General features: G+C 39.3%; 5 protein-coding genes across 5 annotated transcripts; 3 read left to right on the forward strand and 2 right to left on the reverse strand.

Annotated features, from left to right (window-relative positions):
- Positions 1–8454: 8454 nt before the first annotated feature.
- Positions 8455–24276, forward strand: LOC139745013 (uncharacterized). Its single transcript, XM_071655420.1, has 9 exons — positions 8455–8746; positions 14105–14526; positions 14886–14983; positions 17733–17928; positions 19599–19744; positions 20372–20540; positions 21398–21583; positions 22717–22898; positions 24093–24276. The coding sequence occupies exons 1-9, from the start codon at positions 8665–8667 to the stop codon at positions 24175–24177; spliced, it is 1566 nt and encodes a 521-aa protein (XP_071511521.1). The 5' UTR covers positions 8455–8664; the 3' UTR covers positions 24178–24276.
- Positions 24277–29410: 5134 nt separating this feature from the next.
- Positions 29411–58038, forward strand: LOC139745014 (transmembrane prolyl 4-hydroxylase-like). Its single transcript, XM_071655421.1, has 9 exons — positions 29411–29665; positions 30942–31023; positions 31723–31877; positions 33640–33701; positions 34593–34627; positions 50247–50412; positions 55352–55522; positions 56357–56447; positions 57796–58038. Exons 1-9 carry the CDS (start codon positions 29411–29413, stop codon positions 58036–58038), a joined length of 1260 nt encoding a protein of 419 aa, XP_071511522.1.
- Positions 58039–68003: 9965 nt separating this feature from the next.
- LOC139745009 (metalloprotease TIKI1-like) lies at positions 68004–133751 on the reverse strand. The gene is made up of 7 exons (XM_071655417.1): positions 133451–133751; positions 131575–132129; positions 102574–102720; positions 99236–99410; positions 72393–72483; positions 68739–69005; positions 68004–68202 (listed from the first exon to the last, which is right to left on the reverse strand). The coding sequence occupies exons 1-7, from the start codon at positions 133565–133567 to the stop codon at positions 68004–68006; spliced, it is 1551 nt and encodes a 516-aa protein (XP_071511518.1). The 5' UTR covers positions 133568–133751.
- Positions 133752–142859: 9108 nt separating this feature from the next.
- LOC139745015 (uncharacterized) lies at positions 142860–184604 on the reverse strand. The gene is made up of 5 exons (XM_071655424.1): positions 184431–184604; positions 175944–175985; positions 175094–175192; positions 174393–174564; positions 142860–142981 (listed from the first exon to the last, which is right to left on the reverse strand). The coding sequence occupies exons 1-5, from the start codon at positions 184602–184604 to the stop codon at positions 142899–142901; spliced, it is 570 nt and encodes a 189-aa protein (XP_071511525.1). The 3' UTR covers positions 142860–142898.
- Positions 184605–184668: 64 nt separating this feature from the next.
- On the forward strand, positions 184669–193159 carry LOC139745010 (diphthine methyl ester synthase-like). The gene is made up of 6 exons (XM_071655418.1): positions 184669–184850; positions 188536–188660; positions 189785–189893; positions 190353–190513; positions 190954–191060; positions 192906–193159. Exons 1-6 carry the CDS (start codon positions 184716–184718, stop codon positions 193124–193126), a joined length of 858 nt encoding a protein of 285 aa, XP_071511519.1. The 5' UTR covers positions 184669–184715; the 3' UTR covers positions 193127–193159.
- The last annotated feature ends 95199 nt before the right edge of the window (positions 193160–288358 follow it).

Here is a 288358-nt window from a genome sequence, read left to right on the forward strand (position 1 = left end):
TTCTAGGTTCCCGCCATTAAAGGGTGTGTTCAGTTCTGGTCGAGGTGAAAATTTAGGCTTTAATATTTTGCAAGATATTCAGAAAGCACTCTATGAGATGTCAAAGAGCATGCAATTCTAAGGCGTATCAAAAGTTTATTTGATGAAAATCAGTTTTGAAATGGCTGAGATATCTAAAAACAAGGTGAAACAAAGAGATCCTAATAAAAGTGGGACATGTCGCCTTTTATTATTATCACACTTTTGGATATCTCGGCCATTTGAAAACCAATTTTCATCAAATAAATGTTGAATCCTTCTTAAAATTCCATGCTTTTTCATATTTCATATGAGGTTTCTCATTATCTCACTTAGGAATATTCAAAACATGAATCCCCACCTCAACCAGAACTGTACAGTCCCTTTAACACTTCGTATTTGTTTCTTTCTGGGCCAAAGTGTGTGGAAAGGACCTACTGCTCCCCCCCCCCCCCCCCCCCCCCCCCACTTGAGAGGCCCATGATCAAGGGTTTCAAAAGAAAGGGGGAGCTGAAAATAAAAGAAAATGAAAGGGGCAGATCGGAGGAAGGAGATATAATAAGCAATGGAGAGGAAGTGAGAATGGAGGGAGAATGAGAAGGAACACTCGAAGAAGAAATGTGTCGGGAACCAAGTGATATAAAAGACTTCCAACCTAGAACCTAGAACCTAGAACCTGTCTGGCGTTCAGGCTTTCCAGGAGACAAGCAAAGCTTTATGATAAAGTAAGGATACAAGATTTTCATTCCATCAGTACAGTAATTAACTACCTTTGAATGGATGGTCAAAGTTTCCTGAAACTTCACTGATGATATTCTACACTGATATTCCAACAATTCTTACTGAATCCCATAAATACTTTGTGTATTTCGAATAAATACTCCTGTAAGATACAAGCGAGCACCTGTGTCCGCACGTCGTACTGCTGCATGAATCCAAACGGTCGACAGGTTATCGAAATACGAGCCACATAACATCTTTGACCCCTGACCCCGTGGGAACTTTTCCAGGGACGCCTTGTGTCATAGTGAAGAAAACATCATATCCCTCTGTCAATCTGAGACATCTTTATATATACGTTTTCACTCCCTTCACGCATAAAGCGTGATTTACACTTCACAAAAATATTTTGTATGAATAGCTACACAATTTGTTATGTCCCCATATTTCGTGAAAGGATGTCATCAAAAAGCAATATGAAATTGCGGGTCTGAGCAAGCTTAGGTATTAGCAATGACAATATTGAAATGGTCTTTCCTATTTGCTTCTACATTTACTGTTTTGCAGGGGCTAAAATCTTATTTCGTTCTCCCTGATTTGTTTTGTTTTGTTTTGTTTTGTTTTGTTATGTTATCCCCTTCAATTCTGAAGTTTCCGGGGGACCCAGGGTCTGTTCGCAGACCCTGGGTCCATCCACAAACAGGCACTTCGTTTCTCTTTCCAATCAAACTGCATATCATTTGCGAATTTTCGCCGAAGTAAGTGTGATTCTTTCATAGTTTGAAATAAAGGATGAGAGGGATTTTTCCACAAAGAAATTTCTCATCATCAATCACCTACAGCTATACATTAAGTTAGTTAATATTGAAGCAGCTACTCTTCAAGTTTCAAGTTTCAAGTTTCAAGTTTATTTTCCACATCTCATAAAAAGAAAAATGAAATCAATGTGATTTCATGTGAGCATAACAAAAATGAACACACAGAAAAACAATCAATAACAAAATAACGCACATGTATAAAAATCAGAGTTTGTGACTCGGGATATGTGGCGAGTGTGGAGGGGAACAGCAATAGGCCATTGACCTTTCGAGGCCGAACCCCATAGACAAAAAATGAAAAAAGAGAGTCATTTAAAATAATGATATCATAATTAACAGTTATCAATTAAAGCATTACAGAATAATTAACAACAAGCACATAAAACAATTACAAGTACTAAATGCACTTACAGAGGACAAAATAAGACACAAATTACAAAACAAAAACGGTCTACAAAACGGGACATTATGTAGCACTAAGCCAGATCGGACTACACATCTATACAATAATTTGAAATAAGCTGTAACTTATATTTTCTTCTGAATGATGCAAGAGATGGACTTTGTTTTAAATCAATGTTTAAACTGTTCCACAATTTTGGACCTAAAAATCTTATACTACTTCTTGATATCTTATATCGGTAAAATGGAACGTACATATTGCACGAATTTCGGGTTTCATAAAAATTTATAGATCTATTAAATGCAAAGTAAGAGCTGAAAATTTGAGGTAAATAACCTTTAGAGTGTTTATACATAAAACTGGCTACTTGAATCAAATAAACATCATTTACTTTGAGCATATTCAACTTCTTAAAAAGAAAATCAGTAGATGTTAAAAAAGCTGAATTCGTTATAACACGGATTGCACGCTTTTGCAAAATATATACTCTGTTCAATAAATACATTGCACATTTCCCCCATGCACAAATACAATATGAAATATGTGGTAATATCATAGTATTATATAAATTCACTAAAATGCGCAGTGGTAAAAAACTTTTCATCCTATTCAAAACACCAATAACTTTAGATATTTTACAAGATATATCATTGATGTGATATTTCCAACTCAAATGTTCATCAACTATGACACCTAAAAATTTAACATTCTGAGCCTCTGTTATTCTATTTTCATACAACATTATATTCAATGAACTAGTATCTATTTTGACATTGTTTGGTCTGAATACCATATAAACAGTTTTTTCATAATTTATTGTAAGTTTATTGACAACAAACCAATCACACACCTTCTTTAGTTCAGTATTCAACAATGCTGTCATATCATGTATATTTTTGCCAGATAAAAATAAATTGGTGTCATCTGCAAACATAATTGGGTTTAAAATATCACTCACAAAACACAGATCATTTACATATATCAGAAAAAGCAATGGTCCTAATACAGAACCTTGAGGAACACCAACATTTATAAAATTATATTTTGAGTAATGATTATCAATAAATACATATTGTTGTCTGTCTGTTAAATAACTTTCAAACCACTGTAAAACATTTCCCCTGATTCCATAATGATACATCTTCTTTAAAAGAATCGAAATATTAATAGAATCAAAAGCCTTTGATAAATCTAAAAACAAACCCAGAATTATTTTCTTTTCTTCAAATGCTGTAGATACATTATTAACAAACTCTAAAAGTGCCATATCTGTACTAAAACCTTCTCTGAAACCAAATTGTTTATTATACAAAATATTGTTTTTATCTAAAAAAGCTGTCAATCTCTTATGAACAAGTTTTTCAAATATTTTAGAAAAAACTGACAAAATTGAAATAGGTCTATAATTTGAACATGAATATTTATCTCCCTTTTTATATACGGGTATCACTTTTGCTAATTTTAAATCTGTGGGATATATACCTTGTTCAACTGAAGTATTAGAAATATGTGACAAGGGAAAAGAGATAAGATGGGCACATCGTTTTAAAACAGAAGAATCAACGCCATCATGGCCAGGAGATTTGTTTGCACTTAAACTCATAATAACAGATACAATATCTCCTTCACTAATTGGTGTAAAAAACATAGATTGAGAAAAATTATCTTTCATATAATGTGAGAAATCTTTATCTAAAGAAGAATGTGGCAGATTATTCATTAACTTAGTTCCAACACTACTGAAATAATCATTAAATGTATCAGCAATACTTTTCTTATCATCAATTGCTACACCATTATGCTCAATGTAATCACAACTATCTTTCTTACAATTCTTATTCAACAAATTATTGATTACTCTCCATGTACCTTTTAAATCACTCTTCACTTTGTCAAAGACATTTTGATAATAGGCACGTTTAGCTGCACGGATCATATTGCTAACAGTATTTCTATATTGCTTGTAAATGTGTTTACGATATTGAGTGGGATTTTTCAAATATTTTTTATACAATATATACTTTTTATGACACATCTTTTTCAGTTCTTTAGTAAACCAAGTTTGACAATTATTATTTTTCTTAATATTTACTTTTTTAAAAACAAAACATTCATTATACGTATCTAAAAATGTGCGCATAAAATATTCATATTTCTCATCAACCGTAGGAACTTCCACAAGATTATTCCATTTAACAGACTGTAACAAACCAAGAAATTTCACTATATTTACCTCATTAATAACTCTTCTGTATATATGCTTATCATCATCGTTATATACTCGACTACCATTATACACAATAAAAGGAGATAAGTGATCACTGACATCTGAAATGAGAATACCAGCTGTGACAACATTTTCTGAGCGGTTGATAAAAACATTATCGAATAAGCTAGCTGACGAGTTTGTTATTCTTGTCGGCTTGAATATCATAGGAGAAAAAGAAGATGAAATGAATAAATCTAAAAATTGATGTGTCACATTGTTATCAACCAATAGATCAACATTAAAATCACCTACTATAATACATTGTTTCCTTTCTTGAGATATTTTGTGGAATACAGGTTGTAGCATATCAATAAAAGACTGAATTCACCAGTAATGTGTGAATAATATGTAATGCATGTGTATTATTATTATCATCATTACTATTACCGTTCTTATATAGCGCATAATACCTTTGGCAAGGTCTCTATGCGCTGTAGAGAAAAAAAAAACACGAAAAGATAATTACAGAAACAAAGTGCTGAATACGTCACTGTCTATAGTGTCTTTGGTATGGCAAAGTGATGGTAGTGTCCACCCAGTAAGGTATACTGTACTCACTTCATAGTTCAACGAGTTACACGAGTTCGACGAAACAGGCGAAATTGTATGTCAGTCTATGTTTAGTAAAATTTTATTGCACATATGAATACTGATAGATAAAAATTAATTCCCTATGCGTTAAAAGCCAAATAAGGAGATGAGGAAACACAAAAACAAAAAGAGAGAAGAAAAAAACAAGCAAACAAAGGACAATAACAACTTTTTGCATCCCATACAGGAACGTCTATACACTGAAGAGCTATATCACTTGCTGTATGGGACCTATTAATCATAACTCTTATAGTGTTATTGCAGCCAGTGCATGTGGTTCTCTCTAAAGGAATGGATTTTCTCTTCAAGATGTATTTCAAACGATTTCGTGAAATATATGGAGACATTGTACATTAAAGTATTATATAAAGAGAAAATAGATAAACAAATAAAATTGATTAGGCTTACTCTGCAGACCATTGTGAAGGATTGTTATACTGAGATTAACTAAAAAGAAACACTTCACTTGCAAATTAATGAGTACTCGAAGCCCAATCTATACTCTGTATTACCACTTAATCATTTCAAGGACCTACATGTATTCCGCAGTCTAGGAGCTCTTCCACTATCTTCGTTATCTCTATTTTCCTCCGTATTGAGACAGAATCCTTCCACACATTTCACAAGAGAGTACAAGGAATTTGAGTCTGTCCACATAATGCCGTGAACCGACACTTGGTTTAAAGTCTCGAGGTCGGGTGCAGGGTCAAAATGTCGACCACAGGAATGCCATATACCATTTTAGTGTTATGATGGTTGCCCGGTTGCCCAGTGCCATCCACGTTGATCGTCGTTTTCATTTATTGCGTAAGATGTTGTGTTGTCAAATACCTTATTTGTGTCAAATCATGAAGAAATTATGAGACAACAAGGTGAGAAAGATATGTTTATTGCGATGCTGATTTCGTTACGATATTTTACAAACGCCTGTTCTGATAGTAAACAGTTTCACGTTAACATCGAATTAAACTGCCATATAGATGGCCTTCAATAAAATTCATCGTCACACAGGTTGCTACTTGCGAAGATTGAACAGTTATTGTTGTTTCACACCAGGCTTCGTATTCTAATTCTCAGATTGAACAGAAGATAGACCATGGTTGATATTTAATAAGTTTGTAAACTGCTCTTAACAAAGGAAAATGAACTTTATATTGTGATGTATTGTTATGTTGACCAGTGGATATATTATACATTATGATTATATATTTTTTCTCGTTTTTGTAGCCGCAGAGTAGATTGTTTCCATTGCTATCCATGATGTCACATTATACAAATAAGCAGGCAATGAGCAATATCATAAACCATGTCATAATTCTTACATCTTTGCTTTTCACTGAGAGAAGACGGTTGATAATATCACAAGTTGGTCTGTGAATGAAGCATAAGATCCTAAGAGTGACCTCTTTGATAAGAAAATGAGGAATTGATAATTTCAAGGAGCTGCCTCGTGCTGACAGTGTGCGCAGGTCTGTATACTCGATTATAATTATATGCGACATGCTCTTTCGACATGAACTTTGAAGCGCGGGTTTTTAGATGTCAAAAATTAACCAGACCGCTGCTGATTGGTGGTGGTTTGTACACGGTGGTGCAACTCCTTGAAACCAACATTTTATTTTTCTTTCCTTAATGGTGCCTGTTGTCATAGCCGTTATTTATATCGCTATATAACCGCGCACCGAGGAATGTACATTTCGATCTATGCCTTGATTATATACAAAGGGGGTACTTGACGCTATAGTACCGCCTTGATTACAAACAAAATAGGGAAGTAGCCTATACAGGTGATCAAAGTACAGATGCATAGTGTAATATAACAGAGTATAGATAGAAGGCTGTGGGGAAGCACTGAATCCAACTCTATCTTATTCCATTTCACTGTCGGTGCACGGCGATTTAAGTTTGGATGAAAAGGTTCTAGGTTCGAATCTTCTTCCAGCAGGATATCAGTATCAGTACCTGGCAGGAGAGAAACAAAAAAGCAAAAACAAAACAACAAAACAGTACAAAACAAGACAAACAGAAACATTCAATTGTTCCTTCATTTCTTATCTATCGTTTGCTTGTTTTGGGGGTGAGCCGACGACACCTGACACAAAAATTGAGGCACATGACTGACATTTATCAATCTTAGCTCGATTTAGCTTGGAAAAGTGAAACGCAGCTGTGTTGATTTTTAAGCAGTTTCGATCAAAATCAATATTTTTCCCCGATTAAGAATGAAACTACTCAATGGTAAACAATACTATTATTTCACACTGCTTCTATACCATTGAAATCACAGCTTCCGTCATATAACATGGAAAATGAGCCAGTTGGCAGTAACCAATAAGTTTTTACACATTCCGTCCTCCTAAGAAAACAATAATGATCATTACTAATTTACAATGTTTACAATCAAGGGCGTCAGATCTGTTACTTGTGAAGACTTTGAAATAAGGCTTTGATGATCTATTATAGATGAAACAAGATGATTCCACCACGTGCACGCCAACAACAACAACAACAACAAAAACGAAGAAGAAGAGGGAGAAAGCATTGCTTACATATTTTGTGTCTGTTATATCTTTTTTTTCATCCTATAGTAGAAACTAAACGCATGTTTGTCAGTTTGTTTCGTTTGTTTGTCTGTTTGTCTGTTTGTTTATTTGAAACAATGTCATATGATAATGATTCAGAGAATCAACTTGCGCCGTAACGGAAATTCACCTGCTGTCCATAATCATGTACGATAGGGAGGGTTTCATACGCCGAAATTGCTTTTGAGGAGTATACGCGGAGTTTGCAGGACTGACACATTACATTGTACCCGATCTTTTGTGACATGATGTTATATATATCATTATGCTGAAAGCCAAATGAGATCATTAACCAATTAATGCTTGTACAGCGTACACAACACAAATTATACTGCAACTTGAAAAAAAAAAGATATATGTGGTGCATGCATATAGCGACAACTTTCAGATATTTTCGCCGGACAGTTTTTGGCTTCAAGCAAAGAGGAACGTTGGGAGACCGAGGCAATGGTGCCATCAGCTCACAACACTCCCATTGGTAGTACACATTGGACTGGTATTCATTTGTTTTTAATCTATAATTCAACTTTTTCCCCTCCAAGTATCTCACTTCATTAGGCAAGGGATAACCAAAATTGTTATGACAAAACTATTTTCAAGCAAACACGCATGACCATAATCGTATCAATGATAACTTCTAAGATAACATTCACTAACCTCATTAATGATCAATAAATTTTTACTAATGAGATAACACCGGATGAAGACGAAGAAGTATACGTGAGAACAACTCATGATTTTTTTTTCCATGTGATCATGGCTGTTTCGTGCCTGGTGGGGTAGCTCTATGTTGTAAGAGAAAACAACATTGGACCAATGGCATGCGCGGGCGCCTAAAGTGTGTACCCATGCAGACCTCCGGCCTCACGCGATATCCCCGTCCGCAACGGCAAACACAACCTGAAGCAAATCAGTGTTTGGAGATCTATCTTTGAGTTTGGAAGACTTTGGAACTCCTTGCGCAAACAAAACTTGGTCATCCAATTGTGCGTGTGTCCTGCGTTTGTATAAGTGCATGTACGAGTACTAGTATTATTCAGTGAGCAAGGGAAGTAGCACAGGTAGGTAGGACCACAACTACACTGGGCTCGAACATCACTTACGGACCATCGACAACAGTAGACACCACAACTGACTGTGTATACAGACACTGCAGTCTTCTCTACATTCTTCGTTCTTCTTCGCGATTTATACGTCACGCAGGACTAGAATTTCTTTTCTCGGAGCGCCTTCCCTGCACAAGGGGAGAATATTCGAAGCATCATGGAGGTCAAACGCTTTTGGTCCATGGCCTTGGTCCTTCTCAGCATACACGGAGGCTCCGACAGTACTACGGAAACAATGGGTGAGTTTCCCAACGAGACAGCATAACTATAGTCGTAGCCTTTAGAGGCGAATATATCTTTAATATGCACATGGATTCGGTGAAGGCAGAAATATTAGTGCTTCGATGAAGTAGGCCCTACACATTTTTGTAGTGAAGTGTATAAGGAAAACCGTACACTCTGTCCGAAAGTTCATAATCTTGTAAAGCTTTGGCTGGATTCATGATAAGAAGATTAAACAATTAATTCGTGATGTCACACGAGGGAGAGAAAAAAAATATAAAGAGAATTCCACAATATTCTTCTTTTTAAAATTGTTACTAACAAGATTGGGTATAAAAAGGGTAACATTTGATTCTCTAACATTGAACATCTGAAAGATGTAGGTCAACCATCCATATACCTTTAAAGACAGCTTGTACAAGGTTAACGCAATATATGTAACTAAGCCCATTCTACATGGACATTTAAAGAGTTTTGCAGTTGACTTTCGTTTTACCGCCTTTTGAGTATCAGGTACATCCATGATAGTTACCAGAAGTATTTACGCCAATCAAACAAGTATTTATTATCTTTTGAGTCCGTCTTTCTCGGACTGAAATAAGTATTTGTTATGTCACATTCATTGATTCATATGTATATCTGTATTCGTTTATGTTCCTACAAAAGAGTACAACAGGAGTATAATAGAACATGGCGCAATTAACAAGTGGATACCCCTGAATGTCCCTAATTTTATAGGCCTGTACTCAGCTGAGATAACATACCATAACTTATTTTCATCCGAAAGTTCCGGAATGAAATAGAAACAAATGTGTAATAACGTGATATGTACTTCGTAAAAACGCAACACCAGACCAAACCAACATCAGATAACGTGAAATGCTGAAAAAAAAAGAGATATACCGCTATACGAAATTGTCATTTTGTTTTTGGGGACACCATTTGACATTTGAAACTTTTCGCGGTATATAACGGAAGAATTGACAAGGGGATTTTTGTAGGTAAAGCACTAAAAAAATAGACGTGATGCAAGGAAGTCGTGTAAGATAATGATTTTCTATGGCATGTCAATCAGTCTGTCGAGTGTACAGAGTTTTGATATTAATTCCAACTCTTATATCACTAATGTGTTTTTTTTGTAATGTCATATAGGCCTAATGCTAAGGAATAATGAAGGAACATCAGAACGATTAGTAATGTTTCATCATTATAGTGTAATACGATAACACACACACACACACACATATATATATATATATATATATATATATATATATATATATAGTAAACGAATCAGTAGAAAAAGAACGCCGTAAAAAATAATAATAAATCCTAGATCTTGAAGATCTTAAAAACGGAGCATAGCTCTCAAATACTGAAAGGCAAGGTAACACTCTTCATCAGTGCCCATGGTGTGACAAAAGATCTTTGAATATATATATATATATATATATATATATATATATATTCAAATCTGCAAGATGTAGAAAACCTTGTGGCTACATCATGAGTAGATCAGAAAGCCGTTGTTATACTCTCACGTCATAAAGACGACTTGCAAATATTTTTAGACGAATGACTTGGTTTTCAATGATTTGACACACGTGTAGGCATATTTGCGTAGGTTCTTATACCTCTACTCGTATGAACATTGTGTTTAATTTCTCCTCTGAAACAATATTTGATTTCAAACTGCAACTCTCGGGGCTATTCCTACTTTACCTCTCCCCCCCCCCCCTGTTGATTAACTCTATACCTTCTTTGTATTCTTCACCAAGTGCACTGTCCGATAATGGTGTCATTGAAATTGGGTGTAACTTCTGCAAGGTTAATGATTAAATTCTAAACCACATTCTATGTTCGCTACGAGTGTGTGATAACCATCTCTTTGTTTGAATAGCAAAGATAGGCAAAGGGACATTAATCAAAGGAAAAGGAAGACGGCTTGTTTGATCTTCCAGTCAGTATAGTCCTATTGATATTAATGGTAATGTTTGTTCTATAAATTGATAACTATATTCCTATTTTAGTTGCCAGTTTTGAGTAGCATGCAGTCAATGTCAATAATGTCTGTATTCATATGTATTTGGTAGATGAAAATGTAACTATCGTTTCGAAGTTGCGTGCATGTTCAGCAACTAGTTTATTTCAAGTCAGTGGGTAATATATTATCATCTGTTTCAGATATTGCATTAAAGATACATTGGGAAATATGTTAAAATTTGTTTCAAATATGATATGGAATACAGTGGGAAATATATAATAGCCGGTTTAAAATATATTGCATTGAATATGCAGTTTACAAAGGTAAACTCATTCTTGCTCTTAACAATGAATCAAATCTATAGATACTGGTCAAAGAGTAATCTACATCATCATTGTTTATTCACGTTGCCATTATTGTAGATTCAAATGGGAAAAAAAGCTAAATAGATCAACTGAAGCATTGTGAGATAAGTTGAAATACATAAACATCTGTAAACTGGGAAAGGGATGGTGTTTCACATATATTATGTATGAAATACATGTATATGATATAAAAATAGAATGTCAACAAGCACTAGGAGGTACAGTATTGGTGGAGATGAAAATTGGGCTTTAACTTTTTTGCGAGATACCAAGAAAACAGTTATGAAATATTACAGAACATACCATTTTAAGGGGAATTCAAAGTTTATTTGATGAAAATCGGGTTTGGAATCGCTGAAACATCCAAAAACAAAAGTGAAACAAAACGATCGTAATAAAATGTGGATCACTCTGTTTTGGATATCTCAGCCATTTCAAAATCAATTTTCATCAAATAAAGGTTGAAATCTTCATGGAATTACATGGTCTTTCATATTCCATGAGAGGTTTCTCACTATCTCACCAAAAAATGATAAAAACCTGAAGTTAAGTCTCAACCAAAACTATACGATCCCTTTAAAGTATGGTAATTCCTGGCCTCATTCAGACAAAATGGAATGGTAGAGGTTTCATCAGAATCGAACCTAGAGTGAGAAAATTGTGGATTGTGATTAAAGTTCCACATAGAGTTTCCTCCGAATTGTGATAATTATATATTGATATATATATATATATCTATGGTCTCAACTTACAGCCGCAAGCACATGTCCTAATAATAATGCCATCATAATATGGTAAACTCATTAAAGGACAAGTTCACCTTCATAAACATAAGGATTGAGAGAATGCAACAATATTAGTAGAACACATCAGTGAAAGTTTGAGGAAAATCGGACAATCGATGCAAAAGTTATGAATTTTTAAAATTTTTGTGTTGGAACCGCTGGATGAGGAGACTACTACAGCTTGTGAGTCATATGCGTACAACAGTATAAAGAAAATGTAAACGAAAATTCAACATATTTTCACTTTTTTCGCATAATAAAAGAGCTCTTGACTTGCCTCTTTCTAAAGGCAGGGGGAATAATATTACCCATAACATTTGTCGGTAACGAGTCGGGGGAATGTGTACTTTTTTCAGAAGATGGCATTTTGTGAAATTCTCTTTATATTTTCCTTATATTGTTGTACGCATGTGACATCTAAGTTATTCATACACTGCAGTAGTCTTCTCATCCAGCGGTTACTGCACAAAAACTTCAAAAATTCATAACTTTTGAACGGATTGTCTGATTTTCCTCAAACTTTCAATGATGTGTTCTACTAATGTTGCTACATTCTCTCAATCCTTATGTTTATGAAGGTGAACTTGTCCTTTAACTTTGATGGCTTGCGCACAGAGACATCATCAAAATAATGCTTCAAATTCATGAATTTCTTCTGTCGACATGTTTTCATTGCAACTGATTGACAAATTATTTACGTCGAAGTAGGGCAGTTTGTCAATCAGTTGCGATCAAAAGTAATGATTTCCAACTGCAACTATTCCCTAAATTTCTTAGTGTTTGGCACCTCTCTAGACATCGCAAAACGACAAAATGGGAAACGTGATGCATGAGGAAAGGAAAATGATTCAAGTTTTCTTTTTGCTGGTGTAGGTCAATTGGAAACTTGTGAGGCCATGCTATTACAGGATCCGAGTTGCAGGGGGCGCGCGCGCCCGGACGGTTGCTGTTTAATGTCAGTTATCAGTGAAAGCTTTTAAAGATATAACATGCATGCCACTGTTTAATGTCAGTTTTCCGCAAAAGCTTATGCCTCTTTTTTCGTCTAAGGTCCGATTTTTCACGAAACTATACACCATGCGGTTTGTTCAGTTTTTATGCTGTTTAGCAAAGGTAACATAAAACATAGTGCGGAACTTAAGTCAACATGTGTTCGTGCAGTTTCTTTCTTTGCTTTTATCATTTTTTTTTTTCGGGCGTAACTGCCTCAAAGTTAATGATTGAACTTGTGGTTAGAGTTTGCGTCAGCAACGTGAATGCCGCGATAACCAGTAGTTGAAGTTAATGTCTACTCACCAAGGGTGTAGACAGTCGGGCAATTGTTTGTGTGTGTGTGTGTGTGGGGGGGGGGGGGGTGATGGGGAGTGAGGGTTCAAGTGGAGCTGGGTGTATAATAACATTATCCCCTTCCCTTCTCTTCAACCGATTTGAAGAAAGAATACAGATAAGATTCATGATGATAAGATTCATGATGATGATTATAATAGGACTAAATGTTCATAGTAATGATGATTAAGGATCTTGATGTTCAGATAAACAAGATTAATGATGATTATAAATAATAGATAACATTTCAGTTAGAATCATTTGTGAATTAATCTAAAATCTACATGATCCATGAAGATCCCTCATACAAACAGATATTTGCTGTCATTCTATGTCATAAACACATCGATGTGTACATCTGCGTAAAATACACATTATTCCAAATGCTTTGAATAACTTTGTCCCTCTGATTACTGTATGACTCTTTTACTCAGCAATCCTTCATGTTAACTTTAACAGAAACAAGAAATTTCCATATATCTATTACTTGGCTCTTTCAGTATTATTTCTTTTTTATTTGCTTCCTCTTCCTATAACAGTCTTTTACAATATATGATCGAATTTTATAAAGTTACTGCGATAAGTCTAAGTTTTTTGAACAGTAGAAATCTTCATTGTCCAGAACTCGCCCACTGCGCTCACTTACATTCGTATTTTTCAATCTGACTTTAAGCTCTTGTGGAAACCCTTCTATATTAATTGTAACATCAGTACTATAATTGTTAACAATATATCTTTAATTCTGAATTTATATTGATATTTCTACTTCTAAAGAGAAATTGTTTCATTCGTGTTTCTCTCTCCAGAGAGGAATTTAAATTATTTTTGTTGGTCAAATTTATGTTTCCAATCTGCATTCTCGTTTCCTATACATATTGATAACCTCGAATGAAAATAATTTGATTTTTTTTTCAGTGACCGACTTTAGCACGTTTACCGGCGTGACGCTACAGACGGTCATGCCAACCGCCAGAACGCCTCCACCACCGCCTCCGTCCATCCCGCCGCCTCCTCCTACTTTCGACACCGTCGATCCCACTCCGGAGCCGACGCCGACTCCGCCGAGCGGCACTCGCACTCCACCGCCTCCACCACCTCCATCTCCACCTCCACCCCCACCGTCATCGATCGCCCCGCCTTTGACGACACCACCACCCACCGAGTTTGCTACTACCGTGGCAATCGAGCCGACGCGAAGGTCCACCAACACACCGGAGCCCACCGAGCCACGACAGACCGAGCCTCGGGTGACCGAACCGAACCCCACGGAAGGGTCCGATCCCAATGCCGAGGAGATGGGCAAGATTAGCGTCGTAGTTGAAGGCTCCAAGGAAGAAGTACGCCTCTCCTTCAAACATTTTTGTCAAAAATGTGTGAAAATGCAATATCACAGACAAAAATAAAGTAATTCTGAGGATAGTGATGATGATGATGATGATGATGATGGAATAATTGTGATGATGCTGGTAGACAACAATGATAATGATATTGTTTTTTATGAGTATCAGAGCAATAACAAATTATTGCATTTCAAAATGAATTAAGAATACTGGAAAGAATAAGATACATTGCATCAATGGTAGAATTATTAGATTGGTGGTAAAATCCAAATAACAATACAACAAATCAACGATTTATGCTACCCGTGCAGTAACATCATTTTTTTTCTTCCATGTTTGTGATGTCATGATCGCAGTTCGATCAGCAGAACTTCAAAGAAGTGATAGCAGAACAAACCAACATGTACTGCCTGTCGAACGAAGGAGCCTGCAAAGGGGGAACTTTGACTGTTGGGTGAGTGTTGGCTTAGTTTCTGAAACAATAAGAAGAAATTTTGAGGAAAAAATACGGTTAACTCTTTGTGTGCCAAGGTGTACCCCCCCCCCCCCGTGTGTGTTACAGTGAGGAGCTTAAAATTTTGGAGAGGAAACAAACAAAAAAAAAATCTGCGCATGCGCAAATTTGCTTTTAAAAATCGACCTCTCATCGTCTGAATTTGCACGGTCGGTTCTGGGCAAAATGGGCAACAACACACATAATATTTCGGATGTTGCAATTTTAGAACTTATATGTAAAATCAACATAATACTGATTTATTTCTCTTTACAACAGAAGTATCCCGACAGTATCAAACCAGAAATTAGTTCCGCGTTAAGGATGACTTTATAAATGAATAGAGTGGACTCAAATTGCAGAGAGTGTAAGCGTAATCAGGTAAAAAAGCCAAAGAAACAATGAAAGTAAGAAACGCATGAAGGGGTGAAGTCTTGGATGTTTAAAAGGAGGAAACAGCGAAATCGCACAGAAAAAGTTCGATGAAGTGATGATGTTATGACCCCACGTGTTTACTCTTCACCAGATTTCCCGTTTTACATGAAAATATTAAGAAAAAGAAGAAAATATATTGTAACGAGCTGTAACGATTAAGCAGTGATGAGTAACATAAATAAATGTCAAGGACTATCAAGGAATTAATGACAAAGGAAAAAAAAAATATATTGCTCTAAAGACCACTGTCACTTTTGGTGTTTTACTGAATATAACCTTGTGATAGTTTTAATGCAACAACAGTTTAGTGTATACCAAAGTAGGCCCTATAATTATGTAAATCATATTCTACTCCGGAAACGAATGATGGCTCGGTCACAATGATGATTCACATTTTTAGTATAGTAATATGTTTGCTTGGTTTTTTTTTTTTTTTTGCTTCTTCTTCCTTTTTTAACCACATAGGCATACCATTTTTCTCTTATTTGGTATATCATAAAATTGCCTGGTCTAATCTTCTATCCGTTCGCTGTTTCTTTTCCACAAACACTGATTACACGGGGCTTATACAGCCAAAGAAGTTTGCTTTCATTGTAAGTCCCGTAGGTCCCGATTTCTTGGTTCAACCCCATTTCGATTTCGACCAGTTATCATTACAATTACTGTGTTGTTACCATGTATATTGTTTGTTTTTGCACATTGTTGACAAGGTAAAAGAACTTGTACTATAGGTTTTCCCGGTCAATTTCATACTTTTGTCATTCAAGTTCCTATTCCGAGCATTCGATTTCACGCATTCTACGCTCGCAGCACTGAATCAGCAATCAAATTCAAAATCCGGTCATTCGAATTCACTATCCGAGCATTCAAATTCTCTATCGGAGCATTCAAATTCACTATCGGAACATTCAAATTCACTATCGGAGCATTCAAATTTAAGAGAGGAGCACGCATTTCATCAATGAGCATTCAAATTCATGTCAAGCTGGCAACGGAATCCCGTCGGTCATTCAAATTCGTGAATAGGCAACCATGTTCCAAATAACTGCATTCAATTTAAAAGAAGTCCTGAATTTAGTTAGTTTGGGGCCGTGTATGCATGTGTTTCTCACTTGGCTTAGAATATATTGGGATTTATGATGATTATTTATTTTGCAGTAGAGGTCCACTTGTTAATTGACAATTCTGAACTCCGCTTAGCAGATAGGAATATAAAGGCACATGTCCCTGGGATTGGACATAAAATGGAGGTCCCACGCGTAAAAGAGTCACAACTCATGCACGTAAAAGATCCTACTTCATTCATTCATCGCAAAGAGCAAACATCTAACTGGACCTCACATGGAAGACCAGCTTTTGCAGCTGAATATGGGTTATCCAGTCATCTTCTTTGATAGAAAATGAAACAAACAAACAAAAATTAGGCACTGTATAGGCCTATACAGACGAGCATAATACGGAGGGTTGGTTGACACATTCGAGGAAAAAAAAACACAATTTCGACTATTTTTAAACTGATACATGAGCATTTTATACGTGTTGTTTGTTGTGTATTGCTGTCTTATTGATTTAATTTTGCGGGACTATGTGAGATCATTGTGTGTCAGTTTGTCTTAAATTGATGAATTGTCACTATGTGGTTGGTGTTGGGGCGTTGCAGTATCATTAAGAAATATGATTACTAGTCGTTGTGTTGTTTGGATGCACTGCTGATTGGACATTGCAATTTAAAATTTATTGAGATGAATAACAAAAATGCAAGAACAGAGAACAATGTAGAACATGTAAACAATCCTAATTACACTATATGCAAGCATTCATTGGTTATGTTGGCCCTTTTTCCTTTCTTAAAAGTCTCCTCCATTTTCCTCGTTAAATTGATTGCACGAAGTAGGAACTTGATCGCCTAAAAATGAATTTGAACGCTCCAAACAAGCTCATTTGGGACTATCACGTGACTATCGCATGAATTTGAATGCACGAGTAGGAAAGTCGGTGCTCGCATTTTGAAGTTGAATGCCCAATCGTGAATTTGATTTCACGAAAACGAAATAGAACGCTCATAAATGAAATTGATCGCTCGGATTCTGAATTTGAATGCCCCAATATTTTCGCGTACGTGCGTTGCGTGAATTTGAATGCACATTAATGAATTTGAGTGATAAAAGTATGAAATTGACCGGGAAAACCTATATTATTTCTGATGTAATATTCATAAATGAGAAGTATGAAAATAAATGAATTGAATTGAATTGAATTGAACATATTCGCGCAGACCCGAGGATGTTATCATTGTGGCCGTAACAGACTACGAGGTTCCCGTGGCGAGCTCGCGGCGACGACGACTGCTGGCCACACAGACACAGGTGGACTACTACGTGCGGAATCCCATCGACTCCAGCAACGTCATGCTGACTTCGGAGCAACAAGAAGCCTTCTTGACAGACGAGGAGGTCGTGCAGAATCTGGAGGTAAATGATATAATATATATAGGCCTATATATATATATATATATATATATATATATATATATGTATATATATATATATATATATATATATATATATATATATACCTACATACACTTATACATAGCTGCATACATCAAGCTCACCACAAACTTTTAAAAAAAATCAAATTTGCATTTTTGGTGGCCCGAAAAAAACAAATAAATAATCGATATATGTATATAAAGATTAACAAAACATTACAAACTGTACAACAAACATAGTGATTATAAGTAAATATTCCAAGACATATGACAAAGTGCGTCAAATATCACGTATAGTGACTAACAATTAGGAAAGAAAAACATTACAAAATGAAAAGGTTAGTATACGATAAATTATTATTGTTACAATTAAATTAATACAATGATTATTAACATTGATAATTACTATAACCCTTGATAATCATCTACAATTGACACGCATTATACTGCAACTTACTATAACTAAGTGCACCACACATATCTAATATTGGATTGCGGCATAAACATAATTACCGTGATATCACGTATTTACAAAATGATATGCCTACTTCTATTGTTGGAAATATGAAATTTAGATGGCAGATGGAAAAAAATGGCCGAATTTGGCAGTGAAACAGACTAAATTCGGTCATGAAGATTATCTTGCAACTCTGATCCTGGCATCTGCTGAAATGCGTGCAGTTATGCAATACTGAGCACTGAGTTATTCTCACCTTACCTGAGTGGAAAAAAAACAAATCGACACACTCACGAATCTTTGGTGGCCCGATCGGATCACCAAAACTGATCTTTTCGTAAAAGTGGTGGCCCGACATGCATTTCGGTGGTCCAGGGCCACCGGGCCACCTCTGGTGTCGTGTACAATAAACTGATCGCACCTCTCAACATGAAGTCCTCTTTATAATAACAAATTCACTCAAATTCACTCAAAATTTCAAATACCAAATTTTGACCAAAGGTGGCTGAAGATAACAGAGAATCATAATAGTTTGCTAATTGATTCTTAAAGAGAAGGTACCCGTTCTCGCTGAATTTCCTCTATGGTTTCCGTGAAAAACGGCAGCGGTATCATCCATACTATTTAAAATCAACAAACTAGTCTCATGCGAGACGGTAGGTAGAGACAATGAATCGAATGTCGTGGAAGATGGGGTCAGTGCGATGACATTTCAGTAACGATACCTTGAAAATTGTCGCTATTTTAACGATGTTTCTGCTAACGATCATCAGCAGGGAGGACGGGGGAGGGGGGGGGGGGTCTAACATAAAGATGAGTTCTTGGTAGAATGTGGTAATGACTAACCAATTTCCACGACCTTTGATCCATGGTCTGGATAGATCAGCATCTAAACCTGACTATTTTTTTCTTGTACATTCTTTAAACCTTCTGATTATGGTAGCCAGCGTTCATTTCGCTAAACATTGGTTTAATTACGCTCCTCCTTGGTTTGATGGCGCGAAATTTTCACAGACTTTCAACCGCGTACTTTGGTACAACCAAAAACTCGTTGAATTATAAACATTGGCTGGAGATTGTGCATGATAAGGAAAGGTACAAAATTCTGACGTGTCTGTCAAATCCTAGTCCACGGAGACATTGCTCAATCAATCATCGTCGTGGTTGTCGCCGTTGCATTTATCTTCCACCAGGAGAACATCGGTTTCGCCGGAATGCCGGAAGTGGTGACGGAGCCTCCGCCGACCCTGGAGCCATGGGCCATCGCCCTGATCGTCATCGGGTCCGTGGCAGGTCTTGCCCTCGTCGCTGGTGGCATTGGGTACTACATGTCGAGGAGGTGAGGAATTCAATCATGCAACAGTATCGCCATTATTAATATACAACCTGTTTCTTCATAATCTCAATGGAATTTTCGAGATGGCGATCCCAAGCCGATTAATTGACACTGCTGCCACTTTACGACTACTTCTACTACTCTAGAATGACAATATGATCAAAATCATGACCACGTGTCAAATAGTATGAAATTAAGTGTAGTATAAACTGGCATTTTTAAATAAAAACTACGTAATTATTCAAACTATGCAATTTTATTTTCATTTTTCTAGCATAGTGACAAATTACTTGACTTACTTCATTCTGAAGAAGGGGGAATGTGTGACCCTTACGTCAGTAATACGTTGAGGGAGCGTGTAGTTTTCATGATAATAAGTGATATTTTGTAGAATTCTTTCTACATTTTCTTTATGTCGTTCCCCAGCTGTGACATCATTAATCATTGAAGCCTTCTCATCCAGCGATGCCCGCACATAATAGTATTGAATCAAATATTCGGAAATTTTAAACTTTTGAACGGATATGTTTGATTCTTGCACTACAGATAGTGCCTACATTCACTGAATCCACGTGCATGTTTGTGGATAATAATATTCCACCTTTAATGTTATTGCTTGTAATTTTACAGCAAGAAGCCTGCCGACGAGTTAGATCTCGAGCTGCAGCAGAAACTCCCTGTCGAGGAATTCACCGACGTTCGAGAGGGCAACGACTATTCCACCGTTCCGGCCTCAAACGGCGGCAGCGAGCTTCCGAAGAAGAAAGCCCCTGTCGACGAAGTTGATGTGTCGACACAGGTACGGACGCAACGCCTTATGCACTCATAATCAAGCGAGCGCGTTCACGCCCACACAAGCACATGAACTCACACAGGTATTATAATGATATTATTCACTACACCTCACTGAGATAGGACTACGGACATATAAAATTACACCCACACACAAAAGGTACATCGTGTAATATATGCTCACGTAACGCGTAAAATGGAAAATTTTTTGATTCTTGCACTATGGGTCAACTGCTCGTTATATTAGTATAATTGTAGAACTTCATCAGAGGTAAGACAAAATACATTTGATGAGCTGTAAATCTTGATTACATTTCATATCCCAAAGACATTGCATAATAGAAACTATTTCCACTGATTCTTTGTTTCTCAAAAAAAAAAAATTAATGTAGACCTATATTGGTGTTTAAGATGCTTTGGTTGGTAACCAACAGTCTATACAGTATCATAACTAATCATTAATAGCGAACTTTGCTCAACAACGTAACAGAGAAGTCAACAGCAACTATCAATTATATTTTACAAAGAATATTTCAATTTCAGTTATTGACTTGATTAGTAATCTATTGTTCCTGAATTGCATTAATCCCTTATCTTTCAGGATTCAAAGTTTTAAGGTAATGTTCCTATAAAATTATCAACACTTTTTTTTTTCCAGAAACACCGTCATGTCAGAACTGACACTAACGTTCGGTTTTCATCACATTTTTTAATATGCTGGCTAGGTGTTTCAACTTCCAACTGAAGATAAGCAAAGTTTATGACACTCATACTGTTGGTAGAACTGTCGTGAAAAGATAAGTCAGTATACAAGACAACAAATGCTACGTCTAAAACTTTTTTCGCGTCATGCGGTTGTCACAGGTGAAGTACAACGAAATCCTTAGCGAGACTGGTTACAGGTTTGCCAAACAACAAGCTGCAGACGACGGCTCGAATGAGCCCTCTCCAGCAGCCAATGGCGGGAATTCCATCGTGGTGACGGCGGAGATTTCGTCGTCGTCCTCGTCTTCGACATCATCGCAGCATGACGAGTCGGAGCAAATTGCAGTAAGTTCTCACACTTGGCAACTTTTGCATGTGACATGACGAGAAGAGGCATCGAGAAAACTTTAACTTATCACAAGCGAATAGTAATATGAGGTCCATAATGCAATATATCAATTAAACGTACATCCTACTCTGGTAAGAATGTAGTGCATGTATTAGTTCTGTTTTTCGATGATAGGGCTACAAAAGTATAAACTACACAAATTGAAATGGAACTGAGGATAGAAGAAACCAATATTTCTGAAACGTCACTATCTAATACATTATTTTCTTTTGTAGACAGCTGTCTTGTTGGAAATTCAGTCGTGAGCATACATTCTTTTTCACAGAGTGACCAAAATAAAGAGCGCGCCGTTTCACAGTGTCTGAAAATGAAAAACACTGTCTTCTTAGAATGGTATACGGCCCATCAACCACTCCGCTTAAGGCTTGACCTGTTCACCATGCGAGTTGGACAATGGAAACATTTTATACATATTTTCTTTCTTTCTTTCTTCTTTCTTTCTTTCTTTCCTCCTTTCTTTCGTTCTCCTTTCTTTCTTTCTTTCTTTCTTTCTTTCTTTCTTTCTTTCCTTCTTTCTTTCATTCTTCTTTCTTTCTTTCTTTCTTCTTTCTTTCTTTCTTTCCTTCTTTCTTTCGTTCTTCTTTCTTTCTTTCTTTCATTCTTCTTTCTTTCTTTCTTTCTTCTTTCTTTCTTTCTTTCTTTCCTTCTTTCTTTCGTTCTTCTTTCTTTCTTTCTTTCTTTCTTTCCTTCTTTCTTTCGTTCTTTTTTCTTTCTTTCTTTCTTTCTTTCTTTCCTTCTTTCTTTCGTTCTTCTTTCTTTCTTTCTTTCTTTCCTTCTTTCTTTCGTTCTTCTTTCTTTCTTTCTTTCTTTCTTTCTTTCTTTCTTTCTTTCTTTCTTCTTTTCTTTTAGCCCAATAGCGTCGCCTTTGAGGTCCGATGTGTTCGCGTTTCAGGTCCGATGCTCGCTATTATGACTTGAAACGAACGTTAATAATGTTAACACGGACAGAGGATTATAGTATTGTGGATAAGGCTCCAGCCTACAATCAGGGGGATCATTATTTTCATTATTGGCATCATTATCATTATCGTTATCATCATTATCATCATCATCATCATCATCATTACAGACTGCAGATGATCAGCAGGTGATTCCACCCGAGTACGAGGAGGTCCAGGAGAAGGCAGCCGAAACATCGAAGCCAACAGCGCCCGCTAACGATGCAGCTCCGCAGGAGGAGAGCACCAAGACTGCTGATCAGGAGGCTGCGGAAGCGGTCAGCGAACTGACCAATCTCGTGGCCGAAGCCAAGTAAGGAGCTATCGCTTACACATTGGCATTTATGATAATTGGTTCCATGGCATTTGCTCCTGCGACAATTATTGCTCCCGTGAAATATCTGCATGCAAAGTCAATCATAAAACCTACCCACTGATATAAATTTCACCCTAATCCTAATACATGTACTCACATCAAAATAATCTAAAACCCTATATCACAATCCTAACCCTAACCCTAAATCCTTGGAGAAAATGATCTGAGCAATAGTTGCAGGAGCAAATGACGTGTCACCTTGAAAAGTATTGTATGAAATATATTTGTATGCATATATCTTTCTTATCAATCAATATACTCCATAGTACTTCATTGACCCTTGATTTGACAAGAGAGTAAGGGTTCTCGCTTATCCATTCATATACCCATGAAAGCCTTTTGGTATACGGTGTGAACATTGGCGGCCAAATTCGTCAATATCACAGCAGATTCATTCATTATTGGTTATTATTTATGAAATTGAAAATTATGATGCAGTTATTTACAAACCTATGACAGCAACTTTCAACCACTGACATAATTACAAAATTTCTTTAGAAACTCCTGTGGCTAGCTATTATTGGATGAGCAGTTTTTCAGCAGCTCTATATATATATATATATATATATATATATATATATATATATATATATATATTTTTTTTTTTTTGCTATTAAGTTTCTTAAGGTGAGATTTCCCTCCAAAAGTGTTGAGTTCAGAGAGATTGCGAAAGGATTTACCCAAAGAAATGATAATATGTGCAATGAACGAACTCTTGAATTGCAGGATTACTAATAGCTCCATTCAGAGTCTAAATCACGGGACATATTTAGCATCATGTGTGGGCCTCATCCACGTCAAGTTCCGCTTATGATGACGGTCTCCTGTATTGATTTCTCCTTTGTTCATAAATGCAGTATGCTTTAATATGTTGTTTTGATTCACATGTCTTTACAGTCTGATGTTGTTATGAAAATAACATCTTGTATTGATTTTTATTGTATGTTAAACTCTCCTTTTTTTGCATACTCTGTATCACTTTGTTTTCATTTGTTATTGTATTTGGAGAAAGAAAATGCAGAAATAAACCAAACCAAAACCAACCAAAACCAAACTTTACTTTCTTACTATCTCTCATTTTGTTTAATTGTTTCTTCCCTTTTGATGGATTTCTTTGATTTTTTTTTTCAGGGGAGAAGAATCCGGACATGACAACCCGGGCTTTTCCGTTACGACCGAAGTGGATGAACACAACATCGCCAAAACTGCCTTGTAAAGATGACCCCTGACCTTTTATCACGGACTGTTGCCTTGTTTTTACTCTTTACACAGAAAAATTACAAATCACTGTTATATTCTTTTTTTTTTAAATTGAAAGTGGATAATGATGTTAATAATGTACTTTGATTGTTGCTCTGAAGACTGACATTCCCCTTTTGGTACATCCAACCATAATATTAAAATATCAGAAATACTGCAGCACCGTTTTTATGGGTTTTCGTTCGATCAGTGGATTGATAGACAGCGGTTTGTCTCCCTCTCTACCACTCCCTCTCTACCACTCCCTCTCTCAATTCATTTCTCTATCTATCTGTCTCTCTGTCTTTATCTATCTATCTATCTATCTATCTATCTATCTATCTATCTATCTATCTTTATCTATCTATCTATCTATCTATCTATCTATCTTTATCTATCTATCTATCTATCTATCTATCTATCTATCTATCTATCTATCTTTAGCGATGTCTCTCATTGCATAAGTCAACAAATCTGCTTTTAAATTGGTCCTACATATGTAAATAGCACATGTAACAAAAAAAAAAAGATGAATCGCGTCAGGCCTTCCTTTGCTAGCTGCCATGAAATGTAGTATACCGCTGTATTGCCTTAAGCAAAAACGAACATGTCATTGCCTTCACAACACAAGTCTTCAACTGATACGCGCTGGACTAATACGTCATGACTATACTTGTTACACTGGTCGCTAAAAACTCTATGATTTAAAGTACTTTTAGTAAACCGATGACGACCTGATAAAAGTCTCTTTTAAACTACAGACTGCTGAAAATATACAAATGCCTTCCCGCAGCTAGTATTGCCAGAAAAAAAAAAAATCTCCGTTTTATTTTCTTGAACGTACAATAGTAGATGAAGGACGCTATCTATTGTTCATTTACATTGTTTCTAGAGTCCCGGTTCTTCATTTATGTACTATACGCATTAACTATGGACAGAAATACATCGCTATTATGTTTACCACAGCAAAATATGTAAAGGTTAGATTGGTAAAGTTTGGCTACCCATTTCACTATGATGGAAACTACGTATATTCATTTATGGTTTTCACGACAGCTAATTTCAAAGAGAAGCTTGTTAAAAAAAAAAACCAAGACATTAATAATACTGAATTCTCGATTGAGCAAAAAAAAAAAAAAAAAAAAAAAAAAAAAAAGGATTTCTTGACTAACATCAGTCTCTTGGTAATGTTTATAGTCGATTGATGATTTGATGGAAATGTCTCCAATAAAAATAATCATCATCTTTTCATAAATGACTGCCTCTTTTTGTTTGTGTATGCTCATTGCAAAGTAATAATGTGAATTATATATATATATATGTGAAGAGTTTTATTTGCAAAATCATCAGATAGAGCTAAATTAAACCTTTCCAGTAATACCTCACTAATGTGGCATAACAATGAGTATTCTAGAAGTTATGATTTCAAGTATCCTTTATTCTTTTATTACTTTCTTTGTTTCTAGTAGCTTTAATCACAAATATCTGAACTTAACAAGAATGGACTTAACTCGTTTTGGTATTAAAAATGTATGTAATATATATATATATATATATATATATATATATATATATATATAGTATGTTTATGTATGTAATTATATATAACAATATAAATCACATATATATAACATATAATAGACACACTAATGTGTGTGAGTATACAGTGTATATTCTATATGTGTGGATTCAGACATTGAGACCGTATATTATACGCATTAAGTATATGTCATGTGCTTGCGAACATGACTGTTTATTAGACCCTCAAATTTTTTTGATTGTAGCACACACAAAAAAAATAGAGTTCATAAACATTTCAAGTGTTTGTCTCCGAGGAATGAATATAGCTGTACGACCCTATTATTGCGTATTTTCGATAAATGACCGAGTAGAAAGAATATTCATTAAACCATCGGTATATGATTCATCTAGATCGATCGAACCGTTAGCTATGCCCTGTATGGGGGAGGGGGTTGGAAAGTCAGATTTCTATAGGCCTGAACCAGGAAAACAAGGGATAAAATGCCTCATGATACGATCAATCACTGCCGATTGTATACCGGAAGGGGAATGCTGGGCCACAGCAGCGCAGATAAACTGTTTCTTTCTTTTTCTTCAATTCAGTTCAGTTCTTATTTTTTTCCATCCAACCAAGGTGAATTAAAATGTAATATCATATTATAATGATACATGTGTAAAACAGTCACATTGTTTAATAAAATTCAATAACAAAAAAGTAAGAAATACATAACACAACATGAACAGCAAAGTATAAGATATAATATAAGTAGAATAACTAAGAACAATATGCGTGCTTTGAAGGATAACACTGTCTTGCTGTCTTATCATCGCGATTAACCCTTTATGCAGAAGTATTTCTTCATAATATCAACGTACTTGGTAAACAGACAAACATGTCTATAAGACCTACGATGTAACAGTATACATTCCTACTATATATACTTGTATTCATCCTCACGAGGGATTGTCAATTACGCCCTCTATGGTCATGATTTTCTATGACTAGATAGCTTTCTGACCACTGATCTATCTTATTATGTACTAGATAAATACGTGAAAGAGATTAGTGATTCTGATCTCCTCAGATCACAGATTGCTTGTTTTACTGGAGTCTGGTAGATTGACTGATATAATAAAAAGTCAGGTATTTACTTCAGTCAAAATTTTAATTGGAACCGGTAAAAGCTACTATATATATTTACATCATGCAGGCCTATTGTGATACACGTAATTCTACTGTCCTTGAATTGTAATATTATCAATCATAATTATCAGCGAGCAAACATCAGGACGCTGCAGTGTCTTCCCTGAAGAGATGGTATACAAATATCTTTGGTCTTCCCTCAATAAAAGTGAAGTCTATATTTCGATATACATCAAGCTGCCGAAGGAACATTGAGACGTGAAGTGTGTAGATCAGTCTGGGTTGGAAAAACTTTTTTCATATTAAAAGAAAAGTATACCACTGTAGCTTTCGCTTTGCTTGTAAGCTTGATTCTTCACTTTGCTATAGTACACGTGTACAATGTTGGATATGCAAACTGAACAGAGACAATCGTGGCCTGGGCATATGAGGAAGCATTTTGTCGGATATTGTTTCTGACAAACTGTTATAAGCTACTGAAATCCTTGCATCTGATTGGCTGCATGGGAGTAAATTTGTCAGAAAAGGCATCCGAAAAATACTGTGAGAAGGGATACACCTGTCGTGTCCTCTCGATCTCGCCCTCTCTTTCTATGAGTTATCTCATTATCGTTTGTCCATCGATCAACGTAACTTTCAGTCAAGGCAAGTGCATACGGCGTTATACTTTACACTATACGTAGTACTAGTATATGATTCCAAATGACTCTGATGCTGTTGCAGTTGAATATCATCAACGATACCAAAAGATAGAGTCTCCTACATTGTCTTGACATTGGAGACCAAAATTTCGGAGCATAGTTTGTACAAAAGGGTGATATAGTGCGCCATACGGGGGCTCATTTATGGCGTATGAATTAATTCAATGCTTTTAGAATCATTATTTCTTTTTTTTAAACAAACAAACAAACAAACAAACAAACAAACAAACAAACAAACAAACAAACAAACAAACAAACAAACAAACAAACAAACAAACAACAAACAAATAGTTGGATTTGACCAAAGTTCCTATGGATCAAAGTCTGTAGAAATTATGGTGAATAGGCTAGAAAGGGCTCGTAGGGTTGGCTGAAATGGGCCAAATTAGCAAATTTGCATAATAGAAAATTGTTGATATTGGCAGCTTTCTGGAAACAGGTGAACAGATTTTGACAAAACTTGCCCGGAATCGTCAAAGGGATAGATGACCATAGTTTGTATAATGTATGGTGTTGGAGTGGTGCCCCCAGGGGCGTTAGGTGGGAGTGGCTAGTGTGGGACCTAAATACCGGGTACACTAATAACTATAGGAGGGTGTTGCCAAATGTTTTTAAAATATCTTGTGGTTTGTGTCAGGTGACTATGGAGTGTCATAAAGGCAGGTGCGCTACTTGGTGAACGCTATAGACCCGCTGAACATTTGGTTATAGTTGCGAGTAGTTTGACTAACCCCTATGTTATGTAACAGGAGATAACTTTTGTTGAAAGGAGTTACAGTGTGTTGTAATCTCAGGTTTTGGAACACTGTTCTGAGAGGTGGGAAGTTTCTTACAACCTCTTATGATCAAAGCATTTCAATATCATTTTAATTCTGCCGGTCATCTTGATATGAACTATCAATATAGTTATCATTTTCAGAGACGTCATAATATGATCACCGTATTGATGACACGACATTTCCTCCTGCGACAATTATGGCTTCGGTCTTTTTCTCCAAGGACTTGGGGTTAGGGTTGTGATAGGGTTTTAGGTTTAGTTTGATGTGAGGACTAGGATCAGGGTAAAGGGTTATGTTTGTGGGTAAGTTTTAGGTTTGTTGTTTTATGTTAGTTGTCGCAGGAGCAAGTGTCATGGAACCCACGAATAGGTGTATATATATATATATATATATATATATATACATAATTCCAAAAATGTCAATCTCCAATACTTTATGATTATGCTTGATTTCAACTAAAATATTATCAACAGGATTAATCCTTGTTCCTGCAATATGACACCAAATAATGACAAGTTTACATTATCATTTGATGGTGGAAATAAATTGTGGTGAATTGAAATTGAAATTGAAATTCGTATAGTCTAGATCTATGAATTCTCATACGTTATTTCAAATAAACATAATAAAGTGCTCCAAAACATAAACATTCATATCATTATAACGTATTCAATTTAAAGTGAATACAGAAATATGTATATGAATGTAAATCATATTTAATTTTGTAATAACGGAGATCGTAGCGCAATTGTTAGTGTAACACCGTAACACGCTTCCTCCTAAAACAAGAAATGCATAAGCCAGAACACTTTGCCACATGTTCAAATCATGCATAGAATTATCATAGGAAGTGCAACTCCAAGAATTTCTTCGTATCATGTAGTTCCACCTTGAAAGCATTCCGGAGAAACTGCTTCGAAATACCTTTTCCCTCTGTAATTAGAGCAGGGAGGTGGGTTAGAGGTCGCTATTACGCCTCGCTCGTTTCTTCAGCGCGGGGATATCTGTAGTTCTGTTTCGTCTTGAATATAGACTATCACACTCCGAACAGTGCGCTCAATCAAAATGGGAGTTTCCTCGTATCGAGGTGCCGTCGTCTGCTTGTTGTACCTGCTAGGCACCGTCTTGTCGAAAGATGGTGCAGCTACGGGTGAAGATCATGCTGAAGTTGACTTAAAAGAACACGCCAAGCATTACTACAGTGAACGACAGGGGGAATACGAGGAAAATTCATCTACGAAATCAGAATCAGACGGGAAAAGGAAAAGCAGCCGAACAGATTTTGACGGCCCCCGGCTTGTGCGGTTGCACGGTGGGCAGGTGAGTTGAGATTTTCCACACCGTGCATGTACAAATTGAACGTGATGTCGTACATCGGTATTACTACGTACGTGTCTACGTGTGTCTGGCTGGAGTAGAAGGTGGAATCACTAATTTGACTCTGTGGCTGAAGTGATGCTGCCGTTATGTTCGAATCAAACAGCATACTGCATCGGATTGCTATGTGGCGACATTTTGACGACATAATTGCTAGGATCAAATTACCGAATTACAAATTATGCAAACGCAAAGCAAACGCCGAGAGCAAAGAGCAATTAGTTGATTGTGTGCTATAGTTAATGATCTCAAACTTCAGATTAAATCAGTCAAACAAAAGCCAATCGTTACGACCGAAGATCGTCTCTGTAGGCCCCGTCTGAACGAACATCGTAAAATATACTACGCAGCGATCGTAGCTGAGGTTTAATTTAAGTTTTGTTTATAGTCTAGCTGTTGAGTAAGTTTCAGTATAGGGCCAGGCCTTTATGTCATAGCCTATAGGCCCTATCTATCTCATATCCTGAATCTGACCATCATTTTTGGGAAAATACATTGTTCACAGATTATATATTTGTATGTTCTTTCTCTTCTGTTCATTTTTACCAAACAATTTTAACAATTAAAAAGAAAAGCCCTTGAAAATCCCCTAGCAGTTGTTACATGCAGTGCACATGCAGCAGTTCAACTCAAAACTTGGATATGATGATTTGAGCTGAATTCACAATTGATTGACAGCATGAAAATCTGGCCATCATGCAGTGTGGAAGATTTATGATATCTAATGAACGACACTTTGATCAGGGTAGACTTAATACTTATGTGCATAGAATCTGCAGGTATGAATGGTGTAGAATTCATGTCTAATAGCCAATATGATATGCCCTGATGGATAATTTGCTTTTTGTAATCATGTATCATTAAGTAGCTTGGGCAGCCATTATATGTGCTGATGAATGAAATAAGAGAAAAAGGCAAAACAACAAGCAGATGAATACCAGTCTATCTTTACATCAATTTATCAACATCACATGTAATCATCTTTAATTCTTGTTTGTTCAGTTTACGTTAAAAATGTGGTTTATTATATAGAAGATTTTATTACATAGAAGTTTAACATGATGAAACTTTAGCCTGGAATAGATATTTTACTGCCTCCTTTCCTAGAAAAGCTTCTGACTGTGGCATGTAAAATATACTGGCAAAACAAACAAACAAACAAACAAACATACCCCAAAAACAATGACACATTCTTCTCTGTGCCCCATAAACCTGACAGGTTGGTGATGTTCAAGAAATTCAACTTGGACCGGATCTTGTGCGATCTCTCCGCACTGTCAATTTGAAGCCCTTGATATTTGGTGAGAAAAACAGCATTGATACCAATCAAACTAATTGTTATATCACATGCACTGAAATGAATTAGAATGATTATTATGATAATGTAAGTGACCTCCAATATCTTGATGCATAGCTTATAAATGTGTATTGATCATTACTAGATGGTAAATTGAGATATGTGTGTAGCTCACCAATGTGAAGTTCCACATGCATTTAAGCATCTATCTATTGTATATCCCCTTTTGTAAAGCTCTCGATTTATATGTAGTCCATGATTGCATAACTGAAGGGTATAACATCATTGTATGTGACATTATGTATGGTAATGACATTATCATTCATGCAGAGATAATATGTGAAATTAGAGATAGAGAATCATACATAGATTTAGCTGATAGCAAATCTGTATAATATATCTCTCAGGCTCTTTCTGTTATATAAGTGTATGTATACATATATCTTTACTTTTTTCTTCCCCAATGGAATGTAATTTATTGTTAAATCTATGTGTACGAATGCTTTGGGGAATATGAAATATGTAAATGAATATATGTATATATATATATATATATATATATATGTATATGTTCTGTGTTTATATTATATATTCAAATATATGTACTGATGTCAATCTGCAAACATACTTCTATGAGTTGTGCATGTAAGCATTCATTTGCTAATGTTTGCCCGAAATGTCTGATACATTCCTGAAATCTCAGAAATCCAAGACTTCTTTACTCCTGATGAATGCCAACATATCATTGACCTTGCCAAAGAGGCGGGGCTTGAAACCAGCTCCACCCATCAGATCACCAGTGACCACAATTTCCGCCTCCTCGACTCTGATGGGGATGAGAAACTCAGCTTACATGAGGTGTGTCTGCATTAGCATTTATTATGAACATGAAAGCAGGTGGCACAGAAGGAACATGGTCCACAATGACATAGAAATGCACTGATACCTCATTTTAAATTGAGATTGATCCACACTATATAGTGACATTATCTGGACTCTTCTGAAATATTCTTAATTCAATAATTCATTGATAGTTTATATCTATTCATGTGCTCTTTTTCTATTCATTTATCTATCTATCTATCTATCTATCTATCTATCTATATATCTATCTATGTATTCATGCTTTTAATCATTCATTCAGTTCTACTGATAGGTCAGGTGCCCTTTTAAGCAATGCTGATTTTCAAAGGGGTACAGTGTACAATTGAAAACATGATATATGATTACATTATCATAGAAAACTTGTAAAGAGAAAGTTATAGAGTTTTAAAGAAAATGATTCAATTAGTATTTGATCAACTTCAGATTAATCTCAAGACAGCTGGATTTAGTTCAGATAAATTCCAATAACTGTCAGAAGGAACACATACCTGACAAAGTGGTAAACAGCACTGTAAGCACAGTGGTTGATATAATTGAATATAGGCTGAAAAAACAACAACAAACAAGCAGGTTTTTAAATCACAGTATTAAGTATATTAACACTGGCCAAGCTGTCTTAAAATGTTATGAGGAATATCTTGGAGAGTCTGCTCCTTTGTTTTAAAGTGAGATACTTTGACTATGAGATGTGGAATCCTTCCATTTTGTAGGGAAAATAGACATTTTTATACTTGTAAGAAAATGCGGATTGTATGAAAGTTAATAAACTAAAGCCACTTTAATCTCAATTTGTATACAATTTTTGGAAATCAAGGAATGCATTATACACTTTCATGGTTACACAAAATATGTAATGCCAAAACAAGTAACAACAAAATGAAATCCAATTGTTGAGAAATTCCAAAATTGATCGACTGATTGATTGATTTGAATTTTTTCCACTTTCTGTTCACAAAAACAAAAAACAAACTTAACTGAGTTACAATGATTAGTACTACTGTTACTATTTGATGTACAAAAATAGTCATATTCAAGAGATGTATGATGTTTCTCTTCTACAACTGTTCCCTTGATGGTGTGAAGTGGTATCAATAAGTAATGTCATGATTAAGCACCATTTTACGGGACTCACACACGCAGGCACTCAAAGCCTACAGCTACAATTGCTTTCACGCCTCAGTCGTTTTGCGGTCTCAACGGCTGCTGCGTGAGACGACGCCCACAAGCCAAATCTGCTGAATAATCTAGAGGCCGAAAATCCGTGATTTTTATGCCTTTCTTTATAGGGTTCACATCCCCCCCCCCCAAGATGACAACACCACATAACATGCATGCAGTCTTGCTGTAATGGGTGCTTCCCCGTGGAGAGTGTAATGATAACATGATTACTCTTTCATAGCACATTAGGTCATCCCCTCCTCTTTGCTTCCAGTCCTATAATCACATCATGATTTAGTTACCATAGTAACACCATCCGTGTACCAATCACTGTCCTGTGCATCTCAAACTCTCTCATCTAGGTAAAAGATTGCCAATTGCAATGGGCATTTTGCCTTTAGAAAAATAAAGCTAATGTTTGTTTCCTTGTCACTATCAATGTTTTTTTTATAACTTAGACTCTGTTTGTCATCTCAACTATGATTAGCATTATAGCAACAAGCAGCTTGCCACTGAAATGAAAATCATTGTTTCTTTGATCCTTGTCTTTGATTCTTTGCCTCTGCCTCAATATTAGATGATACGGACGATTGAAGATGGCTTCGATGTTTATCTTGATGAAGATGATGTCAAAGAAATGTAAGCCACATTCCGTCAGACTGATTGCTTCATTGCAAATGTCACTTTTGGTGATGTCAAAACCCTCATGCAATTGTAACTGGTTTAAATGCTGCAAAGTATGCCTTCCATCATTGAATTTTGCCTTTGTGTTGTTTTTGTTTTGAGATTCAACGAGTACCTCCTAGATTAATCTTGCATGTCTTGCAAAACTTTGGAATGTGTACCAAGAAGAGAATAGTTTGTCTCATCCCACATAATGCACACTATTAGGGTAATCTGGTGCTGGCATATTATATATTTCTGTTGATATTATATGTATGTTTATGGGTATTTATATATATATATATATATATATATATATATATATATATATATGAAGAGTTTGTTTGCAAAAACCGCTAAGTCCATATTTGAAGATTTTGAAGTACGGTCTCTGTAATAAAGTACAAAAGAATACCTTTTAAATGGTATATTGGTCACTACATATAAAGGTACACTTTTGAAGTTATGGTCAAAAGAAGCAAAAATTTTCTTATTATTCTCTTTATTTTTCTTGACCTTTAATCGTAAATATCTCCATTTGGCAAATATATATATATATATATATATATATATATATATCTGCTAACAAGGGATGATGTCAACTGCCTTACAAATGTGCTGGTATCCTGGCAGAAAGTATTTTATAAATTGTAGTTTTCCCACATATGTAGTTTCATTTGCAGTTTTACTGTGGCTTACTATGATAATTAGGTTGATGTAGGCACAATATAGCCTGAAGTCATAAGTAATTAATGTCCTCCTGTAACAATTATCAGATATTTTTTACTTCTATTTGTTAGACAGGTTGATATCGAAGTGACATTCTACATGAGTGCCATGTTCATGTGTTTCTGTTCGATCTTTCAGGTACTTCCACTTGCAGCTAGATTCGAATCATGATGGTAAGTCTTGAAGTCAGCTTTCAGTATCTCTGCAAATTATGTTAATACTTAACTTTTAATAAAATCCTGATTTTAGATATACATAGAAATTATTGTTAGTAATATCATGAAGACAAGTTAGAAATAGTGTAGAAGATATCTATGCACAAGAAAATAATGACAAAAATATTGTGAACAAAAAAAAAAAAGAAATATCAAATGAATATGGATAAGTTATAATGACAACATTATCATCATCATCATCATCATCATCCTTTTGATGATTAGTGTTAATAGTGGTAGTAGTTACAGTAGTAGTAGTAGTAGTAGTAGTAGTAGTAGTAGTAGTCATACTAATAGTAATAGTACATGTAGTAGTAGTAGTCAGTCATACTAATAGTAATAGTACATGTAGTAGTGGTCATACTAATAGTAATAGTACATGTAGTAGTGGTCATACTAATAGTAATAGTACATGTAGTAGTAGTAGTAGTGGTCATACTAATAGTAATAGTACATGTAGTAGTAGTAGTAGTAGTAGTAGTAGTAGTAGTAGTAGTAGTAGTAGTAGTAAGAGGATGAGGAGGTGCATTAGCAAACAAAAGAGAATGAACAGTATGAGATGGGAGAGTAAGAAGCCATTCCTATAGGAAAAGCAGAATAGAGAAACGGTATAGAGTTTGACAGAAGCGGCCAGGGAGAGGATGTGAGAGTGACAAAAAGTAGTATGTACAGTGGTTGCCCTTCAACCTTGTTATATTGTCACATGGGTAACACTGCAAGATATCGCACAGGGCACAGAGTAACCTCTCGTTTCCTCAAACCAAGGACATAATATCCGAAGTAGGTGAAGATGGAGTGGTATACAGAGATGAAATGCAGCCTAGAGGAAGAGGTATGTAAATGATGCTGGGACCAGAGCTGCCAACTAGTATATTCTAACAATATTTAGTTGTTGTTCAATGGTTGTTTTTCTTCATCTAAATAAAACAAATGTATGTTTTTAAATTGATTTTCGTTTCCTAGAATTATAGTTTGCATTCTTCATTATCATATTTTATGCTCCTATTTATTATGGATCTGAGCTTTGATTCCAACATGTACTTAGAAATAGCCTTGTGTTTTCTATTTCATTGTAATTTACTGCATCTACTTTTGTATCTTATTTGATATTCTTAATTATATGTGGATGATTTTTATATGGCATTGTTCAGTGATAGGAATTGTACTTGGTTGATGTCATATAAATTCAGAATTCAAAATTAAGATTAATATCATTAACATTTCCCCCTTCTTAAAAAAAAAATGTTTTTTTCTTTACTGTGTCTCAGTATGTTTATTTGTTTTTCTAATTTGCAAAGCATGGTAGCCCTGTAGAATTATAGGAAACTTGTATCTTAGGATTAGTTAAAATGTAAGCCTATGTGGGCTTACAATGGATTTTAGTTTATTTATTCATTTATTCAAGATTTCATGCGTGTTCACAAAATAGGATTGCATACAAATGTATGCAAGTACATCTCGTATAGCCAAGACAGAATATAGACAATAAGTATACATTGATAAGAAGCAGTTACAGGATAGTATACAACTCCACTAAGAGAGCTACTAAGTACATTCTTCAAGGTAACGAACACGCAAGGGAATTGCAACATAAGCTTAAAGCTTGAAAATGGTTGCAACCCCCGTGCACACAATCTATATGCTTGCAAATAGTTTAAATGATACTTGATAGGAGTTGGGGGGGGGGGGGGGTATTTACAAAGAGAGCATGAGAACATGAGGGGGAAAGAAGAAATGCATGTGTGGTGCCTATTTGTCCTGTCGGACATTGACAAGAGGGAGCAAGAAAAACTTTAAAGTGTCAAGTGATTATAAGCAAATTATACTGATTAAATTGATTAAATTTCTCATAAATCCCATTCAAATGTCGATTTCAGGGGAAATATATGATCACAGCAAGTTTAATAGTTAATAGTATCCAGGAGTTCAGCGTGAAGCTGATAATAGAATATGTTTGATTGACCTTTTGAAAGTAACTATTTTTTGTAAATTACGAACATGCTGAGGTAGCGCATTCCAGACATCAGGACCGCTATGTCTGACTGATTTATAGGCTAGTACAGTACCAGGGTTCACTAAATGTATATCTGATGCTTGTCTCGTGGGATACGAGTGAACTGCACTGTTAAGTTGAAACATTGTCGAAAAAGAGACAGGTGATAGGTCTTGCTTAGAACGAAACATGAAGAGGGCAGTCTGTAGGAAATGTATATCATCTACTTTTAAACATTTTAATTTCAAGAACAATGGGTCTGCATGTTCTAGGAAACCAGACCCTGTACATATGCGAACAGCTTTCTTTTGCAACAAAAGGATATTATCTGTCAAACTCTTTGACGTTGCCCACAGAATATTACAATACGAAATATAAGGTAAGATAAGAGTGTTATATAACATCAAAAGCACTTTGTCAGAAACAAAACTTTTTACTTTATATAATATACCAATATTGCGGGATATCGGCGTAGCGATATGATTCACATGGTCACTCCAATTAAGTTTATCATTAATATATACGCCAAGGAACTTTGTACATGTTTTCCTTTCAATGCGGGTACCATCTAGATTGACATTAATTTGTGGAGCACCTGAGCATTTCCTCCCTTTAAAGTGAATGAAATTAGTCTTCTGCACATTCAGCGATAGTATGTTACTCCTGAACCATGATGTTAGCTTTGATAATTCTGAATTAATAGTGAGTTCAAGGGTTCGAACATCACGATGAGATAAGAAAACACTGGTATCATCAGCAAATAAGGTATAGGTCAAGATTGTTGAAACATCACAAATGTCATTTATATAGATGAGAAATAAAAGTGGGCCTAGAATGGATCCCTGTGGAACACCACATTTCAGATACAGAATGTCAGAATTAACAGAGTTGCAGTGAGAAAACTGTCTTCTCATTGACAAGTAGCTAGAAAACCACTGATAAGCCACACCCCTTACACCATAGTGACAGAGCTTAGACAGGAGGAGCGAATGGTCAAGTGTGTCAAATGCCTTACTAAGATCCATAAACACACCAATAACATGCTCACGTGCAGCTAGAGCACTAAAGACACAATCATAAAATTTCAAAAGGGCATGGTCAGTTGAATGAGACCTCCGAAATCCATACTGTTCAGGATTTAGAGAGTTATGTTTCTCCAAGAAATCATAGAGCCTGTTATATACAATTCTCTCTAAGATTTTAGAAAAGGCAGGTAAAATTGAAATTGGTCTGTAATTCGAGATTAACATTCTGTCATCTTTTTGTGGATAGGTATTACTTTGGCTAACTTAAATGAGGAAGGAAATACTCCAGTCACCAGAGAGAGATTACAAATATGAACAAGTGGGGTGTTGATTGAGCCAATGATTTGTTTCAATAAATATGTACTTATTTCATCATGTCCACAAGAGTGACTAGATCTGAATGCAGTAAATATTTCAAGAATTTAAATGCAGTCAGTAGGCTGCAAGAAGACTGAAAATTCTGAAGGGCCTTTCAGATATTCCCTAAAATTCAAGCAATTCCTATCTATCTTTTTAGCCTGGTTAGGTCCAACATTTGCAAAATAGGTATTGAAAGAGTTTGCAATGTCATCAGGAGAAGTAATTTCTTGTCCTTTGTCTAAGATTTTCTCTGGTGCAGAAGTATTGCCTTGATTACCTAAAACGCCCTTTATGACCCTCCAAGTGGAGGCAATGTTGCCTGTAGTTTTTTCAAATTGTGTAGTTTAAGACAGTTTACGAGAGGATCGAATAATTGATGTTAATCTATTCCGATATTTTTTGTATTTTTCAATGTTTTCCAGAGATGGTTTCTTTAATACTTCTTTTATAGAGAGCATTTCTTCTTTTTATTGATCGGAGTATACCACTAGTAATCCAAGGATGCAATCCCTGTTCCTTAGGTTTTGGCTTTTCATACGGAATGTGCTTATCAAAATGCCTGTAGAATTTCTCCCAAAAAATATCAAAAGCCGTCTCAGTATTTTCACAAGCAAGAACATCATCCCAATCTTCAGAAAGCAAGCTGGCTTTCAGACCAGACACCTTTTCGTCAGTAATCTTTCTCTTCTTATCGTTTCTCACTGGCCCATTCACATGAGACTGGTAACCATATAGTATGCAAAACACAGGTAAATGATCAGAAATTTCAGAGTAAAATAAACCAGACTGTGAAAAGGTTCTCGGAGCTTTTACAAAGATATTGTCTAATAATGATGATGAGAGACTATTGATTCTGGTTGGTTTATCTATCATTACAGAAAGGGCATTGGAATCAAGAATACTCCGAAAGCGGATTGAGTTAGGGCTGTTTGAAAGCAGATCAATATTGAAATCGCCCATTAAACAAACAGACTTATCACTTGAATTATGCTTTCAAGAAAGCATTTAATATGAATACAAATGTATGTTGATATTCTAAAGTACCGGTGCTCTAAAGGTATAAGAATATCAAAATACAGAAGAAGACAAATGTTCTATGTACATGATGACAGAATATGTACATGTATCTATACACCAACTTTTCAAGAAAGTAATCTAAGCATGTAACAATAGGTAAAACACATAAAGTATAGATAAAATGTATATGAAGTATACATGGAATTCAGTATATCAAGTGTGTGTATTTTGTTCTGATACTCTGTATTTTATTTGAACTTTTCAGGTTGTAATCATATTTTGTATCTTAATTCAACTTTTCAGTTCTGTATCAAGGCATTTAAAGAAACATTTATATTGATTGCTATATATTTATGTTATTTATCATAATCATTATTAGTGGTATAGTATTTATAAAAAAGTATAGAGTACCATATAGTTTCCAGTATTTGGTAACAATGTAATCAAATCAGGCCATATGAGCTTAAAAAGGATATGATGGAAACAGTTTTAATCGTTGGAAAGAACATCAACAACTACTGGGTAAATCTCATAACTTTCTGAACTATTCATCACAATGAATATATATTTAAATGAATCCATGAATCCAAAAATGTGTTTCATTGCATGCCATGCATCCTTACAGTCAACCAGGCATTTGCATCATAGATTAGACTTCTCTTGTTTCAGTGGAATCTTTTTAAAATTCTCCATCTATCGATTCATCTTTTTTTATTCATTTTTTCTCTCTCTTTGACACACACACACACACACACACACACACACACACACACACACACTCTTCTCTCTCTCTCTCTCTCTCTCTCTCAAGCTCTGTGTCTACCTTTTCCTTTACTTAGTACTATAAATATTAAGTCATCAATTTTCAAAGCATGGCTGGGCTACAGCTCAAGTGTCTTTTGACGAGCGCCGGGGGAAAATGTTTGACTCAGAACGTGTCGTCACGGCAACTTACAGCCACTTTGGGATTGACACTCTCCCTCTGATTGGCCCAGGTCATGCTCACACAAAAGATTTGATTTCTTTATAATGAAGTCATATGTTCTGAAGGTTTCCTCCTGAAATATTAGATCCCTTCTTGCAATGTCTCCTTATTCCTCTTCTGGGTTTTTTTTTTTTTTTTTTTTTTTTACATTGCAGGCTCAGCATGCACAAAATAGCCAAATTTTAGTGTGAACAGCCTTCGTTTCTAGCAAGTCAAATTTGAAATAGCCTTTGATTTCATTTTGGGAGTTTGGACATATGCTGGTGACATTATAGCGTCTTCTATCGCTTGATATCTTACATGAAATCTTAGAACAAATTTGTTGTATGATTTATAGCTAGTGTAAATGGTCACAGTAATTCCATTACTTCACCCCAAACCTCTCAAAGTTTTAGCAAATAACTGTAATGATAATAGATAATCTTTACAGTTAGATCTGCCATTCCAAACCACTGTTTCCTAAACATTATCCTGTGCTTTCTTCGCCAGTTAGCATGTTGGTTGAAATGCTTTCTTGAACAACTGGCATAGACATCTTGAATCTAAATGCTAATGAATGCAGATTATTTGATTCCCTTAACCCTATAAAGCCCAACATTGTGCCCCCCTACCATATTTTCATTTGCCACTCCTACACCCTTTACCCGATTTCAACCAAATTTGGTGACTTTACCTAAAATCTTATTGCGCACATTTTGATGTATGATTTAGCTATGTCCGATATTGCTGGTTGCCATGGCAACCGTAAACTGACAACCATGTTCGTCAGATTTTGCATGATTTTCTGTTCCAATTTCAGTTAACAATATAATAATGGATGAAATGGGGGTTTTCTTAGCTGTAATTTGCTGAAGGACCAAAGGGTGAAGTAATTATGTTTGTGAATTACCCTGAAATGGTCTTCCTATTATTTCCCTTATTTTCTATATGACATAGGCATCAAACAATAGATATAATAGAAATAATCAAAAATACAGCATTTTCCAAAGACTACCCTTTTATTTTGTGTTATCTTCACACAAGCTTTGCCTGTAATATCATTTATTTATCATATTATCAATCTGCAAACTCAAAATTTCAATGTTTTGGAAATATGAAATGCGATACCAATATATGTATCCATTCCTAGCAATACATCATAGGTTTTATATATTTCTTTATATTGTTATGAATAGTCCCCCATATGTTGACCTTGAGAAATTTCAACCATAACAAATAGTGAAGGTTGACTTGCTTTTCCTTTGTGGTAAATATGAAAGTGATTGATATAAAATAGAAGCATATATACTGGGGATAAAGAATTAAAAAGAAAAAACATGATTTTAGCGTATTTCCTACGTATTTCTTTATATTTTGGTAAATAGCGCCCTCAGTGGATGACCTTGAGAAATTTCAAATGTTGGGTCATGTAGAATATGAGTTGCTCTACCCATGTGCCAAATATGACGGTCATACATCACATAATAAAGAAGTTATATAGGAGGGGGGCACAATGTGCCCCCCCCCCCCCCCCCCCCCCCTTGGGCCTGGAAGGGGTCAAAATAGCTTGGGCTTTATAGGGTTAATCACCATTATGTAAGCATTGTCTTCCAGTTGAAACGAGGTATATCCTGAGTTGGCATGTTTTATCAAGTTTAAGTGTATCACTGAGTATAGTGATAAAAAAAGCATGGCAAGTTAAAACTAAGTGCCTGGTCACATTAAGGCTTAATGCAGGGGAGTGGACAGCGGATAGAGATGAAGAGATGATTGCATTTTGATTTGTGTGATTGCATTTTAATTTATGTGATTACATTTTAATATGTGTGATTGCATTTTAATTTGTGTGATTGCATTTTAATATGTGTGATTGCATTTTAATTTGTGAGATTACCATGTAAGAGATCATGTACCTCGGTAGCCTTTAATGACTTTGAGGCAGGAGAAAGCTCCCCTGGTCAACAACCTCGCCATGAAACTTGGAAAAAATGCTCTGACCAGTCTATAACATTATAGTCATGAAACAGTAGTGATGACAGTAACATGAATTTGACTGCATGGAATGAGAGTTTTATGCTGTGTATACTGTAATGTGGTTGGCAATTTACACAAAGTAAAATTGGAGTCTTACTCATAGAGAAGGTTTTTGTGATTTTTATTGCTGATATTACAGCACAGGAGAGCAAAAGAGTGAGCAAAAACAAATAAGATACTAGTAGTAGCAATAGAGTCACAACAGGCTGGATGTTTTAGAAAAGCACACACACATGCACAGTCTCATAGACATATCACCTGTTTAAGATTTCAGATTTCTCACTCATTTTCTATATAGGCCTGATTTGATTGTAATAATAATAATGATAATAATACAGGGTACTTATAAAGCGCCAGTTCCACATAGTTAACATGCTCAAGGCGCAGTAGAAGAGTAAGTTATGAAATACAAAAATCCTTACACAAACATGCACATGAAAATGAATGACACAATAATGATGATGAAAAAATATGCATCATAATATACAGTTCTACTGGAAAATGGTCATGAACAAATGAGTCTTGAGGGCAACTTTAAAGGAGTCAACATTCGAAATGTGATGGATAGCTTGAGGCAACTGATTCCACAGGTAAGGTCCAGCTTGTGCAAATGACCGATCCCCCCATGATTTCTTCGTTTTTGGAACAACAAGCAATTATGTCCAAGTAATCAATTTATCTTCATAATATGCATAGTGTATGGGGGTAAATTTGCATTTAAACCACTGTCAAAATACCATGTACAATGAGCAGAGGTATAGTATACCATTTACATATCATTCTGATCCACAAAGACTCAATAACAAAAGCCATGCTGCTGTTATTATATACTTTTACTGCTGTACTACTGCTGCTACTTCTATCACAATTGATGTTTGGAATCATAATGGTCAATGTAATATCATTAGATTTTCTGTATTCCTTCAATTTTCTTATTATTACTGTAGTCATTATCATAAGTATTATAATTGTTATTATCACAACATGATCATCATTATTATTATCTTTATTATTATTATTATTATCATTATTATTATTATTATTATTATTATCATTATTATTATTATTATTATTATCATTATTATTATTATCATTATCATCATTATTACTATTATTATTATTATCATCATCATCATCATCATCATCATCATCATTATCATTGTCATTATCATCAGTATCATCACAGTCATCATTATTGTGAACCTGAGCAGACCTCCATATTGTGCACTGTTTTTTTTTAACTTATATACAGTATTCATCTTAAATGCATGTGAAATTGTTTCACATTGCATTTGTTTTAAATGAAATCGTCCTTGAACTCAGCCACCTTTGGCATCACACACTTCAGTCAATACTGATATAACCATTGATGAGTGTGCATGTGGCCTTTCATGGTGGACCTGCTGCACACACGGCAGGTGGACGAACACTCCCCGGTATTGATCAATCATACCCAATATAGTTAGAGACAGTAACAATGGCAAATTATGCGAGCAGGCAAGTTATATCCAAGGCCAGGCGTATACAATGGCAAATGGGTAGTATTACATTGCTAGAGGATGTAATAATACTCACTCAGAGTTATGAGACCTTTTGGTTGCCATAGCGATGTCAGGCTGAACTGATGGTGAGGTGTATTCATGTCATATCTGAAGAACTGTGCATGAATGCAAGGAAAGTAGAGTCAAGGTTATATGAAATAAATAATGTCAGTGTGTACATTTTATTGGTAATTAATAGAAATGAACCCGTATATTACACAGACATGAATGTTCACACAAATACACATAGGCCGACATGTACACATTTATGCACATATATTCATGTTCATATATTCAATTACTCTTTTGTTTTTTGGTTTTTTTTAAATGCTATTTTGCCTCCATGCATCTTTTTCCAAGTCTTAACTAGTATGTATGATATTCATGATGTGTTTTCCAAGATAACTTTCAAATGAATGGCAGGATTTGCCATATCTGTTTAGTAGCTTCCAAAACTCATATGCTGACCATAAATCAATGATGTATTGTGATGGCAATTTTTGCTTAAACTGAGAATGCCTGCCTTCCTACAGTATCAGAGAAAACTGACCTCAGCATACCCAACTTCAAAACAAATAGTGACTCAATCATTTTGCCACAAATTACCATTAGGCCCCTATACTTAAAAGATAAATAGAAAATATATAGACACTTTTGAGTTATCTGCATGGAGCAAGTCTTACAAAATAAATGCACAAGAGCATCCTGTTTTTGTTTTTGTACACTCAAGGCAGAGAAAAGATTAGATCGAGCTGCGGACTAAAGGGTTTTCCTCTATTAATGTCAAGGGATTTCAAAAATGAGAGTTGTTCTGATCTCAGAATAATTTGAATTACCACTTTCTGCACTGAAAGAAGAAGAAGAAGAAGAAGAAGAAGAAGAAGAAGAAGAAGAAGAAGAAGAAGAAGAAGAAGAAGGAGGAGGAGAAGGAGGAGGAGGAGGAGGAGAAGGAGGAGGAGGAGGAGGAGGAGGAGTAAGAAGAAGAAGAAGGGCCAATATTGTGTGGAAATGGATGAATCATTAGAATTGAATTGTATGGATACAGATTTTTTTTTCCCTCATTCTCATACTAATTGTCTAATATTTCAAAAGTATGTCCATAAAGTGCTTTGCACAACCCACAAAAAGATAAGCTTATTAAAATGATGCACCCTGCTATGATGCTTCTGTAGCCCATGTGTGATAAATTACAAGGAACAATTTTCCAGGATATTGCACGTAATGAACTGTTCAACGTGCTCACAGTAATTCATTTGTTCAGAGCTGCACCAAGATTTGGAGTGCCGTGCGAGTTGTTTGAGATAAAAGGTTCGGTGCCAGGTTTGGCATGCGGCCCTCTGCATTATTGATCGTGTTGTCAATAATTTCTGCATTTGAGTCACGTTGCCGTAGTAATTTCCCAGGCTGAGAGAGAGGGAGAGAGGGAGGGTGCGAAGATTCCAAAACGACGGCAGCTCGCATGCAAGGTGTCAAGTTCATCAAATGAATGCCTGGGTTGAATGAAGGAGATTGGAGTGTGTAGTACTTTGAAATAACATGTGTTCATCAATCCTCAAACAAACAAACAAACAAAAAATACTGTTGTGTTTTGTACCAAATCAAAATTTGAATTTGAGCTTCTTTGCCTTGTTACTGTTTTCTTTGAACTTAAAAGTGTCCTAAAGATGACATTGTCATAGAAACATCCATGCAATCAAACAATGGATTGTCCCTGCCTGCAGATGGCTGAAATTGACTTGAAATATTGGTTGCACAGCAGACACATACACATGAAAAGTAGTCTGTGCTATAGATTTGAACAACTAATGATGATACTACTTTAGATAATTAGTGTACAATGGAAAAAATTATGTACTCTCAGAGGTACAATGCTGGACATCATTATGAAATGTTGGCAGGATGTTGTGAAGTTGTTTTATTTGATCCCCTCTGGAAAACAAATAGACAAAATCTTATATATCTCCTTTCTGCAAGACTGCCCTTCCAAAAGTGATAGTACCTACAGAATTGTAATCTCAAGGGATATTTCAGCAAAAGTAGTGACGCTACAGGCTTTGATAGCAACTCTACCTGAACAGTCAACTGTGCAATCATGTCATGATGTTGTCAGCCAGTATAGCCTTGAGGCCATAGATTTATTTATTCATCTTTATACATAATATGTGATGGCAATCCTGTAAATCAAGGCTTGCGAGGCTTGTTTCAATAACATGTCAAACATTATTTTAGATATTATCACTTTTTAGTCTACTGTCCTCCACAAGAAGCACTGATTTGTTACTAAGGCTCAGTGACCCCTAGAATTGGGGGACATTCCTCCCATACAGCTATTTAAAGGGGGTTCTTAACGAATGAAATTGTTGTACTGTAGAATCAGTTTCACTGTGAAGAACAGAAAATTTGTAGTCAGTTGTATGTCCTCATGAGTGTGTACATTTGCATCATGATACTTTGTGGTACACATAGGTTTGTGGATCAAATATTCAAATAAACCTTATTCAGAGACTCCAACCCCAAGCACCGTCTGATCGGGAGATTCTCCCGCCTGAAACCCCTAGCAAACGGGAGACTCCAATTTGATGTGCGCAAAGCGCACATCACAAGCACAAAGCGTGAATTTCCTTGCGGCCGGAGTCCAGGGCCCGCTTAAGGGCCCTGGAAGCTCTAGGGTTCTAGATGCTCTCTCGTGCTATCTAAGGCTTATTTTTTAACATACAATGATATTAAGTAAGAAATCATTTCAAGCGGGAGACACAGAGCCAGGGCGGGAGAAATTAAATCTCAAGCGGGAGAACGGGAGATTTTGCAAAAATGGGCTTTCGGCGGGAGATCTCCCGTCGAAAATGGGAGAGTTGGAGTTTCTGCTAATTGCCCAAGTTCAGCAAGGTGAGACATAGTGTTGGTACAAGACATAATATATATGATTATAGAAAGAGAGTGAGAGAGATGTTTGCATATGCTTTTCTCTATTTTCTTAATATTGTATTTGCATACCTTTACTACTGGTGCTCAGTTGAATTACCAGCTTATGACAATTCTACAATCTATAGTAGATGTTGTTGTAACAGAGTAGACACACAATATCCCTCCCTTCTGTATGAGGTCATGTTTTATCTTAGAAAGCACAGAGAATCTCCACCCCTCTTCAATCTTTTCTTCTTCCCATTGTATGAGGCACAGTGAAAGAATAGACCTTTAAAGAATAAGAATCCTATACCCCATTCATACACAAAGTTGGCTTCAGAAGCACCCCTGGAACGACTTCAAGTTCCGTAAATCTCACTTTCTTCAGTGACAGAACACTGTCACTGTAAATGCCTGTTGTAAACACCGTAAATGCCCTGTGTAAATGGGGTACTAGTTGCTTTTACACAAATCTTCCCAAAATTTCTTTTGGGGGTCATAGATTTTAAAAAAAAAAGAAATCTGTCCTCACCTTTTGTCCCCTTGCATCCCCATAGACATCCTGGTTTCCTGTTTTAAACCCTCTTTGGAGGTGACCTGACTTGTCTAGAGAGCAAACCCCAGCGTGAGGCCAGGGCAACTAGCAATGCATACCCTGGGACCAGGGTAAATGGGATGGGAGTGGGGAGTTGATAAATAAGAGATGAGGAGAGTATAGGCCTCTTAAGTGGCTACAAGCCCTCCCTGGATTACCCTGACCACACTGAGGATATTAATGTGCTGTCTCCCTTGGACTATATCAAACATTCATACTGTACCACCACCACGTTGGCCATTCCCAAGAGAAAAATAGGGAGTTTTGTCTTTTTGTCTCATTTTGTTTTGTCTTCAACACCCTGTCCTTGATATCTTTGTTTCTCTTTGTTGTGGGACAACAGTTCTTCTGCGTTGTGCCATCCCCAATTGTACATCGTTTGTTTATTAAGCAAATCAAGAAAAAGACAAGAGTTGTTTTTGTCATCATTAATTGTTAATGTGAAGCTTCACATTACTTTAGAAGAAAAAAGAGAACTTCAAAATGCTTAAGCAAGGAGTTGTATAAAAGAATGGCCCATGAAATCATAATTCTTCTACTCTGCAAAGGGCCTACAGCCATTAACACCTTTGTCTTCGAGTTGCTACAGATACTTTGGTCAATGCCATAAGACTCATTGGTGTCCAGGTGTGAATGGTGGGACAAAGTAGTAAAGGCACTCTTGGGGAGGCTTTTTACACTTCTACACAAAAAAGACAACCACAAATAGATTTCTTGACCCCATCACCTTCTAGCTTGCAGTGAACTTGGTGAAAATATCTCTCGCCTTCTTGTTTCTGTCTCCCCTGCTTCCTTCCAAATTGTTTCAATCCCCTGAAGATGAAAAAAAAAACCCAACAAAACAAAACAAAACAAACAAACAAACAAATCACCTGGCATTAAAATAAAAAGTAAAAGTAGTTTATGATTGTTCTGTGATTGTAAGCAGAAGTTTAATACTATTCATGAAGAGTATAAAGAAGAAAAGTTGTGCGATGCAGTTTCCGTACATGATGCTAATATAAGATCTGATAACTAACCTATAATAGATGTCATCTAATTCCTCACATCATGCTCTATGCACACACACACACACACACACACACACACGCACACACGCACACACACACACACACACGCACACACGCACACACACACACACACACACACACACACACTTTGTGCAAAAAACTGTTGGCCATGATCCAAATGTGCGATATTGAATAATTTGCGTGGAATTACTATTTGTCTGGCGTACATAATTAGTAAGAGCAGTAATTGTATGCATTCTACTACACAAATGCACAAACCTCCTACTTTAAAGGTAGTAATCTCCAGCTCTTTGAATTCCTTGCTGAATTTCTCCCCAAAATTATAATGATAGCACTTGAACAGCAGGTTTAGGATAAAAGGAATAAAAGTAAAATTTCTCCAAGCATTTCATTTTTCAGTTTCACTGATTGAACAAGTGATCACCCCAAGACAAAATTGTGTTTGAACAAAATTGTGTTATTCTTTAAAAAAAAATGCTATACCACTACTATCAATGCACTATTACAAGTGACTTATCTGCAGCTAATTATCAATTCAAGCCACAGTTAGTTAATCATTCTAGACATTTGACAACATTTTGCAAACCAGAGATTACACCATTTAAGGGTCATTGCAGCATTGTTGATCAATTTCCAATTTTAAAAAGTAGATCTAGAACAGTCAGTCATCAAGTAGGCTAAGTTTTTAACTGAGATAAATTACAAAAGAAGTGCAGAATTTGAGAGGTTTGTAGCTTTGTTCAGAAGGACACAAGCCCATTAGGCCACCAAGAAAGAGAGAGAGAAAAAAAAAAGATAATGATGGAACGTTTCATGGTTGAGGCATCACTCACTGGAGTGTGAATAATATTTAGCGCCGTTTGCCCGCTCCGACACTGTCGCTTCAAACATTAATCACCGGGGGGAATTTGGCATCATCCCGCGCTTGCTCACGATTTCTGTATGATGGATTCCAACGACGGTCGTTACCACCTCTTAAAGGTTACCTGCTGCTTCTATTATGACTAAGGAGGAATATTTCCTAGTATACCTATATTTTTTCCCTTTGCTCCAACAATTGAAATATGATGACTGCTCTGAATACAAGTAATTGCTGTAAATAATACAGATAAGTTTGTTTGTTTATTGATAACAACCCTAACGTACAGGTATGAAATGACAAAGTTGTGAAGTGGTAATTGATTTTGATTCTTTGAAATGGCATGATACTTCCAGGAAAGGTTACGATAGGTCAGTGTGAAGCTATGTCTCTCCTTTGAGCACAAGTGGTAGAATTCTTCACCACTTTGGGGTGAGAGTTGAGGAGAATAGAGTAAGCAGCGGAGGTGTGGAAGAAAATCTACCCATTGCCACTAAAAGTGGCAATACTCATAGTGAAATCATCACAACATTCATTCTCTGCTCTGAGCTTAATTTGCCGACATTTTTCATCAGTATTCAGCAATCAATCCAAACTTGACCTAGTCAGATGCTTGGGAAGTCCATTGAGGTACGCTAATGTGCCTTAATCAAACAGGAAAGCCGTGGTGATGCAGTAAAGATTAGGAGGATTAGGTAATCTCTATTCAATTTGCCAACATCTGTGGCAGCTGGCGAAGACACTCCAGCATATATTATGTGTTTGCCAACCAGCAAAGAAAGCACATTAAAGATCAATGAAAAACTGAGTCTTTTTATGTTGACCTTATGGAAGTAAGAATAATTATGACAGACTGAAAACTCACAGAACATCATTCACTATTTTGTCTTAATCATTTCAATTCGTTTTTAGAATCAAAGAGCTGGATTCTACGTACTACTACATGTAGAGGACATGGTGGAATGACAGGGTCTAGGGCATACCCCCTGGGCAATTACTTCGGATCATTCCCCTAACGCTAATCCTAACCCTAACCCTTATCTTTACTCTAATAATATCACCAACCAGTATCTAGCTGGGGGGGGGGGGGGGGGGGGATTGTCCTTGGGGGTAATTGCCCTGATGCGGAGTGACAGGCACACATTGTGTTTTGATGACAATTGTTTGGAGATGGTGTAGTCTGTGATTCACAGGTTACTTCACCACTCTAACCAATGAATCGATGTTTGGTTTAACATTTTGTTTTGTTCACAGATTTCATCAGCAAGGCGGAAATGAGTCGGCTCAGCTTGAAGCAGCTGATGACATACATCAAGAATCTGGTGGCAAGCAACCCCATCAAGAAGTCACGCTTCAGCGAGCAGGCCTGGATCTACCCGGACAAGACCAAGGACGCCATGGTGGCAGACTTCCAACAGAGGTACGGTACGAAACGAGGCCCCTCGCAGCTAGCTTCCGCCCCGGTAAACTCCATCCTTGATTTCATGCTCGAAGGGACGCTAGAGTTCAGACCGACACTTCACGAAGGTCCACTGACCGGGGTCCAGGGAATGAAAGTGATGGTCCTGTGTTCTTGTGCCTGGTTGATTCATATCTTGTTTAGATCATTAAAACGACATTGAGCATTCATTCTGGGTCAAGCTGATTAGGGTACCCTGTCCTGTGGCTAATTGTTGCCTGCTCTTATATGCACACACACACACACACACACACACACACACACACACACACACACACACTCACTCACACGCACTCACACACACACACACACACACACACACACACACACACACACACACACACACACACACACACACACACACACACACACACACACACATGTACACACTCATTAGGGCCTTGTAATATTATGCTCAGTGGCGAGTTGCAATCCAGTAATACTGTAAAGTCTGCAATTAAACAATGGGTTCCAATGGAATAGCAACTATTAACACTACTTGGCTGAGTTTTTAACAATATTTATTGAATTTGATCAGCCCAGAATGGGATTGGTACGCAGAAGTTGTGGACACACCTCTGTTCATCCCCCATAACTCTGCAATACCATTGTTCCCCCCCCCCTCCCATTTCTCTCTATCTCTGCCTATCTCGTACTATCTCTTGGTATCTCTGTCTGTCTCTCTTATCTCTGTCTATCTCTTACTATCTCTCTCTGTCTATCTCTTTCCCTCTCTATCTATATCTGTCTCAATCTATCCCTTACTATCTTTCTATGTCTATCTCACAATATTTCTATTTTTCTCTCCATATCTGTCTATCTCTTACTATCGCTCTCTCTCTCTCAGTCTATCTCCTACTTTGTCTATCTCTGTCTCTGTCTATCTCTTACTATCTCTCTCTCTCTCTCTCAGTCTATCTCCTACCTTGCCTATCTCTGTCTATCTCTTACTATCTCTCTCACTCTCTGTCTATCTCTTACTATCTCTTTCTCAGTCTATCTCCTACTTTATCTATCTCTCTCTCAGTCTATCCCCTACCTTGTCTGTCTCTGTCTATCTCTCTCTATCTCTCTCTCTCTCTCTCTCAGTCTATCTCCTACTTTGTCTATCTCTGTCTCTGTCTATCTCTCTCTATCTCTCTCTCTCAGTCTATCTCTTACTATCTCTCTCTCTCAGTCTATCTCCTACTTTGTCTATCTCTGTCTCTGTCTATCTCTCTCTCAGTCTATCTCCTACTTTGTCTATCTCTGTCTCTGTCTATCTCTTACTATCTCTCTCTCTCTCTCTCAGTCTATCTCCTACTTTGTCTATCTCTGTCTCTGTCTATCTCTCTCTATCTCTCTCTCTCAGTCTATCTCTTACTATCTCTCTCTCTCAGTCTATCTCCTACTTTGTCTATCTCTGTCTCTGTCTATCTCTCTCTCAGTCTATCTCCTACTTTGTCTATCTCTGTCTCTGTCTATCTCTTACTATCTCTCTCTCTGTCTATCTCTTATTTTGTCTATCTCTGTCTCTGTCTATCTCTTACTATCTCTCTCTCTCTCTCTCTGTCTATCTCTTACTATCTCTCTCTCAGTCTATCTCTTATTTTGTCTATCTCTGTCTCTATCTATCTCCTACTATCTATCTCTCTCAGTTTATCTCTTACATTGTCTATCTCTCTCTCTCTCTCTGTCTATCTCTTACTATCTCTCTCTGTCTATCTTTTACTATCTCTCTCTCTGTCTGTCTCTTACTCTCTCTCCCTGTCTATGTCTTACTTTGTTTGTCCTGGCTCTGTCTATTTCTTATACCTCTCTCTGTCTATCTCTGTCTATCTCAGTCTATCTGTTATCTCTGTCTATCTCTCTTCATCTCTCTCAATCTCTTACTATCTCTCTCCATCTCTCTCCATCTCTTACTATCTTTCTCTGTATATCTCTCTCCATCTCTTTCTATCTGTCAGAGCTCTTCCATCTATGTACTTATTTTTCTGTTCATCTGTCTATCCATCTCTCTTTCCTCAGTATTTCATGAATCTAGACTCATGGGTCTAGGGCAATTACCCCCTGGGCAATTACCCCAGACCTTTGCCCTGACCCTAAACCTGATCCTAATCCTGAACCTAATCCTAACCCTAACCCAAATTCTAACCCTAAACCTAACCCGAATCTTTACTCTAACCATGTCACTAACCGATATTTGGCGGGGGAGGGGGGGGGGAGGGGGGGGGTGTAATTGCCCCAATACAGGACTCATACATGTATTTTTGTAGAAGAGTAGCTTACTGTAAAATGCAATATTTTCGCGGCATGAAATTTTTGTGACTCGGAGGCGATGGCCTTTTTTACAGCATGAAATTTTTGCGAGTTGCCTCTAACATGCAATGCATATAGTGTATACAAGAACTTTCGTGTGCATTTTGATTTTACGAATCTTGGCTCTTGCGAAATTTGCGAAAGTAAAATGCACGCGAACATTCCTCGTTTTACAGTATACTCTAAATTACACTTAGGCTCCTCAATGCACATGCACCTACATGCACATGCACCTACATGTACCCCTACATCTACACAGTTAAATGAATGTGCTCATCTATAGGTCCATATATGTGAGTGTCCAAAGCTGGAATGGTATCTTTCATTCTGGTTTTCTCAATAGAGATTGTATTACACTGTCATTCAGACTAGATATTGTGATACTTCACCCAGATGCATCATCATTTGGGGGTATCATATTCTCCTCAAGCCACCCCACATTTTTCTCATGTACAGGATTCCATGTTGGAAGAGACATAAGCTAGGTTTTCTGGTACTTTTTGTTATTCTTTTAAGCCTGCGACCATGTCTTGTTTTCTTCTCTTTCTTTTTTTCCCCCATTTCATGCACTTTAAAAGTGCAAGCTACAAAGTGCATTGTAACCATGCAATACAGCTAATATGATCATAATGGTCTACCAAGGGAGTGATTGGAAGTTTCATGGTACATAAGGTGATAGAGATAGTCTCATCATGCGAGACCCACTTATCTCTTACACTTTTTTTTATCTTCCCACAAAGGAGTTACTTGCTGTGTCACATATACAGCAACAAAATGAGAAAGAGAAGTTGAAGAAGCCGTGCTCCAAGAAATATAATATTCTACAAAGTCAAAAGGGCGTAACAGGATAGGCAAAAGATTTGTAGGACTCGAGGTATGTCACAAAAAGAAGGAAGCATCCACTTTCAAAAGAAAGAGACTGTTGAAGGAAATGAAAAAGAGGCAGCAATTTGAATATGTACAGACAAAGCATGGTACAGATAGATATATAGATATATAAGTAGATAGATAGATAGATAGATAGATAGATAGATAGATAAGATAGACAGACAGAAAGATGGATATATAGATAAAGATAGCTGTATAAATAGATCAAAAGAGCCGAGAAAAGTGTATATGAAGAGAAAAAGAGAAGACTAATGTATCTTAATGGATTTTTTTTCCTACTGGACTGAGGAGATTTTGACACGTGTTATTGCATTGACATTTTGCTTATGCTCATTACCAGCACCCTTTATTATACAACACCTACAAAGAGTCTTGTTATCTGATTGGTCAACTGCTCATCACGTGACACTCATTAAAAAAGTACCATTTCACGCTGTTGCTGTCAAGAGTGCTATTCTTGTCGAGCAGTTTTGGATATTGTATTGTTGACGTCATCCCTGTACATTCATTCCCATGATAGGCTTTTAATCAACTCATATAGTTTTGCACCATTGCACTCTCCCGACGTCACAACATACATACTTTTGCAATGTGCACTCAGTCACTGATGCTGCCAATATTTTCAGCTGGTTGCTCCGTTGTGTATTTGTGCCATAATGATAAACCAACCAAAGTGGTTGCCATTTCTGTACAATATTCAGAAATTGGCATGCACTACATTTCTTTGTTGATGTCAAAGGTGTTTGTATGAAACAAATAGTGAATGGTTTTTACTTCATAAGATTTTGCATTGCCCAATAGTGAAAGATCTTGTTCTGCTGAACTCAAATGACCATTCATTATCTAATATATAAAGTGCAAGACCTGATGAGAATGCTTTATCTATGGCCATAATGCTTGAGTAAAGAATTGACCTCCAAAATGCATTGCAAATTCTTCAAAATCTACCTGACACTCCCCCAAATAATTTGATGCAAAGAGGAAACTCAAAAACACTGTCAAAAGCAGTGAATTCTGGTGATAAATCAGTAGGTATGCAGTAATTGTAACACTGTCAGAAGCAAGAATATACGGTGGTAACGTAATTAACCCGTTGAGGATGAGTCCCGAGTATACTTGGGCAGGTGTCTATGGAAAATGTGTGTTGTAGCAAATCAGTCCATCCTCAACGGGTTAGGCATGCAATGATTGCAAGAGTTACTAGACTAAATGGTCTCACTACATAAACCATGGTACTCTGTAGAAGAAACTATTCCCAGTTTTTGTGTGGTGCAGATTTTATTTTTTCAGGAGGAAAATCTCTATAGAAAGATTTTATAGAAAGAGACAATCCTCAATGCTACTGTTATTTTGTATGTGATGTAAAAAGTGGTAGAGTATCATTATTTTTTGTGAAGATAAAGTATTACTTGTCATATTGATAAAGATATAAGTACACCTCTTCAAACATTTGGTATGTGTCTAAGTTATCTCCTTAGGTTGTGCCCATGTGTATCTTTATCTCTCTTTATCTCTCTATATATAAAATGTCCGTATAATGAATGAAATTATGAAAACTCTAAAAGCTCATCAGCAAAGAATCTGTAATCTTACTATGATGTAACATGGATATGTCTTTAAGACAACTCCATGCATATGATATCAGCATCCTATCAGCATTATGCCACTTCATGTCAAGTATTCATTCATTTCTCTCATTTTCATCATGGGACAGATTAGTAAAATTGACTCAGCTGCCTGAGCCCCTGATCCAGAAGTTCAGCTTCTTCCAGGTGGTCCGCTATGGCCCCCATGGTCACTACAATGCCCATCTGGACTCTGGGGACTCCATTGGGAGTTTGCCCTGCTGCCACCTCACCAAGCATAAAAGATGCAGCATCTGCAGGTGGGTTGGAGGGGTTGCCATGGAAACAAGAGTCATGATGGGTCATTCTAATACACCAGTTTGCTAGTGCTTCAGAATTCCGTGCATGCCTCCGTTTTTGTGTCACATTCTCTTCCTGGCGTGTATTTTCCCATAGGCTGTTGCAACCTAGCAACAGTTAGTGCCTGCCAAGTGATTTATGCAGTAGTGACTGAATTGAAATGAGGCAGTTTTGAGGCAGTTTTGATGCAAAAACCCAATGCCAGCAGTCCGTCCAGAGACATTTAAAAACTTAAACATTTGAGTGAATATGCCTGTGTGTGGGGTTGCAAGACATTGGACATCATCCCAACATGTGAAATGCTGCAGCTGGCGAGCTCCTTTAGATAAGTTTCTTTTTACTACCTGTGTCGTTTTGACATTGTAGACTAATTTGCCACCCATACAACACGCACACAAACACACACACACACACACACACACACACACACACACACACACACACACACACACACACACACACAAATATACTTGGATTCTGTGTTTGATAGGTATTTGGCAGTAAAATACATGCATGTATGAGGATAGTGATTCTGATTTATTTTTATTCTAGCATGATGGTGTCCAAATGTCACCATCATTATATCATCAAAAGCACACCAATCCTATCTAGAGCTTACTGGAAATACAGCTTTGCAATTTAAAATTTGTCCCACTTTGATAGACATTGAATTGATGAAGTTTGGAGAAATCTTTCTAAATTTCAATTCTTGGAGATCTATCTCTGTTCTCGTTGTATGATGAATATGGTGACATGTCCTCAACTTTCTTTCATCTGGTGTCCCTATTGGCTAGATTCATGACGATTATGGTGTATCTGAATGATGTAGAGGAGGGCGGAGAGACGGCTTTCATCGTCGCCAACAACGATACGTTTGATGATGTGGTGAGTGTGGCTTGATCAGGGACGCCTTTCTTTTCTGTAATGTGAGGCATCTTACCACTAAGCTGAAAAAGTATACTCACCTTTGAAATTAGTTTGTATAAATAGAAGCGGAAAAATTACAGGAACAGGAAGGTGAAAGTCTGAGCAAATTCTGATCAAAACTAGAAAAGTTATGATTTCTTTTTTTTAAAGTTGTGCTCAATCAAGCACAAGTTGCCACTTGAAAGTCAGCCATTGTTACAGCCAATGGTCTTATTGACATAGAATTTGTTATCAGTGTATGTATGTGGTAGTATGTCTTTTATGCGATAGAGCCTTTGTTGAGGTAGAAATACACTTATCAGGTGTAGAAGGCCAGATGAAGCCAAAATTTTGAACACAGCAAGTTGAAATTTTCCCATCTATTGTTTCTATTTTCCATTTTCAATACTGCTACAAAATCTAAATTTTATGGAAATTTTAAAGGCTTGTAATGAACTGCAAATCTGTCTGTTAAGTTAAGTCTTGTAATGATCAATGTTCCAGAGTAACAACACATCTGCTAGCAAGGTTTGTGAATGACTGAAAGACATGTTCTCCTATAGAGATACGTGTACAATGAAAAGTATACCTGCTGCAGACCATTTTGGAAGTGAAATCGAGAAGGACCATCATATTCTGAGAGTACCGTCATAAATCACTTTCCATTTAAAAGAGAAAGAGAGTATAATACTTTGTCAGTGATATGATCAGACTACTCTGAATTGAAAATATGAAATTTTAAAAGAAAAAACAAAAACAAAAACAGAGATATCAAGTTTTCCTTACGTTTTTACATATCTTCAAGCTAGTATGAGCCAATGTGTGAATAGTTATCACTTGCCTTTGGCAAGAGAAAGTGATATGGGGCAGTAAGAGAAGCAAATCAAATTGAAGCCTTCTATTCTATTATGAAAGATCCTCTGATTACAGTTAGTTTATTGAGGTTTCCATGACCGGGCAATAAAATCTGCTGCTATTGAGTTTGATTGACATGATGCAATAATATATGATAGATGCTGACATTTTGCATTATCATCAGCTGAGAACAAGAATGGCTTTAGCATTACCCTCTGGCAATATTGCCTTTTTGCATCTCACCTCAATAATTGTGCAAAATATGTTATTTACATTTGACTCGCAATGCAAATCCTTCAGAGAATCTCTCCTTACTCAGCTGAGAACAAAAATGACTTGAGCATTACTCTTCAGTAGTAATGCCCTTTTGCATCTCACCTCAATAACTGTGTAAAATGTGTTGTTAGATTTGACTCGCATTGCCAATGCACATTCTTCAGAGAATTTCTCCTCATTTCGTGCTCATTTGCAGGATCTTCGGGAGAGCGGACACATCAATCTGAACAACTACTGCCGGGAGTCCAACCTCCGCATCCGTCCCGAGAGGGGCAAGGCGGTCATCTGGTACAACCACTTTGTGGACGAGGCCACGGGCTGGATGGGCCAGGTTGACCACTACACCTGGCACGGCGGCTGCCCCGTCATCCGCGGCGAGAAGTGGATCATGAACAGGTGGATCAGTGCCAGCAAGGATCCCGAGGTAGATCTAGCGTAGGACGTCAGGATCAGGGCGAGATCATCTCCAAATAATCATGCAGTAGTTACCCCGACTAGAAAATTATTCGACAAGATCTGCTATGCAGCAACAGCTCAGTGGATGTATGCACTGCCAAAGACATTAACTACTAAAGACAGTCATGACCTCTGCAGTTGACATACCTTCTTATGCTTAATTCTGTTTTTAATGAAAATTTTCTTGATCATGTGAGAGTGATATAACATATGCACATTGCTGTCTAATTATTTTTTGTTAAATGTTATTTCATTTGTTTCAATTTCTTCTTTTAATTTCTACAAATCCACCCTGCCCTATCTTTCTTATTTGGCTCACATTTGAATAACGTCTACTGTTCCATTCTTTTACATCTCACGAGACAAAAGCACCTTGTTGTATTTTACATCATTTGCTACACCTAGAACCTATCAGATCTCATAATCAAAGTCTATGGCAATTTCACTATGTTGTTGGGAAAGGGTTAGTTCAAGAAAAAAAAAATTCTATGTGTGTGGTGTGTGCACATAGCAGGCATATGTGAAATGTCATTGTCTTGAAATGACATGTATGTATTAATGCAGGCAATTTGAGGTTGCTACAGATAGACTGTATTTGATAACTTTTTAGCAGTCAAAAGCTAGTGATATATACTCATGAGTTGCTCAGTCTTCCACAATTGTATAGATACAGTGAGCTGTGGCTTTTCATTGTAAAGATCTTTTGGGCAAATGACTTACCTGTAGAGCTAGGTGATATGATAACAGACTGCAGTACTAGGAGTAGATTATAGACTTCCTTTTTGAGAGATTAATGGCATACAACTCTTGTTACCATGGAAATGAAACCTTTGTTGCTTCTACATCATCTATCCTCAGAGCTGTTTAAAATGTCAAAGCTGCTGCAAGCACAGAAGCATGAAACAATATTATCGTCTAGTCTTTATCAAGTTGGCAACTCTTAAATTTAGTGCATATCACATGTCAGAGAAAGATTGAATGGAACTAGTTGAATTCATTAAATTTGTACAAATCAGGAAAAAAATGCCAATTTAAGGATCAGATATAGATAAAGCAATTACAAGGATTTTTAAAAATTGTACAACTGAAAGAAACAATTACAGGCTAAGAACAGTTAGCTTAGAAAAGAGAGAGTATATGTCATTTTACCTCATGAAACAGTAATAATGAAGTTTAAAAATCCTAATAAGGAGATACAGTATTGAACTATAGAGAATTGGTGTCTTAGGCTTGATGGGTTAGGTGTAGTTCTGCGTGAGGGGGATACTCAGTTGTAGTTTAGATTTAAGTTATCAAACAGACATCTTGCATGATTATTCAGAATTGATATAAGCAATCACCTCTCGGCTTAGGACGTCATGTTGCATGTTTATTTGGAAACGAAAAATTACTTATGTATGTTCTAATGAAACTTGACAAAGACATGATGGAAATGTTGATAATGTTGATAATGAAGATTCATGAATATTCATGTGATTTGTACTTTAAATAACATCATAAGCCATATTCTAGCCCAGAGGATGTGTGCAACGTTCGTTGAAATTTTATAGCAAGCTGCCAAGCTTAGCCTTGACCCTGTGCAGCTACTATGTGTGAAAGCCGTCAGTACAGACTTACAATTAAGTAAAAATATGTGTATGTTTATATGAATGCAGTTGGAAAGAGAGACAAAGTTAGGGTTGATTGTGAATTAGGAATGTAAACTATCCAACAAGGCATACTTTTACTTTGATTTTTAGATCAGATCTGACAGACCTTTTTTTGAAACTCATTTGTTGATATATCTTAAAGGAAATATATAAAAATTGTGATGAAGACCATCATTTCATAATTAATTTCAAAATTTTTAACTTCATCTTGAGCTGTGTTTGTAGCCTTTTGCACATGTAACATTGGGTGGAGTAGGAATTATGTTTCATGCATGTTGTGCCTTACTTGAGATAGCTTGGTAAAGTCTATAATTCATATAACATCGGTATGGCATTTACACCTCACTTGGTGGGGGACATTTCATTTGATGAGGGCCCCCTCTTCATCTCTATATATTATTCTATTTTTTTCTCTCTCTTTCTTTCTCTTGCACTCTCTAAATCTTCTCTCAATCTCAATCAGAAATATAATTTTTGATTTTATCTAAAACATAATGTGGCCTCTTCATATAGGTATTAAGAATGTGACGAGAATCGTTGTTGTCAGTATATTAGCGCAAGTCTGAATTACATATATCTGTCTCATAATTATATCATATGATGCATTCTTGGATGTTTGTTTTACAGTGTTGGTTTTTTTTTTAAGTGTTGCTTGGCATGATGCAATTTTAACCAAAGTTTCAGGCAGAGTGACTATCATAGCACATCACTGAGAGCACAGTGAGATATTACAGGAAGAAGAGCACCAAAAACATGACAGAATTTCCGGTGTGTGACAAGTATTTTCAAGAATGAATATCATTATCACGGTAATAGAGAAGTACATGTTTATGATGAAGACGTTACAATTGTGCAATGACTCTTCAATTGTTTCTGAAATATCATTGTGGTGTGTGGCTAGCTAGGTAATCACTGAACTTGGTGTGAAGGTATAGTAGCTCTGTTGTACATATTCAAAATTTGTTCTCTGTCACAGCACTACATATTGAATTGCAAATGAAAATTGAAATGTACAATGTATGTGTATGTCATCGTGTATTGTGAATGAGAATCATAGTTTTATAGTTGTGCCTACATTTCATAGATGCACTGGCACACAGAATGTGTTTCCCTAAGACTCAAGAGTTTTAAAAAAATTTTCTTCTTTCATTTTTAGATTTGTGCAATGATGGTAAGTGTTGGAACACGCACACACAAAGCATACTGATTAATAGTTAGTGATTGATCATGAGATAAAGAAATTATATTTCATTTGGATTAAATGGTCATCATGAAAATTACCTTTCTTCTTATTTGATTGCTGTGCATTGTGTCTGTCTGTATCAGCTTGTGATTCAATAGTTTTTGAGAAGCTTCAAGGTTGCAGCCTTCTGAATGCAGCAACACCAGAAACATTCTCGGTACGAAACTTTCTGTGAATTGGAGATGACAGCCTTTCAGGATACTGCCGATCATTATGATGTTCAGTATTGTTCTGGTGTTCAGTGCATTGTGCAGACAAAAACTTTTGTGTGCATTTTACTTTTGTATGCATTTTACTTTTGTAAATCATGGCTCCTCACAAAATTCGGAAAAATATCATGCACACATAAATTTCTGATTTAGTAGTAGCCAGCTTAGCTGCACCACCATGCTTGTCAGACATGCATGTCAGACACAGTAAACATTTTACACCCTGTATTAGTCATTTGCCCTAAATGATGGATAAACCCCAATCGCTTTGCACAGTTAATGAATTTTTATTTTTGAATTTCAGTTTTTCTCTGTTTTGTTCCATATTGAATTTGCTTTCTTTGGCAAAAACAAGCAAATCCCATGCTGGCAAATTGGAACATTTACAGTAAGCGAACTGTGAACAAGGTTGTACAAAGTAGGCGCCTAGTCAAGGGTGTGTAAAATGATGCCTGACAGATGTTAATATCATAAAGTCAAGCCTGTCTATTACAGACCTTGCATTTCTTTGCCCAGAGGGATTAACATTTTACCACAGGGAGCACTTCTATATTGCCTTGTAATTTGTTTAGTCTTCAGTATGTTCCCTGATCATTAAGTACTTATCACATTGCACTGATGCATCTTAACAGTGCTATTGTCTGAAAAGAGGTTTATGTGATGTTTACAAAGAGAGGTTAAATTGCACTTAAACAGGTGCAACAGAGGTTTGTGTGCTATAAACATGGTGAGGTGAAGTGGTGTCTAACAGGTGCAGATGGTAGTCTCTCCAAATGATGTTTGTTTGTGGAGCAAATTGGAGACTAGAAAGGAAAGTTGCCTCTTTGGACAACGCATGGAGTGAAAATCATAAATGAACAGTTGTGGAGTGAAACTTCTCACTTCTTGGAGCAGAGCATTTGGGAGTGTAAAAGCACTATAATGCCATGTCAAGTGAATGAATAGAGTACATGGAATAGACAGAATGGAAGATGCTGCATGGAAACCAGACACAAGATAGTTGTTGAATCATTACAGCGTGTTGCATGTTGCCTAGAAACAGAGATACTAAGTGTTAAAACATGACATGAGCAAAGTAGATGTGATATTGTCACTAGTTCACAATCAACATCATGTTTTTGGTCCATAATCCAGTGACTACATCCCTTTCTTCACATAACTAAAAGGTCAATATGGCTAGTTCAATACAAGACAATGTTTGGGACTGAGGTTTTCTTTCATTTGTCCATCCACTGGGCACCGGTGGATGCCACATGACACGCATAGGAGCGGAGGTAGATCCAGGAATTTTGTAAAGAGGGGGTGCCTTTACAAAGTTATAGGGGGGCACACGCCCCCTTTTTTATTTTTATTTCCTTTGTTTTAACAAAAAAAAGGGGGCACGCCCGGTGCACCCCCGCCTGGATCCGCCACTGGGGAGTCCCCACGTATGATGTTCTGAATCGGTGTCATTACAGAGAAAATTATCATCATGTTCTGTCACACTGTCATAACCAGAGAGAAATCCAACTAGCATTACAAGCTAACTTTTATTAACGTCACAAAACAACAACAACAACAAAACAGATTAATGTTAAGAAATTTTTAGCTTACATATTTTTGTTCATTCATAAACAGTAATATCAGTCACAATTATATGAAAAGTAGACAAAAATAATGATGTCAGTGTCTCCTGTTAAGTGCATATGAAGAGTTTGTTTGCAAAAACCGATAAGTCCATTTTTGAAGATTTTGAAGTACGGTCTCTGTCATAAAGTACAAAATAATACCTTTTAAGTGATATATTGGTCACTACATATAAAGGTACATTTTTGAAGTTATAGTCAAAAGAAGCAAAAATTTTCTTCTTATTCTCTTTATTTTTCTTGACCTTTAATCGCAAATATTTCCATTTGGCAAATATGGACTTATCGTTTTTTGCGAACAAACTCTTCATATTAAACTGTGGCAGATATTTCCCTTTCTTTCTCTCTCTCTCTCTCTATTTATTTATCTATTTATGTATTTATGTATTTACATATTTATTTATATATGTATCTATTCATTCACATATTTCCATATGTGTTTGTATATCCTCTCTCTTTTCCCTAACCACCATTATGATGGACATGTTCAACTTCACTAAAAGCATTCTCTCTGTCTTTCTCGTACAGTGGACTCCTGTTATAACGAAGTCCTCGGGACCGGCAATTTTCTTTCGTTATATCGAAATTTCGTTATAACCGAAGTAATAAACAATAAAAAATACATAGAGTTGATAATGTTGCGGCCCTAAATTTTGCTTCGCTGTAACCGGAATTTCGTTATAACCATGTTCGTTTTAACGGGAGTGCACTGTATATGCATCACCTCACCAGCACTTAGAAAACAAACCAAACACACATCCCACATTCCTATGCACTTGAATCCACACTGTGAAGGCAAGACACAGTGTCTATTAAAGGGAAGGTAAACCCAAAGAGCAATGTGGATTGAGTGAAAGCAGCAACATTAGTAGAACACATCAGTGAAAGTTTGAGGAAAATCGGACAATCGATGCAAAAGTTATGAATTTTAAAAATTTTGGTGTTGGAACCGCTGGATGAGGAGACTACTAGAGGATATGACGTATGAGTGGACAACAATACAAAGAAAATATAAAGAAAATTCAACAAAAGTTCACTTTTCTAGAATTATGAAAGAGCAATGGACCAACCTCTTTCAGAAAGCAGGGGGAATAATTGCTACCCTTAACATATGTCAATATCAAGTTGATGGAATTTGTAATTTTCATGAAAAATGGATTTTTGTAGAATTTTCTTTATATTTTCTTGGTATTGTTGTCCACTCATACGTCATAACCTCTAGTAGTCTCCTCATCCAGCGGTTCCAACACCAAAACTTTAAAAATTCATAACTTTTGCATCGATTGTCCGATTTTCTTCAAACTTTCACTGATGTGTTCTACTAATGTTGCTGCTTTCACTCAATCCACATTGCTCTTGGGGTTTATCTTCCCTTTAAAGAACAAATGAGCAACATGCAATAAAGATTTGGATATTTCATGATTTTTTTTTTATTTACCATATTTCTCTTTTGTTTTTCTTTACAGAATCTATATGCTTGAGTATATTTACAAATAATTTCTTACAAAAATATACGTAATGCATGTCTTGTAATACTGACCTCGCCTCATTTCAACTTGGCACTTACCATTTTTTTTTAGACATAAATATCAATATGTTTACATCACAATAACTGTAGTGTTCAGTTGGATAGGCTTCCTATAAATCAAATTTCTATATTTTCCTGTATATCAACTGTCATATATTATTTCTCCTCATGTCTTTATGTCTGTGATACAATACCGATTCCCACATTATTCAATGGCAAACCAAATCCCACGTGGCTTATCATTATTTTTTTTAAACAAATTGACAAACTTGATACTTCTTGTCTTGCTCAAACTTTATAGAACCTGTGGAGACATCCTTCCCACAATGCATTTGCTGTAGCTATAACTTCATATCATTTGATCCGCCAGGCAAACTTCCAACATCATCCCTGAATACAATGTTAGGTCGAAGAAAAGGGTTTGGGCTATAAATATGTAAAAGGGAAAGGTTCTTGTATGAGCACATATTGATAACTCTGTTTTGCACTCGAGTTGTATATCTGGCAATGATGGTTTTTCATGCAGTACACAGGTCAACAATACCAGTTTTCAATAAATGAAATATAGCATTTTGTATGACATGTAATTGAACCATTGAAGACAATGCAATGTTATAAGAATGGTGATCACTTTGCATGCCAACACCCTGCATCAGAGGTAAAAGTTACTTGATCAAACTATGAACTCAAGCAGTATTATGTTGACACTTGTTTAGAGTTGCTGGAAATCTATTTCAAAATAAATGAAAGTTTATTTCAACAAAACATACCTTGAAAAACAAGCGGTTACTCATTTCGAAATCTAGTCTTTGACAAGCACATCCAACACAGGCTTGATTTAATATAAACCCTCAGCCAAGGGAAATGCAATATGACACCATTGAGTTAACTGAAGTAACATTTGGCAGTGAGAAAATGTAATTCTCAGAATAGAGAATATCATCGCATCCCTGATTTATTGGTTAATATGAGCAGTATACATGACATATTTGGCAACTATAGTGTGAGTTTATACCATCATTGTAAAAAAAAAAATGCATTTCAAATAGCACCATAGGCATGTATGTAAAAATGTCTATTTGTAGATAAGCATTTCAGACATAAAAAGGTGATCCAACGGCTCAGAGAAAATGGAATATCTAGCAACACCTGGTAGAGATGAAAAATTATGACATTTAATCTGGCATGCATGAATTCAGCTTTTGAGTGATTACTACACAGATTAACAGCATCCCTGCTCTATAAGAAAGAGTTTATTGAAGGCTTAGATATCAAATTTGATGAGTCAAGACAAAAGGTAATATAACTGAAGTAATTAGCAGTGGAGACAGAAAAAAAAATGAGTGAAAAATATGAGAGACTTTATTTTCAAATGTGACATGGGTTGGCTACATCTTTCTTTTGCTCCATAGTTTATCACCTAATTTTGCATACACATTCATAGGCATTTCACATATGTAGCTCCATTTAAAACTTTCAGTGACAATTCTTGTAGGGCCTACAATTACTTGACATCACTTATGAAGGCAGACATATATTTCGTGATCACTAAAAGGTAGATCACCATACAACATTAAATGCATAATGTTCATATTGACACCTCCCCCACCCCCACCCCCACCCCACCCCCCCCCCCCCCCCCCAACCCCAAACACAAATCTGTCCACTCTCATTCATGCCCCTATGGTTTCTGTAAGTAGCTCCAAAATATGGTTTATAAGTATTTTAAACTGCATTTACTTTGCAGGCAATGTTTGGCATCACTAAGTCAAAATTTATGACAGGTACAGCTCCCTCTTTAGTTCAGAAGCAGCACAGGGAGGGAGCACACCCGACATAACTCCTATTTAATTTATAGATATTATAGCCTTCCAGTGTGTCCCCTGTCCTATTTCTAGGAAAACTGCCACATAATTGTGTTAATGTCCCACTCCAGGTATCAATCTACTTGAATAAATAATCTTTTTTTTTTTAAATGAGATACCTCACTTAACCTACTTCACTACAAGAGCTTCTGTTATACTTTGCAGGAAAAGGGTCATTACTACCACATCATGATATAACTCACTTTTCTGAAATGGCACAAATCTCTTCTCAGGGGCATTAAAGTACCATGTACTGTCTGGCGTCCGAGAGGATATTACAGTATGTGATTGTTTAGCCAGTTCACTTAAATATAATTGTTGATGATAAGAGTTGAGGAATATAATGATTATGTATGGTGCCTTGTCATTTTCTGTCTACATCCAAATGCATAGCATGGTGACATTTTTTTTTTTTTTTTTTGGGGGGGGGGGGCATTGCAGGCCCAGGGGTAGGGTAGGGATCAATGGACCCTGCTTCTGCATAGATAAAATGTGGTGTCTGTGAATCTTGTTCATCAGAAATGATTCTAAAGAGGTGGTTTTTCTCCCCTTTTCAGCATTTTGTTTTTCTCAATGGTTACAGCCATTTGACTACACTTTAAAAAAAAAAGAACATCCAGTGATATCATACTTTAACTGTCGCAAATAGCAGTTGACATTTTTAAATACTCTGTAGCACCAATTGCCCATATCACATAACCTGCCCTTCAGACCCTGGATAGCGAAGTGTTTTCTATTTACAGTAACAGAATGAATAGCAGCAGTGATTATAAACTCCTTCAAGGGTAGACAATAATTTACCACAATGTGGGACTTCACCACCAAATACCCTGCTCTCTGCATAATAATGATAGCTAAAGATTCTTTCCAATGACAACTTTTTCTTTCCTTTTGCGATAGATAAGTAGACATTTCTGTCAGTGAGCTCCATACTAAAAGTGCTTCATAAAGGGACAGGCAAGAACATTCATGAAATTCTTTAAACTCCTGTTGTCTCTTTTCATGGAAACAATCAAGAGCAAGAGGACAGGTCTAAGCACAGGGTGTCAAATTATATTTGAAAGAATCGTCTCCCCCTCCCTAAACCAAACACAGCATAGAATGTCAACATTCCCCTTGAAAAAAGAAAGAAAAGAATTTAGTGCTACATTGTGCCATCACAGACGAGAACAATTTTGACAGGCTAGTTCAACAAGGCAGCCAATTAAGACGATACCATACCAAAGACCGATGCCACAAAGGCATCAATAGTAATTGCAAACACGACAATTTCTGTAGTCCCACCCATAGCAAACTATAAGAGCAGATACAAACAGAGAGAGGATCATGATGTATGCCAGAAGAAACCTACCCTATTGCTACCATAGCACACATGGGCCATCCCTAAAACGCCGTACTTCAATAACTTTTTAAACCTGCCTACCTAAACATGCCTCCACTTGAGCAAAAACATGCGTGCCAAATTTGATTTAGAGTTGCTAATCATACAGTGGCAACAGGACAATGAAGGATAACGTTGATAGGACTGAAATGTAACCAACGATAAAAACCCCCAACAAAATATCTGCCCTCTTCTCCAATCAGCACGGCAGGTGAAAGTCCTCTTCTGTACCATAAAGCTTAAATAAGCCAGAGTCCAGAAAAACAGGGCTTCCAACTTTCTCGTCATCTTCGATGCCTCTGGGCATACCAATAAATACTTGATGTCACAATCAAAAAATAGTGCTTCCTAGAATGATCTGAGCACATTGCAAACTTCTAGGGCACTCATGTGTATCTCCCGTCGTCCATCTATTCCAAAAGACATGTGCGCGCGAATGGCGCCCTCATTACCTGGCAATCTTATAAATGATATACAAGGCTATGTGTAGTGCAACAAAGAGGTAGAGAGGGTGGTGGCTGGCGTATTGCGCGCAGGCCTTGTTGCCGACGAAGACGTTCGGCAGGTTGTGGGCAGCGTAGACTTGCGTTGATATCGTCGTGACGATGCTCTCCTCCACGTGGGAGCTCTCGCTCGGCGGGTTTTCACTGCAAGAGGGAGACAAACAGATTGGCAATCTAATAAGAGGCACAGCACATACAGAAGAAGCTACATTTGTTAATGTTTTAATGCATTTTCAACTGTAAGCATGCAGCTAAACTTTGAATTGAACATAATAAATCACTACAAATGTATATGCCTATGGACAAGTAAAATTTGCAAAACATCCTTCTTGAAAAGTACTGTTTTAAGGATCATGTTGTTATTTTATGGAGCAGATCTGTAACAGATTGTTCCTTTTGTCATTTCAAAGAGCCCAATTTTCTGAGCAGTTTGACTGTAATATGGAGCATATATATTTTTTTTTCTCATCTCTTTTTTTTTCTGAAAAAAACACATTACTATCTTTTTTCCAATCATAAAAGATGTGACTGAATAAAAATCATAGTGATTTGCAGATATTCTCTTCACATAATGAGATGTGATTATCAACACATGGTTAAAAAAAAACAACAACAACTGCCAGGATTAAGATGGCCAACTCTGTGGTAGAAGAGCCCTAGAGCACCTGCATCTCAAATACCTTATTCTCTCCAACGGTATCCAGAGCTCGTTGAATTGGCGGTGGTTCTCGTTGCGCACCGGTACCGGCACCGGCACCGGCACCGAGATGACGTGACCCATGTCCGGTACATCCAACCTCGGCTGCTGTTGCTGGTGCTGCTGATGGTGGTGCTGCTGCTGTTTCTTCTTCTTCTTCCGCCGGTCCCGCTTCCGGTTCTTGCGCCCTCGCGCCTCACTCGTCTCCTCTTGGTCCTCCTCTTCCTCCGCCGAGCTCTCCGACGTTTTACTGCAGAGACAGAAAGTGACAGAGCAGAGACTGGAAAAATTAAAATCCCTGTGATTTGCTTAACATTGCAGGCTCATAGCTTGACAGAAATTATGATTTACTATTGATACAATGACAGGTTCAACATAGATGACATAAAATGAAATGATTATATAGATCAATTGGAGACATGTGTAGGTGTGGTCACAATCTTGACTGCAGCTTCCAAAAGCCTAACATGCCACAAACAAACAAACAAACAAACAAATAAATAATTACCAATTTCTACATCTATGTATCATGAACATATGAAATTTGTTGATATCAGATTATTTTCACACAATCATGGCTGCGTGACTGTATGAAAACTACTACAATGATAGAATACACACACACACAAGTAAACTCTACAAGACCTGTTTGTGAAGCCGAAAAAAGATAAGTTAGAGGTATTGGTGGAGATTACTACAGGGTATATTCATACCACTTTACCAAATACCACCGGTTCTTAAGACTTGGAATGCTTTTAGTGTAATCACTTACAATCCCAAGTCCTTTGTCTACACATATCACAAAAATGCACTTCTTGGAAGCAGCTTCTGAAAAACACAAAAACTTTTCTTCCATCAAATTTAACACAAGTCTACCCCCATTAACAAAAGAAGGGGAGAATGTACATTTTCTACAGACACACACACAATGATTCTTTAGAGAGTTGGTTTTCATGAATGTTCGTTTCTTTCTCTCAACGGTTGAGCTGGGGGAGGGTGAAAGAGAGAATGTTGTTTACTTATACTGTTTTTCCTTTCATTTATTTCTGATCTGCCTCCTCCATGCATTGCGGTCTCTTGACTTCCGAAATTAATTTTCCGACTCACTGCAGCTATTTGCTACTTCAGCGCTGGTGCTTGTAAGCAGGTAATGAGTGAAACCCCCCTAAGACGCCCCGTCCCTCAAAGGACGTGGGTCCCTACCCGCTACACCTCACTCAACAATGGCCGACAATTGTCAAATTCAGCAGAGTGTGTGGACCGGATAGCACCAGTGAATACATTTGGTCAGGCGTAACTAAACGATGACACAATAAGTGCTGTTAAAGACGAAACTACCCCCATCCTAACACTATCAGAAGAAGAAAAAAAAAATCACTGCAGTCATAGAAAAATATGTGGAAAGAAGTAAAAAGGGAGAATAAAGATTAGAGACAATATATCCATTACTAGACTGTTGAAAGACTCTTAAGAATGTGAGACTGATAGTCTGTACTAAAGAAAATTATAGGGACTCCACTTCAAAGAAAGACCAACCAAAACAACTGTCTGTAACCATTAAGACTCCGTCTGAAGAGCTGCGCTGCTGGGGAAGAATGTGTTCACAACTCCTCTAAAAGGAGTAAGAAAGCTTAGCTAATACTGGCTAATGCTTTCACACATTTAGAGGAGCTTAAAAAAAAATGCAAGCTTTTTGTGCTGCTATTTTCTCCTCCGTGCAATGCACTCTGCTAGCAGAAGCAGCCTGCCCAAGCTAGGAGTGAACTACCAATATCTAATATCTTTGTAGGAACCGAGGAAAAAATTGTGAAAATGGGAGTTTACCCATGAGAACAGACATTTTTACACAAAGTCAGTGTAAGGAACACAATAATTCTTCAAATAATTTGAGAAAATATATATTCAAAACAACACTTTCCACTATCTTAAAACACGAAAATGAACTACCGGTACAAAACTAAAACATTGTAAGCCTGCTGTGAGCAGTGGGACATCCATGGGCTTTTAACAATTCACATTTATCTGTCATAAGAAGGAAAGAATACAAGTACATTTCCCCTTGTAATCTGGGAGGAATTACCTCACTAGATGTATCTGTGAAACACAGGGTATAATTTAGATAAAATAAAACTAAATATTCACATCTTCAATAGTTCTTGAGTATAGTTCTTGTCATAATGACAATTATGTCCTATGCAGTTTTGAAGAGCACCGCATCTTGCGGACAGATTGGATGATACATCATGTACTTACAAGAAATCCTAGGCAAAAGTCTGGGGAACCATTTTGTAGTGCAGAGCACTAGTAAAATCTCAAATTTGTTGATTTGCTATAAATTTCCAGTGAATCACAATTTATCATTATCTTGTCAGATTTGTTTGAACAATGCACCATTTTTATTTTTTTATTATTTTGGTTTGTTTTACTCAGGTGCATGGGTGCATTCAATATAACTTTGTATTCTTGGCACAAATTGGAAGACTTTGAAGCCATCCCATCACCCTCCTGTCTTTCTTTATTTCGTTCAACACATCATGCTCAATTGCACAATATGTCACATTATCACTTCATGTTATATATCAAAATTGCATGAAGCTGCAAATCACTGCCATGTCTGATAAAAGTTTGTTCATGCAAGCCTTCAGCATGAGCCGAAGCAACAGACTCAAGCAACCAACAAGCAGCACTGGTGTATGGCAGGCCACGAGAGTTCAATGCATTTTAAAGCATGCCTAGTTTTTTTTTTTCTTTCCCCTGGAACAGCTGTTGGAATTCTGAGATGTGACTTCCCTTAACCTTTGACCTCTGTGCGTGCGCTTGTGCTCAGAGCTCCCTCCTGGCGGGAAGTTGGTGGGGCACTTGGGAGTTGAGGTGGCGCACATAAGGCAGAAAGGGTCAAGCTCAGAGTAATCCCGAAATGCTGAGTTGGAGTTCAGGATCATCCTCTCATGCCGGTATTTGTGCGCATTTGCCTGTCCAACATTTTCTCAACGCAGTCTTCATCTCCTTCATTCTCTCCTTCATTTGTCTACCAATCAAACCAATCTATCTATTTACCTCATCATTTCACATTATTTCTCCTTTTCTTTTTTAATATTCAGCTTCATACAATTTCCTTCTTCTCCCATCATCCCTCAACTTATTCATCATTTCTTAAAGGGATGGTATAGTCTTGGTTGAGGTGAGGATTCAGCTTTGAACTTTTTTGCACGACATTTAGAAACCACTTCGTGAAATGTTAAAGAGCATACAATTCTAAGAGAAATTCAGAGTTTATTTGATGTAAATTTGGTTTTGAAATGACTGAGATATCCGAAAACAAAGTAAAACAAAGAAATCCTAATAAAAGGTGGGTCCAACCTTTTATATATTATACTATTATACTATGAGGATGATAACAAACACTGCAATAAAAGTGGAAATTTTTGGTGAGTAGTTTTTTGCACTCAGTCGGCAAATATGAATTTCACTTATTCTTTACTCTGTAGAATCAAAATATGGTATAGTATTACATACAACAAGTAAAAAACTTTGCATGCATTATTTTTTGCACTAGTTTCATGTTGCACAAAATGGGCAAAAAATTCCACACCGTGAAGATTTCCACTTTTACAGTATTACTACCAGGTAGACGTACCTTGAAAGTTGCACTTCTGCTGGTATGCTTTCAATCTCCATCCCAAGTTTTCTCAGGACATCTATTACCGTGTTGTTACCGAGAAAATGACCTGTGCGATGCAAAGCGGGAAGAAGAGGAGATGAAAGAATGGAGAAACATATGGATGATAATTGGCATTTGTCCTTGTTACTCTGCACAAATCTACACATGAACATGATGGACTATTAAAATATATGTAATTGGATAGGCCTACATTCTTATGATCATTCACATTTTTAAATAATTGCCCTTTGTTCTAGTTTTTTATGAAAAAAGTAGAGGGCTCTGTTGCATTTTCCTTTGAATGGTAACAGTGGTCCAGAAATTCTTAAAATGAAGAATAGACAATTAAAATCATCAGTATGAAAACTCAAAGGACAAATCCCCTTTTTCCACACACACACACACACACACACACACACAATGATTATCACAGCACATCGTGTTACATTGAATAACTATGGAGTTTACTCAATGTATTTCAGGAACAAATAACAAACTTATCTAGAGACATATTGTACAAGAGCGTAGAATCTCATCTTTTCCAAAATGCCTTTTAACCCGTTGAGGACAGGCTAATTTCGCTACGACACGCATTTCCCATAGACCCTTGCCCGAGTATCCTCGGGACTCGTCATCAACGGTTTAAGTGTTTATCTTTCTTTCATGCCATTTCAAACTGTCTGAATTCCTGTCCGATTGGTGTATACTGTATACTGGGAAAAAAAAGGGGGATCTCCTCTCCGATCTAAATTCTCAGTTGACTCAGCATCTTTTCTCTTTCCATTCAAGACAACAGTTTCACTTTGCCCTGCAAAAGAGAGAAGGTCTATGCAGAACAAAACTGAATCACACAGACAGCACCACCACACATCATCCACATCAGGCAATAATTTCTGCGTTGTCACTTTTTATGCATGTTTTAGAGGCAAAGTGAAGCAAAATTTGAATGGCAAAAATATGTGTGGTACATGTATTACCACATTATACAGCATGAGGCTTTTGTCTTGATGTAGTATTACAAAACACAAACTTCAATCTCTGTCCTCTCAACTGACAGAATAAAGTCACATTGAAATGTCAAATGTTGAAGAAGAAACTGTAACTTCCCCATCAGTCAGCTGCTCCTTGTATATGAGCAGCAATCTCATCGGCATGTTGGGGATTGTAAAGTAAAAGTTTGGAATGGGGAAGAGGAGAATATGAAATGGAAATAAATTTCAGGTCTGATAAAGTTGTGATAGAAGAGGAGTTTAATTTAGACCACCTGATAGTGAGTATTTGTCTCCTTGCCTCCCAACGCAGTAAAATAAGCTACCACATCCCACTGCAAAAACAAAAATCAAATTTCACCTCGCAAACTTTTTTTGGAAAGGTTTCTTCTTCATTTATGCAATATGAGATATGGCATGCATTGTAGAAAACAAATCCTATTTTATGGCTGATTTTAACACCACGTTTCAAAGAAATTTGGGCACTGACACGTATGGCTAGCGAATTCCATCAACAAGATCACCACTATGTATAGCACAAACAGCACATATATTCAAAATCACATCGCAACATCCCGCAAAACATCAAACAAACAAGCACTCTAACAGATAAGGGATATCGGGTAACAACTCAACAGCATGATCATGGAGGGGGATTCTTAACAAGAAGGAGTGACAACATCCGCCCAAGAAATGACACCCCGCAATGACGGGCGATCGGAGACTGTAGCAAATAGCTCCATGTGGCAAACGATTGAAAACAGATGCAATGAACCACAGGTGCAGTAAATCAGGATCTATATTATGAAAATCATGCTCTACACTAACAACATAACACAAAACCAACAACAGCATTATCATCCTCATTGTGATGGTGACAAGGGTGGGGTCCCTCACGCACTAGGCTCTGCGCTGGAGGTCCAAATTGATAATTTCTAAAGTCGTATGGGATCGTACGTGAAAGGCTGGAATTTTCAGGTCAATTCCTAAAGGCTCAGTGATTATGTCAATGTCATTGTGAACATTTATCTGTTAATTTTGTTAATTATTTCATAGTGTTTTAAGAGGTTTGAGAAACTGATGCATAGACATTTTTTTTTTCTGATTAATGATTACAAATTTTTAATGATTCATTACCCATATCTCTGGACTTACTTGCAACAGCCTAATGTAAATTCAAGAACCTGTTGAATTTTGATCGGATTCTTGTATCTGCATAGAGCTCCCAATTCCAAGTATATCTTGCCAAAATAGACATGAATTCCAATTTCCAATACTGGTACATTTCACTCCAAGCTCAGGCAATATTTTGTATGCATGTCAAGAGTGCCTTTTAAGTTAGAAACTGCACTCTGCATTGAACACAAATACTAGTGACAAGGCTGAATATTCCTACTGACGTAGTGAGAGTCACCTCAACCAAGATATGAATGAAAAAAAAGAAGGAAAAATATGTTTGAAACATCTCTGCATGCTGATGGCATGACTCCATATTGACTAAAATGTTGCACCTGGAAGAATTGCAAAATCAGCGGGATCACAAAAATCATACTTTTTTTTCTTTCTTTTCCTTCTTTTAATCGGGGAAGGGGTGGAGGCAGCAGGGGGGTTAAACGATATCTGGCAGGGTGCTTGATGTGAATGTGATTGGATGGAGGGGAGGTTTCAGACTTAGCAGTACACTGAATTTGTTTTGCAATTTGTTTTCTGAGACATGATAACAGCATGAATGATTTGAGGACTGTTCAGATACAGAAATTAGCGTCCTTGCCTATTCCTATCTGTGAGTGATTCCTTCAGTGACATACGTGTCACAAACTACATGGAGCAACAATCCAATCAGCAACTCTCAAAACAACTTTATGATTAAAATTTTGCAGCTGTACAGACACAATGTTAATCCTGCAAGATTACATACTAATGCATGCATGATCTGAGAAAAGATTATAAGGTTTGGCATGTCTAAAAACTTACATAGAAAAAAATACCTCATTAGCATGAAACATGTTTTTCTTCATGTTTACAACAATTCTTTTTTTCTTTTTTTTTGGTAAGTCTAAAACCACCCACAATCATTATTGTGGTTTGCAGAAAGAAGAGCGGGCCAGAGATGAGATGAAGAATCTAACTTTCTTTTTGAAAACAGTTCTTTTTTTTTTCCTCCAAGGATGGATGGAAATCAAATTACTCTCAAAATGTGCTTGCTGTTCCTTCAATGGGTGGTCCAATTTAGAAGAAAACTCAGTGTGCAATGACGGTTTGAAAAGAAACATGGCCAAGTAGCAGCATCCACAGACAAGACTGAATTACCAACTCAAGCTCTGAATCTGCGAAGCTACTCTTCAAATTCTTCAGGTGTAGGCCTACTATGCAGAAAGTAGTAACATCTCTAGAGCATTTCACTGGAGTTTTGGAAATAATTGTGGATGAGATGGAAATCGCATGAATAGATCTTTTCCATGGCAAGACCACATGAATTTGCCATCATCACAATCAAGTGTGACCGGCTTTTGATGAGAAGTAATTTCTCACTTTCAACACGTGAGCGTACCAGTACGCCTCAAATCTCACAGGTGTGATCTCTCAGGCCAGACTCGTGGAAATGATACCCACACGACCAAATGGCATAGCTTTGACTGACAGGAATCCAATTTGGAACGACCCATACTCCTCTCAGTTTTTTTTTTTCTTCCAAGAGGCACTCGTCTGCGTTTTTATTGGTCAATATCTGTCACCTTTGTTGTTACTTGCGGAATGGGGCGGCGGGGGCCACCCAATGCTCTTCAATAGCATCCACAGATTGCTTTGGAATCTACCCCAGTTTCCATTCCCATTCCCCTCACTGGGGGGTGGGTTCACACTCGGACTGCATTCACGTCAGTTGGGCAGTTCTCCACAACTCCCATGATGCGAAGTCGAGGGTACACTGCGTGTGAATGGAGCCATTCTGTGCCCAGTAAAATAGAATGTGCACTAATGACCGCAAACAGAGTGTGAACATGGCCTCACCCCACTTGGTTGGGTATTCCACGATAATGAATATTTTGACATTAATCACCCAGTCTGGCGATATCAGCCTGTAAATCACGATGGAGACCAATCAATCACGTTATGAGGTGTCATGGGAACCAAAGATCTAGTTAATTCTGATCTCGGTATTGCAAAGAGATAAAGCATGCACACCCAACAAACTCTCAAAAACCTACATGTCCTTGAGATGTTTTCATAAAGGAAAAAGATTGACTTCAAATCCCAGTGCTTTCATTATTTTTTGTTTGGCAGTGTATTATTATGATACTGTTGATTGGAGCATTTTACTATGAAATGCACCTTGGAAGAATTGCTGCTCATTTCCAGCAATTTCATCCAATTTTTTGCAAAAATGTCTACTAAAAAAAACAACCTTCTGTTGAGTTAAAACAGAAGCATTCTCCATGCTTTTGATGACACTACACATTATGAGTCAAACTGCCTGCTTCTTGGTCACATGACCACAAAGGAAGACACAACATCCTGTCCACATGCATGCAGGGATGAAAATATCTCGTTTATCAAAGCATCAAGCCAAATGTTCAATACTCAAATCTGAGTGGGAGTACACATCTTCAGCAGTAGTCCATCCATCCTGTAGGCCTACAGCTAGTGTAAACCATGAAGCTTGACACTGAAGCGAATAACACGGATGACAGGAAATTGAAGCATACACAACAGAACTTTCAGAGAACTTTGTGCACTGCTTTCACTGAAAATGTCCTGCATTTTGTCATATCTTTCTTTCAGAACATCCTGTTTTTTCATGTCATTCATGTAATGTCACTGCCAGAGCTTACGCACAGATTTCAAAATATGATTTTCATGAAAGGATTATTACTCAAACAGACAAGCAAAGTAGACAACTGAGTTATTGCAACATAATGCATTTCACCCTAATTGTTGCTTTAGCTCATTTTTAATTTTTTCATCCCTTTCCCCACCCTTTATGTCGTATATTTACAGTGTTTCCATTTTCCTACTAACTTTATTACTTTTTTTTATTTACTCTTTTCTATGCTCTTTGATGAGTTTTCTGATTCTGTGACTGCAACAGAAGTGTGCTGCAGCAGTTCAAATTCCTAATAAAAAATGAAAAACAAAACTTTCTAGCCCACTTTACTCGGTTTTTTAGTCCAGAAATAACTTGTCAGCCTCTAACACTCTGTCCTGCAGGTACTTATTTTCCACTCCACCCCCTAAAGGTGTTCTATTAACATCTGAAGTTTCATGTGGTATCACAAAGCTGATTAAGATTTGTGTAAAGCCCTAACCCAAATCCTAATCAGCATTCAGTTCTGTCGAAAAGCCAACAAAGTAAAAAGGAAAGAAAGAGAAAGAAAGCACAGGGTCGCTATCAACAACAGTCATTGTACAGACCAGTTTTTCTGTTTCTCTTTGCAAGTGTAGCGGTAATCCCCACTGATATGTCCAAAGCACAACTCTTATCAATTCGGCACCACAAAGGTCTTTTTGGTAACATGGTACACAATGCCGCTAATTTATATTCCAGCTATCTGGACGATTTACACAGCCATAGGACGTTTTTGTCTGCTTGGAATTTTGTCACAATTTGAAAGAATAGATGAATGGTGTATCATCATCTCTCATTCTTCTGGGGGTTTTTTCCAGTTTTTTTTTATCCCCAAATTCTGAGAGTCCTGTCGCTGGCTTTCACTACTTTCAATGTGACTTTTGGCACATTGTCACTTGCCGAAACTGATACATCATTGCATAATAGCTCCGCAGTCCGCACAAATTAATCAACTTTGGAACACACCCCCATCATTTTACAGCTGCCTGTTTGTTCTCCTTATGTGCCTTTCCCATCGCAGTCATCAGTTTAAAAAGGGGGATTCTTTAAACTTAAGTCGGAACCGGTGTGAAGAGACTGATTGATTGCATAGCTCTGCGCTTTCTGCAAGGGTGTGGAAACCAGAAATCTTTTGTCCCATCCCCTCCTGACAGAGGAACAGATTCCCTCCCGAAGTTGAATGCACATGTTGTGCAGCGATGCACGCTACAATTTTTAGATCATCAACCGCTAGTGTGTTTGTTTCTTGTAAGAAAATGTTTTGATGAACATAACAAGAGTGGCTCCATCACTTCACGGTGGATTCACCCCCGAAGATAAACTTGTTTTGAATTAAGCCAGTGTCACTGGGGCAATAAAGGGGTGAAAAATTGAGCAAATTGGACAATTAAAGAAGAGTTATTGAAGGTTTGGATGTTTGTAGAGCATTGAGCATTTTGTATTTTTGGCATGCTAAATTACATGCCCTGGTTGCACAAACAATGAATGGAACTCTTGCACAGAACTCTACAGGGTATATACACACACACACACACACAAAGAAAGATAGTGAAGATGATTCTAAATGCAAAATCTTATCCTTTCTTTAGTAGTCTGCCCAAGGTAGTTTTTATCTCTCCCACCCCTTTCACTCTCCATAATACTTCACAAATGAGAGTATGAAAGAATACCCAATGCTACAAAGAGCCAAGAGACCGGAACTCACTGATTTCATCGCAGATTGTGGTGCCAGTAATCAAATGAATTATCTCAGCTAATTCAAGTTCTATAGGCTTGTTTTGAAGTAAATGATGCACATCTTATAGTGAATGAAATCTCACTATGCAATCACGGAAAATACCAGGACATCATACCAATGTTCTCATTACTACAGTCGTAGAATTAGATGGACGCTACACACGTAGCACTATATGACGTTTACATGTAAGCAGCCTATAAATATCACAAAGTGTAAGGAAATTTGAACAATTTGCTGCTTAGAAAAGTAAAGTTACTACTGCCTTCAGATCACAATTTTAACTCTCACTGAACTGCCACCAACAGAAAACCATTGTATCACAGCATGTACAACAGTTTGTAGCAGTAATGATAGGGTTAATACACCCCAGAGTTGACCTACCACTTAGCGCTGCCGGCCCTTTTAGCCACCACCAAAAACAAGAGATCACCATCCGGTAAGTTTATCATTAGTTTTCATAACCTATCCACGCCTACTCCCCTACCCGTCACTCCCAGGCATCCGCGAAATCAATCCTAGCCCCCTTCTCCCCGTTCCTCGCGCTAATCCCAAAATGCAACAGAGATGAGACGATGAAGGTAAGGGAGGAGGGAGTGGGAGGTATCACAAAAGGACGAGTCGGTCGTCCGCGGCGATCGACAGCGATCGAGATCAAAGACTGCTGCCGCCTCCTTGACTGCACAATTCTATTCTGGGCAGTGGCTCTTCTCTGTTTTCTCTACTTCCCTCGCTGTTGTTGTTGTTGTTGTCAATGATGGTGATGGTAGTGGTGTTATTATTTTCTCTATCCTTTTTTGTGCTTGGTAGATCATAAGCTAGGTTCAAAAGTTGGTCAAGAGGACAGGTTAGAATAGTCTAGATAAACAGCCGCCGCCATTTTCTACTTGGAAGGGAATAGACATAGGTGTTGTTCTGCCCTATATACTCTCATATATTCCTTCAAATGAATTTTTCCTTCTTTTTTACCACAATGATATTTCAACCAGTGAATGTCTAAAAAGGGCTAGATTTCTTTTGTCAAGCAAAATTAACATATTTCCAAGCAGTTGGTCGTCACCAAGTGCCAGCTGATGATCACTGTAGCCATGGCAACACCATCCAACTGTATCCTATAAAGACATAAAACCTCTAGTCAGAAACACACCTTCATATGCACTGTATATTGCATGTGACTCTAACATACAATGATGCATGGTGCAGTTATGGGATTAATTAGGAGTGAGATAACTGGGACCAGATAGAGTTAAAAAAATAACAATGAAAGCCGTGCACCGACATAGCATTCACATTCTAAAACTGACGGTAATAGCCACAATCATTTAGAAAAGGTTGACAAGTAGTTTGTAAGTTACTGACAAGCTATATACTCCTAACTGAAACAGAAGTAGCAAAGACATTTTGGTAATCTTCTGAAGATTTGTTTGCTTTTGTAGGGTTTTTTTTTGTCATTGCAATATTGAACATTCCAAATGAAATAATAGTATTAACAATAGATTAAACCATGACCCATGCAGGTAAAAGTTATTAACTCCTATGGCATGGATATAATTTACACAGAAAGCAACTCCACAAAATAATTATGTAGGTCAGCAACATATCACTTTAATTTGAGCCATAACTCCATAAAATTTATGATTGTTGCTCCTTCTACTGTAAATCGGTATCAAAGGGCATAATGTCAGAAGTAACAATATCAGTTCCTTTTAGATTATGAGCTTTAAGCATTTTTCACTCCTTTTTGTATTTGAGGACTCTCATGCAGTCTGTTTTGGAGTCAAAAAGAGAATGAAATGGGTCACTGATCTTTTGAATTCATTAGAACTAAATGATCGGTCTGTAAAGCTAAGACTATAATCTGTTTTGCGATAAACAAACTTTAACACCTTGGGTAAAGTTTGTCCAGATAGTCAGCTAGTGCATACTTACAGAAGAATTTGGCCCGAACTAAAGCTTACAAACATGAGATAAGACAAGCAAGGACTTACCAAGAAATATCCCTTAATCCATAGCGTATTGTTTTGGAGATATTTGCTGGTAAAAAAAGAGAGATACTGTATATCTTCCAATTTTTTTATAGTTTAACAGGAAGAAAAGTACACACATTATATTACTATGCACGTCTATCAAATAATAATTCACTGTACACTGTGCATTAAATGTTGGCACACTGATCTCTAGATTAACATCTGTAATGAATGCAAAGTCAGCACACCTGTGCTAGTCCCACATACTCCAATATGTGTCGGTACTACAACATTTTTTCTTGGCATCACAGTCTATTGCACAAGACGTGAATTATCTCTCGTTTTCAAATGCTTTCCTCTTAGCATGCACAATGAGTACTTTGGTAAATAATTTGAAGGACGAAAGGAGCATCAACTCAACAACCAAACTTTTGAAACATTCTTTTTTTTTCTGAGTCGGCTTCCCTTTTATTCTCAAAAAGGAACCTATCTAACACCATCCAAGGTGTCAGAGATAGGGCTAATCTCTCCCCTGAATAAGCACTGGCATCTGATCAACAAGTGTTTTGCTAATCCTGATATGAGAAGGGGGGAAAGGAGGGGGCATAAAGCCGCGGAAATCTTCCTCCTGCAATTGTGCTGCGACCCATTGGGCACACGATTCCGGCAAACATATCATGTTGGCCTTAAAGTGCATACTAATACATCTGCACAAACCTTAATAATCCCCTCACTAGTCATCCGTAAGTATTAGAGCACCAATATGGTATCTTCTGATTTGCTTTCTCACTCAATCTCAGCTCTCCTCTTATCCTCGCCTTTATTTACCTCTCAAATATTTGGGCACGGACAGAACTTAAATCTGCTGAGGAGGACATGGAAAATGTATAAAAATCCTTCTCATGTGCCAAGAACAGGTCTGAAGAAGATTTTACTCGGGAGAAAAATGAAAATTAGTGAATGAAAATGAAGAGCTGCTCAACACCCAGATCACACAGAGTTACAAATTCGTCTTACTCTCTAAACTCTTATAATTCATTACTTTTTTATGTGTCTGATTTTTCGCCCAAATTTTCAATGAATGATTTCTCTGAAGTTGTTGTTTTCATACAATTGCAAAGCTACCTGTCAAGATGGAATTTCCTTTTAATGGCATGCTATACTCTGATCTTTTACAAAGGTATAGGTGCCAAACTCAAAACGTGATTGATACTTTTACAAAGCACAATACACAGAGTTGTGAGTTTTGTTACGTTAGGTTAATATACCAACAAGTATACTGTGACATGTAGGGTAGCTGCAAAGCAGAAAGCAGGAATTCTCTAAGTGGTATAGGACATTATTATTTCTTTATTTTTTTTTTTAGATAAATTGCATTCAAATGAACAATCCAGCAGTGCTGGCTTGTTGAAATTGGATGTTAAAATGCATTTTATAAGCATAAAAGTTGATGATATCGGAAAGCGAAGCCCCTCATCACCAACGATAAGGGGGAAGAAATGGAACAAAGATCAAATTCTCACATGCTATGACAGATTGGTGCAGTCAGGGTAAGAATTGATATCAAACCTTCTGCAAAAAGAAATTCCTTGTTTCTGGTCTACCTCCCCATTCTGCTGCTGAGAGAAGGGGGGAAAAATAGGCCGAGGTCGGGATGAAATTGAGAGTTTTTTCCACCTTCTTTTCAGCTCAGTATTTTCCACGGTAAAATAAAACGCTCATCGACAGCTTACTCATTAGAACTTCGACTCGATTTCCATCTATACTTTCAGTACCACATGTGTACATCAATATTAGTTTCAGCAAGGAACAAAGTGAAGTGCCTCAAGAAACTTGCTCTAGATTCAGAAGCAAACCTAAAACATCCTATGCAGTCAGCCCACAAGAGCTATAGGCTAACCAGTAAAACTTAATAAAAAAAAAGACATAACACTGTTTTCTAAAACCCTAAATCAGAATTTTGTTTGTGTTATAAGCCAGGTTAAAGCTTGAGTGACAAAAATGTACTTATGGACTAATCTATAAAAAACAATAAAAGAATCTAGTCCCTAGATTTGTCATATGGATACCTAAAAGATTCTGATGAGTGATCTTTCAACACTTTCTCCTTAGCATAGGTTAGTCTAGCAACTTTAAAAAAGAGTTGTTTAATTTTTTCCTAGAAATAAGCATTTGGTCTAATTTCTTTATAATGTCAGTTACCTCAAATACATATAACCTGAAAGCAATTAGCAAAATAATGGGCTGCAGTTGAGACGTAAGAGACAATATCGCTTGGTTGGTAATAATGGTAAGACAGGATAATTTCACATCAATAAGGTTGATAATCATCTCTTGGCACTGAACCCCGCCCCCCCCCAAAAAAAAAAAAAAAAACAAAAAACAAACAAACAAACAAACAAACAAACAAACTACATCTCCAATATACCCAATAGCAACCCAAACAGCCCATAAACAACCTAACCCCTTCCCCCAAACAACCAATTGTGTTCAGACAACTGTGATCAAAAGACAAATGTCTATTTATCTGTGTTTAGCAGACAGGGATTAACAAGAGTGAAAAATCTAATGTGACTGGCTGCACACAATTGAACAGGGCGATGACGGAACATTTGAGACCCGAGAAAGATTGGTGGGGACATGGATGAGAGGATTCCAGATTAATGCCAAATTTAAGAGCTTTGCTTCTAAGTGGCGGAGGGCAAGAATGGTTGATTACACACAGTCAACAGTAAAGCCAGCGAATGAAACCAAGCCAGTGAAATCGTTTCTACACCATTGAATACTGGATGCATATCTCCTCATTAAACCTACATCAATCTCCATAAAGATGTTGCAGAAGTAGAATGTTGAATCATCAGATTATAGACCCTAAGTGTATTCACTGAGTTGTAAACATCTACAAACAGCCGCTTCATTTCCCTTACGATCAACGGTCAAAACATTTCTTAACCCTCAAATCGCAAATAGATGTGTAGGAATTCCTAACTTCTATACGACCGGCCATAAAAGTAAAATAGCTCTACATTTGAATGCCCTTCACACTTTTCCTTAGCATGTGATATTGATTCTATCTTTATTAAAGTTTTATAATCATCCTGAATGTAGTCCCCAGGTAAAATACGCCCTTCACTACTGAGTTGTTTGTGTTACATGTTTGTATGTGTGAACTCATGGCAAGTACTTGACAGAGAGAAAGATAATAACTCTGTTTTTATGAAATATGGTAAAACCTGTCTATAATGGCCACCAAACTGAGGTTGACAAGAGTGGCCATTATAGACAGGTGGCCAGTAAGGCAGATTTGCCTGTACTTTTTGGAATGTGTGAGACAAACATTTGAGTAAAATTAGGCATAGATTACATAAGTCATGACCACATAAGTGCAAGAAAATACTGTAACATTTAACAAACACTGATGATCACATAATTTGGCCATATGACACAAGATCTGTGGTACAACTCCCTCTCAAAGAAAAATATAACTCTGTAAAAAATGTTTGAAAGACATTAAAATACATAATTATATGGAACTGATTCCTTCAGGCAAATAGACCCCTCCCCCCCCCCCCAAAAAAAAAAGAAAAAAAAAAGAAAAAGAAAAGAGGTATAGTATTGGTGTTTTTGTGTATGGGACCAAATAGTGAATTCTATACAGGCAGAAAGTCACATACATGTGACAAGTATATCACAGTTCCCAAGGAAAACAATACCAGATGACTTACAAAATAATGATCAATGATGTTTATGATGGTCATACAGTTTGTTGCTCAAGCTCAAAAGTTTTCATAAATGTTGAATTCACTCTAATTCCCTGACTATATCCAAAGCAACTCTTTTTCTTCCTCCTCTCTCCACAACATGCACACCCCTTTTTTCATTTCAGGCCCAGATGAATCAATAAAAGATCAGAAAACGACTGCTGACAAATCCAGTGTTTTTGGATTTGTTCTTGTCAAGATTTCTTTTCCCACCTCATCTGAAGGAGAGAGGTGATCATCTGCCCAATGAAGGATAACTGATGTGAATACACAAATTTCTTATGTACACCAAACCAACTGCCTTTCTCTTCCCCAGTGACTCACATTCATGGAACATTAATTCTCACACATGATGACAATGGCACTGGCAAAAATACACAAACTGAAAGAAAAAAAGGAAAAAGATTGATTGAAATGGAAGATAATGATGAAATGCTCCCTTAAATTGAAATTCACATTTTCGTTTTGCTTATTCTGGGTGAGAAAAAGAGGAAACAGACGACACTTTCAATCATCAAACAGAAAATGCTCATAGAAAGTATATTTGACTGGCTGAATATTTTTTCTCTGTTGGTGATGCCGACCATGACAAAAGATCTTCATACTGTACCTCCGAAATAAATTGTCATCAAACTTTGACCTCACAATATTTCATGATTATGCACACATATTTCCACAGACTTCACGATTGTTGCTTTGGTACTTACATTCCAAATCATGTGGTCCTAAATTATGTGTGTTTTCTTTTATTTGTAAGTCTCCACAGAGATAAAGAATGGCTCAGTGAAAGAATTAACATGGTACATCTGTCCATTCATTCAGAGCTACCAAGTCTCACGCATTGTGAGTGAGACTCAAGCATTTAGGGGCCATCTCACGATCTCACGCATGGCAGCCATTTTTCTCACGCATCGAGCGAAGTCTGCAACTTGGGCCTATAATAATGAGCATAGCTCAAAAGATTAAAGTGATAGTTGCAAATGAAGGTATATTTCCCTTTTGTCTTTCAAAATAAGTAAAAAATAGTCACTTAAGTATGCACCTGATCGCACCATTAAGAGCTAAAAATTGAAAAAGCTCCCTACAGTGGGAGCTAGCCACAGGGGGGAAAAACCCATCCCACACCCTCGCTCGCGCGCACATTCGCATGCCGAGATGCCGAGTCATGAAAATCTCACTCATAATTTTTTTTGAACTTGGCATCCCTGATTCATTAATACTCACTCATATTCTGTTCATGCATTCTAAGAAGTGTGGGTTTTTTTTTTTTAGGTTTGGCTTCTGAATGATTAACTCAAATGAGTTTTATACCAGTTTTGTGCTGATTCTCTGCACATAGACAATGTGTTCTTCAGCTTCATCTTGTATACCAACACAGCAATGATTTGACCTTACATAATGTGTTGCTTGTCATTCTTTTGCAAATTGTCCATCACTGGTTGATTATCTGCAATTGGTTCATTTTGATTTTTTTTAGGGGTATGGAAGGCTAATAGTTCTTGCTGAAAGGAAGCTTTTGAGATGAAGAGGAGAGTAAGCTTTTGTGATGCAAAGACACTACAGAACCATCATTATTAACCCTCCTGGGACTGCTAATTCCTAACATCTCATACAGTTTAATAGCAGCAGTAATACATGGGTTAATGAAGAATGTATTGATGATTGGCAGATTAGTGCCAATCTCATACACAATAGTATGGAAGACCATGAGAGCAATTTCTTTGTCACTCCCGTGGCTCTGATATATACCTCTTCTTTTCATCATCAGACCACACACGCAATGCAAAATCTGACCTTCGACGCATTATATCTGTCTGGTAATGTGGGACATCTTCTGAGGTGGAAGAAAAGGCACTCGCCACTCACAGGAATCTGATGCAACATTTACGACAAATCTATGTCGTTGAGGCTTGACGATAAATAACGAGCATTCAATACCGGCAATCAATCTATTTTTTGCATCAACATACATTCTACTTCAAAAGTGGCAGTGTATTTCGTGGAGGTCCAAGTAGTTATGGTCACGATTATGCCCTACACTCTTAAAATTACATAACTATTTAATAGCACCATGACTGATTTATAAGCACATATTTGTTACATTGGGAACTTATTAGTGAAAAACTAAACTGAGCAAAGAACTTAGCAGACTCAATAGAATTGAATTGATGCATCCACCAGATATGGCGTACTTGTGTCTTTTTCATATGTATTATCACTTTTTTTTTTAATCCACGGACTTTCTGTGACCTCACTTATCAAGCAGCAAAACAACAGGATTTTCTGGGGTTTATCAGGTCTCAAAAGTGGTCCGAGGTTCATTCCCCTCTTTGAAATAAATCTAACAGTGTACTGACTTCAGAAAATGGCTGCTATCCATCCACATTCTCTCTCCCAAGTGATCACAATTAGCCATATGAAGGTCCAACATAATAGACACCAAAATCTTTCAGAGTAACAGCAATAGGAGCCATTACACAACATTTAGTACAGTTGAAAACTTGTCAATATCAATCCCTATCAGCTTTAACATTGGTAGAACGGTTTGCTTGTGAGCTTGCAGAAAATTACTAAGCCATAAGAAAAGCACATACAACAAGCTAAAATCCTTTCTATGTGCAGATCTAGAACCAAACCAGCAGATGTTGAATCTGTACAGTCAGTATGACTACTTTGACACATCATATTCGCAACTCTTTCCACCTGATCCAGAAACAGACAAGAAGGGGCTAACTATATAACACAGATTTTTACTTTGCATTTTTTATTTCCTCTCCATTTGTAATATCATATCCCTGCTTCAAACAATCCAGACATTGTTTTCGTCATTGCCTTATTTTGGATGCTAAATATGTTCATGTCTGTCTAGCATGTCTTCACCAGGAAAAGAAGAAGAAGAAGAAGAAGAAGAAGAAGAAGAAGAAGAAGAGATGCTGCATTTTGAATAAGCACAGCATGTTAAAACCCTTTCACTTCAGCACATTTGTGGACAAATTGGGGGGATAAACGTTCCCACCTTGCATACCGCTCAGTCCACAAATGGCACACAAATCTCATAAAATTCCCTGCGATGTCACCTCTATATGCCAGTACAGCGACTTTGACAGACTCTGATTGCATTGGCATTTGATGGACGAGACTGAAACCGACAATGACTTGATACACAGAGCCTGACTTTGTGTGAATTTTGACCTTCTGATCCACAGCACTTGATGGACAGGTACACTCAAGTGATTGATGGGGAAGACAGAACATGATGAAAACATTCTCTGGTAAGATCAGAAGTTGTCCAAGTGTACAGCATCCCACTTTCTCAATAGAAAACTGTCACACCAAGGAGGTATCACACAACTCCTTGGTTACACTATCATTGTTTTGCTACTATTTGATGACTTGACATACCATACAATACAAGAAATATCTTGCAAGAACAAGGCTACACTCAATTTCTGAAACAATCCCAAATTTGATGAAATTTCATCTGTGGATACGTTTTGCCATCTACAACACTGTTACCTTCTTCAACTCAGGAAAGGGCAGTTCCTACAGTTTGCTTGTCTCTAAATGCATTAATAAAAAAAAAATGCTGGGATAAAATATCTGAACATGATTCTGTTTTGTGGGAGTACACAGTCAACATTTGACAAGGGATAATGGTATCTACCACTTTTGTTTTTACATTTCAACAGACTTGCTCAAAGAATTTATCATCACATTTCTGATTCACTGTGTCAAAATATAGCTTGTTTAAAAAAACAAAACAAACATGTACACATGATAACAGGCATATATAGGCCCTATACTTCCCCAGGATTTCATTAAAACTACTTCCTCTTTCATTAAAATTGTACAGCTGTATGATACTTGGTTTTAAGAGATCTACATATCTGTTTCACTATCCTTTTCGCCTTTACTTTCAGTGGCATTTCTTTTCATGTGACCAGGAATACATGGGGGGGGGGGGGCAAAATTTCACCCCTTGGGTGGTGGAGTCTGCATTGGGTGCCCTTGTTTACCCCCTATTGTTGGGGGTGATTAGTGCAGCTATCAGGGATTTAAAAAAGGGGGTGTGAAAGGCCCCTGCCTGATGCTGAAAGGAAGTGGGATCAGTGGCTATTCATTGTGTTGTATGGCTTTGGGCCAACATGATACCCCTTTGTTGAGCCACACAGGGGCTCCTTCTCACCCCTTCTTCTGCTACCAGCACTATGGCCAAAGTGGTGGTGGTGGGTGGCTGGGTGGAGGGTAATGCAGAAGGGAGTGAAATTTAATCATCTCAACATTGAACTTAGGAGCTGCCTCACACAGCACAGTGCCTTCTGTTGCTCTTGATAGTCTTACCATAGCTCCATGCTCTTATTCTGTAGGCAAAGAAGTAGAGTGAACCAAAATTCATGCCATTGATTTGGCAAATTCAAAGACAGTGCAGAACGTAACCTCTTCTGAACACAGCAGTCTGAAGTTTTACTCTCTTATCTTTTAGAGTAAAACAGACCATTGGATGTTACCAATGTCAATAGACCTCTCTATAAATGAACAAACATTCTCCCAAACCCTTGCCTCAGGGTAGATATGCAACTACTACCTTTACGATATATTTTGTGGGAATTAGGGAAACTTGTCTGCTATAGATAAGACATGAAATGTCACTATCTTTCAGAATTTCTTCCTTACTATCCTTGGTTTCAGGCTCCTAAACAAATTCTGACATTATTGGGAGGAAGAATTCAGTTCCTCCAAGCACAATCAATTCATTTCCTATTTGCTTTGTTGTGATCATATTTACCACAGGGAAAAAAAATGAGATGGATGACTTTTCATATTTGGGTCAGAAAACAAAGATTTCTATTTTGAGGTGGCAGGCAAGTGCTACATTAAATGATCAATTGGCACTTGAAACAATTATACTTTTTGTTGCTACTCCAACAATTATGGGAGAAATTTCCACCACCTGCTGGTATTAAATCAAAGATTCATCTCATGAGGGAGAGATAACAACACTGCATAAAGAGAGAGAACATTATTTTACAAAATGAAATATGTTTTGCAAAAATGTTTTTGAAATAAGTACAGTTATGTGTCATAATTTGACAGTGGGGTCATACAGATGGGACAGACACCCAGTGTCAGCACATTCTCAGTGACAGAGGGTGCACGTTTGCGCTCTCAAAATGAAATTGAGCTTGCCGCTCTGAAAATTTATCGCGTAAACAGAGGAACGAACTTCTCACGTTGTGCGCTCTCCAGCCGAACACTTGAGGGTAGATTTATAATACCTGCCTCTTTACCCTTTTCTTTCTCCATTATTGTTTCAAGCATTGGCTACAGTATACCAAACTTGATGGATATATGGAGCGTCTACTTTTGTTTTTGAGATGGAATGACTCAGAAATTAACTTGTGGCTGGTTGAAAATTTCAGCTTTCCAAATCAGCTTCTACATCCAGTATAAGTAAACAAAAAATATAAATTATCACTTGACTCAATTATGACTTGTCACAGGCTTTCATATTGTTTCAAGCTTTTTTGTTCTTTTTTTTTCTTTCTCTCTCTCTTTAAAATCTAAATCCAGCTCCAGTGTGGTCTTTTCAAAAGTAGCACAATGGTTCTTATAAATCAATCTTCTCTTTGACTGGAGAAACAACCCTGACTATCAATCTTTCAAGTTTTGGCATCACTTTCTACCACCGTCCCACTGACGTCTACTTATTGGGGATATAGCACGTCCCCTGGGCCATTATTAAAATTTGGAAAATTTGTACAGGTTAGTTCATGGTAGTGTAGCTTATTTGGCCCACTTTGAACAAGGGGATGAATTTCCCCTTTTCATTCTCTCTCTCTCTGTTCACTCTCATTTCTAGTCCCTCTCATTGCAAATGATGTCAGACACCTTTTTCTCAAACCACGAGAACTTTTTTCCTTCAGCACTCGTTCCATCTGCACAATCTATAAGTTGAGATATCAGAGCATTAACATGATGTTCCAGAACTCATCCGTTTCCATTCTGACCCATTTTTACTTCCTGCTCTATACTATTACTCATCCAAATCAATGATATTCTTGCAGATATCTCATCGGAACCGGAAAAACATCTGCAGACACTTATATAGTAAGCCATTAATGTGTAAAACTTTGTGATACAAAATAAAGAAAATGTGGCATAAATCTTTGCATTTTTATTACATCCAGACGTGCAACTTATTTCATTTAAAGTGCAAAACTTCGAACATATGAGAAATGTCTTACAAGATCAGACAACAAAAATAAAGCAGATGAGATATCTTCTTTTCTTTTACAGACAAAAACAATATTTTCTTTGCATCTATCTCAGTGATAAAGTTGCTCTTGGGGAATTTGTTTCGTAAATTAGTCATTGATTAACAAAATCTGCAATCTTATGAAACAAGTCCTCTGTAATACTTCCAAAACAAACTCTAGCTTTCGTGCAGTTACCTGAAAGAGGTCATAGTTGTATCGATTTCTAATCAGTCTTTTCCATTTATTTGTCATCTGTGACTTCAGACAATGTATAGCAAGGACACTAATACTAATAGATATTTTTGAAAGCCAGATTAAATTTCATTCGTTGGAGTACTGAAACTGCTATACGTGGGCTGCTATCCAATATCTTAACATCTCGTTTCTTCTTCTTTTGACATTTCCTGTTTCTTTTCACGTGGCAACGCTGCTTCTCAAAACTCCATAACGGCAGTAAATCACCCATGCAAAAGCTTGGAAGCACTGTATCCATTTTGGTTCTTTCCATCCAGTACACCAAATTGGGAGTCATTTCTGGGTGTCACCTCTATTTGTTTTTCAAAGTAGACTGCGTGACACTTCACACTTGAACCCACACTTTTATCACCTCGCTATAAACAATACATCAATTTGGCACAAAAAAAAAGGAGAGAGCTTCTCAGCTTACCCTTAAAGCCCGTAAGACAGCTTTGTCCTAAAAAACACTTGTTTGAAAGCCTTTTCTGAATATGCAAGGATATAGTTTCACTGAAGACACTAAGGCATGATAATTAGACAGAGTTGATTATAGACCATTTCCAGAAAGCTTTGACAATTACATTACTACCTCATCAAGTTTGGAAATCGACACTCTACTTGCTACTAAATGTATTGACATATGTGTGAAAAGTATTCATGGAATTCAATTTATGATTTCCTTTTTAAGCTTGCCTAATCTTGTTTAATCTACTCCATTTCATCATGAGAAGATGTGAATTTACAATCTCGATGGAGTTATAGTCGCTTTTTAATTTAAAAAAAAAAAATCCAAATTTATTTTGAAAACGTTTGGGCTTTAAGCCATGACTGAAACTAAGCACTTCTCTGGTTTCTGGTAATGGGTGCAAATACAAACACAAACCCTGTAGGTTGGGTCAGATGACCATTAAAAGGAGAAAGCTAAAACTAAATCATATTTGCACTAGCATACTTTCACTTCTTTGATCTGCTTGTTCCCCTTGTCCATTTGATGGATTTTGTTTGCACTGACTGCTCAAGAAAGGCTTGAATAATTCAAAAGATGCTTTGATAAATTCAACAAATGCACATGAGCTGATCATTCAAGCTAATCATATTGATGACCATCTTATAAAATCACTATACTGTAAAACAAGATATTTTCACGGCATGAAATTTTCGTGAATTGGAGTCGACGGCTTTTTACGCGGCATGAAATTTTCGCAAATTGCCTCTAACATTCAATGCATATAATGTAGACAAGAACTTTCGTGTGCATTTTAATTTCGCAAATCTTGGCTCTCGCAAAATTCGCGAAATGAAAAAGCATGCGAACATTCCTCGTTTTACATATATCACATACTGCTATAAATTCTCCATCAAATGTAGTTGCTGTGGATCTCCAATTCTCATGAAAAGTTACTGTATGACTGATTGTTCATGCTTTTATCAAAGTTTTGTAAATCAAAGCAAATTCACTCCTTTAGACATAGTAGACATATGACTAATTGTTCATGTTTTTATCCAAATTTGGCAATTTCATTCTTTCAGTATCTAAGCCTACATTATTTTCTGTCATAAATCCTGAATTCCTGTTTTGCTCTGTCTCTTTCTCATTTTCCTCTTTGGTGCTTTTCTCTCCTGCTGACAATATAAGTGAGTTCCTCTATTACAAGTTTGAATTTCTCCTTCACTTCTACTTCAAAATTAATTTTAACACTCATCAAGTTATTTCTTTCTTTCATTTTTTTTTTCTTAAATTTGGTAATCCCCTCACGGCTACATTGTAACTTTACCCTGTATGGGATTGCAAGACGAAGAATTTCTGGGTGGCCGATGGAAGTATGAAGACATCAAAAGACTCTTGGGCAGGTGGGCTTCTCTTGAAACCGAGTATCATCTCAGTCGCTTTTTGATCTGACCCTAAAAAACAACACTCCGAGCTATAGCATACGGCTATAATAACACCCGACTGACAACAATCTGATGCCGAATGCAAAATGTCACACAGGTAAGCTAAAGAGATTGTTGGGGTAGGGGGAGGGTGGGACAAGGGATATAGGAGAGCAAAAGCTACTTTCAGTTAACCCAATGCCTGCAGGAACCTGGCAGCCTGTGTTTTAAATTTATGGGGATTTCAGAATTTGGCATGGAATGGGTTAAGATGCCTGGCATGTTTCTTTAAGAAGGTGTTTTCCTTGATAAAATATGAACCATCATCAGCTGGTATTCAAGAATGAGAAGGAGGAGGAGGAGGAGAAAACTAAACTATGGCAGAGTTATTCAAGCTGTTATAGCCGCCAGTGCTTTTGGAGATCATCGGCAACTTCAAAACACTGAACCATAGCCTCTTATGGCTTGGAATCTTCGGGAACGCACTCACCCCATCTTCCCCTCTCGACTCTATTCTCATCTTAACTTGACATGGCAATCCCCTGTTATTTTAGGTCATGTTTTCTTTACTGATATCCCTTGGGGGTCCGATGGCATGTAATATTGGAAAGAGGTTACTAGCTGATGTTTTTGATGGTTGGCAAAGAAAATCTGCACAGGTGAAAATAATCCATTGATGACATGGAGAACTTGCGAAGAGTGATCTTGTCATTCTTTTTCCCTCGTTACCTTTTTTTTTTCTTCTTCTTTTTTTCTGAGATGTTGTGCAGTCGAAAGACAACTTAAGTTAACCAGCCAATATATTGCATTTCTTTCTTTACACATTTTTTCTCTTAATGACTGTTATCGATCATGCTCTACAAAGTGCAATTGAGAATTAATGTGTGATAAATGGGCCCTGGGAGAGGCTGTATCTTCAAGGCTAGACAACAGACCAAATTTATCATTTGGACAGTCAAATGCCAATTAATGTTAGTAGGGTAAGAAATTGAATGGCCACATAGCTCGAGGGCGACATTTTGCTGATCATAAAGAGCAGACTCAACTGATGATGCCAGAATGACACATGTATGATGTTTCATCACATCAGATATATCAACTGTGCAATACATCATCTCAAACAATATACATGCCAAAATAACCTGCAAACTCAGGGTCATACCGAGCAGCCACAAAAAGCTGGTTACAACTATCTGGTCCCATGCTTTATTACATCTGGTTGGAAGTTTCCTTCTCCCATCCTGCATGCAAACTAAACTACAGTAGATGTTAACATAGTACCAGACAAGCTCACTTGATATGTACCCATGAACAAAAATACCATCACATTCTCATTACAGATGTTGGGCAACATTATGGTTAAATCAAGGTGTTTTCTCCCTTAACATAGTGCCTGGAGAGTTATGAAATTTTAGATCACTCTCCCTTTTCATGTCATGACAAGAATGGCACATGAGATGCTGCTCTGATGAACTAACCTACTTCCACATACTTTTCTCTTGCCCGAAGCTACTCTCATCATCTCCCTTATCCAAACACAGTCGTCTCCTCCGCCCTGGAGTGATGCGGTCATTGCCTACCAGCTATTGTGCCACCATCTTCCAGCTCCAGACTTGATGACTCCTCCACCTCCCTCCCCCTTTCCCTCCTCCTCCTCCTCCTCCTCCTCCATCTTCCGGTATGACCCAGCATCTCAGCTTGAACATGTCTTCACATGTAGCTGCCATGGCGACTGGATGATCAATTATCACTCACTGTGGGCTAATGGATGACTCAAATCAGAGGACTGTGGGCATACAGCTCCACACATGATGGAAAGGGAAATGAAGAGGTACATTACTGCACCCATCATGAATACAAGTTATTGGAAAACTACTTTACTGGGTCTGTATTTCTCAATCTGTCATTGAAGATATAATATTTATTTTTTACTCTGTGAAAACCTTAGCACCTGTTCATCCTATTGAACCAAGAATTATTGATGGATAAAAGGTTTTGATCATTGCAACAATTATCATTGAGGTAAAAATTGACAGTGCTGTAGTGACACAGCAATATGGGAGATTTCAAAGTAGATCATTATATATGATTGATTTCTTACAAAATGAATGACCACAACTAGCTCAGGATTAACAGTGTCCATTTCAGAAGATTTGCTCAGAACTTATAGTTTAGTTAATATATGGTTTTTTTTTAAACTCATATGAAATATGAACATATGAGCGTCCACTTACGCAGAGATCAGTCATAAAGCTGTACACAGTTCGTTACAGGGATTCTCGAATACATCTGCAGGGCCATGCCTTTCCACTCTATGGTATCCCTGTGCTACCGGGTCTATCATACTCCTTTGCCTGATTGATCAGAATCTCCATTCTTTTTCTTCTTTCTATTCTCAAGAAGAACCCTGTCCATTCTTTCATCTTTTTTTTCTTTTTCTTTTTTTTTCTTTTTTTTTTTTTTGGGGGGGGGGGGTCATAGGTGACAATTTAGTCTTGATTCATGCAAAGTATAAGTTAGCAAAAAAAAAAATAATGCCCCTTGAAGACCTTCCACAAAAGAAATCTGCATTGAGTAATGACAGTTTCAAGGACATTGCAAGGTCAATTTCCTCAAGCCATTAGACATACACGTAAAATCCACAGAAAAATCAGAAACCTGGAAAATGTACTAATCATCTCTGGAACCTGCTGAGCCCAGGAAAGATTGCCTAATCAATACGGAGACAGTCTCCGATTATGACTCATGCTACGGTTCCAGCAGAGAAAAACCATAACGGCTCATTTGAGCCAAAGCTCTGACGACTGCAATCCTTGAGGCGAAATATAGATTTCCTCCAAATCATGCCCGCTCTGATTAGCCGGCAGGTCAACTTGTCTGAATTCTCTCTGATTTGGGTTCAAAGAGCATGAACACAGGGTGTACTGCTGGTGCGCTTGTCAGGAAAAGTGGAAAAACACTGAATAATCGGTTATATTACCGTGATGCTGTGCAGAATTGTCATTTCAAGCAAGAAGTCACAGATATAATTATAGAAATGCAAGTCTGTAAAGATACTATCAAGCTAAGAGGGGGAGGGGCAGGGTGTTCTCAATCAGAATTTAGTGAAGTGAAATATATATCACACAATGACTCATGAGAAATATGACATCACAAAAAGTCACAAATTCATAGTCTCATGGAAATCAATTTTTTTACAAAAATTGTGTTTCTGTCTATTTCTCTCTATAGTAGTCATTTACATGGCCTTTATCAATGACCAACAGATGTCTCAGCAATGCAAGCATAATAAAAGGAGATTCAAGGCACCCATGATACATGGGACATACCTTTTTATGTCAAATGAATAAAAAGTGGAAATAAAGACATACATAGGAGTGGGGAACATCTTTTGATGTGGATAATATCTGTTGCTGCCTACTTTTGCTTGTTAATTTATGTATAAATATTTTTATTGTAGTGGTGCAAATAAAAGGAAGGGGGTTGGCAAAACAGAATTATTACGAAAAAGCTCCATTTGCGGCAAGATGAAATACAAATTTGATTACACTCTCGGTTTACTTATTTGCCATGAAATGGACTGTCACTTCTGATGGGAAATATTGATGGAAGCCACTCAGACTAGTAATATATCTCACAGAGACTGTAAAGAGGATACACACAAGTATTCTAATCATTGGAATATTGCCATCTAAATCATAATTTCCTGCACACTAATCGCAATTTTCCTTCAGGACTAACACAGATTTCTCCTTTTCACAATAGCACTACACGAAAAGCACTGCTTTGAACATCCAATACACCTGAAGCATGATGTTTGCGAAAGTTTCCAAGCAAAAACATTGTGGAATAGATATGTCAACTAAGGATATGCTCTCTATCTCTTTCTCCCTATCTTTATCTCTCCAAATCTAGTGTGGAGTAAAAATATCTTGGATGTGTAAGGGCTTGCTGGGTTGATATCAGTAATCACTCCTTCCATGTCCTGAAAATAATTTGATGACAACTACGTTATTTTCCTTGAATTAGAGAGAGCCGACAGGGAGCTCTTTTTGTGAGGAATGGAGATACGTTGCGGGGAGTGCGCAGACAACACAGAAGCTCGCAGCCCGGGTCACAAAAGTTCAACGGGTGGCCGTCCGGGAAGCTGTGTGTCCCCTGAAATTGATTGGCCAATTGTTCCAACATCCAGCTGATCCGCAGCGGAGACAGGGATTGGGAAGGGGGGGGGGGATGGGAGGGGAAGGGATGGTGATGTAGCTGCGTGCTGCTGGAATCGATGAAGAGGTGCGGGAGGAGGAAATGTATGGAAGAACCGTGGAAGGTGTCGCCACGTTGGAAATATTAATTTTCAGCTCCGAGGGCTGGGCTGTACGCATGCATGCATGGTAGAAGTATGAAGAGATGATCCATGCCCACCACAAGAGATGCAAGGGATGCAACCAGAAACGACTGAATCTTTGCCCATATATGACATGTGACGCCAAGGAGGCTTTTGCCGACTCTTGCCGCCACGGCAACACCACTCAAGCCATTGATGGCCAAAACACAAACATCACAGTACCACTAGAAGGGTTAGATTTTGAATCCATCTTGTTGAAACCTACCAACAGGAATTTGTGTATGGATTTTGCTTGCTTGCTTGTTTTGTTGTGTTTTTCCCAACTTAGGTCTTATATTTTTCTTGATGTGGTATGGATATATTTCACTATTGTCTGAATATTGCCTTGCTTACATATTATATAAAATGAACCAGGGCCCCGTTTTATCAAAAGATATTTAATCGATTATAAATTTCCTTACCACACAGGCTGCCATAGACCTATGATAGAAATTAACTATATAATCCATTATAACTCTTCATAAAACAGGGCCCAGGAAGTGGTAATATCAATAGCATGGACAACACAAAACCCTGTCGTTTAAACAGATGGAAAATATGGAACACATTTGCAGCAAATAAAGGGAGCTCTGTAAAAATATGACAAAGAGTATGAAATACAAAATACATTTGAAATCCAGATGGACCAGGAATTCATGATGACAACTAAACACAGAATTCTCTCCTCTGCCCCACCATAGTTAGCAATGGAGGAGGAAATGGATAGAGACAGCTCTATGGCTCGTTAGACCCCCAGCGATGTCCCTCCATCACCCCCTGCATCTCTTGATCGAGAGTGACTCCCCAGCCAGCGGCAGGCCTGTGCCGTGACATACCGGTGACCTCCATTCGGCACAGGGGCGGGGGTGAAGGGCGGGGCTTGAGGTTAACCTTCCATATCACTCACGTTTCTGAGAGCATTCTCCGATACGTGATGCGATGAATGGTGGAAGAGATCCATTAGGGTGACCATTCAATGTTTTCTCATCTTCCGCGCATCATATCAGCCACATTCCTTCAACTGTAAGCTTGATATTGCAGATATTTGCTCACCCAGCAAATCATTTATTTATCCGTGACTTTACCACTATGATCTCTGGCAAACTTAATTGATCATCTGCTAATTTTGATAACACCTAATGATCTACATAATTATATTTACAATGTAGATCTGATTTTGTGTACTCATATGATGACTCTTCCCATATACCACTGTACATGTAGACCTACTTAATTTTTGTATTCTATACTGGTCTAAAGCCATTCTAAACATTAGAGGACGTTCCTGCAGGGGACCGTTTCATGAAACTTTTTGTCAGTGATTTACACTGACAACTGTTAAAAGCTACTGAAATCCTTGCGTCTGATTGGCTGATAGCAAATTTGTCGGTGAAAACCTCCGACGAACTCGTTGATGAAACGCCCCCCTGGTAAGAGTTTGTCTGACTGAGGTTAGACAGTGTATACAGCTGGAATGGCAAAGATCTGAGGGCAATAATTTACAAACACAAATAAATACAAATACACACACACACACACACACACACACACACACACACACACACACACACACACACTCAAAATGCAAACTTGCTTAAATACACAAACATTACAGACACACACATTCAAAACCACACGCATGCCCAAAAGTGCAACACAATTCAATATATAGCACAGTCAGACACATAATGATACATCTAGGCCCATACGCAATCTTGCAAGTGATGGACAGAAACACAGCAAGAAAAACACTGTTGCTTTGGCACCCTTTCTTACCAGCTCCAAGCGCAAAGAAGAAGCTCTGTTTTGGTCTTGATTCCAGAATCGCCTTGACTCGCATAGCCATGCGCATGTTCCTCTTGTAGATCAGCTCCTGACGGAAGTATCGGTCAATCTGATTGGCCAGCTCAATCTCCGCTGCCGTCAGTGTTGTGTTACCCATGCTTGGCACCTGCATGAATAGGAACATGCCCAAATTGTCTTGATAACAAAGCTCAGTCTGAGACAACATTGAAATTGCAACTATTTTCCAAAGACTCTTATTTTGTTGGTAGCCATTTTTGAGTCATCCAATTACATGTATTTGATAATATGAAATTTCCAGAAAAATATTCTAGCTTTAAAAAAAAAAAGGTGTAGACATTATTCTGTTGAATAATGTCCTTGAACACAAAAAGAATACGAACATTAAAAAGAAGACCAAGAGAATTGAGCATGTCTCTTGATTATGAAGACTGTAGCGGTTCAGATTCCCAGAGCCTCGAAAGAAACTAGAAATGTTGCTATGGCAACTGGTGTGCCTTCACTATATTTCATTATTCTAGCAATAGGTCTACAGCATGCTTCGTGGCAGAGGCAGAAGAATGAACATAATAAAAACACGAGCAAATCATTTTAGTGTCCTTCCAAGTACTCTATCTCATCATTTTGCACAGAAAGTCATCCTTTACAAATCTACAAACATTCTAAAGTATCAACTGTTGTGAAATAATCTAATTACGGCAACTTTCCTTGGAAAAAACTAATTACGTGACCTGCACTCATCTTAAGCTGAGAGAACTTTTCATGTTTGGTTAGAAAACCGCTAATGGCAGGTAATAGTTCATCCGTACAGAACTGTTCGTTCACGTCTTCCACGGTTCACTGTCAGACGTGCTGCAACAATTACGGGTGGAAATCATGGAATGCCGTTGTCTGCAGCAATTTGCAATCCCCCGCTTTGACATGCAAGCTCAAATTGAGTAGTCACGTAATTTGATTGGTCAACAATTACTGCACTTTGAAATTCAATTTTCGGCTTCTTTGCACGCACTTTGCCTGTCAGAAGTGTGTCGAAACGTTGTAATTTAATATAACTTCACAGACATTCTTGGGGGAAAACACAAACATACATATATATACATATATATATATATATATATATGTGCACTTACATACACGCTGTTGGAAAGAATGCATCCAGAGAGCCCTGAATTCAATTAGACCACAACCAAATGCTGCTGACGACAAAAACGCTGACTCTTTTATGTTCGCGTAATTTAATCAGATCGAGCATTCAACACCTCAGTCAAAAAGTCGTCATACCTGTGATGGATGACTTCAACTAAACTTTCCCCCTTTTTTCTGTTGCTTTTGAGCCAAGCAGTGCATTCCTAGCATTAGATTGGACAAATTCAAAACTTGGTGATATTCAGGCATAAAGAGTAGGTAGAGATATTCTCTTTCCCCTGCACTGTGTTGCCACTTCATTAAGTTTATTCTCTTCCTTCTATTTTTTCTTCCTTCTATATTATCCTCTTTGTTCCAATCCTCCCATGACCTCAATACACTTTTACTTTTATCAGAGTCACTCCCCCCCCCCTTCTCCCTCTCTCTCTTCCCCTCCCTACATTTATCTACCATATTTGTTCACAAAATCATACTATTTCAACTCAAGATTCTTTCTCTTATTCTACTTTTTCCCCTTAATGATTGTCTCTACAGTCCATTCACAGGCAAATAAGTATAATACATGTACAACTACTTTTGTATCATTTCTTATTTCTTCCCATTTTCTCTCATTAGTTAGGTCTACAATTTTTTTTCATAAATTTGTTTTTGGAACATGCATCTTTGGAATTTGGTAATTGAATTACAGATATTTCTAAATAACTGCTACTATAAACAAATGTTATCCAACACATTTACTCAAAGTCTGCCAATAAGCAATTTGTAGAATATATATTTGGACTCATCATCATTTGCAAAGCAAAAGAGCTTAAAAAGTAATCAACTCTGCCTGTATAAATTTTTGGCACTAAACTGATAATAATTTTCACCATCAAAATATGGATTCAATATCAGTACAACATTTCTTGCATCAAACAAAATAAAAAAGAACAGTTCATCCATGTCTCAATTTGCCACAACACTTCATGCTCAAGAAATAGATGTGCCCCAACTTTCTCATGTTTTGATATAGTATGCTTAGCTGCTTCCTGTTTAACAGCAAGAGCATGTCTCAGTATACCTTGGAATCTCACTGCACTTTCTCATTTCTCTATTTTCTTCTTTTTTTGCAGTATTTTTTTCCCTCCTCTCAATCATCATTGATTCCCTACGATTCAATGCACTATCATTCCGGTCTCTTTTGAGACGCATTTAGAAAAATCCCTTTTACGCCAACTTCGGTGTAATTCCCGGCCTGATCCGTGCCCATTCACGGCGGGCCTGGGCGGCGTGCCTCGCCTGTCAACGGATATCATAACTCCATTCAGACCTGCCTGATAAATGAGGCACAAAATTGCTGCCCAGTTTAGTGCAAATGATTGGATCGCTTCTCTCCCCCATTCAGACTATTCAGACGATGGCAAACAGAAGGGTCACTCGGGTCATTTAACCATTTTCTCTCCATTTTTACTTTTTTCTTTTTCTTTTTTACTTGCGAGGTAGAATTTTTCATAGGCAGCAGTTCAATTAGAAGTTATTTGGAGGCAAAATGGCCTGCTAGGAGTACAATAGGCTTAAACCGCAAGTAAACTATAACTCAAACTACTAACTCAAGTCAATTTGCCTTCTCACCCCCCCCCCCCCCCCCCACACTTTCCACTCCAAAATATTACCAGCTTCACCATATTGAGTCAAATTCATATTCTATTCCTATACATATCTTATGTGTATGTCCATTAAGGAAGAATTGTGATCAAATATGAGAAACACGACCAGTGGGCCTTAGCCATTCTGAAGCTCAACCTTCTATGAAACTTTTCTGCAAGGAGCGCTCAGACCACCAGTACTTAATTGGCCCAGTCTCATCAGGACCAAAACACTTGTTCCAAGATTGTTCCTTCATGCGATGATTACTCGCAATATGTGCCGGGAGTGTTTTGTTTGGTCTCTGGTGAACAAACTAAATTCTTTGACAAAACTTTTAGAGTTGCAGCAACTACTTAATTTCTCTATCTTTGGTGTTGTTGTTGTTGTTGCTGCTGCTGTCGTTGTTGTTGCTATTGTTGCAGTTACTGTTGTACTTGTAGAAAAAACAAACTTGGGAATTCTGTCATTAGGAGAAATAGCAATGGCTTAGATATCATGCAACTTTGATAAGATCATACATGCTTGAAATCAGTCCGTACCTGAGCTGTGTCCTGGTTGAATATGACCGAGTTGAGGTCGCCGCAGTTGTAGTGCCAGATGAGGTCCTCGGTGGTGTAGGTCTGACGGATGGTGCCGGCCCTCAGGCTCTCCTGATGCCACAGCGTCTGGTTCAGGGCAAACACCTCCTGCATGGGACAAGAGGAGCAGAAAAGATTTTGAAATTAACTTACGTTCTGAAACTCAACCCCCTGCTTCGAGTGCAACATTCGGTTTACAGTCGTAAAAACTTGAGACACTTGCATTCTGAGAATTTAAACTCATTTGTTGTCCAGGAGCTGGGGGACAAACACATGGAGAATAAGAAGATTCATGGAATACTTTTTGAATTCACTTGTCTCTGTGAAATTCCACAGTCATTTTCTCTGGATGAAAGTGTAGCAATATTCACTTCATATACTATCATAAAACTCAGGGATACATGATAATTGAAATATCCAATTTGTAGACAAACTGGAAAACAGATTCAAAGAGAATAAAGAGATATACATGTACATATTACTTTCACTGGTCAAAAGCATGGCAGGTATATAAGGCTTTCAAGAGATACTGTAAGGCATGGTATTTTCGTGCCATGAAATTTTTGCGAATTGGAGCCGACGACCTTTTTTCGCAGCATGAAATTTTTGCCAGTTGCCTCTAACATTCAATGCGTATAGTGTAGACAAGAACTTTCACATGCATTTTAATTTCAAGAATCTTGGCTCTCGCAAAAGTCACAAAATTAAAATGTACGCGAACATTCCTCGTTTTACTCTCTAAAAAAAAATCGCGTGAAAATATTCACTCTTAAAAGAGTGAATACAAAAAAGAGTGAATTTAGAGTGAAATTGGAGTGAATTTTGAGTGAAAATGATTTTCACTTGTTTTAGAGTGACGTCAGGGATCACTCCAAAATCTTCGAGTGATCCCTGAGGTCACTCCAAAATGAGTGAAAATGAACATTTTCACTCAAAATTCACTCCAATTTCACTCTAAATTCACTCTTTTTTGTATTCACTCTTTTAAGAGTGAATATTTTCACTCGATTTTTTTTTTAGAGAGTACAGTACGGGTTTGAGAAATTGACAGTCTTTGAAAGTGTGAGAGGCTCGGCAGAATGAACTTTGACTTATTAACAAGTGCAAGAAAGCATATGATCTTCTGCCGTGAATGGAGATATTTGAATACATGGGATGGATACTTTCAACCTGAGGAAATTAAAGCATACATCGTTATCTCTTGAGGTAACCGGATATGGACAACATTTTCATTATTCATATTAATCTGGAAGCTTGAGATAATGCAAAGAGTGTTCAATTCTCCAGGTCAATACTAGAAACCATGGCAATGACTGCACGGGTCTGAAACTTGGTGTCAAATACTCACAGTGCAATAACCCTGGATTCCCTAGCCAGGGGGTGGGGGGGGGGGACGTGAACAGTAACTAAACCCTCTTGTCATAAAAATATGGCAGCATGAATTTATGATTTTGGGGGGGATGTGTGCTGAACACAGAAGAATGAAAGCTTACAATGTAACAGAGGAAGAAATAAGAAGAAAAAAATCCTAATAGAAGGCCCAACCAAATTAGGTTGAGAGGACGTATCAATCAAAATGTCACTCTAGATTTAGTAGGTATAGGAATTAAGGAGGACACAATACAGGGGATAGACACATGGTCCCATAACCGTGGAACCGGGTTTGGATTTCCCAGTGCACAGACTGCACTGCTTTAAGACCGGCGCTCCAAGTTGGGCGTTTAGACGAACCCGGTTGCGGAGGTTGCTGCAGACCGCCGTTGACCACTTTGTCACGCACACAATCTGCTCGCATAAACATGGCGCGATGCGGGGAGACATGTGTGTCTTTGACAGCTCAACTGAAGGCTCAGAGACCACCATCACGCAACACCAAACCGTATCTATCTAGAAAGAAAGCTCTTAGTTCCTCCTCCTCCTCCTTCTTTTTATGTTTGCTATTTACACGTAACTTCCCCTCCAAAGAAAACTTGGTGAAGGTAATCTGCAGTAACAATTTACACAAAGTGGAAACAGATTACGCTGTGCAAAACAAAGACCATGAAAAGCCCTATAAATAGTGTAATCTGGAATGTTCTGAAGACTAGTATACCTTTGTCAATGTCCGATGTTTAGCAATGGCCCGCCTTGTGACCCATCTCTCAACCACTACTTTAAAATCACCACTGACAGACACAGAGGACAGACATATGATGCAGTACATATTTGCAGGTGGTAATGACATGGCAAACTATCAACTTTCTTTTAACAAAACAGCAAAAAACAAACTGAAATTAAAAAAAAAAGCAAAATAAAAGATATATCACGTCAAACAGCATCTGGAACATTCCTTCAAGCAAAAGAATTGTTCTTTGATGCAATGTGACTTGCATGATCATGAGGGTGTTGGGGGTGTGGGGGGGGGGGATATCTTTCCATACCTAAAGCAGCACTCACACAGGGGTAAGACCTCACGATGGAATGAACCAGCAACCGCCACAACACATACGTTTGAGGCTCATCCTATCCTGCATGAGATATTTATAGCAGCACATGGGCACTTCAAACATACTTCGCATGGCAACATTTCAGGGATGTGCAAAGTCATAAAACAATCTGGTTGGGAATCCACAGTACATCTACTTGCCTTTGTAATCTGAGTCATGTTCATATCACTTTATTATTCATTGCCTCATAACAGAAGCTTCTCTTTCAATTTCCCCGTCTACATTCCAAATAAAATCGATTTTACATCGCGATACAAAGAAATGATAACTCCTGTGTGTGAATGGGGCTCATGAGTGCCTGATAAATGTCTCAATGAGGCAAGGCATTCTTGCATCATGCCTGTGCATCCTGTTTTTCAGACTGTCCATGAAAGGAAAAATAAAAATAGAGCAGGGTTGAACAGGAAATGCTGGGTAGCTGGAACACATTCAATCTGCCGCAGAGCTCTGGAGACAACTTGTTGTATCCATTCCACTGACAAAAGCTCAATGTGTGCTCAGGCAAAACCTTGATAATTATTCCTGTTTAATGTCATATTTTTGCAAGAAAATTCCTCTGATAACTACATCCAACATGACTGAAATCAAAACAATTGTATGTGGATAGCTAAATCTTTAACGGTTTGTGAGATACGATAGGTCTGGACCATCGCTCTTGGTGAGTAAACATGGTACCTGATCCCAGATTAAAATAATATTATGTTAAGGGATTACATGATTCTGTGGGAAGACAGTGATACACACACAAGGGCCATACACTTGAAAGTCATAGAAATTGCACTGCTCTGCATGAAAGACCACATCATTCAGATACAGCGTAGATGTATAATGGCCTACCCAACACCACCATGCTATGCCAAACTGTCTTCCGGAAAGGGTTGGGGTGAGGAGGAGTATAGGAAAGATTCAAAGGGGTTGGAGGGTTGATCTCATGCATAGAATTCTGAGGAGCTATATGGGGAGGTTACATTTATTCGCAACACAGAAACCGGCTTCTGCAGGGCGTCAATTTGGTCTCCACATATTCACCTTGAGTCCTTCTGATGCGAACTTGATTTGCCAGAGACTGTGGGGTCAAAAAGTTAACAAGACCCCTCACAGCCCTTGCTGCCGCCGACTCTCTCTTTCAGGCACAGGTCATACGAAACTACATGAAACACGGTTCTGAGAACTTGCTAGTATGGTTTCAAAAGCATGGAAGCCAAAAGAGCAGGCAATAACACATATGCTTGAATCTGCTTTTGTCTCTCAGCACAAGGTGAAAGGTAATTCATTCTCATAGGCCAATTATCAAAACTGAAAGACTTTTTTGACAAGCTATTTCATGTGGTATGTGGCAATAATACACAGAGGGATAAATACCAAGCAAGCAACTACACATTCATACACATTCTCAGCATGAATCGGTATCAGGTGAATGTACCTCCCAAATGCATTGTTCAATGACTACTCAGTATTGGATATTCAAGCCTTCAAAACATTCTACCAGGGAGGTGCACCTCCCTGATTCTACACACTTATCTGATATATTCCACTCAGCTTTACTGATAGCTTGTTCAATTTCACCAGTTTCAACTGAGATAATACTCTAAATGAATTAGATTTATAGGTGATATATCAAAAGGAAGTCACATTTGCAAGATGTTTTACAGACATAGTCCCCTTTGATACTGGAGGCATTGAAAACAAGTTTCTGTTTGGAGAATATGGATGCAAGTAAACTAGGTGGTATATTTATAGCAGATAAATCGATGAGAGAAGCTAACATCAACACCAGCCAAATTAAGGGAACTCTAGCTTCACAAAGTTTTAGGTTGAACAAGTTGTTATCCTTTTCACTTAAATATAAGTATATCATATTGACATATTCGTTTCAAGATATGTAGGACCTATGTTACAAGTCAATCGTGTGTAAAATAAAATGTACTACATACGAGCGTCTGCCATCAATGTAAGATATCCATTTTCAAAGAAATGAAAATATGTTTTGGTAAATTGAATTTCAATATAAATCTGGTGCAGGCTTTCTGATAAAGTGAAGAAAAAAAAACCACCGATGCTCCGTCAAAACAATTTCATCTCGTGCCGAGATGCCTACAATTCTAACTCCGGCCTTTGTGGCGGTGGTGGTTGTTGCTTCTTGAGGACGGCGCGGGGATGTGATCCCGCGCATAACAAGGGCCACTCATTAGCTGGAACAGAAAAATATCATCTGGAAACGGCAAATTAGGAGGAAATGAAGACGAAATGAAGATGTCTCGGACTGGCCGAGCGAGTCCGCGAGACCCAGATTGGCTGGATGGCTCAAGAGAGCGACGCTAATGACCTTTCCGCCAACATGCCCCCGAAAATGGCCACCGTCTTTACTTGATGGACTTCTCATCCGATGAGTACTTTGTACATTGGATGGTGGTAAGCTACAGGAGGTAAAGGAGGTCAAAAAACTGTTGACTGAGGGTAAAAACAAAGGGTGCACTGATATGGAGGAAAGGCAATTTTGTGGAAAAGTGCTTGTTGTTCCTGCATTTCTTTGATTTCCTGCCCTCATATGATATTTGCTTTGGAAACAAACAAACAAACAAATACCAGACAGCCTCAGAAATGTTTTTTTTGTTTTTTGAATGATGCTTTTGCTAGATTCCACAAGTGCAGGTGTGAGTAAAAGTTGCACTTTTTGCATTCATGACTTTACACACATCCATGTACATGTGAAAAAATGTAAGGACTGCTGGAAATGTATTTTCCTCATGCAGCTGGTTATCTTTGAACCCATATCTCATTTGTTTTTTTCTTCCAATACATCAAATACGTCAGTGATTGCGTAAAAGATGTGTCAGATGTAAGGATGGCACATTAATAAACTGTTTCTCCTCCTGATAATGAACCCACTCAGGAACAGTAAATCATGATTACCTGCAGAAAATATCCTGCATTGCAGTTGCTATTTGGCTCGAATAAAGGTAACAAATAAAAAAAAAGCTCCTGTTTGGGCATATAAATTTTTACTTAACCCGTTTAGAACGGTTTGATTTTTCTACAACACGCATTTCCCATAGACACCTGCCCGAGTATACTCGGGACTCGTCCTCAACGGGTTAAGGGTGTGATTATGCTTTATTTGCGAAGACAGAATCAGCGTTTTTAATAAACTGATCCATAAATCCATTCACATGGGGGGGCATGTACATGATTTTGTGTCTATGCTTCCCCAGTAAAGGCGATTATCGATAGAGAGAATCGCCGATTGTAAACTTGGTTCTTGTTTATGCTTCCCCATTATATGTGATTACAGCGAATCACTGATCGTAAATGCATTTTTGTGTGTGTTCAGAATTAGCATTTTGAAATGCCATTTACATCAAAGTGAGTCAGGATTCGCCCATGCTTTCCAACTAATCACGTTTCAAAACTCTGATTATGGCCCCCCAAAAGAGTTGAGCATAAATGCAACCCAGGTCTTCACTTGCCGAAAGAATCTTTTATAGGGGTATGCATTCTTCTTTTGGTTATGAAGAATCTTGGAGTTGACATCCACAACTGTGTCATCTAAAGAATTTGTCTGTCAACCGCGGATTGCAGGAGCAACTGTAGCAAAAACCCCTTGGAGCATGGTTTTACAGGGGGGAAGGCCAAACCACAGCTGACAGGGCAGGGGAATTATACCGGTCTCCAACATCCAAACACAGCATCGGAGGCGGTGAGAGGGAGGACCCGACAGAAGTCCATGCGCCTCTGTCACCAGACATCAAACTTGGCTCTGGGACATTTTCGATTATTCTCACCCCCAATTTCCACTCCAGAATTAAGAGGAGTCCTGTAAGAATAACCCCGAACCGCCACATCAACATCACCAGTCACAAAGCCTTGCAATTCTACAATGTAGGCCTATTTGTTTGAATTCCTTGTCCATTCTTGCAAGAGATTCCCAGTGTTTACACATCATTTTCAAATAAAGCAGTTACCTAAAAAACATTTTTACAAGAAAGACCAAAATCAAATAAACAATGATTTTATATAATGATGAATTTCAGATGGAAGTATATAAGATAAGATATAATGGGATGGGATGCTATACATTTTATTAGAGGGGGATTGAGATATTCCATATTGTCGCTGAATTACTTCTTTCAAAAAGCAGCATTAATTTTAAGGTGTGAATAGGTGTTTAGGGCATTTATGTGTGTGTATAAGCGTGAGTGAGAGAGAGAGAAAGAGAGGAAGAGATAGAATCCAATCATTCATTGGGGTATACTTCACATGGGCGCTTTTGTTTCTTGCCTAAGAAAGCTCCACTTAATAACCTTGGCACTTCAAAACAACTAATGCCACCCCCTCCCATTATTTCACACAGGATTATACATCTATGATGAATTATATCATCTTTGTATGGATTATGAACAGGTGCAATTCCTTTCATTAATCTGTCTCCCCCCCCCCCCTCTTCCATTATGTCATCATCTGCTTATAAAAATACCATACACATTGACTTAAACTCCATAAAGAATATATGTATCATCTGTACTTTGTAATGAATGTTTCCATGGTACACTTACAATTACTAGATGGAAATTTGATGTGTTGGAAAAGTTGGCCAAAAAATAAAAGGCATCTTTTAAGCATTAATAGGTATACATGTATATATGCTAAAATATGGAGACATTGCAACAGACTAATAATATTTGAGGGAAAGAATCTGACATATATATCTTGTTCAGAAAGCAAATCAACTACGAGAAAACTTCCATGTGACTCGTCTCGACAGTCGTCTGTGGACAAAATGGTGTAGTTATAGCTCTCAAAATGGCTTTCAAATCGGCTTTCAAATCTGGAGGTTATTGATTTATGCTGACGTTTATACCAATGAATTATTGTCCCACAGAGGGCGGATATTTTCTTTTGATGTTCCCTCTGAAAAGATCTCACTGTCACAACATGATTAGCGCAGGCGTATATCATCCGACAATAGTTCCTGTATTCTTCAGAAAACCAGTGACCCCCCAAGACCTGTAAATCCAGTTTAAAATGACCTCTGTAACATTTGATCATTACACATCAAACAGCAAACCATAAAGTTCTGGTTAAGATGTGAACCAAACGTATGCATGCATGGAATCTCTTTCTTCATGATCCAGTCGTCTCATCAACTGACAACTCATGGATATCCACAGCTGGAGAAAGCAATTCTTATCCAATCGTTCCTATTTTCCAGTGACTTAAAAACCAATATCCAAGTTGACCTGGTAGCTGTAGGACTATAAGTGGATGCGTTTATCAACTCATTTCTGGTGCAGAGTTAAGATTTCCACACAACTTCCACGGAGTTTGAGAAGTTGATAAACTCAAAGCTGTTTTGATTACAGGGTTAGAAGTGCATTTCTGAAATGCTGAAAAAGTGCGATCAAAAACGTGTTGAGCTAGAAATGTATTTCTGTAGGGTTGATATGCATAGTCGTTTTGAAATGTGTTTATGGCATGGATCTGCTCACACCATCCCCTGCAAACTACACATCTCTGCTCCTTAAGTCAAACTGCGTAATGGAGCTGCGCAATGACAAGGCCTCACCAGTTGACTCATGACGGAGTTGATAAACACAACAATGCGAGAAAGGCAATCCTTAAAGGACAAGTTCACCTTCATAAACATAAGGATTGAGAGAATGTAGCAATATTAGTAGAACACATCATTGAAAGTTTGAGGAAAATCAGACAATCCGTTCAAAAGTTATGAATTTTTGAAGTTTTTTTGCAGTACCCGCTGGATGAGAAGACTACTGCAGTGTATGAATAACTTAGATGTCACATGCGTACAACAATATAAGGAAAATATAAAGAGAATTTCACAAAATTCCATCTTTTGAACAAAGTACACATTCCCCTGACTCGTTACCGATAAATGTTATGGGTAATATTATTCCCCCTGCCTTTAGAAAGAGGCAAGTCAATTGCTCTTTTATTACGCGAAAAAAGTGAAAATATGTTGGATTTTCTTTTATATTTTCTTTATACTGTTGTACGCATATGACTCACAAGCTGTAGTAGTCTCCTCATCCAGCGGTTCCAACACAAAAATTTAAAAAATTCATAACTTTTGCATCGATTGTCCAATTTTCCTCAAACTTTCACTGATGTGTTCTACTAATATTGTTGCATTTTCTCAATCCTTATGTTTATGAAGGTGAACTTGTCCTTTAAGGCGTTTGCAAGCACTTTTTGATAGCTGGTAATGGAATGTGTTTCAAACATTGGAAAGTTGATAAAGGCAACCTTAGTGTCAGTCAAACAGCAGGTAGCACATTTCAATCACCATCAGTCTGCTTTTTTCTTGTATTCTGGTCCTCATCAGGTGGGGAGCCCTGCACAAGTTTGTTTGTTAAGAAAACATATCAATGTATGCTGGAACAAAGTATTCCATTGAGCAAGATCCAATTAAGCAATAAAAACTGGAAAGTCAATACTGTAAAACATGATATATTCGCGGCATGAAAATTTCGCGAATTGGAGCTGACAGACTTTCTCGCAGCACAAAATTTTCGCGACTTACCACTAGCATCCAATGCATATTGTGTAGGCAAGAACTTTCGCGTGCATTTTTATTTCGCGAATGTTGCCGCTTGCGAAATTCGCGAAATTAAAATGCACTCGAACATTTCTCATTTTACAGTATGTGCAAACAATTGTCTGATATAGTCTGTATGCTCATCATTCTCAAAGTCTTGAAATTTGGACACTTCTTTTTTCCAAAAGCAAATGGTCCTAGATTTAGAATAGTGTGGACAATACAGCTCTGCTATGGTAACTTATCCTACTAATAAACATTCTTGCATCCACTTCACCTCATAAGGCTTTTGCTGAACTTTGGGAGCCACAAAGTTGTATTAACTGGGCCAGCAAATTGTTTGAATGTTTCACTTTTTTTGGCGCAAACAGGCACACACATCTGATATGCAGTACATTGACTTCCAGTGAATCTCCCTGTGTCTTTCAAAAGAATAAAGTACTTTTTTATGCAGTTTAAATTCCTGGTTGACCAGATGGTAGCGGGATGCTACCGTCTATTCCCCTACAAATCACCACCATCTCTTCTTCCTACCCCCCCCCCCCCCCCCCCAACCAAAAAAAAAAAAAAGAAAAAAAAAAGAAGAAACCCCGCCACAGCCCGTTCATCTGTTGCCGGCGATGAAAGAGCGTCTGGCCTTTCCTCAAAGAGTTCCTTTCAATATCTTCACCCCTCTTTATGAGCAGTGGCGTCCGAGCGGTGACAAGCGATTGAGGGGGAAGGCTCCGACTCCACGGCTCAAAGACAAAGAAGAAGACTCCGCGACGATAATGGCCCAATCTCCGTCGCACTCTTTCAAGCTTTTCCCTTTGAAAGCTGCCAATTTGCCGCAAGCATACCGAAGAGAATTGCATTTTTCGTTGAAAAAAAAAAAACAGAAAAGAAAAAAAAAAGGTAAATGGAATTGGGATGTACACTGTTTGGTAGAGAATTGAATCCCTGCTACTAAATCATCCTCTCTTGTATCTTCTTCGCCTTCCTTTTCAGTCCTTTTGTCGTCCTTTCACGTCCTGTCACGGATGATACTGTCTCCAGCACAAAGGGCGCCATCATCCCGATTTGCGGTGAACAATCGATTTACACTGGGGCATACTATTCTCTTTGGGGAGTGTGTACTTTGAATTGATAACAATCAAATTAAGTGGCAATCCTTGCGATATCATAACATTTTTTTTTGAAGAGAGAGAGAGAGATAGAGATAGAGGTCATCTACATTGCAGGCAACCAACCCTAAAGAGAGGTTTTTATTTCAACCAGTTTTATTCATTCAATAGCGAAAGAAGTTATTCACTATACATCTGTGCGCCATCTACCTCTTCTTCATTCTCTCCTTTGCAAGTGAAAGAAATAAATCATTTTATAAAGTTCTGTTCCACTGTTGCACAGGTACAAAGCTTTGATACTCCAATTCAAGTTGTCATGTTCACATTGCTTTCATTTAAGCTTTGAGATTGGATTCCAATGACATAAATACTTTACTATCATACAGAAAGTGCACAGAGGCACCGGCTAGTCTACTCTGTGTAATGAAAACTTTCTATGAATGTTTAGCAAATATTAATTCAGTTTTGTTAAGACATACAGCTGTTTTTGAAAATATGTCTAATTATAAATCTATTCAAATTCATTACTGTTTTCCCTGAATACTAGTAGAAAAAAGTGATATTGCTATATCTCAAACTTTAATATCTATTTTTATCTAATTCAATCTCCCTGTCTTCTCAAATATGTTTTAGACATTAACAAATATGCACATCTTAAACCATGCAAAATTCAAAATTTAAATTACCTCATGACCATAATTACGGGCCAAACATGATGTGAGAAGTGTATTTAGGAGAAACATGACTCAAGGTTTGCTTTCTCACTTACAAAGATTATTTTATTAAATTCATGAAACATATTCTTGAACACAAAAATTTTCATTTGGCAATCTGAAAGGGCTTTCTCTCTCTGTCTCTCTCTCTCTCTAATTATTATTATCAATTTGATTGCTATTATTATCATCATCACCATCATTATTAGAATATAGTTCAAATATAGAGAGATAAAAACAGCACTTGCTAATGGGCTAATGGACAAAGCTTTCAACTTAAAGGGATGATATAGTTTTGGTTGAGATACGACTTCCGGTTTCCAACATTTTCTATGATGATTTTTTTTTTAGATAACGAGAAACCTCTTGTGAAATATGAAAGAGCATATAATTCTAAGAAGAATACAAAGTTTAAATGATGAAAATTGGTTTTGAAACGGCTGAGATATCCAAAACACAGTGATCCTAATAAAAGATGGGACCCACCATTTGTTGGGATCATTTTGCTCTCCTCTTTTTTTTTTTTTTTTTGGATATCTCAGCCATTCCAAAACCAATTTTCATCAAATAAACTTTGAATACCTCTTAGAATTGTATGCTCTCTAATATTTTATAATGTGGTTTCTAAGTATCTTGCAAAAAGCTAAAAGCTGAATCCTCTCTTCAACCAATATTACACCATCCCTTTAAAGCACGCTGTCTTGACTCATTGCTGGTGGAACACAGAGGTTGCTGAGCTTACTTTTCTACACCATCCAGAGAAAGGAACCCTTCTGGCATTGGTCAAGTTCAAACCAATAAAACTTGACCATTACGACTGTGATACAATAGCTTGTATAGTCATTCCTCTTCAATTCTCATCTCAAATCATCCACATTTGGCGTTGTGCTGTGCTATTCAATCACAGCTCATCCAATCACAATACACTCTGACCAGCAAGGTCATGACAGTTTATAATCACTCCTGATTTTTTCCTCCTTTGTGTGAAATATTCAAATACATATCTATTAGGGACAAAAAAAAAGGTTCACCTTATTATCTGGGCCCCATTTCATAAAGGATGTTAGGACAGCAACGCTTGCTGGAATGGGTCCCGTTTCATTAAACTTGTAACAACTGCCACATTTCTATGACAAATTTGCTCTCAGCCAATCAGATGCAAGGGTTCCAGTAGCTTATAACAACTATTGTAACTTGCTATCGATAACAAGTTTTATAAAACGGGGCCCAGGAAGCTGGATTCTTGTTGTTACCATGACATTGCCATTCAAGCATGAGTTGCTATCATATCATCTTTTTATGAAATTACGGGGGCCTGATGTCAGCAGCATCACGCCATACTCTTGCAATTTTCTATCAAGCCAGGGTGAAAAGGTCAAGCGTATAGTACACTGGTCATTTGGTAGTCAGAGGCACAGTAAAACAAAGCGATCGTAATAAAGTGTGGGTCCCACACTTATTAGAATTGCTCTGTTTTGGATATCTCAGCCATTTCAAAACCAATTTTCATCAAATAAACGTTGAATTCCTCATGAAATTACATGCTCTTTCATATTTCATAAGAGGTTTCTCATTATCTCACCAAAAAATGTTAGAAACTTGAAATTAGGTCTCAACCAAAACTATACGATCCCTTTAAGTTTCACAGAAAGAAATAAAAAAGCTACTTAGCATGTAATGACTTGATTTTTCATTTCAAAATATTAAAACAAAACAATAAAAAAGGTCTTTTAGTCCCTTTTAAGTCTCATTATGGACTCATATGTCTGAATCATAAATGAGCAGATTAACCACAGACCAATTAACCCCTACAGTCTCAAAGAGAATCGTTTACAACTACCCAAGAGCTTGCCTAAAGGATTGCCTGACATAGCAACAGCTAATGCACACACACACACACACACACACACACACTTGGTTTAAAGTTTTGAGATATACAGTATGTCATAAAAAAAATTACAATCAGATTTTCGCATTGATAACACCCAAAATAATTAAACTGTCTAAATGCTACTTCAGGGTCTTAAAACATAACATCTTAGCTCTATTTTGCAGAAAACCCCATTCAATTTGGTTAAGCGGTCACAGAGAAATGTGGAATGTTGGAAAGCATGTCATGAGTCTGATTCTTCCAAGTTTAGCACTTCGATACTTCTGTGTGTGAATACAATAGACAGAACTTGGAGGGAAGAGATTCTTGACATCCTCTACAAAATTCCTCATTTCTCTTTGACCACTGAAACAAATCGAATGGGTTTCTGTGTGGGCAATGAGTTATAGTTTCATACCCTGAATTTGTATTTGGATTGACTCACTATTTTTAAAGATATCATTGCGGAGGGTCCCGTTGTGATTTTTTTTTTTTTTTTTTAGGGGGGGGGGGATATATGGTATAAAGCATACAAGGTGTAATGATCAGTTTGCTACTATACTTCAAGGAAACCAGTCATAAATTTGAATAGACTTGTAAATGGATATATTTTCAAAAATACATGTATATGTTTTGGCTATATATATGATATGCATTCATGAAAAGTTTTACCTTCATGTGGACAAAAATAGCTGATGCCTCTGCACTTTCTATAATTGATATCAAAGTTTTTATGACATTGGATTCCAATCTCTAAACTTGAGGTTGGATTTATAAAGGCAATGTGAATTCCATTTAGAGAAACATTGTAACATAATGCTCCATTTGCTGTATTTTCAGTAGCTTTAAAATACTGTTTTGTACCTTTCCCCTATTTTTTAAACAGGTCTAACACTTGTAAGAAAAAAAAAATGCTTGAAGTAAAGTCGAAATCTTATTTGCCACAAAATTGGTCTTCAAATGTGACAAGATGAAATTGAGCGTAACTAGAGAAGGCGTGCATTATCAGGTGCAGAAACCCTGAGTGCCCGCAGCGTATACTTCCGATATCCGTGTCATATTTAGTTATCATCTATTTCCCTTAAAAAATGCAGCGGTAGCGGTGATGAAAGAATTCGGTCTGGCCTGCCGCCCACTCCACCACCATTTCAGCAATGCCGTGTATTGTTCCCCATCTCAGTCAGCAGGGAACGAGCTCCAACATAAGGTTATCAGACTAAGAAGTCAGCTATACTACATCCGCTCACGACTTCGGGAGATTGCGCACAAAGAGGGGGGGGGGGGAGGGCGGTATGTAATAGAGAAAATATGTGAGTGCGTTTGTATTGATAACAGAGAACATGGCATTGACTCACACTCACACAAAGATACACACACACAGAGACACACACAAACACACAAACACACTAGCCAGGTGAAACAAGTCACACAAAAATCTTATCTGACAAATTGCCACTTTGATAGCAATTACCTCTCTCCCCTCCCACATGCATGTTCCACATAACATCATAACCATCAAGGAGAGAAGAGAAAGAGAGGGAGAGAGGGAGAAACAGAGAGATAGATAGATAGAGCGGGGGAAGAGGGAGAGGGGGAGAGATGAATGGAAACTCACTCCCTTAACAGCTGGAATATGTATACTGGACGGTACTAAAAAAAAAAAACAGACTGGTGCTTGCTCTTGCAAATGCATTACTCATAACTTTTGCTATATAAAAGAAATATATCTGGGAGACTGTTTGGGGAAAAGCTTCTCTGAGCCCATCTGTGCTTTGATATATCATTCCTTAAGAACATGAAATAAACATAAAAGGAATATCAGCAGAAGTTGCTTTCTAGGATTAACTCATCAACTGCAGACAAGTGTGTGGACAAAGATGGTATGTTGAAATACTTCCAGAGCATTTGCTGTGGTGATGCTCTATAGCTGACCAGACCAGTACATGGGATGGATACATTACAAAAGCTGAGTTTGCAGATTAAAGACTACCAACCTCTTATATCTGCAAGGTAATTACGGTAGGTTAAATACAAATAAATATAGATTATCTCAAATATAAGCAAATATGAAGCTGATAAGAAAAATCTTATTCATGAAATCTTCAGCAAAGAACTCATTGGTGTTTACTTAGCTCTATCACTTAATTGCATTCCTGTGTGATTAAAAATCCAATCAACAATCCATCAGGATGACATGGGCCTCAGAAGTAAAGGTGGCTTGAAACAAAACATCTCTAATAAAAATCATTTGATCAAGTACCGACTAGGATGATAAAACAATTTGTATCCAAACGAAGGCTGGGTAGCCAGACTTAAATGAATCTATCAGCCTATTTACACAGAGAAGAGTTGTCAAGTTTTGGATTAACTTCATTTTTCATGAAAATTACACATTCCATCAACTTGATACTGACATATGTTAAGGGCAGCGATTATTCCCCCTGCTTTCTGAAAGTGGTTAGTCAAGTGCTCTTTCATTATGCTAGAAAAGTGAATTTTTGTGTAATTCCCTTAATATTTTCTTTATATTGTTGTCCACACATGATATAACTTCTAGTACGGTAGTCTCTTCATCCAGCGGTTTCAACACCAAAACTTTTAAATATTCATAACTTTGCATAGATTGTCTGATTTTCCTCAAACTTTCACTGATGGGTTCTACTAATGTTGCTGCTTTCATTCAATCCACATTTCTCTTTGGGTTTTGGTTTCCCTTAAGATCCAACAACAGGAGAAAGTAGTAACTATGGAAGTTCATGCAAACAGTGTGAGAGACCACTTACTCTGTCCCTTTCATTCTACATTGTATGTACCAACTCTGGGTTTCATTGGAGTACTGTCTACACAGTATGGAGCAGGTCCACAAACTTCGCAAGATTCCTTCAAGTACTGCAAATCATTCCAGGCAAGACAGCAGGAGGTTTGACAAATAAAAGAAAGAGGAATTCCTTCAGGTTCTTTCGCCATAAGATTATATGATGAGGACAGACAGAATAAAACATAGAGTAGATTCGCACTTTACATACCAGCATCCTCAGAACTAATTATCTCCTTTTCACCCTTTTTAAAAAGGAGATTTAATATGACAGAGTGCAGTAGGGGGGGGGGGGGTGTCAGATGCACAAACTAGTCTCATGTTAAGTCTCTCTAATTATTATGCAGAACATTATGAGCTGCTGTCTTATATATTTGAAGATACCCATACACATGAACACTTCAAGAGGTCAAAGTCTCGACCGTAGAAAAATATTGCATGAAGCAAACATCAATTAGTGTTTCAATGTCATTAATAAAGCTCAACAATAAATCATATCCAGTTGAAAGCAAAGATGTTGTTTTTGGAGTCGAAAGAAAGCCAGAATGACAAAGTATTCTTTGTTATCTACATTTCCTTGACAATTTTAAATTCTGAATATCATCATCAGCGTTATTTCCTCATCCAGTAGAGAACCAGTCAACATAATCTTTTTTCTTTTTAAAGACTGCATATCCTTAAAGAATGTCTATTTCCCTCATACATGCATTTATAAGGTAAATACTGACAATTTAATTAGAACCAATCGAGAGTGAAAATTAGGTTTTCAGTCATAAATGGCTACATCTCTCGCAGAGGACTTCTTCTTAATCTTTTCAAAAAACCCATCAAAGTGAACTTAAATGTGAATTACTCAGAAGTCATTTATTTTGTGTTGTTTTCTTCTCACATTCTATGACATAAAATCACTTGTCATGAGTGACACTTTCTGCTTTCATAATTTCGGTGAAATCTCTTCGGACAAATAACAAAATACACTTTAACTACAGCGTATGATGATGTGATGAAACATTTGATTAAAAAAAACACACACACACACAAAAGATTTTGCACTTTTTAGACAGTGCATCAAAATGGAAGTCCCAATGCACAACAATGGGGATTGACCCCAAGGGCCAAAACTTGACCGCAAAACCACTGGGACAGCATCAAGCTGTGTTCTCAAAGGACAATATTGTGAGGTGTCATTCAACTGTATTGTTAGAGTGCTCTGATGGTCTTTGAAGCACCTTGGAGGTATGGTACCACAAAACCAATTTTCTTTGTCACGTTGATATCGTCACAAGACAATCAAGGGATGATATGACATCAACTATATGTCATATCTATGAGATTGCAAGATCTATGATGTTTCATCAGGGTTGATAAATGTTTTACTCATACATGAGAGTCCTGAATCAGACATGCTGCAAGGCACAATGGCCCGAATATCAAATGGTTGTTGAAATCAAATCCACGACTTAAATCTAGTCTTTTGGACTAACAAAAGCATGAAATAGGCATACTTTATGTCTGTAGTGTAATGTACACATGCACTTTTTATGCAAATTGAAATTCGCATAATCCATGGACGAGTTTAAGCTATCTTGTGAATTCTGGCCTTGAGGTTCGTGAAAGATTGTACATGTACAAACTAGTGGTCCACATTACTCAAAACTATGATTGAAAATTATGACTGAACTGCTTAGGCCTACATATAATCTTTCTTGTGACTTTGTCACTTTCATGACAATGGCATTGTTTGATAGACAGCAGTATTTAAATTGTGTAAGCAATCACAGGTGTGTACGCTAGAATATATCACTGGCTACTAAACATAGTATCTGTGATGCACCTTTGAAAATGAAATGGAGGCTTATTTCAAAATTTTGAAGCCCTGGTGTTTTTTCTTCACTCTTTAGTTGATGGAATAAAATGCATAGCTACATTACAATAAGCAATTTAATTTTCCACTTCCCCATGGGCTTTGGAAATGAGGGTTATTATGATTACTGGAAAAGTGGGCATTTCCCAGGACATGAAGTTAGGCACAAAAATAAGAGTATTTGAATGTTTCACTTGTTGTATGTAATATTATTTCATATTTTTGACTCTGCAGAATTTGAAATTTATCTTACCCAACCAAGCCTTAAAACTCACTTGTGCAAAAAATTTCTACTCCACTCTAAATAAAAGTATGACCCAAATTTGTATCATATCTAGAGTGACTGAAGATGACTCAAAAATTCAAAGGTAAGAAATTAACGAATTCTGTCTCTAGAGCCAAACTGGGAGATAGATTGATCTAGGAATTGATGAATGCTCGCCTCATGTCGGTTTTATCGACTGCAGATAAAATCCTCAGGTTGTTGGTGGGCTGCAGTATGATGACTGCTACCTTAGACCTGTGTGATATCGATTTTGTAGAGCTGTAGGAACATGGTCCTCTTACAACTGTGGAACACAGTGCTGGGCTTGGCACAGGATGTGTGAGCAGAGGTCAACACTAAGGTCAGTACAGGTGACTTGCAGGGGTCAATTGGGGTTATGGCCAAAATTCACTGTGATTTGATAAGGACCACTCTAAAAGATGAGGAAATATCCTGCACGAGCCATCTGGGAGAAATTGGGAAGACACAAAGACCTAGACTTCAATGCGCCATTCAATCATAACTTAAAAAGTCTCTGAAATTTGAAGCCAGAGATAGGGGGTGCAGTTTCTTACATTTCCAATTTGGGACAACTTTATCAAAAATTTATGCTACCAAAAATCAAATAAGTTGCTTTACAAAAAAATGCAGAGAAAGAGACAGAGAGTGATAGAAATGCAGGCATCACATCCTCTAAATATTCTTCAATATTTTTCTGTTGACCTTGCCACAGTTGACGTAAGTTCATGACGTAATCTAACGGAGTATTTTGATATGTCATATTTTGATATGTGTTTGGTTTTTAATAAAGCTGCAGAGTCTGGTTGCTGCAGACTACACATACTCCAGCCTCAAGACATACAAGACTCTGGACCATTGGAGGGGTGGGAAGTACAAGCGCAAGAGCGGGATCCCTGCAGTGATAATACCTGTAGCACAAAACACCTTCCCCCGCCATAGTGCGCTGCTAGGAGGGAAGAAACAAAGCGACAGGGGGCACTGACCTTTTTCACTTCTTTCCCAAAAGATGGGAGGTACAGGTGTAGCCTCAATTTCAGGCTCATCAGTGGCACCTCCCCTCCACATCGCTGGAGTTCACTGTTAGCAATGATTTTAATAGTCTTGAGTAACAGTCAATCTTCCTAAGCAAGTTGCCATCAAATTTCATAGTGGCATTTCATGCCACTATGATTTAGTCACTCCCCCTTTACATTGCAAGGTAAGTTCATTGATCTCAACCTTTGACCTTAAGAGTTGACCTACAACCTCATTTGCACAAATCAAATACCTGGGTTTACATTTGTACCAATATTGCTATCCATCTTTCAAGAGTGTAATTCCAGTGCATATTCCAAGCTAAAGTTGTGGAAAATGACATTCAGATGAGGTTCAGTACCGTACCTTGTTGACCTCAACATTTGACATGTCATCTCTGTCATTTCCTTTACAATCTTCATGAATTTATTCTTCTGCCTTTAATACCAAAATCATTTATTACCACAAGACAATAGTAACCTGAAGGCATAGTTTGTAAATGACATTCTTTCGATATTGACATTTCACTTTTCTTTCTAATCATCCATGATCCTACTGTATATCATCCCTGTCCTATCCTTGGATTACAGTAAAATTGGACCATCCTAGCTGGAGTCAAGTGTGGAAAGTCCAATGACCTCTGACCTTTGACTCAGAGGATTTTTGCTAAACTCTAATCTGAGTCACTGCATCTTTAGGTGTAGATGTAGGCCTATATACTAGCACCTTAAGCACAATTTGATATCTATCACATGAAATTCCATGCTGTCATCTCTTTAACTTCAAAGCGACGCTCAACTTCATGTTCATGTTGCCACTGATAGAAAAAGGCGAAATCGTACAATCATAAGTCAAAGTTTCACTCAAATCTGACAAAAATAAGAGAATTGCAGTCTTTGTAACCATTTCCCTGTTTCGTGCCACCTGCACATATCATGTGATACTACCACCTTTAATCCCTTAGATACAGTGTATGCTTCCCCTGCCCCCACACACAAAAAAAAGGAAATGAAACACAGAGTAACATTATTTACCTGTATTTCCATCATTATCTGTAGTCCAGATGACTATTTTGTGCCACTACTCTATCAACACAAACAAAAACAAAATCCACATAGAAAACTGATAATTATATCTGAATATCTTGTTCTGTACATTTACAAAATAATTAAGAGTACAAACACATGGGTGTAGGTACAGACAACTCCCGTTTTGTCTCGTATTATCGAAATGTCAAAGCGAACAATAATGCATATGATGATATACAGACGATAATTTTTGGACCTGAATTCTCACTTCCTCGTCAAGAAAGTTCGTCATATTCATTATAACAAGAGTACACTGCATCTTGATGAATAGACCTTTCATGTCATAATGATATATATGGTTGCTGTACTATGACTTTTCTTGAACTCTGCTGACCCCTTCCCACAATGCCGATGGGCAAGCTCAAGCTATCATCACTACTGAGAGATGAGCCATATCAAAACCTTGGCCACAAGGTGAGACTCACTGACTCCTCTCCCAGCTGCTAAACCAGGAGACCGCCACTGAACCGCATCTGGTAGACCGCTCTTGGCATCGTGCACCGAGGCAACGCATGTAACGCCACTACACTTCTGCTATCTGGTCGACCACTTTACATTGCCAACAGACACTGACACACACTATTAGGAGCTGAATGGAAAATCTGAATCTGAAAATCTTTCTCTCTTGTCAAACTTATCCAATTTTGACAACTTTTTGTTTGGATAAAATCTCAATGATTGATATGTTCCAAACATTCGCTCAGAATACAATATACAATGTACATATCATTCTCCCTAAATAGTCATCTTTACTCTTGTGCAGCTTGATAACAGTTGTGGGGAAATCAGTTCCAAAACATCTAGGCCCTATAACTTCCATTTTATTCATGCTATATCTCTTATCAAGCTATAAAACATGTATTTTAGACAAAAGTATCTCACAATTACAAGCAATCTAAAAGGCAGCCAACATTTAGTTTTAAATTGGAAACATACTATAACTTGATTCACTCTTCCAAATTTGCATATAATTTGGAATAAACAGTCTTCCAATATATCCAAATGTTGAATTACTGTATACTATAAGCTGTTATTTTCACAAGGATTTAATTTTTGCAAATTTTGCAATTTATCAATGTTGGCCTGAAGATTTAGCAACACACAAAAAATATAGCCATCTAATTCTGCACTTACAATAGCCTGAGTATGTAATTGCAAAAACAACATCTTGCAAACACGTTTGTGACCTCCTCATTTGCAAGTAAATATCTGTATGCAAAATTTACAGCTTTTAAAGTCGTAACTAGAATAAGGGTCACATTAGTTACGTTCAGACGGCAGGCCCAAACCTCGAGGTTAGGAAACCTCGAGGTTTAGCTCTTGCCCCCTAACTACGATGTGTGTCCACACGACGAATCTTAACCTCGAGGTTACGAAACCTCGAGGTTAAGCTTGTGCCCCCCCCCCCCCCCCCGTAACTACGAGTGGGTCCCACTCGATGTTAAAACCACAAAACCGGAAGTTTCAGCCCACACTGCTAACAAGGCGTCTATTTATTCTTTAGTCCAACCCTGTCGGACTCGCTTACACTGCAGAGATAGCACTGCACTGATGACTTTATGCCTTCATGAAGATATTCGTCGAAAACATTTTTTTTTTTTTAGCGTCGGAGAAGAATATAGAATACAGTAGCGAGTTCGACGTGTTCAGTTTCAGAGATCAAGCGCATGGGAAGAAAAGATGATGCTGTTGTGTCGTGCGTCATAGGGTTTTCACGTGTAGTGTATTTGTGGTGTACGTTTGGGAGGTTGACCCGGAAGCAGAGGGAAATTGTGGGGGGGGGGGGGCTGGAGTTTACGGCGAGGTCACTCTTAACTTCGAGTTCGTTGTTTTTTGTGTCCACACGGTGCTTAACTACGTGTGGGGACCCCCCGCGGCTCGTGGTTAGAGCGCTAACCATAAGATTTCTCGTGGCTCGAAACATCGAGCAAACCTCGAGGTTTGCTAACTACGAGTGCGTCTTCACGGTCCCTAACTACAAGCTCTAACCTCGAAGTTTCCTAACTTCGAGGTTAAGGGCTCCCGTCTGAACGTAACTATTATCTGCAATGTTGGGAAGTAACAACAAATCATGAAAGCGATCTAATTTCCCACTGTATGAAGTATGATAATGGTGTTTGAAGCTCCTTAAAGATTTGAACTTGAGCAAGGGAGTGCATCACTGCTCAGCAACCAGCAGCTTGATCCATGCCACTGCATTATTTCATCATGTCATCTATTCACGAAAGCCTTCGTGGAATTATGTCAGCTATCTTTGATTGGTCTACCACACACTTAACTGTCCAGAGCAGATGAGATCTACATCTTGTCCCATCGAAATGCCATGAGTGTGTGTGTGTGTGTGTTTGTGTGTGTGTGTGTGTGTGTGTGTGTGTGTTTGTGTGTGAGAGAGAGATTGAGAATGTGAGACAAGGGAGGGAGGAGATGACAAAAGAAAAGAGAAGAAAAGAGTATGATGAAGAGAGAGAAGACGTTGCGTATATGAGCGTGCCATTGCTTTTCCTCTACATCACTTCTACAGTAGATTAAAAACTGGCTCTTCAAATATGATCCAACACTAATGCAGGTTGGAGAAATACTCATCCTTGTGACCATTAAGACCATAAAGGTTTTTGTTGTAGTCAAAAGCCCAAATCAAAAGCTGCAACAAAAATTCTGACACTTCAGTGAAAGTTGCTCCATTAATGTGCCAAAGGCCACATAAATCATTGCTAAAGAATTCGCTGGAGTAATTTTTTTTTTTCACTTTGTCGGTTTGATGTGATGATTTGCGATGAGCCGTATCACCAAAGAAAAATTATGTTTTTTCTCACCTAACTTCCATTTCCAGAACTTTCGAACAAAAAACAAACCGTGCAGCTAACCTGCTACACTACCGTTTACACCATCGTCATATCTGTGTGTGGCAGATAGTGATTTTAATGTAACACTTTGCTCCACTAATGCCCCAATGAGAATGAGCCACTGTTATTTACAAAAGCTACTGTTTTTGTCTTTCGTTTTGTTAAGGTTGCAAAAGTGCTTCTGGTTGATCAGGTCAAAGGTCAATGGTCGCCGCCGTTGGAAGCATAACAACATTACAGCAATTGAAAATCTCATTCTCATTCCTCACCCATTTTTTTTTTAATGAACTATTTTGCCATTGACTTAAAATAAGTAAGACTTGACAGGGCATTGAATAGTCCCACCTGCCCAGTTATGTGTAACCATTTTGCAAAGAAGCTAACAGAAAAAAAAAGAAGCCCACTGTGGATCACAAACCTTTTGTAACCACAAAACTGCAGCTCAAGAAAAAAAAAGGAGGTGCAAACATTCCTAGCTTCAGAAGTGGGTGGAACACCCGAGACTACGAAGAAATCTACTTATCAATCAGATGTTTCCGAAAAAAAGAAGAAGAAATAACAATAGATGCTGATGTTAGCGGAGAGTTTACACAACTTACTTGTTCTGTTATTGGAAGGCAGTAATTCCCCAGCTCAGAATCTGGCAAATTTTTCATGAATTGGACACAGCTCTTGATTCTCCGTTTTTCCCATACCCTGCCATCCAAGCAGTGCAAGAGAGCAGGTACCCCGAGATTTCGGCGATTCAGGATGACACACTTGTTGATCCCCAGATAAAATGGGGAACATGTTTTTGGAGGCAGCTATTCTCTGCGATCCGACCCTCGGCTGACCTTCCCCCTTTTTCCCCTGGATTACGTTCAGGCGAATAAAAATAAATTTGACCCAAATTCGGAGCCTGAATGAAAACATCAACCGATTCCTCAGGACTTTCGAAGGAGATTTCACTAATAACAAAATTCTGCTGTGACACAAATGGGAGGCCTTTTTTACCCACCCCCACATTTTCTAGGTTATCCACACCTCCAAGTTTCTGTCCCAGCATCAGAATGGGAAACTTAATCGCTACCACCGAGGAGGTAAGGCTTGGAATTGCTGTCCAAATTGGTAGGATTCCTTTGCTTGACCACTACAAAAACTTGAAAACAAATATTCCCTTCCCACTTTTTCTTGCTTTCTTTTTTTTTTTTCAGGCAGCACAGTAAGTATTTAAAAACCTTTCAATACCTAAAAGTCTGTGTGTGGGATTTTTTTTTCTTGCATTCACCCAAGTTGAGAAGTTTCTTTTATAATTCTTTCAAATTCACATCTTTCAATCAAACATAAAATTCACTGTATCTGTAGCCATTAGCAATGCATACAGTTGTAGCTGCTCCAATCTTGAATTCAGTTTCCACCATAAACCATCCCAGTTTCTACACTTTTGATTATAAAACAAAAGTTGCATGAAACCAGTGTATATTAAATCAAGAAAAAGAACCTGCAAAATTTTGTTGTCGCTGTTATTTCAATAAAAATAAATCGGGGAGGGATATGATTTACGATACACCATGGCTGTTATAACAATAAGTGCTTGATGAAATGCTGTGATGATTGATTTTAACTCCAATTCTTTTAATGAATGAAACATAATCGTAGCAGGTTCATATTATATCCTGTTAAAACTTGGAAGGTTTCTGAGGTCTTCAGTAATTCTACTGCATGGTCTCAAGACCAAGAAAACCAGGAAGTTGACATGTAAAACACAAATCTAGATTGTACAGAATACCACTCTGATACCAAATTTATTTATAATCCTGTTTTTCCAAATGTGAAATAGTCCAATGGCTTGAATCATTTAAAAACATTTTATAAAGAGAATTTATAATTTCATGAAATAAGAAATAAGATTAATCAAATGAGTGATTTTCAAAAAAAAATCAAATATAATTAATAAGAAAGAAGAAATTTCTCATACATTAAACCTAATCCATTTCAAGAATTCCTAGATGCACTATACAGTTTGGGGAAAGTGTGGAAATCACATATTTCTTAAAGTTGTGCAAAATAATAAAATTCATAAATCTAGTACAAAGTACTTACAAACATGCAAGCAATTAGTGGGTGATACATATGTAAAAATAAGTATTAAAAAATAAACAAGACTTATATTTAACTTGAATGCCCCATTCATATATAACATGGCAAGCCTCAAAAACCTCTGCAGTCTCTCTTTAACGCAAAGTGCTTAATTCATCAGACACTTGTCAGTAAAATCAAATAATTTGCAACATGGTAATATGATTTGGAACCATTATAACTAAAATTTTCACCACATCAGCCATCTAAATTCATGCTTGAAATGTGATTACTGACATGACACTGAAAACGTCCTTCCGTACAGCAATACAGATCTTTCCAATAATGACTTATAAATTCAAGTCCCTGTTTTGCGATCAGATGGGGAGGGAAAAAAAAACCCTCCTTCATACATTCTACATCAGTGTACAAAGTATACTGATGATGAGAATTAGTAAAAATTGATCTGTTTGATAATCCCGGTCTTCTGCGCCTCTCCCAGTTCTGTCATAACCCTTCACGTTTCTTTCAGTCGACGCCAGAAAATCAATTTCTCAATAATTAAATTGACATTTGCAATGGAGCAAAAGAGGTCAAACTGGCATGTTCTTTGTGCACTAAGCTTGCCTGGCAGTCATTGCAGATGCTATGGAAATGAAATGAAGAAAAAAAATGCTGGTAGATTTCCATCATTTTCTTTGCGAGCAATAGTATCTTGCAGTTTCTAAAACATCAAGTTACTGCTTCAGATTTTCTCTCGTCTCTTGTGTATCAGTTTCTCCCGAGTGTTTTGCTTTGATAATGTGTCCCGTTGCATCTGTGTTATACTACGTTAAGAGGGAGGCAAATTGAAGAAAATTCACACCTCAACCTTCACCCAGCTGTATTTGATATTCTCTGGCTAATATCATTATTCTTTATTTGCTTCATAAAAGCAAATATTTTATACAATAAAACATTTCATAAAACATAGCTATGCAGATACACAAATACAAACATACATTCTATTCATACCCCCCCCCAAAAAAAAACCACCACAAAACAAAACAAAATATAAATCAAACTCGAAATGTCGCTATGGCGACTGGTATGCCTCCGCCATAACGCATGATTCTCTTAATAGGTCTATAGTACATGTGGATAATGTGTGATTACATTTTCACAAAAATGGCAAAATATCAAAATGACATGTTTGTCACAAATGTGTTGAATGTTCACCTTCCTTGACCTAGGTTTAATTGGATGAATAGGAGAGCATGTATTTGGGGATCTAAGGACTTTAACTTGACTTTGACCCTTTCATAAGTTTATGCATTGAGTAATTTTCAGGCTATGGAGAAAAAGTACAATTTCTGTATTGTTAGTAAATTGTTACCATTTTCATCTGGCCTTTGACCCTAAAATTCATAAGAGAATCCCTGTCAGGCAGAACATGCATAAATATATAAGATACTTAGTTTCAACATAACTTGAGCCACTTTCGAGATATGGAGAAGTAAGTTTAGCACTTTCACTTGATCTTTGACCTTTTGACCTTTGTCCTTTTGGGAAAAAAAAAAAATCACAGAGAATCACTACTGGGTTCATGCATACACCAAGTTTTAAAAAAAATAATCCTGCTGGCATTGCATAAATAAGAGGGAAATAGTAAAATTTTGAAGTGTGGCCCTTGACCTTTGACCCCTGACCTTTGACCTCTAGAACCCCAAATTTCCTAGATAATCACTGCCAGTCCGTACATGCATTGTTCCACAAAGAAACAGCTTTTGTACCTTGAACAATTTCCAAGATACAGAAAAAAAGTGAAATTTTAACATCTTTACTTGACCTTTAGACTTTTGACCTCATGACTCCAAACTTTCACCAGAGAATTTTAATTGGGTAATACATGTATACATTAAGTTTCAAGAAAATATCTTCAGGCATTGCATAGATATGGGGGAAATAGTGAAATTTTAAGCATTTGACCTTGATCTTTTGACCTTTGACCTCGAGCATGTGCACCCAAAAGTTGATAGGCACAACTTCAACCCCTAATACACATACATGCCAAGTTTCATTAGGATACCTCAAAAGGTTTTTTAGTTATGCTGTCCACAAAATTCATCACAGACGGACGGAAGGACGGACGGAAGGACAGACGGACAAGCCGAAAACATAATGCCTCCGGCACCACTTTGTGGCGGAGGCATAAAAATTATGCTCTGGGTAATTATTCATGTAATGCAATATTGGACATTCCATGTCAATGATAATCTGTTTATATAGAAAAGTGACTGAAAATCACAAGTAAATAAAAAATTTCTGAACCCAGGATCCAACACATTTGTTTATAAACATTTCAATTAACTGAACCAAACCAAACTAAATTCTCTCTAAACTTTGGGACAAAAGCAAGAACAGTTTATCATTCACCTCATATCACCATCCAAAGATAAAGCGAGAAAAAACAAAAACCATAGATATTGGCTGGCAAAGCTTGCCATGTTTACCAGTACCAGTCGGTAAGATCAAAAGAGGGAGAGTTTGCGGAAGATCGCATTTTAATTAGATGCAACAACGCACAAGGACAAGTGAAGTACAACGTCTTTATACCAGGGGGTATGACCGACGGAGGGTTGGTAGAGTGCGATGTTGCGTCTGTGTGTGGGCTTTGCATTTTCATGAGACGTGTATTGTGCGCGCCTTGGCCTTCATCGGCCAACAAATCGACTACTAGTACCTGCACCCCCAGAAAACACTTCAGAATAGTTCAAAGGCGTTGCGCTCTAATCAAAGTCACCCTAACAGCACCGGACGAAACTCGATCCCGCGCTAATTTTTCTTCCAATATCGCTCCGGAATGCACTTCCAATTTCCACCCCTTCGCTCTAAAAATGAAAGAAAAAAAAAATGCTTCAAATATAAATGTTTTCACGTAATGCGAAGGCTGTAATGAAAACTGTTTTTAACGCTGTGACCGCCCATCGTGGTAGCCCAGCAAAATACGTCAGCCCAAGCGAAGCTCTTTATAGGCCCTAAATCTATCCACTTGATCGGGTTTCTAAAGGCACGCTAATGCGGACTAAATTAGAAAGGTGGTGTAAACGGCATTGAAATCATTATACGGCCTGTTGATCAAATTCCTCCCTATTGTCCTCGCGTAAAGGACGCGTTTTCAAGGAACACTTCCCTTGGCTGATAGAGAATACTTGCTTCTTTTATTCAGACGTAGAAAAAGAGAGCATTCGGACCATCTTCTGGTGGAAACCATCTCGATTTCTGCCCCGAGGAACCACCGAGTTCGCAGGGGAGAGTCGGCCGCGTTTGACGCGATGGCACTTCAAGGTTTTCACTCAATATAAACTCGCACTGTTTCGCGCTCTCTCATAAAACGAACTCGATTTCGGCGCGATTAATACGACTTCCCTGTCACCGAACCTGTGAAAAGTTGAGTCTGGACGTGAAAAGAAATCCCCACCACGAAAACACCCTTTGTGACAAACAGACAACATGAAACACTGAAACAACAATACAAGCGCACAAACAATCATGACACACACAAACATACATACACAATAGTTAACGAACTTATTCGTCCAGCATCATCAACGGACCCTCTCCTTCCTTTCACATAATGGTCATATAAAATAGACAAAAAGGCATTGCAACTACGAGAAAGAATATGCATAACAACCCAATCAGGCGGCGAGCTTTTAAGTTCTACCAATTAGCTTGAAGTTGTCTAGTTTGTTGACCTCCCAAACAACATTTCCACGAAGTGTTTTTCGGATCCCGAAGCTAAGCGTATTCTTTTAGCTTTTATGTCGGAACACCCGCAAAAATTGTCATTGCAATTTTTACGCAAGCGGTCTGGCGTGCAGTTCGTTGCGTAGTCAATATAAAATCAACATTCGTCGTCAAAATTCCGAGAAAATTGAATGTCCCTCGTTTCTTCGCGGGTCTTCTTTCACATTACCCCTTACCACTCGCTTTGTTTTGTTTCCTTGTTGTTGTTTTTTCCCGAGCGACCAGCTGCCCGCATGCTCGCGTAGCACGTACCGGTAATTGAATTCATTACTCGCAATTTGCGAGCGATAAAACATCACACATACCGCCGCACTGAAAACAATTGCTAATCGCCGCCTGATTCGATTATCTCTCATCATATGACTTTTCAAGCCACGCCACTGGCTCGACAACATTACCAGAAACGATCAATCACATTCGCTCCTGCCGACACACAAACATTCGCGCGCGCACACACACACACAAGTCATGTCGTACCTGCGAAAAGTTGAGGCCGTTGAGAGGGATGCACTGCTCTTCCACTTGTTCCACCGCCCCTGTCCTCTTGTTCAGTCGCATCGCCTCCTGGGCGAGATATAAATCCAAAACGGGAATTCCTCTCGATTTCACGTCCGTTTCCGTGAGCGAATTCACCATCATCATCACCCAAATCGGCTTCTTTCTCTCCCAGTTTCCCGCAATTGTGTTGAAGAGATAGTCTGCGTAAACACCCCTGCCCCGCTGATCCGCAGTTAGCCACTGGGGCATCATGTGCTTCACGTATTCCAAATGACTTTTTAATCGCTGAAACATACTCTCCGGGAGGACATCGCTCAAGTTCTCCCCCTGCGGTAACAATTGGCAGTTTGCGAGTCCCGACAGCGTATACGGATCCATCAGATCCAACTCGAAGAATATATGCTCGCTTTCGCGGAAAGCAACTTTGGTATTTTCGGGAATGTAATCCCAAACTCGCGTGTAAGGTACGTGTATTGTCCCAAAAAAGTATGCCGGTGGTTCCCGCCGTACTCGCCATAAGAAGGAAGTCGTCCCCTATTCAAAGGAAGACAAAAAGGAATCACAAACAAAAACCTGAAGTGATTGCAACATTGGTATTGTATCTAGAAGATAGGACCTGTCAATCTATTCTTGAAAATGTGAGTGGCAGCTCGTAGAAGAAAAGTCACACAAAACGAATTAAATGCTCATTGAAGGGAAACACAATCCACCCGGATTTTCTCGAAACGTGCTTTGTGAAGATCTTAATTAAAACAATACATTGATGGGGAGATAGCAGAAAATCAATTGAAATGACATTGGTTACTGTGGGAGAAAATGGGTATAGTATAGCAAGAGGTTATAGAGTTGCCCTCCCTCTATAAGATTGTCGAGGCTAATTGCATGGATTTTTTTCCTTCTTCACAGGAGGCGACTGAGAATAGAAGATGAAGGAGTGCAGTCTAGGGATGTTGAGAAATAGGGGCCACACAAACAAACCTAAATGCATTAGGAGGGGGGCAGACATGCCCCCGCTCGTGAAAGGGGAAGGCTTTTAGGGTAAGTCGCCAGGACGGAACAAAAACCCTATTATCCAGCGCGATGGATAGAAAAGAAAAGGGGGCAGCGAAGATCAGTTCAGTTGGGTGAACTGATAACGAGTTTGGAGCCGCGGCGAAGTGCGTTCCTGTCTCGATGAAAAGAAGACAACGTAACACAAGGAGACCACGAGTATAAAGAAACATCAAAGTAAGCATGGTCTCGCAATCTAATTAGGTGCTGAGGAAAACGAAATTTCAATTTCATCGGAAGAAGCACAAAACTGAATGAAGTGTGAAAAAAAATCTACTTGACAACATGGATATATCGCCGTCCAAATTTTTAACAATGATGAAATTAGAAAACGGCTTTGCCACAAAGTTACAACGTCATCCGAATTGTACACTTTAACATTTAATTGTACCCTTTTAAAGACTTTAAGAGTGATGTATTTTATTGAAGAATTTATCTTCTCAAAAAAAAAAAAAAAAACACGCACCCATATAAATCTTATGTATAAAAATCTACACGATCATCTCGAAAGAACAAGAATTGAATCGTGATACGTTCACGGCCACACTTCCTTGACCTTGATGAAGATATAAACTTCGTACTTTTCGAGCCAAATGTTCGTAAAATGTGATTAATATCGAAATTACAGGAATCATTGCCTATGACACTCAGTTGACTTTTATCAGGACGTTCTGTTTTCAATCCAACACACAGCGCCTCTTCATATAAGCGGGCGGGCGTAGGTATATACCAAGGAGCTATAAGAGTTGGTTTATATACAGAGGGTAAGAAGTAAAGGAGTAACGAAGAGAAAGTGTGAGCGAACCTGCGTGTGTCTGTGACAGTTGAGCTGCTCGCGAAGATCTTGAATGGACGAAGCCCCTCCCCGTGGCCAAGGTAAGAACACCAGCACGAAAACAGCCAAGACATCCCACCACAGCATGGCTAACGAGTCCCACCACGACACGAATGATGAATTCACAGCACGCCTGAACTCTAGGGTCCAACAGCCGACGGCACGGCGATTGATTCCAGCTAGGGACCACGGACGGGTTTTTAGTCGCGGCGCGGCTCCCTAACTCGAATCGTAAACGGTTCGTAATACTTCATCGGAAAACTCGCACACATTCGAGTCATGACGGAAGTAAAGATCGATCCCTAGTCCATGCAATTCTTGAAATATCCATATTTATGATCCGACTGCCTGATTCAATTCCGTTGAGGGGCAAGCGCGAAAGAAATCGGCTGAACCACGATCAACCATCTCTTGCCGGAGTAAGTTCGAAGGGCAGCTCCCTACCCACCGAGGCCAATTAAGCCCCATACAAAACGAAGGCAGTGACGGACAGTAATGAGCTACACGCGGGTCAACGAAAAAAAAGAAGAAAAAAATCTTCTGTTGACCACTCGGCCACTTGAGTAAACTTCTTACACAAACGCACAATGACTCACTTTAAACTCGAGTGGAATGGCTGTGTGCAGAGCGGCATTGCTCTCCATCTGACGACTACTATTAGTGCGAATGTAAACGAATTTCCACGGCGGAAAGTTTGCCAGCGTTGAGCTCAGTATGTACGGACGATTAGCAGCGAGCTGGCGGACAGTGGAATCTACGTCTACCGTCGGGCGCACGTCAACCGAGTAGCAGCCTACATAATGATCGTGGTTTGTGTATTGGTCGACTCGACTCTTCGCTCTGCGCGTGGAATGTTTTGTACATGTAGTCTCATCACACACGTAATTCAGACTCATATGATTGAGCACAACGATGATTTTTACTCTCTAGTCAAATGCGAATGCAGCTTTTCATATTACAATCAGTCATCACATTGAAATCCCTAAAACCAAAAGTTGACACAGATGAAGTGTCTTTTTAAGGTAACTACGTTTTGCTCTCAATCAGTTGCTATCAATAGTGGGATAGAATTTGAGTCTGGCAACAAAGACTAGTAAAGTTCATTCACAAGGGAAGAGTAAGAAGAGTGAGAGATATACAACAAGATGACGCCAGCATGCGACTTTTCATACAGATATCTCAAATTTCGCACACACACTGTTGCTTGGTACGATCACTATACAGATCTTGTACAAATTTTCGACTCGAAACCAAACGGGGATGCCCAATTAGCAACTTGACCGTGGATCTCGCGAAATTCATTTGCGTGTCAACGACAGGTGAAGATAGAAAAGCCGCAGCAAACCTTTGAAAGAGAGAGCGAGGGAGAGAGTCACCGCCGGTGCGAGCAGTCGGTCAAACTCGGCAGGCCGAAGTGTCAATTTGAACACCACCCTCTTGACAATGGCGGTGGCGAAGGGAATAGAAGAAAGGTGTTGCGGAAAGGTCTTTTGTGGTTTCTTGCGAAGGTCTTTCCAGTTTCTAAGTATTATGTGGGTTAACAGATTTTCTTTCACTACCCCCCCCCCCCTCCACAATTTGTATGGATAAATCTTTCACATGTGTCCGAGTAGATTTCCTAGAAAAGGGAAATGACCACATTTGCTTAGTAGCTCAAACGCCTAAGTTGGAATTTATGTGGACAGTTAGCAAGCATATAAGGTGGGTCCACAACACTGTACTTTTGACCTCTTGAACCCCCCCCCCCCTCCGAGATTTATTCTACTCCACAATCACAAAATAAATAGAATACAATTCCTTTTTTTTTTTAATCCTGCGACATTTTCTTCGTATCGTTGTATATGTTGACATCACAAATTACTGTGAATCTCCTATATTATTATAGAGAGGGCAACACATAGAATTTAAAGGGATAGTATAGTATTGGTTGAGGTGAGAAATGTTACAGAGCATACATTTCTAAGAGATATTCAAAGTTGATTTGATGAAAATCGGTTGTGAAGTGGCTGAGATGTCTAAAAACAAAGTAAAACCACGTGATCCTAATAAAAGGTAGGTCTCACCTTTAATTAGGTTCACTTTGTTTTGAATATCTCAGCCATTTCAAAACCAATTTTCATCAAATAAACGTCGGATTCCTCTTGGAATTACATGCTCTTTCTTATTTTGTTATTCCATGAGAGGTTTCCCATTATCTCACCCCCCCCCAAAAAAAAAACCAACCAACCAACCTATGATAGAAACCTTAAGTCAGGTTTCAACCAAAACTATGCTATCCCTTTAACTTGTTTTATTGTACAAATTAATGTAGCCTAACGTTTGAACGGATGCTGGATTATCCAGACTTTCATCAAGTGTTTACCTTCTCCATTCGTGCCATTCGCAGAAATCCACATGCGAATATCACTGTTTAAGAGAAATTTCCCCTTTCGCAGATTTGGTGATATTATCCCCTCAAAAATGAGACAAAATTTAAGATGATAAAAGATTGTTGCCATTCGGTGAGTTGTGGGTGTTTTGTTGTTATTGGTTGTTGTTGTTGTTTTGTTTCTTTCATCTTCCCAGCGGGTATAATGGCTAAGGAGATATTATTTCCCTTATTATCATACACCCTTTCTTAGTGAAGATCATTGATTATTGTATAATATTGCAAGCATATAGTGGTTTATTGCCGAATACGGTTGTAAGAACTGGCAGGGACAGTAATTAAGATTTGTTTACTTGTTTCATACACACTTTAATGTTGTAGTGATCCAAATCACAGCTCATTGGAAGCTATACCGGGTTACAGATCGTGTCACGTGCCAATGATGTTGCCAACGTGCCAAAATTGTTCATGCAATCTAACAGAACTCAGTATCACCACTCCTATACTTCCATCACTAAAATCATCATAATTATTGTCATATATACGATTAAATCACTAAGTTTTTCATGCTCCCTGTAAAACATGTTACCGTCGTCAAAGAAGAGCCTTTGGGGGCATCGTTGATTATTGTCCAATATTGTACAAACTACCACACTAGACAGAGCTTTGATATGGCGATAAAAGTCGGACCGCATATGGTGTGTGAGTTTCTCCGTTTAATGTATACTCTTTGATTGATTCCTGATTCCATAACATATTGCATGGTCATAGTCATAGTCAGAGGTGTCCGTGAAAGAATTGCGATTACATATAAGTTGAAGTAGATGAGTGGAGGGATGCATTCCAAAGGCCCCCCCCCCCCCCCACTGTATTGCTGAAGGAAAACTCTACTCACCTTAAATTTGACGTCAATGGAAACAGTAAAAATTAAACAGTACAGCAAAAAGTTTGACGAAAAAAACAGAAGTTGTGGCATTAAAATGATTCAAAAATGTTTCGGCGAATAGATCACAATCACTATATTTACGTATAATATGCATGATGTAAGGCGACATCTTGTAGAAAAGCCCTTTTATTGTTTATACAAAGAAGATTATAAGCCTGCATATTTTCCAAAAGAACATCAGTAACACCATTTAGAAAGTCGCCGTTCTTGAATCGGATGATGCTCATTATTCCGAATGTTCGTCAGTCCCACCTCCCTGGTCAATCCGATAATGAAAATGGGTTTGTTATTCTAAAACGCATTCTGAATTCCCTGCATTGATTAACTGATTGTTAATCCGAAAATAAAAAATAATAAGCTTCGTCAATTCAACATTACACGGCGTTACTCCGAAGGTTCATTAATCGGAAAATAAAAAGAAGGTATACATACTGGAACCTTATTTCGATTTCAGATTAACAAACCTTCGGACAATGAACCTTCGGAATAACAAAAATTAATATAACCGCTAAATCAAAAAAGCAGTAAGAGCAGTTAGTAACCATAAAGCCTACAATTCATAATATAAATACATTTTAATGATTAATCACGGATACAGTAACTCCAGAGATACATGGATAAGTTCTTTCCAGCAGTCTTGTCTTTCCTGGGTCCCGTTTCATAAAACTTGACATCAGGAACAATTGTCACATTTCTATGATAAATTTGCTCTCAGCCAATCAGATGCAAGAATTTAAGTAGATTATAATAACTATCGCAACTTGTTATTGATAACAAGTTTTATGAAACGGGATCCTGATCTCAGCGATGCCTTGCGTCTCCTGGAGACCAGTAATACCCATCTTCCACAATAATGTTCTCTATAATATAGGTACCTATTCGTCAATCCCTGTTTGGATCACTTTTGAGCAGAGACCTTTGGAAAGACTAGTTTCGGCACAGCTCCGAGTTGACACTTAAAATCCACTCTCAACATTCTAAATATACGCTTTAAGTGCGAAATGTCAAGTACTTTCCCGATTAGAGATACTTCTCGTATACAACGCTAAGTTATCTTCCATTGACATCGCAGTCATGTGCACTTGACCCAGAGACAGCTCTGGATGACCACAAGGCGTCATGCTATAGAAGTTCGATTCCACTCCATTTTCAATTTGATTTTAGTCATACAGGATTAACCTCAAGTCAAATAAAAATGAAAAGTTCTAATCCTGTCAGACAAACCAGGAAAGCTTCCGGAAAGTAAAGTTTCCATATTGAGTGTGTACTAAACAATGACATTGTTGGTCACAAACGCACGTGCAAATTAAACAAGGCGAGAATGTCAGCATGGCACAATTCTCCTGTTGAGCCGTACACAAATCTTCACTATGTATTTTATTGAAATACAATGTATAATGAAAAAAAAAACACAACTATATCTTATCCTGATGTGTATCAAATTGTTTAAGTAGTGTCGTAATAACTGAATAATAATAACTTGTAGGAAAAAGGGTTTGTCTATATGGTTGCTAAATTGTCGACCTTATAAAATGTTTTGTAGATAGGCTACTTTATATCTTTGTGATCAAAGCAATGATGGAGAGTTGTGAGGTGGTTTAAATGATTGTAGCGCATTTGTTGCGTATAGAAATATGACTGGTGGTTGCAAAAATATCGGTTTCGTGAAAAACACATGGGTATGTTTAGGCGACCACAGTTCTCATTTAGGTCCTATTTTGATAAAGCTTCTCCAATTTTGTTTCTTGAGTTTACTGCGGGCCTACTTATTACAGACAACTCCAACATAGAGTGGATTAACATATGACAATCGACAGTTAGATACAATACTTCTTTATCGAAAAACATCACTGTGTATCACTTCTACTACAGTATAGCACTTTTGCAATGTGGAACAGTCCTCTCGCTGCGGACCGACTTCCCATTTGCGGCAATGAAAGTCGTTTTCTCAGGTGTCTGTTAATCCGAAAATAAAATAAGGTTCGGTGTTATTCCGAAGGTTCGTTATTACGAAACACAAAAAGTCCATACAACTAAAATGTTCATTAATCCGATATTGAAATTGGGTTTGTTAATCCGAGCATTTGTTGCGTTATTCCGAAGGTTGGTTAATTCGAAAATGAAATAAGTTCATCATTCCGAAGGCTCGCTAATTTGAAAATGAAAAGTAAGGTGCATACTAACCAACCTTATCACATTTTCAGATTAACGTATACCTTCGGAATAAGGAGCCTTATTTCATTTTGGCGGCGACCATTACTCCAGCCAACAGCGCCCCCTTTAATCTCGGGTGGGCGTCCCTTTAAAGTGTAAATCCCCAAACTGGAATTGTGTGTGCGTCATATTCAGGTACCAGAGTTGTTTCGCGGAGCAAGCAGTTTAACCTAGATGTGGTCTTGGTAAGTGCCCTCGCCTAGTTTGTATCTTAAACTCATTGAAAAGTATATTTCATGCTAGTGAGAAAAAGTTTCTTTCAGAAAAACGTGAAGTACGTCAGTGTACGTGTACACATGTCGACGCGACAGTCACATAGTAAAACAAGGTGATCGTAATAAAAGGTGGGTCCCACACTTTATTACAATCGCTCTGTTTTGGATATCTCAGCCATTTCAAAACCAATTTTCATCAAATAAACGTTGAATTCCTCATGAAATTACATGCTCTTTCATATTTCATAAGAGGTTTCTCATTATCTCACCACAAAATGTTAGAAACCTGAAATTAGGTCTCAACCAAAACTATACGATCCCTGGCTATATAGCGCTGGCGAATGTCGCGCTTGTGGAGAAAGTATTACATTAGCCCTCTACGTTTTGTGCTTTACATTTTAACATGTCTTTTTGACAAAGTGTCCAAAAGCATTACATTTGAGTATGGTAAAGAAGCGCGAGAAGGAAGCCAAAGATCGAATAATGTACCACCACTTTCCTCCAGCATTTCTTTCTCATCTCTACCTTTTCTTCTTCTTCTCTTCCTAAATCATCAAGATCAGTTTCCAAGTTCACGAAGAAAAGTTAAAGGGGAACTCCAAACCAGTGAAAAGTTAATCTGAAAAGAAAGAGCAAAATATTACAAGCATAACTGAAAATTTCATCAAAATTGTATCAAACTTAGGAAAGTTATTTATTGAAAAGTTTTGCCTTTTTCTTTTCACAAAAACAGTTCCTGAACAGTCAGTAAGAATATGCAAATAATGTAGTGAGTTTATATGTAATAGCCACAAAGCTTGTCATATAGTTTTTGCAGAATACCTTGAAACTTTCAGGGTTTTTTTGCCAAATGTTATTAGGCCAGTCTTAAATTGTGTTATATCTGACTGATTATTATTTTGAAGTTATTCAGTAAAAAGAGAAGATTTTTTTTTTCTACCTGATCAATGGAAAATTGTAAGGTGATGACATCATAGGCTCACTCATTTGCATAGTTATATCAACTGTTTGAGAACTGCTTTGCAGAAATTAGCAAAATCTTTAAAATGTCATAACTTCCTTAGTTTTAATAAAATTTTGATCATACAGTATTTTCACTGTTGTGCTAACAACATTTACCCTATCTCTTTGTTCTCAGACTAACATATAACTGTCTGGGAATTTCCCTCTAAATCCTAGAGTTTGACCACACATGCCTTTATTTATTTGAATATATCGGCACTTAGATCCCCATGACCTGTTGATCTGTGTACAATAGGGCAACACCATTATTGTATCAATGATTGAATCACAGAAATGTCATCTGGACTAAAACTAAAGCATATTGTCAAAAATTTTTCAATCTGTCAATACCATTTCAAATATTAGGTGAGGAAGCCGTATCTTGGAATATTTCTGTTTTATTGTCTTATATTCAATACATTTAGAAAGATTCACGGAATACTCTGCGAGTACAGGCTGTACATGGAAAGTGAGAGAATCTCTTCAAAACTGGTGAATTTCTTTAGTTTTGAATGATTGGCAGAATATTGACTTTTGTTCTCACCACAATTATGAGTTTATGAGTTTGTTATCATAGCCTCTGCATATTGCATTATGCGTGCATGTTTTTGTTTTGCTTTGTTTGTGTGTTTGTGTGTGTGTGTGTGTGTGTGTGTGTGTGCATAATGACATGGTTTTAATTATCTAATGTCATGTCAGTGGTAATAACCTAAAGTCCATACACTTATGAGCAATGTGACAACTTCAAACCAAATGCAACACCAACCACAAGAAAATCACACAGTTGCACTGAAATTTACAGTTTGTTCAGACTTTTCACTTTATTACAAAACATGTAATATTTACAAAGAAAGCAGAGTGCATCTGACCACATGCCAGAATCTCTATGGTTACTTGAGGGTGGTGCCATGACAAGACTGCATTAGCAAGACCAGTGAGAATACCAAGTAGAACTGTTGCCCAATGCTCAGTTCTGATGCTGACCACTTGCACTACCACACATATTTGTTGGTACACATACATGTAATGTATGTTGTGATGTGGTACACTGTTCATCCAGGCCAATTTAGTGTGAGTTCAGTATCACACTCTTACCATTTTCTTTTTTTTTTCAACCACTTAGCTTGTGTTGAGAAATCCACCCAAAAATTATTCCAGAGCTCTGTCTTTACTGACAAAGCATGATCTCATATACATGACTTGATTGATTGGACTACAGGGAGAATGTTCTTTATGGGTTTTAATTCTGTTCTGTCTGACTCTGGTCAAATACAGATGGACAAAATGAAAACAAAAAATAGAACAATGAAGTATGGAACCAAGACTCAGGAGCATTTGACATGTTTTCACCCCTTGCTCCTTGTCTGTTTGTTTGACACAGAAATAAAAGTTTTGTCTATATTTTGGTACAGTGCACTCCCGTTATAACGAATACGGTTATAATGAAATTCCGGTTACAACAAAGTAAAAATCCAGGCTGAAACATTATCTGCTCTATGTGTTTTTTTATTGTTTTTATTGTTTATCTGTTCGGTGATGACGAAATTTCGTTATAACGAAAGAAAACTGCCGGTCCCGAGGACTTCGTTATAATGGCAGTCCACTTTACATGTACATCTTCAGGGAATGGACAAGTCCTCAACTATACCAGGACATCAGCATTTTATGTAGGACTTGTAGCTTTCACAACTCAACCATCAAAATCAATCAATCTGCACTAGGTTTGCAGTAAACTACATTGGCTACAAGTCATAAACCTTAACTTACACAAAATCATAAAAAAAACTGAACCTTGACATAAAGAGGTCAGATACAACAAATCCTCTTATAACAAGTTGTATTTGCAGGTCCTAACTTGGTATAAAGTATTTCTTTAGTCTTGTACCCTGATACATGTATGTGAGAAACCTGATGTAACAAGGTACACTGTAATTGTCAGATCCTTGATATAGTGAAGTTCCCTTTGCACCTTAAAGAGTGCATTCAAAACATTTAAGATTTTGTGCAGTCATTAACTTCAGTATATTTTTTATCTCTTATGGAATGATTCTAAAATAGTCTATGATATTGAATACAGCACTTAATTAACACTGAAAGCTGAAATCATTTAATCGTTCATTTATTGTCTGGTCTCAAGAAAAAATCTACTGAAAACAGTGATATATATGTACTTGAATTTGTGACATTATTTAACTGAAAACCAACATTAAAAAGGCCTCAACTCTTGTGCATCAAAACTTGACTACACTGAATTGACAGGTCAATGCAATGTACACAATTATGTTGGCCTGTAACCAATCAGGGAATAGCTTTCCATTTGGGGATAGTGAGAAAATAAGTTACCTCAGGTCATTTCTTCCATCTTTTTAAATAATATCCGCCCAACCCTTCCCATCCATTGTTGCTTCTGAAAACATCCTTCTTGAAACCTCCAGAGTGAACCTCCAGAGCCATTTTCTTTGCAAACTGATCCAGAAGAATGGTTCTTGCTTGCTGGAAATTCTTAGAACATAAAAGGGGAAAAAAGGAATTTAAAGATATAGAAACATGAATATATAGATAGGAAGGAAAATATATGGATAGACAGATATATAGAAAGATAGATAGATAGATAGATAGATAGATAGATAGATAGACAAACAGAGAAAGAGTGGAGTGGAAGAGAGGGGAGCGCTATGACTTGGGTGGGCCTCCCCGTCCACCCTTCTTGCCATCGCCACGGCCACCACCCCGACCACCACCGCGCCCAAATGCACCTGCAGAGGAGAAACAAAGAAAGAACAAGATGGAGTTGAGGATTACCACCTGCTTAACTCTTTCATTACACCTAATGACATGTTTGTATGCAATGTCAATGTCATTTGGAACCTGCCGGTCCCATGAGGGTTAAAGCCAGTGGCTGTCTGACTTCTCCTGTTGACCTGTTGAAAGAGAAGCCTACGGTGTCATGTGTTGACACTTTTATATCACTAGGAGGGGCATATCTTCCAAGAATGCCCATTTTCTGAACATTTTTATCATGGAGCTACACTTACCTCCATGATTTTAGGATTACTGTGACTTGTAATGCTTACATCTGCAGAGGAGAGTTACAAGCAAGAGTCACTGGTGGTAAATTTCATATTCATACATATTCAGGAAGTATAAGGGAGGTGAACACACTATGGAAATTGAAGGGACATTTGGTCTGTAATTTAAACCATCACTTCTTGAGACTGAAAAAAAAAAAATATTCTCAGAATTTTGCCATGCTTTACTAGACATGTTATACACAGTCCAAAACAAGCAGAAATATATTTCTCAGGTTTTTATTTCTTCATGTTTGATTACATAAAGGGGACACACACACGCACACACACACACACTCAAATACAGGAACACAATGACAAAAAGTGAACATTGATATAGAGCTGTATATGACATTTTGATTGTGTTTCCTGGAAATGTCTCAGAGCATTTATGATGTAACGTAAACAAGTGAGGGGACTGCACTATACAAGTCAATTTTCCTTTCCATCAAGTTCTTAATGAAACAAGAAGCATTCCTACTGATCACATGATACTATGTTACAAGAAATATACCATAGTTTTGACGCTTGTGTTATCCATGTATATTGTTTGGAAATGAAAACTGTACATTGTTTGGCAATGAAAATAAAAAAGGAATGACTGAATTAATTAATAAACATGATTTTATAAAAAAAAATGATACAGCATTTGCTTTCTTTCTGGTGTCCACTATCCCTGCATCCTCTTCATGCCACACAGAGATGGCACAAACTCCCTCCCCCCCCCCCCCCCCCCCCCACCAGCTGTCCAGAAATTGAGAGGCTACCACACCCAGAAGAATACTCGCTCCTGACAGGCAGAGGGATAACTGTCTGCTCCAAGAGACATACTTCGGTATTGACGGGGGATGCAATGTGATCATGACTAATTTTACCCTTTATCCGCAGCAGAGATTCGTAATGTCTACATACATCAAGGTGGCATCCGGGCATGATCAAAACATGTCAATTTAGACCCCTTTTTACATCAGCAAAATAAGCCGAAATTCTGCTCCACATAGAACTGAGTATGGTGTACAGTAGCCTTGGAATAATATCAATGGAATGAAAACGACAGATCAGAATACATGTATGATGAATAGAATTATACAAACAAGAAAGTATCATGACCGAATATGAATGACGGTGACAAGGAATGCAATGAGTACAACAACTACACTCCTCGAATATTTCAGAAACACTTGAAATTATCTTCTCGACAAGAGCTGAAGAAGATTCTTGTGCTCACTTGTGAGGGTAAATGCACAGAGATGCCAAAAAGCACAAATCTTGAAGAGTGGTCCATAAGGGTAGGGTTTACTGAAATAATTTTCTGACACATGCAGCCATGAGGACCTGAGTGTTCCACAGCCACTTTCACACCAAAATAAAATGAAATCAATCTGATGATTTCACACTGAACAAGTCTACTGAGGCTCTCATGAGGGTTTCTCTAAAAACTACCACTGATTTCATAAGCACAACCATTGCTGTCAAAATTGATGACAGAAATCAGTAGATCCAATTAGTATACCACTGCACTACCAGGGCTGGATTTTCAAAGGCGAACTCTTCCCCAATTGGTGTGAACTGGGTCTGGGACCAGAAATGGGACCAGGAAAGTGCAAGTTGAGGGGCGAAAATATGGCAGGGGTGTGGAGCTGAGAGACAACAAGGGCTTTGGAGAGAGTTATTGGAGCAATTACTCATGGGGGCTTGTCCAGATCAACGTAAGCAGGAAAGGATTTCCACTGTCGGTCTCTCTCATTTTTTTTTTTTCCTTTTTCTGCCTCCCCTTCCCCTCCTGACTTCGACACCAACAAATTGTCGCCAGCAGCCACTCAGAATCTGGTACAAGCGTCTGGTCCACAGAGGCAGGATGTGGACAGAAATGACCAAAAGACTGCGCCCCCTGTTTGTTAATCAAACAACTGGAGACTTGGGGTGAGCCCAGGTCAAGACGTAGCCCTAGGGGGAAGGAATGCCGGAGATGGATCTTAGCATTGACTGAGGGTGTAAGGGAGGTGGCGAGCGGGTGGCTGAGGACCACAGGAAATAAACTGTTTAGGTCCTTGTTCTGTCCCTGCCCAGTCTGGTGGGGTTGTTGGGGATGAAGTGTCCGAGGGACTTGGATGGACGTAAGGCCCCAAGTCATGTGTCATTCTGACAGCCACAAAAGGGTTGGGTGAGGGGTGACCAATGGCAACCAAAGTTTACACTTGGTCAAGAGATTGGGGGGGGGGGGGAGATGGAGACAGAAGTAGTGAGGATGGACAGGGTTAGCAAATGACATTTCTTGACCTTCTTTGATGATTCTGTTTTAGAATGATTTTTCCCTGAAGACTTTACACTTACAGTATATATGAGATGTTAGGATGGTCATACAATCAAGTATAAAATACTTCTCTCTGAAAATATGGACCACTAAATGGTGCTCCAGTACAATGCACGATTCTGCAGATAGCACATCAAAATTTCACTGAGTAGCTGAATGTCATGAATATTAGAGCCACAAATATCCCTTCAAACTATCATAAACTTCCATTTTGGATGCACTGTGCTTCCCCCTTGAGTTTAAACATGGACCCTACCACAAGGTAGGGTCCATGGTTTAAATATGGTGCCATTTAAGGAAGTTCCTTTTTTTGGGGGGGGGGGGGTGGATACAAGCCTGTTTCCTCTACTGTAAAAGTGGATATTTTCGCGTGACTAATTTTTCGCGCTTGGCCGGGTGAGAAGAGTTTCGCGTGTCTTTAATTCCGCGGAATCAAGATGTCAAGTACAGGAACATACGGCAAGCAAAAACATTCGCGTGCTTTTATTTTCGCGCTAGTTTCTGGTTGCGCGAAATGCGCGAAAATTTCAACACCGCGAAAATTTCCACTTTTACAGTATTCATTGAAATGTCACTGTTAGATTCCACAAGTTTCTTTACAAATAACAGTTTCCTAGAATTAGTGCATATCAGATTAATCTGTCCTGAAATCTGAGTAGCAAGATACTGAACTAATCACTATTGTTCATTTATTTCCTACTTTTGCTGTTAGAATTCAAACTGCTTGTTCCTATATACAGTTGTTGTTTCAACATATAAACACATAGTGACCCTCAAATGAAAAAAAAAATATCTCCAACGCTGTCACCTTTCACTGAAATAGGTTCATGATTTATTCTGTTTATAGAGATGAAAAGCCATGATACAACTAGCACATTTGTCTTCCAATCTCTTTAATACATGTGTAAAGAAATTTGAAAAGTTGCTAAAGAAACAACTCTTAATTGTTGCTACTTCAAGATAGTAATAACAATTTTTTGTTTTAAAGAATAAAGAAAATATGGTACTAGACCATCAAAATTCTTGCATCTTGTTTCCAATTAAGTAACAATTATGTACAATCAAGAAGTGAAGAAAATCTTCCATATATTTCAAATACAAAACATATAATAAAATGCCACAATGCATCCCAGCCTACAGCATCTAAATCACAATTTATTCTGCATATCATTTTAACCAAAATGATAATTTTATAAAATCAAGGAAACAGTCTGCCTGTTCAGACACCTTTGTCTTCTGTTTGACATTTGCCACTCACATGACGAATGTGATGAACATATCAGATGGAGAGTTCATTTTCTGTTTCTTTTTTTAAAAAGAAATTAATGTACTCTTATTCAGATATGACAAGTAATCTGCAACTAAACTCCCAAGGGAACATGGCACCCATGTTGGAGGAGCTTCTGAATAATCCATGGAAATTGCCCAGCAAATCTACGTCGTCAGAGAACTGGGGCAGGGATAATCCGTATGTTATGAATCTGAACAGATGCAAGTCTGGAGCACCAACAAACACAGAGAATTCCGATATCCACTTTCCTAAGAAAAAAAAAAACCCAAATAGAAACCTGAAAACTTGGCTTGCCAAACAACATATAAAGAGAACAGATTTTTAGTTTATGTTTTTTTGTTTTTTGTTTTCTTAAATTGAAAGAGGATATGATTAAGTGCTTAATGTGCTTATCTGTTATGTCAACAGGTGATCATAAATGTTAGAAGAATAAGATATCTGTATTGAATTATGATATTGCAGATAAAATGAATTTATTTTCATTCAGGAATGATGCATATCTCTTAAATAACAACTTAGCTGACAACTGCGCTTAACATCTAATTTTAGCCCTAGAATTGGAACAGTAATATCAGTGAGATTGGCTAGGCTTTGCACTGAATCTATGCCACTTTCAAATGACCTGCAATATGAAAATAAGCAAAAACTGCACACACTAATATACAAATTGCTGCATTCTTTACAAACTCCTCACTATAAATACACGCATGAATTAAAACAACAAGCACAGCTTTTTTTAAGGAGCAAGAAATATTCAGGAAAGAATGTAACTGTCACAAAGTTTATCTGATGGCTCTTATCTAAACAGAGATATTGCCTGTACAACACATTCTTTGTTGTCTTTCCTTTTTTTATATGATTACAACTGATGATATTCTGCCTTGATTTCATAGAGCGTTTTTTTTTTTTTTTTTTTTAATCCTGTTGGTATTCTGAATATACACTGGATGCATTTCATAAAACACTTTCATTTCCACAGCTATGTTTATCAATGGTCACAAAGTACAGTACCTTGGCATCGCGATATGCCATATATACACACACATTTATACTGTTCGAATGTATTGAAAACATGAGACAATGGCAACCACATGGTATACATATTGAATTACTGCACAACAATGCCATAATAATATGGATTAAAGGATAATTACAGCAGTAATGATGTTTGAAGAGCTGCTTTAAAAGCTAGCAAAATTTGATTGTGTAGTCCTCGGAGTATGATTGTTTTCAGCCTTTGAGAGTGAAGACATGAAGTGGTCACATATAAGCTGCTTTCTCATATATTTGTTACCATTTTTATTTTTGGGTCTTACGTGTATATTGCAAGCATTCACACACATTACACACACACACACACACACACAATTCAACTGCAAATGAGGCGCTTTGAACTTCCAGATTGCCCATGCCTGAACAACGACCGGACAGGAATGTGACCCTGGACACTCAAGTGTATGGAACTAGTGTGGCGAGTTGCATTATGGGATTAACAAGAAATGGTTTATGTGCATGCCGTTCACACACATAGTGCGGGTCTAATTATCACAAGAATTACATGAAAAAAAAAAATCGCGTTTTACAACAGTTTGATAAATATTGTCATGCCAATCACGAGAGTGAACCATTTTTTCCCATCCACACACGAGAATTAATTGTTTTGCATCCCACTGCAAAAAATGAATAAAAAAAAAACCCATCCATTTCTGGTGCGTGAGAACAGGACTATCATGCCACTTACTACACTCCAACACTCTTACATCAGATCATGGACTTAAGTGCATTTACTCTCTAGTCTCTTCCAGCCCACCTCTAGTCACTGGGATAACTATTTGCCCCCCCCCCCCCCCTTGATGAAGGGGGAGGGGGTTATACCAGCAACGAGTGGATATGAGCATAATATTATGATGAATCTTGTGAAATTTTATGGTTTCATTTGTTTTGTTGCTATATATACATATATTATATTGATGTCCTTCCATTTAAATGAAACTTGAAGACACAGTGATGTCAAAGGTTGCACAAGGAAATTCAATATCACAGTCTCTCATTGTCATAGACCCTCCCCCTTCAACTAAATTAAGATCAATCAGGGCTTAAGTTTCACACATGACAGATGATAGGCAACAGGTACAAATGAGGGCCATGACCCTACATTTGTATTGGAAGATGCTTTGCGTGCAAAACAAGTCTTTTCTACAATACGTAAACACTGAGAAGATTGTATGACTATGATGACACCTTGAAACACATACCAGACCTTGAAACTGATTAAAAAACTGCCTTTTATTGATGTATAAACACACTGATTATTTATTCAGCGTTATAGGGTAATGGGCATGATAAAAATCATACATAATCAGGTGGGATTCAAATCCACAACCACCTCATTGGTAGACAAGCATCATATCAGGAGTTCGTGGGTTCAAATCCCACCCAAGAATGTATGCCCATAATTTTTATCGCGGCTACTACTCTACTATTAAGACTGAATAATCAGTGCTTATTTACATTGGTGAAGGGCAATTTGTTCAACAGTGCACTAAAGCAACTTGATACAAGAATCATTCATTTGAATGAAAATGCCGGCCTGTTATGAACTCCTACCTACGATCAATTTAATTCAACTAACTTACTGCTGGAGAATTCACAAATGAAACCCAAAGCTATCACACAAGAAAAGCTTATGAGCACATATTAGTATAGTAACACAAATCTCTAAAAGGGATAAACTTTCAAAGAAACCCTACCATTTTAAAGCAACTGGACGATGGCTTAAGCATTGACAGGAAATAAAGTTCAACGCATCTAGATTCTCTTTTTCAAAGCCTTGGGCAAAACCATCTCTAAATCTGGCATTTGTTAAGTTAAGTTGCCTATTTCTTTCATTTTTCTCCTTTCTCTTTTTTTTTTAAATTGCAAGAGCAGGGCCACTGACTGCCTTTAATGCCATGTGGTGGGAAGCTGGCCAAACATGTGATACAACTTAATTTCAATTTATCTCAGATATGAGATAGCCTCTGGGCCCAGTGACTGGGTTTGAGGGGGAATATAATTGGATAAGCCTTGAACTTGTGCAAGTTTCTGACAGGCTCATTCCCTGAAACAGAGGGAAATATGCAGTTGCAAGGGTGTAAATGGTAGATCAACAATGAAATTCTGGTAACGCCAACAGGATTGAAACAGAAAATGACAATGTGTAATCTATCGCTTTAAGAATTCTTTAAAAGTTTTACCATGCAGAAAACATGTTACTAGATGATGCCTTTGGTGTCATTGGTGAAGAAGCAAAAAGAATGTGCATTAATAGTTCAAATGACATCTCATCCAAAGCAAGCAATATCATATTCCCTTCACGACAGAAAACATGCTTCACACAAGAAACAATCTACAATCTTCATGGTCTTCACCTACACATGGCTGAAAAATGTCTCCCCAAAATACTAGAAAATGACTGTATCAGACCTTCCATTCTTTCTAACTGAAAAATATGGATGATTTTGGCACAAAAGTCGGAAAAAAAGGTAGTTTTCATGAGAGTGTGTAGTAAAATTACAGAGAAAAATAAGGAAAATTTTACTGAAACAAGAGCTGGAAATAGTCAAAATTCAGATTCTTTCCTCCAAATTCAGAATGGTTGGGATGTTTGAATGTGTACAGTCATCATAAGAACTGAAATGCTCATGTTAGTTGCTGAATAGTTGCTGCCAGGGAAAATGCAATGATAGAATTCTGTAATTAATGACGATAATGATATGCTATTTAGATAATAATGATACCAAGAATAACAGTGATGATAAAAGCACTGCTAACAATCTACTCATGATAATGACAACAGTAAAATTGATATCAACAGCAATAATAACTGATGGCATTAACAACAATGATGAAAACATTAATCAATAAATCGATAAATGATATTAATTCTTCCAAATCTCCATCCTATTATGACACTTCTGACATTAACAATGACTCTCAATCCTCAAATGAGATTACCACATAATACTACCAGGTAATCAAGTAGTAAGGAAGGTGCTTAAACAGAATGAAACCCTGAAAAGCATCAAATGTTGTGAGCAAGCAAGGGTTGACAGCCACAGGAAGTGCCTCTCCTGACCTGCTGCTGAGAGACGGCTCTCCAGTTTGGACTTCAATTAGACCCTCCCGCCGTCCCGACAAATTAAACTGATATCAACTGGGCCTTGGTACGGCCCTGACGAAATGCAGCTAAGCAGAGACAATTCAACAACCTTCAAAGCTATTAATTTTCATGGAATGTACAGTTTGCATGTTTGTTTCAATAAACCATTATCAAATCAAATCAAATCAAAATGAGACTGAAACATTCAATTTGGAGTACAGAATATAAACTATTGAGCAAACCACTCCTTGCAGGTTTCTGCATACATTTCTCACCTTGGGAGGAAAATTTCAATCTAGATTAAAAGCCATCTGACCAAATAGTAAATCAATACAATTAACTTCCTTGTACACACGATAAAATACAATTTACACACTATTTTCGCAAAGTTCATATTTTTAATGCGTATAAAATCTAAGCTATCATAATGGAACTTCTGCATGCACAGAGAGAACCATGCAGTCCAGGATGCTACATAAGCACTTGCCTGATTGCCCAGAGCAAGTGAAAATCAAATTCGGGCAAGTAATTTTGAACAATGAAATCAAATGCTTGCCCGAATTGGGCAAGCAAAATAGTTTCGAAGACACCATTTTTTTCACATATTCCCCCAACAAACCCACAAAAGTCAACCATACAGAAGCCCAAAGACAATGGCCATTTAGTGATGCAACACACTTTACATTATATTTCAGCAACTTTCAAACACTTACATGAAGAAGCCCGAATGCAATGCAATGGCAACACTTGATTGAACCAAGTTTGTTACTTCATTATGAGCGTGCGAATCAGTGTGTGCTGTTTATTCAAATGACTGTGCTTTTTATTATCAAGCCCATGACTAACACATGATTTTCTATATTATTTCCTTATAAATATATTTTGGACTTTCTTTTTGGGCAAGTAAAATTAATGTTCGGGCAAGTGTTCTGCAGTAGACTTGAAAATCTGCTTGCCCGACTGGGCAAGTGGTAAAAAAAAGTTATGTAGCACCCTGCAGTCTTGCATAGATTTCATTGAAACGCAACCAACTGATCAAGAAACCAACCACAATTCACTGCCTGTGAGACCCACACATCACTAGGAAGTCCAGACCGCTGTTGTCCCACCGAAGTCTCTGTTGGGTTGAGTGATACAAATGCCTACCGGTACCCCCAAAATCCTCACCCTACGACTCCACTAATCATAAATTGTCACAACGTCCCATTTACAATGGATTCCCTTCTGGCGTTGGGTTTTACCCTCTTACACAGCCCAACACCTCTCAAGTTTCTGATACACAACTTTAATAATATTCCCATGTTCCTGCCTCCCTCCTCCTCCTCTTCCTAAAAAAAAAAAAAAAAAAAAAAAAAAAAAGAGAAAAAATCTCTCCTTCTTTTATCTTGCTTTCATGTTCTTTCTGTCTTCTCTTTCATTTTCTTGGCAAAGCAGGAGGAAGTGCCTTTGTTACTATACAATGTTTGTGAAAACATTCACCAGACGTGGCAGAATGATGAGAATAAGTGTAAGCTACTTGGGCAGGACAAAGGAGCAAATTTAAAGTCGGTAGCATTTTAAAGTCCCTACCAGTATTTCTCACAAAATGAGAATCAACTAAAAACATTTTTTTTTTAATTCAAATGAATATTTGTTAAACTTATCCAGAAGATGAACATGTTAAACATCTGTGAGGAAACATTCTTTACTTTTCATTTTAACTGTTAGTAGCATAGATGATCAAAGTTACAAACCAATTTTGAAGGTGGTAGAGAAAGATGTTGCTTTGTCTTGTCACATAAACCTAATATAAAGTTGGCATTCTTTTCAATTTTCATGACCTTTACTTCCATTGTGACTTGAATCTTACATGTATCATCCCAATCTCATGAATGGATGGAAACTTGAAAGGTAATACTTCAACTTTTAGTTTCAAACAATTTTTTTTTCATGTAATTTTTTTTTTTCTAAAAATGGGAACATCATTACAGAAATGGCCTTTAAACTTTTCTAATCTTCTTAGGGCTTGGGGGAAAATATAGTATGGTAGGCAAGGGTGGTCTTTTGGAGTGACAACACAATAATCTTCATTCCCTCTAGCCCCACCCTCCTCACCCCCACCCCCTCCCCGAATTACAAGAAGGGAGTAGTATAAATGGTCTCACAATCAAAGGAGAAGAATATGTTGCAGGGGTGAGCTCTATGAAAACTTAACCCCCAGAAGATGAAGAAGTTAGCTTGTGTGAAGACACTGAAATTTATGCCATACCCAGAATGCAGAATTCATTAATATGAAAACAATTATGTAACATCTACTTGAATGTTAGATAAGCTGTGTTCAGACGGAGGCAGTTTTGGTCGGAGTAACTTTGGAGGAAGGGTCGGAGGAAGCTTGGTCGGAGTAACTTCGGAGGAGAGGTCGGAGTAGTGCCCGTCTGAACAAGGTCGTGGTAACTTCCTCCGATCGGAGGAACTTACCACGACCTCTTCCTCCGAACGAGATACTCCTGAGTTTTCTCAGGAGTATCTCGCTACCACGACTAGCCGGTCGGAGTAAATTGCCCGTGCGGACAAGCCCTCGGAGTATCTACGAACTTACATACCTTACGACCTAGGTAAAACTTCCTGGGTCAAATCGCAATGTTGACATTTTGCGAGTACACGTGCGCGTGTAGTGCAATTCTAACCTAATCGATCGCGACGAAGAAGCTGCCGCTCTTACCAAAATTTCCATCAACAAGAATGGAGAAGACAAATGCCACTGGTAAAAAACAATCGCATGGTCGGCGTGCGCGGCGCTGTCACTTCCGGAAGTTACTCCGACCCTCGTACATAAATTGGTCGGAGTTTCTTCCCACGACCGTCGTGTGGACACAAGGGTCGTGGTAAGATATGCATTAATTTGAATATTAATTGCCGAGCCATAAATTCTTACTCAGACTAGAAATACATCTGAACATGGCTATAGTTAAGTATAACAGTCAATGTAGCCTAATGGCTTTCTTCTTTTGGTTGCCGCATTGACTGCATTTTTCTATGTCAGCAGGTGATGTTCATTATTCTGAAGGTTTGTTAATCCGAAAATTGAATAAGGTTTGTTTTTCCGAAGGTTAATTATTCCGAAACATATTCGTTGTACCTATCATGTACATGTATGTTAATTTGAAAATGAAATAGGGTTCCTCAAATGTGAATACTTGTGGCATTATTCTGAAAGTTCACTTTCTGATGGTTTGTTAATCTGAAAATGAAATAAGGTTTGTTGATCTGAAAATGAAATAAGATTTGTAAATACAAAAATGAAAAGAAGGTTCATACAAATGAAGCTTTGGAAATACAAATCTTATTTCATATTTAGAATAACAAACCTTTTTTTTTTCATTTTTGGATAAACGAACCTTTGGAATAACAAACCTTTGAAATTATGATCAGTAACTGATATTAACGAACATGGTGACACCGATGTTGGTCAGAGATACAGGATGTGGCATCAGGTACACCATAGTCGTAATGTACTGTATAAGCTGTTATTTTTGCGTAAAGATATTTTCCCGAACGTGGAGGTCGCGGATATTTCCGCGAGATGTTGTTTTCGCGAATGGAAATCGTGGCTATCGTAAGAGTACTACACGTGTATTAACCTGGCGCATGGGGACATTTTCACGTGGTGTTAAATTCGCAGTCCAAGAGTGATTTGCGAAATTCGCGAAAATTAAACCCTCGCGAAAATTAAACCCTTGCGAAAATAACAGCCTATACAGTAGTAGTCAAGTCATCTGCCATATGCCCCAGTCACAAAATGCTCTATGTCCGGCATTTTGTCCAAAAATGGACAGGAGGTAAAAATTTTCCTGCATGGTCCGCGTCCAAGCTACAGATAGCTCCGTTACCTTTATACAGATAGTTACATTTCATTATGGTTACAAGTGTACGTCTGCTTCATTGGTGACTCCCTGCAAATTTTTGAAAATTTCAAAATTTTGCAGGCTTGGCACCCTAATTTTGTGTTTCACTACAGATCGGTTCCGGACAGTTATGTCTACTTACGACCCCGTGGATGCCTGCGCCTGTGCTGCGTCCACTTATCCATATTTATCTATGGCGGACGTTACTCAACATTAAGCCACTGTGTGACTAGGGCGTAACTTCATACAGGTGTCCGACTGGTCGTCTAACTCTAAGTCACTGCAGTCGGACAAAACCTGACTCCAGTCGTCACCTGTCTTATGATGACGATCTCATATCATATTCTCTTCATATTGTCTTTATTTGACTGGAAAGGTCCGGGGCCAGGCCTGATATAAAAGCTCATTGACCATGAAATGTGCTTGTGTAGCAAAGGAGCATTCTTATGATATGAGCTTCTGTGTGGCGGACCTGAGCTGAGAAGAGCAGGGCCGCTGAGATCGGCCAACCTTGACTGCTGGGGAGTCCCTAGAATTGAAACAACGTGGCAATAGTTGCCAAAAGTTGCAGAGCTGATCGATCACGACCACCTACTAAAAGACTAAATGGGTAGCCACCATCCAATGGATCACAGAACTCCACGCACCTGCAAAGTCCTTGCACCCGAAAATAGCCATTAACATGGTGAGTATGTCACAAGAATCTATTAAGATTGTCAATGCAATATGTGCTTGATGAAGTACAAGAAAAAGATGTCACAAAACAAATCCACTTTGTTTAACTCTGTAATCCCATCTGTACTGTGGCTAATACTGATCAATTGTACTTTCTCAAATTGTGTCAAGCCTAATACTTTCTTGTGAGTACTTTGAACCTCCAGATGCAGAAATACATTGTATGCAATAATGACCATACAAATGACCAATTGACAAACTTGCCTTCACAAACAGCACCTGAATATAGAAATTGCAAGTGAGAATTCAAAGGAATTTCTCTCTACAGAACCTGTACATGGTTTGGATTTAGGAAATTCTGACATATTATGTCCAAATGCTATCAACGCACTGAATTCGGTAAAGACTAGTTAGCCTTGCAAATATGGGCTCACAAATTGCCTTTAACCCTACCATAACCAAAGTCAAGGATATCATGTACGGCAGCAATGGGAATCTAGCGACAGTGGCTCTAACAAGATTAAGTTACGCATCGTCTTTGAACTCGGGGACCGGGTCACATTTGGCATTCATTTCAAACAACAATCACACAGATTTTTGTGATGTAAATCAGACGGCGGAGGCAGCCAAAATTGGCCCCCGTTCAATGATGAGGTAATCTGATTTTGTAAATTTGCTGAGATCGGCAAGCTCATGAGATTACCAGGGCATACACTGGAACTCTTCATATTTTGTAAATTTTTGCTTGCTAAGTTGAGCAAGTGGATAAATGGATACATGTCACCTTTTGCCTATTAAAGGGATGTACAGTATTGGTGGAGATGAAAATTGGTCTTGTAACTTTTTGCGAGATACCAAGAAAACACTTATTTTATAGTACAGAGCATACCATTTTAAGAGGAATTCAAAGTTTATTTGATGAACATTAGGTTTAGAATGACTGAATCATCCAAAAACAAAGTCAAACAAAGTGATCGTAATAAAGTGTGGGTCCCACACTTTATTAGAATCGCTCTTTTTTGGACATCTCAGCAATTTCAAAACCAATTTTCATCATATAAACATTGAATTCCTCATAGAATCACATGCTCTTTCATATTTCATGAGAGGTTTTTCATTATCTCACTAAAAATGTTAAAAACCTGAAATTAGGTCTCAACCAAAACTAAACGATCCCTTTAAACCTCTCTTTTTCTTATAAGTGGACACAAACTTAGAAAGTATCAATTTCTACGCTATTTTCTCCCTTTTTATGGCCAGTGGATAATTTAGCTATTACATGTTGCTTGCTGTCAGTTGACATGTTTCGGTTTAAATCGCAAAATAAATGTATTGTTTGAATTCATGACAATACTTCAACAGCATGTGTCAGGCTAACCTTGTGCGAGAAATTGATGCGTCATCATATCCATGTGAACACAACAAGAGCAATGACAACTCTTGCCTTCATTTTAAAAAAAAATAAAATGTAGAGATATTTGTCTGCAACATTTGGACATGTAAAATGATGACAATGATAAATTGAGAAAATGTACACTGAATGACATCAAGATTAAAATTACAAACAAACACACACACACACACAAACATACAAACATACACATTTATACACAAAACACCTAATCCTGAAAAAGCCAATTCCTGTGGCTGATTTTTTTTTTTGTTGTTCTTTACAAGAATGAATATCATCACGCAGAAATGCTGACAAACAGTAAGAATCACCTTAGGATGTTTGAGACCCTTTTCTCTCAAAATGACCGATCATTCTGTGATTGACCATTGTTTTCACATCACAACAACTCTGTAACGAGCTTTGCTAATCACTCTGGGTCTCAAGCACTGACAGCCAATTAGCACTTCAGATCTTGATGAGAAATGAAGGGTAACCATGGAAACAAGTACAAAAAACCTGTCCAAGAGTCACTTTAATGGGATTCTCAAACCCTTGATGGAAGCACAGAAGAATTACAGTCTATTTTAGTAAAAATCACATAAGAGTTTTTTACCAAGGTATATATCCAGACTATGCAATGAATCTTGCATACTAATGTAAAGATGACATTTGATGAGCAGAAGCATTTTCCGTCATAACACCTATTGTTCAACAGCTTTAAAACATCAGCCTTTAGAGTTATAGAGACATTGCCACTTACATAAGTCTTTTGTTTGGCTTTGATTTGCTGGTACTTTCTTTTTTTTTAAATTCTAGGTGGAACAAAAATGAAAAAGGGGTGAGAGAGTTAAATTACATGTTTCTTACCGATGAAAGAGTCAGAGTATTCCATGGCAAACATATGAACCATTTCAATTATTAGAATATGACATCTGTTTCAATTAGGGGGTAAATGCCCAGAAGAAAACAAGAAAGAGGATATGGCTGTTTTGTTTCCACTGGGCAAGTGCAGGGTGGTTTTTATGAATCACAGAAATTCCATTTACAATATGGTAATCACTCTAAATCCTCCCCTTCCCCCACAAAAAAAAAAAACCAAGCACTAAAGAAAACTGAAATCAAGTCAGGTCAAGAACAAATCATGGAACAAAGAGAAAACAAAAGTCTTAATGAAAAATACTTTTTACTAATTGCAATCATTCATACCTGCTCAAACAATCAAAATGTGTGATAATTACTTTCAAGGAACATTTCAGCAATATCTACAAAGGAAAAAGCTTGGGGAAAACAAGGAAAAGTATGAATTCACAGTAATAATCTGGGAATCCAACAAATTTGAATATTATTCTGATGAAGTGTTTTGATGGAAGACTACACCCTGAAGTGTGGTGTCTAGGACCGACTGGTTGACATTCCTGGGGGTTCACCCGATATCTGTCCAAAGCCGCAGCTTGGCACGCAGCGGCTAAAACAATTCCGAAAGATGGGATTACCGAGGACGGCGAAACGAGATCCTCGTAGTCGGCAGCGGTAGTGGCAATGCCTTCATCAAGGTAGTAGGTGGAGTTCATGGGGCGGAGCACGTACACCACAGTAAAATGGGCTCCGCAGTTTATAGATTGGGCATAACTTGCCTGTTTGAAGTCATGAGCTATGCTCTCCATTCAGAAAATGCAGTGAGGTGATGAAATATCAGCAAATGCCAACTATGGAACCAACCAAAGTCTTGGCCCTGTTGCATAAAACTACATGGTACCTAAACAATTAGTACATATAACTCTGCAATCAATGGTAACCATCAGTGATTTCTTTGCTTTGCTTGGTTATACAGTTGTAGAATGGTGGGTTGCTATGGTAGTTTCCACTGATTGCAGAATTACCATTAATTGTAACGTTACCATAGTTTATGCAAGTCACAAAATGGCTGCTGCCATAGTAACTGAAATTATTCAAAGCTAACATATTGTGCTATCGGCCTATAAAGGTCTAGAAACAAACAAACAAAAAAATCTGACAATAGGACAAAATGCACTTCAATTACTTTAGGGTAGGTATTACGCTGCAGGACGCCTGCATTCAAGTTTTATTCCAACTTCCATCATCAAGCTCCCTGAAATCTCCTCAGATTTTGTATCACAAACCAGGGTGTACGCCTCGGGTTACTGTCCTACAGGGCACATGTGCTGATGTAGGGAAAAGCCTGACTCCAAGTGGAGAACGGCTCATCCCAGCTCCGTCGAGACAATCTGTCGAAGGCGTGTCTCCGACACAATATCCTAATATTTGTGTCACAGGTATTGGTGTCTTCTTCTGGCATACCCCCACTGATACTCCATGAAATACGACCCGTGTGGGTCATATTTGTCATGAGTGTATTGCAGCTATTGCCACAGGAAGGAGCAGAATGAAACATAATCAACAGTAGAATTGCTATTGACTCCTAACTGTTGTCAAATTTTTAAACAAAAAATACAAATTCTATATTTTGGATATGGAATACAGTGATAACACTTAAAGGACTATAAAAGACAACCATAATAGAATCATCATAAACTCCCTGTATTTTGTCCAACTCATTTAGAGGCTGAGTAAAATTACTGAAATTGAAGCAGAAAAGTTTTCAAGAAGTTTCTTTGATTATGACTACCTAGACAGCAAACTGTATGGTTATCCCATATGTTTTTCAACTATTCTGGAAATTGGAACATGTAAGCCAATTTCATAAGTGGTTGGTTAAATTTGCAGTCAGGAAGCACACTGAGAATGAAATAAGCATTTAGAACCGCTTTTCAAGAGAAAAATTGAGCAATTTCCTACCTTCAAGATGATACAATGAATTTGTGTTATGGAAAGCAATATTTTCATGAGATTTTGATTTTGCTTTGACTATTAGTTAACTCGCAAAATGTACCACTTATACAGTAAACACCTTAATGTGGCAATGAAGCAATTGTAAAAGTATCAATGCAAATGTGGACACTGTATATTAGTGTAAGCACAGAGTTACAACAGTACATATAGCTCCATGGTGTAAGCACACCAAAATCATCACTTATCAACCCGTAGGATGGGCTGATTTTACTACAACACACATCTCCCATAGACACTTGCCCAAATATACTTGGGACTCGTCCTCAACAGGTTAAAAATATTGAAATATAAATTTGGTTATTTGTTACATAATGGCAACACACACACACACACATCAGTGAATTGAAGGCATGATGTGCTATGTTTTCACAGTGAAATTAATGCAAATTCCACTACTCAGCCTGCTTGTGGATGAGTGCAATATGATAGTCATAGGCAAAAAAAAAAAGAAAAAAAAAAGGGGGGGGGGACAACATGTAATCAAATGCAACTATGAAAGTATATGTTGTAATACTCTGCCCTTACAGTAGATGGAAAGTACACAATTTTTACAATTACAACAGTACTCTGAATAAAAAACAGCAACAATATATGACTTTTGGGACTCCTCAAAAGCAATTACATACAGGAATTTGGGTCACACCAACGAGTCGCTAGCGAATAAAGCACTTAAAGGTTGTCGTCCCCCTTTCAAAAGTGCCGGTCACGTCAATAAAATTCCACCTGTCAGCAGCAGTATTTGATGTCAGAAGAGTAGCACACGCATGCCTGCTATCTTTTCTGGAGTTCTGTCACAGAAAATGAGAATGCCTATGAGATATAAATTTAGCGTACCGTATTGAGAGAAATGTCAAAAATGTCTTCTAATCACTTAAAACACACCATTCCTTGCATGGAAGGGCCTCTTTGCACCACCATCCCCGCTATTTTGTGCCCTTTTAACTCCAAAAACTTGTTTACAAAGAAGGCAATCTAGCATCAAAATAGTATGAAACACATGTCAAATTTCAGACTTCACTGCCACCTGCAAAATTGCCTTGTCTCCCTGAGTCCACAAAATACTTAGCATGTCCTGAGAGGAGAATATTAAATCCTCCTATTCTGAAGATGCATGTATACAAATGTAGAGCACACAATTACCTCCCTCATTGCTCAGACATCCTTCCTGATTGTTATGTGCGAATTTCACAGCCCTCCTCTTAATTTAAGAAGCAATATGAAACAAAACATTATTTGAGTTTTGTACAAACACTGATTTTATTTTGAGCTCTAGCAATACCGTCGAGCATCTTCAGTTTATCATAAGAAATGCCCAATGACCATAAAACAGATGCCAGGATAATTTTGGTTGTCACCAATGAGCTGTTACAACCCTTACCAAACATTTCTGTTTCCATGATCTTCCATGTTAACCCTCCATTAACCAACAGAATCAGAATGCCATCATTAACATATTGCATACAAACATGTTGCGGATGGTAATAACAAACTTAAAAGTTTACTATCACACAGCACATGAGAATGGGGCCAAAGAGACACTTTTTAAATGAAGGCTAACACCTTTAAATCAGAATGGGTTCGACCCTGAACTTCACTCACAGTGGGATTACAGTTAAGGTGAATGTATCTTGCGACAGGGCACCCTGATTATGAAAGATGGGGGGATTCTAGCATCACCTACGCCAAACGTACGTGGAGGGGTGCGACGAAGGCCAGTGAGTGTGAGCGGAATATTGGGCCACGTGCGATAGCATCTGCGGGGGCAGCATTATTTACAGGTCTCCACTGGTTTGTGGAACGTTTGACGTCGGGCCCCCACTAAAAGTCAAGGCGCGATTGAGTATGATTGTGTGAAACTGATCGCACCTCTGCTTCCCCCCCCCCCCCCCCCATCCATTAACCGGGTCAGGAAAGTAATCTCAACTTCAGCTGCCAGTTGTTGTGTTTGTAAGCTTTGATGTAATATTTTTCTTGACTATGGAAGCATAATATCTGCTACGAGTAGTCTATTACCCAGGTCAGCCATGAAACCTAAAACACAATGATTTAGGAGAGGAGACTCAATTGGGGGCATATACATGCTTGTTCACATAACTCTTACTACAAGCTGCACCCTTTTTTTGCAGTTCTTCCAAATTTCCTCAAAACATCATCCAAACATGATGACTTCAATCAGAATATCAATCTTGACATCTTTAAAAAATGAGTTGTATAGACATATTATTTTCCATGAAAACAGAAAAACCTTTATATAAACAAATCACCTTTTCTGTGACAAGAATTTTTTTTAGAATATATTCTTTATTAAGATTTGGTGATCTTTTAATTCTAACAAACCATTCAATGAAAAACATGCAATGCCCATCTTTGCATGATTTGCCTCGAACAAATGACAGACATAAAGGGTTAATGAAATATACCTCTCTGTAGGACTTACAAAGAATTTCATGGGACAGCGAAATGAAGTCATTTTTTTTTTCTTCAAGAATGTCTGCCACGAAGTGAAACCACAGAAATTACAATTCTACAAAAAACTTTGCGGCTGAACGCAAACAAATTCTTGCATGATTGATGGCGGTGGCTGTGACTTTCAAGTGGTTTTGGTGCCCTGTAGCAAACTGATAAATGTTTCTCCCAGAGTGCCAAACCCAGAAAAGTGGCCCACGAGACACAAGAGACCATCTCCCACACGGAGATATTGGCCCAGATCTGGATGGAAGGGAGTTCAACGCTTTTATCCAGAGGTGAAGACATGCTTTAAAAACCAATAAATTTTACAAGAGCCCACCTTGGCAAGGAGTTAGTCTTGCCTCCAAACTCTAGTCTGCTTGCTGCTGCCGAATGATGACATTCAAGTTGTATATTACACTAATTTCTTGGTGGTTCAATAGATTTTTCCTATGCACTATTCTACACTTAGAAAAGGGCTGGAAGCACAAAAGAAAAAGTCTTTAAAAAAAGGAAAAGAAAAGAAAAAAAGATGGATACATTGAAACAGCAAAGATGCAGGAAGGGGTTTAACAGGCTTCGTGCTGTCTACGTCTGAAGGCTATGTCTGAAATATGGCCCAAACCTTACTTATTCCTCTTTTTCATAACAGCTTCCATTTAACACCATACATTGTCTGCCAGTCTAGTAACAGTAATTATCAGCTTGTGTTGGTCACTCCCACCACAAAAATTTACAAAAATATATCATGTACATGTGATTTCCAAGTTGCCTATTGGTTGGTTTCGACCAGTCATATAATAAAGTCAGAGAGGTTTGAAAGAGCAATCAGTGAGACATATGTGTTACACGTGTCTATATGGCAAAAAATATTCTAAAATCAGGGAGGCATTTGTATTTTGTTGTAAGTATAACTCTATATGTGCTAGTTCACACACCTAACTCGGTTGGTGGCTTGCAAATTCGCATATTTTGCTCCAACGCTCAAACCATAATTTGCCATAAAATCACCACAACATACCACAGTAAACTGAGGGCATTGCATGCGATTCCATTCATCACATACATTCACGTCATAGCAAATGGTTCCAAATTTCTCTACAACCTTGTTATACTGCATTTCTAGCATTTTAAAAGCTTTGATGTAAAGATACACAGCTTTGAAAGCAATTCCTTTTTTGAAAAGTACCTCATGCATTGCCATTTCATAGGAATGTGGCAAACTGAAGCCTGTTTACACCTTGGCACACAAAGACTTAAGGAATATCAATTTTTTCAAGGGGACTCCTGCAGGATCATGTACATGTAGACTCTAAAGCTCAGAGTTTAATATACAGTAGATATACCATATACGGTATAGAGTATATTGTAGATGGAGTTTGCCCATGGCTTGGCTTAGTTCTTCCATATCTACTGAAGATGTTACATAAGCCTCAGCATTTAGATCACTTTTCCCTCCCATTATTCATGATTATTTCCAAACCACAATCTCACAGGTAGTAAATGCTATGTTCTATGCTCTATTAAAGGAAAGTGCCATTTCCTAAATATATTTCAAGCACCACCAGGGTAGCTATCGGATATCGATTTGCACCGGCTAGACATGGTGTTCAGAGGAACTCTCAAGTTTTGTGCCTGCTGAAAACAACAACATTGCTAGAGTCAGGCTTATTCATCCATATATCATGTATAACATACCTGTCAAAACTTCCAGGGGCTTTGACATTATATGGTTGAGAAATGCACAACATATATGTCAGAAGTGAAAATGCATGACATTGTCCTTTCAGAAAGAAATCAGAAAAGCGAGTCAATTCATGCAGAAAAACAAGCTCTACTACAGGATGCCAGGGATTCAAACTGTCCTGAAATTGCTTCTACATTCTCCAAGCGTCAATGTACCATTCATGGCAGAAAGTGGAAATGCAATGAATTTGTATCTGCATCTAGGGGCTTAATCTTCATCTTTTCGTGGGAAGAAACTTGGCCACTGTTGTTAATCCCTAAAATTTGACACTTGAGGATTTTCTTCTATGTCTCTTCAGTGACCATCAAACAGTAGCAGCAATGCTTCCGACAAACACATTCCACAACTGGCAACACACTGTAGACACATGGCCATTGCATTGATATTAGAGCAGATAGGACTTGTACTCTGGCCGGGCACAGCTGGCACCGGTAGTATTTTTTTTTTTGAGGTCGTTACCCTTGCAGAGAGATTTGGCACACAGTGCTTCCAATAAAATGGAACGCAAATAAACAGAGTCTAAGATGCCTTTGGGCTGACCGGAAGTTGCCACAACGAAGAAAAATATAAATGACTGCACAACTACCGAGGCAGGGGCAAAAGTCAATTCCCATGTTTCCTGAAACAATGGCCCTTTGAACTTTGATTAACCACGCATTAATTCCCCCAACTGACCAACTGGGAAGTCAAGTCTAGATATTTGACTGTTGTTGTTGTTGTTTTCATGACGCCAGGGTGGCGCTCTGCTGCAAGTAGGTTAACAGGTCATCTGCATCTTTGTGTGAATACCAGAAAACGGGCTGAAAAGGGGGCAGTTTCGGGCAAAAATATTTGTGTTTGTAATCCAGAACAATGTCATCACTCTTCTCGGGCAATGACGGACATCAAGAGGATGTATTTGTTCGATACCCCCTTCCCCCACCTCCCCTCTCCCCACATCCCTAATCGGCATAAGACCCCAGCTTTGGTTTTCTTTGCTTATTGCTGCTGAAAATTAATCCAGATTGGCATATCAATTTCAGACACTTCTGTAATGGGATACTTCAACAGCCACAGTTCGAGCTCAATACAGCAAACTGGAGACCACTACTTGTAAAAACTGGTAAATTCTTTCTTAAAGGGATAGTATAGTTTTGGTTGAGACCTAATTTCAGGTTTCTAACATTTTTTTGGTGAGATAATGAGAAATCACTTATGAAATATGAAAGAGCATGTAATTCCATGAGGAATTCAACGTTTATTTGATGAAAAATTGGTTTTGAAATGGCTGAGATATCCAAAACAGAGCAATTCTAATAAGTGTGGGACCCACACTTTATTACGATCAATTTGCTTTACCGGTACTTTGTTTTTGGATGTTTCAGTCATTCCATACCCGATTTTCATCAAATAAACTTTGAATTCCTCTTAAAATGGTATACTCTATACTATTTCATAAGTGCTTTCTTGGTATCTCGCAAAAAGTTAAAAGCCCAATTCTCATCTCCACCAATACTGTACCATCCCTTTAACTGTCATGGATGATGAAATATCAGCTGACAGAAACAAGCTCTGACAAGCAGCTACAATTCACAAGCACATTAACAGGAAAGTACTGTTTGTATATATCCACATTCTGAAGAACACATAAGATACATCATGTAATCAACCTCGACCACATATCACAAATGTAAGTCATGTATGATGGTAGATCTGTGCTGGAAGCTTTGATCCTCATGTATCTTTAATCAGCTTTCTTCCTTCAAACACTGAAAAGTTTCATTGCATTTGTCTTCCCCCATGAATGTTATTTCCACCCTCTCCACAGATAAGCTACTTGTGATCTTCTACCTTCACTAACACTGCAAAATTTTATACATATTACAGGTCACTGGTGCTATACAGATTTTTGTGGATATATTCTTCGCTCTGTCACATTAATTACAGAGATAATGAACGAAAATAAGCTCATCAAATGGCATGGTTATCTCTGAAAGAAAAGATGAACTGATGATTTGTGTGATGTTTGAATGATTATAAGTATATGACCCCACTCTTGTATTGTTTCTCTATATTTTCACGTAGGAATAAAGGAGAAAGTATGGTGCATTAATGTGCAACTATAAGTAATGATATATGCATTTATTATCTCTGATGCCTTTATGTCTGTAACAGATCATATGAGATGACAGTACATGAGTGACATATACATCAAAGGCTTAATTTTGGGTGTGAAATAGGGTTGACATAATCCAAGGCATGCAACTGTCCACGGGCATGAAGACATGTGGGACGAGAATCCTTTATGACATTTATCAGATACACACAATATACCACGGGGAATGCATTCACATTCCAAGATACTCTGGTTGCGTGGATCAAGCAGTTCTTTAACACTGTTGGTCATGTGTAGAACATGTGCACTTTACGAAGAAAGAGAGAGAAGGGGGGGGGGGTGGGGAGAGAAAAGGAGGGAGGGGGAAGATAGAGAGGAAATACAATATTAAGGAGACAGGAAACAATATAAAGTAGGCATCATTATCAAGCCCTAAAACATCAAAGGGATGATACAGTTTCGGTTGAGATAGGGCTCCAGGTTTCAAATGTTTTTTGATAATGATTTTGGGGATAATGAGAAACTGCTTATGAAAGAGCATATTTAATTCTAAGAGGACTTCAAATTTTATTTGATGAAAATTGGTTTTGGAATGGATGAGATATCCACAACAACGCAAATCCTAATAAAATGTGGGACCCATCTTTTCTTAGGAATAGAACCGCTTTGTTTTAACTTCACTTTGTTTTTGGATATCAGCCATTTCAAAACCAATTTTCAGCAAATAAATTTTGAATTCCGCTTAGAATTGTATGCTTTGTAACAATTCATAAAGTGTTCCTAAGTATCTCACAAAAATCAACAGATGAATCCTCACCTCAGCCAATACTAATCCATCCCTTTAATCATCAAAAAAAGATATATGTACACACACACATCGGTAGACAATATATATGTCTCACATCTCAAACTGGGGATTGAGGGTTGTTTTTTTTTTTTAGGACAGTGTGGTCTAATTATTATAATTTTTTTGTCTTTACTTTTCATTTTTCCTCTAGAAGCACTGTTAACCAATTTACAAATTTGACCTCAACGGTTCTTTCTATCAGCCAATACTGTTCCCGATGTTGCATGAAAAATGAAGAGGAGAAAAATGTGCTCATAAAAGAGACTTATAAATAAAAGCTGAAGATCCATTTGAAACTTTGCTGACAGGTGACAGGAATGTCAATGGCAAGCTTCATCCATAAATGTGTTTAAAGACATCTGTCTAAAAATAAAACCTGCACCAAGGTCCAAACCACAATCTAATCTTAGTGTGAACACCGGGACGGATATAAATGGGACGCGACCAGCTTTGTGACATTTGCGAGATAAACACGACCTGGGTGTCACTGATGCTCTTCGCCTGTCTCCGAGTGATGGATACACTGACGGAGAATCCCCGTGGAGATCGGAAGTTTGTTCTAGAAATTTCAGTGACAGATCCAGATAAAAGCCCCGCAGAGAAATTTATCTAGGACAGCACAAAAAAATTATCCTTCCAAACCTGATGTAGGTGAATATGATAGAATCTCATCTTTAGACATCTTATCTCCTGAAGCTAAGACCTATAAAAAAAAACCAACAACAGCAACAACTGACAATTGTTGCTGAAAACAAGTTTCCTCCTGAGGAAACTCTAGATAATGACAACCCAGACAGATATTGCATAGGAGAGAAAAAAAGACACACCAACATGCACAAAACAAAAAGTGAACACTCCCTGCTCATTGTCAAAGAGCTGTTCTTGTAAGTAGCAAGATATTGTCTTTGTATTGCAGTATTCAAATGCACAAATGCAAGGATCGTTATCACAACTTTGGTTCCTTTAATGTATTTCTTGACATGTGTATGTGCATCTTATGATAGAGAATGCAACTGTTTTCATGCAGGTGAACTCTACACTCAGCTTCACATATATGACAAGCACTGAAACACTTCAGGAGACATGTGTTTCCCGATCAACCCCACATCCAGTAACTTTGGAGAAAAGATAAAATGCATAAATCTTACAGGAGGAAAACAGTTAATAGGTGTGTCTTAAATTTTTTTCAATATCAGTGGACAAGTTTAAAAAAAATGCAAACAAAACTAAAAAAAGAAAAACACACTGTAGTGTAATGCAGTCCACATACGCCATTCTATATCTCTGAATTGTCATGAATACTAATGGCTTTGCCTTACCAAGGCCAAAAACTCTATTTGTTGCAGTATGTTTGATAAAATGGGTATCTAAATGTGAATTAATTATCTTTGTAGCCTTCATTCCTTTAAGTGCAGGCTAATGCAAACAAAGTCAGCTTCTTTTTGGCGCATGACCTCTTTATTAAAAAAAACAAGGAAAAGTAGAAATTACGCGGTGCGTAATATATGTCCCCGCCGGAAGTAGCATTTAGTAGCAAAATGTACAATATAGGTAAAAAGATGAAGGTCAAAGGTCAAACAAGTCAAAGGTCAAAATTCTATGAAGAAGTTTTGAAGCCCTCACCTAGTGCCATCACATAAAGCAAACGGAATCGAAATCGGGTTAGAAATGGCGAAGGAGTAGCATTTTGTAGCCAATGTACAATATAGGTAAAAAAATCAAGGTCAAAGGTCAAACAAGTCAAAGGTCAAAATTCTGTGTAGAAGTTTTGAAGCCCTCACCTAGTGCCATCACTTAAAGCAAACGGAATTGAAATCAGGTTAGAAATGGCAAAGGAGTAGCATTTTGTAGCAAAATGTACAATATAGGTCAAAAATCAAGGTCAAATGTCAAAGAAGTCAAAGGTCAAAATTCTGTGTAGAAGTTTTGAAGCCCTCATCTAGTGCCATCACATAAAGCAAACGGAATCAAAATCGGGTTAGAAATGGCGAAGGAGTAGCATTTTGTAGGCAATGTACAATATAGGTCAAAAATCAAGGTCAAAGGTCAAAGAAGTCAAAGGTCAAAATTCTGTGTAGAAGTTTTGAAGCCCTCACCTAGTGCCATCACTTAAAGCAAACGGAATTGAAATCGGGTTACAAATGGCGAAGGAGTAGCATTTTGTAGCAAAATGTACAATATAGGTCAAAAATCAAGGTCAAAGGTCAAAGAAGTCAAAGGTCAAAATTCTGTGTAGATGTTTTGAAGCCCTCACCTAGTGCCATCATATAAAGCAAACGGAATCAAAATCGGGTTAGAAATGGCGAAGGAGTAGCATTTTGAAGCAAAATGTACAATATAGGTCAAAGGTCAAGGTCAAAGGTCACAATTGAAATTCTGTATAGAAGTTTCAAAGCTCCCATGTAGTGCTATCATATAAAGCAAACAGAATCAAAATCGGGTTAGAAATGGTGAAGGAGTAGCATTTTGAACATTTTGATCACACACGGACGCACACACGGACGGACGGACGGACGCACGGACGGACACACACACGTACGGAGCCCGTTTCATAGTCCCCTGCTCGAACTCGTTCGGCGGGGACAAAAATGTAGCCCTTTGACGACAACTAGAATTGAGTTATCAGTTCTCTATTAACAGCCTAGTTTGGAAACAAAAATGATAATGCAGCTTGAATTCTTTCTCTTGTTGTTGTTGCTTAAGTTCTCAAATCTAAATCCATCCTCCCATTTAGTTTGACATCTTGAGATAGACTTGACTTTTAACCTTTTCAAGATACCTATAGTATACAGCTTAAGTATGCATACATATGAATATATGTGTTTGTTTGTGTGTGTGTGTGTGTGTACATAACAGATAAATATAGAGAAATATCAATGGAGAATAGAAAGTTCCTATATGACTGACACAACAGATGTTTACTAAGTATAATAGTACCTTTATCAGTCCATACACATCTAAAGTGTACATGCAAAGCTACATATAGGACTATAGCGCCAATATCATTATGACATTGTCTCGCAATGTCCAGAGAAATGGTAAACAACTGAAAACAGTTTCTGCTCCCAGCAATCATTGAAAATATCACTTTTTTTCTTCTCCCTTTCGCTTTTCCATCCCAAGGAAGTTGGCGGCAAACTTCAAGAAGCGCCCATGCAGGGGTATGCCAGATGCCATGGTCATTAGCTGCCGTAATCGGCGCACGGGAAGATAATTGGCCACGGTTTCTGATGGCTCTTTGATGGTTATTGGCGGGACGGCGAGAGAGCAGGGCCAGATCTTGTAATTGGCGACCCTTGTTCACCCTACCTCCACCCCCCCCCCCCCCCCCCCGACAAGTTCCTGACGACGTTATGACGACGGCGGAAGGCACAGACCAATTTACAAATCTAATTAGGCCCAGAAGCTGGATGTAGCAAATCGGGAAATACATTGTGCACTAAAATGTCTGAAACCTGACTGCCAGAAGGTATGACTGAATTCGAAATTAAAATTCGATTTAGCGAGCGCAAGACGGGGGTCATCTGCCACCAGATTATTGTCGCAACTACTTGTTCTTTGATCGGCGATCATAAACAGTCCTCCACCCTTCAGAACATCTGGATTTCTCAGCGCCTTGATCGAGTCAAATTTTTCCGGATGCTAATGGAACTACCACCTGGTTTAAATATCCAGATCAAGGATTCACTGTGTTCAGTTATTTGTAAACTTGCGTGGTTAGAAAACCCTCCATAGTTGGTAAACAAATGAGTGCAATGAGATGTATACAGTGGACTCCTGTTATAATGAAGACCTCGGGACTGGCAACTTTCTTTCGTTATTGAAATTTCATTATAACCACACAAATGAGCAATAAAAATACATAGGGTGGATAATGAAGCAGCCTGAATTTTTACTTTGCTGTAACCGGAATTTTGTTAATTCATAACGGAAGTGCACTGTACCAGCATAATGAGGAAACTGTTTTGTGAATATTGTTACACAGGCATTACAGACATATTTGGACATAAGCGATCCCTCATTTTTCCCAAAATATCATGTTTTGTAACAGATCCACGTGATTCTACTTTTGTTTTGTTCATTCATTGCCTTCACCTTTATATTCAATTCAATAAAATTCAAACTTTATTATCACATTTGATATAAATTTGCTTTGATTATACCACAAAATGCATGATGCCTAGTCCTATAAACAAGGCATAGGTGACTTCAGTTACAGACATATCAATACCTCTCAGTAAAAAGAAAAAAAAATTCTGACATGTGATTGACAAAATGCTATATGAATGGTAACACCCTACCCCTATCCCCCCCCCCCCCCCAACACACACACATCAAGCAGTGGATATCATTTTCATACACATATCAGGGAAGGATCCAGGAATTTCGTATTTACGGGGGCACGTTCACAAAATTAAAGGGGGAGCACGCACCCCTCACCCCCATTTTTTCTTTTTATTTCTTTTGTTTCAACAAAAAAAATAAAGGGGGGGGGGGCGTGCACCCGGTGCGGTCCTCCCTGGATCCGCCACTGCATATTGAGCAGTGAAATTCTATCCTGGTGGCTCTTTTTAGCAATTCTTCCTAAGTTTCTTGAAATTTCAACTTAAGATATTAAACATCCCCCACTTAATCAGGAGGGGTATTAAAGGAGACAAGCTTTTCTCCTATTTAAAGGACAAGTCCACCTTCATAGACATAGGGATTGCGTGAATGCAACAATATTAGTAGAACACATCAGTGAAAGTTTGAGGAAAATCGGACAATCCGTTCAAAAGTTATGAATTTTAAAAGTATCTGCGCAGTCACTGCTGGATGAGAAGACTACTACAGTGTATGATGTCATATGCCTACAACGATATAAAGAAAATAAAAAGAGAATTTCACAAAACTTCACTTTTTTAATAAAGTGCAAACTTCTTCAACTTGTTACTGACATATGTTAAGGGTAATATTATTCCCCCTGCCTTCTGAAAGAGAGAAGTCAAGTGTTCATTTGTTATGCGAGAAAAGTGAAAATATGTTGAATTTTCTTTACTCTTTCTTTATATCGTTGTACACATGTGACATCACAAGCTATAGTAGTCTTCTCATCCAGCCTTGAGTGAGCAGAAACTTCAAAAATTCATAACTTTTGAACGGATTGTCCGATTTCTCTCAAACTCTCACTGATGTGTTCTACTAATATTGCTGCACTCACTCAACCCACATGTCTATGGAGGTGAACTTGTCCTTTAAGCAGGGCTCCTGCTTCATAAAGTGGTGGATGGTATTGGCCTGAGTATATCACCCCACTTGTAGCCCAGTATGTGGGTGTTACTCTAAACCATGCCCAGTTGTTTAACCCCATTACCATGGCAACAAGTACACACATGCTACCACACCCAGAATCAAAGTGGCAATGAAAAATATTGACACTGCAGTCTCACAGTTTGGGCAAATACATCACTGTACAACAAGTTCATGCATTTGTTCTGCAAAATAATCCTCTTCACAGTACATCATACGTAATCAAGTCACAATGCCCATGACTCTGACGATGCAAAAATATAGGCAGCAGGGGTAGCTTGAACATGTTTCATTGCAAAATTAAAGTGAAAATTCAACATGGTGAAACTTAGCAACAAACTTTTTCCAATCATCCCTCTTCCTTTCTCTGTCTGTCACACACACACACACACACACACACACACACACACACACACACACACACACACACACACACACACACACACACACAACACACACACACACAAACACAAAAACACTAATATACAGATGCACACAGAGGGAAAATACGGACAGCACATGGGAATGATGATTTCCAATACTCACAATATACTGGAGTGCAAGTTATGAGTAGAAGGCTGAAGGCACTCAATAAGATCGTTAGCACAACACCCTACTGCCCAATGGCAAATATTTACACTGTGTGATCTGCAGTCTGTCCTGTAATAGCACAAACTAGTCCTTCACAATAAGGAATTAAATTGAATGTGACAGCTTCTGTGAAAATTCAGTTATCATTTTAAAACCATAAATACATTTTTCTTTTCAAATGAAAGTTTCTTGAATAATACATTATCACACAATGTCATGTTATGAGCTTTTTTTAATAAAAAATTCAGTTTATCATTTTTAAGACATTAATGAGGGAAGGTGGAAGTGTTTAAGCCAAAATACATTGTATATATCCTAACACAGTTGTATGTGATTCCAAATGAGCAATGAAAATAAAGCATAAAAAGTTTGTAACATTAAATTCTGTTATACCTGAGCCGTGTTCCTGCTAAAGTGATTTTTTCTTATCAGGTGAGCCCTGTACATATCATGATAACAGCTTGTGTCAAAGTCCAGCTCAAGCAGCTTTATAAATTATAGCCCATCACACAGAAATTAAGCTCTGTGAATGTAAGTTTCATTGAAAGTGCAATCCATTCAAAGTCACTGTAAATCAAAGTGAAAGAAAATTAAAATTAAAACCGCCACAGAAATCAAGGAAATTGCCATTGTGAAAGTTCCATGAATAATACATTATCATACAATGCCGTATCACTTATGAATTTTTTTTTCTTAATTTCTTTGCAAATTTTAGAACTAGGAAATGTTACATTCTAATGAATCAAGAGAATACAAGATTTCTGTGAGATCTATAATCTTATTTCAACAACAAAACATTTCAGGCTGCAAGTCAGGTTGAGAAAACTGTACCCTACATCATCTACAGAGGGCGACATAACATTAACAGATTTGTGATGCTGTTGAGTAAGAACACTGAGAAATGGTGGTTCTCATTCACAGTGATTTCACTTTTCTCCAAGACGTCCAGCTGCCCTTCACCTGAATACTGCATCTGGACCATGACACACTGTAATCAGCATCCAACCTCTAAACACCTCAGTGGATTGATGGTATTTTTAACCTGTTGAGGTTGGACTGATTTGGCTACAGCTTGTATTTCCCAGACACCTACTTGCCTGAGTATACTTGGGACTCGTCCTCAACAGGTTAAAAGAGCTGATACAAGTTGATTCATCTACACAAGACATGAATGGCTAAAGGTTGAAACAAAAAAATGCCTGAAATTTTGAAGAATTTAAAAAAAAAAGCCTCACTCAGGAAAAGCCAATGAGTGCTTCGAACACAACAACAAAATTTGTTTCTGTTTGTTAGAATGGAGCATAGATAACATAAAACAGAATTTCCTGCTTTTGACAGCAATCCCTTTTCACAAAGAGAATGACAACACAGAAAGACAAGCAAATTAATGCCCACGGCATTTTAGATGCAGACACATTGAAAACATGGGCCAAATGATGCTACACTAACAATACTGCTACTGTATAAGACATGAAAAAAACAAATGTTGAAAAATGACTTTGACATCTTTTACCTCCTCTTCCTGGTCCACCTCGACCCCGTCCACGACCTCCGCCACCCCGACCCCGACCCTTTGACACCACCTCTTCCTTCACCATGTCGATGACCTCATCCGGTATCCTAAGGTACTTGATGGTGCTGCCGCGGATGTAGCACTCGGGCATTTTCCAAAACCTGTCACCATCCTGAATGAAATACAAGTACACTGTATTTGAGATGGCACCACTCATTTGCAAAATATCATGGGGATCTTCTCAAGATCTTCTTTAGAAATTACACACTGTGAAAAACTTCAAATATCAAAAAAAAATATAGTATGCACATCAAACATGAACTGTTTAGCGTAGCAAAAATTTGTTTGATCAGATTAGTTCAATGAAATGATAGCAAAACAATCAGCACAGTCTCCAAAGACTAATTGAAATCCACTCCACATGTACAGCTCAAAAAAACCCCCCAAAACAAAAAACAAACAAAAAACATGCTGACATTTCTCATTTACAGGAATCATCCATGTAGCATGGATGTGATGTGACATAATATTCAAATGTATGGCTCAACTCATGAAGCCCCTAGCAGCATGAAAGTCCATCATATGCAGTAGAACATTAACATTCAACTGCTAGATTTGATGATGACACAACTGTTTGGCAGGGAACATTTAGTAATGAAATAGAATTGACACTAACTTCACACCTATTTTGTGATACTTACCCTAGATGTACAGATGACTTCTCTCAGGTTGATGTTCATCCAGTTATCACAAGCAACGAGATGTCCATTATACGTTTCTCCATTTTTCAATTCCACCAACTAAAATTCATAATAAATCACATTAAGATTATTGATGTCAATGTAACCGAATGACAATTTGATTTATATATAAATACTCGCAAAGGGAACTACAATTTAAATAGCTGTACATTCAAATAAAATAAAAATCATTTAATATAGCACAATTGTACATTAAAAAAAAAGGATGCCAAACCATTCTATACTGCATTATACAAAAAAACCCAACTAAATTCAATCTATGGAAATTAAAATATCTTTGAAATCAAATTGTCTAAATGCATATTATTACATTTTTATAGCATTAATATATCAAAAGTGATTAAAGGGAAGAATAGAATTAAGTCATTCTGCATTCTTTTACAAAAATTGAAAAAGAAAACATTACCTCTATAGTACTCTACCCATATCATATGTCAAATTTGCTGTAATACTGACAATAAATGTTTCTGAGCAGGCTGTCTTAGAATCACTGCTACCATTCTGTTTTTAATTACATTGATATCTAGGAGAGCTACTAAATTCACATTTAGCAGGAAAGCATGCTGCTTATGTATAAAAGTACTACATGCCTTACTTTAGAATGTAATTTAGAATTCATTCATTCTCAGTGTATACACAGCACAAAAAAGCTAGCAATTTACCCACATACATTACAGTGTATGATTATGAAAACAGATGACATGCAGTCTTTAGACTTTGCCAACAGGCCCAAAATAGGAAATGAGTAAAGAAAGGAATGCTTGTGATTTAAACTACCATGGTAACTTACCATAGGGTGATTCTGAGCAGTCCTCAGCAATGATAATGGCAACTGGAAAAAGACAGGGATAACCAATCATCAATTGCCTTTGCAAAAAGAGTTAATAGCATTGTTGATAGACATGTAGACATGTGAACATACATGTCAGCAAGGTTTTTCACGATACTGTATTTAAGCTGTTATTTTTACGAGTGTTTAATTTTCGCAAATTTCGCGAATCATATTTGGATTGCAAATTTAACATGCTAAAATGTTGCCATGCGCTACAGGAATAGTGCATTTACCATAGCGTAGGTGTCAATTCGCGAAAACAACATCTCCTGAAAATGCCTGTGACCTTCAATTACTGTATACGCCGAATATTTCGCTAGGTTTTTATTTTCACAAATTTCACGAGTCAGGTACTATTCACGAAATTGAAGACACACAAAAATATCGACTCTGATCCCGATGTGAATGTGACGTATGCGTGTACTCTTCTCCGTTCAGTTCAGGACTCCACGATCGCGCATTTAACCACTCACGAAATTAGGGAATTTGCGATTCGCGAAAATTTAGACTCAAGAAATATATGGCGTATACAGTAATATAGAGGACAAGATACTGTAAAATGGTGGGGACATTTTTGCACATTTCGTGCAACCAGAAGCTAGACCCTAGCGCAAAAATATAAGCACACAAATATTTCTGCTATACTCCACGATCGCGCATTCAACCACTCACGAAATTATAGGGAATTTGCGATTCGCGAAAATTTAGACTCAAGAAATATATGGCGTATACAGTAATATAGAGGACAAGATACTGTAAAATGGTGTGGACATTTTTGCACATTTCGTGTAACCAGAAGCTAGACCCTAGCACAAAAATATAAGCACACAAATATTTCTGCATACCATATATTCCAGTAGCTGATGTCCTTATTTCGTGGAATTCAAAACATGTAAAATTCATCTTACTCAGCCAAGTGTGAAAAATGACTCGCACAAAAATATCCACTTTTACAATTACAGTAGGTACATCACCCAAGCACTAGATAGTGCTCTCGCGCATGAGCACCAGATATGCACTACGTCTTTACTACGCATTTCCATGAAGAGTTTGCAATATCGTCAATGATAAGTGCATGAATATCTGCCAATTCTATTTGATAGTGCTACCCCTATGCACACACAGCTGCTGTACATTGTCTATGGGACTTACTTTGCGACTGAGCTCTGCAATAGATAAATTCGTCTTGAAAAAAGTCCAGAAAATGATCAGAAAGTACCAGTTTTGGTGAAAATTTCTGTCAAAACTTGTATAGAAATTGGTCTTTCCATAAGAAGACATGGGGAGACAAAGATATGAGCATGTTTTTCAGGAATCTAGTGCTCTCGGAAGCTTACTCCTTGAACACTACGGCAGCCGTTCGCAGCCACAATTTTCTACAAACAGACTGAAGACCACCTTTCATTCATGAAATTGGCCAAAAATTAATAATTGATCGTGCTTGCGAGATTTTTCTGAACGTGCTCCAGACACTTTAACTCTCCCGCTTTCGACGGGAGATCTCCCGATCTCCCGCCGAAAGCCCATTTTTGCAAAATCTCCTGTTCTCCCGCTTGAGATTTAATTTCTCCCGCTCTGGCTCTATGTCTCCTGCTTGATATTATTTCTTACTTATTGCCATCGTTTGCTGAAAAATAAGCCTTAGATAGCACGAGAGAGCATCTAGAACCCTAGAGCTTATAGGGCCCTTAAGTTGGCCTTGGACCCCGGCTGCAAGGAACTTCGCGCTTTGCGCTCGTGATGTGCGATTCGCCCACATCAAGTTGGAGTCTCCATTTGCTACGGGTTTGGAGCGGGAGAATCTCCAGATCAGACGGTGCTTGGGGTTGGAGTCTCTGGTGCTCCCCATTAATCAAAGCACTTATTGTTAATCAGAGCATGCCATAACTTCAACATAAGTGGTAAATTTCTTCTGTGTGCGGTAAAGCGGATGCAAAAATATATTCACCAAATCTGACTTTACACCTAAATTTCTGAGAGTTAATTTTGAGAGTAAATATGGCTTTTATCATTTGATGTACACGACTGATGTGATTTTTTTGGCAACATTTGTCAAGTATGTATTTGCGCTGTTGTAGCTAATTAAAGCATGTTGCCTATGATTTCACCGTTTCCATGAATAAACCACTCTTGTGAATATAAAGGTAAGTGGATTCCCTCAAAGTTCATGGATAAAAAAATGGCGCAAATCAAGTGTGAAATTCAAACTATGCAACTACCTCCACAAGTGTTCCAAAGAGCACAACAGTGGGCTACGTCGCCGAACCTCCAAAATCATTGTCCTGACCCTCCCAAGGTTAGCTTGCATAAGCAGTTCAAAATTATGATAATGGTAAGTAAAGTTGTATAGCAACACATATAGAGTTGTATAATTCCAATTTTTGAAGTTACTAGTCCGTTTATCTGCATAGAATGCATACAGCGTGTACAACTACAGCCACAGTGGCAGCAGTTTCTGAGATCACTTGTGCGTTTACGCGCTATTAATATTTGCATGGCACCTGTGCCAGGATTTGCGATATTCGCCATGGTTCGGCTGCATTGTATGTGCGTTGAATCTGTGTGTATGTGAAAGCAAATCTCTCACACAGCAAAGAGTGTATCGAGTACTGCACTCTCATAGTGCGATGTATACAGCTCTCGTCCGTGCATGGTAGAATCATGGCACGCGTGCTAATCCATTTCATAGGCTGCGCATGGCGGTAGGTCGTGAATTCGAAGCATGGGCATACGATACAGGGTTGAATGATGAGCGCAGGCGTTCGAACGATGGGCGCAGCGCAGGCGTTCAAATCATGCTCGCTAAATTGCTTCCGAAACTTAGGCGGTTTAGGCGGGCAACTTGGTTTACAGTAATTACGAGGTACTGAAGAAAAGAAGGGGAAAAGGAAGGTGAGAGCTTAAAATAAAATGAGGCTCCCCACACCAGGCCAGGCCCCAATCATGGATCATCAGTTTCACACGTATTTTCTTTCTGATAGAGTAAAAGCCCCAATTTTCGGACACTTAAGCGCTTTTGCAATATTTGTTCAACTCAAATAATAATCTACAAAATTATATCTATTGTACGTTGAATATATAAACCTACTTTCTCCCAATATTGATTTTTTTTGAATAAATCATAAAATTTCACAGAATCCCCAAATATTATCGCCTTGTCGATTCCCCAAAATTCGGACAGCCTCTCCAAAATTCGCATAGAAGGCCGCTGAAAAATCCGCGTGCGCCATACCTTGTTGCCGCTAGGATGCATCGGGGACGTTGTGGCGCCCGTTTGTGTCCGAATTTTGGGGACTCTGCACTTGCATTCAGCCCCTGTACATTTATTCACTGTATTGGCATGTACGGAGATTTTGTTTTTCTTTTGTGTTTTTGAGGATACCATTACACTCTGAGTTTATGACAAGCGAAAAATCTCGCAACAGAACAGCGTAATTTTTCAATTTTTAGTCCTTTTTTGGCAACCCCGATTCATTACATGGGACCTAATTCGTGCGCACTTTGGAAAAGTTGCGGCGATTCGATTTCTGCGTTTTTGACGGCAAAATTTGGGATTTTAGATAGGAGGTGACTGAGGCACTTTCCTGTGGTGAACGAGTGTGCCAGTATGTGAAACGATGTGATATGCGTGTTTGTACTTGTGACAGTACAATTTGCTGGCTTGTGATAAGTGGTAAGTGTCCGGATTTTTGGGGCCGGCCGAAAATTGGGGTTCTTACTCTAGAGTAAAACATCCCGTTTGCGGCAGTTTAAGCATGGTTAAGGGTTTTTCCAACTTGCAAACAAATCAGGCAAATTATTTTCAACCATTTCATATATCATAGACAGGATATTCATTAACGCAATTGTTTTCATAAAAGAAATTTACCATTGACAAATGCAGTTTTCATGATTTACCAGGGCAAAACCCGGCACAATTTTCACCGATAAGGGCGATATGTGACGTAGTAGTTCTGCTTGCGGCACGATGTACAATCCCTATGCAATACGGGCGTGCTCCGCGATCTTTAGCTGAACGCCTTCTCATGTCTCGCAAACATTGCGTAAGCACCAATTCCCATTGCGAAAGCACGTGAAAATAGCGGGCGCACATGCATTGGCCGCAAACAAGATCGTAATTCTGGCGGTGTTGTTGATGTCTTTCTCGTGTTTTTCTGAATTTTTTCGATGGTACCATCCACTTTCCGAAAAAAAATGGCGGCCCACATCAGCTCACGAAAGTTCTATTTTATGTGAGGATATGTTTTCAAAATCCATGAACATCGGGAAAACAACAAAAAATCAAGTTTCTTGGACCATTATTTCTGAATTGTTATGTTAAGAAGTACCGAAAAAACTTTTGGGATGCGATATGTTGTCATTTAGGTGAGAAAATTTCACTTTCGTCAGAGACCGTGCCCATTTTATCGGTTGGTTTTTGTTCATTGGTAGTGTGTTAGTATATGTGTAGTGTGCATGTAACAGTGCAATGCTGTGTTTAGCGGTATATTACCAAGTATGTTGTACCTGCTGCGAACGGCTGCATGGGCCATGGCCGCTTATGCACTTGTCAATGTAATGACTCACCCCACTACCCCCGGACATGGGTGCGTCATTTCCTCGTTTGGTCCGTCAAATTTGTGACCCAGGTGTTCGTCATTTTACCAGCTTTGTCCGTCAAATTTTTGACCGAGGGGTGCGTCAAAATCCCATCATTGTCGGTCAAAATTTTGACCGAGGGGTGCGTCATGGTACGTCACTTGGCTATGGAAAATAACACGCATTATTTTGAACCGAGGGGTGCGTCATGGTACGTTACTTGGCTATGGAAAACTGCACGCATTTTTGCACGCTACCGGATACACGTACCGCGAGTGAAATTACAGTGAGCGCTTTCCCGTGGCAAGTGAAAATCAAAGTTGGGAAGCGTTTTGGAATAAGAGGAAAAAATGCTTGCCAGAATCTGGCAAGCAAAGAATTTAAAAGCCACCCTTTCTCCTTACATTTTCCCTCCACAAACCCATGAAATCATGCATACTCAATCTCAAACCAGGGACTGTTCAGCGATGTAACAACTTAGTTCAATCTTTCCTGTCGAAACGGCAGCAGAAGAACTGCCTGCCGCATGCCATTTTCTGCTCGCGGGATAGCCCGACCAGCTGGCCAGACGCGCGCGCGACGCTGTTAGCTGTGCGAATCTCTACGTACCGCGACTAGGCTGTAGTTATGCAGTACTCGAGCGGGAATATGAATGCCGTGGCGTGGTGTGTACCTACCTGCGCGCTGCAGCAGTTGACGCATCCACCGCACTAGCAATGGCCGCGCACACACAGCGCATTCTGCACACATGTGATTGTCATGTATGGATTGCATGCACAGAATACATACTACTGTACGGAATATCGTAGCAGCAGCGTGATGTACGGTGAATGACAATACGGTGCTTACATGGTAAGGGAAACTTGCCGAAACTTTTACAAATTATGTGTACGAACCAAAAGAAAATGAAATTGCTTGAATAAAACGTATGCAAAAATCGTTTCAGTATTTATGGGGGTGCGTCAAATGTACCGAGGATGTCCGTCAAAAAAGTGACCGAGGTGTGCGTCACTTTCAACGTGTTGTCCGTCAAAAAAGTGACTGTGGTGTTCGTCACTTGCAGCGTTATGTCCGTCAAAAAAGTGACTGTGGTGTCCGTCAAAAACCCCGTGTGGTCAGTCAAAAAATGACCATGACGCACCCATGTCCGGGGGTAGTGGGGTGCGTCATTACATTGACAAGTGCATTACTGCCGCAGTTAGACGCCTCTACTTGTCTCTACGACTCTAGATCTAGCGTTAGACCAGTATTAGGGTGTCTGGAGCATTTTTGTAACTTTTGAAATTCTGTGAGAAACGAATTGTGAATTATTTCATATGAAAGAGACTTACATCATTAAGACATATTTCAAATTTCATGGCGAAATGATGTTTCTATCTTGAGAAATTTAACTTTGAAATCACAGCAATATCACCCCCTTTTTTTACGAGCACGCATGAAAATGTGACCCAAATCATGTTTGCAAACAACGCCGAAAAGCTGCATTCGCGTGTGGATCTCCAGCGATCAGATAATGAGCGTACAGCGGTTAGAAAATACGCGTAACAAGCGCAGAAGCCACTCCCCCTATGTCTTGTCATACCCTGTGTGCGCTGCGTGCGTACGTACGTGCTCGGTATTCAGTTTACATTCGATTCACATGTACCGTATTGAGCGCCCTACAACACGTACGAACCCCGCGTATGTATGCAGGCGCAGCTAGCGCAGCCCCGCCGGTAAAGTTCGGGGAGCCGAGCGGAGAGCATCGCGATTGTAGGCCAGGGGAGCCGGCATGGCGAGCATGGTTAGAAGAAATATGCAATCGATTGTCGAGAGCAGGTGCACGCAGCTCGCGTGAAATGCACAAGCTACAACCTCTACAGCCACAGGCTTGGAATTGATGCCACATTACCACTATTCGTACATGCAAAAATGGCCAAATAAGAGTCTTCCGAAATCTTTTCCACGCCCTTTTTGTCGATCGGGTGTTCGTAATACACCGCTGCCGCTACCACCACAGTAACGTTAGCTATAAAGGCCTACTTCGTTCGCACTTGGCTAAGCGGACATGATTGTATTCACAACCGATTTCTCGGCTTAGTGCCAGTGACTCGAGCATTGCGAGTGCACTTTCGAAATATAAATGAACAACGATAAGATCATAACCAATCCACAAGTAAACTAATAGTAGTAGACAGAAATTTAGTAGAGTCTGGTTGTTTTGCAAGACGTACGTGATTTGTGAGCGTGACTGTATTCGATATGTACAGTACAGAGTGCATGCTATGTGATGCGTGTTGTAGGAGCTATCGCAAGCGACAGCCCAGTTTCCTGCCTCGTGATATGCACATCATACACAACACATACACACACAAACGTAGTGACACACACACAGTGGTAGCTCTCTAGCTCTGCTGGCAGCATCTGGCGCGCGCCGCATGCACACGCAATCCATCCCCACACAACCGTAGAGGCCATGTGGTTTTAGACGGCGATGCGTAATCAAATTTACATATGCATTAGCCCCTTCGCGCGAAGTTACTATGGATTCTTGCATACGAAGCCCCGCCTAAAACGTTCGCTGTGACCAAAAAATTATTGCAAGGGGTATCTTCAAGGCGATATCCCCACACCTAGGCGTGGAGCTAGCGAAAAACTAGCGGCACCATGGGATTCAGCATGTCCTCAACTACTAGTATGTCTCACGGCAATACAAATACCGAAGCAGACGCTGAGATATGGGGATAGATGTGCTTCTATCGATTTTTACATCAATTTATCGTCGGATTCATGTACCGCCGTTCTGATAGGATATGGAGAAAAACTTCCTCTTTCATATGATACCAAATTTGTTAGGATTCGTTAATGGCATGGTCTGGGGATTTGGCAATAAAGGCGAAATTTTGCTCAAAAATGCTGGGTCAAAACGGCGTAGGCGCGCGGCTCCATTGCATTCTATGGGACTTGCGTGTTATGAGATAGTGGCGCGTTTTGGTCGAGGGTTAGCAGTGCGCGATCAGACACCCTACCAGTATTTCTATTTGTACAAATCTACAATAGAATTCTACGAATAGATTTTTTTTTACAAAAACAAACAAAAAATACTATGCTATATATTCTTCCTACCACAACAAAAGAGCATATAACACTCAGTATAACTAGACATTTATGATAGATCTACATTGATAGTCACTCTATGCCATGAAAAGTAATCGATTAAAAACAACTTTGTACTAACATAATATCTAACACGTGGGACTGTTATATTACCTGGCCTTCATAGACATAGTAAACAAGACGCCAGAACGGAGTGTAATTAAAGGTAATAAAGGCTAAGATCAAGTAATATTTCAAAGAATTTTGATCTTTCATCCATGCAATATCCATAGACTACTACCAAACAAATTTCGGACAAAATATCAACGTAATCTCACCATGGTTTCTACTTCTTTTATTTCTCGAAGTGCGCCGGAGTTTGCTCAACGTTTACCTATTAATTTCATATCAATTGCACAATTTAAATCTTACATATTTTTATAAGTAACTTTGATGTTTTAAAACAAAATGAATATAGAATTGATTTGATTTTGTGAGAAAATCAAGTGACAAAGCATTAATATTGGATATTCATTCAAGGTCAAAGAAACTATAGTATGAACGAGGCTCTAGTTGAGCGCTGTGGAACTGCACAATTTTTGCTCTTTTCTAAACCCGTGGCACGTTGACAAATTAGTTTAGCGTTTCGATTTCTACATGTCTCTCAGCATAAAAAAGACATATATTAGCATTGGCTTTACCTTCCAATAGAAACGAGATGTACTGAATTTTAAGATTGAGGATTCAGATCACTTTCATCGTTTCTAGCATTCCCCTTCAAGAGAAGCAGACGATGCTCATCCAGCATCTCTGCGACTCTGGCGTGCATCCTGATCCTGACTCTGCCTTCTCCGCTCCGACGATCCGTGCGAGCGCGCTCTTCATCAGCTGCGCACAGTGCCGTATAAGAGGCTGCCGTGCTGAGCGGCGGCCAAGGCATGCAAACAGCAAGGCGGCTAAGGCCATGCGGTCCCAAGTTACCATTGACACGCACACACATGGTACGTAAGCACAAACTTTGACAGGCAGAGGGAGTGACAGTTTTACGCGAAGTTGGGACGACATTCTGTCAGAAAAATGTTGTATTTCATAGGTTTAGGGCTAGGTGACGCTAAAGACATCACCGTCAAAGGCTTAGAGGCCGTCAGAAGAGCTAAACGAGTGTATTTAGAAGCGTATACTTCAGTTCTGAGCGTCGGAAAGGACGCGTTGGTATGTCGTACATTTTTGTTTTAATCTGCATCTGTTCTGTAACAGAGCATAGTTAGTGTTTGAGTGAGTGGGTTTGGGGGTATTGAAAGTTCATACTGTAATTAGTGTTAACGCTAGTGTTGAGTGTAAAGTACATCTCTACACAATGTGATGTAAAAACTAAAACTATACACTGATAAGGAAGGCAAGTGTAACACTAACAGGTAGAAGGGAACTACTAGTAGTACGTAGTACCATCACCAGGGCTGCCAACACTGGAAACTAGTTGAGAGTGAGACTCCCATATAGACCAATGCTATAGTAATCTCGTATAAATTAGGAGTCGAAATGAGTGAGATCAATAGAAATGCATGCAAATGAAATCAAGTTTTTAGACTTAGAGTGAGCTTGTGAGGAAGGACCAAAATGCGTGATTCTCACGCTCAATGTGTGAGAGTTGGCAGCCCTGTGGCTGTGGCCCCTGCGCTGCAGTACAGTCCAGGGACCAGGGTACTAACAGAATTAGAAGTACAGGAGTAGAGGTAGAGTGGTCTAGATTCCATAAAAAGACTATAAATTTATAAAACTTCAAAGCGAAATTGGCCCCGCCACACTGCGCGTGCTTTTGTGCATTTACCAACGTTTAGTAACCAAGGTTAGAATCTATAACTGCAGAGATGCCAAGTTCAAAAAGCTTTATGAGTGAGATTTTTATGACTCGGCGCTCGCGCGCATGCGCACGCGAATGAGGAGGGTGTCCCCCTCCCATGGTAGGGAGCTTTTTTGAATTATTAGCTCTTGATGATGTGATCTGGTGCATACTTAAGTGACTGTTCTTTACTAATTTTGAAAGGCAAAAGGGAAATATACCTTCAATTGCAACTATCACTCTAATCCTTTGAGCTATGCTTCTTATTTTTGGCCCAAATTGCAGACTTCACCAGATGCGTGAGAAAAATGGGTGCCATGAAAAATGGGTGCCATGATCGTGAGACAGACCCTAAATACTTGAGTCTCGCGCAGAATGCGTGAGACTTGGTAGCTCTGTAACTGAGACCAGCCCAAACGCGAATGAAGCGTCTGTATGAAGGAGCCAAAGTGAACAAAGCAAAGGCCAAGAGTTTACCTCTGCCAAGGGAGGAGGTTACGTTGTCGTTACCGTTTGGTTCGCTCCTTTGTCTGTGTGCACAATAACTTAACAAGTAGTAAACGGATTGGGATGAAACTTGCAGGAAAGGTTGAGAATGACACAAGTAACAAACGATTAACTTTTGGTAGTGATCCGATAATTTTGGGGGAATTTATGAAGGATTTTGATATTTTTTCAGGTAGGGTCAATGAACTTCGGAGTTCAGGCTGCGCGTACTTGAGGTTTGCATGCGCGCACTAAAGTGCGTACTGCTAGTTTCTGCTAGGGCGAGGCGCGCTGCCCTGCTAAGGGGTTTATGACGTAACAAAGGCTTCTATATTGGGAAATCGGGCATTTTTATGCCTCCGCCACGAAGTGGTGCCGGAGGCATTATGTTTTCGGGTTGTCCGTCCGTCCGTCCGTCCTTCCGTCCGTCCGTCCTTCCGTCCGTCCGTAATGAATTTTGTGGACAGGGTAACTACCAAAACCTTTTGAGATATCCTAATGAAACTTGGCATGTATGTGTATTAGGGGGTGAAGTTGTGCCTATCAACTTTTGGGTGCACATGCTCAAGGTCAAAGGTCAAAAGGTCAAGGTCAAATGCTTAAAATTTTACTCTTTCCCCCATATCTATGCAATGCCTGAAGATATTTTCTTGAAACTTAGTGTATACATGTACTACCCAATTAAGATTCTCTGGTGAAAGTTTGGGGTCATGAGGTCAAAAGGTCAAAGGTCAAAAGGTCAAGTAAATTGTTAAAATTTCACTGTTTTCTCTGTATCTTGGAAATTGTTCAAGGTATCTTCATGGAACATAGTATATATGCATCTACTGACTAGCAGTGGTTATCTAAGGAATTTAGGGTTCATGGGGTCAAAGGTCAGGGGTCAAAGGTCAAGGGCAATACTTCAAAATTTCACTATTTTCCTTATATTTATGCAATGCCAGCAGGATTATTTTTTTTTTTTAACTTGATGTATGCATGTATAACCCAATAGAGATTCTCTGGGATTTTTTTTTTGCCAAGAAGGTCAAAGGTCAAAAGGTCAAAGATCAAGTGAAAGTGCTGAACTTACTTCTTTCTCCATATCTCGGAAGTGGCTCAAGTAATCTTGAAACTTAGTACATGTTGAATTTATGTATGTTCTGCCTGACAGTGATTCTCTTATAAATCAAAGGCCAGATGAAAATAATAACAATTTACTGTTCAATACAGAAATTGCACTTTTTCTCCATACCTTGAAAATTACTCAGTGCATAAACTTATGAAATGGTCAAAGTCAAGTTAAAGTTCTTAAATCCCCAAATACATGCTCTCCTATTCATCCAATTAAACATAGGTCAAGGAAGATAAACATTCAATACATTTGTGACAAACATGTCATTTTAATATTTTGCCAATTTTGTGAAAATGTAATCACACATTGTCCACATGTACTATAGACCTATTAAGAGAATCATGCATTATGGCGGAGGCATACCAGTCGCCATAGCGACATTTCTAGTTTTTTGTTGTTGTTGCACATATAGGATCCTACCTATGGGTGGAAATCACTGATCTCTGTGGAAGAGCCCAAAGAGCCTTTCCCCAGTGGTGGAGAGGAGAAAAAAAAAATCTCTTTGGGAAGAGCAAGATCATAGGTAGGCGGAAGTCTGCGCTCTCAGACTCAGAGTGCTTTTTCTAGTTAACTTTGTTTTCCTGCACAAACTTGCAAATCTACTCAGAACTAGTCCAGCAGTAGCCTGACCAGCCAGATGCTGTGCGAAGCACGGGGTCGCGACACTTGTGTACAGCGACAGGGCTGTGTATATACAAATGTAGTTACTAGTCCAGTAGTCGGGCTAGATGCAAGTTGCGTGGTGGTATAAATCTCCTCGTCTGCAGGAAAAATTAAATTTATTATTTAAAAAAAAAAGATGGTGCCTCATGTTTGTAATTCTTGTTCTGTTAAGCACTAGACAGTTCTACATGATCATGTAAAGATCTAATTGTGTACACTCAGATTAACATCACCTCCCTACTTTATCCTTCAGCTTCACAGAAGAGGTGGACCATCCTTGGAGCTTTCTGATAATCACTGGCCCTACCTCGCCTTTTTGTTTGCTCTTACTTATGCTTTAACCGCCCCCCTTATCTGTTTAGCTCCCTGCCTTTGACACCTAACCAACCCCTTTTTGTTTTCTTTGTTCTGCTAGCTGCGTCCCCAGCCTTCCCTACAGTATACTGACAACTGTATGTAATGTTGTATGTAGTCCATATTAGTGTCTGCTTACCCTTTTTGTTTGTCATTTACCCCTGACAAAGATTCTATTAGGATCAAAAGCTCAGGCCCCTTTTGACTTTTTTTTTTTTTAATTTCACTCGGTCCCTACTATATAATGGATAAGCAGTTAGTTTTCAGCAACTTTTTGGCTACATTTGATACATAACTAAACTATAGAGTTTACAGAGATACTTCATAGATAAGTCAAGTCTACACCTTTCAGTAGTGAGGGAGTTTTCACCATTCTGCAAAGTATCGTTTAAAATGGCTTCCACATTACCTTGATTACCATTTGCATTTTCCTTTTGTAGGAGAAGTATTATGGAAGGGAGATCATACTGGCAGACAGAGATCTTGTCGAGCAGGGGGCAGATGAAATATTCCAGGATGCAAAGTCTGAAGACATCGCCTTTCTTGTAGTCGGTGATCCCTTTGGGTGAGTTATGTGAAGGTGAGAATAGTGACTACAAGGGTAGGTGAGAATAGTGACTGCAAGGGTACTAGGTGAGAATAGTGACTGCAAGGTTAGGTGAGAATAGTGACTGCAAGGGTAGGGAGAAGGAGGATGTAAAGGAGACTGAATGTACAGTATGTCCACAAAAAAAAAAATAAAAAAATACAATTTTTGCATTGAAATTCTTCCAATATGATTAGACTGGCTAAATTAGGTTCCTAAAATATTACATCTGAGCTATATTTTGCAGAAAACCCCATTCAATTTGGTTAAGTTGTCACAGAGAACTGTGGATCTTTGTAAAGCATGTCATGGATCTGATTCTTCTAAATTCAGCTCTCAAGGATGCTCTTGGTAGTGCATAATGTGTGAACACAATGGACATAACCTGGAGTGAAGGGGTTTCTGACATGCTCTACAAAACTCCTCGTTTCTATTTGACCACTAGAGCAAATTGGATTGGGTTTTCAATATGGGAAGTAAGTTATATTTTCATACCCTGAAATTGTATTTGGATTGATTCACTATTTCTAAAGTTACTATTGCGGAGGGTCCCGTTGTAATTTTTTTTCTGACATACATTGTATGGTAAAGTAGGTTTGCTTTATGTTTTCAGTCCTGCGAATATACAAATGTTGTTTTGCAGTGCAGGTGTTGTAGTCATACATGGTCAGAAGATTTAGATTAGTGATGGTGTTTGAGAAATCCAGGTATTGCTGTCATTAAAAATGAATGGGTAGGAATATGCATTATGTTCAGGAATGGCATAGTGGAAATAGTGTTACAACCACAAAGGTACAATTTTCCCGAAAGTAGTGCACACTTGTTAATGTGTCTGGACAGCTCAATTCCTTCATGGCTTTAACATTATTACATGGTATATTATGTATACAACAGGATGGTAAGGTCCGTTTTCTGTTTGATTGTTTCTGATTTTTTTTTTTTTTTTGAGTCTTTGAAGTTAGCGTATTAAAGATACAGCGTAGTTGCAAAATATTCATGTAAAGAAATTGTACACAGCTGTTAACTAAGTATTGTGTTTCATACCACATAATGCTCCTGTGTTGTGCTTCATTGGTTCTGACCACCCTCTCTTTCTCGCACAGAGCAACAACTCACACAGACTTGGTGCTAAGGGCCAGGGAAGAAGGACTAGATTATAAAGTCATCCACAATGCTTCCATCATGAATGCAATAGGCTGCTGTGGTCTTCAGGTGAGTAACACATACCACATTTAGAAAGAATTGGCTCTTAGTATAACCTTTATGTGTCAGATTCAGAGCTTTCTGAGCTTTCTGAGCTTTCTTCATTTCTACCTTTGATTTGATTGTCAATTTAGAGAATACACTCTTAGGATTCTGCTTCAAGATGAAAATCTTGGTGATGACACACAAGACTTCATTATATAATGCCTTCCAATTATAACTTGTTGGGAAAATGCAGTCTGGTATTATTGATGTCTAATTTGAAGGAAGGATTAAGAGAGAGAGAGACTTGTAAGTAATGTGAAGTGGAAATAATCCCTTGTTGATTACAAACAACATACAACTGTAATCAATAGATGAAGGATGTGTGGATGGATAGAGAGAGAAAGGTAGATGGATAGATGGATGAATACTGAAAGAGATAATGAAAGACTTCTCACCATGTGAATATCTAATCTCTTTCAACAGCTGTACAACTATGGTGAGACAGTTTCCATCGTGTTCTGGACGGACACGTGGAAGCCAGAGAGTTACTATGACAAGATTGCAGCGAACAGAGCCCGGGGTCTGCACACGCTATGTCTGCTTGATATCAAGATGAAGGAACAAACCATTGAGAATCTTATCAAGTAAGTCCATCAACCAAGAGCTTACTCCTTATAGCGTTAAAAGAGGATTTTCATGTTAACGGGAACATAAATGTAACATATTTCCACCTCGGTATAGAAGTCTGTATAGTTCAAAAGTGTTGGTTCCATTATTTTTAATGTCAGTTTTGTGTTTGTCAATTCCTTTTTTTAATCAAAATTGCAGCGTAGCAAAGTAATTTCACCACAATCACATAGAAACATGGTTCTATTTTAAGCACCATCCTCCATGGCTCATGTACATGTAGAATTGATACCAAGCACCAAGTTACTTTCACTCTCCACCCCAATTTTGTTTGCAGAGTGTTGTTTTTATCATCACTGTTGCTGGTATCATTGTTTTCATCATAATCGGAGATCTCAGTGGCATAGTTGTTGCTGGAAAGCTATTACTTAATTCTTTCAATTGCTTCCATCCGCAGAGGTCGTAAAATCTATGAACCTCCCCGATTCCTGACGGTACCTCAAGCAGCGACTCAACTCCTTGAAATCCTTGACAACAGAAAAGAGCGAGGTGAAGACTGTGCAGGTAGGGTACCGTCAATTCCAACACATTCTTTCAATTACCAAAGTCAGTTCACCTCTGTTTAATTTCAACTTTTCTAGTTTGTGTTTTGTCCTGTTTTTAAGATATGCTCTTCATTGCTGTGTAGGGTAATGGCTGGACATTTCTTTGGCATTTGAATTATTACAAATAATCTTTGTGATGGAAGAGTGAACAAGTAGAAAGACACAAGTTAACCTGTCAGACTTACAACAAATATAATTGCTGGTGATTCTTGATGCTTACATCACATGTAGAGTGTCCAATGAAACTGCTTTGAAGCTCACTTCAGGTACCTCTTAAAAACAAAATTAAAATGTGCATGTCATTTTTGTCGAGCCCACTGGAGGTGAGGGGAGACTAAGGGATTGTCTGCGGCATCTGTCCGTCCGTCGTCCGTCCGTCCGTCCGTCGTCTGTCCGTAACGCTACAAAAACTTCAATAACTCTTTACTCTGGGCTTCAATTGCATTCAAACTTCGAGGGAAGAGGGGTCATACAAAGTTTCACATTTTACCATACATGAAGGTCACCTCAAGGTCAAAGCTCACAGGCAGGGGTCAATGAACTTTAGGGCCCAATGTTAAGTTTTTATGGCGCGTTTCTATTATGGGTCATAACTTTTGATCCATAACTCCATTTGTGACTTAACTTGGATGGTAGATGTCCCTTGGGGAGTAGATGATCACCACAAGGTCAAAGGTCACAAGCAGGGGTCAACGAACTTCTAGAGCTCAGTGTTAAGTTTTTATGTGGCGTTTCTATTATGGGTCATAACTTTTGATCCATAACTCCATTTGTGACTAAAATTGGATGGTAGATGTCCTTTAGGGAGTGGATGATCACCACAAGGTCAAAGGTCTCAGGCAGGGGTCAACGAACTTTAAGAGCCCAATGTTAAATTTTTATGGCGCATTTCTATTATGGGTCATAGGTCTGTTTGTGACTAAACTTGGATGGTAGATGTCCCTTGGGGAGTGGATGATCACCACAAGGTCAAAGGTCACAAGCAGGGGTCAACAAACTTTTAGAGCCCAATGTTAAGTTTTTATGGCGCGTTTCTATTATGGGTCATAACTTTTGATCCATAACTCCATTTGTGACTAAACTTGAATGGTAGATGTCCCTTGGGGAGTGGATGGTCACCACAAGGTCAATGGTCACAAGCATGGGTCAACGAACTTTTAGAGCCCAATGTTAAGTTTTTATTGTGCATTTCTATTATGGGTCATAACTTTTGATCCATAGGACCGTTTGTGACCAAACTTGGATGGTAGATGTCCCTTGGGGAGTGGATGGTCATCACAAGGTCAAAGGTCACAGGCAGGAGTCAACGAACTTTAAGGGCCCCATGTTAAGTTTTTATGGCACGTTTCCTTTTTTTGCCGTAAATTTTTACCTTTTTATATCTCTTTTATGTGTTATATCTCTTTTTTTTTTAGCTGTTATATATCCCATTCGTGTACAATTTTTTGTACGCGAATGGGCGAGACACATTATGGCTCTTGCCTTGTCTTCTATTATTGTTTAAATAGTTTCAAAATTGTCTTAGCATCGCAGTCCAGTAAAACATGTGCTAGTCTATCACTGGATATTAATCAAGTACAAAAATTTTTGCAAATTGCCACTGGCATTAAGGGCATTGTAGTGTAGACAATAACTTTTGCTTCCTTTTGATTTTGTGAATCTTGGCTCCTCAAGAAATTTTTGAAAATTCTCGTTTTATAATAATTGGCTTTTTCCCGTGTGTCGCCTGTCAAACATATTCTGTTTTGAGTCTCTAAGGACAATATGAACGTAAACGATATGTTGCTATGTTGTGTGTTTGCAGCCTACTCAGAGGATACTATATGTGTAGGCGTGGCAAGGGTGGGGTCGGACACCCAGCAGCTGGCTGCCGGGACCCTGAGAGAGATGACCTCTGTTGACCTGGGTGACCCCCTCCATTCACTGGTCATCGCTGGACACATGCACCCCCTGGAGCTCCAGATGCTGAGACAGTTTGCGGTCACCCCCGCGACCTTTGACACCCTGATAGCAGAGAGCAGGTAGCACCAAGATGGTGCCAATATTGGATCCAGGTTTAGGAGGAGAGACAATGAGATGCACTTGCTCTTACTAGCAAGTTTCCATGGAGACATGGAAACATGAATGCTCGATGCCGAATATTGCTGTACTACTTCTTCAAAAGCATTCCTGCAATACTGTTGTCATTTTGAAATCACAGTCCTGTAAGTGGCATTTATACTGTTGATTGAGTGGGGAGTGATTATGACGATAAAGGTGAAAACAAATCAGTCCGAGCATAGTGAAACAAGATCTTGTTTGGAAAAGTAAGCTTTCTCATCAGCAGGTTTGCTTTGATATGTTTGTTCTCTTGAACAGAGATAATCTAAAAATAGAGTGAAGAGTACCTCCTATTATGTCAGTTTGTCATGAAATGACGATAAAGTTGTAATGCATTCCTGCAAACTGCATGAACAAACAGTGGGCATTCAGAGAGGAGGTGTGATACATACTGTTATCAGACAAAATGGTATACATTACTGATTGTCACCACACAGATGTATGTCTGCTAAGAAGGCAACTACAGTGGACTCCCGTTATAACGAAGTCCTCGGGACCGGCAGTTTTCTCTCGTTATATCGAAATTTCGTTATAGCCGAACAAATAAACAATAGAAATACATAGAATGGATAATGTTGCGGCCTGATTTCTTACTTCGTTGTAACCGGAATTTCGTTATAACCGTGTTCGTTATAACGGGAGTGCACTGTATACAGTATAATGCATGTAATTTTCAGCTTCAAAACAAAAATGAGTCTTGAAAATTTTGTGCAGGAACAGCTCATTGTAACATACAAAGATCCCTCATTGGACCACCAAAGAATTACGGTATCATTTGATTTAAAGTCAGTAGAACACAATACCGATACTGGTTCAATATACTTTTCTCCTCTAAGCTCCTCATTTGAAACATGTGCACATAACACTAATCAAGTTACATATGACGAGTAAGTGCCGGGAATGCATGCATCCATACATTTTGATTACATACCAATGCAAACACAAAGTAACATGCATTTTATCAGCATGTTTATTAATGAACATGAATGGAGTATGGAGCTGGGTAACTTAAAAAGCAATAATACAGAAGCAGATGTACATGTATAACAACTAATATTGTTACCATTGTTTCTTCACAAGGTGTTGATTTAATTCAAACGACAGTGAAGCAGTTTGATGGGTCATATCATGTTTATGTGTTGACACATAACACACCCTTGTTTGATAAATATTCTTTTATGAATACGTACTTGCTGTGTTTTGGTAGTTTTTTTTTATCAGATATGTCTCATATTTGTTCACGAATGTGCCAATGTAGTCGGGAGTTTTGATAGATTGCTGTGATGGTTGATTGCATTGCTATCTTTGCTCACAATTTGTGGAGTGTTCACATCATTAATTTCTTCAGTCGCAATTATCAATGATCATTGCTATCTTTTGTCCCTCTGTGCCCAAGCTGCAGTCCAATTTCCATAACCTGCCTTCAACTATAAGTTTCCTGCCATCCAGCCTTTCTTGTTTGCATCATTTGTTGTTGGGAGACACTGCACAATTTTTATGCATGAGAACGTTTACTCTTTCCAATAACGAGCAACAGGAGTTTATCAATTCCATCCATGTTGGCTCAAACAAGGACTGCGATGTTTTGTTTGACTGCTTGCTGCCATAATAGCCTTCACCCACAAAGTCAAGTGACTTCTCCAGCAGCATATGGTAGAAAAGACCAGTTTCATCACAGTTATAGATATCTCGGAACTGCTCTAAGATGTCAATAGATCACTTTCTTTCTGATAACGAGCAATGCCAGTTTATCAGTTCCTTCTGCGTTGGCACAAACACGGGCTGTGATGTGGTTTTTTTTTTTTTTTTACTGTTTGTTACCGTGATAGCTTTAACCCACAAAGCCGAGGGACTTTTCTGGCAGTTCATGCCAGAAAAGACCAGTTTCACGCTCCAAAGATATCTTTGACTTTGACAGTTTTCTATTCATCCACTTCTTCATTGCTGACACCTACAGCCTTCCCTGCCTTTTGGATCCAACTAATGCCATGCCTTTTCTTGAATCGATCGATCCAGCTAGATGTTGGATGAGTTATGTGGCCAAATTCCTTGGCAAAATACTTGTTCTTGGTGAGAAGTATGTCACCCAACCAGATGGAGGTCTGGTTAAGAATCCTTCTGCCAAAACCATGCCAGCAGAGCAACATCCACATCCTCAAACGTCACCTGTTTCATCTGGCGTTTCTTGCCTGTTTGAACATCACATAAATGTTTGACAGTCCAAATCTTTTGCTCATGATTTGTCATTGAGTCCAACAGCATGTTTTGCTTGATCTCCTAATTTTCAGCAGCAGCAATGCATTGGATTGGTGGGATGTGTCGGTAGTGCAGCTTCAGGTTGCAAATGATCCCTCTGTCCATTGGTTGGGTGACACTTATGGTGTGTTGCAGGTAGAAACACTCATTCACTATTCTCGAGAGCAGTGGTTGGATGAGCTGAAAAACTGTTAGCGATCACCTCTGTGTGCCCATGCTGCGATCCAATTTCTTTTACCAACCTTCAAACAGGTACCCTGTCATCCATGCTTTTTTGTTTGCTTCATATGCCATTGGGAGACGGTGCATAATTTTCAATGCACAAGATCGTTACTCTTTCTGATAACCAGCAACAGGAGTATATCAATTCCATCCATATTGGTACTTTGCTTGTACAACCGCGAGTCACTCGACCCTTGACCTTCCAAACTGAATGGTAGCAGACAGTGACAGGTTTGCCAGCCATGCTGGCCGTCAAGCTACTAGGTAAATACAATAGTCTCTCTTTGTGGGAAAAGGGACAAACAAAATATAATGAAATTTGTCCCCTATATCTGCAGATGAACATATAGTACAATACAATTTATCTGTCAGGCTTGCATCAAACCTGCCCTTCTTAACAGGTAATCCATTAGATTGACATCTGAATTTATGTGAAGTAATATAATCTTTCTTACACAGAACTTGTAAATTCAATAAGAATGTCCTTGGAGAGGCAGGGCTTACACACTGTGAAGAGAAAAAAAAAAAGGTTGCTCTCAAATGTATTGAGTTTTTCTACGATGATACTTGCAGGCTTTTCTCCGATGATACTTGCAGGCTTTCCTCCTGGTTTTACAACTCTTATTCCTCAAAACCTAATAACTAAAACATTTAGATGATGCAGGTACCAAATGTTGTTTTGTCTACAACTTATGATTTGCATAACATTTTTATTTTTTGACTTTAGACTTTCATTAATAGTTTGACCACATAGGCATGTTTTGCTGAATGTTTGATGGGGAGAAGGAGCAGATTCTTGAAAACTCACTGGTAGGTTAGTCTTTGTCTCACTTCAAGATTAAGTCTTCGAGCGAATCGAGAAACATTTTAGTTGAGCAAGAAAGGGTTGAGCCTGCCAATAAGGAGCGATAAATGTTGCTGTAGCCCACCAGTGACAAATCGTGTCCAGAAACCATGTAAGCAGACAGAAAGAGTTGATGAAATTGTACTATCCCTTGTCTCCGTGTGTGAATGTGTCCACCCCACACATTGGGATCAAAATAATGGTGGTTGTAAGGTGGTAGTTGCATGTGTGAAAGCTCTCGAAGGGTCGATTGTGTGTTGGCCCCCCTTATGATACAATTCCAATGATGCCTACCATACTGTGTATCTTTACACTCACCACTTACGCAATATTTGTATAATTAGAAATGAATTACGACAAATGAACTTTACCTTCCTTGCACTCTTCTGACACATGGTAATCAGATGAGTCACTTCCAGGACCATGTCCACGTATGGCAAAGAACCGCCCTTTTGAGAGCGTCAGCAACACTTCAGATGCCATGAACTTTCGTGGACATGTCAACTCCACCACGTGAGATGGGTCTCCTGACACAATCACAGCCAACCTAACGAATTAGTATGTTGGTCCTGTGGACGTACCACACTACCAGCTTCTTATTTGTCTCCCACGGCTTGCCCCTGTTCCGTAAGCTGACTCAATCTGTGTCAAGGACTGGTTCATTTAGGCCTTACAATGGGTCACTTGAAGCTGATGGTTAACCTTGCGAACCAAATGCACCACTTTAGGGCCACAAGAAATCCAACCAAGCTGACGCCGGTATCTTTAATTGTTGAAGTAGATACGTCACTCACGCCGTACAACTTGATGAGAGTCTGATGAAGCTTGGAAGCGCTAAGCTCATTATCATTTTGATACGCCATGTCAATGAGCTCGGCGTATAGGTCCAGTTTACTTTTTGGACGTGGTCTCAACTTCAGTGTGATGTGTTTGGTCTCCCCATAGGGATAGAGAAACCTGGAAAAGCGATCAGCAATAAATCAATTTATAACATTTAAATCATCGTAACACCCCCAAAATTAAACAACAGCTAGCACAGGAGAACCAGAAGTGTACTATCAACCAACAATTAAAACACACACTAAGTTCTGATAGTTATAGACGTAAACTCTTTTTTATAGGTACGAAAAATAACAGAGTATTCAAGCTTTCCACCACTAAGCCTAGAACTGGCTAACACATAATGTTGGGTATCGTTTAGTACCCTGTCTGCCTTCCTTCGTTCTCGATTACCACAGGGACCTCCTTGTTCAGGTGATTTATGAATTTGTTGCACAGTGTCATCATTATTAGGGTTTTTCTGTAGTCATGGATGTACTCAGACAGTTGGTCTATAAAAGTTGGCGCCCAGCTCTGAACCCACGACTTCATGTGTGCCCACATCATTTCAATGGGATTGAGATCTGGTGATTCTGGTGGAGTTATCCACCAGACGATGTCATTCCGCTCCATGCTGGACCTCACAGCTCTCGAAGTGTGCTTGGGGTCATTGTCTTGCATGAAGAGGTGGCAGTCGGGAAGTTTGGCATCGATGAATGGCTTCAGGGTGCCCTCGAGAACGTGCTCGCAATAGAAATCTGCATTCATGTTACCGGTGAAAGTCAGGAATTGTGAAGCCCTGCGTCGGGAAATGGCACTCCACACATGTACTTTCCCAAGATGTTTTGGACGCTTGGAGAATTTTCGCGGCTTGCCCCTTTTCTGAAAGCTGACTCGATCGTTTCGAAACAGCTGCGCGGAACATTCAACTGAAAATATCACGTTACTGAAGCTCTCTACAACCTGTATCAAGGACTGGTTCATTAAGGCCTTACAATGGGTCACTCGAAGCTGACAGTTAACCTCGCCAACCACATGCACCACTTTAGGGCGACAAGTAATCCAACCAAGCTGACGCTGGTATCTTTTGATTGTCAAAGTAGACACACTCACGCCATACAGCTCGATGAGAATCTGTCGAAGCTTGGAAGCACTAAGCTCATTATTGTTGTCATACGCCTTGTCAATGAGCTCAGCGTATGGATCCAGTTCACTTTTTGGACGCGGTCTCGGCTTTGGCATTATGTTTTTGGTCTCCCTATTGCGAGCGAGAAACCTGGAAAAGAGATCAACAATAATTCAATTTATAAAATTTAAATCATCGTAACACCCCAAAAATTAAATAACAGTTAGCACAGGAGAACCAGAAGTGTACTATCAACCAACAATTAAAACACAAACTTACTCAAATGTTATATAATTTAGAAATATAAAAGCAAAGACATTCACAAACCCTAATCCAACATACAAAATTAGCATTACAACTTACATGTAGATTACTATTAGATCAATTTTATCTGCCATGTAAAATTAGATTCCCACCCCCTGTATACAGGGAGTGGAGTAAAATCATTAACACCATGTAAAAACCTATTTTTAATAACTTAACTTAACGGGGGGGGGGGGGGGGGGGGTGGACAACTCAACACAATTTCACATTCTCTAGGGCCGTATAAATTCGCCCTCGTCACTTTTACGTTCGCAGTCCAAATCTTTCCAAAACTTGTATCCTAAGGAATGAGATACACACTGACACTATCCTTCAAAATGTTGTTGCAGCCGGCAACTATACCCCTCCCTGGCATTATTGGCAATGTTGAACTAAGTTCTGATTGTTATACATGTAAACTCTTTTGTAAAGGTACCGAAAAATAACAGTAGGGTATTCAAACTTTCCACCAGTAAGCCTAGAACTGGCTAACACATAATGTTGGGTATCGTTTAGTACCCTGTCTGCCTTCCTTCGTTCGATTACCACAGGGACCTCCTTGTTCAGGTGATTAATGAATTTGTTGCACAGTGTCGTCGTTATTTGGGTTTTTCTGTAGTCATGGATGTACTCAGACAGTTGGTCTATAAAAGTTAGCGCCCGGCTCTGAACCCACGACTTCATGTGTGCCCACATCATTTCAATGGGGTTGAGATCTGGTGATTCTGGTGAGGTTGGGGTCGTTGTCCTGCATGAAGCGATGGCTGTTGGGAAATTTGGCATTGATGAATGGCTTTAAAGTACCCTCGAGTACGTGCTCGCAATAGAAATCCGCGTTCATATTACGTTCATATTACCGACGAGAAATGGCACCCCACACGTGTACCTTCCCGGGATGTTTGGGATGCTGGGAGAATTTTCGCTGCTTGCCCCTTTTCTGAAAGCTGACTCAATCATTTTGAAACAGCTGTGAGGAACATTCGTCTGAAAATATCACGTTGCTGAATCTCTCTACAACCTGCATCAAGGACTGGTTCATTAAGGCCTTACAATGGGTCACTCGCAGCTGACGGTTAACCTCCCGAACCATGTGCACCACTTTAGGGCGACAAGTAATCCAACCAAGCTGACGACGGTATCTTTTGATTGTCAAAGTAGACACACTCACGCCATACAACTCTATGAGAATCTGTCGAAGCTTGGAAGCGCTAAGCTCATTATTGTTGTCATACGCCTTGTCAATGAGCTCGGCGTATGGGTCCAGTTTACTTTGGATGCGGTCTCAGCTTCGGCTTAATGTTTTTGGTCTCCCTGTAGCGAGCGAGAAACCTGGAAATGGACTCTCGTGTAACTTGTATGTGGGCAATGCCGCGAAAAATGTTACTTTTCCTAAAGATCTTTAATCTACAATAATTTGACAAATATATGAGCTACAGGGACAAATTTAGTAATCAATTGCTTAAACTTATCAAGTTCTTTCATTTAAGTGGTATTTTGATACACATTTAGGCATTCTTTTCTTCAACATACCCACTTTGAGGCAAAATATTTGGTAATTTTTGTAAAAACACACAATCTTTGACTCTGATTATTCCATATTCAGCAACACTTCAGCATTTGTTTCAAAGTGGTTTATGGTTAAGAATGAAGAAAATAACACTAATATTAGTCTTGTCAGAGGTACAAACTGTACTAAAATACAAACATTTGGACTTGAAAAAGTGAACAAAGTTGTAACGTCTGTAACGCTAAAAAATGTAATGTCCGTAAGGCTACACTTGTGAACCTGTAGAGTAAATGCTGAATATGTTGTACACAATTATCAATCTACAACTTAACAGGACCTGAGCATTCATTTCAGAAGAAAATTCCTTTTACTTGATGCTCTGATTCATAAATTTCCCAAAATATCCACATGGAGGTAACTAATGTCCAAAAAAATGTAATGTCCGTAACGGCAAGCATTTTGTGTAATATCTACCAAATGATTCATAGTAACTGATCAAAACTCGAACTGTTAACATTTCAGGATGACTGGGCCAGAATAAACCATGAAAGGATTAAGAATGATTATGCTGAGTTGTTGAAATAAGCCCACAAAGTCACAAAAAAATTCTAAGTATAATGTCCGTAACGCTGGAATTGCCCTTATCTTCTCTCTTCAGCCCTCTGGCGATCGCTGATGGTCTCAGTTTCTCGATTATATGCAAACGCACAATCTTTTGGCGTGTCTCAATAGACATGTGCCCCATTTTGTGAACTTGACAACAACATAACAACCATTGATTGTCAAACATTAGTCCTTAGAGAACTCCGGCTATTTCATCCTGGAGCTGCCCCTGGAGCTTCGGGAACAGTGTCCACCTACGTCACAATCTTGCACGATTTTTGGAGGATGTGATTGGATATTTTTCCCCGACATGACTTCTTATTTGCATACGAGCTTCAGACTGCTGAGTAACCCTTGCACCACTAGCGCTAGAGCCTTATTTGCATAAAGAGCCACCAATGTTGGGTATCATTTAGTACCCTGTCTGCCTTCCTTCGTTCTCGATTAGCGCAGGGACCACCTTGTTCAGATGATTTATGAATTTGTTGCACAGTGCTGTCCTTACTTGGGTTCTTCTGTGGTCATGGATGTACTCAGGCTGTTGGTCTATAGAAGTGGGCGCCTGGCTCTGAATCCACGACTTCATGTGTGCCCACATCATTTCGATGGGGTTGAGATCTGGTGATTCTGGTGGTGTTTTTCACCAGAAAATGCCATTCCGCTCCATGCATAACCTTGCAGCTCTTGAAGTGTACTTGGGGCCGTTGTCCTGCATGAAGCGGTGGCTGTCGGGAAATTTAGCATCGATGAATGGCTTCAAGGTACCCTCAAGTACGTGCTCGCAATAGAAATCCGCGTTCATATTACCGGTGAAAGTCAGGAATTGTGAAGCCCCGCGACGGGAAATGGCACCCCACACACGTACCTTCCCGGGATGTTTGGGACGCTGGGAGAATTTTCGCGGCTTGCCCCTTTTCTGAAAGCTGACTTGACCATTTCAAAACAGCTGCGCGGAACATTCGTCTGAAAATATCACGTTGCTGAAGCTCTCTACAACCTGCGTCAAGGACTGGTTCATTAAGGCCTTACAATGGGTCACTTGAAGCTGACGGTTAACCTCGCGAACCATATGCACCACTTTAGGGTGACAAGTAATCCAACCAAGCTGACGCCGGTATCTTTCGATTGTCAAAGTAGACACGCTCACGCCGTACAACTCGATGAGAATCTGTCGAAGCTTAGAGGCGTTAAGCTCATTATCATTGTCATATGCCTTGTCAATGACCTCTGCGTATGGGTCCAGTTTACTTTTTGGACTTGGTGGTTTATTGTGAAAATATAAAATAACAATCCAGCAGCTCGAAGGCTGATTCGGTTGCTTTACATCAAACTCATAAATGAAATTAAAATCACATTAATGATATAAACTTACATAGAAATAAAATAACACATCAGTCCTGAGCATAAATAATGGGATCACCCCGTCACTGTACAGGCATGCTAACCTGGAAACATTAAACTGCACATTACTTGATTATGAAATCATTCTGAAGCAAATAATTTTCACACAACAATAATATAATGTACTCTTAAAGGTCCAGTTTACCCTTTAGGAGTAATGAATTTTATAAATGTTCAAGACATCACATTTGATGCATATGTCTAGGTCTGTAATATCACAAAACATCCTACCATATAAAATTTTCATAAAAAACTAAAATATAAGGAGATAAATGTGATGGCACTAGGTGAGGGCTTCAATAACAAAATACTACTTAAATAATATATATCTTTTAATAGCTGCAACAAACTCATTAATGCCAGTCCAAAGATTCAAACTTCCGCCGGGGACATATATTATGCACCGCGTAATTTCTACTTTTCCTTGTTAATGATAACAGGGTATTGCCTCTTCAGGCGTGCTGAAATACGGTGACTGCCCTGCTTTAATGCCGTCAGGGCGCCGCCCCGTCAGCTTGTCGTGCAGAGTGCTTTGAAGCCTTCCTTTGCGAGAGCTCCCCTTTCCTGATTCTAGTCAGAGCCTGTTGCAGGGATTGTTTGAGTTTGTGATCCTTTTCCTGTTCATGAATGTAACAGTGGCAAAGATACAACCTTCAGTCTCAAGGCATGAATGAAGTGTTCATACACACAACACTGAACGTGACCAAGATGAGTGACAAGCCATGGCGTACTTTCTCTGTTAGTAAAAGTAAGTACACAATTACTTTTTCTTTGTTATGTATTCAAGTAATCTTGCCTCCGTACAGAATATCTCTCACTTGCCACATATTTGTTAATATCAACCACTTGCGGTCAAAGTTTCACGGAGGTATATATTGAAATGTGGATTTATGATTTTTTTTTTGAAAAACATGCATAAATATGCATATAGTTTATCAGCATGCTGCCAGACATATCTTGTCTCCCCCCCCCCCCCCACCATTCATAAAGTCAAATATTTGACAAAGTTGACAGTTAGTCTATGACAACATATATTTGATCTAGTTATAAAAAAAGATAATTGGTCTAATGTGTGCCTGATACCAGAATCCTCAATATAAATACATATGAAAAATGCGTTCATATGTACAGAAATTATGCACAGGCTATAGAACTAAGCTGGCCAATGAGATTCTTTGGCGCTTTATGAAATATAATCTGATGATGTTCATGTTCATTGAATGAAAGATGAAGATACAAGTGGTAATCGTAGCTGTGATACCAAAAATAAAGGAGAAAAAAAAAAGGAATTCTCAGTAATTGTGTGGAATGTAAAGAGGATGCGCAGTGAGTTGATCAAGTAGAGAAATGGATCAACTCATCCCCAATTTTTTCTTTGTTTTTGAGATATCTGTCTCTGATGTGTGGGTCTAGAGCCCTCTTCCTCTTCATTATCTTTGCTTTGGTCCTTTGGATCTGGTGGTGAGGAAGCCCTGGCAATGATGGCTCCAGTTTGGTTTCCAGAATCTTGCAAGCTTTGGTCAAACTATCCCAAAACTTATGTCTTGTTTGGGGGGCGTAACTGCTGATCTTCTCTTTGATGCTGAAATGAGAAATGTCCAATTTATTTCCTGATTGTATATCAGTGCAAACTTTACGTGAGTATTTTACAGGTTTTCATAAATTTTACTAAAAAAGTGCATGGAAATTGGTAATAGGGCCTGGAAAGTAAAAGATTGAGTTGAAATAATCAATGTTGACACACACGCACAAACACACAAAAAAGGCATTCTGCTCAGTAATTGTGTGGGCTGTAAAGAGGATGCGCAGTGAGTTGATCAACTAGAGAAATGTATCAACTCACCCCCAATTTTCTCTTTGTTCTTTAGATTTCTCTCTCTGATATGGGGGTCGAGAGCCCTCTTTCTCTTCATGATCTTAGCTTTCGTCCTCTGGATTTGGTGGGGAGGGAGCCCTGGCAATGAGGGCTCCAGTTCTGTCTCCAGAATCTCACACGCTTTGGTAAGACTGTTCCAAAACTTATGCTTCGTCTTTGTGTGGGCTGTAAAGAGGATGCGCAGTGAGTTGATCAACTAGAGAAATGTATCAACTCACCCCCAATTTTCTCTTTGTTCTTTAGATTTCTCTCTCTGATATGGGGGTCGAGAGCCCTCTTTCTCTTCATGATCTTAGCTTTCGTCCTCTGGATTTGGTGGGGAGGGAGCCCTGGCAATGAGGGCTCCAGTTCTGTCTCCAGAATCTCACATGCTTTGGTAAGACTGTCCCAAAACTTATGCTTCGTCTTTGTGTGGGCTGTAAAGAGGATGCGCAGTGAGTTGATCAACTAGAGAAATGTATCAACTCACCCCCAATTTTCTCTTTGTTCTTTAGATTTCTCTCTCTGATATGGGGGTCGAGAGCCCTCTTTCTCTTCATGATCTTAGCTTTCGTCCTCTGGATTTGGTGGGGAGGGAGCCCTGGCAATGAGGGCTCCAGTTCTGTCTCCAGAATCTCACATGCTTTGGTAAGACTGTCCCAAAACTTATGCTTCGTCTTTGTGTGGGCTGTAAAGAGGATGCGCAGTGAGTTGATCAACTAGAGAAATGTATCAACTCACCCCCAATTTTCTCTTTGTTCTTTAGATTTCTCTCTCTGATATGGGGGTCGAGAGCTCTCTTTCTCTTCAAGATCTTCGCTTTTGTCCTCTGGATTTGATGGGTAGGGAGCCCTGGAAATGAGGGCTCCAGTTCTGTCTCCAGAATCTCACATTTTTTGGTATGACTGTCCCAAAACTTATGCTTCGTCTTTGTGTGGGCTGTAAAGAGGATGCGCAGTGAGTTGATCAACTAGAGAAATGTATCAACTCACCCCCAATTTTCTCTTTGTTCTTTAGATTTCTCTCTCTGATATGGGGGTCGAGAGCCCTCTTTCTCTTCATGATCTTAGCTTTCGTCCTCTGGATTTGGTGGGGAGGGAGCCCTGGAAATGAGGGCTCCAGTTCTGTCTCCAGAATCTCACATTTTTTGGTATGACTGTCCCAAAACTTATGCTTCGTCTTTGTGTGGGCTGTAAAGAGGATGCGCAGTGAGTTGATCAACTAGAGAAATGTATCAACTCACCCACAATTTTCTCTTTGTTCTTTAGATTTCTCTCTCTGATATGGGGGTCGAGAGCTCTCTTTCTCTTCAAGATCTTCGCTTTTGTCCTCTGGATTTGATGGGTAGGGAGCCCTGGAAATGAGGGCTCCAGTTCTGTCTCCAGAATCTCACATTTTTTGGTATGACTGTCCCAAAACTTATGCTTCGTCTTTGTGTGGGCTGTAAAGAGGATGCGCAGTGAGTTGATCAACTAGAGAAATGTATCAACTCACCCCCAATTTTCTCTTTGTTCTTTAGATTTTTCTCTCTGATATGGGGGTCGAGAGCTCTCTTTCTCTTCAAGATCTTCGCTTTTGTCCTCTGGATTTGATGGGTAGGGAGCCCTGGCAGTGATGGCTCCAGCAACGAAACTTGTTTTAAACTCTCTGTTAAACTTTGAAGTAAACGTCTCCAAACCCCAGGTTTTGAGCAGCCTCCTAACAGACACGGCACTATTGTCCAGCGTCGCCATGATGACTATCAGTCGGATTTAGGCCAATGTGTGCAAAACAAAAGGACCAATCAGGCTCGCGCTATACAAAGATTCCTCTAATCAAATTGCCTCCCCTGAACGTCAGCAAAGCGTTGACCGCGAACGGGGTCACAAGCATTCATTCAAGTGCTGCGGGAGCTCTGGGATTGTGTCCAGTCGACTTCTGAGATATTTGTGACTCGGAAAATGGTCAGAATTCTGACCCGGGATTCATAATAATGTAGTTAATGCTACTAATATACTATGTAGAAACTAGATCTACACTATTAATGATCTAACTAATGCTAGTTAGGCCTCATTTGAGCCTAACTTCACAAGACTAGACTAGACCTGGACGAACGTTAGATGAGCATAGTAGTGTACTTTAAAGAAAAAAATAAACAAAGTACTGGTAACCGTTCAACTGGCCTACATAAACCTTAGTTCAACAACTACATATCGATTCTCATTCATATCATCACAGGTTCACGTCGTTGAAGAAGTATATTATACGTAGACGTCAATAATACATTCGTCATTACATCTAACATTGCGTTAAATCTAAGGCAGGTCTAACCGTGCTTGGGCTTTTTATTTTGTCCTTCAAGATCGGTCTTTTCAAGAAATGAAGGACTCCACGTAAAGCCGAACGAGGGAGTTCATATCTACCAGAGATGCACCTTGATGGAGACGCAAAATAGAGCCTTCGGAGTTCTTTAGTTGGTCAAAACATATCGACTGTCAGCATAAAACCTTGACGAAAGGTGGAGTTGTCACTACCCTTCTAAAAAAAAATGGCTGATCATTACCTTGTACCATCAGACCAATGTTGTTGATGCCTTTGTTTTGCCTGGTTATAGACCTTGGCATGCCTCTACTGCATCAACTTCCCTTCGTGCACGATAACCTTCTTGAACACGTTATTGACGGTGGCATCAAGGGGTTGCAGTGTATGCACTAGGAACAAACACATAAAAAAATTCCATCTCGTTGAGCTTGTCGATGAATTCCTTCGTGCGATGAGCACGAAAGACGTCGAAGATCAGGTGGGGTTTTGCATAAGGTGGTAAACCTATCTTCTCCTTCGTTTGAGTGATGTACGGGAGGATGATCTTCTCAACGTATCGAATCATGGTGTCACTAGTGCTCCAATGACTATCGGTGTGCCAAATGTCCCAGTTTGGCGGTAAATCTACCGCGGGATGGCATTGGTCTGTTTTACCTTGGTAGATGATCTGAGGGGGTAAGAACTCTCCACTCAGAGTGCAGGCTAAGAGGGAGGTGAGCTGCCGCTTGTCATCAGATCCCCTGCTTGGCACCTGCTTGTCTCCTTTGGGGTGCATGGTCCAAGATCCAGCTGGTATGACTTGAATAGCTGTTTGATTCCAATTGATTATCAGCTCATCTGGTATGTTGAACTTCCGCACTTGACGTACAATTCTTCTGTGAAATCTTCAGGCAATTTCATCAATGTCTTCAGGATGATTCTTGACTCCTTCTGTCCCCTTTCTTTTCGTGTAGCCCATGCTGTCAAGCACTGACCGGGCCCATGACTTATCAATTGTAACACTGCCTCCATGTTCAGCGAGAACAGGAGGCTTGGCTGTTTGGAGCAGACCTGTCGCACCAGCAATAGCTAGCTTGGTGCTGATGCCCCCCACTTCTTCTCACTGCGTTGATGAAATCCTTCACCTTCCCGCCCCATTCTTTCCCCAGCAGAAGTGGTCGTCCTCTCGTACCTATTGGCAAGGAATGAGGGGTATCGCCTGCCTTATATGTCTTCAAGTAAGCATCCTTCATGCCCGAATGTATTCTCGTTCACAGAACTCTTCAACTCGGATGAAAACTTCCTCCGAGTAGTTGTCAGGAGGACTCCATGAATACAGCTTGTGTTGTATTGTAGTGCAACAAAAACTTGCAAGCTTGTTGGCAGTGACGCTCTCTTCTTCGAGCAGCAATGTTCATTGCTTCCAAAATGGCCGCCAGGTTTATACTAAGGTAGACTTAACCAGAGAAAATTAGATTTAACCTTTGGTCAGAGAGGTAAGGCTTAGATTACCAGAGTTTCTTAAAGATTAACCGGAGAAAAAACTATGTAAAACTCTATGCAATGGAGAAACTCCGGTTAAAAATTTATAACCGGTGTTTCTTCATTTAACCATGGAAAAAAAAAAATCTGGTTAAGGTTTTATGCAACGGGGCCCTGATGTTATATCACTGAGATAAGGTATTCTAATGAATTTTAATACACAATTTATTGGCAAGAGTACTGCAAGAGTGTATCTTACATCAGTTGGCATACATTTTGACATAAACGATAATACGCATTTGTTGTATGATGAAAATTGACTTGTCCATAAAAACCAAAGAAAACATATAGAATAAAAAGATTGTTACAAAACAATGTGCAAATAAAGTTAACTGAATTAATGAAAGAAAGAGAAATGAATGGATTGATTTCTTCTTGATTGATGAATGAATAAATGAATATATTAAATGAAAAGCAAATAAATTACGCCTTGAAGTTCCATGGGTTCCATCCTAGAAATTGCAGGTCTGTGTTATTTGTACACTTCTGTGGTGGCATTCCTTTTTAGCAAGCACAACTGTGCAGCAACAGTGGTGGCACATTGACTTTGGATGTACATTTTCATAATCTTTCTCAACATCTATGCTGAGAATTTCTTTAAGGACCTGTGAAAATCCAAAACGTGTGATATGCCTTGTCTTTTCCGAGTTTATTCCCACATATTCTGCATAGTTTGGACAAATATTAAAGCCACATGTGCATCTAAGCCCGTGTTGGCACAGCTGCCAGCACCGGCAGACATGCCGTCTCAAAGTGAAATAACAAAAAGAAAAATGATCGAGACAGACTTGTCAACATAAATCTAAATATTGAAGCTTACATATCGAAACGTAATATAGAACAAAATCACTTTGAAAAAAAACCCAAACAATATGGTTGTGTGTGGGGGGGTAAAGTTGAGAAAAAAAGGCAAATTTTGTGTGAAAATAAATATGAAAAACTAACTGTGAGTGTGACCGAGTAGAGTATAGTTTGGGGAAGAGGACTGATTTCTCAATCGTCATCAATAAATATGACCTGTTTGAATTGGACAGAGAGAGCAATTTCGTTTTTCATATTTTGTCATCTCTCACAGTCACCTTGTGATGTGATCACGTCAAATTTACCACTTGAAGAGGCCTATTGATGCCGTAGGCCGATGACCAGAAGTCAACTTTCGCGAAAACGCCAAATAATCAACAACGCCATGTCTAGTTCAGTATGTGTACAATGCAAATATGTATTGTCTATCCTCGGCGTCAATACCCCCATCGAGTACGAAACAACAGTTTGATATGCGTCACCTCATCATAAAAGACACATTGTTTCATGAGACCCATCTATGATCTAGCATTCACAGTACTTAAGGTGCAGGCCTGTTAGGCGCCACTTTTTGTCAACCTTGGTGTCAATATTTCAAGTTCTCTTTAAGAGATGGAATGCCATGATTTTTTATTCCCAAGAATGTGAATTTAATGGAAAATGTGATGCCAGCGCTTAATTATTACTACAATATCTGATACTATGAATGGTTCTATAGGAGATGATAGTCCGGGAGCCAGCGGGGGTCAGCCTAGCTGAAAAGGTTACCAATTTTTATGTGTATAGCAATTTAGTACATATGCCCCTGAGTATGGAAGTGCACGTCTGGCTGGTCATCGGTGGTGGGTGTGGCCAGGAGGGCCACAAAAAGGACCCCCCAAAATTAGGCTAGCCTAGCTGGAAAAGTAACCCCATGAAAACAACTGGAACTTGTTCGTTACACTTACAGGATAAATGAATAACCATTGCCAGACGTTTTAAGTGGTGGGGGGTAGCCGCCAGACGCTCTTAAAGGCCCAACTCCAGCTAGGCTAGCCTAGCTGAAAAAGTAACCTCATGAAAACCACTGGAACTTGTTCGTTACACTTACAGGATAAATGAATGACCATTGCCAGACGTTTTAAGTGGTGGGGGGTAGCCGCCAGACGCCCTAAAAGACCCAAAAATTTCCAGCTAGGCTAGCCTAGCTGAAAAAGTAACCTCATGAAACCTACTGGAACTTGTTCGTTACACTTACAGGATAAATGAATGACCATTGCCAGACGTTTTAAGTGGTGGGGGGTAGCCGCCAGACGCCCTTAAAGACCCAAATTTTTCCAGCTAGGCTAGCCTAGCTGAAAAAGTAACCTAATGTAACCCACTGGAACTTGTTCGTTACACTTACAGGATAAATGAATGACCATTGCCAGACGTTTGAAGTGGTGGGGGGTAGCCGCCAGACGCCCTTAAAGACCCAACTTTTTCCAGCTAGGCTTGCCTAGCTGAACAAGTAACCATGTGAAACCCATTGGAACTTGTTCTTTACACTTACAGGATATATGCATGACCGTTGCCAGACGTTTTAAATGGTGGTGGTGGTGGGGGGGGGGGGGGGGGGGGGGGGGCAGATGCCCTCAAAGACCCAATTTTTCCAGCTAGACTAGCCTATATAATTATAGCTGGAAAAATAACCTCCTGAAACCCACTGGAACTTGTTCTTGTGATACACTCAAAGGATAATTGAATGATTGTTGCCAGACAATAGCCGCCAGACGCCCCAAATTTTACCAGCTATAAGGTTCACATATTTCAGAAATGATAGCAGTGTAATTCCATAACAATACCGCTTGCTTGCGAGTTCACCTGTCTATAATCTATGCATGCCTTATTCTTTTGTTCTGCTTCCTTGAGCCCCAACTCATGCATTCTTATGGTGACTCTCCCATGTCATCATCCTTGTTCATTGCAATTTGTTCTATTTTTTGAAAATATTCTTATTCTTCATCCCAATTATCACAAATTCTGAAACTCTGTCCTGAGTATAACTAATTCATAGTTGTACAAATGTAAAAATCTGAGAATCACCCGGAGGTCTCCTTTAATGGGGGAGTTTCTTGAGCGCACAGGGAAACATGCTTTGAAATATCAATAGGGCAAGTGTTGAGACGAAATACTGTAGAAATATGAGAATATACAGTGCTGTGGTTTTGGTAGAAGAAATAGGGTATCTGTATTTGTCCTCAGTGATAACCAAAAAACTTATTAGGAAAAAATAATAGACATCAAAAAAGAATTGCCCAATCAAACATGTTGGGATTTTTCTCAAACATCAGTGTTCTCATTTTCTTTGCAGTGTAAAAAACAAAAACAAAAAAAAAAACAGGGCCGGGTACAGTATCCGGATGGAAATTGGTGGGATGGGCGTAAACCCGCGGGTATTACAACATACTGACGTGAAAAAAAAGACCAAAAACTACTTTCTTTCTGTGCCCTGGGGAGAAATATTCATCAATTGGATTTTGGAAATGTTGAAAATCACAACTTTTGATGAAATTGTCAGTATCTCTTCTTATATGAAGGCTTTTTTATAATTAAGTTTCTTTCCTCTATGACCATGATAAAACAAATCCCTGATGATTAAAACAAAAGACCATCAAAACTTGGAAAATGAACTCTTTGAACATTAGCAAAAGGGAATACATTAACAGTTTTTGCAAACATTTTATACAATTGTCTAATACTCCATCAAGCTCATAAAAAATACAATTCTACTGCAACAAGAAATCCATTCTGTAAGACTCGTCCTCGGTGTACATAGCTTAAAATGCGAAGTTTTTAAAAATAATTCCCCACCTCTTAAATTTACTTTAAAAAGGGGAAGTAAAGCTCAACACCTTTGACCTATGACTTTTTAGGTACCGTATCACCTTACGGTTGAGGAGATGGGTAAAGAAAAATTATTAACGAAACAAAACTTATAGGAACATGCTTCACATGACCTCACCGTTTTCTTCTCTTAAGAAAGAAACGAAATCTGAAAATTGTTCAAGAGTGTTTTTGAACATAGTACATTGCAAAAGCAGAAAAAATCAGTGTTTTTAAGAAACATAACTCACAACAACAAGGAATTCCTGTCGTGTCTAGTATTGCACGTTTTTGGTTTGGAGGGTTTTGGATGCTAATATTTCAAGACAAGTTTATGCTCCGGCACTTCAATGAACTTAAATGTAAAGTAATGATCAACCTCTCTTGCCAATAAACTAAACATTTGCTGTTCTTCAGTAAAGCATATGACAGAAACATATGAGAAACATGTCTAAAATTCATATGAATAAGCTCACAGCAACAACAAAAATATTATGTTATCTATAAACTTATACTGCATGTTTTAGTCTCGAGGGATTAAGATGCAAAATGTTATGACAAAAGCCCCTACGTGGCTACCAGCAATTAAACATCCTTCAACGTCTTTAGCAAATAAGCTCATGTGTATCATCTTCTTGTTGAGAAGACGAAGATGAGTAATGATAAAATAACCAAACTATCAACTTTCCTTAACATGTTTTACATGAAATCATTATTGCCTTCTCGTAACGAAATTGAAAAAACCAGAACATCTGAAATTGTTCAAAATCGCTTCTTGATAACGGTGAAAGCAAAGGAAACTTAGTGTTTGTAACCACTATGACACGTGTCTACAGATCTGTCATGCTCATAAGAAACGTAACTCACAGGAATATAATTTTATACAGTAAGTACTTGGTTTGGAGGACATTTAGATGCCAACTTTTCAAGAATAATACACCAGCACTGACATTAACTGATGAAAAAAAGGAATGCTCAGCTTCTTTATCCAGTTAGCTCATAGGTAATTCCTTGTAGTTGAAAAAAAAAACGAGTACACATAAAAATATAGACTTTCCGTAACATATTGTATCACAGGTCATGATCTCCACATTTGCTCCTCTTAACTTAAAAGAAATAAATATATATTTAAATTTGTTTTAAATGACCTTTAAACAATATGAAGAAAAAAATTCTGTGTCTGCAAAGGCTTGACACGTGTCTAATGCTGGGTCACGCTCATATTAACCGTAGCTCACAGGAACAAGGAATTCACGTGTGTATAAAATAATACTGCAGAGAGGGTGCAAAGTTGAACCCTTTATTGAGGGTGCAAAAATGTTTCCCTTGATACATCTTTCCACCCACACTAAGTGGTGCTAGATTGCACCTCTTCTTGAGGGTGCATCTTTCCACCCACACTAAGTGGTGCTAAGTTGCACCTTTCTTGAGGGTGCGATCTTGCACCCTTTACCTTTCGGCGCACCTTTGCACCCCGTGTAGCCTTTACATCTTGGTGCAACTTTACATCTTTTCGTGAGGGTGCAAGGAAACACCCAAAGTTCCAAGATTGTGCCTTGTTTTGAGGGTGCAATCTTGGAACTTTGGGTGCTACTTTGTACCCGTAAGAAAGGGTGAAAGTTACACCCTCGGGAGCAACTTTGCCCCCTTGAAAAAGGCGCAACCTCGTACCTTTAGGTGCAACTTTACGCCCGAAGGATGCAAGAATGTACCCTCTCTTGAGGGTGCATTCTTGTGCCTTATTGGTATGATGTTGCACCTATGTGGTGCTTATTTGCTCCATGACTGCTGCAAAATTGCTCCTTTAAAGGAGCAAGTCAGTGTCACTGCCTGCTCCTTTATAGGGACAATATTGCCCATCATCTCAAGGTGCAACTTAGCATCACATAATCGGGTACGATTTAGTTCCTTAACTACTCTAAACCTTGAATAGTGCGAACTGATGTAAGCCTATTTGCTCAGTATATAACTTATGTTGTTGTTGCACTCTGCAAAGTAAATAGGATTAGTGTAACTCGAATCTTTAGAATCATGAAATGTGTGTGCGTGTGGAATTTGTGAGTTGTGAAAATGTTTATGTAAAAGTTAACTTAGTTGTGTTTGAATATTATACTGAAACCAAAAATTTACCCAATTACCTTTTCAATAAGGTGAGCACTATATCTATCAAACAGTTAACCTTCTCGGCAAGAGTATACATCTGCATGAAGGAAGAGGTGAAAATATGATATGCAGTAGTCTGGATACGTTTTATTCAAAACGTTCTTGAATGCGTACTTATTCACATAATATATAAGAATAACATATGCTTCTTACCAGTAGTCAAAGCCACTAAAACAAGAGCATGCTTCTTACACTTCTAAAGTATACACCATTATCTTAAAAACAAAATGTAAGAGGATTTAAGAAGCTGTTTGTATACATTCAAACGAATCCATATTTCTATCTAAAATCTAAAACGTGTCTTGTAAAATGGGAATTCGTTTTATAATGACGATGCCAATTGTCTTAAAGTCCTTATCACGACATGTCTTGGAGTTCACGCTTATTGAAAACATGAGATTCTTGGCACGTAGATTACAACTATGGTTTAAAGAGTTAACTGAGATACGCATACCGTATACGGGCATTTCGATGAAAACATTTAAATACAAGGTACTGTAAATAATATGAAAATCAAACTTGATACCAGCCCTTATCGGCAACCAATACAGACTATGGAGGACTGCAGTTATAATTGTGTTATTGTTTTGGGTGATACACGCATGCCGACTGATTTGGGATCAATTCGAGTCCCTCGAGCTGAGATTCCGGAACTGCAATGAGCAAACCATCATTATGCATAACAAAGTGACTGAGAATAATGCATGCACCAGTTTCTGTTTCGTTGTTCTATACACAGAAAGTTGTTTCGTTTTCCAATCCTGTGCAGGCACACAGAGATTTACAGAATTCAATCATCTTTGGCTATAACGCCATGGTCGCGTGCAAAATGAATGCAGCTTATCTCCTGTAGTTACTGAATAGGGGACTACTGTATATTCAATTTATACACTATTAATCGGATGATAGAACCTGTCAAAGAGTAAATTGCGGATATCATATACCATTGTCAAATTCACTTTCTGTTCTATACATAGTATCAATGGAATGTTATGAACCACTTTAGCATTACCAATCATCATAATTATTTCCCTGAAACGGCTGCATTTGTATGAGCGGGAAGAGTTTGGCATCATACATAGCAAGAGTCGTGACTACAAAACTAAATAGGGCCTACATGTATTATACAAGGTTTTAGGACACTTTGAATCATGCCCCCCCCCCCAAAAAAAAAAAACAACAACAACAACAACAAACAAACAAACAAACAAACAACTTAGTGAAATGTTGTACACTGTATGCCCTACTTCCATTAACCTATGATCTTTGACCTTTGAATACATGGCCCGCATTTTTTCAACGAATAGGCATTTGGATGCAACGTAGGTATTATATAAAAGAAAAAATGTTTTAGGAAAATACATTTAACCACTTCAGAAATAATTATGGAACAAACAGCAAAATATTGACACGTTCACTTCTTCCGTAATGACATGACAAAAAAGTTTCCTCACCGAATCGTTCTGCCGTAATTCATGAGCAAGTCATGGATATAATTATACTTAGTTCGATTAAAAGTATACATTGAGTCATTGCAAAAGCATTTAATGAAAAGTATGCTTCAGAACTACATCATTGTCATTTATTCTATAACACTAATAATATAGAGCTATTGGTCCGCCATATTGCCTAACAGGTCGTTGTCCTCCTACCACATTTGTTTAGCAAATAAGGCACAGAATTTAATTTTGCACTTGTTGCCAAAGACTCTAATCTTCTTTACCGCTATTCTCAGACATGTATGCTGGTGCTGTATGAATTAGAAACGGAAGCTTACAAATATTCACCATCTAACAAGGCAAAAGCGAAGTGATGTCTCGTCCACGTATATCGACTTTGTAATTACAGAGATTTTCAAATGGAATAGGCCTAGTTCATTGACTTTTTGACTGTTGTCGTAGTCGGACTTCACCAATATTAACACTTGACAGCAATCATTAGATGATCTGAGGAGTGAATTTGGTGGTCTAGCTCAAAAGTGTGGAAAGTTATTGAAAGAACACCAGAATACTATGTCGACAGTGTTTATCAGGTGAGATACAAACATAGAACAAGTTCCAGTGGGTTTCAGGAGGTTACTTTTCCAGCTAGGGCTATAGTCTATATAGCTGGTAAAATTGGGTCTTTGAGGGCATCTGGTGGCTACCTACCCCCCCCCCCCCCCACTTCTTAAAACGTCTGGCAACGGCCATGCATAATATCCTGTAAGTGTATAAATAACAAGTTCCAGTGGGTTTCATTAGGTTATATTTTCATCTATATAGGCTAGCCTAGCTGGAAAAAGTTGGGTCTTTAAGGGCGTCTGGCGGCTACCCCCCACCACTTAAAACGTCTGGCAATGGTCATTCATTTATCCTGTAAGTGTAACGAACAAGTTCCAGTGGGTTTCATTAGGTTACTTTTTCAGCTAGGCTAGCCTAGCTGGAAAAAGTTGGGTCTTTGGGGGCGTCTGGCGGCTACCCCCCACCACTTAAAACGTCTGGCAATGGTCATTCATTTATCCTGTAAGTGTAACGAACAAGTTCCAGTTGGTTTCATGAGGTTACTTTTTCAGCTAGGCTAGCCTAGCTGGAAAAATTAGGGTCTTTAAGGGCGTCTGGCGGCTACCCCCCACCACTTAAAACGTCTGGCAATGGTCATTCATTTATCCTGTAAGTGTAACGAACAAGTTCCAGTGGTTTTCATGAGGTTACTTTTTCAGCTAGGCTAGCCTAGCTGGAGTTGGGCCTTTAAGAGCGTCTGGCGGCTACCCCCCACCACTTAAAACGTCTGGCAATGGTCATTCATTTATCCTGTAAGTGTAACGAACAAGTTCCAGTTGTTTTCATGGGGTTACTTTTCCAGCTAGGCTAGCCTAATTTTGAGGGGTCCTTTTTTTGGCCCTCCTGGCCACACCCACCACCGATGACCAGCCAGACGTGCATTTCCATACTTAGGGGCATATGTACTAAATTGCTATATACATAAAAATTGGTAACCTTTTCAGCTAGGCTGACCCCCGCTGGCTCCCGGACTATGAAGGTAATTTTGCTGAAAGATAACACTATGATACCATGGACAGAGCTGATGCACTATGTGTCCAACAGGTAATTTAATACTGTAACATGATTAAGTGATATTTAAGCAAACTCGGTGCCAGATTTTGTGTTCTAATTTGGATTTATTGGAAAATTGTACCACTTTGAAGGGAAAATATGGTGTGAAATAGAGTAAATGACTTCAAAAAGTTTCTCTTGTTTTACACTTCCTCATTCAGGATGTGTAATATTTCATGGAGATAATGCTTATGCTGGGGGCATTAACACACTTAAAATTAACATTGTGAGTGTCCAACTTTTACATTTAAAATTTCACCTGGAGGATGTGGTGGATGTGACAAAAACAGACGTGAACGGACATTTTACACCTTGAGCAATAAACAGAAGAAACAAGCCTAGTGATGACCGAATGATCAGTCAGCACAAGTCAGTTTACAGTAAGAAACAAACTATGTTTCACAAGAAAGTTTCTTGTCAGCATAAATGATATCAGTACCGTAAACCGGGGTGGCTTTGGACAAATTTGAACTATTTTTACTAATATCTTCATTAACAACAAAGGAATTCTGGGGTTAATGTGGGGGTTAACAAGTACTAATAAAGAGGATATCATGCCATATAGAGACTTCTTCAGTTTATTCTATTTTATCTTAATTTTTTTTGGTCAAAGTTTGTCCAAAGTGCCCCCGGGGTTCAGGGCGACTTTGGACAACTATAGACACCTTGTCAATATACCCTGCAGGATTGTTGAATGTCCAAGGATAAACTCCCTATGGGGGTAGTTTTTACTACTAACAAGTTTTTTAAAAAGTTTTAACAACTCTAACATGTTGAAATGTTTCATAACAACCAGCAAATATGATTTACAAAATACAAAATACACATTAATGCATTATACATTGTGTATGGTGGTTTTTATAAGGAAAATTCTGCAGTAATGAACATGTGAAGAATTTCAGTTTAAAGAGGCATTCACAGATATTTGCTTGCAAATTTTTTTTCAAGATACTAGTACTAGAATTACTGGTACCCCTACATTTGAAAATCTGAATTTTCAAAAAACCTAAATATTTATTATAGTTCAGAACAAAAATGAAAATGGATGAGCTACTTAAACAAGGCACTGCATGATTTTTTTTATACCCCCGCCAAACGAAGTTTGAAGGGGGTATCATATAGGAATCAGCGGACGGTCGGGCGGTCGGTCGGGCGGTCGGGCGGTCGGTCCGTTGCAAATCTTGCGTCGCGAACTACTTCCTCAGTTTTCAACCGATTCCCATAAAACTTGGCACAGATGTGTGCCTTGGGTTGTAGATGTGCAAGACGTATTTTTTGACAGTACCCAGAAGTATGTTGCCATGGTAACGGCATATTATGGGCAAAAATGGGTACAAATCTTGCGTCGCGAACTCCTCCCACAGTTTTTGATCAATTTTTATGAAATTAGGTACAGATGTTCATCTGAATATGTTAATGTGCAAGACACATATTTCCACCGTGGCAAAAAGTGCGTTGCCATGGTAACGGCATGTTATTGGTAAAATATAGGGCAAAATGCTTCATGGCAAAACTGCTTCATCAGTGTTCTTCCAATTCTCGTGGAATTCATATTGAATGTTTGTCTTAGGATATAGGTCAGCATGACACATTTCTTGACAGTGACAAAAAGTATGTTGCCATGGTAACAGCTCACATATTATGAGCCAAAATGATGGAAAATTTTGTGTTGCAAACTACTTCCTCAGTTTTTGCCCAATTTCCATGAAACTTGGTACAGATGTGTGCCTTTGGTTGTAGATGTGCAAGACGCATTTTTCGACAGTACCCGAAAGTACGTTGCCATGGTAACGGCATATTAATGGCAGAAGATCAAGGAAAGATCTTGCGGATTTAACTACTTCCTCAGTTTTTTGACCAAAGCTTATGAAATGTGGCACACACCTTGATCTTGGTGGGAAGATGTGGAAGACATATTTTTCGGACGTGTCGGAAGCTGCGTTGCCATGGTAACGGCATATAAATGGCAGAAGATCAAGGAAAGATCTTGCGGATTGAAATACTTCCTCTGTATTCGACTGAAGCTCATGAAATGTGGCACACACATTGGTCTTGGTGGGAAGATGTGCAAGACATATTTTTTGGACGTGTCGGAAGCTGCGTTGCCATGGTAACGGCATATTAATGGCGGAAGATCAAGGAAAGATCTTGTGGATTGAACTACTTCCTCAGTTTTTGACAAAAGCTTATGAAATGTGGCACACACAATAGTCTTGGTGGGAAGATGTGCAAGACATATTTTTCGGACATGTCGGAAGCTGCGTTGCCATGGTAACGGCATTTAAATGGCAGAAGATCAAGGAAAGATCGTTCCTTGGGTAAGACTGTCGTCACGGGGCGGGGGTATTAATCACCTTCAGTGATATTTCTAGTTTTTTTCAACTAGGATAGTAAGCAGCTTTGATCACATGGATAAGTGAGGTATTGTACAATGTACATGTATCATCATTGAGTTGTGAAATTCTACAGATGTTAATAAGGTAAACTAAGTACTATTTAAATGGGTCATGGATCATTTTCATGTCATTTTAAAGAATAATTTGGGGTTTTACCCCAAGAAATGCATGTACACATGAGGTTGGCCAGATTCAAGTACCGGGGTATGTAGTACTACAAGAAAATTTCGTAATTTTCTTTGAACGTTGTTCATTGTAACTTTAGGTCAGTTTGAAATGTTTGCAAAATAACACATTTTTAATTTTTATGCCTCCGCAACGAAGTGGCCGGAGGCATTATGTTTTCGGGTCGTCCGTCCGTCCGTCCGTCCGTCCGTCCGTACGTCCGTACGTCCGTACGTCCGTCCGTACGTCCGTCCGTACGTCCGTCCGTCCCGTTTTGTTTTTGTCGATATCTCAAGAACCGTGTGGTGGTTTTACATCAAACTTGGTATGAGGGTATATCCTTGGGGGATAATACTTTGTGTGGATTTTAGGGTCACAGGGTCAAAGGTCAAAGGTCACAGGTTTATTTTGTGGAAAAAAAATTGAAATTTCATGTTTTTCTCCATATCTCGCAAATGGTTCAAGGTATCTTCATGGAACTTAGTATATATGCTTGTACCGATGGGCAGTGATTATCTAGGGAAGTTGGGGTCATGGGTCAAAGGTCAGGGGTCAAAGGTCAAGGTCAACTCCTCAAAATATCACTACTTTCCTTAAAATGCAATAGGCTGAAGGTTTTTTTTTTAAAACTTGATGTATGGCATGTATTACCCAATATATATTTTTGGGGAAGTTTCTTGCCAAAAGGTCAAAGGTCAAAAGGTAAAAGGTCAAGTGAAAGTGCTAAATTGCACTTTTTCCTCCATATCTCGAAAGTAACTCAAGGTATCATCATGAAACTTACATATTTATGCATGTTCAACCTAACAGTGATTCTCTTTGGAACTGTGAGGTCAAAGGTCAAAGGCCAGGTTTAGATAATGCTATTTTCCCATTTGATACTGAAATTATACTTTTTCTCAATACCTTGAAAATTACTCAATGCATAAACTTATAAAAGGGTCAAAAGTCAAGTAAAAATCATCAGTTCCCCAAATACCTGCACTCTGACATTTCAATCATTCATCCAATTGAACCTAGTTCTAGGAAAGTGAACATTCAGCTCATTTGTGTCAAACCTGTCATTTTAATATTTTGCCAATTGTGTGAAACTGTCATCACACATTGTCAAGACATTGTACTATAGACCTATTAGGAGAACCATGCATTATGGCGGAGGCATATCAGTAGCCGTAGCGATATATCTAGTTTTTAATGCCTTTGGAAAGAAAGAACAAAATTGTGTCTACTGGAAACACAAGTTTTTATTGGCCCTAGTTATCACAAATTTAAAACCAATGTCTATTGAAAATACAAGGTTTTCCTTGCCCTAGGAATCGCAAAAGTGAAACCAAATACAGGAAATATTTGCTTAAATTCTTGGACCTAGGTTCCCAAAATGACAACAATTTCTACTGGAAATCTTGTGTGCCTGTGTGCCAATTGTTCAGTCTGTTACACAAAGTCCCTCTTTTAACGTTAAATTCTGACCATGCTTTCCTGATCAACATTCCATTTTTGCAAGCTTTCACAGCATCTTTCATGCTTTCTTCTGAAGAGTTTCTATAGTCTTTTGACCCAGATTGTCTTTTACATGATCTCCCCATCCTAACTAACTATTTCATCTGTAAAAGAAAGAAAAAACATTGAATAGCCATCAAACATTTGGTATTTTTGTGGTGTCCAAAGTCACCCCGTATGTGACCCCAAATCCAGGGGTGAAATTGGACATGACCTATTTTGAAATTTGTAAGGGTGGTCAGGTATCCTGAGTATACAGGTGGGTTCATGACCACTTCATGTTCACTATCCAACAAATAGGCTTGAGCTTCCATATTTCTGTATTCCTAGAGTACCAAAAGTTCGACAGCCACAAAATTCAAGCATTACATGTACCCTGCAAAGAAAAGCCCAAAAAATATATAAGACAATGCAATATACAAGAGAAGTGCAGTCATTCAAATATTCACATATCCCCCTTTCATAACCTACAAAAATATTTTCAGAAAAACCAACAGCAAAACAAATGTAAGTGAAACAATCTTTTTTTTCTGAACTGTCCAAAGTCACCCGCCTGTCCAATGTCCCCCCAGTTTACGGTAATATCCAACATGGCGGATGTGACATGTGAACTGAACATCAATTTCCTTTTTTTTTTTTTCTTGCACACCTTGCATTGCAACCAATGATTATGCATGCAGTACCACCAAGAATGCTGTATTCTATAAGTACAAATCACTGCTGACAAGGTTCCATGTCCTGTAAAAGTTATAAATGCCTGAAATTCCTTCTAAGTGGTGGATGTGACGGATTGGAGATATGAACGGACATTATTACTTTTTTTCAATTTATAGTAATAATATAGTTGAAACCATTACTAAAATTTCCGTCGGTTCTGTGATTTTCACCAGAAAATGCCATTCCGCTTCGTGCAGGACAACGACCCCAAGCACACTTCAAGAGCTGTGAGGTGGCTGTCGGGAAATTTGGCATTGATGAATGGCTTCAAGGTACCCTCGAGTACGTGCTTGCAATAGAAATCCGCGTTCATATTACCAGTGAAAGTCGGGAATTGTGAGGCCCCGCAACGGGAAATGGCACCCCACACATGTACCTTCCCGGGGATGTTTTGGATGCTGGGAGAATTGTCGCGGCTTGCCCCTTTTCTGAAAGCTGACTTGCCCATTTCTAAACAGCTGCGTGGAACATTCGTCTGAAAATATCACATTGCTGAAGCTCTCTACAACCTGCGTCAAGGACTGGTTCATTAAGGCCGTACAATGGGTGACTCGCAGCTGACGGTTAACCTCGCGAACCATATACACCACTTTAGGACGACAAGTAATCCAATGAAGCTAACGCCGGTATCTTTTGATTGTCGAAGTAGACAGGCTTATGCCGTACAACTCGATGAAAATCTGTCGAAGCTTAGAAGCGCTAAGCTCATTATCATTGACATACGCCTTGTCAATGAGCTCAGCGTATGGATCCAGTTTACTTTTTGGATGCAGTCTCTGCTTCAACGTGATGTTTTTGGTCTCCCTGTTGCGAGCGAGAAACCTGGAAATGGACTCTTGTGTATATCTTCTCTCTTCAGCCGTCTGGCGATCGCTGATGGTCCCAGTTTCTCGATTATGCAAACGCACGATCTCTATTATCTCTTGGTACCAAGTACGACGTATACCCTTGTCTGTGCATTGATTGGCTGCACGTCCCCCCTCCTTGAATTATTTGGGCAATGGCACAAATCCAGCAAGCATACATGAAGCACAGCAGGACAAAGATCAACAATACTTCAATTTATAAAATATAAATCATCTTAACACCCCGAAAATTAACCAACACTTAGCACAGGAGAACCAGAAGTGTACTATCAACCAACAATTAAAACACAAAATTACTCAAATGTTATATAATTAGAAATATAAAAGCAAAGACATTCACAAGCCCTAATCCAACATACAAAATTAACATTACAACTTAGATTGCTATTGAATAAATGTTATCCGCTATACAAAATTAGATTCCCACCCCCTGTATATGGGAGGAGGGGTAAAATCATTAACACCATGTAAAAACCAATTTTAATAACTCAACTTAACAAGGGGGGGGGGGGGGGACAACTTAACACGATTTCATAGTCTCTAGGGCCGTATAAGTTTGCCCTCGTCACTTTTACGTTCGCAGTCCAAATCTTTCCAAGACTTGTATCCTAATGAAAGAGATACACACTGACACTATCCTCCAAAATGTTGTTGCAGCCGGTAACTATACCCCTCCCTGGCATTATTGGCAATGTTGAACTAAGTTCTGATAGTTATACATGTAAACTCTTTTGTAAAGGTACCGAAAAATAACATTAGGGTATTCAAATTTTCTACCACTAATCCTAGAACTGGCTAACAAATGATAAGAATAACTTACATTTTTACCACACTTACTACAGAGTTTCTAAGCGCCTCACATACACCCTCATAAATTATACCATAACATACATATGTTTTCATCACTAAACATAATGGTAATAATTTTCTTTACTCAGAGTACTTCAACCAAGAAAACATTTCACAGTACTTATCCAATACCAAACAATTGGTCTTGTTAACAGTCACATACTGTACATGTCATGAATAATCAAATGCTTAAATTAGCATGCTCAGCATATCACACATTGGGTCCAATCTGTCTGAAACATTTTTCATCAATTATTTCTGTCTGAATTATTGTTTCTCTTCATCGTAACTTTTGTCACTTTCTGTTTCTGGGAACAGTGCTGAAATGCTCAGTTGTGATCTCCCCACATCCTCCAGTTTTGTGAATTTTGCCTTTAAGTTGTCAATCTCTGCCTGTAGCTGGCCATTCCCTTTGTTCAGTGATCAATGGGGAATGGCACCCCACACGTGTACCTTCCCACGATGTTTGGGACGCTGGGAGAATTTTCGCGGCTTACCCCTTCTCTGAAAGTTGACTTGCCCATTTCAAAATAATTGCACGTAACATTCATCTGAAAATATCACATGCTGAAGCAGCTCTCGAAGTGTGCTTGGGGTCATTGTCTTGCATGAAGCGGTGTCTGTCGGGAAACTTAGCATCGATGAATGGCTTCAGGGTGCCCTCGAGTATGTGAACGCATTAGAAATCTACGTTCATATTACTGGTGAAAGTCAGGAATTGTTAGGCCCTGCGACGGGAAATGGCACCCCACACATGTACCTTCCCGGGGATGTTTTGGATGCTGGGAGAATTTTCGCGGCTTGCCCCTTTTCCGAAAGCTGACTCGACCATTTCTAAACAGCTGCGCGGAACATTCGTCTTAAAATATCACGTTGCTGAAGCTCTCTACAACCTGCGACAAGTCTCCCTGTAGTGAACGAGAAATCTGGAAGTAGACTCTTCATGTACCTTGTATATCTTCTCTGTTCAGCCATCCGGCGATCGCTGATGGACCCAGTTTCTCGATTAGATGCCAACACACAATCTTCTGGCGTGTCTCAATAGACATGTGCCCCATTTTGTGAAATTGACAACAACAAACAACCATTGCTTGTCGAGCTTCAGACTGCTGAGTAACCCTTGCACAACTAGCGCTAGAGCCTTATTGGCATAAAGAGCCACCAATGTTGGGTATTGTTTAGTACCCTGTCTGCCTTCCTTCGTTCTCGATTACCACAGGGACCTCCTTGTTCAGGTGATTTATGAATTTGTTGCACGGTGCCATCGTTACTTGGGTTCTTCTTTAGTCATGGATGTACTCGGACAGTTGGTCTATAAAAGTTGGTGACCGGCTCTGAACCCACGACTTCATGTGTGCCCACATCATTTCAATGGGGTTGAGATCTAGTGATTCTGGTGGTGTTTTCCACTTGACAATGCCATTCCGCTCCATGCATAACCTCTCAGCTCCTGAAGTGTGCTTAGGGTCGTTGTCCTGTGTGAAGCAGTGGCTATTAGGAAATTTGGCATCGATGAATGGCTTCGAGTGCCCTCGAGTACGTGCTCGCAATAGAAATCTGCATTCATATTACCGGTGAAAGTCAGGAATTGTAAAGCCCTGGCACTCGACACATGCACCTTCCCAGGATGTTTCGGACGCTGGGAGAATTTTCGTGGGTTGCCCCTTCTCTACAACCTGTATCAAGGACTGGTTCATTAAGGCCTTACAATGGGTCACTCGAAGCTGACAGTTAACCTCGCGAACCACATGCACCACTTTAGGGCGACAAGTAATCCAACCAAGCTGACGCTGGTATCTTTTGATTGTCAAAGTAGACACACTCACGCCATACAACTCGATGAGAATCTGTGGAAGCTTGGAAGTGCTAAGCTCATTATCGTTGTCATACGCCTTGTCGATGAGATCGGCATATGGGTCCAGTTTACTTTTTGGACGCGGTCTCGGCTTTGGCATTATGTTCTTGGTCTCCCTATAGCGAGCAAGAAACCTGGAAGAGAGATCAACAATAATTCAATTTATGAAATTTAAATCATCGAAACACCCCAAAAATTAAACAACAGTTAGCACTGGAGAACCAGAAGTGTACTATCAACCAACAATTAAAACACAAAATTACTCAAATGTTATATAATTAGAAATATAAAAGCAAAGACATTCACAAACCCTAATCCAACATACAAAATTAGCATTACAACTTACATGTAGATTACTATTAGATAAATTTTATCCGCCATGTAAAATTAGATTCCCACCCCCTGTATACAGGGAGCGGGGTAAAATCATTAACACCATGTAAAAACCTATTTTTAATATCTTAACACAATTTCATAGTCTCTAGGGCCGTATAAGTTTGCCCTCGTCACTTTTACATTCGCAGTCCAAATCTTTCCAAGACTTGTATCTTAAGGAAAGAGATACACACTGACACTATCCTCCAAAATGTTGTTGCAGCCGGCGACTATACCCCTCTCTGACATTATTGGCAATGTTGAACTAAGTTCTGATAGTTATAGACGTTAACTCTTTTGTAAAGGTACGAAAAATAACAGAGTATTCAAACTTTCCACCACTAAGCCTAGAACTGGCTAACACATAATGTTGGGTATTGTTTAGTACCCTGTCTGCCTTCCTTTGATCTCGATTACTGCAGGGACCACCTTGTTCAGGTGATTTATGAATTTGTTGCACAGTGCAGTCATTTCTTGGGTTCTTCTGAAGTCATGGATGTACTCAGACAGTTGGTCTATAGAAGTGGGAGCCCGGCTCTGAACCCAGGACTTCATGTGTGCCCACATCATTTCGATGGGGTTGAGATCTGGTGATTCTGGTGGTGTTTTCCACCAGACAATGTCATTCCGCTCCATGCTGGACCTCGCAGCTCTTGAAGTGTGCTTCGGGTCGTTGTCTTGCATGAAGCGATGGCTGTTGGGAAATTTGGTATCGATGAATGGCTTTAGGATGCCATTGAGTACATGCTTGCAATAGAAATCTGCATTCATATTACCGGTGAAAGTCAGGAATTGTAAAGCCCTGGCACTCGACACATGCACCTTCCCAGGATGTTTCGGACGCTGGGAGAATTTTCGCGGGTTGCCCCTTCTCTACAACCTGTATCAAGGACTGGTTCATTAAGGCCTTACAATGGGTCACTCGAAGCTGACAGTTAATTTCGCGAACCACATGCACCACTTCAGGGCGACAAGTAATCCAACCAAGCTGACACTGGTATCTTTTGATTGTCAAAGTAGACACACTCTACAGAACAACTCGATGAGAATCTGTGGAAGCTTGGAAGCGCTAAGCTCATTATCGTTGTCATACGCCTTGTCAATGAGATCGGCGTATGGGTCCAGTTTACTTTTTGGACGCGGTTTGGCTTTGGCATTATGTTTTTGGTCTCCCTATAGCGAGCAAGAAACCTGGAAGAGAGATCAACAATAATTCAATTTATGAAATTTAAATCATCGAAACACCCCAAAAATTAAACAACAGTTAGCACAGGAGAACCAGAAGTGTACTATCAACCAACAATTAAAACACAAAATTACTCAAATGTTATATAATTAGAAATATAAAAGCAAAGACATTCACAAACCCTACATGTAGATTACTATTAGATAAATTTTATCCGCCATGTAAAATTAGATTCCCACCCCCTGTATACAGGGAGCGGGGTAAAATCATTAACACCATGTAAAAACCTATATTTACTAACTTAACACAATTTCATAGTCTCTAGGGCCGTATAAGTTTGCCCTCGTCACTTTTACATTCGCAGTCCAAATCTTTCCAAGACTTGTATCTTAAGGAAAGAGATACACACTGACACTATCCTCCAAAATGTTGTTGCAGCCGGCAACTATACCCCTCTCTGACATTATTGGCAATGTTGAACTAAGTTCTGATAGTTATAGACGTAAATTCTTTTGTAAAGGTACGAAAAATAACAGAGTATTCAAACTTTCCACCACTAAGCCTAGAACTGGCTAACACATAATGTTGGGTATTGTTTAGTACCCTGTCTGCCTTCCTTTGATCTCGATTACTGCAGGGACCACCTTGTTCAGGTGATTTATGAATTTGTTGCACAGTGCAGTCATTTCTTGGGTTCTTCTGAAGTCATGGATGTACTCAGACAGTTGGTCTATAGAAGTGGGAGCCCGGCTCTGAACCCAGGACTTCATGTGTGCCCACATCATTTCGATGGGGTTGAGATCTGGTGATTCTGGTGGTGTTTTCCACCAGACAATGTCATTCCGCTCCATGCTGGACCTCGCAGCTCTTGAAGAGTGCTTCGGGTCGTTGTCTTGCATGAAGCGATGGCTGTTGGGAAATTTGGTATCGATGAATGGCTTTAGGATGCCATTGAGTACATGCTTGCAATAGAAATCTGCATTCATATTACCGGTGAAAGTCAGGAATTGTAAAGCCCTGGCACTCGACACATGCACCTTCCCAGGATGTTTCGGACGCTGGGAGAATTTTCGCGGGTTGCCCCTTCTCTACAACCTGTATCAAGGACTGGTTCATTAAGGCCTTACAATGGGTCACTCGAAGCTGACAGTTTACCTCGCGAACCACATGCACCACTTTAGGGCGACAAGTAATCCAACCAAGCTGACGCTGGTATCTTTTGATTGTCAAAGTAGACACACTCACGCCATACAACTCGATGAGAATCTGTGGAAGCTTGGAAGCGCTAAGCTCATTATCGTTGTCATACGCCTTGTCAATGAGATCGGCGTATGGGTCCAGTTTACTTTTTGGACGCGGTCTCGGCTTTGGCATTATGTTTTTGGTCTCCCTATAGCGAGCAAGAAACCTGGAAGAGAGATCAACAATAATTCAATTTATGAAATTTAAATCATCGAAACACCCCAAAAATTAAACAACAGTTAGCACAGGAGAACCAGAAGTGTACTATCAACCAACAATTAAAACACAAAATTACTCAAATGTTATATAATTAGAAATATAAAAGCAAAGACATTCACAAACCCTACATGTAGATTACTATTAGATAAATTTTATCCGCCATGTAAAATTAGATTCCCACCCCCTGTATACAGGGAGCGGGGTAAAATCATTAACACCATGTAAAAACCTATATTTACTAACTTAACACAATTTCATAGTCTCTAGGGCCGTATAAGTTTGCCCTCGTCACTTTTACATTCGCAGTCCAAATCTTTCCAAGACTTGTATCTTAAGGAAAGAGATACACACTGACACTATCCTCCAAAATGTTGTTGCAGCCGGCAACTATACCCCACTCTGACATTATTGGCAATGTTGAACTAAGTTCTGATAGTTATAGACGTAAATTCTTTTGTAAAGGTACGAAAAATAACAGAGTATTCAAACTTTCCACCACTAAGCCTAGAACTGGCTAACACATAATGTTGGGTATTGTTTAGTACCCTGTCTGCCTTCCTTTGTTCTCGATTACTGCAGGGACCACCTTGTTCAGGTGATTTATGAATTTGTTGCACAGTGCAGTCATTTCTTGGGTTCTTCTGAAGTCATGGATGTACTCAGACAGTTGGTCTATAGAAGTGGGAGCCCGGCTCTGAACCCAGGACTTCATGTGTGCCCACATCATTTCGATGGGGTTGAGATCTGGTGATTCTGGTGGTGTTTTCCACCAGACAATGTCATTCCGCTCCATGCTGGACCTCGCAGCTCTTGAAGTGTGCTTCGGGTCGTTGTCTTGCATGAAGCGATGGCTGTTGGGAAATTTGGTATCGATGAATGGCTTTAGGATGCCATTGAGTACATGCTTGCAATAGAAATCTGCATTCATATTACCGGTGAAAGTCAGGAATTGTAAAGCCCTGGCACTCGACACATGCACCTTCCCAGGATGTTTCGGACGCTGGGAGAATTTTCGCGGGTTGCCCCTTCTCTACAACCTGTATCAAGGACTGGTTCATTAAGGCCTTACAATGGGTCACTCGAAGCTGACAGTTAACCTCGCGAACCACATGCACCACTTTAGGGCGACAAGTAATCCAACCAAGCTGACGCTGGTATCTTTTGATTGTCAAAGTAGACACACTCACGCCATACAACTCGATGAGAATCTGTGGAAGCTTGGAAGCGCTAAGCTCATTATCGTTGTCATACGCCTTGTCAATGAGATCGGCGTATGGGTCCAGTTTACTTTTTGGACGCGGTCTCGGCTTTGGCATTATGTTTTTGGTCTCCCTATAGCGAGCAAGAAACCTGGAAGAGAGATCAACAATAATTCAATTTATGAAATTTAAATCATCGAAACACCCCAAAAATTAAACAACAGTTAGCACAGGAGAACCAGAAGTGTACTATCAACCAACAATTAAAACACAAAATTACTCAAATGTTATATAATTAGAAATATAAAAGCAAAGACATTCACAAACCCTACATGTAGATTACTATTAGATAAATTTTATCCGCCATGTAAAATTAGATTCCCACCCCCTGTATACAGGGAGCGGGGTAAAATCATTAACACCATGTAAAAACCTATATTTACTAACTTAACACAATTTCATAGTCTCTAGGGCCGTATAAGTTTGCCCTCGTCACTTTTACATTCGCAGTCCAAATCTTTCCAAGACTTGTATCTTAAGGAAAGAGATACACACTGACACTATCCTCCAAAATGTTGTTGCAGCCGGCAACTATACCCCTCTCTGACATTATTGGCAATGTTGAACTAAGTTCTGATAGTTATAGACGTAAATTCTTTTGTAAAGGTACGAAAAATAACAGAGTATTCAAACTTTCCACCACTAAGCCTAGAACTGGCTAACACATAATGTTGGGTATTGTTTAGTACCCTGTCTGCCTTCCTTTGATCTCGATTACTGCAGGGACCACCTTGTTCAGGTGATTTATGAATTTGTTGCACAGTGCAGTCATTTCTTGGGTTCTTCTGAAGTCATGGATGTACTCAGACAGTTGGTCTATAGAAGTGGGAGCCCGGCTCTGAACCCAGGACTTCATGTGTGCCCACATCATTTCGATGGGGTTGAGATCTGGTGATTCTGGTGGTGTTTTCCACCAGACAATGTCATTCCGCTCCATGCTGGACCTCGCAGCTCTTGAAGAGTGCTTCGGGTCGTTGTCTTGCATGAAGCGATGGCTGTTGGGAAATTTGGTATCGATGAATGGCTTTAGGATGCCATTGAGTACATGCTTGCAATAGAAATCTGCATTCATATTACCGGTGAAAGTCAGGAATTGTAAAGCCCTGGCACTCGACACATGCACCTTCCCAGGATGTTTCGGACGCTGGGAGAATTTTCGCGGGTTGCCCCTTCTCTACAACCTGTATCAAGGACTGGTTCATTAAGGCCTTACAATGGGTCACTCGAAGCTGACAGTTAACCTCGCGAACCACATGCACCACTTTAGGGCGACAAGTAATCCAACCAAGCTGACGCTGGTATCTTTTGATTGTCAAAGTAGACACACTCACGCCATACAACTCGATGAGAATCTGTGGAAGCTTGGAAGCGCTAAGCTCATTATCGTTGTCATACGCCTTGTCAATGAGATCGGCGTATGGGTCCAGTTTACTTTTTGGACGCGGTCTCGGCTTTGGCATTATGTTTTTGGTCTCCCTATAGCGAGCAAGAAACCTGGAAGAGAGATCAACAATAATTCAATTTATGAAATTTAAATCATCGAAACACCCCAAAAATTAAACAACAGTTAGCACAGGAGAACCAGAAGTGTACTATCAACCAACAATTAAAACACAAAATTACTCAAATGTTATATAATTAGAAATATAAAAGCAAAGACATTCACAAACCCTACATGTAGATTACTATTAGATAAATTTTATCCGCCATGTAAAATTAGATTCCCACCCCCTGTATACAGGGAGCGGGGTAAAATCATTAACACCATGTAAAAACCTATATTTACTAACTTAACACAATTTCATAGTCTCTAGGGCCGTATAAGTTTGCCCTCGTCACTTTTACATTCGCAGTCCAAATCTTTCCAAGACTTGTATCTTAAGGAAAGAGATACACACTGACACTATCCTCCAAAATGTTGTTGCAGCCGGCAACTATACCCCTCTCTGACATTATTGGCAATGTTGAACTAAGTTCTGATAGTTATAGACGTAAATTCTTTTGTAAAGGTACGAAAAATAACAGAGTATTCAAACTTTCCACCACTAAGCCTAGAACTGGCTAACACATAATGTTGGGTATTGTTTAGTACCCTGTCTGCCTTCCTTTGTTCTCGATTACTGCAGGGACCTCCTTGTTCAGGTGATTTATGAATTTGTTGCACAGTGCAGTCATTTCTTGGGTTCTTCTGAAGTCATGGATGTACTCAGACAGTTGGTCTATAGAAGTGGGAGCCCGGCTCTGAACCCAGGACTTCATGTGTGCCCACATCATTTCGATGGGGTTGAGATCTGGTGATTCTGGTGGTGTTTTCCACCAGACAATGTCATTCCGCTCCATGCTGGACCTCGCAGCTCTTGAAGTGTGCTTCGGGTCGTTGTCTTGCATGAAGCGATGGCTGTTGGGAAATTTGGTATCGATGAATGGCTTTAGGATGCCATTGAGTACATGCTTGCAATAGAAATCTGCATTCATATTACCGGTGAAAGTCAGGAATTGTAAAGCCCTGGCACTCGACACATGCACCTTCCCAGGATGTTTCGGACGCTGGGAGAATTTTCGCGGGTTGCCCCTTCTCTACAACCTTTGTCGAGGACTGGTTCATTAAGGCCTTACAATGGGTCACTCGCAGCTGATGGTTAACCTCGCGAACCATATACACCACTTTAGGGCGACATGTAATCCAACCCAGCTGATGACGGTATCTTTTGATTGTTGAAGTAGACAGGCTCACGTCTTACAACTCAATGAGAATCTGTCGAAGCTTGGAAGCACTAAGCTCATTATCATTGTCAAATGCCTTGTCAATAAGTTTGGCGCTTGGGTCCAGTTTACTCTTTGGACGAGTTGTCCACTTCAGCAAGATGTTTTTAGTCTGATAGTTAGCACAGGAGAACCAGAAGTGTACTATCAACCAACAATTAAAACACAAAATTACTCAAATCTTATATAATTAGAAATATAAAAGCAGAAGACATTCACAAACCCTAATCCAACATACAAAATTAACTTTACAACTTAGATTACTATTAGATAAATTGAACCGCCATGCAAAATTAGATTCCCACCCCCTGTATACGGGGGAGTTGTAAAATCATTAACACCATGTAGAAACCAATTTTAATAATCAAACCTAACGCAAATTCAAAGTCTCTAGGGCCGTATAAGTTTGCCCTCGTCACTTTTACGTTCGCAGTCCAAATCTTTCCAAGACTTGTATCATAAGGAATGAGATACACACTGACACTATCCTCCAAAATGTTGTTGCAGCCGGCAACTATACCCCTCCCTGGCATTATTGGCAATGTTGAACTAAGTTCTGATAGTTATAGACGTAAACTCTTTTGTAAAGGTACGAAAAATAACAGAGTATTCAAACTTTCCACCACTAAGCCTAGAACTGGCTAACACATAATGTTGGGTATTGTTTAGTACCCTGTCTGCCTTCCTTTGTTCTCCACCACTAAGCCTAGAACTGGCTAAGAAATGATAAGAATAACTTACATTTTTATCACACTTACTACAGAGTTTCTAAGCGCCTCACATACACCCTCATAAATTATACCATAACATACATATGTTTTTATCACTAAACATAATGGTAATAATTTTCTTTACTCAGAGTACTTCAACGAAGAAAACATTTCACAGTACTTATCAAATACCAAACAATTGGTCTTGTTAACAGTCACATCCATATCATGAATAATCAAATGCTTAACCCTATCTCTGTCACGGGCCGATTAAATCGGCCCAGAAACTGCAATAGAAATGCTTCGGCCGATATTATCGGCCCTATTTTGATTGACAGATTACTTCAAAGGCTATGACACTACCATTCTATAAACTCATTTGTGATTGGCTGACAGTGTAAGGAAACGATTTCCAGCGTGAAAAAAGCTTCCCCACCTTTAACCAATCAGGAAAGCCTTCTCAAAGTCCAAGAAATTGTGGTGGCCCCGCCCATGTTCATTTGCATTCAGACTGCAATGTATTGTGTACATTTTGCCATGTGTGGAGAACTTACACGAATCTGTATATGTGGGACTGTAATAGAGATCGCCGCGAGCGATGAAAAGATCGTACACTCGGGTCAATTTTCATCTATTTTATCTAAGTCAAAATAGTAAAACATGAAGTGAAAACATTCAGATTAGGGATTTCAACATCTCTGAATTCTGTGAAGGGGTATAGTTTCAGTAATATCGGCCTCATAAATGATCTGAAGAATAGATGAACACTGCACATTCGGTGCAGCAGTTGCAACTGTTTACTCAGCACTACCAGCAGTGCAATGGGTCTCTAGTTAGCCTAAGCCGGGGCCAGCGGGGCAGGTGTAAGGAGCAATAGGGTTACAGTAGCTTCCTGCTGGCGGCCTGAAGCTGTGCAGTCTTGATGTTGGGGTATGTTTGACTGTTTATCATTACTACATGATGAAACCATCACTATGCGAAACTTCAGTTCAATGCAGGTTTATCATAAAGAAAATGACTGCTGTGATAGTTAATTCTGTTTCAATAAGGAAAGTGCAGAAAGTCATAGACTAGCATATGATGATCAACTGGAATGCACAAACACTCCAACGTCTGAATATTTTCAATAACATTTTTTAATCCTTAGATTATCTTATCATTATGGCATTATCATAGGACAAGATTGATACAAATTTGAAAGAAAAAAGCACAATTCAATTTATATTTTCAGCTTGACAAGATACAAACACGCTTTGTCTACTTTCAGGCCAACATCACTCACAAAATCAGAAATTACACAAAATGTGCGAAATCTAGGTTGTAATTGCCACAGACTTTTGTTCATAAAATGAAAAGTACTGATGCTATTGATGAAAAAATCATACCATCTGAAAGCTGAATAAATTCTCTACAACATCTATCAGACCTTTTTGTGATGCAAGCTCATGTTGCGTGGGAAAATGAGGTGGTAACATGTAGAAATAAGTCTGCATTGATAATTATGTGACATAAGAGGGCGTCCTACTTAAAATTGGAGTGCGCCCTCACTCAGATTATTATGGAAAATGAAAGTTTAGACCATAAGCTTTCAAATGATGTATAACATGACACATTAATGTCAATAATAATAATCAGAAATGGCCATCAACAATCTTGTGTCTGTGCACTGCAAAATGTCTGAGCAGTCTGGCTACGGCGTATGTGACAGATATAGGGTTAAATTAGCATGCTCAGCATATCACACATTGGGTCCAATCTGTCTGAAACATTTTTCATCAATTATTTCTGTCTGAATTATTGTTTCTCTTCATCGTAACTTTTGTCACTTTCTGTTTCTGGGAACAGTGCTGAAATGCTCAGTTGTGATCTCCCCACATCCTCCAGTTATGTGAACTTTGCCTTTAAGTTGTCAATCTCTGCCTGTAGCTGGCCATTCCCTTTGTTCAGTGATCAATGGGGAATGGCACCCCACACGTGTACCTTCCCACGATGTTTGGGACGCTGGGAGAATTTTCGCGGCTTACCCCTTCTCTGAAAGTTGACTTGCCCATTTCAAAATAATTGCACGTAACATTCATCTGAAAATATCACATTGCTGAAGCAGCTCTCGAAGTGTGCTTGGGGTCATTGTCTTGCTTGAAGCGGTGTGTGTCGGGAAACTTGGCATCGATGAATGGCTTCAGGGTGCCCTCGAGTATGTGAACGCATTAGAAATCTACGTTCATATTACTGGTGAAAGTCAGGAATTGTTAGGCCCTGCGACGGGAAATGGCAGCCCACACATGTACCTTCCCGGGGATGTTTTGGATGCTGGGAGAATTTTCGCGGCTTGCCCCTTTTCCGAAAGCTGACTCGACCATTTCTAAACAGCTGCGCGGAACATTCGTCTTAAAATATCACGTTGCTGAAGCTCTCTACAACCTGCGACAAGTCTCCCTGTAGTGAACGAGAAATCTGGAAGTAGACTCTTCATGTACCTTGTATATCTTCTCTGTTCAGCCGTCCGGCGATCGCTGATGGACCCAGTTTCTCAATTAGATGCCAACACACAATCTTCTGGCGTGTCTCAATAGACATGTGCCCCATTTTGTGAAATTGACAACAACAAACAACCATTGCTTGTCGAGCTTCAGACTGCTGAGTAACCCTTGCACAACTAGCGCTAGAGCCTTATTTGCATAAAGAGCCACCAATGTTGGGTATTGTTTAGTACCCTGTCTGCCTTCCTTCGTTCTCGATTACCACAGGGACCTCCTTGTTCAGGTTATTTATGAATTTGTTGCACAGTGCCATCGTTACTTGGGTTCTTCTTTAGTCATGGATGTACTCGGACAGTTGGTCTATAAAAGTTGGCGCCCGGCTCTGAACCCACGACTTCATGTGTGCCCACATCATTTCGATGGGGTTGAGATCTGGTGATTCTGGTGGTGTTTTCCACCAGGCAATGCCATTCCACTCCATGCATAACCTCTCAGCTCCCGAAGTGTGCTTAGGGTCATTGTCCTGTGTGAAGCAGTGGCTATCAGGAAATTTGGCATCGATGAATGGCTTCGAGTGCCCTCGAGTACGTGCTCGCAATAGAAATCCGCGTTCATATTACCGGTGAAAGTCAGGAATTGTGAAGCCCTGGAAATGGCACCCCACACATGTACCTTACCAGGATGTTTTGGACGCTTAGAGAATTTTCGCGGCTTGCACATCTCTACAACCTGCCTCAAGGACTGGTTCATTAAAGGCCTTACAATGGGTCACTCGCAGCTGACGGTTAACCTTGTGAACCATTTACACCACTTAAGGGCGACAAGTAATCCAACCAAGTTGACGCCGGTATCTTTTGATTGACGAAGTAGACACACTCACGTCGTACAACTCAATGAGAATCTGTGGAAGCTTGGAAGCGCTAAGCTCATTATTGTTGTCATACGCCTTGTCAATGAGCTTGGCGCATGGGTACAGTTTACTCTTTGGACGCTGTCTCGACTTCAGTGTGATGTTTTTGGTCTCCCTATAGCGAGCGAGAAACCTGGAAAAGAGATCAACAATAATTCAATTTATAAAATTTAAGTCATCGAAACACCCCAAAAATTAAACAACAGTTAGCACAGGAGAACCAGAAGTGTACTATCAACCAACGATTAAAACACAAAATTACTCAAATGTTATATAATTAAAAATATAAAAGCAAAAACATTCACAAACCCTAATCCATCATACAAAATTAGCATTACAACTTACATGTAGATTACTATTTGATAAATTTTATCCGCCATGCAAAATTAGATTCCCATCCCCTGTATACAGGGGGTGGGGTAAAATCATTAACACCATGTAAAAACCAATTTTTAATAACTCAACTTAACAAGGGGGGGGGGGACAACTTAACACAATTTCATAGTCTCTAGGGCCATATAAGTTTGCCCTCGTCACTCTTACGTTCGCAGTCCAAATCTTTCCAAGACTTGTATCCTAATGAATGGGATACACACTGACACTATCCTCCAAAATGTTGTTGCAGCCGACAACTATACCCCTCCCTGGCATTATTGGCAATGTTGAACTAAGTTCTGATAGTTATACATGTAAACTCTTTTGTAAAGGTACTGAAAAATAACATTAGGGTATTCAAACTTTGCACCACTAAGCCTAGAAGTGGCTAACACATAATGTTGGGTATCGTTTAGTACCCTGTCTGCCTTCCTTCGTTCTCGATTACCACAGAGACCTCCTTGTTCAGGTGATTTATAAATTTGTTGCACAGTGCAGTCATTACTTGGGTTCTTCTGTAGTCATGGATGTACTCTGACAGTTGGTCTGTGGAAGTGGGCGTCCGGCTCTGAACTCACGACTTCATGTGTGCCCACATCAATCCAATGGGGTTGAGATCTGGTGATTCTAGTGGAGTTATCCTCCAGACAATGTCGTTCCGCTCCATGCTGGACCTCGCAGCTCTCGAAGTGTGCTTGGGGTCATTGTCTTGCATGAAGCGGTGGCTGTCGGGAAATTTGGCATCGATGAATGGCTTCAGGGTGCCCTCGAGAACGTGCTCGCAATAGAAATCTGCATTCATGTTACCGGTGAAAGTCAGGAATTGTGAAGCCCTGCGTCGGGAAATGGCACTCCACACATGTACTTTCCCAGGATGTCTTGGACGCTTGGAGAATTTTCGCGGCTTGCCCCTTTTCTGAAAGCTGACTCGATCGTTTCGAAACAGCTGCGTGGAACATTCGTCTGAAAATATCACGTTGCTGAAGCTCTCTACAACCTGTATCAAGGACTAGTTCATTAATGCCTTACAATGGGTCACTCGAAGCTGACGGTTAACCTCGCGAACCACATGCATCACTTTAGGGCGACAAGTAATCCAACCAAGCTGACGCTGGTATCTTTTGATTGTCAAAGTAGACACACTCACGCCATACAGCTCGATGAGAATCTGTCGAAGCTTGGAAGCGCTAAGCTCATTATCGTTGTCATACGCCTTGTCGATGAGCTCGGCGTATGGATCCAGTTTACTTTTTGGACGCGGTCTCGGCTTTGGCATTATGTTTTTGGTCTCCCTATAGGGAGCGAGAAACCTGGAAGAGAGATCAACAATAATTCAATTTATGAAATTTAAATCATCGAAACACCCCAAAAATTAAACAACAGTTAGCACAGGAGAACCAGAAGTGTACTATCAACCAACAATTAAAACACAAAATTACTCAAATGTTATATAATTAGAAATATAAAAGCAAAGACATTCACAAACCCTAATCCAGCATACAAAATTAGCATTACAACTTACATGTAGATTACTATTAGATAAATTTTATCCGCCATGTAAAATTAGATTCCCACCCCCTGTATACAGGGAGCGGGGTAAAATCATTAACACCATGTAAAAACCTATTTTTGATAACTTAACTTAGCAGGGGGGGGGGGGGCAACTTAACACACAATTTCATAGTCTCTAGGGCCGTATAAGTTTGCCCTCGTCACTTTTACGTTTGCAGTCCAAATCTTTCCAAGACTTGTATCGAAAGGAAAGAGATACACACTGACACTATCCTCCAAAATGTTGTTGCAGCCGGCAACTATACCCCTCCCTGGCATTATTGGCAATGTTGAACTAAGTTCTGATAGTTATACATGTAAACTCTTTTGTAAAGGTACCGAAAAATAACATTAGGGTATTCAAACTTTCCACCACTAAGCCTAGAACTGGCTAACACATAATGATAATAATAATTTACATTTTTTACCACACTTACTACAGAGTTTCTAAGCGCCTGACATACACCCTCATTAATTATACCATACCATACATATTCTTACATTTAAACGTAATTTAATTTTTCCTCACTCAGAGTACTTCAACCAAGAAAACATTTCACAGTACATATTAAATACCAAACAATTGGTCTCGATAACAATCACATACATATCAATAATCAAATGCTTAAAGTAGCATACTGGGCATATCACCCATTGGGTCAAATCTGTCTGAAACATTTATCATCAATCATTTCTGTCTGAATTCTTGTTTCTCTTCATCCTATCTTTTGTCACTTTCTGTTTCTGGGAACAGTGCTGAAATGCTCAGTTGTGATCTCCCCACATCCTCCAGTTATGTGAACTTTGCCTTTAAGTTGTCAATCTCTGCCTGTAGCTGGCCATTCCCTTTGTTCAGTGATCAATGGGGAATGGCACCCCACACGTGTACCTTCCCACGATGTTTGGGACGCTGGGAGAATTTTCGCGGCTTACCCCTTCTCTGAAAGTTGACTTGCCCATTTCAAAATAATTGCACGTAACATTCATCTGAAAATATCACATGCTGAAGCAGCTCTCGAAGTGTGCTTGGGGTCATTGTCTTGCTTGAAGCGGTGTGTGTCGGGAAACTTGGCATCGATGAATGGCTTCAGGGTGCCCTCGAGTATGTGAACGCATTAGAAATCTACGTTCATATTACTGGTGAAAGTCAGGAATTGTTAGGCCCTGCGACGGGAAATGGCAGCCCACACATGTACCTTCCCGGGGATGTTTTGGATGCTGGGAGAATTTTCGCGGCTTGCCCCTTTTCCGAAAGCTGACTCGACCATTTCTAAACAGCTGCGCGGAACATTCGTCTTAAAATATCACGTTGCTGAAGCTCTCTACAACCTGCGACAAGTCTCCCTGTAGTGAACGAGAAATCTGGAAGTAGACTCTTCATGTACCTTGTATATCTTCTCTGTTCAGCCGTCCGGCGATCGCTGATGGACCCAGTTTCTCAATTAGATGCCAACACACAATCTTCTGGCGTGTCTCAATAGACATGTGCCCCATTTTGTGAAATTGACAACAACAAACAACCATTGCTTGTCGAGCTTCAGACTGCTGAGTAACCCTTGCACAACTAGCGCTAGAGCCTTATTGGCATAAAGAGCCACCAATGTTGGGTATTGTTTAGTACCCTGTCTGCCTTCCTTCGTTCTCGATTACCACAGGGACCTCCTTGTTCAGGTGATTTATGAATTTGTTGCACGGTGCCATCGTTACTTGGGTTCTTCTTTAGTCATGGATGTACTCGGACAGTTGGTCTATAAAAGTTGGCGACCGGCTCTGAACCCACGACTTCATGTGTGCCCACATCATTTCAATGGGGTTGAGATCTAGTGATTCTGGTGGTGTTTTCCACTTGACAATGCCATTCCGCTCCATGCATAACCTCTCAGCTCCTGAAGTGTGCTTAGGGTCGTTGTCCTGTGTGAAGCAGTGGCTATTAGGAAATTTGGCATCGATGAATGGCTTCGAGTGCCCTCGAGTACGTGCTCGCAATAGAAATCTGCATTCATATTACCGGTGAAAGTCAGGAATTGTAAAGCCCTGGCACTCGACACATGCACCTTCCCAGGATGTTTCGGACGATGGGAGAATTTTCGTGGGTTGCCCCTTCTCTACAACCTGTATCAAGGACTGGTTCATTAAGGCCTTACAATGGGTCACTCGAAGCTGACAGTTAACCTCGCGAACCACATGCACCACTTTAGGGCGACAAGTAATCCAACCAAGCTGACGCTGGTATCTTTTGATTGTCAAAGTAGACACACTCACGCCATACAACTCGATGAGAATCTGTGGAAGCTTGGAAGCGCTAAGCTCATTATCGTTGTCATACGCCTTGTCGATGAGATCGGCGTATGGGTCCAGTTTACTTTTTGGACGCGGTCTCGGCTTTGGCATTATGTTTTTGGTCTCCCTATAGCGAGCAAGGAACCTGGAAGAGAGATCAACAATAATTCAATTTATGAAATTTAAATCATCGAAACACCCTAAAAATTAAACAACAGTTAGCACTGGAGAACCAGAAGTGTACTATCAACCAACAATTAAAACACAAAATTACTCAAATGTTATATAATTAGAAATATAAAAGCAAAGACATTCACAAACCCTAATCCAACATACAAAATTAGCATTACAACTTACATGTAGATTACTATTAGATAAATTTTATCCGCCATGTAAAATTAGATTCCCACCCCCTGTATACAGGGAGCGGGGTAAAATCATTAACACCATGTAAAAACCTATTTTTAATAACTTAACACAATTTCATAGTCTCTAGGGCCGTATAAGTTTGCCCTCGTCACTTTTACATTCGCAGTCCAAATCTTTCCAAGACTTGTATCTTAAGGAAAGAGATACACACTGACACTATCCTCCAAAATGTTGTTGCAGCCAGCGACTATACCCCTCTCTGACATTATTGGCAATGTTGAACTAAGTTCTGATAGTTATAGACGTAAACTCTTTTGTAAAGGTACGAAAAATAACAGAGTATTCAAACTTTCCACCACTAAGCCTAGAACTGGCTAACACATAATGTTGGGTATTGTTTAGTACCCTGTCTGCCTTCCTTTGTTCTCGATTACTGCAGGGACCACCTTGTTCAGGTGATTTATGAATTTGTTGCACAGTGCAGTCATTTCTTGGGTTCTTCTGAAGTCATGGATGTACTCAGACAGTTGGTCTATAGAAGTGGGAGCCCGGCTCTGAACCCAGGACTTCATGTGTGCCCACATCATTTCGATGGGGTTGAGATCTGGTGATTCTGGTGGTGTTTTCCACCAGACAATGTCATTCCGCTCCATGCTGGACCTCGCAGCTCTTGAAGTGTGCTTCGGGTCGTTGTCTTGCATGAAGCGATGGCTGTTGGGAAATTTGGTATCGATGAATGGCTTTAGGATGCCATTGAGTACATGCTTGCAATAGAAATCTGCATTCATATTACCGGTGAAAGTCAGGAATTGTAAAGCCCTGGCACTCGACACATGCACCTTCCCAGGATGTTTCGGACGCTGGGAGAATTTTCGCGGGTTGCCCCTTCTCTACAACCTGTATCAAGGACTGGTTCATTAAGGCCTTACAATGGGTCACTCGAAGCTGACAGTTAACCTCGCGAACCACATGCACCACTTTAGGGCGACAAGTAATCCAACCAAGCTGAGACTGGTATCTTTTGATTGTCAAAGTAGACACACTCTACAGAACAACTCGATGAGAATCTGTGGAAGCTTGGAAGCGCTAAGCTCATTATCGTTGTCATACGCCTTGTCAATGAGATCGGCGTATGGGTCCAGTTTACTTTTTGGACGCGGTCTCGGCTTTGGCATTATGTTTTTGGTCTCCCTATAGCGAGCAAGAAACCTGGAAGAGAGATCAACAATAATTCAATTTATGAAATTTAAATCATCGAAACACCCCAAAAATTAAACAACAGTTAGCACAGGAGAACCAGAAGTGTACTATCAACCAACAATTAAAACACAAAATTACTCAAATGTTATATAATTAGAAATATAAAAGCAAAGACATTCACAAACCCTAATCCAACATACAAAATTAGCATTACAACTTACATGTAGATTACTATTAGATAAATTTTATCCGCCATGTAAAATTAGATTCCCACCCCCTGTATACAGGGAGCGGGGTAAAATCATTAACACCATGTAAAAACCTATTTTTAATAACTTAACACAATTTCATAGTCTCTAGGGCCGTATAAGTTTGCCCTCGTCACTTTTACATTCGCAGTCCAAATCTTTCCAAGACTTGTATCTTAAGGAAAGAGATACACACTGACACTATCCTCCAAAATGTTGTTGCAGCCGGCAACTATACCCCTCTCTGACATTATTGGCAATGTTGAACTAAGTTCTGATAGTTATAGACGTAAACTCTTTTGTAAAGGTACGAAAAATAACAGAGTATTCAAACTTTCCACCACTAAGCCTAGAACTGGCTAACACATAATGTTGGGTATTGTTTAGTACCCTGTCTGCCTTCCTTTGTTCTCGATTACTGCAGGGACCACCTTGTTCAGGTGATTTATGAATTTGTTGCACAGTGCAGTCATTTCTTGGGTTCTTCTGAAGTCATGGATGTACTCAGACAGTTGGTCTATAGAAGTGGGAGCCCGGCTCTGAACCCAGGACTTCATGTGTGCCCACATCATTTCGATGGGGTTGAGATCTGGTGATTCTGGTGGTGTTTTCCACCAGACAATGTCATTCCGCTCCATGCTGGACCTCGCAGCTCTTGAAGTGTGCTTCGGGTCGTTGTCTTGCATGAAGCGATGGCTGTTGGGAAATTTGGTATCGATGAATGGCTTTAGGATGCCATTGAGTACATGCTTGCAATAGAAATCTGCATTCATATTACCGGTGAAAGTCAGGAATTGTAAAGCCCTGGCACTCGACACATGCACCTTCCCAGGATGTTTCGGACGCTGGGAGAATTTTCGCGGGTTGCCCCTTCTCTACAACCTGTATCAAGGACTGGTTCATTAAGGCCTTACAATGGGTCACTCGAAGCTGACAGTTAACCTCGCGAACCACATGCACCACTTTAGGGCGACAAGTAATCCAACCAAGCTGACGCTGGTATCTTTTGATTGTCAAAGTAGACACACTCACGCCATACAACTCGATGAGAATCTGTGGAAGCTTGGAAGCGCTAAGCTCATTATCGTTGTCATACGCCTTGTCAATGAGATCGGCGTATGGGTCCAGTTTACTTTTTGGACGCGGTCTCGGCTTTGGCATTATGTTTTTGGTCTCCCTATAGCGAGCAAGAAACCTGGAAGAGAGATCAACAATAATTCAATTTATGAAATTTAAATCATCGAAACACCCCAAAAATTAAACAACAGTTAGCACAGGAGAACCAGAAGTGTACTATCAACCAACAATTAAAACACAAAATTACTCAAATGTTATATAATTAGAAATATAAAAGCAAAGACATTCACAAACCCTAATCCAACATACAAAATTAGCATTACAACTTACATGTAGATTACTATTAGATAAATTTTATCCGCCATGTAAAATTAGATTCCCACCCCCTGTATACAGGGAGCGGGGTAAAATCATTAACACCATGTAAAAACCTATTTTTAATAACTTAACACAATTTCATAGTCTCTAGGGCCGTATAAGTTTGCCCTCGTCACTTTTACATTCGCAGTCCAAATCTTTCCAAGACTTGTATCTTAAGGAAAGAGATACACACTGACACTATCCTCCAAAATGTTGTTGCAGCCGGCAACTATACCCCTCTCTGACATTATTGGCAATGTTGAACTAAGTTCTGATAGTTATAGACGTAAACTCTTTTGTAAAGGTACGAAAAATAACAGAGTATTCAAACTTTCCACCACTAAGCCTAGAACTGGCTAACACATAATGTTGGGTATTGTTTAGTACCCTGTCTGCCTTCCTTTGTTCTCGATTACTGCAGGGACCACCTTGTTCAGGTGATTTATGAATTTGTTGCACAGTGCAGTCATTTCTTGGGTTCTTCTGAAGTCATGGATGTACTCAGACAGTTGGTCTATAGAAGTGGGAGCCCGGCTCTGAACCCAGGACTTCATGTGTGCCCACATCATTTCGATGGGGTTGAGATCTGGTGATTCTGGTGGTGTTTTCCACCAGACAATGTCATTCCGCTCCATGCTGGACCTCGCAGCTCTTGAAGTGTGCTTCGGGTCGTTGTCTTGCATGAAGCGATGGCTGTTGGGAAATTTGGTATCGATGAATGGCTTTAGGATGCCATTGAGTACATGCTTGCAATAGAAATCTGCATTCATATTACCGGTGAAAGTCAGGAATTGTAAAGCCCTGGCACTCGACACATGCACCTTCCCAGGATGTTTCGGACGCTGGGAGATTTTCGCGGGTTGCCCCTTCTCTACAACCTTTGTCGAGGATTGGTTCATTAAGGCCTTACAATGGGTCACTCGCAGCTGACGGTTAACCTCGCGAACCATATACACCACTTTAGGGCGACATGTAATCCAACCCAGCTGATGACGGTATCTTTTGATTGTTGAAGTAGACAGGCTCACGTCTTACAACTCAATGAGAATCTGTCGAAGCTTGGAAGCACTAAGCTCATTAACATTGTCAAATGCCTTGTCAATAAGTTTGGCGCTTGGGTCCAGTTTACTCTTTGGACGAGTTGTCAACTTCAGCAAGATGTTTTTAGTCTGATAGTTAGCACAGGAGAACCAGAAGTGTACTATCAACCAACAATTAAAACACAAAATTACTCAAATCTTATATAATTAGAAATATAAAAGCAGAAGACATTCACAAACCCTAATCCAACATACAAAATTAACTTTACAACTTAGATTACTATTAGATAAATTGAACCGCCATGCAAAATTAGATTCCCACCCCCTGTATACGGGGGAGTTGTAAAATCATTAACACCATGTAGAAACCAATTTTAATAATCAAACTTAACGCAAATTCAAAGTCTCTAGGGCCGTATAAGTTTGCCCTCGTCACTTTTACGTTCGCTGTCCAAATCTTTCCAAGACTTGTATCATAAGGAATGAGATACACACTGACACTATCCTCCAAAATGTTGTTGCAGCCGGCAACTATACCCCTCCCTGGCATTATTGGCAATGTTGAACTAAGTTCTGATAGTTATAGACGTAAACTCTTTTGTAAAGGTACGAAAAATAACAGAGTATTCAAACTTTCCACCACTAAGCCTAGAACTGGCTAACACATAATGTTGGGTATTGTTTAGTACCCTGTCTGCCTTCCTTTGTTCTCCATCACTAAGCCTAGAACTGGCTAAGAAATGATAAGAATAACTTACATTTTTATCACACTTACTACAGAGTTTCTAAGCGCCTCACATACACCCTCATAAATTATACCATAACATACATATGTTTTTATCACTAAACATAATGGTAATAATTTTCTTTACTCAGAGTACTTCAACGAAGAAAACATTTCACAGTACTTATCAAATACCAAACAATTGGTCTTGTTAACAGTCACATCCATATCATGAATAATCAAATGCTTAAATTAGCATGCTCAGCATATCACACATTGGGTCCAATCTGTCTGAAACATTTTTCATCAATTATTTCTGTCTGAATTATTGTTTCTCTTCATCGTAACTTTTGTCACTTTCTGTTTCTGGGAACAGTGCTGAAATGCTCAGTTGTGATCTCCCCATATCCTCCAGTTATGTGAACTTTGCCTTTAAGTTGTCAATCTCTGCCTGTAGCTGGCCATTCCCTTTGTTCAGTGATCAATGGGGAATGGCACCCCACACGTGTACCTTCCCACGATGTTTGGGACGCTGGGAGAATTTTCGCGGCTTACCCCTTCTCTGAAAGTTGACTTGCCCATTTCAAAATAATTGCACGTAACATTCATCTGAAAATATCACATTGCTGAAGCAGCTCTCGAAGTGTGCTTGGGGTCATTGTCTTGCATGAAGCGGTGTCTGTCGGGAAACTTGGCATCGATGAATGGCTTCAGGGTGCCCTCGAGTATGTGAACGCATTAGAAATCTACGTTCATATTACTGGTGAAAGTCAGGAATTGTTAGGCCCTGCGACGGGAAATGGCAGCCCACACATGTACCTTCCCGGGGATGTTTTGGATGCTGGGAGAATTTTCGCGGCTTGCCCCTTTTCCGAAAGCTGACTCGACCATTTCTAAACAGCTGCGCGGAACATTCGTCTTAAGATATCACGTTGCTGAAGCTCTCTACAACCTGCGACAAGTCTCCCTGTAGTGAACGAGAAATCTGGAAGTAGACTCTTCATGTACCTTGTATATCTTCTCTGTTCAGCCGTCCGGCGATCGCTGATGGACCCAGTTTCTCGATTAGATGCCAACACACAATCTTCTGGCGTGTCTCAATAGACATGTGCCCCATTTTGTGAAATTGACAACAACATAACAACCATTGCTTGTCGAGCTTCAGACTGCTGAGTAACCCTTGCACAACTAGCGCTAGAGCCTTATTGGCATAAAGAGCCACCAATGTTGGGTATTGTTTAGTACCCTGTCTGCCTTCCTTCGTTCTCGATTACCACAGGGACCTCCTTGTTCAGGTTATTTATGAATTTGTTGCACAGTGCCATCGTTACTTGGGTTCTTCTTTAGTCATGGATGTACTCGGACAGTTGGTCTATAAAAGTTGGCGCCCGGCTCTGAACCCACGACTTCATGTGTGCCCACATCATTTCGATGGGGTTGAGATCTGGTGATTCTGGTGGTGTTTTCCACCAGGCAATGCCATTCCACTCCATGCATAACCTCTCAGCTCCCGAAGTGTGCTTAGGGTCGTTGTCCTGTGTGAAGCAGTGGCTATCAGGAAATTTGTCATCGATGAATGGCTTCGAGTGCCCTCGAGTACGTGCTCGCAATAGAAATCCGCGTTCATATTACCGGTGAAAGTCAGGAATTGTGAAGCCCTGGAAATGGCACCCCACACATGTACCTTACCAGGATGTTTTGGACGCTTAGAGAATTTTCGCGGCTTGCCCCATCTCTACAACCTGCCTCAAGGACTGGTTCATTAAAGGCCTTACAATGGGTCACTCGCAGCTGACGGTTAACCTTGTGAACCATTTACACCACTTAAGGGCGACAAGTAATCCAACCAAGTTGACGCCGGTATCTTTTGATTGACGAAGTAGACACACTCACGTCGTACAACTCAATGAGAATCTGTGGAAGCTTGGAAGCGCTAAGCTCATTATTGTTGTCATACGCCTTGTCAATGAGCTTGGTGCATGGGTACAGTTTACTCTTTGGACGCTGTCTCGACTTCAGTGTGATGTTTTTGGTCTCCCTATAGCGAGCGAGAAACCTGGAAAAGAGATCAACAATAATTCAATTTATAAAATTTAAGTCATCTTAACACCCCAAAAATTAAACAACAGTTAGCACAGGAGAACCAGAAGTGTACTATCAACCAACGATTAAAACACAAAATTACTCAAATGTTATATAATTAAAAATATAAAAGCAAAAACATTCACAAACCCTATTCCATCATACAAAATTAGCATTACAACTTACATGTAGATTACTATTAGATAAATTTTATCCGCCATGCAAAATTAGATTCCCATCCCCTGTATACAGGGGGTGGGGTAAAATCATTAACACCATGTAAAAACCAATTTTTAATAACTCAACTTAACAAGGGGGGGGGGGACAACTTAACACAATTTCATAGTCTCTAGGGCCATATAAGTTTGCCCTCGTTACTCTTACGTTCGCAGTCCAAATCTTTCCAAGACTTGTATCCTAATGAATGGGATACACACTGACACTATCCTCCAAAATGTTGTTGCAGCCGACAACTATACCCCTCCCTGGCATTATTGGCAATGTTGAACTAAGTTCTGATAGTTATACATGTAAACTCTTTTGTAAAGGTACTGAAAAATAACATTAGGGTATTCAAACTTTGCACCACTAAGCCTAGAAGTGGCTAACACATAATGTTGGGTATCGTTTAGTACCCTGTCTGCCTTCCTTCGTTCTCGATTACCACAGAGACCTCCTTGTTCAGGTGATTTATAAATTTGTTGCACAGTGCAGTCATTACTTGGGTTCTTCTGTAGTCATGGATGTACTCTGACAGTTGGTCTGTGGAAGTGGGCGCCCGGCTCTGAACTCACGACTTCATGTGTGCCCACATCAATCCAATGGGGTTGAGATCTGGTGATTCTAGTGGAGTTATCCACCAGACAATGTCGTTCCGCTCCATGCTGGACCTCGCAGCTCTCGAAGTGTGCTTGGGGTCATTGTCTTGCATGAAGCGGTGGCTGTCGGGAAATTTGGCATCGATGAATGGCTTCAGGGTGCCCTCGAGAACGTGCTCGCAATAGAAATCTGCATTCATGTTACCGGTGAAAGTCAGGAATTGTGAAGCCCTGCGTCGGGAAATGGCACTCCACACATGTACTTTCCCAGGATGTTTTGGACGCTTGGAGAATTTTCGCGGCTTGCCCCTTTTCTGAAAGCTGACTCGATCGTTTCAAAACAGCTGCGTGGAACATTCGTCTGAAAATATCACGTTGCTGAAGCTCTCTACAACCTGTATCAAGGACTAGTTCATTAATGCCTTACAATGGGTCACTCGAAGCTGACGGTTAACCTCGCGAACCACATGCATCACTTTAGGGCGACAAGTAATCCAACCAAGCTGACGCTGGTATCTTTTGATTGTCAAAGTAGACACACTCACGCCATATAGCTCGATGAGAATCTGTCGAAACTTGGAAGCGCTAAGCTCATTATCGTTGTCATACGCCTTGTCGATGAGCTCGGCGTATGGATCCAGTTTACTTTTTGGACACGGTCTCGGCTTTGGCATTATGTTTTTGGTCTCCCTATAGGGAGCGAGAAACCTGGAAGAGAGATCAACAATAATTCAATTTATGAAATTTAAATCATCGAAACACCCCAAAAATTAAACAACAATTAGCACAGGAGAACCAGAAGTGTACTATCAACCAATAATTAAAACACAAAATTACTCAAATGTTATATAATTAGAAATATAAAAGCAAAGACATTCACAAACCCTAATCCAGCATACAAAATTAGCATTACAACTTACATGTAGATTACTATTAGATAAATTTTATCCGCCATGTAAAATTAGATTCCCACCCCCTGTATACAGGGAGCGGGGTAAAATCATTAACACCATGTAAAAACCTATTTTTGATAACTTAACTTAGCAGGGGGGGGGGGGCAACTTAACACACAATTTCATAGTCTCTAGGGCCGTATAAGTTTGCCCTCGTCACTTTTACGTTCGCAGTCCAAATCTTTCCAAGACTTGTATCCTAAAGAAAGTGATACACACTGACACTATCCTCCAAAATGTTGTTGCAGCCGGCAACTATACCCCTCCCTGGCATTATTGCCGATGTTGAACTAAGTTCTGATAGTTATACATGTAAACTCTTTTGTAAAAGTACTGAAAAATAACATTAGGGTATTCAAACTTTCCACCACTAAGCCTAGAACTGGCTAACACATAATGATAATAATAATTTACATTTTTTACCACACTTACTACAGAGTTTCTAAGCGCCTGACATACACCCTCATTAATTATACCATACCATACATATTCTTACATTTAAACGTAATTTAATTTTTCCTCACTCAGAGTACTTCAACCAAGAAAACATTTCACAGTACATATTAAATACCAAACAATTGGTCTCGATAACAATCACATACATATCAATAATCAAATGCTTAAAGTAGCATGCTGGGCATATCACCCATTGGGTCAAATCTGTCTGAAACATTTATCATCAATTATTTCTGTCTGAATTCTTGTTTCTCTTCATCCTATCTTTTGTCACTTTCTGTTTCTGGGAACAGTGCTGAAATGCTCAGTTGTGATCTCCCCACATCCTCCAGTTATGTGAATTCACCCAGGAAGCGTGGCATGTTGTAACGCATGCCGGGATGAGGGGCGAGGTGGGGCGCATCTGTTTCCAACAGGAGACGGTCGAGGGGGATCTCCCTCACTACCGCACGCTGGGGATCTGGGAGGGACTAGGTGGGTGGTCCGTTCCGGTCCGGGTCCTGGCTTCTCTCTCTCGGTTTAGACTCGGCCTCCGGTCCATGACACCACGGCCCTGCTGGTCCGTGTCATCAAGACAATACGTGTTTGGGCATGTACGTGCACCCGTGCGTGTGGGTACGTGTGCCCCATATAGTCATATGTTATTTCACTATAGAGTATTATTCCTCCTGCTAAATTATTCATTAGAGTTTATGAGCAATAACAGCTGTGAAGAAAAGTCATGTTCAAGTTTAAGAAATGCACAGATAAAACAGAACTAAAACTACGATTGTAATTTGTACTCACTGACTGCAAAGAATCGTACGGCTGCAAGAACCTGTAATTGCTGGGGAATACTGTCAGTGCGTTTCGGTTTGAGACAAGGAGCTAATTGATCTATGATTACAGCAACAGTGAGCTTCGTAAAACGACATCGCTGCAGGAATTCCCCTTCATTGTACATATCAAAGTCGTTTGCGCGATACTGTCGTAGTGGTTGCTCAACAACTTGATCAGCTAAATTGACTATTTCTCGATATCTCGCTTGACACTGCGGAGCATCTCAAAACTCAGCCATCGTTAAACTCAGATTAAACTTCCTCCTGGGTAGGTTTCATTTGAACCCATTTAGACCACAACTAGACTTTAGAACACAAATTAAACCTGGGTCTAAAGGGGTTTAAGCTAGGTGTTTTAAACCCAGGTTTAAACCCACTTTAGACCCAATTTAGACCAGACATGGGTTTAAACTCGGTCTTAGTTTTTAGCAGAACGAAGGTCAATGTCTTCCTCTGCTCGTAGCTAGCACTTGGTCAGTGACCAGTTACTTTTAGCCAGTTGACTGTTGTGCTTCCTCAGTTCTTTGAAGAGACTGCTAGTCCCACTGTCTTTAAGTTGTCAATCTCTGCTTGTAGCTGGCCTTTCTCTTTGTTCAGTGACCAGTTACTTTTAACCAGTTGACTGTTGTGCCTCCTTAGTTCTTTGAAGAGATGACTAGTCCCATTGTCTTTAAATTGTCAATCTCTGCTCGTAGCTGGCTTTTCTCTTCGTTTAGTGACCTGGTACATTAAGTCAGTTCACTGTTGTGTGCTTCCTTTAATAGTTCTTTGAAGAGATTGCTTGTCCCATTTTTTTGAATTGTCAATCTCTGCTTTGATCCCACTTTGCTACTAGGCAGGTGACTAGTAGCACAGGCCTTTGAGGGTCATCCTGGTATCCAGGAGATCTGCATTTGCTAAACTTGAAGTACACTTGCAGCCAGTTGTAAGCAGCACTATTTAGGACATTGTGGGCCTTTCTAAAGGTACAATATCATAAGTCTTGTGATTTTCCATCTCAATGACAGACACCCCTTCTTCTGCATGATGCTCGGCCTTTTCAACTTCTTCAATAGTCATATTTGATGAAACACCTCCTCTGTGAGCTGATGATAGAAATACATGTAGAAGCAGGTAATCACTGAGATCCCTGACTTCATGCCAAGATATGTCTGTCTGCTCCATCAGTTTGTCAACAGCTTTTACAGCAGCAATTTCCATTGCTTGCATGCATTTTTCCAACTCCTATTGGGTCAGAACACTTTCACTTATTTTCTCTGCCTTTCCTACTTCGTGGCGTTTGATCTGTCCCTACCTGCCCCGGTAGGCACTCTTGGCAGCAAAATTTTAGATTCCTTCACTGCAGTTTGCTGTTCCCCAGTACTGGGGACGTCTTTTGAAGAATATCTCTTGTCAATTAACATGATAAATGAAACATATTTTTGTAACATATCGCAACTCATCACAAATAAACACATAGTTCTCAGTTGATTCATTTAAAAATGTGGCTTTCGAAAATAAGAGTTAAGGTATATTATTTGACATAAAATGAAGCAAGTAAATTACATGTATTTCAATTTCAGATCTAAAAAGAGTGAACAAAGATCAGTACAAAAGTCATCATCATGACCCAAACAGAAATGTCTAATTTTACCGCTCACTTTTTGGCCTGCCATGATAGCCTTCCTCCCTCCGTTGAATTCCCCCTTACCTATTCCCTGTTGCAAGCCCTGTCCCCTATTCCCATATAACGTATAGTACAGTACCTCATCCAGATGCAAACCACATCTAGATTCATTCCTCCCGCTCACAAGTACGCACCCCACCCCTCAATGACGAACAAACAAACAAAACAACAGGAACTCACAAATACCTATGCTTGGTTACTCCTGTCATTTTTGCTACAATGTTAGGGCATAGAGTCGAGATGATAGCAATTATGAAGGCCTATTACTCTGGCTTAGTGATGCATTTCCATCATTCTGTTGAAATACTGTATAGGAAATTAATCCAGCGCCGAAGGTAAAAAAAATCAAAACCATTACACACAAAAAATAGGGACAATTTCGAATAGATTAGGACATCACGTTTTAATTATAATTTTTCTTCATGAATTTTGATCCCTTACCCTCGAAACTTTGTCCAAAAGCATTCACGTGTTGTGACCAATTCCATGAAGGCGCCGACAATGCATATTGATGGCGTTCACGATCTTAGAGTAACTTTTCTTCTGTCTGACGCCCCGATAGCAAACAGTCTGTGCGTCGTTTTGATTTTGTATTCCAGTGTGTGTGCATTGATTGGCTGCATGGCCCCCCTCCTTGAATTATGAACCCGTGCCCCCGTGCAATTAGAGCGTGCCAGAATATTGCGGGGCACGAGGGCGGTCCTCATTTTCTTTGCGAAATTTTGCTCGGAATGTGATCGCGCCTTCATTAACAGGAGGTCATGCTCCAGCAGACCGCCATCCCGAACACCCACGTCCTCCCTTGCACCTTCCTGGATCGCCTGTGCCTGGTGGCCTTTCTATTCTGTTCCGAAGGTCCATCAACATGCATTCCATTTGAGTGTTGGCTCCCTCTCCCCAACATTGCCCCCCTCCTGCTCTCTCCCTTCAACAACCTCCCCCCCCCCCCAATCACCGTCCCTCTCTTCAAGACTGCAGAACACTGCCCCCCCCCCTCTCTCCGCTCCTACGCTACCCTCCTCACCGTCCCCCTTTCCCCTCTCCCTGTCCAAGACCAAACCCCTCAACCTCCATTCCTACCCTACCCTCCTCACCTCCGCTACCCTCCTCACTGTCCCCTTCCGTCACTTTTGTTACTTCTTGTTTCTGGGAACAGTGCTGATATGCTCAGTTGTGATCTCCCCAATAATATTCAAGTACATAACAATGATATACAAATATCTTATCCCTTGTCAATTAATGTAACATAATGAAGAATGTTTTATAACATATCACAAGTCACCACAAATAAACACATCATTCTCGGTCAATTCATTTAAAAATTTGGCTTTTGAAAATAAGAAGGTAAATTATTTGACATAAAACGAAACAAGTAAATAGAATATATTTTAGTATCAGATCTAAAAAAGAGTGAACAAAAGATCAATACAAAAGTCAACATCATGATCCAAACAGAAATTTTCCCGTGCACTTTTTGGCCTGCCATGATAGCTTTCCCCCCTCCGTTTAATTCCCCCTTACCTACTCCCTCAAGCAAGCCCTGTCCCCTATTCCCATATACAGTAACGTATAGTACAATACCCCATCCAGATGCAAACCACATCTAGATTCATTCCTCCCGCTCACAAGTATGCACCCCACCCCTCAATAACGAACAAACAAACAAAACAACAGGAACTCACAAATACCTATGCTTGGTTACTCCCGTCATTTTTGCTACAATGTTAGGGCATAGAGTCAAGATGATAGAACTTACATAGGCCTATTGCCACGGCTTGGTGATGCATTTCCATCATTCTGTTGAAATACTGTATAGGAAATTAATCCAGCGCCGAAGGAAAAAAAATCAAAACCATTAGACACAAAAAATAGGTACAATTTCAAATAGATTAGGACTTTTGCTTACAATTTTCTTCATGAATTTTGATCCCTTACCCCTCAAAACTTTGTCCAAAAGCAGTCACACGTTGTAACCAGTTACATGAAGGCGCCGACAATGCATATTGATGGCGTTCACAAATTTAGAGTATACTTTTCTTCTGTCACATGCCTCGATAGCAAACAGTCTGTACGTCGTTTTGATGATGTATTCCAGTGTCTGTGCATTAATTGGCTGCATGGCCCCCCTCCTCAAATTATGAACCCGCGCCACCGTGCAATTAGAGCATGCCAGAATAACGCCGGGCACGAAGGCAGTCATCAATTTCTTTGCGAAATTTTGCTCGGAATGTGATCGCGCCTTCATTAACAGGAGCTCATGCTTCGGCAGACCGCCATCCCGAACACCCACGTCCTCCCTTGCACCTTCATGGATCGCCTGTGCCTGGTGGCCTTTCCATTCTGTTCCGAAGGTCCATCAACATGCATTCCATTTGAGTGTTGGCTCCCTCTCCCCAACATTGCCCCCCTCCTGCTCTCTCCCTTCAACAACCCCCCCCCCCCCATCACCATCCCTCTCTTCAACACTGCCCCCCTCTCCCTCCGCTCCTATGCTACCCTCCTCACCACCCCCCTTCCCCCTCTCCCTAACCAAGGCCAACACCCTCCCCCTCTCCCTCTCCCACACCACCCTCCTCTTCCTCCCACAACCACGTCTCCCTCCCCTGTTTCTTCCCTCTCTAATCTCGTCTCCTTCACCCCCCATATCCACTCCAAGCCACTCTAGCCAGTCGCTATCGTTGCTATTGTCAGCAAGTCCGCTGTCATCAAATTCGGTTCTAGCAGGAACCTTTGTCTCTCCGTGTTCCCTGATGGATGCCTCGTCTCTCCCCTCTCCAGAGAGATCCTGCACTGCTGCTGGAGATGCATTATGTGGTTTTCTGAGTGCCCCAAACAGAATAAACTAAACTAGAAATAAGCAAAACAGCCCAATATAATGGTAGATTTATCCCTGTAAACTAATGGATAATTTCCAATTAATCTAGATTCTAAATCTGCAAGACCTACTTAGAACTAAGTCTAAGATCAACAAAATATTACAATCAATAAATTTTTTCTTGCTACTTCCAATATGTCAAATTTGATGGATTTTCAGATAATATTAAAAGAAAAGCAATTTTCAATTGAGAGAGTTTCTTTAGAATTCAATTTTGGTAATGTGTTTGCTCTGAAAAGAGCCGTTGTGGGTTGTTGGCTTTTAAAAGAACTGTTTGTTGGCTCTGAAAAGAGCCATTTGTTGTAATTTTGGGTATCGTTTAGTACCCTGTGTGCCTTCCTTTGTTCTCAATTACCGCAGGGACCACCTTGTTCAGGTGATTTATGAATTTGTTGCAGAGTGCCGTTGTTACTTGGGTTCTTCTGTAGTCATGGATCTACTCCGGACAGTTGGTCTATCGAAGTGGGCGCCCGGCTCTGAACCCATGACTTCATGTGTGCCCACATCATTTCGATGGGATTGAGATCAGGTGATTCTGGTGGTATTTTCCACCAGACAACGCCATTCCGCTCCATGAAGGATTAAAAATCTTTAAAATCTTTAACACCATGTAGAAACCACAAGTGGGGGGGGGGGGGACAATTTAATGCATTTTCATAGTCTCTAGGGCCGTATAAGTTTGCCCTCGTCACTTTTACGTTCGCAGTCCAAATCTTTCCAAGACTTGTATCCTAAAGAAAGTGATACACACTGACACTATCCTCCAAAATGTTGTTGCAGCCGGCAACTATACCCCTCCCTGGCATTATTGCCGATGTTGAACTAAGTTCTGATAGTTATACATGTAAACTCTTTTGTAAAAGTACTGAAAAATAACATTAGGGTATTCAAACTTTCCACCACTAAGCCTAGAACTGGCTAACACATAATGATAATAATAATTTACATTTTTTACCACACTTACTACAGAGTTTCTAAGCGCCTGACATACACCCTCATTAATTATACCATACCATACATATTCTTACATTTAAACGTAATTTAATTTTTCCTCACTCAGAGTACTTCAACCAAGAAAACATTTCACAGTACATACTAAATACCAAACAATTGGTCTCGATAACAATCACATACATATCAATAATCAAATGCTTAAAGTAGCATGCTGGGCATATCACCCATTGGGTCAAATCTGTCTGAAACATTTATCATCAATTATTTCTGTCTGAATTATTGTTTCTCTTCATCGTAACTTTTGTCACTTTCTGTTTCTGGGAACAGTGCTGAAATGCTCAGTTGTGATCTCCCCACATCCTCCAGTTATGTGAATTCACCCAGGAAGCGTGGCATGTTGTAACACATGCCGGGGTGAGGGGCGAGGTGGGGCGCATCTGTTTCCAACAGGAGACGGTCTAGGGGGATCTCCCTCACTACGGCGCGCTGGGGATCTGGGAGGGACTAGGTGGGTGGTCCGTTCCGGTCCGGGTCCTGGCTTCTCTCTCTCGGTTTAGACTCGGCCTCCGGTCCATGACACCACGGCCCTGCTGGTCCGTGTCATCAAGACAATACGTGTTCGGGCATGTACGTGCACCCGTGCGTGTGGGTACGTGTGCCCCATATAGTCATATGTTATTTCACTATAGAATATTATTCCTCTTGCTAAATTAATCATTAGAGTTTATGAGCAATAAAAGCTGTGAAGAAAAGTCATGTTCAAGTTTAAGAAACGCACGGATAGAACAGAACTAGAACTACGATTGTAATTTGTACTCACTGACTGCAAAGAATCGTAAGGCTACAAGAACCTGTAATTGCTGGGGAATACTGTCAGTGCGTTTCGGTATGAGACAAGGAGCTAATTGATCTGTGATTACAGCAACAGTGAGCTTCGTAAAACGACATCGCTGCAGGAATTCCCCTTCATTGTACATATCAAAGTCGTTTGCGCGATACTGTCATAGTGGTTGCTCCACAACTTGATCAGCTAAATTGACTATTTCTCGATATCTCGCTTGACACTGCGGAGCATCTCAAAACTCAGCCATCGTTAAACTCAGATTAAACTTCCTCCTGGGTAGGTTTCATTTGAACCCATTTAGACCACAACTAGACTCTAGAACACGAATTAAACCTGGGTCTAAAGTGGGTTTAAGCTAGGTGTTTTAAACCCAGGTTTAAACCCACTTTAGACCCAATTTAGACCAGACATGGGTTTAAACTCGGTCTTCGTTTTTAGCAGAACGAAGGTCAATGTCTTCCTCTGCTCGTAGCTGGCACTTGGTCAGTGACCAGTTACTTTTAACCAGTTGACTATTGTGCCTCCTTAGTTCTTTGAAGAGACTGCTAGTCCCACTGTCTTTAAATTGTCAATCTCTGCTCTGTAGCTGGCCTTTCTCTTCGTTTAGTGACCTGGTACATTAAGTCAGTTGACTGTTGTGCTTCCTTTAATAGTTCTTTGAAGAGATAGCTAGTCCCATTTTTTTGAATTGTCAATCTCTGCTTTGATCCCACTTTGCTACTAGGCAGGTGCCTAGTAGCACAGGCCTTTGAGGGTCATCCTGGTATCCAGGAGATCTGCATTTGCTAAACTTGAAGTACACTTGCAGCCAGTTGTAAGCAGCACTATTTAGGACATTGTGGGCCTTTCTAAAGGTACAATATCGTAAGTCTTGTGATTTTCCATCTCAATGACAGACACCCCTTCTTCTGCATGATACTCGGCCTTTTCAACTTCTTCAATAGTCATATTTGATGAAACACCTCCTCTGTGAGCTGATGATAGAAATACATGTAGAAGCTGTAACATATCGCAACTCACCACAAATAAACACATAGTTCTCCGTTGAATCATTTTAAAATGTGGCTTTCGAAAATAAGAATTAAGGTAGATTATTTGACATAAAGTGAAACAAGTAAATTACATGTATTTCAGTTTCAGATCTAAAAAAGAGTGAACAAAAGATCAATACAAAAGTCATCATCATGACCCAAACAGAAATGTCTAATTTTACCGCTCACTTTTTGGCCTGCCATGATAGCCTTCCTCCCTCCGTTGAATTCCCCCTTACCTATTCCCTTTTGCAAGCCCTGTCCCCTATTCCCGTTTAACGTATAGTACAATACCCCATCCAGATGCAAACCACATCTAGATTCATTCCTCCCGCTCACAAGTACGCACCCCACCCCTCAATAACGAACAAACAAACAAAACAACAGGAACTCACAAATACCTATGCTTGGTTACTCCCGTCATTTTTGCTACAATGTATGGACATGGAGTCGAGATGATAGAAATTATGAAGGCCTAATACCACGGCTTAGTGATGCATTTCCATCATTCTATTGAAATATTGTATAGGAAATTAATCCAGCGCCGAAGACAAAAAATATCAAAACCATTACACGTGAAAAATAGACAATTTCGAATAGATTAGGACATTACGTTTTAATTACAATTTTCTTCATGAATTTTGATCCCTTATCCCTCCAAGCTTTGTCCAAAAGCAGTCATTCGATTGTAACCAATTGCGTGAAGGCGCAGACAATGCATAATGAAGGTGTTCACAATCTTTGAGTAGACTGTCCTTCTGTCACACGCCTCTATAGCAAACAAACTGTACGTCATTTTGAAGATGTATTCCTGTGTATGTGCATCAATTGGCTGCACGTCCCCCTTGCTTGAGGAACCCGCACCACCGTGCAATTAGAGCGTGCCAGAATATTGCGGGGCACGAGGGTGGTCATCAATTTCTTAGCGAAATTTTGTCTGGAATGTGATTGAGCCTTCATTAACAGAAGCTCATGCTCCGACAGACCACCATCCCAAACATCCCTTGCCCCTTTCCTTGCCTCTTCCTGGATATCCTGTGGCTGTTGCTGTGGCCTGTCCATTCTTCTCCTCAAGTCAATCAGCATTGCTTCCATTTTTTTTCATTTTTTCCCAAATGTCCCGCAGTGTTGGCTCCCTCCCCCTAACATTGCCCCCCCCCCCCTTCTCTCCCTGCACAACCCCCCCCCCCCCATCACCATCCCTCTCTTCAACACTGCCCCCCTCTTCCTCTGCTCCTATGCTACCCTCCTCACAGTCCCCTGTCCCTGTCCAAGATCAACCCCCTCAACTTCCTAATGTGGTGCCTTAAACAAAATAAAGCCTAAACTAAGCACCATCTACAGTTCAGATTACATCTCAAACATACTAGCTTCATAGTTCTGCTTTTTTCCCCCATCAAATTTGCTCAACAAACATGGAAAATTATGCATTTTTTTTTCTGGGTGATATCTCGTGGTTGCCATTGCAACGGAGGTATTGAGGATTGCATGGCTCATTAAAAGTACTTAATTAAGAGACTTTCAAACAGGAAATTGGGAGTTTTCTGTTTATATCTTGAAAATATGTACTTCATGCTACTCATTAATGCGGGAAAAAAATAAATATTTTTTTTTAACTTTTAATAAATATTAATTAGCTATTTTCCACCTTAAGTTGTCAATCTCTGCCGGTAGCTGGCTCTTCCCTTTGTTCATTAGATCAGTGATCAGTTACTAGCAGCCAGTTGACAGTTGTGCTTCCTTAATTCTTTGAAGAGATTGCTAGTCCCATTGTCTCTAAAGTGTCAATCTCTACTGTTTGTTCAGTGACCAGTTACTCTTAGCCACTTGACTATTGTACTTTAGTTCTTTGAAAAGATTGTTAGTCCCATTGTCTTTAAGTTGTCAACCTCTGCTCATAGCTGGCCCTTCCTTTGTTCAGTGATCAGTTACTAGCAGCCAGTTGACGGTTTTGCTTCCATAGTTCTTTGAAGAGATTGCTGGTCCCATTGGCTTTGAATTGCCAATCTTTGCTTTGATCCACCTTGTGCAGTTGCCTAGTAGCACAGGCCTTTGAGGGCCATCCAAGCTGGTATCCAGGAGATCTGCATTTACCAAACTTGAAGTACACTTGCAGCCAGTTGTAAGCAGCACTATTTAGGACATTGTGAGCCTTTCTAAAGGTACAATATCATAAGTCTTGTGATTTTCCATCTCAATGACAGACACCCCTTCTTCTGCATGATACTCGGCTTTTTCAACTTCTTCAATAGTCATATTTGATGGAACACCTCCTCTGTGAGCTGATGATAGAAATACATGTAGAAGCAGGTAATCACTGAGATCCCTGACTTCATGCCAAGATATGTCTGTCTGCTCCGTCAGTTTGTCAATAGCTTTTACAGCAGCAATTTCCATTGCTTGCGTGCATTTTTCCAACTCCTCTTGGGTCAGAACACTTTCACTTATTTTCTCTGCCTTTCCTACTTCGTGGCGTTTGATCTGTCCCTACCTGCCCCGGTAGGCACTCTTGGCAGCAAAATTTTAGATTCCTTCACTGCAGTTTGCTGTTCCCCAGTACTGGGGACGTCTTTTGAAGAATATCTCTTGTCAATTAACATGATAAATGAAACATATTTTGTAACATATCACAACTCATTACAAATAAACACATAGTTCTCCGTTGATTCATTTAAAAATGTGGCTTTCGAAAATAAGAATTAAGGTAGATTATTTGACATAAAATGAAGCAAGTAAATTATATGTATTTCAGTTTCAGATTTAAAAAAGAGTGAACAAACATCAGTGCAAAAGTCATCATCATGACCCAAACAGAAATGTCTAATTTTACCGCTCACTTTTTGGCCTGCCATGATAGCTTTCCTCCCTCCGTTGAATTCCCCCTTACCTATTCCCTGTTGCAAGCCCTGTCCCCTATTCCCATATAACGTATAGTACAATACCCCATCCAGATGCAAACCACATCTAGATTCATTCCTCCCGCTCACAAGTACACACCGCACCCCACCCCTCAATAACGAACAAACAAACAAAACAACAGTGCTCACAAATACCTATGCTTGGTTACTCCCGTCATTTTTGCTACAATGTATGGACATGGAGTCGAGATGATAGAAATTATGAAGGCCTAATACCACGGCTTAGTGACGCATTTCCATCATTCTATTGAAATATTGTATAGGAAATTAATCCAGCGCCGAAGACAAAAAATATCAAAACCATTACACGTGAAAAATAGACAATTTCGAATAGATTAGGACATTACGTTTTAATTACAATTTTCTTCATGAATTTTGATCCCTTACCCCTCAAAACTTTGCCCAAAAGCAGTCGCGCGTTGTAACCAGTTACATGAAGGCGCCGACAATGCATATTGAGGGCGTTCACGATCTTAGAGTATACTTTTCTTCTGTCACACGCCTCGATAGCAAACAGTCTGTACGTCGTTTTGATGACGTATTCCAGTGTCTGTGCATTAATTGGCTGCACGGCCCCCCTCCTCGAATTATGAACCCGCGCCCCCGTGCAATTAGAGCGTGCCAGAATATCGCCGGGCACGAGGGCGGTCATCAATTTCTTTGCGAAATTTTGCTCGGAATGTGATCGCGCCTTCATTAACAGGAGCTCATGCTCCGGCAGACCGCCATCCCGAACACCCACGTCCTTCCTTACACCTTACACCCTCCTGGATCACCTGTGCCTGTGGCCTTTCCATTCTGTTCCTGAGGTCAATTAGCATAGATTCCGTTTCTTTAAGTTTCTTTCAAATATCCCGCAGTGTTGGCTCCCTCTCCTCAACATTGCCCCCCTCCTGCTCTCTCTCTGCAACACCCCCCCCCCCATCACCATTCCTATCTTCAAAGCTGCCCCACTCTCCCTCCACTCCTATGCTACCCTCCTCACCACCCCCTTCCCCTCTCCCTCCACAACCACGTCCCCCACCCCTGTGTCTTCCCCCTCTAACCACGTCTCCTTCACCCCCATATCCACTCCAACCCATTCTAACCAGTCGCTATCGTTGCTATCGTCAGCAAGTCCGCTTTCGTGAAGTTGAGTTCTAGCAAGAATCTTCGTCTCTCTGTGTTCCCGGATGGATGCCCCATCTCTCCCCTTTATAGAGAGATTCTGCACTGGTGCTGGAGATGCGTAATGTGGTCTTCTGGGTGCCTTAAACAGAATAAAGCCTAAACTAAGAATAAGTAAAACATCCCAACTTCATAGTAGATGTATCCCTTTAAACTGATGGATAATTTCCAATCAATCTAGATTCTAAATCTTGAAGTCCTAGTTAGAACTAAGTCGAAGATTACAAAATATTGCAATCAATACATTTTATTCTTGCTACTTGCAATATGTCAGATTTGACAGATTATCAGAAATTGACTTTAAAACAAATATTAAAGGAAATTTTCTCTATTATCCTAAGTAACCCAAATTAAGTGCATCTCACAATAAGTTTAGTTACTAAAAGCCACAATGATAGCACACAAGCATGTATGCATGAGACCACACATACACAGCACCCACTCATACACTATATACTACTCTTACGGCACACATCCTTATTGTTGATATATAAAAATTTTAAGTAGCTCCTTCAAAGAAATTATGTCTGCTTTGTATGCTTCAATGAAAACTAACAGATGTGATCATCCTACTTCAATTTCAGAAACCTCTTGCCGATTGTTATCCATATAACTATATACTGAAAACGTTAGTAGTACCGAGTAGTAGCAATGCACGTTCACAATTGCCACACACAAAATAGAACACCAAACACCACCTCAATCCTTACGTAAACACCATTGCACTACTTTCTCAATTGCCACGCATGCACACAGTGTAGTTTGAGGGGGAACTGCTGCTGTGCTATTTCCATTCCAGGTCTACACTCCAAAACAGAAAACTTGACCTCAGTCATTGTGATTGGTATCACACTGGTGTGTTTAATGAGGTCATATGGAGTGTTTTTCTTCTTCTTTGTATCTCTCTCTTAAAATTGACTAACAAAAAAAAAATCTAAACCATTACACACACAAAAATAGACAATTTCGAATAGATTAGGACTTTATCTTTTAATTACAATTTTCTTCATGAATTTTGATCCCTTACCCCTCCAAACTTTGTCCAAAAGCATTCACGCATTGCGACTAATTGCGCGAAGGCGCCGACAATGCATATTGAAGGCGTTCACGATCTTAGAGTATAGTTTTCTTCTATCACACACCTCGATGGCAAACAATCTGTACGTCCTTTTGATGACATATTCCAGTGTGTGTGCATTAATTGGCTGCACGTCCCCCCTTCTCGAATTATGAACCCGCGCCCCCATGCAATTAGAGCATGCCAGAATATTGCGGAGCACGGGGCGGTCATCAATTTCTTTTCGAAATTTTGTTTGGAATGTGATCGCGCCTTCATGAACAGGAGCTCATGCTCCGGCAGACCGCCTTCCCGAACACCTTCCCTTGCCCCTTCTTGGATCTCATGTGGCTGTGGCTGTGGCTGTGGCTGTGGCTGTGGCCTTTCCATTCTCTTGCTCAAGTCAATTAGCATTGATTCCATTTCTTTAATTTTTTCCCAAATGTCCAGCAGTGTTGGCTCCCTCCCCCAACATTGCCCCCCTCCCACTCTCATCACCATCCCTCTCTTCAATACTGCCCCCCTCTCCCTCCGCTCCTCTGCTACCCTCCTCACTGTCCCCTTTCCCCTCTCCCTGCCAAAGATCAACCCCCTCAACCTAGTGAGGTCTTCTGGGTGCCTTAAACAGAATAAAGCCTTAACAAAAAATACGCAAAATAGCCCAACTTGATAATAGATTTATCCCTTTAAACTAATGGATAATTTCCAATTAATCTAGATTCTAAATCTTGAAGTCCTAGTTAGAGCTAAGTCTAAGATCAACAAAATATTACAATCAATACATTTTTTCTTGCTACTTGCCGTATGTCAGATTTGACAGATTTTCAGAAATTGACTATAAAACAAATATTAAAAGAAAGGAAATTTTCTCATTTATCCTAAGTAGCCCAAATTAAGTGCATCTCACAATAAGTTTAGTTACTAAAAGCCACAATGATAACATACGAGCATGTATGCATAGGACTGCACATACATTAGCATCCACTCATACACTGCATGCAACTGTTACGGCACACATCCTTACTGTTGTTATTGGCCGAAAAGCTTCAATGTCAAACATCTGTACTTCATAACACTGTCTCTGTGGAGATGTGGTCAAAACACATTAGGGATTGAAAATGTGTGATGCTATTAATAAAGATGTATATACCAATGTTTATCATTGAAAGACAGAAAAATTGCTCTACGTGCCAAAATATTCTTCATAGGTGAGGCCCCATATACAAGCCAATGGACCATACCACTCAGTCAGAGGATGAATTAATTTTAAAAGGTTGAGGGAGGGCACAGTAACAAAAACAAGAACAGAAACTAGCAGTGGTGTAGCCAGGCATCATGAAAGACTCCTTCCACTGAAAAGAACAAACCAGTGAGTGTAATGAGCTGGTCTCGAACTGTCTTCTATGCCATTTGCGTTGAATCATTATCAAACGTGAAAATGTGATTGTAAAGTTTAATAACTATGCCAGGAAAGTTCTACCAAAACAAGTACAACAAAGGCACTGGCATTAATGTTGAAGGCAGCTATTCCTGTAGGTGTAGTTTTGAGAATGGTTGTGTCACCTAAGTTATTACCTTCTGCAATGTCCTGATTGCCATTTGATAGATTGTAGAGATTAGGTGTGATTTTCTCTGTATCAGCATCTCCTTAATGAAGATTTGCATCGGTTTGGCCTTGCATTCTGCTTTTCGACTCTTCACTCATTCTTGGCACCAGTTGAGAATGTGCTCAAATACTTTGTGCTGATTTAGTATTCAGTGTTCGCATTTGAGCTTTGTGTTCGTCTGACCGTTGGAAATAGAGTCTTTGCTGTGTGCTCACTATCTTGTCTGTTGGGATGTGGTGGATGTGTCACCATCTGTGATTTGGCTGTGGTCAGCTGTAGGTTGCAAGATGACATGATCTGGATGTGGAACCACTCCTTCCACATCAGCTTGTGCATCCTTGATTTGGGCCTCTGTATCAAGTAGATCCCAGGCATGTACTGGGGGTCCAACCTCATGATGGTCAGTTGCATGTTCAATGACCTCCTCCCCACCAGCGTACTCCTGTGGAGGAGGAATCAGCTCCGGTGGAGTTTCCTCTGACTCCCCTCAAGGCCTCCTCCATCCTGGAATCAACCAATGGGGGAATCTCACCTCTCCTCCTACCCACCGGGTCGCCCACGGTGGGTCTCTCGGTGAAAAACACCGTCTGGATGCTTGTTCCATACCCTGGAGAGTGAGGGCGAACGTTCCGGATGTATGACATTAGCTTCCGGTAGACAAAATCACGGATGCACACTCTCGCTGCTCCATGGGCGTTGGTAGTTTTGTGGTTGATGACCCACAGCTGGAATGGGGGCCACGGGGCCAGGGGCCACAGGGCTCCCCTGGGCTCTGTCCTAGCCTGCGGAACTCACCCCATTGAAGGGGGGTTACCCTTGTGGCTAGAAACAAGAGCACCTTCAGTATATCGCAGCACCGCACATGATTCAAACTCTTCCCTTCTAGTAGCTATAGCATCACATGCTTCATGATAATGACTTATGTTGGAGGCATGTCCATTCTTGAGGTCAACTTCTCTATTTTTGCCAAGGGTGATCAGAGCACCAGCTTGTGGTGACGGTATCTTTCTAAATCTTAAGCCTCGTTGAACGTATGATATCTTAAAACATCCCATCTTCATTTTACCCCTCCCATTTAGCAGTTTGATATGACTTGGTCCATCATTCTCTGTCAGGTTTTCTAGGAGATCTGGATGATAATTTGTTCCATTGTCATCTTCCTTCACTCTGTGATCAGCAATGTACCACTTGGCAAACTCTGGGAGGGACATATTCTCAAGATGGAGTGGTCTGTTTGCATATCTGTCAGGCAGAGCTTGGCTGTAGACTTCTTCACTGTTCTTATCAAGAATCTGGAATGAGAAGTATGTTCATTGCATATGGGGACCTAGCAAAAAAAAACTGAACAGTCAAACGTGGACGCGACTGATGCATATATACCCCAGGCCCAATAAGCAAGCAAAATGTCAAGTTACAATATATATTTTTCTTCTTTTGAAGAATAGTTAGGGTATAATGTTATATGTAATAGAGAATTATACTGAAACATTTTTTTTTCAAAAGATCTATCAGAACGCTGCAGGATAATGAGTATTACAAGCATGCATTATTTATTCAAGTTTGCTCTGTTGAAGGTAATATGATTCATTCAGAAATAATAATATTCCATCCTACATTCCTTTGATTCTATGGACTACATCCTTTGAATGAAAAGTACAGTCCATGTAACCTTAGAATAGTTAAGTTCTATATTCACTCTATACTTATGAAAATAACAAACACATCACCCTCATGTGAACCTTTAAGGCAAAAAATTTGAAATGCTGATTGCAAAAGACTATCTAAATAATAATTGTGTAACTGGAATAATTTCCCACTTGACGGAGAGGACTTCAGGAAAATTTAAAATGTAATGAAATGCGACATTATTTGTATGAATAATATGCCCTTGTATAACATATAATCTAACACGACTTCAATGTAGTAAATTATTCAAAATGTACATGCGTGTACCTGAACATTAATGGAGAAGCGTCTCATTCGGTTGATGAATAGATGAGCCACTTTTCCACAGTATGGACTGCGGATGTGTATGTGGGTACAGTCAATGCAGCTGATCACCCCTGGGAAGCCATTGTTAACTTCTTGATTCTTCTCAGGAGTGGAAGGAAGGGTGATGCTTCTCTCGATGTTATTATCATTCATTTCCGAACGTCACAGCAAACATTTGACATTTGTTTCAGCATCTTCCGGGGCCGAATGTTATCCTTATTCATTTCCATACGCAAAATGAAATATCTGACATTAATTTCAGCACTGTACGGAGCTGAATCTTACCGTTATTCATTCCCAAGAGCATAAGCCAACATCTGATATTCATTTCAGTATCATACGGAGTCGAATATTACCGTTATTCATTTCCAAAATTAAAAGTAAACATCTGACATTTATTTTAGCATCTTACGGAGCCGATTGTTACCGATGTTCATTGCCAAAAGTAAAGGCAAACATCCAACTTGCTTTGGTGGCCCCGAGCCACCAGGCCACCATGAGTGTCGATCCCTTATTAAAGGGAATATGATTCATTCAGCAATAATATTGTTCCATTCTTCACTGCTTTTATATGGACTACATCCCTAAAATGAATAGTACAGTCCATGTAACCTTAGAAGAGTTATATTCTGTATTCACTCTCTAGTTATAGAGATATCAAACACATCACCCTCCTGTGAACCTGTAAGGGAGGGAATTTGAAATGCAGATTGCAAAAGACTATTTAGATAATTATTGCATAACTGGAATAATTTCCCACTTGACGGAGAGGACTTCAGGAAAATTTAAAATGCAATGAAATGCGGTATTATAAAGTTGCATAAATAGTATGCCCTGATATAACCTGTAATCTAAAATGACTTGAACATAATAAATTATTTAAAATGTACATGCGTGTACCTGGACATTAATTGAGAAGCGTCTCATTTGATTGATGAATAGATGAGCCACTTCTCCACCTGGACTTCGGATATGTATGTGGGTACAGTCAATGCAGCTGATCACCCCTGGGAAGCCACTGTTCTCTTACTGTATATCACTTCCTAAAACTTCTTGAATCTTCTGAGGAGTGAACGGTGATACTTCTTTCGATATTGTTAATATTCATTTCCAAACTTCAAAGCAAATGTTTAACATTTATTTCAGCATCTTCCGGGGCCGAATGTTATCCTTATTCATTTCCGTACGCAAAATGAAATATCTGATATTAATTTTAGCACTGTACGGAGCTGAATCTTACTGTTATTCATTCCAAAAAGCATAAGCAAATATCCGACATTCATTTCAGTATCATACGGAGTCAAATATTACCGTTATTCATTTCCAAAATTAAAAGTAAACATCTGACATTTATTTTAGCATCTTGCGGAGCCGATTGTTACCGCCGTTCAATTCCAAATGTAAAGGCAAACATCCAACTTTTTTGTGGTTGCCCGACGTGCGTTTTTTGGTGGGCCCAGGCCACCGTATGTGTCGAGCCCTGATTATTAAGGGAACAGGATTCATTCAGCAATAATTATGTTCCATCCTACACTCCTTTGATTCTATGGATTCTATGGACTACATCCTTTGAATGACTAGTACAGTCCATATAACCTTAGAAGAGTTAAATTCTATATTCACTCTCTTATAAAAATATCAAACACATCACTCTCCCGTGTACCTGTAAGGCAAAGAATTTGAAATGCAGATACCAAAAGACTATCTAAATAATAATTGCATAACTGGAACATTTCCTATTTGACGGAGAGGACTTCAGGAAAATTCAAAATGCAATGAAATGCGATATTATTTGCATAAATGATATGCCCTTCTATAACATATAATCTAACACGATTTGAATATAGTAAATTATTGAAAATGTATGTGCGTGTACCTGGATTTTAATGGAGAAGCATCTCATTCGGTTGATGAAGAGATAAGCCACTTCTCCACATGGACTGCGGATGTGTATGTGGGTACAGTCAAAGCAGCCGATCACCTCTGGGAAGCCACTGTACTCTTACTAATCACTTCTTAAACTTCTCGAATCTTCTCAGGAGTGGAAGGAACGGTGATACTTCTTTCCCTCCAGCAAGCAATTTCAGCTGAAAAATGTGCAATGTGTCACAGAAATGAGACAATGTATACTTATCAGTTTTAGGTTACTGGTCAAAGAGACTTTATTTCTCTTCTCCACCAAACACATGCCTGTGGCATGACCTCTGACCACAGTCAGGGCGTGCGCGTACAGATGCCTGTCCATGTTTTACACGAGCCAATGGGCAGTCTCGTTTGAAGTGTGATGGATTACCACATATGTAGCAACCTTTACCTGACCGCATACTTGCGTGCGGCGGCTGCTCTCGCAGTAATAGGGCTAGCCTACCTAGGCCTAGCCTACCCCTAGGTCTAACTTTGATATGTCACCGAACTACCGAAGTGTTATCAGTTTGCTGTGTTAAAAATCATTATGCGAATTAAGTTGAAAACCATCGTATATAAACAGAATTAGACCTCTAGTAAGTTAGCTTACCTTTAGATTCTGTGAAAACGGGAAAACGTGCTTGAGCTGCTTCCAGTAGGCTACTATACTGACTGTACTTGGTAGTTGATACTACTAAGCATGCAATTGTGCCTATAATAGGCTGCAGCGCAGCATACATTGTACACACATAATATTATGCATCATACACAATTTACGGGGTACCGCATAATACCGGTAAACGGTGAACATAATTATGCGCAATGTATCTTCGCGATTCGGCCAGAAAGCAAAGCAGGGATCGGGAATGTCTACTGTTTGCGCGTCAGCTTCGCGCACGGTGCAGTAACGTAGTATTAACACATACTGTACACGAGTTCTTTAGTGCGTATAATATTATGTAACTCCATAATGTATCATCATCCACACAAACATTAAGATAAAACAAGGAAGAGAGAGAAAATGAACACAACAGAAAGGAAAGGCGGAATTCAAAACGGAAATAAAAGCGGTAAAGACAGCTTTTGTTTCATTTGTCAACATCTAAACGTTGCTGAAGAGGGGTGTTGAACAGCTCAAACACCTCCCTTTTGCCCAAGGGAGGTGTTTGAACACCTCAAACACCCCCCTCGGTACGCCCTTGAATCAACCCTACCCTTCCTGCAAAAATTCTTCCTAGACAACAGAGCTTTCTCTTTCTTTATGGTGCTTCGTGGGTTTGGATTGTCAGCACTGATTTCTCCATGACTGGAATACTCTGTCACTGTCTTCATGACATCAGGTGATGCAGCATCCTGTCATTTCTTTCGATGCTCTTCCCAATTCTTCTCTCCACTGCTTCAGGTCGTCTTCCGAACGACTTTCTTGGATATCCCCACACTTTTGAGCAACTTTACACTCTTCCTTTTTTGACATCAGACTGGAAGCTATGATACGACACCATACCATGTCCTTCTTTTTTCTTGATAGGGCCTGCAGAGCATGTGTGATGGATCCTTTCAAAGAAGAATTGGGAGGTGATTTAGCCCAATCTGTTGTTGATAATCTTCTTTGATTGTGACGTTTGTCACTGGATGCTAGCACAGGAGACCTCAGCCTTCAATCTGTGGTCAGACGGTAGACAGTCTAAGAGCTTTTTCTTGTACCTGGATTTCGCAGTACAAGTGGAAACTGCTGATTTGTGGTCATCTGGCCGAGTATTGGGTGGAGTCTGTTGTGAGGTGGATGGCTCGCCAACCACCCCCTTTAATATACAAGCTGTTTAATTTCACCTACCACTAGGTATGCTGAAATCATGCCATTATACACATTAATAGTGTGTTGTTATTGTCACCAAATGCCTCTTTATTTTTTAATGTGTAAATAATGTTTATGCATTATCATTTCTAAATAAATCATTTGTAAATAAATTGCAATGACAAGATTCTGTGATGTGGTGTCATTTTTTTCCCTTTAACAAATCTTTTGAATATATTGTCAAATCTAGAGCAAATCCTCTGTAATGCAGGCAATGGGTATGCCTTCTCATTTCCGCACCAATTCAAAACCCCGCACTTTGATTGACACACCCGAGAAAAATTGACCTTCAGTCTTTACCATGCCGTTGTTGTATCACTACAAACACTCAATAATTAAGGGCTCTTGAAAAGTGAAATTCAATGAACAATAGTGCTGTTTCCGAATCAACGAAACCGAACTGATTATTCCCGAATTTGCACTCTCGAAATGAATTCTGCCGAATCCGAATTTCGATGACAGATTCAGATGATTCGGGAATGATGCGGAAAGTTGAAAAACTCTCGAATTCAAATGGAGAATTTGCACATTCGCGCTCTCTTTTTATTAGGGCAAAAATTGGAATTAATTTGTCTCTTAAAATCTTAAATATGAGGAATGGGTGAAGTAGTGTTGGTCCTCTTTTAGACTGGTTTTTCCAATGCATGCATGTACATAACATGGACACCATACCGGGATCAAACCAACATACCTCACAGCCAGTTGACTGTTGTGCTTCCTTAGTTCTTTGAAGAGATTGCTAGTCCCATTGTCATTAGATTCTCCATCTCTGCTCAAAGCTGGCCCTTCTCTTTGTTCAGTGACCAGTTACTTTTAGCCAGTTGACTGTTGTGTTTCCTCAGTTCTTTGAAGAGATGGCTAGTCCCATTGTCTTTAAAATGTCAATCTCTTCCTATACCTGGACCTTCTCATTGTTCAGTGACTATCAGTGGAAGAAGTCAAACTGCAATAGAAAATTGTGATGGACCCATACATGTATAGGTCTCGTGGCATCTGGCTTAAGGTTCTTGCTCTCGGCTCAACAAACTTTGCGTATGTTGCCCGGAGAGAGAGAGAGAGCTATGCAGGAGTCACGCTCGGCGTCAGTGCCCCTGTCTCTTGACAAATGGCAGATGAGTTTCTTTTCGTCAGCAAGTGCTGGATCTATGCCAACGGTTATGCCAGCCTCGAACAGACCATTATAAGCAGGCAAATTCACTGTGAGACTTAGTGCCATTGGGTAGTTTCACCTGGTTTCGTTGCTGGATGTTTATTGGGAAATTGTAGAAGAGGACACGATTAGGTTGTACGTGATTCCCCTTTCTTAGGTTGTACGTGATTCCCCTTTCTTTGTGAGGTCAGTCATTGGTACAGCAATAGCTGCATAGCTCGCCAGTCCGAGAAAAGATCTGAGTTTTTTCTTTGTTGTGGGCTGATTGGCATTCTGGATCTCTGCGATCTTGTCATGGTTTGGTTGCACCATTCCTCTGCTTAGTCGATGACCTAAGAGCTCGAGCTTGGCATATCCTACCAAGCACTTGGATGGCTTCGCCTTCAGATTTGCAGCTCTCAGCCGTAGTAATACAGACCTGACAACTTCCATGTGTCCTTCCCACATTGTAGTGTGAATGAGGATGTCGTCAATGAAGTTGTCGACGTGTGGTAATCCTCGTTGTACGGACCTCATCGCCCAGCTGAAGGTCGCATGGGCATTCAGTCGCGAACGGCATAGTTGATTGTTGTGCTTCTGCAATTTAAGCCTCAGCTCGTTCAGGCATGGGAAACGCCTCTACCACATGCCAAATGTTCGTTCAATGATGTTGCGCCCCCTTCGATGTGCTGCATTGTATCTCTGTTCAGCTCTGCTGCGAGGATTATTGAATGGTGTCATCAGATATGGTTGCCATCCATATCTGCATTGTAATACAGCAAAATCAAGGTCAATAGATGTAACATGCCTTCACGACATCATTAATACCATAATGCAAAAAAAAAACAATGAAAAGCATATTAGCATATTTGAAATAACAGGAGGAAATTTAATCAATCTGCTAATTAAAGCAGGTTGTAACTATTGAGTATACAGTGGAAACTCGATATAACGAGATGGTCGGGAACGAGTCATTTTCCTCGTTATAGCCAATATCTCGTTATATCAGTAGGCATAAAAGAAGGCATAAAATAATGACATTAATTTGCACATGTGGGACTACCCATCATATTTCAATCAATACTGAAAACTTGATATTGTGTGTGAGGGAATTACTCACCTTTATGGGTAAGAAGATGTTTTTGCCAAGGAAATTCAATATCAAGAATGTGTTTCTTATTAATTGTAGATGTTTGAATGTGTAAATTTATATAGCTTGTGATTGTATCAAGATCGTCTGTGGATTGGTATGTGCTTGGTTATCGTATGGGTGTGTGTTGTGTGGAAAGCTTGAATATGGTCTGCACAATGCTGTGTGTGTATGTGACACATTCTGTATGTACATTATGACTGCGTGTGTGTGAAGACGGGGAATTCCCTAAGTAGAAGGCCAATCACAGCATCAGATTGCCTCACACCTGCTAAACGTCATGATGATGTCATGTATACATATGGCCGTCCCACCACATTTTCTGCATGTATCAGTGTGCGTGCACACACACACTTCACACGTACAACATGCAGTGCTAGCTGGAGTGCATTGAAGAAAATGATTATGTGTGTACAAGACAGTTTTTGGCGCATCAAGCTTTACAATCTCGGAAGATGATAGCACAGGCGAAGTAAAGCTTTACCGAAGGCATTTTGCTTTACCTCGCTATGGCAGGTTTGATTTACTATGTCTTTCTTTGTTTGGAAGTCACAAAATTTATCTCGTTATAGCAGTTATTTCGTTATAGCCGATCTCGCTATAAGAGCAGCATTTTACATAGACTTGTGTGGAAGGAAATTTGGGACCGAGAAAATTTCCTCGTTATAACCGATATCTCGTTATAGCAGTGTTCGTTATACCGAGTTTCCCCTGTATTGCCAATGCATTACATTACATAAACAAGCATGGCTGCCTTTGTAGCTAGTCCATTCTCTTTGTTCAGTGACCTGTTACTTGTAGCCAATTGACTGTTGTGCTTCCTTAGTTCTTTCAAGAGATTGCTAGTCCCATTGTCTTTAAATTGTCAATCTCTACCTGTAGCTGACCCTTCCCTTTGTTCAATGATCAGTTACTTGTAGCCAGTTGACTGTTGTGCTTCCTTAGTTCTTTGAAGAGATTCCTAGTCTCATCTGACTTAGTGTCAGTTTTGTCCACATAGATTCCAGTGAGCTTGATCCCCTCTTCTTGACTAAAGGATCCATGTGTCAATCTTGTACATACAGTGCCGCTCGGCCCTGAATGTTTACGTGCCTACCCGTTTCATTGATCCATTGAATGGTCGCAGTGAAACGTGTAATTCTCTCAGTTCACTTTAATATTCAGCTGGCACTCTGACTCTGTTTGCTCAAGGGGGACCGCGCTTTCTTCCCCCTACACGTTTAATTTAATCCCAAGCCGAGTGTCACAGGCAGTCACAGGCAGTGGAATGAACTCTTTGTGTACCACATTCTCACGCCCGTCTCAGTCAATGACGTGCCAACTTCACATATTCTGCTCAGAAGCACAAACGCACGATCGATAAATCATCAAATGCCACAGCACAATGAAAGCGTTTCTTGCTATTATTTTCCTCTCACATATAGCTTGCTTATTATGTGATTATATGCAAGCAAGCTGTGTTCACTACTGGAGTTGCCTGTTTTATTATAAGTTTGTTCCACTTTTTTGTGTTCCAAAGTCTTGCCTTTGCAACAATGTCTGTAGCTACAGGTCATTTGAAAGAAAAGCAACCATAGATTTATCATGCAATTGACATCAAAGCAAAGCTTGGCATTTTCTCTACAACTGAACAGAAATTACAGAAAAATACATACATGTAGATGGAACATGTGAAGGCAATCGACTCACAGATTTGCAAAATCAGAAAGATAGGCCTATAACCATATATTTGTCATACAATTTACATCAAAGCAAAGCTTAGCATTTTCTCTACAACTTTGCTCACTAAATTTGTCCAGCTTAACTGAAATCTACAAAAGTTACATAAATGTAGATGAAACATGTGAAGGCGATTGACTCACAAAATGGAAAAAAAAAAATGTACTGGTAAAATTGTACTTCCTATGGAGGGCTTTATATGCAAGTGTAAACAATCTTGAATTAAAAAATGGAAAACCAGTGCAGATAGAGGGTGTCACACTGTAAAACTTGGGCTCATTGCACTAATTTCGCAGCAGGGAGTTATTACATCATACAGTGTATTACATAATTACTTGCGCCTCAGGTTGTGATTTTGAGAGGCGATCGCCTTCACACACCTTTTACTCACGTCTTCCTCCGTTTCGCCGGCAGTTGGACATATGGCAAAGACAGCTGTCTTGATAGCGCTGATCCGCTCTCTTTCCATAGGCGGGTTCTTCCTCCCAGATACGTTGGTCCCCACTCGCTAATTTCGCAGCAGGGAGTTATTACATCATACAGTGTATGACATAATTACTTGCGCCTCAGGTTGTGATTTTGAGCGTCGATCGCCTTCACACACCTTTAATCACGTCTTCCTCCGTTTCGCCGGCAGGTGGACATATGGCAAAGACAGCTGTCTTGATAGCGCTGATCCGCTCTCTTTCCATAGGCGGGTTCTTCCTCCCAGATACGTTGGTCCCCACTCGCTAATTTCCCAGCAGGGAGTTATTACATCATACAGTGTATGACATAATTACTTGCGCCTCAGGTTGTGATTTTGAGAGTCGATCGCCTTCACACACCTTTACTCACGTCTTCCTCCGTTTCGCCGGCAGTTGGACATATGGCAAAGACAGCTGTCTTGATAGCGCTGATCCACTCTCTTTCCATAGGCGGGTTCTTCCTCCCAGATACGTTGGTCCCCACTCGCTAATTTCGCAGCAGGGAGTTACTACATCATACAGTGTATGACATAATTACTTGCGCCTCAGGTTGTGATTTTGAGAGTCGATCGCCTTCACACACCTTTACTCACGTCTTCCTCCGTTTCGCCGGCAGTTGGACATATGGCAAAGACAGCTGTCTTGATAGCGCTGATCCGCTCTCTTTCCATAGGCGGGTTCTTCCTCCCAGATACGTTGGTCCCCACTCGCTAATTTCGCAGCAGGGAGTTATTACATCATACAGTGTATTACATAATTACTTGTGCCTCAGGTTGTGATTTTGAGAGTCGATCGCCTTCACACACCTTTTACTCACGTCTTCCTCCATTTCGCCGGCAGTTGGACATATGGCAAAGACAGCTGTCTTGATAGCGCTGATCCGCTCTCTTTCCATAGGCGGGTTCTTTCTCCCAGATACGTTGGTCCCCACTCGCTAATTTCGCAGCAGGGAGTTATTACATCATACAGTGTATGACATAATTACTTGTGCCTCAGGTTGTGATTTTGAGAGTCGATCGCCTTCACACACCTTTTACTCACGTCTTCCTCCGTTTCGCCGGCAGTTGGACATATGGCAAAGACAGCTGTCTTGATAGCGCTGATCCGCTCTCTTTCCATAGGCGGGTTCTTTCTCCCAGATACTTTGCTCCCCACACGCTCCTCGTCGAGAAACAGCATATTCGTCAGTCGTCTGGCCACATCTCTGTGGCAGGGAGCGACGGGCAGCATGCTGTCCACGACGTGCTGTTGAACTTTCAACGCTCGCTCTCCTGCCACAGTGACATGCTCCAGACGACTTCCGATTTCTGCTCTCGACTTCGCTGTCTTCATCTTCTTTTCTCTCCTCCTCAGTTCCATTTCTTTCCACGCACGCAGCTCTTTCACCTCTTGCTCGAGTGCATTGAGTCGCACAAGAACTGTTGCCATGTCCGGGGTCGGTGATGCTGGTGGAGTCGGTGGGGCCGATGGACTTGGTGGGGCCGATGGACTTGGTGGGGCTTGTGGAGTCGGTGGGGCTGGTGGGGTCGGTGGGGCTGGTTGAGTCGGTGGGGCTGGTGGAGTCGATGGGGCTGGTTGAGTCGGTGGGGCTGGTTGAGTCGGTGGGGCTGGTGGAGTCGGTGGGGCTGGTGGAGTCGGTGGGTTTGGTTGAGTCGGTGGGGCTGGTGGAGTCGGTGGGGCTGGCAGAGTCGGTGGGGCTGGAGTGGTTCACCCTCCATACTTGTAAGCTGAAACAAGTAAAAAACAAACATAAATTCAGTGGCAATGAAAATAAAATAATATACAAAATAATATACCACTAGGTATGCTGAAATCATGCCATAATACACATTAATAGTGTTTGTTATTGTCACCAAATGCCTCATTATTTTTTAATGTGTAAATAATGTTTATGCATTATCATTTCTAGATAAATCATTTGTATCATTTGTAAATAAATTACAATGACAAGATTCTGTGATGTGGTGTCATTTTTTTCCCTTTAACAAATCTTTCGAATATATTGTCAAATCTAGAGCAAATCCTCTGTAATGCAGTCAATGAGTATGCCTTCTCATTTCCGCACCAATTCAAAACCCTGCACTTAGATTGACACACCCGAGAAAAATTGACCTTCAGTCCTTACCATGCCGTTGTTGTATCACTACAAACACTCAATGATTAAGGGCTCTTGAAAAATGAAATTCAATGAACAATAGTGCTGTTTCCAAATTACCGAACCGAACTGAAAATTCCCGAATTTGCACTCTCGTAACGAATTCTGCCGAATCCGAATTTTGATGACAGATTCGGATGATTCGGAAAGGATTTGGAAATTAGAAAACTCTCGAATTCAAACGGAGAATTTGCAAATTCGCGCTCTCTTTTCATTAGGGCAAATATTGGAATTTATTTGTCTCTTAAAATCTTAAATATGAGGAATGGGTGAAGTAGCGTTGGTCCTCTTTTAGACTGGTTTTTCCAATGCATGCATGTACATAACACGGACACCATACTGAGATCAAACCAACACACCTCACAGCCAGTTGACTGTTGTGCTTCCTCAGTTCTTTGAAGAGATTGCTAGTCTCATTGTCTTTAAATTGTCAATCTCTGCTCAAAGCAGGCCCTTCTCTTTGTTCAGTGACCAGTTACTTTTAGCCAGTTAACTGTTGTGTTTCCTCAGTTCTTTGAAGAGATGGCTAGTCCCATTGTCTTTAAATTGTCAATCTCTGCCTATACCTGGACCTTCTCATTGTTCAGTGACTATCAGTGGAGAAGCCAAACCACGATAGGGGATTGCGATGGACTCGTACATGTGTTGATCTCGCGACATCTGGCTTAAGGTTCTTACTTTCAACGAACTTTGCATATGTTGCCCGGAGAGAGAGAGAGCTATGCAGGAGTCACGCTTGGCGTCGGTGCCCCTGTCTCTTGGCACATGGCAGATGAGTTTCTTATCATCTGTAAGTGCTGGATCTATGCCAACGGTTATGCCAGCCTCGAACAGACCATTATAAGCAGGCAAATTCACTGTGAGACTTGCTGCCATTGGGTGGTTTCGTCTGGTTTCTTTGCTTGATGTTTATTTAAGAATTGAAGAGGACATGAGGTTGTGGCTCCCCCTTCTTTGTGAGGTCAGTCATTGGTACCGTAGTAGCTGCATAGCCCGCCAGTCCGAGAAATGATCCGAGTTGCTTCTTTGTTGTGGGCTGATTGGCATTCTGGATCTCTGCGATCTTGTCATGGTTTGGTTGCACCATTCCTCTGCTTAGTCAATGACCTAAGAGCTCGAGCTTGGCATATCCTACCAAGCACTTGGATAGCTTCGCCTTCAGATTTGCAGCTCTCAGCCGTAGTAACACAGACCTGCCAACTTCCACGTGTCCTTCCCACGTCGGAGTGTGAATGAGGATGTCGTCAATGAAGTTGTCGACGTGTGGTAATCCTCGTTGTACGGACCTCATCGCCCAGCTGAAGGTCGCATGGGCATTCAGTCGCGAACGGCATAGTTGATTGTTGTGCTTCTGCAATTTAAGCCTCAGCTCGTTCAGGCATGGGAAACGCCTCTACCACATGCCAAATGTTCGTTCAATGATGTTGCGCCCCCTTCGATGTGCTGCATTGTATCTCTGTTCAGCTCTGCTGCGAGGATTATTGAATGGTGTCATCAGATATGGTTGCCATCCATATCTGCATTGTAATACAGCAAAATCAAGGTCAATAGATGTAACATGCCTTCACGACATCATTAATACCATAATGCCAAAAAAAAAACAATGAAAAGCATATTAGCATATTTGAAATAACAGGAGGAAATTTAATCAATCTGCTAATTAAAGCAGGTTGTAACTATTGAGTATATTGCCAATGCATTACATTACATAAACAAGCATGGCTGCCTTTGTAGCTAGTCCATTCTCTTTGTTCAGTGACCTGTTACTTGTAGCCAATTGACTGTTGTGCTTCCTTAGTTCTTTCAAGAGATTGCTAGTCCCATTGTCTTTAAATTGTCAATCTCTACCTGTAGCTGACCCTTCCCTTTGTTCAATGATCAGTTACTTGTAGCCAGTTGACTGTTGTGCTTCCTTAGTTCTTTGAAGAGATTCCTAGTCTCATCTGACTTAGTGTCAGTTTTGTCCACATAGATTCCAGTGAGCTTGATCCCCTCTTCTTGACTAAAGGATCCATGTGTCAATCTTGTACATACAGTGCCGCTCGGCCCTGAATGTTTACGTGCCTACCCGTTTCATTGATCCATTGAATGGTCGCAGTGAAACGTGTAATTCTCTCAGTTTACTTTAATATATTTAGTGCTCAAGGGGAACCGCGCTTTCTTCCCCCTACACGTTTAATTTAATCCCAAGCCGAGTGTCACAGGCAGTCACAGGCAGTGGAATGAACTCTTTGTGTACCACATTCTCACGCCCGTCTCAGTCAATGACGTGCCAACTTCACATATTCTGCTCAGAAGCACAAACGCACGATCGATAAATCATCAAATGCCACAGCACAATGAAAGCGTTTCTTGCTATTATTTTCCTCTCACATATAGCTTGCTTATTATGTGATTATATGCAAGCAAGCTGTGTTCACTACTGGAGTTGCCTGTTTTATTATAAGTTTGTTCCACTTTTTTGTGTTCCAAAGTCTTGCCTTTGCAACAATGTCTGTAGCTACCACAGATTTGCAAAATCAGAAAGATAGGCCTATAACCATAGATTTGTCATACAATTTACATCAAAGCAAAGCTTAGCATTTTCTCTACAACTTTGCTCACTAAATTTGTCCAGCTTAACTGAAATCTACAAAAGTTACATAAATGTAGATGAAACATGTGAAGGCGATTGACTCACAAAATGGAAAAAAAAAAATGTACTGGTAAAATTGTACTTCCTATGGAGGGCTTTATATGCAAGTGTAAACAATCTTGAATTAAAAAATGGAAAACCAGTGCAGATAGAGGGTGTCACACGGTAAAACTTGGGCTCATTGCACTAATTTCGCAGCAGGGAGTTATTACATCATACAGTGTATTACATAATTACTTGCGCCTCAGGTTGTGATTTTGAGAGGCGATCGCCTTCACACACCTTTTACTCACGTCTTCCTCCGTTTCGCCGGCAGTTGGACATATGGCAAAGACAGCTGTCTTGGTAGCGCTGATCCGCTCTCTTTCCATAGGCGGGTTCTTCCTCCCAGATACGTTGGTCCCCACTCGCTAATTTCGCAGCAGGGAGTTATTACATCATACAGTGTATGACATAATTACTTGCGCCTCAGGTTGTGATTTTGAGCGTCGATCGCCTTCACACACCTTTAATCACGTCTTCCTCCGTTTCGCCGGCAGTTGGACATATGGCAAAGACAGCTGTCTTGATAGCGCTGATCCGCTCTCTTTCCATAGGCGGGTTCTTCCTCCCAGATACGTTGGTCCCCACTCGCTAATTTCCCAGCAGGGAGTTATTACATCATACAGTGTATGACATAATTACTTGCGCCTCAGGTTGTGATTTTGAGAGTCGATCGCCTTCACACACCTTTACTCACGTCTTCCTCCGTTTCGCCGGCAGTTGGACATATGGCAAAGACAGCTGTCTTGATAGCGCTGATCCACTCTCTTTCCATAGGCGGGTTCTTCCTCCCAGATACGTTGGTCCCCACTCGCTAATTTCGCAGCAGGGAGTTACTACATCATACAGTGTATGACATAATTACTTGCGCCTCAGGTTGTGATTTTGAGAGTCGATCGCCTTCACACACCTTTACTCACGTCTTCCTCCGTTTCGCCGGCAGTTGGACATATGGCAAAGACAGCTGTCTTGATAGCGCTGATCCGCTCTCTTTCCATAGGCGGGTTCTTCCTCCCAGATACGTTGGTCCCCACTCGCTAATTTCGCAGCAGGGAGTTATTACATCATACAGTGTATTACATAATTACTTGTGCCTCAGGTTGTGATTTTGAGAGTCGATCGCCTTCACACACCTTTTACTCACGTCTTCCTCCATTTCGCCGGCAGTTGGACATATGGCAAAGACAGCTGTCTTGATAGCGCTGATCCGCTCTCTTTCCATAGGCGGGTTCTTTCTCCCAGATACGTTGGTCCCCACTCGCTAATTTCGCAGCAGGGAGTTATTACATCATACAGTGTATGACATAATTACTTGTGCCTCAGGTTGTGATTTTGAGAGTCGATCGCCTTCACACACCTTTTACTCACGTCTTCCTCCGTTTCGCCGGCAGTTGGACATATGGCAAAGACAGCTGTCTTGATAGCGCTGATCCGCTCTCTTTCCATAGGCGGGTTCTTTCTCCCAGATACTTTGCTCCCCACACGCTCCTCGTCGAGAAACAGCATATTCGTCAGTCGTCTGGCCACATCTCTGTGGCAGGGAGCGACGGGCAGCATGCTGTCCACGACGTGCTGTTGAACTTTCAACGCTCGCTCTCCTGCCACAGTGACATGCTCCAGACGACTTCCGATTTCTGCTCTCGACTTCGCTGTCTTCATCTTCTTTTCTCTCCTCCTCAGTTCCATTTCTTTCCACGCACGCAGCTCTTTCACCTCTTGCTCGAGTGCATTGAGTCGCACAAGAACTGTTGCCATGTCCGGGGTCGGTGATGCTGGTGGAGTCGGTGGGGCCGATGGACTTGGTGGGGCCGATGGACTTGGTGGGGCTTGTGGAGTCGGTGGGGCTGGTGGGGTCGGTGGGGCTGGTTGAGTCGGTGGGGCTGGTGGAGTCGATGGGGCTGGTTGAGTCGGTGGGGCTGGTTGAGTCGGTGGGGCTGGTGGAGTCGGTGGGGCTGGTGGAGTCGGTGGGTTTGGTTGAGTCGGTGGGGCTGGTGGAGTCGGTGGGGCTGGCAGAGTCGGTGGGGCTGGAGTGGTTCACCCTCCATACTTGTAAGCTGAAACAAGTAAAAAACAAACATAAATTCAGTGGCAATGAAAATAAAATAATATACAAAATAATATACCACTAGGTATGCTGAAATCATGCCATAATACACATTAATAGTGTTTGTTATTGTCACCAAATGCCTCATTATTTTTTAATGTGTAAATAATGTTTATGCATTATCATTTCTAGATAAATCATTTGTATCATTTGTAAATAAATTACAATGACAAGATTCTGTGATGTGGTGTCATTTTTTTCCCTTTAACAAATCTTTCGAATATATTGTCAAATCTAGAGCAAATCCTCTGTAATGCAGTCAATGAGTATGCCTTCTCATTTCCGCACCAATTCAAAACCCTGCACTTAGATTGACACACCCGAGAAAAATTGACCTTCAGTCCTTACCATGCCGTTGTTGTATCACTACAAACACTCAATGATTAAGGGCTCTTGAAAAATGAAATTCAATGAACAATAGTGCTGTTTCCAAATTACCGAACCGAACTGAAAATTCCCGAATTTGCACTCTCGTAACGAATTCTGCCGAATCCGAATTTTGATGACAGATTCGGATGATTCGGAAAGGATTTGGAAATTAGAAAACTCTCGAATTCAAACGGAGAATTTGCAAATTCGCGCTCTCTTTTCATTAGGGCAAATATTGGAATTTATTTGTCTCTTAAAATCTTAAATATGAGGAATGGGTGAAGTAGCGTTGGTCCTCTTTTAGACTGGTTTTTCCAATGCATGCATGTACATAACACGGACACCATACTGAGATCAAACCAACACACCTCACAGCCAGTTGACTGTTGTGCTTCCTCAGTTCTTTGAAGAGATTGCTAGTCTCATTGTCTTTAAATTGTCAATCTCTGCTCAAAGCAGGCCCTTCTCTTTGTTCAGTGACCAGTTACTTTTAGCCAGTTAACTGTTGTGTTTCCTCAGTTCTTTGAAGAGATGGCTAGTCCCATTGTCTTTAAATTGTCAATCTCTGCCTATACCTGGACCTTCTCATTGTTCAGTGACTATCAGTGGAGAAGCCAAACCACGATAGGGGATTGCGATGGACTCGTACATGTGTTGATCTCGCGACATCTGGCTTAAGGTTCTTACTTTCAACGAACTTTGCATATGTTGCCCGGAGAGAGAGAGAGCTATGCAGGAGTCACGCTTGGCGTCGGTGCCCCTGTCTCTTGGCACATGGCAGATGAGTTTCTTATCATCTGTAAGTGCTGGATCTATGCCAACGGTTATGCCAGCCTCGAACAGACCATTATAAGCAGGCAAATTCACTGTGAGACTTGCTGCCATTGGGTGGTTTCGTCTGGTTTCTTTGCTTGATGTTTATTTAAGAATTGAAGAGGACATGAGGTTGTGGCTCCCCCTTCTTTGTGAGGTCAGTCATTGGTACCGTAGTAGCTGCATAGCCCGCCAGTCCGAGAAATGATCCGAGTTGCTTCTTTGTTGTGGGCTGATTGGCATTCTGGATCTCTGCGATCTTGTCATGGTTTGGTTGCACCATTCCTCTGCTTAGTCAATGACCTAAGAGCTCGAGCTTGGCATATCCTACCAAGCACTTGGATAGCTTCGCCTTCAGATTTGCAGCTCTCAGCCGTAGTAACACAGACCTGCCAACTTCCACGTGTCCTTCCCACGTCGGAGTGTGAATGAGGATGTCGTCAATGAAGTTGTCGACGTGTGGTAATCCTCGTTGTACGGACCTCATCGCCCAGCTGAAGGTCGCATGGGCATTCAGTCGCGAACGGCATAGTTGATTGTTGTGCTTCTGCAATTTAAGCCTCAGCTCGTTCAGGCATGGGAAACGCCTCTACCACATGCCAAATGTTCGTTCAATGATGTTGCGCCCCCTTCGATGTGCTGCATTGTATCTCTGTTCAGCTCTGCTGCGAGGATTATTGAATGGTGTCATCAGATATGGTTGCCATCCATATCTGCATTGTAATACAGCAAAATCAAGGTCAATAGATGTAACATGCCTTCACGACATCATTAATACCATAATGCCAAAAAAAAAACAATGAAAAGCATATTAGCATATTTGAAATAACAGGAGGAAATTTAATCAATCTGCTAATTAAAGCAGGTTGTAACTATTGAGTATATTGCCAATGCATTACATTACATAAACAAGCATGGCTGCCTTTGTAGCTAGTCCATTCTCTTTGTTCAGTGACCTGTTACTTGTAGCCAATTGACTGTTGTGCTTCCTTAGTTCTTTCAAGAGATTGCTAGTCCCATTGTCTTTAAATTGTCAATCTCTACCTGTAGCTGACCCTTCCCTTTGTTCAATGATCAGTTACTTGTAGCCAGTTGACTGTTGTGCTTCCTTAGTTCTTTGAAGAGATTCCTAGTCTCATCTGACTTAGTGTCAGTTTTGTCCACATAGATTCCAGTGAGCTTGATCCCCTCTTCTTGACTAAAGGATCCATGTGTCAATCTTGTACATACAGTGCCGCTCGGCCCTGAATGTTTACGTGCCTACCCGTTTCATTGATCCATTGAATGGTCGCAGTGAAACGTGTAATTCTCTCAGTTTACTTTAATATATTTAGTGCTCAAGGGGAACCGCGCTTTCTTCCCCCTACACGTTTAATTTAATCCCAAGCCGAGTGTCACAGGCAGTCACAGGCAGTGGAATGAACTCTTTGTGTACCACATTCTCACGCCCGTCTCAGTCAATGACGTGCCAACTTCACATATTCTGCTCAGAAGCACAAACGCACGATCGATAAATCATCAAATGCCACAGCACAATGAAAGCGTTTCTTGCTATTATTTTCCTCTCACATATAGCTTGCTTATTATGTGATTATATGCAAGCAAGCTGTGTTCACTACTGGAGTTGCCTGTTTTATTATAAGTTTGTTCCACTTTTTTGTGTTCCAAAGTCTTGCCTTTGCAACAATGTCTGTAGCTACAGGTCATTTGAAAGAAAAGCAACCATAGATTTATCATGCAATTGACATCAAAGCAAAGCTTGGCATTTTCTCTACAACTGAACAGAAATTACAGAAAAATACATACATGTAGATGGAACATGTGAAGGCAATCGACTCACAGATTTGCAAAATCAGAAAGATAGGCCTATAACCATATATTTGTCATACAATTTACATCAAAGCAAAGCTTAGCATTTTCTCTACAACTTTGCTCACTAAATTTGTCCAGCTTAACTGAAATCTACAAAAGTTACATAAATGTAGATGAAACATGTGAAGGCGATTGACTCACAAAATGGAAAAAAAAAAATGTACTGGTAAAATTGTACTTCCTATGGAGGGCTTTATATGCAAGTGTAAACAATCTTGAATTAAAAAATGGAAAACCAGTGCAGATAGAGGGTGTCACACTGTAAAACTTGGGCTCATTGCACTAATTTCGCAGCAGGGAGTTATTACATCATACAGTGTATTACATAATTACTTGCGCCTCAGGTTGTGATTTTGAGAGGCGATCGCCTTCACACACCTTTTACTCACGTCTTCCTCCGTTTCGCCGGCAGTTGGACATATGGCAAAGACAGCTGTCTTGATAGCGCTGATCCGCTCTCTTTCCATAGGCGGGTTCTTCCTCCCAGATACGTTGGTCCCCACTCGCTAATTTCGCAGCAGGGAGTTATTACATCATACAGTGTATGACATAATTACTTGCGCCTCAGGTTGTGATTTTGAGCGTCGATCGCCTTCACACACCTTTAATCACGTCTTCCTCCGTTTCGCCGGCAGTTGGACATATGGCAAAGACAGCTGTCTTGATAGCGCTGATCCGCTCTCTTTCCATAGGCGGGTTCTTCCTCCCAGATACGTTGGTCCCCACTCGCTAATTTCCCAGCAGGGAGTTATTACATCATACAGTGTATGACATAATTACTTGCGCCTCAGGTTGTGATTTTGAGAGTCGATCGCCTTCACACACCTTTACTCACGTCTTCCTCCGTTTCGCCGGCAGTTGGACATATGGCAAAGACAGCTGTCTTGATAGCGCTGATCCACTCTCTTTCCATAGGCGGGTTCTTCCTCCCAGATACGTTGGTCCCCACTCGCTAATTTCGCAGCAGGGAGTTACTACATCATACAGTGTATGACATAATTACTTGCGCCTCAGGTTGTGATTTTGAGAGTCGATCGCCTTCACACACCTTTACTCACGTCTTCCTCCGTTTCGCCGGCAGTTGGACATATGGCAAAGACAGCTGTCTTGATAGCGCTGATCCGCTCTCTTTCCATAGGCGGGTTCTTCCTCCCAGATACGTTGGTCCCCACTCGCTAATTTCGCAGCAGGGAGTTATTACATCATACAGTGTATTACATAATTACTTGTGCCTCAGGTTGTGATTTTGAGAGTCGATCGCCTTCACACACCTTTTACTCACGTCTTCCTCCATTTCGCCGGCAGTTGGACATATGGCAAAGACAGCTGTCTTGATAGCGCTGATCCGCTCTCTTTCCATAGGCGGGTTCTTTCTCCCAGATACGTTGGTCCCCACTCGCTAATTTCGCAGCAGGGAGTTATTACATCATACAGTGTATGACATAATTACTTGTGCCTCAGGTTGTGATTTTGAGAGTCGATCGCCTTCACACACCTTTTACTCACGTCTTCCTCCGTTTCGCCGGCAGTTGGACATATGGCAAAGACAGCTGTCTTGATAGCGCTGATCCGCTCTCTTTCCATAGGCGGGTTCTTTCTCCCAGATACTTTGCTCCCCACACGCTCCTCGTCGAGAAACAGCATATTCGTCAGTCGTCTGGCCACATCTCTGTGGCAGGGAGCGACGGGCAGCATGCTGTCCACGACGTGCTGTTGAACTTTCAACGCTCGCTCTCCTGCCACAGTGACATGCTCCAGACGACTTCCGATTTCTGCTCTCGACTTCGCTGTCTTCATCTTCTTTTCTCTCCTCCTCAGTTCCATTTCTTTCCACGCACGCAGCTCTTTCACCTCTTGCTCGAGTGCATTGAGTCGCACAAGAACTGTTGCCATGTCCGGGGTCGGTGATGCTGGTGGAGTCGGTGGGGCCGATGGACTTGGTGGGGCCGATGGACTTGGTGGGGCTTGTGGAGTCGGTGGGGCTGGTGGGGTCGGTGGGGCTGGTTGAGTCGGTGGGGCTGGTGGAGTCGATGGGGCTGGTTGAGTCGGTGGGGCTGGTTGAGTCGGTGGGGCTGGTGGAGTCGGTGGGGCTGGTGGAGTCGGTGGGTTTGGTTGAGTCGGTGGGGCTGGTGGAGTCGGTGGGGCTGGCAGAGTCGGTGGGGCTGGAGTGGTTCACCCTCCATACTTGTAAGCTGAAACAAGTAAAAAACAAACATAAATTCAGTGGCAATGAAAATAAAATAATATACAAAATAATATACCACTAGGTATGCTGAAATCATGCCATAATACACATTAATAGTGTTTGTTATTGTCACCAAATGCCTCATTATTTTTTAATGTGTAAATAATGTTTATGCATTATCATTTCTAGATAAATCATTTGTATCATTTGTAAATAAATTACAATGACAAGATTCTGTGATGTGGTGTCATTTTTTTCCCTTTAACAAATCTTTCGAATATATTGTCAAATCTAGAGCAAATCCTCTGTAATGCAGTCAATGAGTATGCCTTCTCATTTCCGCACCAATTCAAAACCCTGCACTTAGATTGACACACCCGAGAAAAATTGACCTTCAGTCCTTACCATGCCGTTGTTGTATCACTACAAACACTCAATGATTAAGGGCTCTTGAAAAATGAAATTCAATGAACAATAGTGCTGTTTCCAAATTACCGAACCGAACTGAAAATTCCCGAATTTGCACTCTCGTAACGAATTCTGCCGAATCCGAATTTTGATGACAGATTCGGATGATTCGGAAAGGATTTGGAAATTAGAAAACTCTCGAATTCAAACGGAGAATTTGCAAATTCGCGCTCTCTTTTCATTAGGGCAAATATTGGAATTTATTTGTCTCTTAAAATCTTAAATATGAGGAATGGGTGAAGTAGCGTTGGTCCTCTTTTAGACTGGTTTTTCCAATGCATGCATGTACATAACACGGACACCATACTGAGATCAAACCAACACACCTCACAGCCAGTTGACTGTTGTGCTTCCTCAGTTCTTTGAAGAGATTGCTAGTCTCATTGTCTTTAAATTGTCAATCTCTGCTCAAAGCAGGCCCTTCTCTTTGTTCAGTGACCAGTTACTTTTAGCCAGTTAACTGTTGTGTTTCCTCAGTTCTTTGAAGAGATGGCTAGTCCCATTGTCTTTAAATTGTCAATCTCTGCCTATACCTGGACCTTCTCATTGTTCAGTGACTATCAGTGGAGAAGCCAAACCACGATAGGGGATTGCGATGGACTCGTACATGTGTTGATCTCGCGACATCTGGCTTAAGGTTCTTACTTTCAACGAACTTTGCATATGTTGCCCGG

The sequence above is a fragment of the Diadema antillarum genome, unplaced genomic scaffold, assembly GCF_040938485.1.
Source record: "Diadema antillarum isolate AM-2024a unplaced genomic scaffold, OU_Dant_1.0 seq00001229_RagTag, whole genome shotgun sequence".
Lineage (NCBI taxonomy): Eukaryota > Metazoa > Echinodermata > Echinoidea > Diadematoida > Diadematidae > Diadema > Diadema antillarum.

Coding starts and splice junctions, on each gene's coding strand:
- LOC139745013 (XM_071655420.1), top strand. CDS start 8,665: ATGGAGGTCAAACGCTTTTGGTCCATGGCCTTGGTCCTTCTCAGCATA. Junction 14,984..17,732: donor GGGGGAACTTTGACTGTTGG/GTGAGTGTTGGC, acceptor ATATTCGCGCAG/ACCCGAGGATGTTATCATTG. Junction 20,541..21,397: donor AAGTTGATGTGTCGACACAG/GTACGGACGCAA, acceptor CGGTTGTCACAG/GTGAAGTACAACGAAATCCT.
- LOC139745014 (XM_071655421.1), top strand. CDS start 29,411: ATGGGAGTTTCCTCGTATCGAGGTGCCGTCGTCTGCTTGTTGTACCTG. Junction 29,666..30,941: donor TGCGGTTGCACGGTGGGCAG/GTGAGTTGAGAT, acceptor TAAACCTGACAG/GTTGGTGATGTTCAAGAAAT. Junction 56,448..57,795: donor ACGATACGTTTGATGATGTG/GTGAGTGTGGCT, acceptor GCTCATTTGCAG/GATCTTCGGGAGAGCGGACA.
- LOC139745009 (XM_071655417.1), bottom strand. CDS start 133,567: ATGCTGTGGTGGGATGTCTTGGCTGTTTTCGTGCTGGTGTTCTTACCT. Junction 132,130..133,450: donor ACTGTCACAGACACACGCAG/GTTCGCTCACAC, acceptor TCCTTTGAATAG/GGGACGACTTCCTTCTTATG. Junction 69,006..72,392: donor GCAGAAGTGCAACTTTCAAG/GTACGTCTACCT, acceptor CTGTCTCTGCAG/TAAAACGTCGGAGAGCTCGG.
- LOC139745015 (XM_071655424.1), bottom strand. CDS start 184,604: ATGGCCTTAGCCGCCTTGCTGTTTGCATGCCTTGGCCGCCGCTCAGCA. Junction 175,986..184,430: donor AGAGATGCTGGATGAGCATC/GTCTGCTTCTCT, acceptor GTCTTTTTCCAG/TTGCCATTATCATTGCTGAG. Junction 142,982..174,392: donor AGGTGGACCAGGAAGAGGAG/GTAAAAGATGTC, acceptor TCTCCTCTGCAG/GTGCATTTGGGCGCGGTGGT.
- LOC139745010 (XM_071655418.1), top strand. CDS start 184,716: ATGTTGTATTTCATAGGTTTAGGGCTAGGTGACGCTAAAGACATCACC. Junction 184,851..188,535: donor GCGTCGGAAAGGACGCGTTG/GTATGTCGTACA, acceptor TTCCTTTTGTAG/GAGAAGTATTATGGAAGGGA. Junction 190,514..190,953: donor ACCATTGAGAATCTTATCAA/GTAAGTCCATCA, acceptor TTCCATCCGCAG/AGGTCGTAAAATCTATGAAC.